The sequence below is a fragment of the Rhea pennata genome, chromosome 1 (genome assembly GCF_028389875.1).
Source record: "Rhea pennata isolate bPtePen1 chromosome 1, bPtePen1.pri, whole genome shotgun sequence".
Classification (NCBI taxonomy): Eukaryota; Metazoa; Chordata; class Aves; order Rheiformes; family Rheidae; genus Rhea; species Rhea pennata.
Window position 1 is genome coordinate 149,904,983 of NC_084663.1, and position 240,043 is coordinate 150,145,025.

Genomic DNA, 240,043 nt, shown 5'->3' on the forward strand with positions numbered 1-240,043 from the left:
ACACAATGTTCCCCTACTGGTTGCTTCTCAGGCCACTTTGTTCTGGTGCTTATGAGGCATGCTGCAAGTGACCCAAGGGAGAGGACCTCCTTGAATCCTACAGGACTGAGAGCATGAGAAGGTTCCTCCTTGCCCTTTTGCCATCCGCTGGGGGCAGCACCACAGCCCCTGCCACCAAGAAGTCAAGACATCGGCAAGAGGTCTTTGGGCTTTACAGCACTGACACTGCTGCTTGCTATTTTTACAGTGATATCTCACTGACTTTTGATCATATTACACAATGGATGCTTTCAATGTGGAGGAAAATGGGAGGAAGGAATTTGCAATAGGCTCAGCAGAGGGCAATATTTGAATGACTAATGGCAAGCAGAGGTTAATTTCCCTTAGCTTGCTTGCAGGCTATCGACCCCTAAAGCTGATCATTAATTGCCTGAAATAGCCTATGTGGTGGTCATTACTGCTTAATTATTCAGATGAAATGAATAATATCAATTCTAGGGCTTCACTTTTCATAATTGGAGAACTGTCTTTTTTCCCAGACACATTCCACATCCAATCCTACATTATTTTCATCCCTGCTTTAATAAAAGATGCTTCATGCCTGTTAAGCTTTAATAAAGTTAAAAATATTTCTCATGTATTAGATACCATATAGAAAAGACATAGCCAGTTTACATTCAGTTATTGTCACATGACTAACCATATCACCACAGGAATCAATCATGGCAAGCAATAAATGAATGATAGGACAAGCTGTATCCAAACTGCAGAGCAGATGCAGACTGTGACACAGTCCCACATTTTGCTGCCCTATGTCCCTGTGACATGAGACACAGAGGCATCCTTTGAGCTCAGACTCCTGAGTTTCATTTCCTGGAAAACAGAGATCAGGGGGAAGCTTTATTTTATTAAGTTGCCTAACTCATACAGAGTGACCCTCCAAAACTCTCATTGCTTGCAGTTCCTCAATTTTGGTCCAAATTCTGCTTCAACTTCTGAAAAAATGCTGCAGCAGATACAGAGGCATCTACATCACGTTAGAGCCGACTGCATCCTGCCTACTGCCTTTGGCATTTTGTAACCGAAGCACCATCCCCTAAGTAATCTGGTGACCTGACCTCGCTGATAGACATTGAGTGTTACCAAATAAAATGTGACTGACAGCTCTGAGTTTAGTACAGAAGGTAAGTGTTTGGGATTATTACCTAGCTTTTTGGCATAGTAGCCTACTAATTAGGGTGCTGCTCAGGAAATGGGAGATGAGCTAACTCCATCTCAGCCAGAGGGAGTCCAGACCTAAGAGAATGGTTTAAGCACCAGGCTGTAAGTGAAATCGAGGGGAGAGTCTGTATCCTCACCTCTAGCGCCTGGGCAAAAGTGAAGAAACGCACATGAGATTTACCAATCCGTAAAGAGAGATCCTCATTCTGTAACCTGCGAGAAATGCACTGGCCGGAGATATACGAGATGATCCTTGACTTGCTCATACTGGCAAAGCCCAAGTTAGTTTGGATTTGTCTTGATTAGGAAATTTGATAGAGAGCCTCAAATCTGTGTGATTACCTCAGCTGTGCCACAAACCCAGGAATCAACTTACCCTACTTCCTCCACCTATATTTTACACAGAAGGAAATGTGTGTGTGTGTGTGTGTTTGTGCACGCATATGTACAACTGGTGAGCTTCATTAGATCCCTGCTATGGATATGCCAGGCACCTGCTACCCCAGCTATCCCAGCAGGAAATCTACACAGTCTTTGTGAATCTAGAGCTAGATGTATTCTGTACTTGTCGTTAGCTCTCAGGAAGGGTATTTGACCTCAAAAATATAGAGACACAATGTGTCTTTATAAGGTGCCAAATTCATCCTAGCTTAGCTGAAACTCCATGCAAGAAATGACACATCAGATCTTCCCTACATGGGTACCTATGTAATAGTTCCCTCCTAGGTAAGTTTTACAGGGTGAAACTCTGTTGCCTGCAGAGTGGAAGAGATCACGCTTGTCAGGTAGTGGTTTCTTCTGCCTGAAGATCAGTGAATTTGTCAGACTGTACAGTCAGAAGAAAAGAAGCACCAGAAGCCAACCAAAGCACAACAGTGGAATTTCGGAGGTTAAGTGAGGTTTGGGCCCATGCCTCATACAGTTCATCAAAAGTCCCTTAACAGCTATTAGTTTTAGTAGCCCAACCTGTGCTCAGATTCCTGAAGCTCGTTCTGTCCATGTATAGTGCAAGGTGTGGGGTTTAGGACTCTTATCTTTCAATGTATGAAATTATTTACAACCTGATTGTCTTTTATGTAGTACTATTGTTACTATGTTTACATTCATTCAGAAGCAAAAATATAGGATAATTCTGTATGCACTACACTTGACAGCTCTTGCTGAAGGCAAGTTGGCATACCAGCATACTGGTTTAGGAATGTATGGGAATGGGAAATGCGAAAAATGGACCTACTGGTTAAAAGAATGGGCATCACCTTTTCAGGTACTTCTGCTATGAGCAACATTTTGAGAATGCACCTCTGTTTCTGTTTATCTATCTGTGTGCGTACAAATAATGGCTTGACAAACAGTATTGCTCCGATAAAGCTTATGTCCTAAATAACATGTTCCCAACAGGATGCTGCCATTGGATGTCTTTGGCAAACTGGCCTTATTTGCATAAGAACACTTTCTTTATCAGTCTAGAAAAGCAAAGAGGATGCTGGTGTACCCTGCAGGATTTCGTGTTGCACAAATCTGCTTTTCAATATAGCACTTTCTGTAGACTCTGTTGAACAGAATGGGATTCGAGCATCCCACGTTTTGATACACAGCTAAATGCTGCGTGAAGTTGTAAGGAAAAAGTGAGGAGAAGGAAAGGTATTTGCTAGGGACAGTACAGCTTAAGGAACTCCACATGGGCATGCTTGCACTGGTAAATTAAACAGGGCCAGACTGTAAGCTTGAGTGCTGTTCCCTCAAATGTTCATGCTGTTTATCAGTAGCATGCTCCCTAAACAAGTCTGGCCAAGGCAATCAGCATCCCACTACCTAGTCCCTGGGTGCAATTCAGAGATTAAGATGTGCACAGGACAATCCTAATATGAGCCTGGACATGGCCACACAGTGAGGGGAGGAGAGGCAGTGCAGTTTAGCTGTGTAGATAAGACCATGCTATGCCACTTGGCTTCCAAGCTAGAATCAGTCCCTTCTCCATTTTACATAAAGTATAGACATAGCCTATGGGCCTAAATATTGTGAAATTTGCATTCTCATCCCCTGAAGAAATTTGTGTGAGAGCTGAATCATCATAGGGTTTGCACAGAATAGGACTCCTGAGTACCCTCTGAGGAACCTAAGGGTGCCCACTGCTGCTGGGTGAGGAGAGCCAGGTAAGGATAGCTACAGCAGGCCTCAGCTTCTTTGGAGAAGCTCTAGCAGCTGCTGCTGAGCTCTTTGGGTTGCCTCTGCTTGGAAGGTAATGGGGCACTTGTTCTAGCTGGTTCCTGGCTATGGAGGATTAAGTACCCTTTAAGGCAGTGTTCAGGAGAGGCCTGTGCAGAAGCCAGACCAGAGCACAGCTAACAGGTTTTGTTACAATTTGTGGAGAAGAGTACAAAGAGCTTGGCAACTTCAGGCTAGCACATACAGACCCAGCTATGGGCATAGTCCTCAGCTGCTACTGGAGCAACTATCCCTGCAACATCAGAGGATTCTACTCAGACAGAGCTTCAGCAGGAGGATGCAGCTCTGCACATCTCAGGCTGCAGGGAGGGCTTGGGGCCTCACACTGAGGCTGGGACTGGTGGTCTCTTTGCCTGCAGGAGATGTACAATGGTTGAGAAACTGAACCACCGAGTCAACAAACTGTGGGAGGAGGTCATTAGGCTGTGCAACATCAGAAACGATGAAAAAAAGATTGACCAGACCTTCTCTGAGACTCTGTGCCTTCAGGAGCTCAAACTTCCACTGTAGCAGAGGGGCAGGCAGAGTCAGTGCCTATTAAGTCAGAAAGTAGAAACTTCCATGATAGTGAAGGCTGGAAGCTGGTGACTTCTAGCACTTCTTCCATCTGAAGACTTAGAACTTTGGAAGAGGTTCACTGTCCTTGTAGCTGTAGAGGAGCTGAAAATATTTTGAAGAGGAGCATCAGGCCAGCTGAGCCTTAGCCGAAGCACCAAGAGAAAGAGGCAAGCATTTGCAGTGGGACACTCACTGCTGCAGGGGATTGAGGCCCTCATTTGCTGACTTGATCTGACATCTAGGGAGGTTTGCTGCTTCCCAGGGGCTCACATTCAAGATGTTGTGGAAAGACTGCTGGGCTTGTCCAGCCCTTGGACTGTCACCACCTGCTGCTCTTCCATGTGGGCACCAATGATACTGCCAGGAAAGTAATGAGTATGACTACCTGGCTATGGAGATAAGGACAAGCACATGTGGGTCCGGGTGGTGGTCTCCTCAAGCCTAATGGGGAAGGGGAAGGGCCTAGAAACACCAAATGGATACTACAGATCAACAGTTGGTTGCACAGCTGGTGTCAACAGCAGAGTTTTGATTTCTATAACCATGGGACCCTCTTTAAGAACTGAAAACTGCTTAGTAAAGATGGGATCCACCTCAGAAAACAGGGTAAAAAATATCTTTTCCAAAAGGCTAGCCAACTTGGTAAGAAGGTCTTTGAATTAGGAATGACAGAATGTGGGAGAAAATGACCAATAGTCAAGTAAGGAAATGGTGGACAAGGCTGGTAACCAAAGGTCAGGGGTGATGTAAACACCAGGGACCTCTTAATCAACAAAATAGAACTGAAGTGGAATTGCCCCAAGCATATGCAGGTAAATAAGGAAGTGCCTATGGAACTGCATTATAGGAAGAGGTCTCATGCTCTTTCTAGGAAATCAAGACACTGTGGTTCCTCTGAAGTGCCTGTACAATAATGCATGCAGCATGGTGAGCAAATGGGAGGATTTTGAATTCTGCAGGCAGTTAAAGGGCTATGATCTCATTCAGATAACAGAGGTGTGGCAGTTCACATGACTAGAGTGCTGTGATGGATGGATACGGGCTCTTTAGGAGGGACAGGCCAAGCAGATGAGGGAAAGGAGTCACCTGTTAGTGGGAAAGCAGTCAGAATGCATGAAGCTTTGACTGGGGAAAGGTAAGCAGTCAGTCAAGAGTCTGGTTTTCATGAGGGACTTCAACCACCCTGGTATCTGCTGGAAAGACAACACAGCTAGGCACAAACAGTCCAGGAGGCTCATGCAGAGCACTGATAATAACTTTTTGACATACATGGTGGAGGAATCAACAAGGAGAGATGTGCTGCTAGACCTTATACTGACAAAAAGGGAAGGGCTAGCTGCGGACGTGAAGGCTGGGGGTGGCGTTGGCTGCAGTATCCATCAGATGGTGGAGTTCAGGATCCTGTGTGGAGGAAGTAGGATCGCAATCCTGGACTTCAGAAGAGCAAACTTTGGCCTCTTCAGAGACCTACTGGAAGCAATCCCATGGTTTAAGGCCATAGAGGGAAAGAGAATTGAAGAAAGCTGGTTATTTTAGAGCATCACTTTCTCCAAGCTCAGGAGCAGTAGTGCATCCCTGTGAGTAAGAAGTCCAGCAAAGGAGGCAGGAGACCTGCTTGGATAAGCAAGGAGCTCCTGGCAAAACTCAAACAGAAGAAGAAAGTATACAGAATGTGAAAGAGGGGACAGCCATTTGGGAGGAATATAGGAAAATTGTCAGAGTATGTAGGGATGTTACAAGAAAGGCTAAGGCCCGTTTGTAATTAAGTCTGGCAAGGAATGTCAAGGACAACAAGGGATTCTTCAAATACATCAGTAGCAAAGGGAAGACTAGGGAAAATGTGGGCCCACTGTTGAATGAGACGTGTGCCCTAGTGACAAAGGCTACAGAGAAGGCCGAATTACTGAATGCCTTCTTTGCTTCAGCCTTTACTGCTAAGGCCAGCCCTCAGGAATCCCAGAGCCTAGAGACAAGAGGGAAAGTCTGGAGAAAGGAAGACTTTCGCTTGGCCGAGGAGGATCAGGTTAGAGATCGTTTGGGCAAACCTGACAACCACAGATCCATGGACCCTCATGGGCTGCACCCACGGGTACTGAGCGAGTTGGTGGATGTTGTTGCTAGGCCGCTCTACATCATCTTTGAAAGGTCATGGAGAACAGGAGAGGTGCCTGAGGACTGGAAGAAAGCCAATGTTGCTCCAGTCTTCACAAAGGGCAAGAAGGAGGAGCCAAGCAACTACAGGCCAGTCAACCTCACCTTCATCCCTAGAAAGGTGATGGAACATCTCATCCTGAATGTCATCTGCAGACATATGGAGGAAAAGAAGGTGATCAGGAGTAGTTAGCATGGATTCACCAAGGGGAAACCACACTTAACCAATCTGATGTCTTTCTGTGATGGGATGTGTTCATCCCATCACTCCTCTCCAGCTCCTACCTCCAGCTGAGTAGGGGAGGGGAGAGCAGTGGAGGTTGTGTACCTTGACTTCAGCATGGCTTTTGACACTATCTCCCATAACATCCTCCTAGGTAAGCTCAGGGAGTGTGGGTTAGACGAGTGGACAGTGAGGTGGATTGATAACTAGCTGACTCAATAACTTCTGCACTATTAGAAAGATCAAATCTTGAACGCCATCCTTGTTTTCTTTTTAGTCTATTATTATTTTCATTCTAATTATTCTCCAGTGACAGAAACAGGCTCTGTGGTTCAGAATTCATTGGTAAAATGAAGAAGCTATGCAGAAACAGGGGGAAATGGAGGAACTGAGAGGAGGGAGAAGAGGAATGCCCTGCATCTCCTCGCTACATCCCTGTGACAGCTCTCCCGCATATGTTCATCACAAACATCCTGAGGTTGTAGCGTATTATTGTTGCTATATTACTGCCCTACTTGTCAGTTCAATGGCATAAGTGAGCTCCCTGATGGGAGAGGATCAGAATGCAAAAAGCTTTCTGTGGAGGTTATTTCATGAATGGAGAGCAGCAAAAAGTAAGGCACTGGAATAGGAGTAGGAAACAGAGAATGAAATGATGCCACAATCTTTATCAGGGTAATGGAATATGAAAGGAAGGTCAGAAGAATACTTGATGGGGCAGAGCCACACAGGGCCTCAATTATGAAGGGAGGGAGACAGGCACTGAGTCCAGTGTGATGGAGATCCTTCCTTTTAACTGATCCAAGAAGGGGGGTGAGCAATAGGAAAATTTCTTTTAGTCAAAATGCGTAAGGTCCTTCCTTCTTAAGAAATACTGCTTTGGGGAAATCCCATGGAGTAGAGGATTCTTAGGTTTTGTTTCTCACATTCTTCCCTTACATTTGCAATAATTTCCATCCTTGTTTGCACACTAAAGTTTCTTACAAGTCATCTCTGTGCTGCTCCAAACACAGAGTTACAATCATGAATTTGGAGGAGGGGAGGTAGCACCATATCTTGGCTGCTATTTGTAGGTGGCTTCTTATCCAATAAGCCAAACTGCTGTTTCTAATGCCATGCATGCCACGTCACAGATGGAGGGGTGACACGTCAGGTGAGCATATCACCCATGCTTAAAGAAACCTTGATCAGTGGCACGCTCCCCTACAAAAGCCTAGCATCTCCTGTGTCCTAGGACCTCTCATTTCAGACACCTCTCCTAATTTCATGTTGTCTCTTGCATCAAGGGAGAAGAGATTTGAAAGAATAAAGGAAATAATAGAAAACTTTTAGGCTTCTCCTTTCTCCATTGAATTAATCAGTTCTGGCAGATTTGTGGCTTCCTATGACCCTGAAGTTTTAGTTTCTGTTAGCACATCAAGCACTGATTTCCTCTTTTTTTCTCCTGCAGCAGCCATTATAGTGATCTTTCTCAAATCTGACAGGGACAGGGCTTATTTCCAGTAAAAGGGCATCATATTTAGCTGTGTAGGGTAAGTGAGGTTAGGAGAATAGGTACATGGCAATAATTAGAACTCAGAGGGCAGCAGACTTTCAATATATTTGTATAGTTAAATGTAACAAGTTCAGACACTATCATTTATTTTTTCATTTTCTGCAAAAAAAAACCTCTCATTTTTTTTCTCTTTGTGAGTGCTTTCCTATTTCACTCAGCCTCTGTGTTTTAAATGTTGTTAGACTGTGTACACGAAGATATACCTTCCGCCTTGGGGAAGATCCGAGGTAAACAGAGAAGCGACGTACAAATGGTGAGGGGGAGAGAGTGATCTAATCAACTGGCCGCAAGCTTTGTACATTGTGACAGGAAAAGCATACAGAGCAAAGGAAAGCAGGCTTTAGTCTGCTGAAAGATGCGCACTGCTCTGCCCAATCTTTTGTTTGTCCTTGTCTTTTCACTCTCTTCTCCCTTATGCTCTTCTTTGTGATTCTCGCGCTGAGATGGTTTAGACCTGGGGGAGGCATGGCAAGGGCTCCCATGCACATATTGGCTGGTTTGCTTGTTTTCTGATTTAGTTTACTGGCTGTCTCTGTCTCTCCTCCTGGCCTTCAGCCCCGGACAGTAACTAGGCTTCTCCTTGCTAAATTTGGCTCCATTCCTTTTCTACTGTCTGGTGAACACCTAACACCTGCTAATGGTCTTTGGCTTTTTGTCATTTCCATATGCTTTCCATATTGCATGCTAGGATGGAAGAGAGGCTTTTCTCCATCCCTCCTCTCACCAGCCCCAAGCTCCTTTTCAGGTGCAGAATCTGAACTCAGCAATACCAAGGCATTTCCTCTATCCTGTACTCGTGCTTCACTGTATTGTTCATCTTTGGGTGAGGTGAGTGAAGAGAGCTAAAAATAGCTCCCTGGATTGAAATATTTTATTTTGAAACTTTGGATTCCAAACAGGTCTCTATTTTTAAAATTCCCATCTTTAAAACATTAGATGCTTGAAATTTAAAAAGAAAAAGATGAATGCCTTTTTTTCCAGGGCAAATTAAATATTACCTTTATTTATTTATTTTAACGCCCATTTGGTCAAGCTGGAAAATCACCTGGAGGTGTATGAATATACCTCAGGGCTTCTTGTCTCTTTCCCTTCCTCCAAGTGAGCCATAAATACCAAAATAAAACCGAACACTCCTGGCGGCACAGTGTAATCATGGCACAGTGTAATCACGCAGTGATCTAAGAGCGCAGCTGGTGTCACTGAGCCTGCCCGGCCGCGCAGCCGGCTCCTCCTCGCTGCCTGCCTGCGTTGCGCTGAAGGATATCCCTCTGCGGGCAGCTGCAGGAGGGGCAGCCGCGGCGCAGCAGCCTGACCCTGCAGCGTTGCAAGTAGGAGCTTTTACACTGTCAGCACTAGAACTGGGACGGAAATGGGTGAATTTTCTCTAAGGTGCCCTCAAGTGTGGCTGAAAGCAGAGTCTGGCCTCTGAGCTTCCCCATAGCACCGCCAGACCTTGGACTTTGTTTCAGCCTTTAGAAATGCCCTGTCACAGAGAAGCTTTGATTTATAGATGCTCTGAGTCACCCAGCTGCCACAATACCCACAAAGCACGCTGTGGTCCCACAGGGAGAATTGCAAAGGGCTCCCACTGGCATCACAACACGCTGGGCTTCGCGTGGCAATGTTGCAGTGGGGCCCAGCTGAGAAGCTCTTCCCCTTGACCTTGCAGGATGATGTGATGAGACTCCAAAAGGAAGGAGAACCACATGCACACCTGGCACAGAGCCACAGTGGATGCTTCAGACATACAGACTCCAAGGCGATAAAAACCCTGGGACAAAACTCTAGCAGAATAATGAATGATACAGTAGGAGAGTTCAGAGATCTGACATGAATGTAAGAAACTTCCTCTATCCATCAATATCCTGTGCTTGAGAGGGTTAGCCAGTGGAAAGACAGGCACATGGCAAGGCCTATCTTCTCTTTTTCCATCCTCCTTTCTCATAGTGTGTCCTGGGAAGAGTTATCAGCCCACAGCTATCCATTTCACACCTCTCCGAGATAGCTAGGACAAGGGTCCTGGAGTGACGAGTTGCATTCCTGGCTTGCACCCAAACCGCCTGAGTGCACTCGGACAAGTCATCAAATTCTCCAGCGCTCATCCCCAACACCCCCCAATTAACAAAGCTCATATTTTCTCTCTCCAGCACTTTTCCGTCTCTGCAGCAATTGTAGGCTCTTCAGTCTGGATTCATCCTACTTGATGCATGTAACTGAAGTGCCAGGTAAATGGCTTGTTCCCACCATTGTCTCTATTTATAGAACCTGGAAGGACAGAGATAGACAGTTCCAAAGGGCAATTCAGATACGAGGTTGGATGTTCTGGTATAGCATGAGTCTGAGCTGCAAGTGCCTTTCTTTGAGTACACAGTATCTGGCATAAGGTGCTCAGTCATAGCTGGGACCTAGATGGTACAACAAGTAAAAAAAGTACATTAGCAAGGTGACTTCAGTGCTGGACTTCAATTAAATGTGTGAAATGTGACAGAGACTTCATATCCATCTGTTAAGAAAACTTTGGCTGCTATCTATAAAGTTCTTCCCAAACGTATTTTAATTGCTTAGCCTTAGAATCAATTGCATGTTCTCTGAATTCTCAGAGAGAACTGTAGCTACCACTGCACAGAGTTTCTTCTGATACCACATTGCACCAAAAGTACCATTACCATTTTTAGTGGCAGATAATAAAAGATAAAGATTTTTAAAGCAACTTCTGAATTTTCTGCTCAGAAATATCTAACTTCATTAATACAGACCTATGTGAGCTTGAAAGGCTATTTTTGCTGACCCAGCTCAAAAAAAAAAAAAAAAAAAAAAAAAACCAAAACAAAAAAAAACCCCCCAAGATTTAAGCAGAAAGAAGGTTGCATCAGTGGGATTAAAACTAAGGGCAGACTAGTACGTAAGGCCAATAGTGAGCTGACACGGTTTGGCAGGATGGAGCCCTGCTGTCAGTCTCACTGAGGTGAGCTGATGTCTTTGCAGGACTGTGAGGAGGATGTGTGTGCTCTTGCAGCTCATCCTCTTCCTTCCACTCCATTAGTCCTATTCCTCCCACGTCAGACTTGATAGAGGAAGGGCTTTGCTGCACTGCTGAAGGTATAGGAAACTAAACTGTGTTTTTCTAGGTAGCTTAGGAGAGAGGGTTATCGATCCTAGCCAAAAACCCACCCTGCAATTTTTCACACCATTGGAGGACTAGAAGGAAGATGGAGCCTTGCCTAGCCACTTCCTCTATCAAAGAGCAGTCAGGCCCCTGGGAGGGTAAGGGGTAAAATTTTCCCTGTTTGCACTCTCAAACCAGCATGGCAAGAGTAAAACTTGAGATAGACTCCACCAGACAACAGACGCACTAGGATGCACCTCCAGAGCCTGGGCAGGAGAGGGGACAGCAGTGATGGTTATTTCATAGGAGTAAATCAGTTTGGTCACTGCTTTTACCTGTCAGGCGCTTGACAACAAGACTAGATTGCAGGAAATCTTATTCCATATCCAGCACTGACTTTGTTATGTAAATTTGTGTGAGCTGCTTGATTTCCTTTTCCAAGGCTTCTCCCTCAGTAATTTGCAGTTAATATTTATATATGCTTAATTAACACACAGTTTATACATATAAACTTTATTACAGTGCTGCAGATTAGTTAATCAATACATGGCCAGACTCTTCCTTGACTGCAGATTTTTATGTGTGCAAATGGGATCTCAACTCACCTGCTGCAAAGTGCTCATGCAAAGTGAGAATTAAATTGAACTTTATAAATAAATCCTTCAATGGTACAAGAGTGTATAATTTTGAGTATGTTATTTCAGATGAGCAGTACAGAAAAATAACACCTCATGGCAGAATGCATGGCAAGGACACAGGTGGGTAAGTTAGGGACTTACGTCCCTAAGTATGTCTCTACTGATCATATTGTTTGCATGTCTGCATTCATCCAATCAACTTGTCATCTAAAGATGTACTTAAAGCAAATTCAGTGCTTGGTAAAAATCCATCCATAGCTCACCTCCAGTCTGATTCTCAATAGGAAACAATAAACGGTGCCTACATTTAATAACCATCTTTTATGAACGGTGCCTATTTGAAGTGATGGGCTTGTAGAGCCACCTTTTACCGCCAGGGGTCATAAGCAAAACATTGCAGCTCAGCCACTGATCTCCTCACTCACCATCCTGAAGAGAGAGCAGTGGAAGAATCAGCAAAAATATCGCTTCATTCACAGTAAGGAAAATGAAGACTATATTATACAAAATCTGAAGCAATTTAGAGGTTAGGTGGCAAGGTTACTGATGCAACCATCAGTTTTTGAGTGTGGGTGCTGGCAGACCAGCAGCAAGATAATGCAGTACTCGAGGCCTGCCCAGGGCTGAGGAGAGGGGCAGGATCACCTCCCTCAACCTGCTGGCAACAGTCTTCCTAATGCACCCCAGGAGACCATTGGCCTTCTTGGCCACAAGGGCACATTGCTGGCTCATGGTCAGCTTGTCATCCACCAGCACTCCCAGGTCCTTCTCTGCAGAGCTGCTCCCCAGAAGGTCAGCCCCCAGCTTGTACTGGTGCCTAGGGTTATTCCTCCTCAGGTGCAGGACTCTGCACTGGCCCTTGTTGAACCTCAGGAGGTTCCTGTCTGCCCAGCTCTCCAGCCTGTCCAGGTCTCTCTGAATGGCAGCACAACCCTCTGGTGTATCAGCCACTCCTCCCAGCTTGGGATCATCAGCAAACTTGCTGAGGAGGCACTCCATCCTCTCATCCAGGTCCTTGATGAAGAAGTTGAACAGGATGGGACCCAGTACTGAGCCCTGGGGGATGCCACTAGCCACAGGCCTCCAACTGGACTCCACGCCACTGATGATGACCCTCTGAACTCTTCTGGAGCATCTGCCCTATGAAGAATGGTTGTGAGAGCTGGGCCTCTTCAGCCTGGGGAAGAGAAGACTGAGGGGGGATCTTATCAACGTGTATGAATACCTGAAGGGAGGATGTCAGGGGGACAGGGACCAAACTCTTTTCAGTTGTCCCATGTGACAGGACAAGAGGCAATGGGCAGAAATTGAAGCACAGGAAGTTCCACCTGACCGTGAGGAGGAATTTCTTCCCTGTGAGAGTGACAGAGCACTGGCACAGGTTGCCCAGAGAGGTTGTGGAGCCTCCTTCTCTGGAGATCTTCAAGGCCTGCCTGGATGCAACCCCGTCTAACATGCTCTAGGTGACCCTGCTGAGCAGGGAGGTTGGACTAGATGATCTCCAGAGGTCCCTTCCAACCTTACTGATTCTATGGTTCTATGATTCTAAGAAGATATGCTGCTCATCCTCTGCTGAGTATAACACAGACATTTGTGTATTGACACTTGTTGCCCTTTTAAGTTTACTTGTTCGTGAACTCTTCCACAGAAAAAGTTTTTGTGTTTTTCAAGAATATACATGCAGAATTTAAAAACCATGTAGAAACCTGTACGAATATTCAAAAAAAAAAAAAAAAAAAAAAAAAAAAGAAAGAAAAGAAAAGAAAAAAAAAAGGCACTTGCAACTTTCCTGAAAATGTTTTTACTATTTGCAAACACATTTATGGAATGCTAGAAAAGTGTCTGAGTATAATCAGCAATGCCCTCAGAGAGAGGGAATTTTCCTAGCCATAAGGCCTGGATCAGCTCAGGGACAGGAAGCAAGACCACGTGATTTCGCTGACCAGACATAAGACATAAAAACTGGAAGGGCTGAAGAAAGCTTAGCATGAAAACCAGCTTAAGTATACCCATAATATAAACCTTTAAACAGTTATTTGAGTCACAGGCTGTAAACTATGTGCAGACAATTTGCAAAAGAAAATATGTTTTCTTTGTCAGACAAATTATTCACAATGAATAACTTGATCCTCTCTCCCTGTGCATTCGTGAACATTTGTCTATGAAGTATATTGGAAAAGGGAGAACTGAAGATGGCAAAACAAAATTGTCATTTTTAAAAATCAAAAAATATCAAACCAAGCAATTCTGCTGTAACAAAAGTTTTGCAATTCTCATGTAAAGCACCATCTTGTCCTGGCCAGAGCTCTGTGCATTGACACTTACCAGGATTAGTTGTCTTCCTATGAGGAATAGATACAAGGAGACATAAATGGCATCAGACATAGAAAAAATGACACTAATGAGGCAGAATTTCCCAATTCCCTCTGCAGTCTTACAACTCTATAATCCATAATTTTAATATATAAAAGAGTAGTTATGAAAAAAGCAGGTGCTCTGAGAAAGTCCCACAGTCAGTCTTTCCTGAGAGATAAAGTTCTCGATGAAAATGAAGTTTATTTTTCAAAAATGGTAAAATGCATTTCTGAGCAGTGGCTAAAAATACGCTTCATCTTACAGTGAGTTATTACTTACCACTCTGAAAGAGAAGTTTATTACAGAAATCCTGACAGCTCATTAACTACCTCACTAAAGAATGGTTGTGCTGTAATAAAATTACCATCACTCCATCTCTACAGCAAAAGAAAAGATAAAATGTACCAGAAGTTTACATATTGCATTCAGTCAACAGTTGCAGAAATGGAGACCCTCAACTCCCAAGTTAGTGTCATGGTCATGTTGCCATGAACCCTGGGAAATGAATGTCTTCTGTAGAGAAAGACCACCAGGGCTCCTCCATTTCTGCCCTATCGTTGTGGGAAGATGCCAAGGAGCAATTGTTGCAAGCAGCTTGTTTAACATTTGTACTGCTTGGCCACCTTCTTCAGCATTTCTTGAACACCTCCATCAACTAGGATTTCTTCTTGCCTCAGCATGACAGGGAGCTCCTGGGGTAGGGAACAGTTTCTGAGACATTTCTGCTATTTCTAGCAGCTTCCCACGGAAAAGTGCTGGTCCACCTTCTGTCACTCTGAAGTAACATTAACCTTCTCTGACAGAGATTTGTTTAACCTGTTTTTAAAAAAATCTATCGTGAAAGAAGTTCAACAGCATGTGTAGGTTTGAGGACTTAACTACATTTTCACTGATGTAAATCAAGCCAATTATCTTTTGTCTTGTTCTTAGCAGACAGAGAGAAAGTTTGATCTCCTCTATTTTTATTATAATCTTTAATAAGCCAAGGGACTGGTATGTGTTCCTGACCTACCCTCACCCTTATTTCCCAGTCTTCCCTAGCCTAAGCAGAGTGAAATCCCTGAATTTACTCATAAGTAGTATTTTTTAACTCTCCTATCATATTTATTTTTCTCCTCTGGTCTCTCCACATGTTGTCATATCTTTTTTTAAAGTGTGGTTGTCAGACCTGGATAGAATAATGCTCTAGCTGAGGCCTCATTATTATGGATCAGAGCATATTAAATATTTTTCCTGTAGCACCACCACACACACATTTTTATTTTGTGAAACACTACAACTATGAAATCCTTTTACACTGTGCTCGTGACATACTGTTAGTTCTCCATGGTGTGTTTGTGCAATTAAGTCTTATGACTAAAGGAAGCATTTTGCCTTTCTTTTTACTGAATTTCGTCTTGTAGACCTTCGATCACTTCTCCAGCCTGATCATTCTAAATCTTATCCCTGTCCTCCAAAGTACTTGCATGCCTTCCAAGCTTGGTGTCAGCTATGAATGGCAGAACAGCATTTTCTGTTCCATTGCTTAACATAACCAAACCTCAGGCAAATCCCTGCTGACCATTACTTGAAATGCGTCTCAGTTTGACAAAAGTGCTTATCTCTCCAGGCCTGTTTTCCCCTCAGTTTGTGGTGTAGGTAGCTTGCGATGATGTCGGGTAGAGAATGAGTAGGATTCAAATGCAGACGTCCAAATTAACACCTGCTTTTTAAGCGTCTACTTGTGAGCTAAGTGTCTAAGCTGCCATTGTAGTCAGTGGAGCCCAGAGAGCTGTTCTGCTCATCCTTAGGCAGACTCTGCTTGGTCAGAAGAATTTATCCCCAGACTCCCTTGGCTGTCCTGGCTAATGGCTCTGTTCGGGTGTCCACAGCTAAGCGTACAGTGATACCCTTAGGGGAGCTGTATGGGGCTGGCAGATCTGACACGGGGGCCTATGACAGGTCCATCCCCCTTTGGAGTGGTAGCTGGAGGTCAGCCAGGATGTCCTAAGGCAGCTCAAAGACTACTAGGTGCCTTTATGTGAGCAACTGCATTGAGGCCTAGACTTCTCCACTACGCAGGAAGCTTAGACATCTGGGTTACATGTAGACACCTGCATGGTAAACAACAGAAATTTATATGCGTGTATCTGAAGCTGAATCTCATCCTACCTATCTCCAGTTTTGCTTAGGGGAATGCCATGCAGAGCAGAGTGAAAAGCCATACGAAGGTAAAAGCAAATCACTTCTGTTGTTACTCTTTAGGCCAACTGTTTAGTCAAAGACTGAAATTAGATTGATTTGACAAGATTCTTCTTCATGATAACTCCATAATGACTGTTTTTCAATCACTGTTTGTAGGTGTGTCCCTCCCCCTCGTATGAAAGTATGTACCATATTTGCCCTTCTGTAGTTTACTGAGCTCTCCCATAAGCTCTTGAATACAGTTGTTAGTGTTTCCAAGATTGCTTCAATTTGCTATTTGAGTATTCCAGTGCATGTTTTCGGGGTGTTATCAATCTGAATACATTTATTTTATTTAAATATTTCTTAACATCTTCTTTTGCAAGTTAATCCTGCTTTTCTACTCCCTTATAAAAATTAATTATGTTAAATAGCTAGTCCCGATTAACATTTTTTAGTGATGACTGAAACTGTTGAATACTTTGGTCATTGTTGCCCTTCTCCCTAGCAAATTGCTGGACCTGTGCTTTTCTTTCTCTTCCTCTTACTTTCCATGCATTCCTCATTTTCTTCCGTGTCCCTTTCTCTTAGTAACAGATTTTACATCTTGGCCATTCCATAACTAATATTTCATACTATGGATGTGAGAACAAGTGGAGCAATTTTGTTCTTCCTTCTTGAGGACCAGATATTGGAGTCAGTTAGTGTTAATATTATCTAATAATAGTAAGAAAACCAATAGTGTTGATTTTCATCTTTTGTGTGCCAGTGCTATATTGTTGCTTGATTAACTCAGCAAATGTATATGAAATGACAGAGGAATTTTTTTTATAGAATGCTGTGCAGTAGTCTTTATGTGGCAACGGACTTGCATGAGACAAAATTGAACAATATAGGTTATACCCCTGGATTAATCACATCAAGTCTTGCATCTTTGCTTCCATCATCTACTTTCAGGTTATTAAGGTCATGTTATTGCCATGTTTTCCCTTATAGTCAATCGAAATAGCAATCTAGACACTAACAGTAGCTGTTAAACAGGGCCATGTTTGAAAAATGACTATTTTTTTGTTGGTAATTCTAGTCAATTCCAAATGTTTAAATTCAAATTAGCAAGAATTTCTGGACTCCTTGCAAGTGCCTAGAAGCAAAGGCCGAAAATATTTGCTAAAAACAACTAGCACAGCATTCAACATGGTTGTGATTAAAGCTTAAAATGGTCTTGGACGCAATCTTTTGAACTTCAAATTCTGGCTCACATGATAGATTAATGCAGGAAAGGTTTACACTTCATTATGTTGTAAGGTGATGGATAAGCTGGCAACTCCATTTGATCAGTGAAGTGTAGGAACAGGTCAGATGAAGAAGCAGACTGAGCAGACTGAGAAATGAGGATATAAAGTTAATTGTGGCCAAGATTATTTTTCTTCATAGGACTAAGTGGGAGACGGATTTGAAATTGTTTGGAAGGTGTTTCTAATTTCAGAGGACAATGACAGTATTTAGTGCTGCACGTGACTTTAGGCACATAAATTTAATCTATAGATTTCAAAACACTTCACAAATATGGAAGCTGTTAATCTTCTCACTCTGCTTTGGAAAGGGAGGCACTGACAACTCTAGCAAACTGGTGCTTTGCCTCAACTTTTGCCACAAGTCCACAGTAGGGTCAGTGCAGAGTCCTGCTATCCCAGGTTAATCCATCCACAGACCTCAGACACGCAGCACCTACTGTCCTTGTAATATCTTTGGAGAAAACTGTAAATAGAGTCTGTTTTCCCTAAAGAACTATTTTGAATCCCAGCTGTAGGGAGAGTCACATCAACTTGTCTCAGTGGAATATTATTTAATTGGCAACTTCCTCTGATAGTACGATTCTGAGCGTGTAGTATCCCTGCAAAGCAAAAGAAGATTCGAGTGAAGTCTGGCTGCTGCCAAATGGAAAGACACAGAAGAGTCTTTGATCACATCTTAGTGCTGTGTCAGGATGAGACCCTGGTAAGTAGCATCTCTGTCTTCACTTTTCATGGTTTTCACGGGTAGGAAGCCTGGGTGCAGAGGCCTGATGGAAGCTGTGGTACATTCCAGGCTGATCGTGCGTTCTCGGTGGCTGGTGAGTCAGGACCTTGGAGTGTACAATGACATACGCTTACCACGCAGTTGTCTTTGTGCATCCGCTGTGCGAAATGCAGATGCATTTGCACAAAAGCACAGTGGAAAAAAAAAGAATAAAATAATTCCTCACAGACATATGCAAATTGGATAACTTCTGTGCTTTTTGGCTCAGCCTTTTTCTTACTTTCAAAGGTTGGAAAGAGTCCTCACATTTCATTGATATTTGTCATGCTCTGCTCCATAAGTGCATGTGAGATGTCTGGTCATCTTGAACATCCATTCCTCCGTAACCTGTAATCCTCTAAATTCCTTAGGAAGAACCCTGGTCTATTGAAATCAAAGGCAAAAAAATCCTGTAGACTGTAGGCCAATATTTCTTTCCTGTGTCTTTGCCATCATCAAGCAGAAGGTATTTGGTTTTAGATACTGAATATCTCATCATTCTGAACAGGCTGCCAAAAGCTGTAGAAAAAAGAACATTTTTTCAATCATTTTAGTTCTTTGGGAAATCTGGAGTTGTACATCGACCTTTCAGTTTTCTCCCTATGTATGCTGTCAGTTTGCCCCCTTTGAGAGTGTCCGTTTATATACATGTTACAGTCATATTATAAAACAACCATTTCACAGAATAACTGGTTTCGCAATGTGGTTACAACATATTAAAAATATCACTTGCAGTATTTACAAATGCTGATAGGGGCATTCCTAGAGCAGATGGGCATCTTTTCAACTAGTGTTTACCAACTTTGGATACTTCATTGGAGAAGAGATTTATGTAAATGGAGTGTAGCTGTGTGCTGATGTTAAGTGGGATGATGATTTTTTTTGAATAATATAAGGAGATGTTGTCCTAATCATGACAATGAATGAGCATGTCTCCCGGCATCTAGTGACAATGCAAAAATCAGATAATATCCATCACATCAGAAGTAGCTGGAACTCATGTGAGGCATAGATTCTGCCTGTTATTTAGGCAGAATGGTAAAGAAGAAAATAGTAATTTTGGCTGAATTGTGCCTGGTACCATCACATGCTTTGGAAACCTGAAAATCTAAGGTTTGGGTCAGCACTCATTTTCTGCAGTCATTTTCACTCGTGCTCTGAATGGGAAGATAAATAAATGCATAAGTAATGGCATCTTCTCATATAAAGCCAACTTTTCCTCTTGACACTTTGGGTTCTGTGCATTTAAACAAAAGAAAGTGCAAAAAATTATTCAGAGTATTACTATATATAAGAAGCCCAAGTTTTGAAAACTCATTGATTATAACAACAGGAATAACAAGTTCTTCTTTGGTACTTTTGACCCAGAGCAGTACTGGTATTGTTATTACAATTACTATTATCATTAATCAAATGGAACACGTGTGTCTGCACAGTGCAGAAGAACCCAATCAATGCATGTGTACGAAACAGAAATGCCCATAAATATTCATCTGAAATATTATTTCAATAGAACAGCTCATATCAACAAAATTGAAGTGATTTTTATAGGGGTGAGGGGAAATTATTTTCTACTGGTTTGTTCATTCAGTATGTATTTCTCTGCAGAAAAGGACAACGACCATGAAGCTACCATTAATCTTCAAAAATGATTGATTATTTAATTGTAGTAGCTTTTTATGTAGCTAAATAATTGCCGGTTGATACAGAATTGTACTCAAGATTTACAGAGTAAACACCCATCACATTTTAGACATCACACAATAGCCCAAGTTATAATTATCAGTTCATCATTAATATTGTTAAACATATCACGTAGACACTGGAAATAAATCCCAAAATACCAAAACCTCAAGCAGCATTCTAATTGAAATAAAACAGCCTTCATATTCAAGTTATTGAGTAACTTAAAATTAGAATATTTAGCAGCATTGTTGTTCAGCATTTAAACTAGAAGTATGGTCTAATGTTTTAGCCTAAATTGCTATGATGCTATGAAGAAATACTGTCAAGGTAATAAAATACAGGAAGCAACAGAGAAATAAACTCCAGCAGTGTTATTACTAGACTATGTTATTAATTTTGGATTAGGTGTGAGTGATGGGTTTAACATTTGCACTAGAGATCAGTGTGGAAGAGTTCCTTGCAATTCTTCTTTATCAAAAAATGGCCTCCTTTATGACCTCTCTAAAGAGCGATATGTGAACAATTTATAGCTAAATTATATGATGCTGCTAAAGCTATTGGCAAATAACTAAGGTTGTTGGCAATGATAAGTTGCAGCATTCAGTAGAGAAATCTTCAATGTCCAGATTTTACCACCATTAAAAAAAAATGGTGGAAAAAACTTGATAGAAATGGGAAATCTATTTGAGAGTAGAGCAAGTGATTGTGTTGTTCAGCCAAAATCTTGTGCAGAATGCAGTTGGTAACCATCTGCCTTTGTACGATTTGTCTGTGGCTCTGGCTGTGCCTGACCTACATGTGACACTTATGAGCAGATGTGTATCAGGATACAACAGATGAGAGAACTTAAGTTGCTGCCAAAAGGACTCCACACATATTGGGAAGGAGGAACACCAATAAATCAGGATCAGATGGGATTCATTGCATGGCTTTTTCAGAATCGAGAAATAGCTGAATTGTTTTATCTATTAAATGAATCAATAAAAGATGTAAAAGTAATATATCTTCCTGATGTGTTTGTCTGAAACAACAACATAATGTTTGTGTCCACATAAGACCTTTTATTTCCAGTGCATTACAGAGTGAAACACAAGTTTGATGCCTGGAAATTAAGATCCACCAAAACGACATTAATTCCATCCTATTACCTCCCACTTACCTTCTATTTATACTTCATTTAACTTGTATGAATGAGTGACTGAGGCATAATATCAGCGTTCACAGGCACAGAGTATATATTTAAGTTATTTCAGGAAGTGGACAAGGAAGGGGGAGGGGAATACTTGGAAGGATTAAAGAAGAGGATTAATTGAATGTGTGCATGTTGGAGGGGAGGCTCTGAGTGGACATGGAATATGCGTGACAGCTGAGGCAGAGATGTTCTGCACTGTCAACATGCGTTACATAGAAATGAAGATAACGATGTGTTGAGCTGGGATCCCACATCTGTGGGACATGAAGTAATCTGCAATTCTTCATTCACATTTCAGGAGATGATATTTTGCAGTAGGCACTTGCAACTTGGAAGAGGTGTTGTAGCTAGGTGGCTGAGGGATGTCCATACAGAGGAATTTTTGAGGGACAGGCTGACCAGTATGATGGGTGAAAGTTAAGGCTATGTATGGGACTGAAACTTTCAATTCAAATTCAGTTTCAAAACTGCACTCTTTCTAATGTTTTCTCTTCTATAAAGATCTGTTCAGTATGGTAGTGTCTTTAATTCTCACAACCTCTTTTAATAAAGCTTCATCTAAGGATCTGTTTACAGCTGGACAACCTCCCACTAAAAATATACTGTATAGTGACTTCTCTATGCAAATAACAGTTTTCTCATCTCATGTTCGGGTGTATTATAACATCAATTAATTTATCAGAGGCAATTCATACACATCTGTATCAGCTGGTTACATGATTTTAAACAGGAAAGCCAGAATTTTTCTTAAAGAAAACAAGCAGGCAAAAAACAGAAAAAAAAAATGATGAGAAAAAGGAAAATTTTTGACTTAATGTGAATATGTGTATCTTTCCAAAGATAGATGAATATATTTAGAACAGAGTGATATGTCCCCTTTTTTGTATTATGATGAATATTGGTAGCAATAGTATTAATTTAGCACTATGTTATTTTAATCCCAATCTGTTTTCTGAATCAGAGATAAGCCTTTGATGTTCCTGAATGCATGCGAAAGCTGCACATTTAGAAAGAATGTTTTTTCCTGGTATTTATTTCCCCTCTGCTTTAATACAGTCACAGCTCCCTTCATCTCCTATTCCTTCAGTTTTGCAGCTACTGCAGAATTTACCAGGGGTCCTAAATTGAAATGATATGATCCAAGCGATGACTAATTCAGTAATTTTTGCTACATTGTAGTTAGCTAAATTAGGACTCTTTCACTGGAGTCACCTTCTAGTCTTTGGGCCACCAGGTCTCTGTGTGCTCTCATAATTCTTTTACAGCAAGGTACAGGAATTGAGGAGCAATATCACTCTTTGTGCATATGTTTAAAGGTCAGAAAAGAGGCTTTCAGACCATGCTGTCTGGTTTACACGCTCTTGATCTCTTAAGGTGCTGGCTGGTCATGTGGCTCTGGTTTATCCTTTTTGTTGACAGATGGTTAATACACAGATAAAACTTGAGAAACACTTCTGGTACCTGTCCTCAGCTGGTCCACTGGCCATTTCACAGAGGCTCAGCTCCTTTAAAAGGTGATGTGGAATGAATTATTGTGCTTCATCTCAAATTTCTAGGCATCTTATAGTTGAGGGAAGACCTCCAGCAATATTTTAATCCTGCATTTTTTGCAAAAGATACAGGGCCTTTTATTTAGCTTGACATTTAAAGTAAGTAGCAGCAATTTGTAGAACTCACTGATAAAAGTACATTGAAATGGCAGTTTTAAGATAGAACAAGGAAAAAAAAATAATACATTAATGATTTGAGTGCTATAGCTAGATTTTCAGGAATAAAGCTAAATAAATTAATAGTGTGGGTTTTCTATTTGTGTGATCTTATAGATTTTCATTAGAGTCTTTAATCTTCAAGATTTCCTAAAAATCATAAGACAACAGCTTAACCTAGGCACTGCAGAAATAACTTTCTCTTTTTTGAAAGTTTATGTAGTAGGCTCACTCTTCTGTTCTGAGCGATACACATACAGAAAGCACAGCCTTACCCCTGCCAGAAAATGTTGACAGCACCCCAGCAGCTACTGCCAAATGGTCTAAACGGTGTAGTTGGTTGTCCTTACTTAGTGTTTTATGGAATTAGTGCCAGGCACTAATTCCTTCTGTTTCAGAGGGTGACATTCATCTCACCTAACCGTTAGACATCTACAGAGGAGATACCTCCATCACAGTAAGGCACCTACTTGCTTTCTTTTATCAACAGAGACAGAAATGAACCCTTCTAGCTTGTGACTCATCTTGTCCTAAAGTAATCATCTAAACCAGATCAGATGAATCATGATCTAGACATGCATGTTTCTGTCCATTAGTCTAGGAAGAGAATCCTAGTCTAGCTCAGGTGGAGACAGCCGCTCAGCAGATGCCTAAGGTCAGGTGCAATGAATTCAATCCAGCATCTTTCCAGCATTTCTGTGTCCTTGGTATAGTAGAGAAGAACCATTTGTCATAATAGGGGAAGTCTGCATTCAAAACAGGATCTTCTTGTGCAGAAGTTTGATATGAGGCATAGTCCCTTTCCGTTTGGGAGGAAGGACTAAAGCTGGGCAGCTTCTCTGGCAGTTATAAAAAATAAAAGACAGCAGTACTCTCCACAGAAGTTAGGGACACGGTGAGATTATCCATTACTTCTCTAACAAAAGACTCCGCTTTCTGTATTTGAAGAGAAAATGTAAGTAAATCTTTGAAACATGATTCAGAACAAAGACTCTCCATACTAGTCTGCAGTGTGCTTACTTTGAGACTGTTTTTTTGTCAGGGATTTGTGCTATCTTGCAGGGAGGGAGAAAAGAAGCAACAACAAGGTGTTTAAAATTGATTGATAAACTCCATTGAAAAACCATAAAACACCTTCTTTCCTCTTGTTTACAGTATATATCCTATTCTAAAACAGAACTGATGAGAAAAACAGAACGTACCTCCATGCTTACTGCGTTTCTGGAAATGTGTCTGTATTTATTACTGGCATCTGCTGTTGGTGACAGATCTTGAGCACAATCCAAAAGTCCTGAATAACACTTGGTTTTCTTTATTATGATAAAAGATTGCTTTTGCAGGCTCACAGCAATTAGCAGAAAGATTGTATTTTGTTCTGCATGCCCTTTACTAGCAGTAATCCAATATTGAATTGCCTCAGAGGGTCTCAGCAATAACTGGGTCAAACTCTCTCATAACTCTTTCCACTTGACCTGGAAAATTGACACTATCATTGCAGTGCATAGTATGTATGTATACTGTCTAAAACTGCTGTACATTTCAATCTAGGACCCAGGTCTCTGTTTACTCCCCTTCATTTTATGATTTATTTGAAGTTTATCCATACCTCAATTTTTTAATCCTATTTAGCCTCTAGATAAAGACCATTTAGCTGCTGCAGAAGTAAAATTCATCTTCATGTAGAATTTATACTGAGAATGTTCTAATTAAGTCAGTCAAAGTAGCTATCTGCAATTCAGCATGTCTGAACAGCTCTTCATTCATCAATGATCTGCTGTAAACATTTAGGACATCTTGACCTTGACTAGCTGTGAGCGTAGACAATGCAATGTGACTGAGATTCATGGGCTTCCTCTTGGCAGCAGGGTGGCACTGTCTTAAGCAGCCACTCCAAGTTATTCCCTGGCAGTACTGCAAAGAGTTGAGAGGAATGCCAGCTCACGGAGACCACACCAAGATGATGCCAGTGGCAAGAACATGGTGGGAGATGTTATTACTCCCCCTTTCCCAGGAGCGCATCATTTCATGGTCTTGGTATGCTTGGAGACATGCTATGATATGGGGGTCCATCTAATAGTCATATGGGAAACTATCTTGTGAATGGAACATTTCCTTACTTGATTTTGCAGAAATCCAATACTGCAAAAGCACAGTCAGATTCAGCTGGCCTAATTTTCCCACAAACTCCTATGCATGTTTTTTTTTCTTTAGCTGCCTCTTAAGTTTTCAGAAGCTGGTGTATATACAGTTAAAATTTCTTATTATCACAGCCTAAATGTTTCATTGTGTCCATATACAATGCCCCTAAATATCTTCAAATCTGATCATACAGAAAGTCGGCATCTCAGCAAATGTTATTATCTAGGCTTCTGGAACCAGCAGAACAGTGTAAGCTGAAATATGGGTGGTCTACATGCATGAAACCAAGCAGATAGAGAAGAAAGTACTGCTGCAAAAGTTACTATGCTTTGCCTGAAGCCCAGAGATTAAAGCAATCCCTAGGATATGTGAAATCCAGATCTTATTACTGTCGTAACCAGGATGGATTTGAACCCACACGTCTTACTTCCCAGGAGTGCCTCAAGACCAGGCTATACAAAATAAGGGTACTGCTGCTAATGCAACTCCTGTTAATACTTAAAAAGTTATTGGAGTAGGAGCTGGCACTCTGGTGGTTCAAGTCCCACATGAATTTCCTAACCTCCACTCCATCCATCTTTCTTTCTTTCTCTCCTCCTTTACCTCTGGCTCAATCCATATATACCCATCGAGCTTTTGTATAAAATGAGCATCACACTTTCCACTTCCTTCTCAGCTTTTTACATGAATGATGTCTGCATTTTGCACTTAATTTCATGATAGATTAAAATGCCTGAAGTAGATTTGATATGTTTTTTTTTTCAGCCTGAAATAATAATTGTTATAATTTGCTTCTACAAGATAAACTTAACTAGTTTTAATTTTGGCTCATATTTCTTTTTTCTTGTTTTTAATTTTTTCCGTTTGAATCAAAGAATCAGTTTTCAAAAAATCCTAATTTCTTTCTGTTCGTTATACTATCTGTTGTCAACTGCCTGGAGAGTTGGTAATGTTTCAGACATTAAATGTTCTTGCCAGTTGAGACTAAGCTTCATAATTTAACTGCATTTTCAGTGTTCAAAGGCAGGACTGTTTGAGCTGTTAAGTCTGCTAGTTGCAGCTATACGAAGTCCTATTACACAAGCATAAAATGCTCGTGATTTCCAAACTATTAAAGTAGTCTCTTTACATTCTGCCTTTATACCCTGATGTTAAAAAAAGTGCTAATACAGCAAAATGAGTTTGACTACGGTCTTATTTAAAGGAATTTTCCTTAAATTTATCAGAAATTACTCTAGACAAAAACTTTGGAGATGAGGCAAAGTTTTAACTCTAAAGGAATGGTTAGAAATCTAATCAGAGGTTTATATCACCTAGATATTTTGGGACATTCATATGTGTACATTGGCTAGGTTTCCAGTATTTCAACCTCTAGCAAAAGAGAGTTAAAGATAGGTGAATTTTATAATTCTGTCCCTACTTTGCTCCATGAAAGCAGGGATCATAATGAAAGAAACATATTTTTCATGCAGAGACAGCACAGTACGATATTTCCTTTGGCAGCATATTTTCCCTTCCACGGATTGGCTAAGGATGTATCTTCCCCTGAAGGGATGAAGTTAAGAAATAATGGGGATCTAGAGAAGGGAGCAGCTCCAGGCTTTTCTACAAAGAAGTCCTGAGGAATGCCCTGTGCCCTACTTATTGTCTCCATTACTCTCACAAATTGGATAAAAATCCCTATTTAACTTCAGTATGAAAGCAGATACAGGCAGGAAAGGAAGGTTTAGTGATAGCAGGTTGAAATCTTCTCAAGTCTGGTGATTTCGGATGAAAAGTGAGCCTTATATACCTTCATAAAATAAATGTATATACATATAAAGCCAAAGAACCCACTCCTCACTGGCAACTATTTACATAAATGTTTTAACAAGAAAATTATCAATGCAATTACACTTTTGATCTTGCTGTCAAGACACTGGGCAACATCCTCTAAATGCAGTAAGAAAGTAGTGAAGAATTGAGGATGAGGATGAAGATGATCCCTGCCTGGATGAGGGAGATGTGGTGCTACCTAGAAGCCTGTCTCTGGCTAAGGTGGTACTTCCTGCGGCGCCCGTGGGTGAGATCATAGCCAGGGAATAACTGATTAGCTACCAGGGGATCGATGCCTTAGCACACATGTAGGGGGTCTAGGACCTTTTTGAGATGCCCAAGGTTTCTCACCTTGTCTCCAGCTGCTACTCCAAAAGAGCACAGCTGTTTCTGTAAGTCCTGTGTAATATCTGCCAGTCTCATACTTTCTGGACCAACTCATAAGACTGAAACAGTATTACAAATGTGTGTCCTTCAGTGTTCTTCAGCAATTTTGATGAAGCTAATACAGACCAGCAAGGTGTTGAGGAAACTAATACTGATTATAAAATTAAAGGGAATCCTATTTGAAAATTAAATCCTATTAAAGTAAGCAGGTGGATTAAAAGCAGCATGTCTGATAGTGAAACAAGCACGTAAAAATATTCTGTAGGCTGAAAACAAGCGAACACAGAGCAAGTCTTAACACAGAACATATGTTAAGACTTATTATTGTTTTAGTTACTGTGGTGGCTGGGACCATGCATATTGGAGAGATGGCACGGCAGACAAAGCGACTATCCCTTGTATATGCCTTATTTATGCCGTATTGGCAGGAACTGGCCACCGAGTTGCAAAGAGAGAAATCCTTGAGCCCTCCATGCTGCACGCTTCTGTATGCGATCTGGTCCCCCTGTGTTACAGATGGGCAAGTCGAGGGCTTGAGTCACCTGACTTGTTTTACGTGGTCGCCTTAGGGTGGGATGAATCACAAGTGCTTGTTCCTCTCCAACAACTGGAGGCAACGGTGGCCTGCTCAGCCGGCTGGTGCGTCCCGCCTGGGGTTACTCATGTTCTGTGCAACCTGATTCCCTCTCCTACAGGCAAATAAGAAATCCTGATAGGACCATAAAAACACAGCTGGTGAATGCATCGTTTACGCTAAGAAGGGGATCCCACAAAATGTTCAGGTTCCCGTCTGAGTATTATTCAGGTTCCTGGGTCTCAAGGAAGGTCTGTGCTGTGTAATCAGACTCACTGAAGTGTTTGCTGACTGCGCTGACCCAGCAAGCTCTGGCGGTGAGGACATAGCTCTGGTTTGGTGTGGTACCATCAGATTTAGCCCTGCTGGGAGAAGGAGCAGCCTCACGGAGACATGGTGCCACATAAGGTCAGCTGTCCTCTGTGCAGTACCTGAGCTCGTGTCACCACTCAGGTCTGTGTTGTGCCATGTGGACACACTGGTTTATTTAGTGGTAGTATCCCATGCTCCCCCAAGATTTACAGGTGCACGTCTGTCACCTTCTTTGACACACAACTGAGTAAAAACCAAAGCCTAGGCCCAAACCATTCGAGAAAAAAAAAAAGAAGAGCCTGTCATTTTTACAATATATCCACTTAAAATGTGCCACAGTAGGCAAAAGGCAGGCTCAGCAACTAGTGTTCAAGCAAAGGGACATCTGAAAAGCCGTTGGAAAGGAAGACAGATGGGATGCCTCACTGAGAAGGTGCCCCACTCTGACAACGAGCAGCCGTCTCACTCAGCTAGCCACAGACATCAGATGCTGAGAAGATGGAGTTACTGTCAGGGAAAGGGAAGTTGATTCGCATGCTGGAAGATATTCATTTTAATAATTTCTCACTGTATGCACAAAAAGTAATGTTATGGGAGATATTAATTCTTACAGATTATCTGCTTTCCAAACCAACAGAAATTTGACAGAGCCTAAAAATAAATCCTTAATGTATGTACTATCTATCTACATTCCAAATCAATATTAACGATGAGCTACTAGTGTGAAAAGCCAGAGATCCAGGCCAGAGACACATACGGTATTACAGGGATGACAGAGAGAAATCTATGTGCTCAGTGTATTTATCTACATTCTAAGCCAATATTAAAGCTAGTTTACTCATGTGAAAAATAAGTGCTATATAGTTCAGAGGGGTAGGACACATCAATAACTGTTCTGTGTAGACGTGTATTAAATAACAAAGTTAACCGTCATGCCATGCCTGTCTAGCGCATCTATATTCTACAGAGAAATTTTACAAATCCCAGAAATAGAAAAGTAAAGCTTTCAAACAAGAGTTGAACCTATGATTTCTGTTCATTTTTTTCCCCAAACTTAATTGGGAGCTGCTCAAAGTTACTGTCCCAGAGCTCTCTTTCCATGTTCGTGATCTCTGCAGGTCCTGTCCCAGTAACAGGCCACATTACAGAGCCTGGGGAGAGCAGTGCTGGTGTCCTTCCACAAGGACCAGCAAGACCTTTTGTCTCAGCTGCCTTCTCCTCCCACCCTGGGCCAGCAGTGGTTTCCTTGCCACACTTCATTGCCTTCCCTGCATTCGCTACATATTAGTCGTAATTACAGCGCTTGATCTTTTCACAGTATGGGAAAGGGAGATGCAGGTGAACTCTGATTCACCATGTCCGATTCTCTTGGATTTCTTTGTTTAACGTTAACTCCTGCTTCTTCTGCCAGTCATTACAGCAGCGTGGTCGTCATAGCACTGGCACAGGAAAAAAAGTCTTCCCTTTACACAAGGCTCACCCCAGCACAAGTTTCCCCATCGCTGATCCTCGCAGCCCTCATACACATTTTATTGTCTGCATGCACAAAAGCTACCTCCTGTTTGCCTGCCTTGCCCTGCTGTTCTCCTTTATCCTGCTTCTGCCTTTGAAAACATTTTTCTTTTTTAACTTATCAATGCCAGGAGTGGCCGACTGAGCTGAGCCCTGACTATTTTCTGGGACTGCGGTCTCACCCCCATCAACACCTGTCTCTTCTTAAAATTAATTCCAAATCAATCAATAACTCAATCAGATAAGCCATATCCCTTGCTCTGCACACACATTTGTCTTGCTCTGATTAATACCCTAACAACGAGTCACCAGCCGTTTAGCCTCATTTTTTGAAACTCACAATAGACCAGTCTGTTCTAGAGCTCCCCATTTGTTTTTAGTATCAACAAAAGAGCCATTTCTTTAGAGAAGGGAAATACCTCACTCTACATATTCTGATGCTGATGAACATTTATCCTCAAATAGGGCACCCCACAAACACCTATCATCAGACTGATTTTGAGTGTGAGCATTTAAAGGCTGCTTACAAGAGTTAACCTGCAATCTTGCGGAGTATCTGTAAAGCCCAGCAAATCTGTAAAGACAAGGCATATTCAAGCAGTCCTGGGAATGCTCTATGCAAATTCTATTGGGTATCTGATCTGGGCATAGTCCTGAACTTGAACTTGATAAAACATGCACTTGCTGAAGATTCAGGTAGAGCCCTCCCTTCTTTGCCTCTGAAAAAGTTCTTTTGCGTATGTGCAAATGAAGGCAACCAAAACTCACTGTCTGCCTGGATCCTGTAAATCCTTTTTACAGTGAATTTCTTCCGGAAAGGATTGTCAGATCAGCTGGCTGGTACTATTGCTGCTGTGAAGCCAGGAAAATTATTTTGAAAGTCAGGAAGAAAAAACTTTCTGTTTTTATAAATCTGGGAAGATATGGTGGTTTTCCTCAACAGTCGTACATAACATGCATGTAGCAGTTAATGTGCTCTGCCATAGGCACTCCAGGTAGCGATGGAGAGAAGTGCAATTCTGGAAAGTGCCAGAGTCATACATTACATTATTGGCAATGTGGCAGTGAAGAAAACAAATTCAATTTACATCAGGTCTTTTGGTCCCAGGTATGTTTTCTGACAGCTTCTTTATATGAGCTCTTATTTCCAAAGAGAGGTTATTTTCAGTTTCTTTTTGAGAGTGCGTGATGTCTTCGTGCACCGGACTGAGGTCTGCACTTCTGAGAGGTAATTTTATGTCAGGTTCTCACACTCGCTTCCTTTGTGGCTTTGGGTGCATCTGATTCTACAAGGTGCTCAGCATTTTGCAAGACCAAGGTCCCAGTCCACCAGAGCTCTTAAACATATGATTAATTTTTAGTCCCTTTGACTTTGATGACTAAACTGCTTAGCTAGGTTCACTCCTAGGCACTTAATCTTCCTACTTGAATTTCAACATTAGCAAAATGAGGATAATTCTTTCTTTAATATACAGGGATACAGTGAGCATTAATTAGTTAATATATGTGGAGTGCTTAGGAGATATAAAGGCTATCTAGATCTTAATTTATGCAGACACTAGAAAAGTAGAAGGAAATAATTGCTATCTCTCACCTGTGCACAGTTTCAGAACAGCATTCGTTCCCTCACCCAGCGAAGAACAGAAACTAAGCATTGAAGCCCACGCTCAGGAGACACTCAGAGCACTCTTATCAGATTTAACACACTTTTCCATTTAAGGGAATGCAATCAGCTCTGTATTTGCATTTCCCTTGCAAATGAGCTTCACTGACTCCTTACAGTTAGCTTTGCGCTAGCTGCTTCTCATTTTCCAGTGCCATGATAGCAAACTGTCTCAGCACTGTAGCATGCTTTCATCTCCTGCGTATCTATATTTAATTATGAACCTGGCAAGAAGACTCCAGCATTGGTAATTGGTAGATTTGCACAGGTTCCTGCTCTGAGACGCTGAATTTGAGCCATGTGAGATTTGTTTTGGCCAAGTGCTTATCTTGGATCTACAGATAAATAAATAAATCACATAAAAGGAACTGTTTTATCTCACTTCATTCTCAGCTGTTAATGCAAGGTTTGTGTCAGAACAAGTCCTGTAAAATGGCTTTGAGTCCTGTAAAATGGCTTTGAGGAAGATGTTCCTGCAATTGGTTCTGGAGGCCTGGTACTGTTGGCTCTCCAAAACTGGACTCATCAGAATTGGAAAGCCATGACAGTCACTAGATCACCTTCCCACTTGATAAAAATAATAAAACACTGCAAACTGTAGAGCCAGGTCTCTCCTCTTATCAGTTAAAGAAAAGCTGAGTTGAAGAATCTTTGGAGTTTCCCATGGGTCGTACTGCGGGGATTTCTGCCTGCTGTTTCAAGCGCACCCTCTCTGACTACACTGCTGGCCTAGACCTTGCACTAAGAAGGTATTTCCCCATCTGAAAATGCAGAATGACAGAAATGCAAGACTTTCTACTGAGTTCTTCAGCTAACTTGTCTGTGGATCTAAGAAAAGCAGAGAGCAGAGCTGCAGTGCTCTGCGCCTCAGCCTGCTAGGGCAATAACTGCTCCTTTGGACCTGCCCATATATCACCATAAAGATGTGATGGGTCTATCCACTTGCAAAGATCATTGCAAAATTTGCCTTAAAGAAAGCAGCTACTGCCTGAAAGATGCTGCTAGCACATCTTAATAATATGCTGTAAAATCTCAACAGCAACTGTATGTACGCTTATGCTTTGATTTACACTCTCTCTTTCCCTAATGAAACTGCATTACGTTTTATTGCTAGTGAGCTGGACTGACTGGCTTGTTGACAATAGAAAACAAATACTATGGATGAGAAAGGAATAGAGCAAGTTTTTATAATTTTTCATTCTTCTTGTTTACCAACATAAATTAAGTGCTGAATCTGTTTTTATTCATTCTTTAGGTGAATGGTAGTTGTCTAAAGAAGTGATTTACATCACTAATGCAAAGAATTCATAAATCTGCTGACTGATACATGGTGACTTTATGGAAATTTGCTTCTTGCCAGTAATAAGGATATCACGAGTGAGGTAATTGGAGCCCAGTTCATGGAGATAACAGCCATATGTCAGGGATTATGCTTACAGTAGAATTTCACCTGCTGAAGGCTGTGCTGACTGTTAACAGAATTAAGTTTACAGTCACTGAGCATAGGACTACATTCAAATATTTAAATACAGTAGACAGAGCTTACAGCATTAAAAACATGATGTAAAAATCCATATAGTAACACCATAGGAACCTGCTAGTTACTGTCTGCATTAGAACAAATCAATTATACTGTTACAATAAGCTAACATTTCTTAAAATTTACTACTGGCTCACCAAAAGCAAAAATAACTTTATTTTTACTCCAGAAGCTTTCAAAAACTCAGCTGTTATTCTGTTTGCATTATAATAGCACCCATAGGCTCTGCTTGAGGTTGCTGGGTACTGTACAAACAGAAACAAATCAAATCAGAGACAATCAAATCAAAACAGGGACAAATCACAAATCAGAGGCAGTCTGTACCTTGGAGAGTTTACAGTCTCAGCAGGGGAGACAGGCAACGGAGAGAGGGAGAGAGCAGGGAGAGGGGTAGTGTTATAAATTGGGAATCCATTTAATAGTAGAGGAATTGTGGCACAGAGAGATTTAGTGACTTTGGCCAAGGTTATATGGGAAGCCTGAGCAGAGCCAGGAAATGAGGCCAGAGCTCCTGAGACCCTTAACCACAAGGCAATCCTTCCGATTCTCTGCTTCTCTCTGTTTCTCTTCCTCTTTTTTTTAAGGCAGAAAAGGTTTCAACTGAACAACTGCTGTTCCCCAAATTCCTCTACTGTTTCTCATCCCATGATTTTAAACCCAGAGAGCACCCTCCCCCCCTTTAGCCGGACTTGTCCTCACACTATGTCTATGTTCAACATGTTTCTTTTAAGATGCTGTCTTAATAATAATAGTTAGCTGCTGTTTTTTTCAAAGTATTGACAAAATAAGGACAATTTACTCAGCTCGGTTTCCCTGCTCGAGCTAGTAAGCAAATCTAATTATTGCAGATGTGATTGGGAACCGGGTAGCCTCCCATTATGCAGCATGCAACCCTCTCAGTAGAGAGAGTCATCCATTTTGCAGTCTTTACGATTTCTTGAATCCAATCTGAATGCCTGCTGCAGGGACAAGTGCCTGGGAAAAGCTGCTGGGAGTTTGGGTCATGGGGGAAAGTGGTATCTTCCCAGCTTCTATGCATATCTGTGGTGTCTGCTCTGTGACACCCCAGTGGCAGGCACAGATGATCAGGAGATAACAGAGCAAAGGCTTCCAGTTACGGTTGACAAGCCGAGTGGTTCCCATGTCGTGGTCAAATGAACGAGATGCCGCAGCCACAGCTGGGGAGCTTGAGACTGGGGCCAGCTGACTGAAGCTTGACAGGTCTCAAGTGAGCTCAGAGCAATCCTGATGCACTCTGGCTATTTTGTAGCAAGGTGTCATCCAGTGTAAATCATCTTGTGGACAGAATTTCAGCTTAGCTAAGCAGGTGGGAGGGTGCAATACGTAATTACAGTGATTCTGGGATCAAAGGTGCATTGCACTGAGACATACTGGCTGGTAGGCTGGAGAGCTCTAGCATGGCATTGCATGCATTGGATAGACCGACCTCTCTCTTACAGAAGTGTGTATGCTTGTATGCATAGTATATATTGTTACGGAGCAAAGCCTTGTGAGTTCCATACGTGGAGTCAGCACAGCTGTCTGCATCCCAGGCCATACAAGTGGTGCAGCCATACTGCAACATTCACTTTTGGGATAATTAAAGGCATCAAACATTTAGGCAACTTATAAATGATTGCAGAGAAAGTTGCCTTCAGAATTCATGTTGCTCATCTATGCTGAATACTAACAGTACTGAGAGGTCAGCTCAAAGGTACAAGCAGGATCTTCCCACGTGGTGAAAAAAGACATTCTGGGTAGTGCTGGTTAAAATACAAGGGCAGAACAGTTATTTATACAGGGGTTAAAAACCTAAAATCAAGTTTTGAAGGGATGCAGAAAAGGAGTTTGCTTCTGCATGCCACACAGGCAAATTTCTTTTGGCAGTGCTATGTGTTGTTTTGTTGTTGATATTTTCAATAGAGATACTCAGAGGTATCAAAGAAGGGACACTGAATGATCCGAGATTGGAAATCAGTGGAAATGAGGACCAGGATGAGGAACCACGGTGCTTGGCTCCAGTGGCTTTTGTAAATCAACCCATGCAAGCTAATTATCCAGGAGATTCAGCGACATCGTGGCCACCCTGTGTAAGCACCTGTGCATGGGAGAGACACCTCATGGGGAAGGCCTTCAGTATTGCAGCTTTGCATCGAAACAATGGCTCTGACAAATCTCACAGTTCAGGCATTCAGTGGCAGCCCCAGTAGATGGTTGGTTAATGTACTCTGATCAGCTTCACTATCATTTTGACTTCCCCTGAAACATAATGAGTTAACTTGCTAGACTATGGCTCTGGGATGAGAAATGAGATAGGTGAGCTAAATACATGCAGTTTCTTTACGCATTCAGACTAAGCCTATAGCTGTAACTCTGCAGCCTGTTCTACGCTGCTGACGCATGCTGCCTAACATTCGGAACCAGTGTTTTACAAATGAACTGTATGCAACTTGTCAAACATCTGTTCAGCACAGAAGGGATTATTTTGATACCAAATTTCAAGCTTTAAAACTCAGGATGCGCCTCCACAAACAGGTGCGCATGAATGAACTTGCTTTGCATATTCTCAAATGCAGGTGGAAGAGGAGCACACCTGCCTGCACCCAGCTGGGGAAACATATTCTTAGATGTGTTCAAAGCACTGCCTTTCTCCTTTCCCCTCCCAAGACTTAGAAAATCACACGGTGAAAGCTGGCGAAGCCATTCACTCAGTTTATTTACTCTTCCACCCTCTCTTACTTCAAAAGTAGCAAAAAGAATCCTCAAGCCTCTCAAAACCCCAAATTCATTCTTACATGAAATTTTGTGCCTTGAAGGGAATATAGCTGCAGGTGTTACTCGTGCAAAAACGAGAAGTAGTCTGGCTATCTTTCGGCAGCCTTTACTTTTTGTTGTAAAACTGAGTAAATACTGAGGCAGCTGGTGCACTGCAGGAATCTGTGGTTGACAAAACTTTGGTTTGAAGGAGGTTTATTAAGTGATACTAACAGTAGTTTTAATGATGATTGTGGTTGAAGCACAAAGGCAATGGACACAGCTGTAGCATGAGACTCCAATCAGTGGGAAGAGAGCAGCACATTTTAGATGCATTATTGTCCTGTATCACGTTAGTAGTATAGCTAGGGGATCAGGAAATGAACTATTTGGTTTTCTTGATCAGATAAATTAGCAAAGAAATTATGATCACTTTTAATTAGGCAGATATAAGGCGTGTACTATTATACGCTACCAAATCTTATCCTAGCTTTCAAAGAAACTTCATATTAATGCTTAAAAGGAGAGACAGTTTCCATTAATAAACCTCACTGGCAAAGCAGAAAGAGAGGGAAAGATGGTTAAAGGTAAAAGAGTTTCACTTTTCAGGCCAATAGACTTGACTGTGCTCTCTCGAAGTTCACAGCTTTGGAACAGCCTGTATTTTTGGCTCTTTAGTCCAGACTGCCCATAAACATGAAGGACTAAAACACGTGACCTGCCTTAGATGCAAGAGAGAAATGTATGGTGAGAAAAAGTGAATATTCCAAGGGCAAGGCCTGGGCTGCTTTTATTCTACTATTTCTCTGAAATATGGACTGAGTATTGAAGTATGACTGCTGTTAGTGAACTCAATGAACATATAACTAAGTGCACAAAGGATGGTGTTGCACCACTTTACCAATCCTATGCTGGTGGTAGACTTAATGGCTTGAAAAATTCAGTTTTGAAGTGACTGCTTGGCTTGAACAAGAGAAGCAGAATCTAATCCAGAGAGAATAGTCTCTTATCCCAGAGTCAGCCTGCTTCTCGCTCTATTTTTGAATATCTGAAAGTAGGCCAGGTTATGCCACCTTCTCTCACAAGGAGCCATTACTACAATTACTCAGATGAGCTTTTCTTGAACTGAATTACTGCTCAGTCTAAGCAAACATGCACAGTCTACACTACCTCTGCAAGTGCTAGAAAAAATGGTACACTCCCAAAATGTATAAAATCAGTCAAATTTCATTATGAACAGGATTATTAACTTAAAAAAAAGCAGATCATGGCTGAAAACTTTCCAGGGTAATGTAATACCCCCTTCATGCCAAATTCATAGATTCTATAAGAGAAGTGACTTAGAAATAAATTAGTCTATTCTGCAAGACTGTACTGTACCGCGCTTCCAATTAGCAAAGGTAGAGAAAACCCAGAAACCATGTGAGAAAGCATTCCCTGACAAAACCAGATCACACTTTCTATGACCGATGAGATGCTTGCGTAGATGTGAAACAAAGCCCAGAGCCTGGAGCCAGAAACAGGCTGGACAACAAAACAGGGCTATTACAAGGCACGAAATACCAGTCTGCACCTTCACACCACTTCTGGAATCGCAATGGTGTCCTTAGGGATTAAACCAGCAAATGTGGCTGATGTGCTTGCAAGCTGAGATGGCATGTTCACGCACCTCTGCAAGCTTGTTTCCAACCAAAACTCAAAGACAGTGAACGTTAAAGCTTGTCATTTCAAATGTGTCTCTGATTGTTCTGTCTACAATATGACCCAAAGCATTTGCTTTAGAAAGGCTGATACATTTCAACTAGACTCTGCAGCTGTAAGTGCCATGTTTGATTGAATAACTTGTCTCCACTGTTAAAATGCAAAAAGAACTTAGACATGCGTTTAGAAGCTTTGCCATTAAAGAGTTTTCTTGTCAATTGATCTGTCTGGTACAGAGAAGACTACTAGATCCATCAATTGCCAGGGAAAAATTGAGAACTGGCCTTAATCAGTTAAGTAGGAAAGTATTGCTTGACAGCTCCCTCCGGGATGCAGCTCATTTGGGGCCTGACTATTCAGCAGGATTAGCAACTTCAAGCACCAGAAAGTTGACCTTAAACGAAGGTGAGCTCACATCTGCAAAATGTCAGTGGAACAGTACTGTAAGAAAAAGCAGCATAAACCCTTTTCTGCTCCCCTGCTGTGAATTGTAAGAGCTTTTTCTTCTCCTTTTTTCCCCAGAGCCTCACACAGTTTTTAAGTAGCTTAATTGTTTCCTAAGCCTCAGTCTTTTCTCTTTCTGTTTATTTTTTATTGTCACGCATTTCGTGACTTGTGCTGTTCAGCTCACACCCCAGCAGCTCTTGTTCTCACTGCACCTTGTCTTGAAAGAGCAGCAGCACACGTCGGTGGTAGGTGCGCTGAGATGAAATGATTCGTGTTAGTGATGAAAGCTGAAAAATTCCCATGCGTGCAGTGCAAGGAGAACACGTGCTTACCTACAGCTATGGTATGCCGGGGCATCTCATCCAACTAATATTTGTTGTCATTCCCACTCCTGATACGACTTTTAAGCCTTCACTAAATACTGTTTTCTTTCTTCCTATGCCTTATACCCTGTTTATGTCTTCCTTTCTTCCCCTGACCACAGTGTATTGGACACTCCACAGATACAATCCTTCCTGTATGAAAATAGTCCTCAGGTGGTGGCTAGTTTTGCAGAAGCCTGTGTTAGAGATGGCACGTGGTTACTGGTGCCTCCTGAGACCTGCACGGCAGCCAGACCTGCACCTCCTGCGCCAGAGACATCCCTGCGGCTGAGAGCGCTCGGCACCCAGGTAAGCCGCCTTTGCGTCCCTCAGCTCGACAACTGTCTTCTTCTAATACTTTTCTTGTGATTGCTGTCAGCAATGCTGCTCACAACGCCTGCTCAGCAAAGCCTCATGTCCTGGGAAAGAGGCAAGTGTCTTTCACCCATTTTACATATAAAACACCCTAAACGTTTTCACCATCTCTTCGCTACTAAGTAGCAAAAGCTTGGTTTCTTTGTGGGATTAGCTTGTGCATGAGTGCACAGAACACTCTTGGAAAAAGCAAAGCACCTAACAGAATTGTTTCGTGCACAAATTACTCCGGGTTATATTGCTAACCTCGTAACTTTGCACAACTGGCTACATCTGCTTTATTTCCACTCTGTGAAAATACAGTTACTCTTTCTTCCTCACTGAGTTACAACCCAAGTTCTTTCAATATACCATGAAACTATTTATTATATTTAAAAATAATATGATACTCTGATGCTGTACTTTAGTTAAGAAGCTGTTTTGAGATGCTCGTTTTCACTATGTTCCCACTGCATGGGAACATAGTGAAAATTAAAATGTTCTCACTTTTTCAAAGCTGGAAATTAGTGAGAAAACTGAAATGCAGATCATGCCTATTCAGAGATGCTAAAGATTGATAAATTGTATTTGTCACCCTCGCAATCAACTTGGGTTTTGATTAAGTAGAATTGAATCACTGAAGTATTTATTCCAATTACCAATGGGTGGATTCAGGCTATAAAGTTTACAAATCCAGTTTTATTTTTCTTACATTCTACACTGACTCATTCTCTAGAACAACAAAAATTGCAGAAAATAGTAGACAAAGCGGATGTGCTTCAGTAAATTTAAAATTCTGAGGCCCATAAAGATAAGCAGATAGTTTTGAAAGCAAATTTTGTATGTACTGACTTGAAACTAGACTGGTGGTGAAAGTTCAGTTGTCTCTCGCTTAATGGAAGTATCATCACTGATAAAAAGGGATGTGCCCACCACTGATTATAATGTCAAATTTGGAAGGAATCTGTGTGGGGCTGAGAAGTATAATTGTTATTCTGCACAGGGAATCATTGTTGGTTGACCCATTGCAATTTTTTTTACTAGTGCTCACAAACTAAGCTGAAATGCAAAATACTGCAATCATCCTTGTAAATTACTGTAATAGAAACTACAGAAATTGTCTTTTGGGGCAGGATGGCTTCTTCTGATGTGTTTTTTACACTGCCTAGCACACTGTGGCTTTGATCCAGAGGAGGGATTCCCCAGGCAATACCTGGAATTAAGCGGCAGCTGTCAGAGAGCTGTATCTCAATCGATGCCTCGGCTTTTCCTGCACTTCCCACCTGGGCCCGGGCAGCAGCGGGGCCGCAGGGAGCTGCACTGGTGCCCTGGGCAGCCAGTGGAGCTTTGCTGCACCTCTGCTGAGGACCACGCTGCACTTTTTGGAAAAGCGTTCTTCATTTTCAGGCTTCTCATCTTTCTGGAGAACAGGAATATATATATATATATATATATATATATATATATAATATATATATATATTTTCTTATTTATAATGTTTTTTTTTTTTTAGTAGAGAAGAAAAGCTCAGTGCAGGGGGAGGGCTCCATTTTTGCCCTACTGAAGTGGAGGGGGGATCCAGATGAGGGCAAGGTGCGTTGTTGTGTCTCCATGCAAATATCCCCGGAGTGAGCCAGAGGGAGGCAACCCCCGGGCGCAGGAAAGGCTGCTGAAACCACGTTAACCCTCAGCCCCATCTCCCGGGAACTACACACTGCATATTCATGGTGCAGAGCCCTGAGGGGGACTCAGTTATGGAATCAGAAATATTTCTGCTCCTCATTTCAGCGAGAAATAATTGCCTGAGTACACGCGAGGAAACCCTCCGCTTGCAGCAGCTGGGGAGATACGAGAGATCTGCTCTACTTCTGCCCAAGATAAAGCAACTAATCCTCCTTTTTGCTGTTTGCCTGCAGTAGGAAGCCATGAATTTCCTCCAAGATACAACAGCAGTATATTTTAGGACATGACGAGGAGAAAAAATTGGCCAATCTTTTTCCGGGGGCCTCCGTGGGGCTTTTTCTAGCGGGCAAGTTGTGTCAGCAATTTTGGTGGCTTTATCCCCACTCAGTTGTTGTTGTTCATGTTGTAAATGTGCCCGTAAGGCGCTGCTTGCAGAAGAGGCACATAAGGTAGAAATTTGTCCTTTGTACTTACAGTGAACTGGAGGCTGAAATTGCATAAGCTGGCCGCCCAGTTTTGTAAGACACTTAGCAGTCTGACTCACTAGTCCTTTCCCCTTGTAAATGTTTGAGGGCTGGGTTGGTATTTATATATATGTCCACGCATATATACATACCTATGTGTGTAGGCATATGTGCATATGAAAATAGGATTTATACATATATGTATATATGTATGTAAAGCAGAGATTTCAAATGTAGGACAATGTGTCTATATTTATTACAGAATTCTTTCATAAAAATGATTGTATACTTTGTAATCTTTATTATGGAGAGAATGAATGAAAATGTTTTTTCTTTCTTTTTTTCTCTTTATTTTCTTTTTGTTTTATTCCCTCTTTTCCTCTCTCATTTTTCCCTTTCCTATTTAAATATATTGGATAATAATAGAGGCTAAAAAAGTCTTGGAAGTGATTGTTTTGTGGTATATGTTTAGAGGGTACATCGTATATGCCCTCTTGAACATTTGTATGTAACGGATGCGTCTGAATACGTACACTGTGTCTCTCACCAGAAATTTTCATATCATGTCTGTGCAGTCTAATGTGCGGACACCACTGTGCTTTCATGACGTGCCATGAAACCATTGTATGTAAGCACATATAGAAACATGCAGTTGAAAAGAATGATAAAAACAGTGTAAATGTTTGTTAACCTTTTTTTAATTAATTTATGCATCTCATCACCAGTATTCACAGGCCTTTGCATAGTTATGTGAATGTATTATTTCTGTATGTATCAGAGAGCCTTCCTATGGGTGTATGTGTGGGAGAATAAAGGATGGATGATCACACATCTGCATAGCATGCTGCACGAAGGGAGACTGAAACGGAAAACGTGGAGGGAATTATACAAGCTATTTTTAAAGCCTACATAACCACAAACGTTGCCTCATCAAGCAATTATCTTTGCTGATTAATTATGTAAAATAAATGATGATAAGTTGTTTTCTTATCTTCCGAGTCTGTAGAAGACAGTAGTAGAAATTTAACCATACTGTTCTGGGACACTCGCAAAGAAGTGTTTAGCTTGATAGTGTAGGAAGTACCACAACATTGTTTTTTATGCCCTGAACATCCTAGTGATACCGGTATCTCTCCTCATGGATGAGATTATTGATCTCCACGGCAATAATGAAAGATGGAAAGGTCAACTTTCAGATGGGAACAGTAGGGACCCCTTGTTATGACAACAGTTAACATAAGCAATTTGTGCCCTTGCCTTTTGAGAAGATCTTAGTTATATTAACAATATCGATCTACTATGGGAAAACCATTTATTTACTTTTCTGTTCATACCAGCTTCATCCAGAACAAAGCTGTTATTAGTTTTGACAGCTACCTACCACGTAATTTTCTTTTTTTCCAACACGAGACCCTCATATATGGCCACTCAAAGAAGCCCCATTTCAGGGTTGCAGTGGACCTTGGCTGTCACAGCGGCACGTGCCTCCTTGCCTGGCTCACTGCAGCTGGGTCCCAGCTTGATGGTGGCCTCTCCAACTGGAGTGCCACAACCACTTTACTGCTCTGGCACTTGGCCAAGGCAGCCAGTGCCTCCACCTCCAAGCAGCTCCCGCTAGGTGCTGGGGGGTCCCAGGGCTCGGGAAAGGCAGCAGTGCTGCACTGCAGCTGTGCGTTGTTCGTGGTGTGAGGTGCAGCAGCCAGCTGCGTGGGTCCACGCTTGGCAGGTTTGACTGCACCAGAGGAGACACAGGTAGGGCAGGGAGGACTGGTACAGTTGTGTGCAAGCACATAATGAAAGGGGGCAGCAGAGTATGTGGAGTTAGGATGCTTTAAAAAGGGAAAATGAAGAGCAAGGGCAGAGGCACGCGGTGGGAAATGAGGGCCTGGCCCCTGCCAGCTGGAGCTGGAGTTGGAGTTGGCAAGTTGGAGGAACTGCAGGGCTGATGGTCCCTGAACTCGAGCATGTGGGGATGGGGGGGGCCACCTCCAGATATCTGGGGTGCAACAACTACAGCTACCACAAATGTTAACGCATTTCTATGTTACAGACACAGATGCACTCCTATTTAGATAATAAAGAATATCAGTGTTGCTCACTGTTTTAACTTAAATATGAGCTTCATAATACTTATTTTTCTTAGATTCTCATTTTTAGAGTTAACTTGTCACACAAAAATTCCTTCCCTCCTTCCTTCTTTCCTTCCTTCCTCTCTACAGTCCTCCTTTCCTCCCTTCCTCCTTTCCCTTCCTTCCCTTCCCTTCCTTTCCTTCCTTTCCATCCCCTTCCTCCCTTAGTTTCTTTCTTTTTCTTCTTTCTCTTTCTCTCTTTTTTTTTCTCTTTCCCTATCTCTCTTTCTCTTTCAGATGCAGTGAAAACTGATGCAGTGACAGGACGGCCACATGCTCAGAGGACCCAAACACAAATGAAGACTAATTTACTTCAATACTTTCTTGACATCCCTTTTTTTAAACAGTACCAGATAGCTGTAAGCAGGAAGGTCTGCAATTTCTGGGGTTTTTTTGGTTTGGCACAACTGGAATTCTGACAAGTAAGAAGTCATCCCTGACTTATTTCTGTCCAGCAAGGGGGGAATTAGGTATGTGAGAGTTAGGAAAGTTTGATGCTGGTACCCGCAGTGAATGAGTTCAAGTGAGCAAACGCAAAAATATGCACTGTGTAAAAAATAGCCACAGACAGGTGGAAGTTTTGAATTAGATGCAGAACAAAAGAAGGTAAGAGGAGAAGAATAAAATTTGGCAAGTGTTAAGTAAACTAGTGACTAGGATGCAATAGAAAGAGTGTGCTTGAATGAACAAATAACCGTGGGTTTATAAGGAAGCTGGAAAATTCTGAAAGAAATCACAGTTGTAGCGTATCTATCCGCACTGTCCCCAGAAGAGAAAAGGGAATGAAGAAAGAAACAGCCAGTGTGGCTTCAGAAAGACTGCTCATCACACCCAGCTACAGGCCGCAGAAAAAGCTGAGAATAGCAAAAAAACCTGAATGAGTTAAAGGCAGCCAGAGAGGCATCAGATAATGGTGGCTACTGAACCAAAGAGGAAGCAGATCGCCAGATCCCTTTTCAAAGAGGGAAGTGAAATAAATTGTTTCGAAATGGGAAAGATACTGAACTTTTTTGAAACTTTGTTTTCCGGCAAGAAAAACGAAGATGGAATGCTGGCAATTAAGAAGTATTGGCAACGATCTAGCTGTTGACAAAAAAGCACACAGGAAAACATTCCTTAAATTAGCTGCCCTGACTAAATTCATCTATAACATTGAAGGAATTATTATTGAATTACATACTATTTCTTGTGCCTCGGAGAAATGGGAACATACATTAAGATGAGGGAAAGAATGTAGGGGAAGATTCAGCTGGCTGATTTAAGACTCCTATAAATAGGGAGGTGTCTACAGATGACTGAAGTATCAAATGGCCATTATAATCAGTGGCGATTTAGGGCTTTGCCCAGTTGCTCACACATAGACATGGCCTGATGGCCCAAGGGGATCTGGGACATGCACGGGGGACAGATCTATCACAGGAATTACAGAAAATCCAGGCCTCTCTGCAGCATAGGACTGGAGGCCAGACAGGACAGGCTGGGTCTCGGGCATCTCAAAACACACCTGATACCTGCGTTCAATTGACTGAATAGAGAGCCAAGGGTGGGAGTTAGCTCTGGATTAACACTCTGATGTTAGTCTCTGCCTATAAACTAGGTGTCTAAGTTCCTACTATAGCCTATGGAGAAATAGTTCAGTATAGTTATTAATATCTAAAAATCATCTCTGAAGATGAGGTCAGATAATCCTACTGTGGACACCTACATCTGACTGACACAACAGCTCCTTGGACTCCTGGCCTTGTTTCAGAAGGACACAGGTCCTATATCAGATCTGTCAGCCCTGTGTGGAGATCTCAGCTCTCCCAACACATAGCAAATGGCCCTGAACTGAACAATGAAAGAACTGTGGATTTTAAAGGAGGAAAGAGGAGCGATTCAGATTATTCATGACTGATTTCTCTGGTCTCAGTCTTTAGTAAAACTGTGAAAGCGCTTTTAAAGGATGATAGCTTGAAGCACTGGCAGACAACAGGATGAGGAGCAATTATGGGTTTAGGAAAAGATATCCAGGCACCTAGCAAAAGGCAACTTTAGTCCAACAGCTGGGCTGAGTCACATGCAGGGAGGCCTCCCTTCAGCTATCTATATTATTCTTGTCTAACTTTAGACATCTCTTTTAGAGAGGTTTACGCTGGAGCAAGCTATTCCCTTTACAGCTGATGAAGAGAGACAGGCACTAACGCGTGATTCCTCTCACTCTCAGGCAGATGTCTAAAATAGGTCAGGAGATTTGCACTCGGAAAGGGCCTGTTTCTCACAGTTGACTGTGGGGATCGCCCAGAATAGCCCGCTCGGCTGCTGGGAGTGAGGGCATGGCCCTGATGCAGGTACCTCCGCGCTCTGTGTGCAGCAGGAGGGCTCATCGTGGCATCCGCTCGAGAGCCGCTGTGCCAGCAGCAGTCAGCGGCCACTAAATTCACATTGGTACACAAGCGATATCTCCCGCTGGAGGAAGATTCCCCTTCCCAGCTTTCTGCTGCTGGAAAGAGGCTAATTTTTCTCAAGGCTTAGAACGGCTAAGTCAGCTTTCTGTATGTGCATGTGAAAGAAGAGCAGCTGTTTTTTAAGGGTTTGGAAACTATTTCTCCTGAAGAAATGCTAGGAGGGCTAATTATATGCTGCAAAACTTGGCAAAATGAAACGAGAAGTGGGTAACTCTCCAGTTTTGCTCCTCTCGGACATTTGCAACTGCACCACATAGAGCTCCGTGCCCAGAGCCACATGTTGAGGAAGGCGCGTGCTCAGCCTGTGGGGCTCGGCTCCCACCCCACGTGGCCAAGGACCTGCGCCCTCTCCTCCGGTGCCTTCACTGCAGGACACCACTCACCCAGGGATTTAGCAGCCCGCTGCTCGGAGGCACCTGTGCCCCGGCGTGCGACCTCAACCCCGAATCACAGCGACCGACTCCAGGCGGGCACTGCCAGAGCAGATGAAACTGTGATACCGCAGCAGCTTGGGGAGCGTGGGGGCGATTTTTTTGCCTTTCCCTGGTGCACGTGACAGTCCCGTAGAGCGAGGCGTTGTTCACATGCTCCTTCCGCAGGTGGAGAGGCGGAGGCCCGGGGAGGTTGCACGGCCCGCTCGTGCTCCGCGGCACGCCAGGAGCGCCGCGGCGGGCAGGGGAAGCCCCGCTCCCGTGTCGGCTGCTCCCCGAGCCGGCTGAACGAGCCGGTTGCCAAGCCTGGGGCTGGCGGGCCGCTGGCCGCCCTGCTGCCTCCGCACCGGCAGGAAGTGAGTCAGTCAGTCAGCCTGTCTTTAGTCTCAATGGCGTTTCGGGGTTTTGCTATGTAGTTTTATTTCAAAACAAAACCTACATAGCTCTGTAGATACATCATCACTTAAAGCCATTGCGTGGTAGCGCTGGCCTATGACTTCCTTTGTTTGCTGCAGTAAAATAGAAAATAACTCCTCTTGCTTGAGTATTGTGAGAAACGTGGCTACACTGACGAGGTCTTATTGCACCTAAGGGGGGAAATAACGAACAGGTTAGCTCCAGACTATGCCTTTCCATAGCGAAAGTGAGGGATAGGGGAAGGAGAGGGGCAGGGAATCTCTCAGGTTTGGTTTTCCCCTGGAAAACAGGGACAGGAACTGCCTCTGTGCAGCTGTGAGCCACCGCCTGACCAAGGGTTTCCGGAGGCACGTCGGCTCCCTAGCAGAGGCTCCAGCATTGCAAGTGAGGGTCCCAGGAGGGACTCCAGAGCTTACGAGTTCACAGGGATCAAGGGAGATGGCATAAATTCAGCATGCTCACTCCTGCTCCCTCACACCGCTTGATCTTCAGCCTTCTTCTACATGCCCCTCTATGGAGCTGGCAAGCCTCCATAGGTTGTGGATTCTCCTTCTGTGGAGATCTTCAAGGCCCACCTGAATGCAACCCTGTCTAACATGCTCTAGGTGACCCTGCTGAGCAGGGAGGTTGGACTAAATGATCTCCAGAGGTCCCTTCCAACCTTACTGATTCTATGGTTCTATGATTTTGCGGGTGGCAAGTGGAGGGTAGCCTGCACTCCCAGTGCTGCACCCTGACGCAGTACAACCTTGCGTCTCTACTGCTCCCACCGCGTGGGGGCTAAATAAAATGCCAGGGAGCGGGAGAGGATTCCTTCCAAGAGATATGCCTACCGTAACTGGAAGAAATTCAGTTTAAAGAGATTAAGGTGACCATTACAGCAGGAATTCCATACCGATGACATCTGCAAAATTACAGAAAGGAATTTGGAAAACTGTGCTGCTTAAGCACTGTGGGGAACAACAGGGCATTGTAAGGTAAGCCATCCCTCCTGGGGAACAGCGATACGGGAATGATTTAGCTTTTGTGCTGCAGTTAACATGAGTCACAATACTGACTGACACATAAATATCATATGATTTCACGCCGGCTGTATATGCGCATTGTTTATGACGTAATTTTCTTCTTTTGTTGCTTTAATGCAAGTTTAAAACTTACCTGAGCTAGGACCTGGGAGTTATGTAAGGTGTCTGGTAAAACTCTTATAAAGTTTAACTTAAAAAACACTCAAGGAATGTGACAGCTAAATTTTTTGCATTAGTGAGTAAATAAAATTTAGGAGTACCTCTTTGCACTAGGCATAACTTCATTTTCAAGTGGCTTTACAATGCAATGCGATACTTGTAAATGCAACTTGAGAATTCCAGTCGTTATCTTATAACCAACATAAACCAGGGTTAAGAATGTGATCATCCACTATGAATAGTTCCCGCTTACAGCTTCAGTATCTATATTTTTAGAACTACTTATTTTAGGCCTAATGCATTTAGTGGTGGGGTAACTGGAATTTTTTCTTCCTGTGCCCATTTTCCTTTTTATTAAAAAGCATTGCAGCATGTACTACTGGTGTTCTTGCTTCACAGAAGACTTTATTTTTTCTCATTTTAACATAAAAACGAGGAAGTAGTGAGCTTAATATCTATTTATCTAAGCATTTGCATGTTCAATTACTAGCTAAACATTCAATCACAGAAGTCACACAAACACATTGAGACATACAACTGTAAAAATCTTGTTTAAAAAATTGGGCTGTGTGTGGGTGTGTACATCTAAATATTTTACAAGCTGAACAATTGCCCTGGAGTATTTTAGGTTAGAGATAGATAAATTATATGTCCATTTGATTCTTCATTTGAGCAAAGTTTTGAAAATGAATATGCATAAGATGTTTCAATTATAGTTCTCTGAGGCTGTTAGGTTTGAAGACATCCTCAGTGCACTTTTTGAAAACGAAAACAGAAAACAAGTTACTGCTGGAGTCTGGGTTAAGATCATATTAAAAATATTTAAAATAATCTATTTCACTGTTTCAGTATAGCAAGTGTTAGTAGTGATACAAGCACTCAAAGAGCTAAATCAACAGGATCTCTTGGCTATCATGACTCCCAGACCTGCCACATTTATTTTTTAGGCACAATGGGGAATAATCGCTGGATGATTTAGGCACTTCACAAGGGTTTAGCTGTCATTCAAGAGCTGCAGTTCAGCTCAGCTCCCAGGCCCCAGCGTGATCCCTGGAGCCTAGTGACTTGGGGCTCTCTGACGTGGTACAATCCGTATTTTCAACTCCCAGTCAACTCCCAGACATACGGCGCATCAGCAGCCTGGGAGAGGGCAGCAAGATCTCCTTCAAACAGCTCCTCATCCCAGCACAATGGGCTCGGGCTCTGCTCATGAACTTCAATTCTCTTTTGTTTAGTGGTGCATTTCCAGTAAGATACGTGAGGATCTCCATCTTTCCTTCTCCTCTTACCCCCACTCTCACCGCAAAGCTAACCCCTGGTTGCTGATTTGGAGCTCTTCTGCAGGCTCTTCCTGCTCTGCTAAGGTGGTGGTGACACTGGGCAAGTGCTCAGTTTGGTGGAAGCTCTCACTGGCCAAACTTAGGCATCTTTCTGGTGCCCCTTTTCTGAGTGCAGGGCTTTCTCCTTAGATCTGATGTTGTAACTACAGAAACAGTGTTACAGAACCATTAAGCAGGCTGTCTAAGGCAAGACTGAGGCTCAGACACAGACAGAATTTGTGAACTTGAGTGCGTTGATCAACTTAGAGAGAAGGACATCATTTATTTTCGAGAAGTAGACAGGTAGCTTAGTCTTGCTTTTTGAGAGATCTATCAGGATTTCCCAGATGACAAATGTTACCTTCTGGCATTAAAAGCTTCCCTACTGTAGCCAGTTCTAGTGTGAAGCTGGTATTCCATATCCGCTTACGGTAATTATTGTTCGTATTGGAATACTCCCTTTTAATTAATGGGAGGGTTGATGATCTCATATGTTTACCTATTAGTAATTCTCTTACTTTTTAATAACTAGAGGCCCAAACTGACATAACTCCATTATATCGAATGACTGTGGCTATCTGTCACCTCAAATGATGCAGACGCCTGTGTTTTGGGGAAAGGTGTGCAGTTCTGTCCTTCCACACTTCGGATAATATACATAGTCAGTTAACAACTGCCATTAGAGCCAGTTCCAGCAAATTTCTTTGAATAATAAGCAAAGTAGTAAAGTAAAATAACAAAAATCAAGTAACAATGAGCTTTTACAGGACACATGTCCGCATCTGTACTTCTTGGTAGCGATGTCTGGTACAGAGCAAGCCCAGAAATACAGCAGACTGGTCTCACTGTTGCTTCCACTTCCTTGTCTCTTTGTTTCTTCTGTTTTACTGCAGAAACAGCTGGCAAAGTTGGAGTGTCTTATCAGAATCCATAAACTAGAAACTATGCATTTTCTTGGGTTTTGTTGTTTGAGTTTGCTGGGTGGTTGGCTTCAGGCATATCGGTGCCCACGTAAGGTCCATGCAGATGGTTGTTTGGGCCACTGGTGGCCTTGCTTCACATGGAAAATGCCATGTGGTCCAACCGTGCTGATCCTGCGAAGCTGCTCACGTCCACGAAGGGCCGCAGGAGGCCCGTGCCACCCTGCAGCAGCTGAGCACACCTGTGCCGGCCCTGAACTATCGGCCTCGCAGCTCTCTTGGCCGCAGTACAAGGGAGTTTCTCTGCCCACAGAACCCCAAAACCACACAGGTTGGGAAATCCTGGTGGGAAAAGTAAAACAATCCCAAGCTGCATGCCGGGACGCTGTGGTGGGGGAAGCGGAGAACAGGTGCCCACATGGGTACTGCCCACGGCACAGCTTTGAGCACCACAGGAAAGTGGCCTGGCTGGGGAAGATCTTTCTGAGTACAGATTTCAGAAAGTATGTTTTTTTCATCAGTAAACAAACTATGAGTCACTGACAGTCACATGGGAGAAAATGAGATTACAAAGAATGTATAAGTAAATAAATTAGCTCCCTTTAGTCATGGCAACAGCTCAGTGTTTCCACCCAACAGAACATATGTTTTATTGCAATTCGTCTTTATTTATTTATTTTTGTAACATTGTTGCCCTTGTACTTTGGGAAAAACGGATTCTAATGGAGTTTATTCAGAAATAATATTCAAAATGCAGTTCTCTAGTTAGATTGCATTTGAAGACATGGTCTTTATTTTTTGGCAGGTATGTGCAGGGTGAAGGATGGGGGAAGTGCAGCTAATCGAGCCATATACCCCCACTTTCCTCCCCACTAGTGCTGCTGGTATCTCATGTAACCTTTGCCACTTGATCGGAGAAATGACCTGTTATTGCCCAGAAATTGTGGGTACATTGAGCCTACAGATACTAGCCACAAGAATAACTTTTGAGGGCTACTCACTTGTGTCCCCAAGCACGGATGCAAGGACATTGTAGCATGAGGAACCAGGTCTCTCCAGGGATAGCTCTATGTAAAAATACGCTTCTGTTCCAATCCTGTTCCAATACATCTGCATTTTGGCATCATCAAAGTATTCTGTTTTCCACAGACCCTACAAAGCTAGAAATCTTGCAGGAGAGCTGTGTTTCTTTCCTTGTCTTCAGTTCTGTTCTTTCCAAGGTGATATTCTGATGCAGGCATAATGGGAAATATTCCAACAATTACATAATCTCCTTTCAAATCATATGTTTTTTACTGCTCCTATAACCCCAGTCCATGCCAGAAGACTGCTCTGTGAAGCAGGGAAAGTTGGAGATTGTTGGAATCACATCCTGATTTAAATCTCCCTTAATACGGTTCTCATCCCTAGACTGCCACAACTGGATATTACTTTTTCACTAAGATGGGAAAAAACTTCAGAGACCATTTTAAAGAACTGAATTATTCAAATATTCCTTTTATTCATACATTTTTTCCAAAGCTCTTTGCCCATTGGTTTTGTCGTTCTTTATGTGAAGTGGAAGGAATTTAGGTAGAGGGCACAAATACTTTTCCTGGTATATCCTCCAATAAGGGAAATACCTTATTATAAAAGCTTTTTTTTTTTTTTTTTTTTTTTTTTTTTTTTCCCTAGTGCAACTGCTTTCATGTATGAGTGAAGTTGTAGTATATATCTGTCCTAATTGTAGAATTCACCTGATGCTATTCCAAGCTGTGACAGCAATGGCATTTTCTTGGTAAGGAAACCTGCAGAAATACTCATGCAGCCAGCACCACTAATATAAATCTCCTCCTGCTCTAAATGGATCAGTTTAATCTGGTTTGAGTTTTGAAGTCACTGGACTAAAAATGTACTTTCATTTTTTGTTCCACTGTATTTCCTTTAATTTCAATGACAATGTTTTATAGCAAATACTGTTTTTAGTCACTGAGAAGGAGATGATACATTGAGGGGAGGAGAGGGAGTAAAGCAGTGTGGAGAGGGCTTTAGCCCCTGTGTATCATCTCATCAGCTACTGCAGCGTTTGCAAATGCAACATGTTATGGGCCCGCAGCCCTCTCTTCTCCGCCGTTTATGCTAGAACTCTTTTTATTCTAGGTCTTGCAAAGATCTTTAGGCTGCAGCAAATTAAATCTCCCTGTCAAACTCTCAAGGCTCTCAAAATGGGAATAGAGCATTAGTAAAAATTTAAAATAGGGGACATAACAGATTATTCATGCAGGAAACTTAAAAGGCTGTGGGATTTGTTCCAGTATGGTAGATACCTTTTTCATTACTGGTGGTAGTAATAATAATCTCTGTTCTGTGATTCAGTTTATGGTGGTCTTAATTTATTATCAAAGATTTTATTTTTAACAATAAAAGTGAGGTGGATAGCAAAATTCTGGTAAAGGTAATTAACTCCAGAGATGCAGAACTGAAGGCTGCTCTGCAGAGCGCAAGATGAGTGAAAGGAAAAATCCATATGGATGATAGATTTTATGCTCTTCTTCTTCTGAGTATATTTGCTTTAAGATATCTTTTCTTTTATTGATGCTCTTAATGAAACAATTTAAATTGTACAAAAACATATTTAAGTCCTGTTATTGATGAGAAGGGCATTTCTAATGAAAACTGAACAAGAACAGGTCAAGTGGAGTAACGTGTGGGTTAAAGCACTTCCTCTCCACAAAGTATAGTAAGACCGACTGTGTACACAAGTAATGATTCATTGTCTTTTCTTTGAATGAAAGGAGCTAATTTAGTTATAAATTCTATGTACTTCAGTTTCGAGAGATCTGTTTTTATGATGATCTGTGACATCATCCTGCCAGATTGCTGCTATTTGAACCCTCAGAAGATATTGGTCTGAATAAATCACAACTTAGACTTTGATCTTTGCTTTTATTGGGATTTTTTTTTCTTTCAAGGATGGAAACTAGATTTTTATGAGAGAGTCTCATGGAGAAAAAGATAAATTAATTCTTTTCAAGGCAATCTATCTGATTTGAGCTGTTCATTTAATAAAGAGAATAGTGAGATTGAAAACAAAATCTCCAAAGACCGGCTCTGGTAGAACAAGGAGGTAAGATTTTACCCATCTCTACTTGTCAAGAAATGATATTATTAGTCCCTAAGCTGCCGTACAACACATAAGTGGGTTAGTGGTTAAGGCATGGTTTTTCTGATTTTTATATATGTAAGGAAAGAAATTGAGAGCTGTGGTTTATTTTTGGGTTTTTTTTTTTTAATACTTTTGAGCTGTCAAAAGTACTCAAAGCAAAAGGATTTTAACTCTCATTTTACAAATGTAAAAATACCTATTTTCTTATGGAAACAGTAGATGTGATCAGTGAAATCAAGAGCGCTCTGTTGAATATCCTCTCTGATACTGAATTGCTTTTTGATCAAAGGCAAGGCTCCTAATTGCTGTATGCTCTAATTTTTCTGTCTTAAATGTAGTTGTGTATAGAATATAGCTGCCTCATGGGATATTGTAGCAGTGAATGGAACTGTGTATATTAAAATTTCCACATTAGTGCAAATATAGTCGATATTTATGTTGCTATTTTGGTGTTCTACAAATCAGAAATACTTTCCTCACTATTTTCCTTTCAGCTTATATGTAGCTTGTCCAGGCAGAGTTGATTAAGCAGTGACAGTGAGCGAGACAGCGGTGTTTATGGAAAAGCCACCAACAAGAACTTTCATATTTAGGGTTTTTTTCTTTCTATATTTACATTCATTTGCAATCAGAGGTTTTTTAGTTTTTCTTTTTTTTAAGACTCCATTATTTTCACCACATTTGGCAGAGTTTTGTCGTTCCCAACTTTAGTCTAGCTCAAGATGTTATATAAGATGTAAATATATCTTTTTTTTTTTTTTTTTCTGAGATTCTTGGACAGTCACAACATGGGCAAAAGGTTACCATTAATGTTACATAGAAAATGTAAAACCTCGTATGCCTCAGAGTATTTGTTTAAGTAAGGAAAGCTTAAGGAAGAATCATTCTGTGAGGAAATTCAATTTCTGCAGCTTTTTTATCTCATTTCCTCAGTTGCCCTATCATCCCCTGAGCTCTACCCTTTCTCCAGGAGCTCAGAGCAAACAGGGAAAAATGCATTGAATTTAATGGCTGGCTTGGGAAACTCTTTGAAAGAGGAATGTTTGTCCATTATAACTGGCTGTGTGCTGCATTTATTTTGTTTTGTTTTGCTGGCTGTAAGGACATGAGTACTTAAAGGAGAAAGAGTGCTTACTGTCTTTCTCAAAATATTGTGGTTTGGCTGGCGTGCTTTAGACTAAACTGAGGAGTTACACCAGCACTACGACGGTGGTTTGTTTTGGTCTTTTTACCTGTCTGTTTTCAGGCTCCTTCTGCAACGTGAGCATCAGGTGCTCCTCCCAGGCTGAGCTTTTGCAGGCACAGCTCCGAAAACACGGCCGTGGAGGGACGTTTGGAGACTGGCGCAAAGCTGGGCACCTCCACGCAGAGGGCTTGGTGCACCGGGGAAGTGCAGGTTTCGTGGGGGTTTATCTCCACATCCCTCTCAAGTCCTGTTCAGTTTAGCTTTGGTGCAAGGCAAGGTTGGCTTCACCGTGATTTCGCATTAATCGTGGCTGTTCAGAGTGAGGCAAGGGACAAAGTCTTGCCCAGGCAGCTACCCTGAATTTCCCCGTGATGGCGAGGACATGTGCGAGCCCCTGGCAGCACACAGCAGGCACGGTGGCAGAGCAGGTTCCCAATGCGTTGTGCTGGTTCACAAGTGACATGTCCTGAAAAAAGGGACAGTTATGTTTCGCCAGCATCCAGCCACAGAAAATTATTTTCAAAGCTCTGCACGAAGTCGTGGGCCTGCTGTATTTGAGGAGGGACAGGAGGAGGTCTTTGCCACCGTGGCAGAGGATCAGACTGCAAGGTCTGAATCTGTCTCTCTAGCCAAAGCCTTTATCAATGTGCCAATGAGAGAGAGTCACGGGCACATCCATGGGAGCAGTTACCAGACACAGCTTCTGCAAAACGGCTGTGGCTGCAGGAAGCATCTCACCCACCAGGGTACAGGCAACAGACCTTGACCTGTCCGGCCTCGTGCACGAGTCCTTCCCGCTTCCCCTGGAGCTTGGCCTCGTCCTCCGGGACATGCAGCTCCCTCAGCTCCCCCGTCTCTCTGTGACCTGGGTGCCAGCAGCACCTGCTCACCTGCAGCTGGTCAGGCCCCGGAGCAGGGCACAGGGAACTGGAAGAAGGCCAGGTACCAAGGCTCCCTGCCCAAAGAAACCAGTTTGCAGTCCAGCTGCAAACTAGTCTGGCAGCCTTTTGCTTGCTCTTTCTCATGCACTTCAGAGATCTGCAGAGCACCCTTGAGCTTGCTCCAGTCACATGTGCAGAGGATTTGGATTACAACTCTCCAGCTGCACAGGCAGCCCAAGAGGTCTGGCTTATGCACATGCAGGGGATTTTGCCTATTGATCTAGTTTTCCTTCCAAGAGGACTTTCATATGCAGGGACTGTTGTTCAGAAAGGATAATTAACTCATGTTACACTACTAATTACATTATTACTGTTCGTATACTGCTATGACTATAAATGACTTTTTACGGGAAAACATGAAGAAAAGACAATTACTTTGAGTGGGCTTGTAACTTAAACTTATCCAGGCAACATAAACTGCATGTACATACTCATACCTCAGTTTCATAGTTCTGTAGTGGAGCAGCATCAATTTACTCCAGCTGATGTGTTCTGCTTTTACTGTGGACATAAATTTTTGAGTGTACATGCTTATTCTAATCAATGGATTTAACATTTTATATCTGGTTCATCACCGTAATAGCCGAACTGGTGAGCATTCAAACCTGAAGCAAACTTTTCCTATGTGTGAATAAGAGATATCAGCTTTTAAGGTACGTTTATTTAACATAGAGATGCCTTCTCTCTTCACCTGCCTGAGCTGTTCAAGATATATCTGTAGTTTATGGTTCTGTTTTATAGCAGATTTATTTCCTAAAACTCAATGAAAACAAACACTGTAATCAGTAATCATATCTGATTAGTCATTTATATCCTAAATGGCTAATGGCAGCACTGCATCATTTGTAATAGGAGGCAAAAGACCTAAAAATGTGGCAAAGTAAATTGCTTCTTGTATACGTACTATTTCTTTTCAGTTTGTCCTAGTGTGAACAGCCTCCGAGAACATTTTCATTTATTGGACATGCTGATTATATTGTTCATTTAGCAAGCAGTAGATGAATGTAAGTTTTAATAAAATTATTTGTTATATCAAAGCACTTGGACTAGAATACATCCACTTCTCTGAGAAATGAACACTGGAAAGAACACTTAAGAGTGATAGCAAATGCATAAACTTTGCAGGAGAGGTTCAGTCTTCAAGTTGAGAGCGGATGTAACGCTCTCGCATTTGGGAGCTGCCTGAACAGGCAGCAGCCCACAGGTCAGGACAAGCCGAGGACTTCTGATCTCTGGGGTCAGGGGAATTACAGAGAGTGAAGCAAGCTGGACAGAGCAGGGTAGGCTTATTGCGTGCTTCCTCTCAACATCAGAATTATGGTCAGCCCCATTCCACTGATTTATTTGTAGGAGAGAAGTTAGGAAAATTCAGCTGTTAATCCCATACCCAGCCTCCTTCTTCCTGTAATCTTCCAATAGTTTCCCAATACGGAATCTGCCTCCCTTTCTGCAGCTGGTTTTTATTTTTGCTTTTTAATAACAAAATACTGTTCCCTAAGGCTGAAACTCTGGGACTTTTTTGTTTCTTCATCAAACCCACTTCCACCGAAAGCATATAAAGGATTTGTTCTTAATACATAAGAACATGTGAAATAAGCCACTTGTATCAGATTGTTTCTTGTCTGAACACAACCACCAGTGTAATCTGAAGAAATTAGACAGCTGCTCAGATAATAAACCAAATGTGCAAGAAATCTAGGGAAACACGGAAGGTTAGCTCCCGAGTCATTCGTAAATCACGAACGTGTACCTTACTTTGCAGAAGTCGTTGCCGCGCTGCAGAGGACGACTCCCCGTGCTCTCGCGGTTACTCAGTGCTGACAACACAGGGGCAGGGACTGTGTGTGGCATGACTTCCCGCTGGTGGGACTGGAGCTCAGTGAGCTGCTTGGGGCTTGACCCAATGAAAGGTTTCAGCGCCGAACGGAAGACCTACGCATTACTGAGCCGCCTGCGTTCAGCCCTGCAAATCCGTACCTTCCTGCTTGACTTTCCTCTCGACACCCGGAGCTCTGCCCTTGCACGTGCCCTGAACCGTCCCTGATGCTCCCGTCATGTATGGGCCTGACCTTAATCCGAAAATCGAGCGCTTGCTTGCGGCGAGGGCCCTTCCTTAGAGCAGGCTCACAACCAGAGAGTCGATCCTCGCAGAGGACGCAGCGGTGGTCATGTGTGACACCACACGTGGTGATAGCAGCCTTGAGTACAGTCTCCACATTTGCTGTTGGAGGTGAAGGCAGGATTTACAGGGCGAGAGGAAGGGCGCATGTTGTTACTGCTTAGTGTATCAGGCACTCACCTGGAAGGGAGGGAAGCGCCTGGTCACGTACAGCCAAGATTGCGGCTGCAGGGGGAATATGTTCATTCTCTCCCAGTTTTGAATAAACTTCTTCTCCTAGAGTATAAACATTTACGATTTACTCTAAGAGTTAGCCTTAGGGAAACCCCAAGTGTCTGGAGTAAGAGTTACATTTGTTTCAGGTGATCAATTGCTGTCAGTCAGCAAATTAATCTGAATTTAAAAGGACTCAGGCCGTATGAGTCAGACACACACACTTTTGCTGCACTACTCCAGGAAAAGAATTGGGACGTAAATATAGCCCCGAGCAGGACAGGGTTCTCCCTTCTTTCGGTTGGCTCCACCTCGGAGAGGGGAGCAGAGAGCAAGCAGGAGCTGTGGAGCTTCCAAGGGCCGTTCTGCCCATCATCCCCTTCAGAAGGCAAGGTGAGGGCGCGTGAGCAGGTCGTAATTGGGCTGGGAGATACATAGATTTAAAAACAGCATGGCATTTATCTAATTGAGAAAAAAATCATTGGCAGATATATTCCCCAAACTGTTTCCTTCTGCTAACACTTTTTATGCTACCTGTGATTTTAAGTTGCCTTCAGTTCCATGATAATGGTTTGCCCACAACTCCACTTTTCCAATATTTAACCAGCACAAATTAAAGGCACTTCTTGCTTACATCTTTTAAGTTACAACTGAAAGGGCAAATGGGCTTGCTATATGTCTAATCTTAAATTATAGTAAAAAAAAAAAAAAAAAAAAAAGACCTAAGAGCCTGTTTGAGATAGAAATCCTTTTCTCTGTTTGTTGCTACATTAAAAGGAAAAAAAAAAAAAAAGAAAAAGAAAGGTTTGTCAGGAGTTAATTCTTCTACCATTTTCCTTTCTTTTTGAGCTGGCACTAACCATGATAGCGTTTCCATTATGTGCTGTCTCTGGTGTATTGCTATCAAAGCACACAGAATTTTTCCATTGAGTGGAAAATTGGCAAGGCTTTCTTGTTTACAACTGCAAAGGTAACAATTCTGATAAAGTAATGGGCCGTAATTATGCTACTTTTAGCTAAATTGTGGGAAAAATACCTTACCATTCAGTTAGCCTGGCCAGTACACCTGAAGGTATTAGCCTTAAAACCAGCACTGATTTCTTTTTTCAGAAGCATCGTTAATCAGAGAGGGCTGTGCTCGCTTTTTGACTTCCTGACTTCAGCAAATGAGAAAAGTTAAATAGTTCTTCCTGCAAGTTCCCAAAGTGAAACTTTGGGCTAGAAGGTAAGCAGGCAGTTGTAATGACCTCACGAGATTCCCACTGCTGTCTGTTCTGGCCCCACTTATGTTTTTTCTTTGCATCAACAGTCTTTGAAAGATTAAGTCAGTTTTAGGACTAAAATATAAACAGACAGATGCTGCACTGTTACAGCAATCATGCTATCTCTGTCGTAAAGAGTCACAGGCACAGTAGTGTAGCGCAAGCTTGTTTAAGAAAAAAAATACTGGAGATACTTTCAACTGCAGCTGAAAGCAGATCTAGGCTATTTAAAGCACTTGGGGGGAAAATCCAGGATTACTATTCTCTCAGTGCTTTCTCTCTGTGGCTCTCAAAAGTGCTTTATAAACATTCATTAAGCCTCACAATCCCCCTGGGAAGTGATGTGACACCACCACTTTTCCGAGGGTAGGTAGCGCCATTTGTGGGTGCCCATATTGAGATATTTGGAAGTTTCAGAGATACCAAACACCCAGAACTGCCAAACACTGGCATTCATAACTCAGGACTCCAAGTAGGTACATTAAAAATGGAATGGCAGGCAGTTATTTTTACTTGCCTCATAGTAAAGAATCGCTAAGAAATAAATATTGTCAAACACTTCTTTCTCCACGGCTTAGAGAGCCAGAAATTTCTTGTTTGCTTGCTTTTTCTTTTTGAAAGCTGAGCCTACAGCAACCTGACTAAAGATGTGATTTGGGCAGTTCGGGCTGCAAGGAAAAAAACACACCACGTTGTATGACTCACAGTGAAACTGCAAGAGCAGATGAAATCATTGAGAGCCATGAGCTTTTCTGTAAACAATTTCAAAGTTAGAGACACCCAAAGTACAACGTACCACAGTATTAGGCACCTATTACGACAGGGGGCTATTAAAGCACATCATGCTGCGATGCTCGCTTAAACCGCGCTGGGCAAATGACAGTGCAGGAGCCAGTGTGGAGTCTGGTTCATGAAGTCTTAAGACTTACATGTAGCTCTAAAGGCACAACTCCCTCTTGCTGCAATACTTCCCACGCATTCCCCCTTTGTGGGTATTTTGGTGGAGAGGGCCTGCCGCCTGAAAAATTTGGGGCAGGAATGGGGAGAATGCAACCACTCCCCAAACACTCCCTGCTATCCTTTTCCCACCCACCCTCCCTCCCTCCCATGGTGTGGAGCATCCTCCTGTCCCAATGCTTTTGCAGGAGCTCCCAAGGCAGCAGCTGGCAAGGGAAGAATGGGCATGCTGACGAGGTTTCAAGGCCAGCTGCAAAGGCAAAGGACCTCAAGCTTTGTCTCATAGCAGATTTTCCTGCGGTCTCTCTACAAAGGCAATTAGATTAATTATGGTAAATGAAGTGCAGGGAGAGGAAAACATCTTTTTCCTGACTGACTTGTGGAAGAACTGTCAGGATTTTCCACTATCAATATAACGTAAATGAGCCACAATTAATAAGCAGCGTACACAAGGTGCCCTGTCCATGAGGAACCTCACCAACCAAACTTAAACTCCTAGGAGAGCACGAGGATGCTCCCACACTGGTGAGTTCTGTAGAAAACCCTACAGCAGATGAACAGTAGAACAGCATGCAAAAGTTTGAGAAATAACTCATCTTACATGCATTTACATGTTAATGTGTAGGTTAAAGCCTGGAATAGAACTGATCATTAGTGTTAAGTCTGGTAGCTCCTTAATGCAGTGGACATTTGCTTTTCAGCGTGCATATCACAGCCGAGAAGTGCCTGTTCTGTGTCCCCGCTGTCTGATTGCACAATGTTCAATCCATAGCTACAATGAGCAATCTCTGCTCCAGAGAAGTTTGGCATTGAAATAGCCATGATATCTCAAATCAGGAATTTGCAGAACTATGTGGATCATTTGTCCGGAATAGTCTGTTTCTTGCCAGTGGTAGAATTTGCTTTGAGCAGCACTATCTGTTTCTCCTCTTCATTCGCAAGATGGCACCAACTCAGATACCTGTCCAAACTCTTCTGTTTCATGTGCCCATGTAAGTTCATAGGCTACAGAGAAATACATCTTTATTTACATTGATATGAAAAAGTATTAGGCTAATGAGTGTAAAACCTAGAAATTCAACAGGTCCATCCAAAATTTTTTGAATAAAAAATAGCACCTGATATACTTCAGCCAAACGCTGGAATTTTCAGCTAAATCAGAACTGACTCTGCTGCAAGTCATAAAACTAAAATATACCACCTGTATATAATGCCTTTCATCTGAGAATCTCAGTGCTTTACATTGACAGATTAGCCCTCCAACATCCCAGTGAACCATTACTATAATCATATAAAAGTTAGAGATGCTAAACTGCCAAAGCTTCCCTGAGTAAGCTAACGCTGTACAGTAGTTCAGTGACGGTGACAGCTACAAAACAAAGCCCAGGAGCAAATTTCTGAATTATTTCTTTAGTCTCTAGACAATACTTGCATGTAATAGAGATCATTGAAAAGAATGGTAGTGAAATAGATTTGAGGTTAGATATGCCCAACCATATTAGTTGGTTGCTATCTTTGCATAGCTGTTTAGAAATAGATTGGTGTAAAGCTTAAAAAAAAAAAAAAAAAAAAAAGGAATCAAGGAATCCAGGGAAGCTGTATCCATATTTTGCAACCTGATTTTTCCAGCTCTTTTGTGAAAACTAACAAGTTTTTTTCCTTAAAGTAGTTAACTGTACAGAACATAAGTTCTATTTAGAATACTATCATTTTAAAAATAAATCTTACTTTATTTCAGTTAACAACATATATTTATCATTCTTATTTTGTATAACTAAAAGATTTTCCATGTCTGATTTAACAATTCAATATTTCCAGATTCTCTTATGCAATATTTATATTTAACCAGTGATTTTTATATTGCTGTCTTGTATTCAGTCTTTCTATCATACATAATATTTTAGTAATTTAAATTGTAACTGATGGAGTCAGAGGACAATTTCTCTTTCAATACTGTTACTTCTTTAAACTATTTTTCTTTCAGCTAATTCTAATTTTAATTAGTTACAGCAGCAATTGATTGTACTGATGTACTATTCAATTAATTCCACAGTGGTGAATGAGGCTATTTGCTGAGTGACAGCAAAATACCAGACTACACAGCATTTTACTATAATTACATACCAGTTCTACTGGAAACAGTGGTTCATCTTCTTGTATATCAAAATTATGACAAACTAGTAACGTTTGCTTTGAATGTGTAACAAAACTTGCCTAAAAACATCCTCAAAGAAAGGTCTAAAATTCATTACATTTTTAATATATTGTTTTCTTCCTGTTTCCTAATACATTTCTCATTACAATATAAAGAAAATATCACTTATTGAGTGTAGAGATTATAAACTCCATAATATTAAGAAGAAATTTTTAAAAATGACTAGACAAAGTGTTTTGATGTTAGTTTTTCATCACAAGCACATGCAGATAATCTTGGTGAGCTACTGTAGAACCCAAGTCTTTAGCTCCTATTATTATAGATCGGATGTAGGGAAAAAATCATACTATCTGTGATTATGCTACAATTACAGTCTTTCTTTTCTTTTAATTCCAGATGGAAATATAAAATATAGACTATATTTCCATACTTTCTGATTCAGAAAAAGCAGGTATGGCTATGACCCTTGTAGAATATCGATGATGTATGATCTTGTGGATAGATCTGTGTAGGCTGTAGACTAAAATTTTGATTTCTGAGAGATAACAGTCTGCATTACATAGTCAAACCTGAAATGCTGCAAGAAGCTGAACTTCATACAGGCATATAATAGCAGGTAACAACTTAGAGTATTTGAACTAATTCAGAATTAGCAACCCCAAACATTCAAAAATTCAATCAACACCAGGAATCATGAAACTAATGTAAAATCCTGATTTAAAAACATGTTGATTTTTCTTTTATTTTACTGAGTTTCTAAGTTCATAGGAATTAGGCTTCCAGACTTTCTCCAGCACCCAAGAAGGATGAAAATATTTTCTGAAAGTTGAACTTCTTGCATCACCATATGGTTCTTGAAATTAGTGTTTTAAGAGATACCAAATAGGTTGTATAATAATGATAATACTGCAGTAATTGTCAATACATTTTTCAAAGGCAGAGGCTATGATTAGTCATCAGTCTTTATAAAAGCAACGGAAAGGCTAATGAGCAGAATTTATTTCCTCCTCTGCAGTCAAATGGAGTATTGTTAAGCTGTGAAACTCTGACACCAGTGAGAGCTCTTAGGGGTGAAATCAGCTCTTACAATGCTGATAATTAAGGCTCTTGGCACATGGTACAGAGCTGAGTGGGGAGGGAAACCTAAGTCAGGGCTGTGTTACAGGACAGTTGAGTTGCCTTTACTCACAACCTGCTTTTCCAGTCTCTTGGCCCAAATCATTGCTGCTGCCCCTCTGCTCCATTTGCCAAGGTCCTTGGGTGACCGGATCAACATAAATGTAGATCTGCAGCTTCTCCCTTTCCCACCTCCCCTCAGTCTCCCAGGCTCCAGACTGTGAGAGGCTGAAGGAGGTGTCCTTCCCCTGCCTAGCGGCAGAAAAAGTTGCAGCTGGTGGGTCCTTGCCCAAACAGTGGTGGAGAGGTTTGATGAAGGCCCACCAAGACAAGCTTCACTCACCGTCAGTATGGATAAACAAAAACATACATGGGGGGGGGGGGGAGAAGAAGAAAAGAAATGCTCCTTGCAAACCAAGAAACCACTCTGTGGTTCTCTGGACGTATGTGATCTGTAATTTAGTTGAGGGTCTACTCTCAACTACCACTTATGCAGAGATCCAGTAGGAAGCGTGGCTGCAAAAGCATCTTTTGCAGCCACGCTTCCTACTGGATCTCTGCATAAGTAGTAATGTGCCTTGTTTGTCTTATGTTGCCTCTTCCTGTGCATTTTTTCCCCATGAGAGGAGACTATTAGCCTGCAGTCCTGAGCAAAGTCCAGCGTGGGCAATTATATTTTGCCAGCATAAATTACTCTGGCAGTGGGACTCGCATTCGGTGCTGCTCGCTCTGGGCTGCAGGGTTGTGCTGCCACAGGCTCTGGTCAGGATCTGCTGTTCAAATGTAAAATTGAGATTATGCTGCAGAGTCAAGTCACTCAGCAGCAATATTCTGAATTTCAAAATTATACAAAAGATCAATTTTAACCTTTGAATAGAGTTCAAAAGACATCCCTCAGTACATTTTTACTTTCAAATAAGCAGGAGAATCAAGAGCCCTGACATTTCCAAAGCCCAAAACACAAGTTTGTTTTCCTTACAGAAATACATCGACTCTTAGCAACTGTCTAACACAGATTACAAGAGAATTTATCATAATAAAATGTGATCTGCTGATAGACTTAGTTTGCAGTTTTGCAGCACCTTTAGCTAGCTATGGTCCATTGAATAAGAGAATTTGGATGTATTTTGAGCTCTAAGGACACGTTCTTCCCGTCAGTGTTCTTTGTAAATGTCATTGAAGATGCAGCAGTCATGCAGCAAGTGCGAAAAGCAGCTGTGTTACTGTCAGGCTGAATTAGAATCATTGTGCAAATATACTTAAGTGACTCAGCAGTAGCTAATTGAGTATTTGGGATGTATTCTCCCCTGGTAGAAGTCATGTAATTCCCCTTTGTGGACATGGGAATCAAGCATATGCTTTAAGCAGAACCTATATGACGTGTGGGAATGTATATCCTTTCAGAACCAGATCTTAGGGGAGAAAAAACATGTTAACATTGCTTTCAAAATTTTAATGTTAACTTAATCACAAGTTGGGAAATTTTCTGAAAATTGTTATTAAGATTTCAGATTTTTTTTTCAAATTAGAAAGAATTAAAAGCCACTTTGTTTTTTTCCAGAGTACCTAGAGCTTCTTTATCTCTCTATCTTCTTAGCGGCATAGAATTACATGAATTGAGTTTATTATAATATCAACTTCTTTTAAAAGCAGTTTTGACAAGCAAGAGTAACAATTTCTAAAGTAAGTTAATTTAGATTTTGTATGTTTTCTCTCCACTGAACTAATATCGAGAGACAAAATATCTTGGCTCTCAGTGTCTGAACTGGACAGTACTGTTTTCCAGAATTCAGAAGGATGTTCTGGACCTTCCTTCTCACGTTGGCCTAAGGGAGCCTGTATTAACTCATGCACTAGATAGAGCTGCTGTTGGGGGAAAAAAAATCCGGATAAAGGATTTGCGCACAAAGGGGAAGGAGTCCCACCTCTGAGCTAGTGATCATGTCCCAGCCACTGTGAGGTGTAAATATATCAGTGTTTCTTAGATCTGTAAGGCTGCAACCTGTGCAGAGAAGGTGGCTGCATTGCCTTCCATGAGCAACCTACCATTCCTCTGGACACACAGTAAAGTACGGGTAGCCTTATACATGAAACAGAAAACAGGCTGTCTTAAAAAAAAAAAAAAAAAAAAAAAAAGTAAAGATATCTTCCTATTGCCTAATCATTTTCTCTTTTATTTTTACTAGTTATAGCCTTAGGCTGGGAGAAATATTCATACTATCCTCTCCTGTGTATATATTTTCGAAGGATTGCACTCTTACGAATATGCAAAAGTATATGCTTTGCATATTTACTTTCTTTATACAAAATACTGTGTCCACTGCATCATGTACTGCTTTCACTTCTGTGCAGATTCCCCCAAAACTTGTCATCTTCTCATTTTTAGAACTTAATTCTAATTTAGATCTTTTAAATAACAGTTATTCCAGATGTAACAGCTAATTACGGTATTTCAAAAAGTGTATATTAATATTTCAGTAGGCTCAAAATTCTGAAATACTAGTCAAAGCAGCATGCTAGTCTTTTTTTTGCTGGTGAAACATAAGGATACTTTCAGTAGACAGGCAGTTAAAACACCTTTCAAAATACCATTCCAAACTCTTTTGACAGTATCTTTTGTTTCTCATAAGCCATAGTTTGGAAAACCTTCTTTAATGGATCATGCCTTAAAATTATGAAATACATTTAACAACAGTAAGCTGCAGGGTCCTTAAAGTAGCCCTTTAAATGACGACAATGTGCTCATTTAAATCCCTCCTTGAAACAGTCGTCTTCCACAAATCCTATCTGCATTAATCTGCTAAAGCTAGGTGTGCTTTTTTTTCCCCCAGATACCTAGAAAGAGATCGACTGATCGTTTGGTGTCTTATGCTTCTGAACCCTTTCAGAGATCTAATTTAGATTGTAAACTCTTTGTAGTCATGTCATCTTCCTCAGTGCGTCCTCAGCACAGCAGCGCAGCAGAAAGAAAAACAAAGAAGCAGAAGATTTCTGCTCAATGAAGTTAGCAGGGAGTGGCAAGAAGGGATAAAACTGAAATGGGAAACTAAACGTATATTATAAATATGTAAACTACAGCAGGGATAAATCATCTTTCCAGTAGCGCTCCTCACAGTGTATTTTGTTCTGGCAACCACAGAGACTTATTTCTGAAAATCCTCAAGCAACCACTCCCGTTTAAATTCAGAGTTTGCGCTTGCAGGAGCAAAGCTGGAGCTGGAGTGAGGCCTCACCCCACTCATCTACGTGAAGGGGGAGCACAGCAGAATCCTAAATGCCATTCCTGGAACCCCAAATATTTTCTAAACCTAAAAAAAAAAAAAAAGTGTCATCTGATTATTGTTCAGAGGGGAAGATGAACACCTCTCCAAACCAAACAGCTTGCAGGAAAAGACTTGAAAGGGGCTTTCTGTTCTTCCCTCAGGGGCATGCGATGTCTTCCTTGGAGGAAACAAGGGACCACATTTTTCTTTCAGTTTTATCTAAGAGGCATGTGAAAGGCAATTAGGTCTTCTGAAACCACCAATTGAATGTTGTAGGAGTAAGTAAAAATTAACAAGGGGAAGCGGGAATTATTCAAAGACTTACTAACTATTAAAATAGGAACACAAAAAAACCTCAAAACAAGTATTTTTTTTTTAACTGGAAGGGGGAATTACTCGAAGACTTACCAACCATTAAAATAGGAACACAAAAAACCTCAGAACATTTTTTTAAAACTGGAAGGGGGAATTATTTGAAGACCTATCAACTATTAAAATAGGAACACAAAAAACCCCTGAGAACAAGTAATTTTGTTTTCAAACTGGAATGTTTAAGAGTTAAACATCTGTGCACTAAGTTCTGCCTGCTATTTTTTCCTCGGTCAAGGAAAGTAAGACAGCGGTCTCTCAGTACTGCTGAATTTACTCTGGATTTAGAAAAGGTGGCATTGCACAGTATTATCTCTAAAGCCAGGAAAACTGACCTTAAAAAAAAAAAAAAAAGACTAAACCGGTACTGGTAAAGCACAAGTGTCATCCCTTCAGACAGGCATGTGTTGAAACTGGGTGTGTGCGTGTAAGTTTTAGACCGTTTCAAAGTGACTTCCTTTTGTAGCGTTATTCTCTAAACTCTCCAATTCACTCCGCAAGGACAAATCTTTGCCTTCTGCTAGAGCCCGGTGACAGCGAGAGCTGGCAGGGGCGCCTGTTGAGAAGAGGAAGCCACATTCCTGCGGGCACAGCAGATCAGCGCCTACACCGTAACCAACTAGCCTCGATCATTTCCACGAGAGATTTCGTTCCTCAAAGGCTGGTGGGGTTTTTTGCTTTGCTTTGTTTTGTTTGTTTTCTTTAACCATTTGTAGGATATTCCTTTTCTGGCCTTTCAGGAGGAAGCAGGTCCCTGCAGAAGCTGGCAAGCACGAGCCCCTGGGCAGCTGCACGGCTCCGGCTCCTCGCAGCCCAGGTGGCCGCTCCGACGAGCCACGCACCGGGGCCACGGCGTTTCCGGAAAGAAACGCGACTCTGGCCGGTTTCCCTTATGTTTAAGGATGCCGCTTTCCTTAAGGAAAAAAAATGAACCAAAAAACCCCAAAATAACCACACGGGCAGCTGCGCAGCGATTACAGTAAATACCGAGCCCATGTGATAAACCCAGCAGAAAGGCTGAAAGTTTACAGGGGGCAAAAATAACTAATTAATTAAATAAATAAATAAATACAAGAGGCAGGAGGAGCGAGGCCAGGGAGCGCACAGCACCTCCGCGCTCCGCGCCATTCCCGCGCCGGCCCGCGGTGACGTCACGGGCCCCGGCCAATGGGCGGCAGGGGCGCCCTGCTGCCAGGGCGGAAAGTTGCCCGCGCGGCGGCAGCGACCCCCGCGGCGGCGGCGCTGCCGCGGCGCCGGTTCGGTGCCCCGGCTCGGTGCCCCGGCTCGGCCCCGCGGCGCCGGCCCAGCCCGCGCAGCGCTGCTCCCCTCCCCGCTCCCCCTCTCCTTCCGCCCCGTTTCCTATAAGCCTCTCGCCGGTACTTTCCCCGGGCGCTTCCGCTCCAAGCGGGCAGCCAACGGGGATTTTCGCTGGGGGTGTGCCGCGGCTCCTGGCGCCTGCGGGGTGTGGGGGCGGGGAGCCGCGGGAGGCGGCGGCGGCGCTGCCGGGGTGCGAGGGAGAGTCCGGGGAGCTCCTCCCGCGCGATCCCGGCAGCGGCAGCGGCAGGAAGGGCAGGGCGGGGGCGGGGGCTGTGCCGGGGGGGGCGGGCGGCTGGCGGGGGAGGGGCCGCTGCCGCCGCCGCCGCCGCCGGGCGCAGCAGGCTGAGGGGAGGCAGGAGCGGAGCCGCCGCTGAGGGCCGGGGCCTTGGACGCGTCCGGCGCGGCGGAGGAAGAGGAAGGGGGGGAGCCGGCCCCTCTCGGAGGGCGCAGCCCGCATCCGCCCTGGGAAGGGAAGAGGGAAGGGAAGGAAAAGGGGGAGCGAGCGAGCGGGCACCGCCGCTGCCGCCGCCGAGACAAAGAAGCGGAGCCCGCCTGGGCTGGGAGCCTCCCCGCCGCTGCCATTGCTAAGCGCCCCGCTGCCCGCCTGCCGGCCGAGGTAAGCGCGGCCGCGGGCGGGGCGGGACGGGACGGGACCCGCCGCAAACTTGTGGCGGCCGCCGCGGGCCGTTGGGGCGGCCGGAGCGGGGCGCGGCGGGGAACGGCCGTTGGCGGGGCGGGGCCGGGCGGCGCGGGGTGGGGGGGGGCTCGCGCCCCCCTCCCTTCCTCCCCTGGGGGGAGGGGGGGGATTTACCTGCCGCGGGGTGGGGGGAGGGGGAGCTGTGCCACGTCCAGCCGCGGGAGGGGGCGGGGGGGGGGGGGATGAAGGAGCGGCGGCGGCTCCTCCTCATCCTCACCGAGTTGTGCGCGTGTGTGTGTGTGTGTGACAGGCGCCGCTTTGTGTCACCCGCCGTGTCCTGGCTGGGGCAGGCCGGGCCCGGGCGCCCCCGTCCCTGTGCGGGGGGGAGTGCGGGGGGAAAGGGGGGAGGATCAGGGCCGCCCCCCGCGGGGCTCCGGCGCGGCCCGGAGCGGCCGCTGCTCGGGGCCAAGGATGAGCGAGATAATCTCTAGGCGGGTATTTTTATTATATTATTTGGCACGGAATAACCTCTGGTAACAAAGTTGACTTCGCCCGTGGGCTCGCGTCGGGTATGGGTAAATCTAGAAGAAATAGCCTTTTTAAAAAAAAAAAAAGAGAAAAAAATACTATTATGTTTTTTTTAAAAAAATATTATTATGAATTATTTATCTCGCGACGTGCGTTGCCCCGGGAAGAGGGCAGCCCGGGCACCCGCGCCACCAAGCCGTGTTTCGCAAAAGTTTTGCGGAGCGATCTCCGCGGCACTGGGGGCAGGGAGGAAAGCGCTGCGTGCTCGCAGGCCCTTAGGTACGCGGGGGAAGCGGGGCGCCTGGCGCTGCCCGAGCAGCGTGCGGGAGACAGCGAGCTTCGCCTCCTGCAGGGCGGGAATATTCTGGTAACCACTGCGCCGCGATACTCTTCCTACCTTTATTTATTCCCCCCCCCCCCCCCCCCCGTCCTTTCCATTCGTTATTTTCGGCTTTAATACAGCTAAAACGTTTTGTTTTGTTTTGGAGGAATGGAGTGAATGAACGTCGGTATAATACACAGTCGACATTGATGCTGATGTAGGTATATAACAAAAAGCCAAAGCAGCGCAAGATAGGTAAATTGTGCTGTTTGTTCAAAAAAAGTACCTCCTCTCTTGGGGAGGGGGGGCAGAGGGGTTGGAGGGGAAAAATATTTAAGTTTATAGAGCTTCTTACCCTGGCTTTAGCTAGAAGTGTGACTGCACACACAGATACCCTTCGCTGGCAGGTTGGGTGCAGTGGCCCACCTCAGAAAAAGTTGTTAGATGAGGGTTTGGGTTTGAATTCAGGTTTGACTTGTGACCAGTTAATCATGTATGCCTGTACTGTAGTTTGTTTGCTAAGATCTCCTACTAGTTTTTTATAGTGCATGTGGCCTTCTGTGTGTGAGAGCTGTATTATGAATTAGAAATAGTTTAACTTCAAATTGTCCTTTTTTCTTTGTTGTTTTAAAACTTAAATGCTAATTAACACTCAACATGGATTTAAAACACTGTTCCTCTAACTGAATTCTATTTCTTCTACTTTGAAGCAAAATTTGTTTCTGAGGAACATACTCTTGTAACAGCTTCATGTGGACTTCTCCTTAATGAAACATGGTAATGCCCTTATAAAAACAAATCTGCATGGCCTGACCAGGCATGGTTTATATCATCGAGAGTTTCGCCTGGTGATTTAATATGGAGGAATTTGAAAGGGCTTATTGGGTAGGAGCTTTTTAAGAACTTCTCTTTAAAAGTGCTACTTCTGCCACTGCTTTTTAGGAATCCTAAGCAATCAGCACCTTGCAGATGATGGTATTGTGTTTTTTGTTTTTAGGATTATAACTTATGAATGACTTTACTCCTTAGAAATATATTTTTTTTAAACTTTGGAAATTGAAATTTTCTGACCAAGTAAGAAGAACTTAAGCTTTATTACCCAAGGAAATATCATTTTGTCTGCATAACTTTGTCATCTTGAAACTTTGATGAAGGGTATCACTTTTGGGAACTGTGAATAAATGTGTAGATAGAAGGCACTTATACTAGTCAAGGCTGTAATTAGAAAATATTTTAGTAGAGACTATGAAACGCATATAGGCTCTGCTTGTTCTCTCATAGCAATGTAAGCTGTTATATTAGCCTTTTATCTCTTTTAGATGGTATTTCCAATTGCTGTTTTGATATTGTTATACAAAATCTCCTTTTCTATATTTCTCCAGAAGCAACAGTGGAACTAGCCACTGTCTGTCTGCATGGTCCCCTATATTGTGTTCTCACTACCGAATAGCTGATTAATTCAAAACTCCAGCCCTTGACTTATTACTGCAATGAAAAGGGAACTTACTGTCCCTTTTCTTTCCTCGCACTCATTTCTTTTGTAATTTCCTGGCTAGCTGTGTGAGAGTGTAAGGAAAGGTATTTGCTGTCATATGTGTCTCCTCATATCTACCCTCTGCTACAGAAGAGGGACAAGGTTAGCGGAGTCTTCCATCCTTTGTTTTTTTGTGTACTCTGATATTCTGTATTCCTTTGTAGTGCTCATGGCTTTCCTGAGCAGCAGCTGTAACAGTAGCAAGTCAGAAAGTGATGTTCAGATAGCTTTGTTTGCTGGCTATGATCTTGAGCTGCAGCAAAACTGGCTGGAGTATCCTTGTTGTTCATACTGCTTGGGCCCGAGAGCTGCTTCCAGGCTCTTGAAGACAGTGCTGAATCACTTTGCTTGCTTTGGGGTCAAAATCAAAACCAAGAAGTTTTTGAATCTGAAGCTTATATTCTAGAAGATATTTTCCATTTGCATTGAGGGACTGATTGTTTGAAAGTCACTGCTGTTTTGTTCCTCCTCCCCCCCCCCCCCCCCCGGTGTTATGAGAAAGCAGGATTGATGCTGGGGAATTAATCAGGATATTTGAAGGAATTTTCAGGTAACTGTCTATGAATATAGGATGTTGCCGTGTTTCAGCCAGCTCTGTCTGAATTGTGACGGAGGGTGCTGGACACACTTCACTGGACACATTGCTTAGCTGAAGTAGGTCATCTCTCATGTTCAGGAGGCAGTCTGACTGTGTGGAGAGTGAGTTGAGGTGCTCTGCAGGAAAGCTGCTTTTTACTTCTGCTGAAATAATAAACAAAGATGATGCACATTATTGTTGTACTTACTAGGTGTACAGGAATGTTGCAAAAAGTTATCTTACACAGAGTGATACCTCTCTTTGAAAGTCAAGGAATCCTTATCAGTTCCTGGGTTGGAAGACCTTCATAGAAAATGGGGTGGCGTTTGTAATGAGAGAAGTAGCATTGTTTCTTCTTCCTGAAGATTTAAGTGAGGCCTATGGTATTAATTCAGCTACTGCATTGTTGTCCAGTGTTCCGAAAGAGATACTATATGAGATCCTGGTGACTTATGCCTTTTGAGAAATGCCTTTTTTGCTTGTTTTTCTTCACAAATTTTGTAAATGTTGGCTGAGGTATACTAAGATAATTTCTATTTAAGGTAGTTCCATTCCATTTAAGTTTTTCTTGCAGATTCAGTTAAACCCATTAGTTTCCTCATTGTAACTTAGTCTGCTGTGTTCTGCCCAATTAAACTGTTGCTCTGTTCAGTGATGGGTATTCTAGTTAGGTTCCCGGGGGCTAGACGTCCAGTTTGGCAAGCCAGCATGCGCGCGCACACACACACACACACACACACACACACTCACACTCTCCAGTAGAAAGCAGTTTATTAGTAGATACTTACAAACAGACCGACCGGATGGTAGTCTCGAGAAGGACCACTCCAATGCTTATCCCGATTATCTGCATGATGAGAGAGAGTCAGCAGGCACAATCTTTTCAGGCGTCCCCGAGGAGGCAACATGGTCCTCTGTTGTGTAGCAGCCTCCCTCTGCTTCAGAAAAATTCCGTATTTATGGTTATTCGCAGTAGGCGGGAGTCCCGGCACATGGGGCCAACAAGTGCAGAGAGTCTAGACCAGCTCCACCCCGGTTGCATAACCAGGCCAAGATACTGCGCATGCAAGCAGACTTATTTCAGGGGCCACATTGACTTTGGGGGTCGCTCTTCCATTACTCTTCAACTTCTGACCTTCATGTTGACTGCTTCTCATGATTATTCTGTGGCTTCCAGCCACAGAATCCATATGTAACCAACCACTGTTCTTTCTCACAGATTTCCAAGACCTTGTTAGTTAGTTATTTGTATTCTGCTTAACACAACAATATTGTTCTAGAGACGAAAAGGTTACAACACTAGACCATTCTCACCAAGTATCAGGTAGCACAGATACAAAATTTACAACATGGACCATTCCCACCAAGTATCACGTAGTACGGACACAAAAGTTAGAACATGGACCATTCCCGCCAAGTATTGCATAGTACGGACATAAAAGTTAGAACATGGACCATTCCCACCCTGATCCAAATATCACATAGTACAGATACAAAAGTTAGAATGTGGACCATTCCCGCCAAGTATCGCGTAGTATGGATACAGTGGGTGAAGTAATTATTTGAAGTGTTTTTTCCCCCCCCCCTTGGAGTAATCTTTTTTTCCCTCCATCATAAGGATTCTTAATTGTTTCATAAATGCTAACAAAATGAGTAAATTTGAAGTGTATTGAAATACAAAATATGTATTTTTATATTCTATTAAACATATATGACACAACAAATGAGTTTGTTTCTCACTGCTAACAAAATAAGATCATATTTTAGAACCAGCATAAATTAGTTGGTGTGCAGGGAGGTTGGCAAAGTATATTTTTAAGATTTAATATAGTATTGTAAATGTTATAAATTCAGGTGCAGAGGAATAAATCTTGATCATAGTATAGCAACCTATTACATTTTAAATGATTACAAACACACACATTAAGCCAGGGTTAGCAAAGTTTTAAAAATGCTTGTGTTCAGAAAAATATCTGTTACAGTGGAAGATCAGACATGCTAGTGTATCCATTATTTTTTTGAAATGATAGAAACAAACTTTGTGGCTTTAAGGCTTTCCCTTTTTATGACATCCGTAGGTTGGGTTTGCTGGGTTTTGGTCCTGAGGTCATTAACAAGCATTAATATGGTGATATGTAGCTAATACTGATAATTCTGTGGAGCAGACAGTGAGGTGAACATATTGAGAGAGACCTGTATTCTCAAAAATGCTGCTTCTGTATGTTATAGTCATGGCAGAATGCAGGTGCAAAACACAATGCAATACAGATGCATTTTTAGTTTAAGCTGCAGAAATGAGTCAATTTTAACTCCTCCAACTAATTATCTGTAGAGTACACAAAACTGCACACGTAGTTATTGAGATAGGTATTAAGATACTCTGCAGATAGAGTAAAGCTGAAAATTTTTTATTATAGAAAACCTGGTGTCTTCAGTATGTTTATTAAATCAGGTAGCAACTTTTTGAGGCAGTCTTCTCCGTTTTAAAATCAGATAAAGTATAAACATCTTTATTATTAAGATAGTGTTGGAAAGAAAGTGTAGTTAGGAGATCACACATTACCCCAGTGTTTCAGCAAGCTGTGCTGTTTTGATAGCTGGGATATTTTCTTCTGTCATTTCTTCTGAGGCTCCCGCTTTAGGTAACTGCTGAAGTGCGAGGAGTGTGTTTGCTGTGCCAGGGCTGGGACAACTTCCTCAGTTGTTTAGCTGAGATCAATAACAAAAAAGGCACAGGCCTTCAGGGTCTTCAAGTTATTATTTTTTTTTGGTCAAAATGCAGATTTTAGATTTTCTTCTGACCTGTTAAATGTTTTGGCTTCTGGAAATGCGCAGAATTGTTGGTGCCTTTAGTGTAGACAAAAGTACAAAGATAGGAAGGCAAATCTCAAGGTTTTGTGAAAGGGTAGAGGTTGAGGAATCCATTCATAAAGCAGATGTACTAAGTTTTATCTTGTTATGATGTGAGCAAGTGCTTTTAGCTGAGTGCTGTAGGCTTCTCTTGGCTGTCTCTTTTTACAGCTTACACTGGATCAGTTTGGTGCAAATATGAAGCAGCAGTCCAAATCTGCAAATAAACTAGAGGAGGGTTAGCAAAAACAGGTGCTTTGCTACTTATGCCGGGGCAAGATCCTGGGTTCTGTTAGCAGTTTACTGTTAAAAGAAAATAGTCCTAGTATTTTTTTAAAAAATAAACTGTTGTAAAAAATGAATCTAATTCTCTTCCAACTTAATTATATTATCCTTGTTTATTTAAAAAAGTGGTCATAAAATGTAGTTTTAGGTGCTATCCTTAAATTAAAATAGGTCATTGCAGAATGGAAAGGTTTTAGAAATTGTGTTGCTTGTTAGTGATACAAAATATAAATTACATGTGCTAGTATAAATATGAGATTTTCTAATTTGTCCTTCTTGTCAAATTTCAGATGGCTAAAGTGATCCTTTTTGTATACTAATTCAGTTTTAGTTAACTATATAGTAAAAGGAAGCAGTTTTAACAATTTGATTAGTCCCTTCACAATGGTTTAGGATGGAAGAGGAACACTAAATCTAGATTAAACTTATTTTACATATGGAGAAGTAAATTGATATATTACTGTGAATTTCTTTAGATCATTCTGGAGTAATAAAGCATTTGAAGGAACAGCAATAAATTAAGATTCCCATTTGGCAAGCCTTGGCACTGATAACAGTGGAGAGAAATCACAAGTATTGATCGAAGTGGCTTCTTAGTTTTTGTTGTAATAAGAATGCTCTCAGTGTAGCGTAGCAGGGTTATAAGGTCTGTCTTTCTGTTCTTTGAAGAGCGGTGTATTCCATTTGTTTTCTCTCACATCCATTCTGTGTCTTATTTGGCTACCGGTACCAGCCTAGACCATTGCTCTTCCACAGGGATTCACTTCTTGTTTGACATCCTAATGATGTTTTGGGTGGTGACCAGGAAAGTATTTTTGAACTTTTTGATGCGAAAGGAAAGACATGTGATTGTATGATGTGTTCTCAGGCTGAATTTGCACAGCTGCCCTGATGGCAAATCACATGTTCATTTCCCTGAACGAATGGTGTACCTCCAACTGGCAAAGAGTGTCATCAAATTTGAGAGATCTTGAGTGATGATGTGTCAAGGATGCTACGCTCTATACTGACTGCTACGCATGAATCTTGCCACCCAACTTAACAAAATTTCTTGTAGGTTTTTCTTGGTTTTGAGTTCAGGTAGAAAAACAGGTGCTCTTTGTAAAACTAGATTTATTATTTGTTGGAAACAAATAATTTGTTGTTTTGAAAACAACAAATTTGTTTTCAACAAACAAATTTTCAAAGATAAAAATTTATTTAGGCTTCATCCAGTCACTTTAAAGATCTGTATGTTTTTTGGTGACAAGCTCAACAAAATGACTTGGAGAAAACTATTAAGTATATTTTAGGCCAGAAGCAGGCATTTATTTACTAATTTTTCATTTTGTGTCAGTGCTTTAGTCAGTAAGAATATGACTACTACTCTGCTAGTTCTGCTGTGAAAAGCAGGGAAGGGAGCTGACACCTGGAGAGGGGCCGGGAACTGGGACATTGGCACAGATGGTTTGTTTGTTTTATTTTTAGCCTTGATTTTGTTTATTAGTAAAGTTGCAGTTTCAGTTGGACAGCTGTTCTTGGTTTAACCAAACCCCAGGAGTCTTGTAAAGTCAGATAAAAACTTGTAAATACTAACTCTGTGTATTTTGTATGGGAATATTATGTTGAGTTGCAATCCTTCAGTTTTTAGCACTCTTTTGTAACTCTCTTGACTCAGGTGACATGCGAACAGTATTTGTGAATGAAGAATTTTTTTTCGAGTTCTGCATTATTTTTTGTCAGCTGTACTTTCTGGCTATTTCTTTATCAAAAATTAGCACTAATTAACTGTTGAAAAAAGATATCATTTTAGTATCTTTAAATAGTCCTTTCTAGAACTTCTTGTAATCCACTGGACATAGTATCTTTGGTAATACGACTTAATACATACCATTTTTCCCAGTGAGTGTTGAATTTTTGTAAAAGTCTATGCTATTTTTGTGGCTTGGTAATTTTAATTAAAAATGTTGGTCGCAATTGTAAAAACTTTGACTACAGTATGCTATAGCCAATTTTGTTTTCCTTTAATTATTCTATGTTGAATATTAAAAAAAAAAAAAAAAAAAAAAACAGATGGGATTTATGGGTATAAAGTTTTTTATCTTTATACCAAAAAAGAGTTAAAACCATTCTGCTTATGAATATTGAGCTTCACCTTTTCTATCCTTCCAAAAAAGACTAAGATAAAAATTGATGATCAGTATCCCTTCGTTAAATGATCAGTTTTGTAGTCCATCTTTCTGCTAGTGCCGCAGGAATAGTATAGAAATAATTATATTATGGACTCTTCATAAATTCACACTGTTTTGAATTCCATTTAATTCAAATAGAGAAAGAAATTAATGCTAATATCCCAAATAATTAATGCTGTAATAAAGGATCTGCCTTCCACTTGACACTGAATGACTTATGTTTCGTTACATCAAAAGACTTAAATCATTCCAAGCTCTGAATATTAAAATTCTAGTTCATGAATATTAGAAATTTAATCAGATACCTCAGTAAGGACTGTGTAGATTGTATTGGGTATAAAAATGGGTGATAATAAAGCTTGTGTTTAGCACAAGTATCAAAATATGACACATCATTTTCATGAGCTCTGAGGCTCTTTTAAGGGATGCATGGGGAATCATAATGAACAGAAATGTTATAGACCTCCTATGACAGAAATCTATTAGTCTATGTAATGTTGTTATTAAGGCTTTATGTGTCTTTCCCGTTAGTACCATTTTGTAATATTGTTGGCTATATTCCTTTAGGATCTTTTCCATTATTGCTGACCTGAGATCTTGGATGTTTATTTTGTTCAGCTGTTCCTTTTGTCCATCTGGAATTTCAGGAAGATACAATGTCATGGTAGTTTTAAAGCTTTGCTGAAGTGTTCTTACTTTGTTGTATATCCTAACATTCCTTTTGTTTCTGTGGTCCTGTGAAAATGTAAGATACGCTTAACAAGTACTAGTAGTCTTACTGAAGTGAACACTTCTATTTACAAAAACACAAAGCTGAGCCCGTAAGCATGTCTTTTCAAGACAAGAACCAAGATTACATCACAGATCAACTAGATTTTCGTTTTATGTTCTTTAAATTATCAAGATATGTATGTTAAATTACATACTGAACTTCTGGCTGCAGTGTCTCATAGCCAGCTTATTTTTAGTCAGACCTTGCACCTATACATTGCATATTGAGTTAACTATAACCAGTCCCATAAAATTAGTGGGACTGCTGGTAGTTAAACACTGTTTAATGGATGATAATACTGAGATGCTGAAGAATGAGAATAGATCAGGCAGTGCTTGATATAGTGCCTGCTCAAGTTGATAAAGAAAGGAAGTTGTTCACTGGGAAAACAAAGAATAGTTGGTGTTTAATTTTAAAATAATGGAAATCTAGAATTTAAAATAGAAAATGTGGCTATATAAAAGCAGAAAAATCTTAAAAATTAAAATATAGTGCAAGAAACTCCCTTAAAAACGCTTGAGATTTGTAATGTCTATTTTGGAGGAATTGAGGTCTGAAGATAAGTGAATTAATGCAGATTACGGAAATAATTGGTTTTTAAAACATTTCCCCCCCATAGTTTAACTATAATACACTATTTAATAGTGTAACTAGAGTTAGTTCGGTTTCCTATGGTAAGATTTCTTTTCAGGTTATCAGTGTGATTTAGCTGTTCTGTTGTCTGATTTTCTTCTTTCTACATAGATAATTCTAGTGATTAAATAGTTAGACATTTGGATTCTTTTGAGATAACAACATACTCCTGGGTAAAAGTAGATACTATAACTGTGGATTATGGTATCTGGGTTAATGGCTATTGTCCTAATACTTATGCAGAAATTGCATACAATTATGAAGTATACATAGTATTAGAAGCAGCTTGGTATTCAGCAGGTTGTGATGCTCTTGCAAAGTAGACGGTATGATTTCAGAAGTTTGATTCTTCAAAGATAGCGATTGAGTGATGTGAGGGAATTGTGAAGGTGGGGGAAGTTATGCTAGATGAAAGACAATTATTGTGATAGTTCAGCTAGAGCACCTATTGCTATATTATCAAGCTGTTTCAGTGATGGAAGAAACTGGGAGGGATTTGGTGTATTGTGGCAAGTGTATCCGTTAAAAATGGTTTCTGTTTCTAAATGTGCGTGTGTTCAAAATACTTAAGCATTTTAAAATACAATCCACTGGTGAATATATAAGATAGGAATATGAAAGTTCTGCAGGTTAATTTTAGTAATATTATTTCTCTAGTTTCACTAAACTTCTGTAAAAATATTTAAGTTGTGATTTACAAACATTCATGTAATGTCTTCATAACGACCCAATATATCTTTATCAGTAATATTTAAAAATGGAGCTGAAATGTGTTTTAGACATAACTTCTTGGATCTTGGTTGGAAATATACTTTCATATTTAAAATGCTGTTATCTTACTTTACATATGTTTTCTGTATCTGCTGTTAGTTAACTATAAAACAAACACTTTTGAGATGCTAGTACTGGTAGGAGAAATACTGCCTTCTATAAATCAACAAGATAATGCTAAACTCTTATAATTGTAAAGCCTTCTTGCTATTGATTAGAACAGCATCTGGAATTAGAAATGCCAAGCAATAGGCAGTTTAAAACATTTTTTTCAACATATAAACTACATGTATATGATGAAGGTACTGCTAAGGATGAGTAATTATGTCTGTCAGCTGGAACCGTCTGTGCTCCCTACTCACATAGGAGGTGTTTGTAGAAGTTCAGGGTAGGGCTAGTCAACTGTATGCAGCTCAGAAACAAAGAAAACGTGGTGTCAAAGAGCTTCAGTCGTGTCCACCAGTCAGCTGTCACCCCTAGCCCTCATTCCAGACTGATGGGGAAAGAAATCAGTTTTTGCCTTTCAAGTACCAACCCACAGGTAGACCTGCAGCTGAGTCTCTGCTGTATTTTCCTGTGCTGTTGAAAATACAGAGGGGCAGGACACCTGAGAACTGCTGCCTAACCTACCTAGTCAGCACTACCTGCCTGCTGCTGTCTGGACTGACAGTAGCCTTTGGGTCCTGGTTCTGTCCCTATTTTCCTAGGACCAGTGTTTTAAACATAAGAGATGTGTGCAATTTGTGAGAAGCCATGCCTGGTTTTAAACAGTTAGATTCCAGTGGATCATTTAATTGGTGACATTGTCAGAAAAATATTGTAATCTGATTGCTCTAAAAAAACCCAGGCAGTAAGAATACTTGCATCTGATCGTGGTCTAATTCATAGTTTTACTTATTGTGTACATTTAGATTTTCTCAGGGAAGTACCACTTCATCTACTTCATTTTATGAATTTTGTAAATACCTGATCTCGACTTTAGAAAACTTTTAATTTAGGTAGCACAAACCCTGATCTTTTTACCTAAACAGACAATGATCAGCTCTGCTTTACAATTTGACTAATCTTTTCCTTCTTCCTCTTTCATTTTGCAATATTTTGTACATAGTGGTGGTTAGGAATAGCCTTGATCATGAGTGGATGTTTTTTGAATTATCTATAGTACATTCGTATGGTAGAAATGTTTTTCAGCAATTAAAAAAAATTGTTAAACTAAACCTCTGTGTCTTGTCTGGAGTAATGACATTCATTTGGGAGTAAAATGAGCAAGATTCAACTCAAACATTTGAGTTAAGTGTATTCAAAAATACAGTAGATGAGGCTTGTGAAATAAGGATAGTTAAAGCCACACTTCTGGACTCTCATATACAGCATTTCTATATAATTGTTTTAAATCTTCTTCCATTAACATGTTCTGGCACTGGATTAGGGTATTGGATTGAGTTCAGCTGGAAGGTTGACTCCGATGTGTTTTAGTCAATAAATGCTTTCCACTAAATAAAAAGAAGCATTTTCATACTGAGATTTTTTTTTTTTTTTTTTTTTTTTTTTTAAGTATTTTACATTGGTTTTGTAACCTTTCCAGTGTGATTGTTTTAAAACAGTGTAAATGTACAGAAAGTTGAAAACAGTGTTTGGTGTCAGTCCTGTGGAGAATGCCATACATTGCTGCAGCTGTTGTGGGAGAGCAACGATACTATATTGACTCTTATCTCTCCTCCCCCCCCCCCCCCCAACCCTCTTCTTGCATTTCACAACCCTTTACTTTAATCCCTCGTCTAAAATGTATGATTCAGTCTCCTTTTCCAGGCCACCAAGATCTCCTCGTGCTGCCGTTGCAGTGGTGACTCGAGGCCCGTACTGTGTGGCTGCTGTTAGGTGCTGTAAAGTTGCATGTGTTCTGGGTAAGGCCCTTTCCAAGCAGCGTGGAAGCTGTCAGGCAGCTGAATGTCATCCTGCTACTGCGCTCTGAAATCCTCGTGTAACAGTCTACGAGCAAAGTTACTGTAGAGGCTGTTCATCATGAATTCTTCCTGTTGAAAGAGACATTCCTTTATATTAACAACTGTGAATGGGATTTGGGGGAAGATATTTTTATTCTTGGCTTGTTGGCTCACTATTCTAAGCATGTAGTAGCAGACCACTAGTCATAGAAATTGTCTGCTTGGTTTGTCTATTTAGGCTGAAAGTAAGTACATACTGTCTTACAGACTGTCCTGTTGAATATTATACTTTCATTTTCTACGTACCTGCTTACATGCCTGCAACCTAATTTGTTAAATCTGAATTTACTAGTAATACTGCAGTCCACATTGGGATAGGATTTACTAGTGTGAGCTGGCTTTGGACTAAAATAAATCGTAAAAATAACACCATACTTTTCTCCCTATGCAACCTCCTATTCCTGCTTGTTCACCCTTTATCATGGGAAGGGGGAATTGCCATAAAAAGAAATTTGTGAGGTCCAGCTTTGGATATCAGTGTGTTTGGGAGCTGGGGGAATGACAAAAGTCTTAAGTTTTTCTGTCTTCCAGTAGCTGGGTATTCTCTTTCTAATAATTTTGTTTCTTGAACATTGTTGGTATTAAAAGTCTTTGTTCTGTGCTCAAATGTAGCCTGGAGTTTTCAGCCTGAAGATATGTTTTAACATGCTTAGTGAAAGTTGCTTATTCTGGGGATTTTATATGCAACACTGATCTGAAACTTACTTATACATTTCTAAGGGTAGGTAACAAAGTAAGTTGGAGAATGGGAACCCTGGGTTTAAGCATCTCATAACAGAGTGAAACAAGGGATATATGATTTACATTCAGTACTACTCCATGTGTGTATAGTTTATTTGGGCATGCTACGTAGAGTTTATTATTATTATTAAAGTTGATTTTTGGTGTTTACTCACCTGCTTTTGGTGGGACCTAATGCAGGTTGCTGAGTCATTCACCCTTCTAATCAATAGTTTATGTATCTTTGGCTTGTTTAGTTTTATACCAAGAAAGAGTAGAAAAGTGATTTTATATAAAAATCACAAGGTGAATAATTTTGTTCATGAAGGAAAGACTTTAATTTTTCTCTAGTATGTCTAATTTTTTATCATTATGTGTGGACTCAGAGAATGTGCTCAGCTGAGATTGATCACTGGTGTGTGAAATGACTAAATTATAACAATGGAGAATTTTCTGAGGTGGGTAATATATTTTCATATGTAGCTTCCAGCAATGAGTTTAATACACTGAAGGCCACAGTTTCTATGCTTCTGTTATTGAAATGTAGTGCTTTGATCGTTTTTCTGCTGAACTTCAATTTAGAGCTTTATCTGGAAAACATCCAAGGGAAAAAGCATCAAAGCAAAATAATAAGAATTGTCTTGGAATGCAAGAATATCTTTAAAAATAGAATACGCAGTGAGAGTTTAAAAAATATATAGAACACCTACTAGCTTAAAGGCTAAATCTATGAACAAAGAAGGAAAATAGCTTTACTGACATGTACCTTGAAGTTGTGATAGTTTGCTAACCCAGGTACAGGAAGTAAAGTTTTACTTTCTTAATGTTTATCCCTTCATCTCCATCATGAATTTTGTGAGTTTGCTTCGTCTAAAGGACTGTTCCCAGTTTAATGATAGATGCCTGAGGAGTATATTCTTATCTGCACAGCTCTGGTTCATTACTCTGCTTCAGTTCAAAGCCACCAGTTGAACTCGTCCAAATATTTAATCAACTGAGTTATGATATCCAAGCCACGTATGTATGAATATGTTTAGTTAACTTTTCTTAAACTTGGATTTGGGACTTCATCAAGAAAAACACATCCTTGAGGAAGAAAACCATGTTTAAAAGAAGAACGATGTTTGTGTGTAGTTAAGAGTCCTTCTGTCTGTTAAACCTTTAAATTTTGACTATGTGAAAATTGCTATCCTGGATAGTCCTGCCTGTCCAGGATAGATTAAGATCCATGCAAATCCAAGATCGCTATCCTAGACTTAGCTACATTAGTATCCTGTCATTGGCAGTGTTTTTGTTGTTGTTACTGTTTTTTAATCTTTTGCTTCAAAGGAAAGAAATCTTCCAGATTAAAACCTCCTTGTAATAGACAGTATTCTGCATACTAGACAAGGGTACTATACTAATGTATTCATTAGCTGTTTGTTAATACTACTGTCAAAACATTTATTTTTAAAATATCTTGTTCTGTAACTTTTTCTGGACTTGCTACTTTAGGTGATTGCTTTATGGAGCATTAATATAGACAAATAGCACTGACTTCTAGGTTGGTTCTTAGCAAGATAAGTCAAGAGCATGGTTGAAACATCTGGTTCTAGTTCATGAATGTTCTTACGTGAGTAGCTAGAGCATCAGTGAGATGCTCTGGGGCATCAGTGTAGTATGGGCAGAAGATAGGGTGTGTGTAACACATAACACATAGCAACAATAGCATTTTTTTTTTCCTATTTTGTAGATCTAGATGTAAGAATAGGAGAGATGTTCAATTGCAAGCTGATGGCCAGTAAGTTTTCCATAACAATAATTAAGGAAGAAATTTCTTCTAATCTGGAAATACCTTTATATGTCATGTTAGTGTCTCTCATTTAGATTTCTCATTTTTGAAGTGGGATTTTCCTTTGCAGTAGGTCTGTACCTGTCACAGGCTTGGGCACTTCTTGAATTGTTCTGGCAGCATCAGCAGGTGGTTTCCATGAGACCTACAAAACATATAGAAAATTCTGTTAAGTGTGGTTCTTTTAGGGTATTTGTTCCTCCTTGCAAGGAATCTTAAAATCTTCAATAAATCTAATATTCTTTACTTGTCTGCTGGGCATAGTAAAAACTTACTGTAGCATGTGAAAAAAGCTTTTCATCCCAAGCACAAGTGCACTGTGCCTAAAATGCCCGGTTATTTGGTGGTGTGGAAGAGGTCTACACATCAAGCAGATTAGCAGACGTGGCAATATTCTTCACTTCTTTTATTACAGAAGACTTTCTTGCTCTGGTTTCTACATTGTCTGTTCATCTCAGCCCACACATTTTTCTTTCTTGTCTAGGAATAGATTCCCTAGATGGCAACATCAGCAGCTGGCAGCTCTGTGCTTGTTACGCCCGAGGAAAAAGCACTGGCTTTCCTAAACCCACGGCCTCTAGCAGTAGCACAGAAAATGAGTAGTTAGCTGTCATCGTTAGGATGTGTAAGTGGCAGTTACACAATAATCTTGTCTCTGGCTAGCTGGAATGCTCATCAGCTGTAACAGCTGGATGGATCCCAGTTTTGGATGAATGTGGTTGATTAGCACGTTGGAACAATGTGCTATCTATGTTAAATTTCTCTCCATTGCTGCTGCCTACGTTATCTTGGGTGCTCATCAGTATTTTCCCCCAGTGAGAGTGGAAGTGCTTTTACTTGGTAGCATCTTTTCCCCTCCCCTTTTTTCTCTGTTATGCATAGAAACCTTGCAGTAGTTCTTGTTTTGATTCTGATTTGATGACAGAATCATTTGTTTCTTTCAGTCTTTCCAATCACCTGCACATTTTGGAAAAATTGTATAGCTATTCTGTTTTCAAAACAAATTTTGCTATCAAATATGCACATAAGTTCTTTAGAAACAGTAGGAAGATTTTTTTTCTTAATTTCTTCATGTAAAGGGAAGAGTGTTTCCCAGAAGTTAAGTACCATATCCCCAAAGCATTTTTCCCAAGAGTTATTACTGCTAATTTTCATCCTTGAGGTAAAAAGATATTTACTAAGATGAGAACTTAGTTTCAAGAGACAACATAAGGTGAAAGGATAGGAAGGTAAAACTGCCCAGCAGAAAGCTGGTAAGACTGTATTTATCTTCTTCTGTGTCAGAAAATACCATAATCTGTGATTCTAACCTTGAAGGAAGAAAAGTAGGAAGAAACTCATTTCAGTCATGGAATGTAATTTGATTACTGCTTGCTAATCTGCATTTTTTTTTAAGGGGGGAGGAGAAAGGAATCATTTCCTCACAAGCTGCAAATAGTGAAAAGTTAAATTCCCTGTAAAATAGAAACTGTAGAGAAAAGATGAGTGAGTTGGTTTCTGCCTGTGGCATTGGACTTGCTCATTTTGGCAACAGCAAAATGTTTTGCTCAGCCAAATTTTTTTGAAACCTCACCCTAAATTGCTGAGTTTGGAGACTGCATGATTACTTCAACCAGCAGGAGAACCAATTTTTTTATGTTTTAAAAATATGTATGCTAATTGTTCTCTATTTTTTGAATGTTTACTTTATAATCTGCACCAGTGAACTACATATGCAAGAATGGGAGGAAGTAACTATTTCTTCTTCCCTCAGTTCACGCTGAAATAGCCATAAGACTTTTGATCCTGATTCTCCCTTATTTGCAGCTTGTGAATAATTTACTTTGTGCTGCAAGTGCAATGTATGTATATAATTCTGGTATTTTTAAAAGTGTATTATTTCTATTTCACTCTCATTTAAGTCAAGTGTAAATAACTTTATACAGTTGCAAAATAGTAGGGAAATGAGCCTCCACAAGCTAATGCAGTGGATCTATTTTCAGGGACAAATGAAAAGGTATTTTGAAGTCTAATCAAAGCCTGAGCTCTCCAATTGTGTGTGGTATAAACTATAAAGTTGATGGTGTTTAAATAGAATGTGTTGGATTTAGGACTTTTTTTTAATTGGGATTTGTATCTCTGGAACCTATATTCAACATATTTCTGGAAATGACAAATGCACTGCCATATGGTACACCAGATTTCAAGCCACTCTGAGGTGCATGTGTGAATTTTAGAGTGCCTGGAAGAAATGAATGAAAACCACATTCTCAATTTTATCTATTGCTGAGTTCTGTAGGCAGATTGGGGTGGGGGGAGGGAAGACATTGAAATAAATTTTGCTAGAAGGGTTGCATGCTTATTTCTGAACTCCAGTCCTAATGCAGCAAGGTGTAGGTGTAATTTATGGTTCATAATACACACTGATTTCAGTAGGACTGTCAGTTTTCGTGTCCTAATGCTTATTGTTGGAGATACTAATAAATACTAAACTGGGCCCGGAACTTCCTTTTGCTACTGGTAACTGTTGCCATTTTCAATCATCCATTTTCAACTATTTTAATGATTAAACCTCCCTTTCAGACTTTAATGACTGAACTTAATTCTGATATATTCTTGAACTGTTCTTCTTATGGATGATGATGTTTCTCCTTAAAAAGTTCTGTACTGATTGTACTTCTTGAGCAGATTTTTTTCTTTGTTGGTTAGTAAAAGCTGAAGAAACATTATGGGAGTTGTTTGCACCAGGGTTATTTTTAGCTCTGGATACTCTATGGAAAACTTACTTAAAATATAAAGGAAAGTGGTTTGGGGATTTATGTTACTATGTTTCTTGTTAGAAAAATCATCTCTTTCCTGTGAAAGATAAACTAATAAGAGTTTGTTATTAAGATCGGTTGTGAAGATTAACACAAACTCTAGGAATTTTCTTCAGAATCAAAGACAATGAATTTTGAAGCTTTGTTTTTATATGAAGAGGGGAAAACCTCACTTCTTGTGACATGCAACTCACGTGATTAATATTTTGTCACACAACACGCTTAGCTGGTAGAATTAATTCTGTCTGCCTGTGTCAATATCCTCCTTGTTGAGGAAACCGTGTTGCTGTGGTAAATCATCTCCCAAACCTTAGAAAAAATGCTATAACTTCATACAGTAAGTGTTCATAACTCATTTCGGCACAGGATCTTTACACTCTTTGATTTGTATGAAATCCAAAGGCTTTTGTTAAGATAAGTTTAGTCGTGTGTTAGTTTGACAGCTCATCTCCTTAGTTCAGTTCAGTTTGCTGTGAACCAGTTAATTGCCGTTTCTGACCTTGAATGAAAGTTTCATGCACTCCAGCTGCAACAAAATGTGGCTGTGAAGGGTTGGTATTCAGTGATGTAAAAGAATAGTTTTATAAGTATATGTGACTGTATGTCTTGATATTCTTATGGTTCATAGTGTTCTGATGGGGGAAAAATGTTTTCATTCCTTCTGGGAAGCATCAATTCATTAAGCCTATGTTAATTAATAAATTGGTTTGATGAGGATGAGACTTCTAGTCAAAGTCAGAAAGTAGGAAGATGCTGTTGCTATTCGCTACAGCATAGCCAAGACGCTCTTTTCGGGACATGCTCTATGAACTGGGGAATTCTGGCGTCTGCTTTCTTGGTGTGCAGCACAGAACACCTCTCCTCCGCTAAGGATTATAGTCTGGTCTTTGAACATTTTGTTTAAAAGTATGAATTGACAACACAGTTTGAGCTTTCTAATGGCAAAAGCTTGTTCTGTTGTGAGGTACGTTGGGACATTTTTCTGAAAATTCAGAGCTATTTATAGGAGAGGAAATCTCTGCTTTTTCTCGCTCATTGATTTCTGAATGGGCTTTATTAACTATTTATTTTTGAGTGAAACCCTTCAAATGTTCCTGTTTCCTTACAAGTGAAGGATTTTTTAAAGTAATAAAACAAACTGTTTTAAAGGTTCTCAGTTCATACCTGTACTCCACATAAAGACTTGATCTTAATTGTAAATTCTAGGTATTGCTGTAATGTAAATTAAGAAAGTAATAAAATATTGCTGTTCTTTGTTTCACAGAATTTCAAAAGCAATAGATAGCATTAAGCATGTATTCAGTGTAATTTTATTTTTGATCAGTCATTCCCCATTTCTGAAATGCGATCTTGAGTTTTTTTTTCTATAAAAACAAATTGTTAAAAAGATGTTAGAATTTTTGGCAGAACCTTTGATACACAAAGCCTTAAGTATGGTTAGTGGTCTGTGTAAGAATAGGTTATTCTTCAAATTTTCATCAGTACAGAAAGTCCGGTTTTACGAAATACCGATCCATTGTGAATTTGTTAGTAAGGTCTCTTCCTTCATACCTTCTCTTTGAAACCTCTTCTCTCATTTTTTTTATTTATTATTTATTTTTAGAACTGCTGTGCATGTTAACTTTTAAAAGAAAATTGTGAAATTTCTTCTGAAGGAAAATGTAAAGAACTGTTTGAAAATCACAAAATGAAGAGGCAGTCAGGCACTTCTGGAATTTCTCTATACGGAATCCTTTCATCTTGTGTCGTTGATCAAAAAGAGCAGCAATCTTGTCACAGTACTTGTTCTGGAAGGTTGGCTTGAATTCAGTAGTATTTTGTGTTATGACTTTAAGGGTTATATTTTAAGTTGTCAAATACAAAGGCTTAACCAAACCTGAGCTCTTTTGGTGTAATAGTCCGTTGGCTGGTAATAGCCTAGCTACACTTTATTTTTGGTCAAAGCGACAATGACACCAAGTGACTTTCCATTTTAACTAATGGTGGTTTGTCATTAGCTTGCTTAAGAAAATTAAACTGTACATAGCACCTCTATATGTATTTTCTTTTTCTTTCCTGTCTGTCCTGTGCTTATTGTGTCAAGTCTTTCTGCATCTTTTTTGTTGTCACTTTTTTCCTTTTCCTTCTTACCTTTTGGCTGGTTTTGTCCTGTTTCTTTCTTGGTTCTGGCAGACTCTGCCTTCTCGTTTATGTTATCGTACCAGTCTCTAGAGCTCCCACTCTTTGTTGTAGGCAAAGCATGGAATCTTTATCAGTGGCTTGTTGAAAGACTGAATCTGTTAATCTGTTGAAGACATCAGTGAGAAGCAGTTTGGCAAATCTGTCTGCAATAAAATTAAGATACGATTGCATGCAAGCTTTAATTTCGATATTGCAGGTAACGGCAGTAATGACGATGCGATAGAACGCTCTAGCAACCAGAATATATCCCAAGTAGACTTGCAGTCTAGTTTACACTTTGGTGCTGTTTGGAGAAGCTCTGGAGATCTAAAGCAGAACTCATGCTGCCTTCAGGCAATCTATTGATTTACAGATAGTTTTAGTTCTGGAAGAATTTTCTTTGAAGCCATAGTTGAATGATTTTTTTTTTTTTAATGAAGAATTCTTTCGTATCATTTGGTGGTAATTAGCCTTAGTCTTTGAAGCTATGAGGGGAGTCATGCCCTACTGAAAACTACTGAAATTTTGAGATTGATTTTAGGGGGACCTTCTGGTCTCATTCTGTTTTTCTATGGGGTTTACAATGGTTTGATACAGGTGTACGAGATACCTTTAGAGTTTACTGATAGGTATTTATTAGCTTGGCTGCTGACTTTTCAATTTAACATAATAAATCTGGCTGAATAATAGATGCCTGGAACATTCAAAGCTTTGTTTATGTTGGATTACATACCTTCCTGCTTGCTGGCGCCTATATTCTTTCACTAACTTTCCAGGAAGTCCTCTTACCTCAGGAAATCTCAGAAAAGTATTAATGTGAAAGAGGATTTTTTTTCACCTGTGGATATTTTAAAAGGATTGATAAAGAAACAATACAGTATTGTTTTGCAAAAATGCAGAACAGAGATGTCAAGTCACTGTGTTAAACCTGCTTTTGTTTAAAGGAAGCCTGTCATTTTTGTTTTGTCTTGTTTTTTAGGTGGCAAAATGAAACTTTAGTTTCAGAGACTTAAATTATGCTAAGTGTATAACATTTAGTTTGCAGTGTTTAAATGTAGCACTGCTATCCTCACTAAATTGCATTACTAGTCAGTAATAGGCACATAAGTCCAGGCTTGAATTTTTGTGGATAGGTATTTTGGAGGATTTTTCTGCACTGAGACAAAGTGGGATAGTATGCGAGCTATATTAAAAACAAGTAGGCCCAAGTTCCTGTTTCGTGTATTTTGAAATTTTGAATATTTCTTTACCCTTCCTTATATCATGATAAGTAAGAAAGAAGAAATAACTTTAGCTGAAAAAATAATAGTTTGCACATATAAAATTACTTTAACAATTTGATAAAATGTAAGGTTAGAATTGGTTTTGGCGAAGAAATGAAAATTCAAGGCGTACCTCAAAAGGGGGCAGATCCAGTGTTAGATGATACGTTGTGCTTTTTTTTGCCCTTGGTATTACTTCATGGTGGTAAGTTTCTTTTTATTTGTTGAACTATCACAGGCATTTTGAATCCTCCATAGGAATTTGTGCAGGATGTGGTTGGATTTTTTTTTTCTTTTTTTTTTTTAATACCCTATGTTAAATGTGTTGAGAACTTGAAGACTATTGCACTGCTTTCTTAAGGTGTCTAATGCTCTAAAAGTGTAGTAGCTCTAATTTAAGCACTTGAAATTGCTTGTAATCTATAGTTAGGTGCCATCTTTAAAAATTTATTCTTTTTTTTTTTTTTTTTTTTTTTTTTTTTTTTTTTTTAACTAGGAACCTTTACTCTGTATTTATCAAGAAGAAAAGCACTTTTGGCCTCAGATGTCAGTCTACAATGTTACTGATTTAAATGGAAGGCTGTTACGGAATGAAAATTTTGTGTATGCTTTAATAATCAGCAGTGGGTTTCTGAGACTGCTACTCTTGGATTTCAAGGCAATAGGCTTTGTATTCTGAAGAACATCAGATGTTTGTGCTCTTTCGCAGTTGGAGAGGTGTAGCTTCCCAAGAGAGTAAGTGCCTGTTACAGGATCAGTATTTACCATCACAGGTTACAAAACTGAAGGGTAAAATAAAATGAAAGCTACTATAGTTTACATCCTGTAGGAATGAGAGGAACTTATTCCTCCTCTTTAAAAGGAAACCAGAGTTTTTAGAATTATTTAAATGTACAAGTACCTTAATGTTTTCAGTTCTTTGTTACTAAGTTTAAAGAACTAGAAGGTAATACTTAGCTTCATTTTCAGACAAAGATATTTGGTTCACAAAGTTGCCATCTTCATGTTGCTGTAAATGAAGCTTCATGTTTCTGAAGGCCTGTAGTGCTGCTCAAAGTTGGAGATCAAGACCACTTGAATCAGTAACATACATGGAAAGAATACCTTTGCCTTTTATTTCATTATTTTGACAATTTCAGCAAAGGTAAAAATCAGTAATGTCACTGCCTTTATAGTCCCCCCCCCCCCCCCCCCCCCGCATAGGGAAAGCTGTGGCTCACATCTTTTCTGATTGCAGAATTGGAGCATGAGCCTTGAAATGACATCAGAACTTGTTCCCCTCCCCCAGTCTCCCCCAAATAAAGAAATCACTGTCCTCACCGTCAACCTGGAACTTGGGTATTTCTCATGGTTGTAATGACTGTTGGTGGTAGGCATGTAAAGAACAAAATTCCATAAAATCATTGCTAGAATTTAAGACTGTTACTGAAGCTTTGAAAGCCTATTCTCGAAACTTTGAAGCTTTCTGTCCTAGAAACAAAGTGTTTAGAGCTATGGAATATATTTAAAAGTAGACAGCATTTGTTTTCCTGACTCCTGTGTTTTAACAACAGATCATGAGTGTAAATGTCAGCATGACATTTTGCTTTGTAGCCTGCACAAGGAAGATGATTTAGTTGTGTCAGCTATCAGGAAACAGCTATTCACCAAGACTCTTGTGCACCCTTTTGAGAGGGGGCTTTGAACACAGCAGCTGCTTACTATTAGATGATGCTGAATTTTTGGCTAGCCTCCCAAAAGAAAGGGCAGACCTGTGCACATCTCAAAAGAGTAGTTGCAGGAGTTGTTAAGTATTGTAATGAAAGTAGAGGGATACATGATTATAATATAATTCCACTGGAGCAGTGAAATTTTCAGAGATTCTGAAAGTTTTAGAGACCTACGGTGTAACATTTAGTAATGATATTTATTTATACCTAGCTTCTCTCTATAAGCTAGGTGTATATATATACAGAGAGAGAGAGCTAGAGAGGCTCTATAAGAGCTTCTCTCCCCCTGCCGCAAAAAAAAAAAAAAAAAAAAAAAAAAAAAAAAAAAAATCTCTTTTCACTACCCTTCAGGCCTGTGGGATTTTGTTTTTGTTTTTGTACCCCCTTTCCGCCAAACCTGAAGTTACTCTGCATCGAAGTGGTTCCTTACCCAGGAAAGTTAAACAGAAACAGTGACACCTTTGGAATAAATGTTGAATTCACTAGGTTATGATTTGCTGGTGTTTGTGCTTGTTTTTAGAACCTCAGAACAGAGTTCACAGACCTCTGTGAGACAAACAGAATGGTCAAACATAAAATAGATTAGCCACCCAATTTGTTAAGTTCAGTTATCTGAGTTATAAATGAAATCTTACTAAGCAGCAGTTGCTACCTATATCATGCTGTGAAAATGGCCAGATTACATGCTGAAGTTTTTGTTCAGTATATTGTCATACAGTATGGGAGTTAAGAGACCTAACAGAGTAGTAATTGGATTCGTAGTTCATGTATGACGTAAAGAATTCATGATACTACTGCACTGTGTGTTGTAGACAGCAGATGCAAAAATGAAATCTCTTGAATAAAGAACTGTTAATGAATTGATTCCTTCAGTATATTCTTATTCTCTTAAGAAGAAGAAGCAATTTGTTCTTTAGTCGTTGCCAAACCATTTCTGAAAGCTCATTAATTGCATAGTTAAATTGCAAGCTATTTTAAAATCTCTAGATTTTTTAATTTTAAGAAAATATTTGAAGAAAGTTAATTTTAACTTGTTAATAATAAAACATGTCTGGTATTCTAAGTTTTGCTGTAATATCAGAAAATGTGGTAGGTCACTGGCTTGAATATAGTCCAAGCTGGTAATACCCAAAATTGGCAGCTTGCAAAAGGAGCTCTATGCATGCCTCTAAGAATGATTCAAGATTAAATGTGCTGAGCAGGTGAAGATCATAGTTGGTGGTGGGCAGTGATCTGAATTAAGCTTATGTGCAGTTCAAAAGCACAATTGTATCTTTGTGTGGTATGCTTTTCTCTGAATTACTTTTTGAATTAGCTGAATACTCTAGAATTTAGCAGATTTTGACAGAAATAGCTTCATGTTTTCAGACTTTTTTCAGTCTCCCTTATGAAGATGCTCAGCGAAATGCTTTAAAAAGAACCCTTTATCTGCATGAGTCTTTGTGTAATAAACACATCATGAGATGATGGCCCGTCCATAACAAATGCTTTACTGTCCCCTCAATTTGGTATACTGATATGCAGAAGCACTCAGAATATAAATAGTGAGATAAATTTTTACCTTTGGAAGTGTTTTCTTCTGTGTACAGACTGGTCAGGGTTAGAAACTTTGTCTAAATTGCAATCTGCTATTTTTCATTCTCATTCACTTATTTAAAGGCTTATTTATCTATTTGTAATTGATTAGAAAGTTTGAGTTAGCATTTTGTTTGTATTGCTTCAGTTATTTGTCACCTGCTCGTTTATTCTGGAAGGTACTTTAGAAGCCAATCTCTGAACATTCTCATTTAAACAACAGCTAGACTTATTAAAATAGTTGCTTATAAAAATACAGATATCTGTAAGTAAAGGGAAAATAAATCCCTTTAACTTTGAGTTAAAATACTATAGCTCCTCCAGCTTGATAGTTGGATGTAGTTGGAAAAATAAACAGAATTCTTGGTGAAGTTCAACAAGGTGAAATTGCCCCGTAATTGAGCAGTAACACGAACGCTTTCATGGTAAAAAGGAAATCAGTGGATAGAGTATTTTAAGGAAAGAAGGCAAGAAGCAGCAAGAAATTGTACCCTTTGATTAAAAACCCTGGATACTGTTGTCACTGCAGCTTTATTTGAGTATGACAAAATACTGTTTTCTTTCAGATAGTTTTTAGATAAAACTTAGTTTGCATTTCTGGAAAATTGATAACAATTAATATTCTACTAGTGTTTTTGCTGTTTATACTGTGTCAGAACTTTTACTGTCTACTACAAAACTTTCTAAAATTCTGTGACATATTTAAAACTGTTTGTAGTATTAATTTGTAATAACAGCTTTGAAGAACACTGGACTGCATAGTTTGCACCGGTAGTCTAAAGAATCATATTTTGTTGGGTAAAAGACATTTGAAAAAAACACACTTGTAATGAAGGATGCAAAACTAAGCAGGAATTCTTTAGTTATTGTAGTCAACAGAGCTTCTTTTTTAGAAAGTAAACCTGGAAGTTACTACCTTGAGGGGAAAAATCTGGACAAGGTAATTGGCTTTGACCTTTTATTAGATCTGTAACAGTGTTTTTTGGATTTTTTTGTTTTGTTTTTGTTTTGTCCCCCACCCCCACACCCCCTTCCTTGTGTCCAGATAAACGCCATGTGCTTTTCGATCTTAGTTTTCGTTTCTGGTTTCACATTTGGAGCTAGATATATAGCTAATCTGCACTTAATGATTTCCACTTCTAACCCTGGTAGAACACTTCTGGAGTATTCAGACAGAAATGACATAATTGAATTTCTTCCCAGATACTGTATTCAAATACCTTTGGAGATGTCATTAATTTGACAGCTGCCATAGGCAATCTTGTTTTTGAGAATTGTTGTAGGGATTGCAATATTTCTAACTCTTGTCTTTGACACTGACTTAGTGTGATAAAATAAGTCGAATAAGGCACCATCAAATGTGTACAAAACAAATGAAAGGAAAAAAATGAGTGCTGGAAAAAATCAGAAGCTAGGCTGTTGCTGAGTTTTGTTTGGATATTACGAGATTTTGGAATATTTCATTATCTTGCAAACAGCAATAATAGCAATGCCTATAGCCAAGGCTGCTTTGTGCTGCAGCTGAAGCCAAACTATGCTAATGTTTCTTTTCTTGCTGTTAACCTGAAGCAAAGTTTCTGGGCCAGTTCAGGCAAAAGCTGGTTCAACTGTTTCCGATCAGTTTTGGAAGAAGAAAGCAGGTGTTCTTAAGGACTCTGTGTTCCTTGGGAAATAGTGACTCAAGCTTTAGTTACTTTTCTCGGATCTGAGGAGCCTAGCACTTTTATTGTGACCTACAAATTCAAAATGCTGGCTTTAGGGACTACCCTTTTGCAATACTCAAAGACCAGGGCTGTAGTATCAGCAAAGTTGTGTATGAAACAAAGTCATTTCTAAGTTCCAAGGGTTTATCTTCCAAATAACCTTGACTCTTAAGCAAATTGTAAATCCCTAGTTATAATAGTTTTGTACTTGAAACACTTGAAGTTCTTTGCTTTCCTTCAGTTGGCTTATCAAAGGAGATTCAGAGAAACTTTAAATCTGGAATGTCAGTTTTTCCCAGCCTTTGATGTACAGATACATTAGGCCAGAAATACCTTGTTCCTCACAAGGAAGATCATTTTTATCAGTGTGGAGTCTAGTAGCCAGATAGTAACTGAGCATATTCTAATGTAAAGTAAGGGGTTCTGTGGGGTTTGAGGAAGGAGAAAACATTTTATTAATGGGCTCCAGTTTCATGTCTATGTGCAAGTTGTACAGCCTTGGAATTTTCATTATTGCAAAGCAAATTCAGAGTTTGAGGAAACAATATATCATTGCCTAAACTACTCTGTCTGCTGGTAGCAGTTCTGAGACAGATTTCTTCAACTTGCAGCTCCTTCAGCTGAGGTTATTATAGATTTCTTCAGTCCAGGGACCTTGGCCCCAGGTTCTTTCTGACATCGCTTCAAAGTCAAATGACTTATTTTTGCTAACACTTTTTCAGATGTAGTTTGTCTGAACAGAGTAGGGCAGAGCTTGCATACTCTTCAGAAGGAAACATTCCACTTTGACAGCAAAGCCTGCAGCGTTGTTACATACCCAGTAGCTGGGCACCTGGAGGAAGGGAGAATGCAGCAGCTCAGACTTCCTTGGTGAAAAGGCTCAGGCTCAGCAAGACTGACTTGCTGCAGCTGGCAGCGATGAGCTGCTTCTATGGCAGGTGAGCTGTGCCAAAATCAGACCTTGCACTACCAAAATTACTTACCAAGTTTCCCCTTTACTATTTGAAATTTATCAAGAAATTTCTGAGTTTTCCTCAAAGGCATCAGTTAGGATCTGCTCTTTCCATTTCCTCCGGTTCCCTTAGTCTGCCTGGTGTTTCCAACATAACCATTGACTTGTCCTTTTTTAGCATCACCTCATCTATATGTTTTAGCATTGAGACAGTAATCTCTCTGCTATTTCAAATTCAGACAGTGCTGTTATAGCACAGACAGCTACTTTCCTGAATGTATACATATGGAAATGGGAAAGATTTTCTTTGGACTAAGGAAGAATGCATAATTTAGCAGAACAGGGGCTCTAATAAGGGCTACAATTAACTTTGAATTGCCAGTGGGCTAAGTGTGCTTTATTTGAGTCTACCATAATAATGATGTGAAGTACTTCTGTAGCACATGTTATATTACCTTTTCTGTTACATCTCAGTCCAAAGAAAATCTCTAATTGTGTAAATATGATGTTAATTTGCTTTTTTTAAGACATGTGACCTGAACCAAGAGTAGTAACAAAGAGTCTCTGCTTTTTATTTCTGATACTCAGTCAGCGACTTAGTGATGGAGACAGATGCAACATTAATTCATCTGAATCCATGGTTTTCAGCTTTTCAAAAGGCATATGTGTATGCCTTTTTCCAGTGGAGGTTTGCCCTTTCTCTTTTTTTTTTTTCCTAGTAGCTTACATGTGAACAGTACTGTATAGGTGACTACTGTCGTGGTCATCGTTCAAAGACTTGTAATCCACAGAACTGAATTAAAGGCTAGTGACATAGAGGATGGTGGTTATGGAAACAAATGTAAAAGGCGCTCTCTTCCCCCTTCACTCCTCCTTTTTGCCCCTAAAAAACATATCATGTACGTACTAGAGTCTACAGAGAACATGCATTTGACTGCCAGAATCGAACAAGAATAGAAGTCAACGTAGTCTCCTTGATAGGCTGCAGACCAAGTGCAACCCAGTGTGTGCTCTTTCTGACTTACACTTTTTCAGAGGTGAAAAGAAGAAAAAATATCTATTAAAAAAAGAAAAAAAAAGTTTGAGCAGCAAGTGATACTTAAATACCTTATCGCAAATACCATGGAATGTGAGCTCTACTACAGTCCTCGTACTCTAGATAGAATAGGAGGATATTCATCCTTGCATGTGTGCTCTGTTCAGAAGAGACCAGAATTTCTTGTGTTAATCATTACAGCCTTTGGTGATAGCTCTTAACCTGGAACTTTAAATAAACCTTTAAAATACAGAATTTTGCTTCAAGAGCTGGTCTTATTTTCATAGGTGGCCTACAGAGTTAAATCTTTCCAGCATTTTAAGTATCTAGCCATCTTTTTTGCATGCAAGGTAGTGAGTGCAGTTCTTGCCCTCCCTCTTCCTTCCCCCTCCACCCCCAATTTCATTTGCTTCCTTGCTGTTAAGGAACCACAGTATTAAGGAGCAAGAGCTTAATTGTGTAGAGTATATAGTATGACTGGATTTACATGTTCTGTTTTCAAAATGTACAGATTGTAATGCAATGTGGCAATTTTCTATTTTTTATTTGAAACCTTAAGTGCCATGTGAATGAAACCTTGCTTTCTGTTTTTTTTCACTGTTTGTGTTTCATGCTTGGTTTTCAAATTTAGTATTCAGGAAACATACTGACTTATTTGATTTAAAGAATATTTGCATTTCTTTACCTTTTCCTTAGTTTTAGAAGGAGGTAATATTAAATGAGTTCTGTGAGGATACATAAGTAGGAAATTAAAATATTAAGCGTTTATTAGCATCTTGAAAAAACTGCGTGGATTTCTCTTCCTATTAACCAAATTCAGGTTTTGTGCTCTTTTGAGCAATTGCTGCTGACCTGTCTGCTGCTTCATGGAATGGGATTGTACTTGCCCAAGTGTCTGTGTAGTTAAAATATTTTGAACGTAGCATATTTAGACATAACTTCATCTGAAGTATCTGCCTAATGGAGCAGTCTTAATGGAATACTTTAATAGCCCAAAGTGGTTACCTGCAATTGCTCTAGTGTATTTCAGTCAATTACAAAGGAAGGCAATATTTAATGTTGAAGAAGTTGAGCTAGATGGTGTAATTGAACTGGCAGATTGCCAGTATGATCATCTCTGCAGGAGAATTTGTATTAATTTGATGCTTTTCATTTGTTCTCTAGAAGGTCACCAGTAATACGTCAATTGTTGAATTTTATCATAGTTATCAGTGTCACCCAAATGACTTATCCTTTGAGTTAAAATCCCTAGTCTGTTCAGTATAGGTTTATGGGCAGGTCATTGCTGTGTATTAGCATATTAGTATCAAAGAGATTATTTTAGCTGTTTCATATCAGAATTTTAAATCAGAGATGGTTTGGTATTGGGAAGAGTCTGAGAGAATTGTCATTACAACACTCATTGTAAGACTGAATCTGGGTTTTAGCCATGGGGATAAATAAAATGGCACAGATTTTAGAACTGTTAATGGAAAAAAGGCAATTAATAACTTTCGCTGTTACTTTTAAAATAATTTTTACAAGAACACTAATATTTTAAAGTTGTAATCTTTATTGTAACAAGGTCTGAACAGTTACATATAAAATGTTTATTATATAAGATGTTTATTTGTTCTTAGTGCTTGTGTTCAAGCACAAGCTCAAATTCCTTTTTTTGAGGTGTTTGACTATTCGGAAGTGTGTTTGATTGAGACTTAAATAATCCTTGTGTCCTGAAGATCTTGGTCTAGAAAAACAAATGAGACAGACTGAGACGGCAGTTTGAAAGTGAACAAATTTGTCCTTCTGTTTTGCATGTTTGTAGTCACCTTTTCGTCCAATTCCTGTACTCTGTATTTCTTACTCTTTATTGTCTTCTGTTCTGGATCTCATAATAAATATTACAGTCAGCTCATAGTTCATTTGTAAGGAACCTTGAAATATTGCGTGTATTGATGTTGATACTATTGCAGTCATAAATATATTGGTGTTATAATTGAGGTATTGCAAGTGTACATAATACCAGATGGTACTAGTATTAAGCCCTGATACTATTGGATATGATTTTACTCCAACTCTCCGTGGCAGCTATGGCAGTAGCTTGCTGCCTTACCCAGCTGCCTTTTGAAAACAGTTGACTTTTATGTTTTTTGTTGTTTTTTAGTTTTCTAATGGTATATCTAATGACTTATCTTTTGTGTGAACATTAAATGCTTACCATATATGTTCCAAACCTTTTGGAGGTGTAGGAGGATTATTCTGTACTGTCAGGGTTTTCATGCCCCATCCTGTCTTTATTATGAAATATATCCTTCTAGTGTTCTTACTGTAGAAAAAAAAAATAAAAAAAAAATACCCACAGTACAAGACCTTTGACTCAGTGGCAGATAGTCTCAAGTCTTAACTGATGCTTCTGCTTACCATAGTATGAGCAAAAGCTTTTGAACTTCTATAATTGAATATTGTTTCAATGGACGTGTTTAACATATAACCTAATTCTCTGAGGTGCAGGTTTCCATCCTGAGTTTGAGTCACTTCCCTAGTCACAGTGTGGCCTGTGAGGATGTTGGCTGTGGGGAGGTGTGATGGATACGGAGTCGTGCTCTGCGGGGGAAGATTCTCAGTACGACTTGTAGCAGAAAACGTCTTCTGGCTATTCCATAGCAAGGTGACAGGAGAAAGGTAGAAATGCAACAGAGTTGAGCCCAGAGGAAACAGAGGCCGAGCTGCATTTTGTGCATCTGTGTCTATTCATTTGTGTGTTATTTCAATTTTACTATCAAACTGTTGGTAGGAATGAGGTTTTAGTGCAAAGAGTCACAGGATAAAATACAGTCAGCTTTAATGTTCTCAGTTATTTTTAATGTATGCTAATTGAGCTGTGAAAGTGAAACCTTTCTTGCTGTACAAAATGAAGTTAGAGTTCTTTTACTGAGATAAATACAAGTCTTTATCTTATGTGTTCAGATGGAATTTGAACTTTTATTTTCCCCAACAATACTTCCTTACCAATGGACTAAAAAAGGCTAAGATTTATTTTTCAGGTATTGATGATTAACAATACTATTTTTCTTCCCAATTTCAGCCACAAGATATCATTAATATTCCTTTGTGAAGATGAGTTTTTCTTTTCTTTTTTTTTCTTTCTTTCTTTTTTTTAAGGGCTAACAACTAACAGTAACAAAAGGAAGTCAGAGCTTGGCACAGTACTTAACTAAAAGATGTTAATGGTCAGTAGATGATTTAGATTCTGTGAAGTAGGATGGGATTTTTTGAATAACATTGTTTAGAAGAAGGTTTTGTAACAAAAAATGCGATTTTTATTTTGCTTTTGACCTTTCCCCCATATTATTCAAAATTTCCTTGTATTATTGCCAGAAGAGAAACATACCACAAAACATTCAGCCAGTAGAGAAACAGATCTGCTCATTCCTAAGGGTTTTAATTTTGCTTCATTTATTGAAGCATCTTTCTTCCCATTTACTGTAGATCTTGCAATGTAGAATATAGTAATTTGCACTAAGAGTATAGTTATGGTCTGTAACTGGGTAAATGACTTGATTAACCAAAGTGGTGGTGTTCATGCATTCTTTATCTACTGAAAACTCAGAACTTAAATCAGGCCTTGTAACAGGGCAAGTGTCTTGTAATGCCTTGTAGTAGGCATTTCAACTAGCGCTTTTTCGCAGAAAGAAACAGAAAGGAGGGGATAGGCTTTTCTCTAGACCCATCTGCTTTCTGTTGTCACAGGTATATTTTCATTTATGCAGTGAACTGGCTCAGGAAACTCTTCTATTTCTTCCCAATTTCCTTTCCTCTGTTCTTTTCCTCGTGTATTTTTAGGTGAGTCAGTGCTGGTCGGGTTAACTGGCAGCTGCTGGGGGGCAGGCGTGAGCAGCCAGGGGAGTTGAGAAGCCCGGACTGTGTCTCTCCTGTCACAATTCTGGCTTAAACGTTTGTCCGACTGTGGCTTCAGCAGTTCTGTCACTTCATTTGTTAAAGGGAGGAAGTCTAAATCTTATTTTTAAATGTCTAAGGTACTGAAGTGTGTATAATCTGTTTCTTTCATTGTAATGCACTGGTTTATTAGATGAATGGCTCTTTCTCATGCATTTGCCTCATAGGATGCTTTTGCAAATGCAGCAACTGATTTGAAACTGTTCTGAGAAGGTTTTGGTCAGAAATACTTGTGCATGAGTGGCCTCAGTTGAATAAAAGTCATAATGTTTCATTTTGGAGCAAAGGATTATGTCACAGAAAGCAGCTCAGATTCCCTCCCTCTGTCCGCCTTTGCATCTTTGCATCCAGAGAAAATTCCCCTTTGCGAAAGTCTCTCCTTTTCCTGCTGCCTGTTTGCCGAACGCCTCGGAGGAGAGCCTCCGTGATAGCCCCCGTGCACACCCCTGGCGTGGGGAATCGCTGAATGCGACCTTCTCTCTTCTCCCACGTTCTCCAGCCACCTTGGTGGCCTCCTTAGGGGCTCGCTCTTCCTTTGTCACTCTTGTGTCGGGGGCGCAAAGCTAGATGCAGCATCCAGGCGGAGGCCAGTGGCCCAAGCCTTGTGGGCAGAAATAATCATGTCCCTCAACGTGTTGGCTTTGCTAATGTACCTCAGTTCTCCAGGTGTAACGACATTTTTCTTCTATGTTAGTATGCATATGTAAGAAAAACTTACTAATGTAAAGATGAAGAGAACATTACGTTATTGCTTTTTCAAATGTAGTCTTAAAAAAATGGCTTGAATTTGTAGTTTAATTTACTGACTGATTTCTCTTGTATGTGTTGGCTGGCTTTGCTATTGTTTTTGGTTTTCTCCTAGATAGTCTGGATAGTCCACAGTTAAACTGAACTTCCAGGGAAAAGGGAATCTCACGCTATTTTGTCTTTGTTCATCAAGAGGAGTTAAATATAAAGGAGGATTCTCTTTATCCGAAATAGGTGGATCAAATCAAAGCAATTTTGCCTAACTTTCAAAATTGCCTGGGAGAGTTTGACATTATGAAGTCTGAATTTCCTAGATAAAGATCGTCTCTTAAGTTTAGTGATAAAACTGAAATATGTGTTGTTTTTTTTGTTTCAGATACTTGTGTACATAACTTGGTTAGAGAGTCCTGTCTTTCACTACCTGAATCCTTTTAACAGTGTGCCAAAGGTAAGTGATTCAGGCCTCCTTTTTGTAACTAAAGATAAGGAGTTAACTGGGTGTATTGTTTGGTTTACGCTTTCATGTGGTGCAGTGCTTGTAATTATTTTTAAACTACTAGATAGATTATTAAATAGCAAGTTTTTTTCCTTCAGTGATCTGAGACAAATCAGTTCTATCTTTTGCTTTTTAAAAAATGAATAGGGTCATATTATTATTTAAGCATGGGACATTGCTACAGCTGTTTTTGACTGTTACCTCTTATCTACTGCTTTAGCTTTGGACTTTTTTCTCCTAAGGCTCTGTAGAGAAGATAGTGTGGTAGGGAAGGGTGTGGAGGAATAGTGGTCATTCATAGCCTCTGGTGTAGCAGGCTCAATATTGTTCATTGATTTTTCTGAAAACTAAATAATAGTTTATAAGTATTGAAAGTAAGTAAGTTTTGTATACCTGGGCTTTTTTCTTAAGAGCACATTTAGTATTACTTTTCGTATAAATTCAGGGTATTTGGAATATCTTTCTGGGCTGGCTGTGAAGATCTGAAGTAGTCTAATGAAACTGAAGTTTTCCATGCAATTCAGTTTGTGGTAGAGCCTAGCTACCTTTCTTTAATCAACATACCCTGTTGTCTGTGTTTAGTAACTTAGTCGATCCCTGTGGTTTAGCAGAGACTTTATTAATAGAAACTTTTTAAAAAATGAAACCTCATTATGATGCTACTGAAAAAGGCAGAACACTGAATGAACACGCTAGTCACTGCATCACAGAACAGGAAAGTGGGGATCTTAATTTTATTCGTGACTTTACCAGGCAAATTTATTATTTCTTAGTCGAGTTCTTGGTTTATAAAATAAAATAAAATTAAAAGAAACTTCTTCAGAAGAAAGTTACGATGATTAATTATTGACAGTTTGGAGACTTCAGATACAAAGCAATGTATGAAGTCCTTGTGCATCTTTATTTTGCTGTGAATTCTGTTAAGACTGTCCAGTGAAGTGTTTTTAGATGGTTAAATTAGACTCAATCTGTTTAAATATGCAAGTGAACCAGTTAGAATTAAAAATGATAACTAATGCAGTCCAGTCTTTAAATATCTGCTTATATTTTGCCAATGATTTGATTTCCTTCAAGCTAGAGCAGGAAATTTTGAAATATTAGGATAGCAAATTCAAGGAGTTACAATGGACTTTGTCATCACTTTTTCAAATCAGTTGATATCTGTACACTTATTTAAAGACTTGTTTATAACCCTGTCCTTTCCAAGAGACCAAAATTTAACTTGAACATTCTGTATTTGTATTTAGAGACTAATGGTGAGAAATAGTATGTGGAAAAATCTTGGAGTGAAGACTCCAGTAAATTTTCATATACTTTTTGTATGTAATGTAGGTAGTGGACAAAATTAAAAGGCTCTCAAGAGGTTTATTAAATACAAAACCCTGAGGCCACTGATTAATCAAGCTATGGACTTAATCAGAGTAGAATGACTGTAATTTTTCTGCTCAGAATTAAGCTTATGTTTTACTGTGGTCCATATTTCATATTTATTTCAAACATGCCATGTAACTGCCTTAAAAATCCACAAAACAAAAAATTCTGTAGTTCATTTGACTTAGTTTTTGCTACTTACAGACCTCTCTTAAATATTTTCTCTGTAGTAATTTTCAAGGACTGTGTGTTCTGAGAGTATTCAGTTCAAATTTAATTAATTTAAAATTTGGAAATTTAACAAATCATTATGAAGTCATGACATGGACAATATAGTTTTTCTTGTCTTGCCTTAAAAAAAAACCCGTTATTTTGGTTGAGGAAAAATATAATTGAAATGTAGACTGGAGTTAGAGTACTCTTAATTTGTTGAAATATTTCTGTGACGTTTGGCTTATAGAAGAATTTTCTTTTCTTTCTTTGTTTTCTTTTTTTCTGAAGTCCTTGTTTCAAAGCGTAGAAAAAAAATGTTGTTCTGTATACTTCTGTAAAAGGCAATAATTACATAATAGATCACTGAGAGGAGGAGAGGAAGAACGTCCTCTGTATTTGGAATCTCAGGGTTCTTTTAAAGAAGTATGGGAACTGAAATTACTTAAGTATCCAGTTAGGCTACATTTCATTTCAGTAACAAAATGTAGCCTATTTGTTGTATTATATTTAGCATCTCTTCTGTCCCTTATGTGTATGCCATGATGCATGTTTCTGATGAAATATAATCAATTTGGTGAAGATCTGATTCTGCAAAACATAGTGTTCTGATTCCTTTCCAAAAAGGGAATTAACACATAGATGTAGCTTTATTACGACCAATACTTGAAATACTTTCTTGGATCAGACATACTAAACATTTTGCCCTTTGGAAAGGAAATGCACTTGGTCACAGAGTAAATGTTCATAAATTTTACTGAAAATATGTTCTTTAAACTTCACCAAACGACAGAAAATAATACTTCCTCATATAACTTTGTTGAGTGTTTTAGTTTTATGGGGATAGTAAGTATCATAGGTTATTGAGATCTGCTAAGTCATCTTTCATCTAGCTGTGAAAGCTAGTTGTCCTTCCCATCACTCCCTCATTTCCCCTCAAGATAAATGTATGGATGCATCCACAATATTTTTTTATTTAAATCTTTCTCTCATTTCTGCAAGGAAAATAGTATGAAATTGCAGACAGTCTAATATTGTTCTCACAGTTATTGCAATTACAGTTGCTGCAACGCTATCCTAACAGCATTTAAACTATTTTAAAGCTGTACTTTTGAACTTGTTACTTATTCACTTACATTGTCTTTGAAAAAAAAAAAAAAAAAGGTCTCGTATTTTCACAATAAAATATTCTGTAAAGTGATTACAGTATGTGCAATGAGCAGATGTGTGGGGTTTTTGTATTTTAGTGGTACAAGTTCAGATAAAATACTTTGGGAAATTTTCTTTAGTAGGAAGAAAGGCAGACTTGTTCTCAAAACCTTATTGTACACCTTTATGGCACGTACTATTTAGGTCGTTTGTGTGTGTACAGAAAGGAGATTGTTTGACAAGGTTTGTGTTAAAAAGGTACAAAGGAGAGCTGATCAGGCCTTCAGTATTCACCAGGTTTGCCTAACTGAGGTCAGAGGCTGGTTGTTATGGTGCCGCAGTATTTGGTGGAGGGGTTAGTCTGTGAAGGTTTGCAAATCACTGCTACTGAAATGCACTCCTTAGTGCAAGATTGGGGACTTCAGCACTCATGCTTCCGAAAAATTGACCTTCTTGTTCACTTGAAATTTATATTTGTTGTTGTTATTGTTGTTTTTTAACTTGGTGGAACTATTTGTAATGCTTTATCAGAATAGTTCCTGGTATTTTTTTGTGGATCAGCATATTTGCAGTTGTTAATGGATTTTTGAGGAATTAAACCTAAGGAAAATATTAACTACTCATGATGTTTCATATGAGTTAGCTTCATGTGAAGCTTTTATGAAAGTGATTAAGAGGAGAGGTATGTACTGAGTAATGTCAGTTCCTTTTTCCAAAGTGTGGGGGAAAAACAAAACAAAACACCTTCCCACTAACTGGTAATTATGCCAATTATCCCAGGTGCCTGAAGTGTTTATTTTAAGACTTTGAATGCAGCTTTTAGCTTTACTTAAAAAAATACTTAGAGTTTAGTATAATGATCAAATTTGCAGAATGTAGCCCTTTATTTGTTTACCAGTTGTATAATGTTCTCTCTTCCATCCACAATTACAATTTAGAAGAATACTTTCCTCCTCTTACCCCCCCCTACCAGTATACCCTTAAAGTATTTTATTATGTTAATTCAGGGAAAGTCAATTCTACAATATATTAAGTAATCTTAGGGACATTATCTTCTTAAAATTTTAACTACATTTTTTGTTTTTTTCCTATTTGTAATCATTGTAATACTTTGCAGGAAAATACAGGCTTTTTTTTTTTTTTTTTTTTTTTTTTTTTTTTAATAAATTCAGAATAGATAATTAAGAGTCACTCGTCTGTAAACTTTTCCAGCCTTGGTGATAGCCTCAGATACAACCTGGGTTTGTCGAAATTAACAGCATCTTTTATAGCCCACAAACAGCCTTTGTGTTATGCTTTATGGCTGCAATCCACACGGATTCCTTCTCAGAGAGAACACTACACAGCTTTCCACAGTACGTAAAAATTCAGTCCAGTAAAAACAAAAAGATGATCATATTTTTCCTGGTGGAAGTAGGTTTGTGGTTTAATAGCCAACGTGAACTTTATCTTTTCATCCTGTGTGTCAGTTTTTCTGAGACAACCCCCCTTTTTTTTTCCTGAAAAGAATTTGGTATACTAGCTAGCTCATGAGCACAACTAGAAATAGACCTAAGCTTGAGCTGTGCCCACATGTGCTTGGGAATTGCCTTCAATATCCTCAATGAACAAATTTAAATGTCTTGACCAATGTTAAATGGAACAACATTGGCAGAACTGGGTATTGAGTACCGATTTCTTGGGTCACTGAGTAAACATATCCCTACGTTAAATCACTTTCTGTTAAAAGATTTGACTCTATACTGGACTGCTGATATAATTTAGAATATGATCTTTAGAAACTCTTCAAGATAGCTTATACAGTTAAGTTACATTAAAGGAGGCATATCTTGAGTTACTGAAAGCATTTGATACTAAGATAAATATTGTGTAAAAGGGCCTGCATCAGGGAGAATCAACTTGAGGTTTTTGAGGTGTGTAGACTGTAGCAGCTCTGGTGCCCTCACTGCATAGTGTGATAAGGCTGTGCTGGCACAAGAGGGGTGGTTTAATAATCCAAAACCTTCCTGAAGGAGGAAACAGATTAGCAAAGCAGCTGAGGCTGGTGTTACTGCGTCACTCCAAGATCTTGCAGCCCGACCAGCTCGGTCTTGCCCCACAGAGGAGCTGTTATCTTCTGTTTGCAGCCTCGTCCTGGAGCCTGCCCTCCCCTCGGTTCCTGCGGTGTGCCCTCCGCGCTTCGTGGCCCTGCCCCATGGCAGGCTTGGCTTCATGCTTCTCAGAATCAGGAACACAAGCCAGCATTGGCGTGGGCCATCACTGGGCTTGGGAAACTGGTGTAAAATCAGTTGAAGATTTGTTTCTCCGTTTGATGATAATTGATGGGAAGACAATTCTGCTTTGGTGGTTTTGAGGGAACTTTAAATAATTCATTGTTCATGTTTAAATCACCAGTGTAAAGTAGAAATACAGTTAAAACTATAAACGTACGTATTTCCAGTAGTTGTCTTGATGTATACCATATAACGTAACATTCACATGATTGATGTATTATGATATTTAAAAACCAGCAATTCTGCTTGCTGAAATACTTCATTCTTACGAACAGGAAGAGATCATACATGCAGTTCATCTCATTTCATACCTACTGAATGATATTTTGTATGCTGAAGAGACATTCTGGGTAACTTTGCTAGTATCGGTGATTTCATGGAATAGAAAGTACTTAAAGTATGATACATTTGCTGTGGAGTTCTGTTTCTAATACCTTAGTAATTACAAGCCCAGATTTAATTAGCTGTTTACACTGTTGTAGCAAAGCTTAAATGGTACTGAGTGGATAGAACTGAGAAAAGAAACTTGTCCTGTTGTTTATTTTTTAAGGCAGCAGTAATGCAAAGCATAGAATACCATGCACACTGGTAGAAGTATTAAAATTCTATTTTTATTTTCCTTGTTTTAAATTTGGTCTCATTTTAAAACATCGTAGGCTGCTTGTAGTCTTCTGGATTTAAGCTGATGCTCCCCCCTTTCCTCCCCTTTTTCTTTCAGGGATTTCCTGCAGTTCTCATCTCATCTTTCCTTATTTTGGAGGCAGTTTCGTACATCTTCCTCTCTGTTGTTTGCTATAATAGACATTCTGTGCAGCTCACTTTCTGTTCTATCACACTTTTTTTTTGTTTCCCTTGTCTCCTTTAAGTGATCCCTCTCTTGCTTTTTGATTCAGTAGCTAAATGCTCAGTCCTTCCAGTAGTTACTCTTATACTGTCATTGCTACTTGCACTGTTTTTCTCCCTCTGAGTCCTTGCATTTCTCTTTGCCACTTTTCATCCCTGTGATCTCTTGTTCTACCTTTCTATTGGCCTATAAAATTTATCTGTAGTGTTTTTTTTCTAATGAGAAATATTGTCAACTTTACAGAAATATTTCTATGCCCAAGTTAAGCTCCTGCCTTTGATGCAAATATGAAGTGTGTCAGAGAGATCCTTTGCCTAAAGCAGCAGGTAGTTTGGGGGATCCAGATTTTCCCCAAAAGCCTGACTTTGAGTTCTCTATTTTTGCACCAAAAGCAAAAGTTCTTTGTCCATGGGTGCTTAAAGCATTCCCTGATAAGTCGGATTGTCTCATACCATTAGTTCCCAAGTTATCACGTACCATCCAAAAAAATGCAGTTGAGCGGAGGCTTAGACTTCTCTTTACATTTGGTCTCTGAATTTGTCTTTCAAGATTGAACAGAGTAACTATTAGTTTTCCTTTTTTAGTTCTCTCTGAAGGTTACTCAGTGGCATACTCTACCAGCCCTGGATTTCTATAGGGTCTGGAAAGATCTATTTCTCTGTTGCTAGAGTAATATTTTATGATGGCGAAGGTCAAAGTGCTTCATAAGCTGAAACATTTATCTCCAAAGAAAAGGGTGTGACATCCTTAGTTTTGCTTAAACATTTTAATGATAAGTACAGACCTTTTATATAAATGTCCATAGAAGTGGTTTTAAAACTAGCTTGTAAGCAAGATTTTGACAGTTGTATTCTTCAGAACGTGAATTTACTGTCAGTGGAATAATGAAAATTTGCATTCTTTCATGCTGACTTGCACTTTAGCCACTCTGGATGCACTGCTGCTGTAAGGTACTCTCTGAGCACCACGGGTTACTGAAACTTATGAAAGTCTTGAGAGCTGTAAGCTGTCACCCTTTTCCCATGTAAATGGTAGTACAGCATCAAGTGGCCAAATGAAGGTGTCCCGTGTGTGCAGGGTTTACGCCCAAATGTGTGAGGAACAGCTGTTCTGTATTCATTAGGAAAAAATGTGGCAGTAGAGAAATTAATAGGATGTTGTTTGTAGCTTGCTTCCTGGCAGTGGTCTAGGAGATACCGAGGTGAGCGATGGTAAGAAGCTGACCAAGCAGGCCACAGGCTAGACTAATAGTTCTGGTAAGTGGATGCTGGGCATCGCTGCGTCCTGGTCAGTAACCCAATTGATTCTGTAGAGTCCTTAAAAATAAGTGTAACAAAAATGGAGAGCAGCATTTGATGCAATGAAACAGTACTACTTATTTTTATGGGAATAACACTTAGTTTCACGTTTGAGTTTTTGAAAGTAAATGTATTATACACTGGAGAAGCAGGAACAAAGCATCAAACAGCATTCAGTCTAAGACCTGTTCCTCAGGGTTTAATTTTCAACAAGAAGCTTAAGAACAAAACCAAACAAACTAAAAATTCTTGGTATTAGGCAGTTGAAGCCTTCATAGGTTCTGCCATCCAGGAAAGGAAAAGGTGTTTTCTTCCTCTCTGAAGTTCTTTGTGAGGTCCAGGGGAGCAGGAAATGGATCTGTCCACCTTGCACCCCTACCTTAAGGTAATTAGTGAATTTTTATATGCTTGCTTCTAGTCATCAATGAGCAGTGGGATTGTAAAAACTTGGCCCTCTTCTCATAGGCTTCCCCTCACTTCTCAGTGTTTTTGTACACATCTTCTTAAAAAGGCCAGTCATTGAGGCATAATGCAGAATTGATAACACTACTAGTTTATTCTAACGCTTCTCTGTAAGGTCTGATTTAAGCAGTGAAGGAGCGGCTTTCCTTCTGCTTTAAGGTTGCCCATAACGTGGTTGTAGGTGTAGCTGTCTAATACGTGTCAAGGTACTAAAGTGCTATAAGAAGCTGCCAAACACTAAATATTTTGTGTGGCTCTCAAATAAACTCATTTCTGAAACAATGATATCATAGCCACTCTTAGTATGAGTACAGATTTTTATTTGTGCTTATCCAGAAGGAATGAGAATTTAGCCACTAAACTTCCAAATTACAGACCTGTGTGGTTTTAAATGTGTTTTTCTTTTATTTAATCTTGGTTCTAGTACAGACACTAATCCCAGAAGTGTGTGTCAATGTTTGGAAATTAGTTGATGGCTGTTATTTCTCTTTCACATTTGTTGATGCACTTTATTGTTATCTGGTGAGAAGAAGGAAGAAAATGTGCACATAAGTTTGTGAGGATAAAACAGCTCATCAGTGTTAAGAGTACATAAAATTTCTAGATGAAAAGGAATGTAATGTAGGATCCAAAGCCAAATGTTCAGTTTTGAACTCATTTGCTTATTGCAGTGAGATTTTATTCAGAAATGTGGGCTGTGGAGAAATTTCTGGCAAAAGATATATTATTTGGAACTGGAACTGGAAAAACTCAGTTTTGTTCACTTATAGGAGTTGATAGTAAGAGAGGACATGAATGCAGCATCTTCAGGAAACGTAGGTACCACTGTTGAATGAATATTTTGCTACCAGAAATTTTGACTTTGTTTTTTCACTTCTTTTGGTTAGTTTCTATGGAAAAAGTCAAATGATCCTAGTCTTTATCTGATGAAAGTTTACTTTCAAAAGCTTGCTTTCTGAGCAGCAGCCCTAGTGCAGTGGAAAACAATGTTGGGGTAATGGGAGTGGAACAACTGTAGAAGTTTCAGCATTAGAGCAGCTGATGCTTGAACTGCAAGATAAGAATTCAGAATAAAGAGTGTCTTATTGATGTGCTTATGGAAGTTTGCATTCTGTCGAGCATCTCTTACAGAAACCCTTTAAACTTCCTTTTGTTCCTTAACCTGTCCTGTGAAGGATGTTTCTTTTTGTTTGTTTTTTTTTTTTGTTGTTGTTATTTTTTGTACCTTCCTTCCCTCTCTTCCACTGAGGAACTGAGAGAGATTTGCTGCAATAATCATATTGTAGAGCATGCACAAGGAAGAGGAACTCATTTGAACAGGAGCAAGATATGTAAGAAACGAGGTATTATTTAAAATAAATTAGTGCTGCCAACCTTCCAGACCAAGAGCACAGTCTTGACTAAGCTTTTTAAATCCTTTAAATTCAATAGGACAGGTTGTTTTGAAACCCTTCCTATCTGGAGAAGGGGGAGGAATGGAGTTTCATTGTGATTTGGCAGTAGGAAGAGAGAATTCCAGCCTGACTCCAAAGATTTGTTAGATAGAAGGAGAGCAGGTAGTGAGAGATCTGGAGCACGCTTTCTTGCCTGGGCTCGTACTTTGAGTTGTGTGGCATTAAAATAGCAATCATTTATGTGATCACCATGTGACTTGTGAACTTGTAGCATTCAGTTTCATTTTGTACAAGATCCAAGAATATCTCTTCATTTAAATTAGATGTTTTCTTCTGATATGTGTCCTGTCAGGAAATTAAAAGATTAAAATACAAGGTTTTATGAGTAACCTTATCAGAAATTTGGATCCTGAGATGTTTTCTTCAGGAAGATGAACTGATTTATACAGGAATAGATGTAACGTAATTGGAATTTTTCCCTGCACTGAAAAAAGCAGAGAGGATGAAGAACCATCATAATAGTATTAGATACATCTTACTGAAATCTACAACTGTATCTTTTAAGCTGCCTTTTTGATTATGTACCCAAGCACAGAATCAAGAGTGATGATATCTTATATCTGGTAATTATTCTTAACTGCAGTGTTCAAAGAGGCCGCTTCTAGAGAGCGGCTTTCTGATTAGATATTGGAAATATGTTTTTAGTATGTAACCATGAATTCAGGTGTAAATCTCTGATTTTTTTCCTCAAGATATAAATTGAGATGTAGGTCTATAGTAGATAAATTCTGTTCGAGGTGACTTGCTAACAAATCCAGAAATATAAGAATTTTTTCAGTATTTGCTATGACAGTGAATTGGAAAGCTCACAGAACTAAGAATTAAGGGTCTGAATTGGTCCTATAAAACACTTAGTCCTCTGTGAACTAGAAAGGTAAGAATTGTTTTAATATGCATATTTTTCCTACTGTCATGAGATGAATTGGAGCAGGATTTTGTAAAATGACTGATAAATTGCTTAAGACTATAAAACTAAAGTTGTCTAGAAATATACTGTTTTTTCTTTAAAATAGCTTGGGTTGCTAGGAGTGTTTTTTGATCTGAACAGTCAAGCGTATCTTCTTTCTAGTTAAAAAATAAAAAAAAAAGAATATAACTTTCTATGGGGAACAGAAGGTCCTCAGTTCAATTTTATTTTCAGCATTTTGTAGACAGTTTAAAGTGAAATCCCTTGAAAAGTAGGTAGCGGTGTTTCAAGGGATCAGCAGTAAAACACAGCAATGTACTGTGATTTTTGAGCTTTGTCCTTGTATATAAGATCAAGGTTACACTTATGTTTGAGGACATTGTTTATACAGTGCATAAATGTACTAACACCTGTAGTGAAGTATAATTCATATAGACCACTGAATGTTTGACCTGGAGGGAAAAAGAGAAATAATGGAAGTATATCATCCAAACACTCTTTAAAATGTCAGAATTGTTAAATCTTTAAAGAAATTAAAGGATCTTTCCTTTATAAGATATCATAGAATTCACCATATCAAGTATGAATGTTTGAATATTTTAATTTAAAGGTGAAAAGAAAAGTTTATTGACAGCTAAGGATGAAGATGACACCTTTAATGAATGATCATCTGTGAGCTCAGACCTCTTCCTCCACAAAGAATGTTTTTTCAATGTATCATGTAGATAACATCTAAACTTACACGTCATTTTACATCCACCTCCCTCTGCACAGTCCCTTAAAGGAAAGGAGAAAAGACAAACATACAAAAACATAGAAAGAGCAGACACTCCATTGAGTTTTCTTTTGTCTATCCACTTAGTATATGTTGTATTCTTCCTGGACTTTTCCCTCTCTTCAGTCTTGATTTTAGTTTTCATATATTTCCTAAATGTATGAGTAGACTTAAATGTTGTCCATGGAGAGGTAACAGCCCAGAGAAATACCAACACATGTTGAGCTTATCCATGCCTCTAATTTGGTAGAAATGCACGTAAAGCAGCATTGAGATCTGGCTGTTAATCACTGCAGCTGTCTTGGAGGAAACATTAAGGCTTTCCTTCAGAAGTTTCTTTTAGTGCAGATGAACTGCTCATTAGCTGTGTGGTTTTCCCAAAACTGCTTTAAAAAAGTTGAGAAAAAGTGAATTGATAGTCTTTTCTGCTTGGCTTGTTGTATTTACCTAAATTTAAGGCAGGGTTTGATGTTCTGTTTTGTTTACCTCTTGGCCAAAAAATGTAAGCCAAAAAAGATACCTCCTCCAGATTGCATTGTATTGTCTCATGCTTGCAGCTGAAGAGTCTGAAGGTGTTCCCTCTGCACGGTCTTGATTTTACCATTGCTGTTTAGAATATGAAAAACATTTGCTCTTGATAGCAGTGCATTCAAAATTAAAGTGAGAATCTACCTCTGCTTGAAAAAGTCCCCAAAGATCAGGTCATCCACAGCAGGTGTTTCTGCGTAGGCCCTGGATAGGGGCAGAACGAGAGCCTGGCACATGTGCTCACCAGGTACAGGCTCTCGGTGCTTGGCTGGTCCCCACCATCAGCTGGTGCTTGCAGCAAAAGCTGCGGGAGGAGGGGGTTGAAGGAGGGATGGCATGGACACATGGGTTGCCCCCAAGGTAGGGGAAGACACCAGAAGGAAATCACAGTGCACCTGGGTATCTGTGGTTAGAATTGCTCTATACTCTGGCATTGTTTCTTCCCCCTTTGCAACAGACTAAAACCAGAGAGAACTTAATTCATACTTGCTACATTTTCTGTAAGTATGTTAGAGGATTAGAAAGGAAGAAATATATGGAGAAATAATTTTTTTTTCCAAAAATACTGACTAGGTTGAATGAGGATTTAATAAAATCATCTAACTACAAAAATCCTCTCTTGCTCAGCATTTTTTGTCTGGTCTCTAGAAAGTTGCCAGTACTATCTTTTCATCTTTGTCGTGCTTTCTAAATGAAATAAAAATAAATCCCATAAAGCAAAACTAAAAAAAACAAGCTGAAATATCCTTTCTTCTTTTCTTTTAAAATCCTTTAAGATTGTCTTTAGACAGTTTCTTAATAGTAATCCTCTGTTTGCACAAAAGGCTCAAGACCGGTTTTTACTATAAACTGCATTGGTGTTCATACTCACTTCCAGCTTAGCTAAGACCTGTATAGAATGTTTTTGTGTAACTCTGTTATAATTGTTCTTTTAAACATGAGTAAGTGATATGGCTACTAACTAGTATTGCTGTAATTTAATGTGTGTTAATATGGTTAACAGCTTGTTTCTACAGAATACCATTTTTTTGTCCTTTGAAATACAATTTTAAATCTGTCAAAAGCTAAAAATGGTCACTGTCTACTTCATAAAAGGCTTGCTATTCCAAAAAGGGTATAGAAATAGCCTTTTCTTTTTAAGAAAGATATCCAAAAGCTTAAAAAAGCTTGCCAAAGCAGTTGAATGCTTATCACATGAACAGGAAAGATAATCTTAAATATCACGTGTTTTAGAGTGTCATACTGATTAAGTATTTACATCTTGATATGCCCCAGATCAGGCAATTTTGTCACAGCAGTACTAACAAAATAAAAATAAACTCTGAAAAAGGGAACGTTAGATCATATAAAGATCACAGCATTAAACCTAGTGAACACCATATAAAAAATAGAATATTATTGCATGAGTATGAACTCATACAAGTCTAGAACTCAAACTTGTGCTTTTTTTTTGCTGCGGCAGCCTATCTTGTAATGTTCTTGAGACTTTTCCCCTTCTGCCACAATAGAGGTAGCAGGATAAAATAACATTCCAATTTGCTGCTTTTCAAAATATTAATAATTTTATTCTTGTCATAGTTTCTAGAGATTTCATGTTGTGAAAGTACAATATCCTTTTCTTGACAGCCTCAGTTTTTTTCCATACTGTGTTCCTCAAATTATGAAGCACAAATATTAGTGCAACAGTGGGGCAGCCTTGACTGCAGGGTGCCTTTGGCTTATGGGAAAGGAGGAAGGAGCTGACCCGAGGGGAGTGCCTGCTGTTTGCACCCGCTGTGCTTACAGGGCTTGGAAGGTGCCCGCTGCCCAGCCATCCCTGCAGTGTGTCACGGATCAGCTTAGTGGCAGAAGATAATTGATAACTTCAGTAATACCACAGTTCTGTATGTACCTGGTATCAAATACTTTGTGTGTATAGCAGTATCGTGGTACCCATGGTATTAATCTTGTGTCCTGCTCTGCCTCTATTGCAGTGTGTTCTTCAAACCTCTTACTCCCTTTTGGCCAAACATTTAGAAGTATCGTGATAGGCAGCTGTATAGTATACCCTTCATGGGGCTTCAGTTTTACAACAGGCACTGAGAATTTGGAAGTTATATTTTCGAGCATGCTGCTGGAGTTCTGAAAAGAACTATGTTCAGCATAATTTGAAGAGGGGCAAGATCCCCTCCCGCCATTTTCCTTGTCTGATCTTGATTGTAGGCTAATAGGATACTTACCATGGGGAAAGCACCTTACCAACTGCAATGATGATGACTTGCTTTGATTGCCTAGTAAGTCTTGCTAACTTCAAGCATGAAGTCCTTTTATGCTTGAATGGGACTTTGAGAGCTAGAAAAGGCCCTATGATATGCTAGATCCATCAAAGATCGTCATCATTAAAACTGTGGACTGCCTACAAAATATATTTGGGGTTTTCTTTGGGAAATTTCACTTTATTCTTTTTCCTGAATGGTGAGTTTACATATTAAAAGATCATTTAAATGAGCCTCTGATTATTTCATCTGGAAAGACTGATTCACGGTCATAGGGTTCATGAACGTATTGGATGGGAAATTTTTTTCAAACACCTTTTCATATGTTACTATTATATAAACGTAAAGAGTTTACTTTTTTGGTTGAATGATGGACGACTGTGTTGACTCCTTAGTAAGAAGAGTGTTTTCTGGGTGTTTTTGTGTGCTTCATTACTTTGTATCTCTTTAAAAAAGACTTCTAAACCACTCGAGACAGAAAACAGGCTTAACTTTTGTGCTCTATTGGAGCTACACAGAAATTCGTTGCCGCTAAAGTAGTCTTGAGGTTTCCTGTTTGCCGATGTTTTGTAAGGCAAAATACAAGGTGGTGTAGCATAACTGCAGTTGTATTAGAGGTTAGCATATCAGATATATTGCAGGGCAGCAAGAAGCAAACGTTGGTTAGAAGTTGTTGAACGCATCTGTTTGAAGAACAAAAAACAAAACCTGTCAGCATTGTGCCACTAAACAGTAGGAGATGGTGTGTGTGGGTTTTTGATAAGAGTCAAGATAAGATTGTTTAGGTAGTATGGTTTTAAATTATTAGTTCAATAAGGCAGATTACAATTAAATCTGGTCCTTCACTTTTTTTAAGATATACAGGTCACTATTTTAGTAAGAAAGCATTTTAGTAAGAATTTAAAACTCTTTAAAATATTAAAATATTTTAGTAAGAACTGTCATCTGAAAACACTTGTTCTAGTTCGGTCAGAGTTGAACAGATTTTAAATCCAGAAGAGGACCATCATAACAATTTTTTTTTAAGTGCACAGGGCAGAGAATCTTGCATGCTATTAACCATTCCACCAGGTTGTATCGCCCTCAAGTTTTTGTCTGTAATTATTTTTTTTTTCCCAAATGACTCGTGAGGAAGCTGAGTACTATTGAGGCAAAATCAAATGTCTCGGGCCATGCTAGAAACATTTGTGTTATCTGATATCCCTTCCTTTGAAGTTACTCTGATCTGTCAGTTAGTTAGTGGCTAATCCATTTACTATAGGTTACGTGGGCTTACAAACAATTTTTCGTTTCTTTTCAGCTCCTAATTTAGGTCTACAAATGTTTGACCGTGACTATCTTCCTTAAAACCCTTTTGATAAGTATTAATTACACCTCCATAATCTGTTACTGTGCTATGTGGCTTTTTTTTTTTTTTTTTTTTTTTTTTTTTTTTTTTTTGAGTCCTTTGTCCTTTTTTTTTCCTTTTTTTTCCCCCTTAGTATTAGTGTTAGGCTGGCTACCTGACAGTGTTTTCAAGGACATCTAATTTAGGTTTTCACATTAGTGGCACATATAGTTTCCCAGAACTTCCTCATAGCTCCAAGTTTTCATCAGAGTTGATACTAGAATTATAAAAGCCTTATGGCCAGTTCTTCTGATATTTTAACAAGAAAGCATACACTTGCAGATTTAAGTGTTTAAAGTTGTTACTATTCTTACTATCCTAGTTAATGACAGAGCAGAAAAATAGTTGTCAATATGAAGTAATGTCATAGCACAGAAGTACATACTAAATGCTTTTTTGTTACTTCATGGTCAGGAAACTTTTTGTCTAGTTTTGTACTTGTGTCTGAATACATTAAGTATTAGTAATATTTTAATAACTTTTTAATATTTCTTAATTATAGGGACTACTTTTGATACCTTTAGTTTGCATTTCCTGAGTTGTGCTGCTTGCTATCGTTGCTATCATTTTTTTATTAAAAAAAATGTGGTGGTGAGGAGACAGAAAAAAAATACTAGGTTTTTTTTCCTTGGTGTTTTTTTTTTAAACCTCATTTCTTAAACAGGATATCCTTTTAACTGTATAATACCTCTTTCATAACTGCAGAATTGTATGAGATTGGAAAACACAATAAAACATTCTTCTTTCATAGATAAAAAAAATTATTTATGTCTTTGCATTCGTTCTTTTCAATTTCATGGTTATATTCAGATTTTAAAAATTGACCATCTTAACATCTGTTTCTACTAATTATGTCTATGTTCACTTTGTACATTGAATTAAATTAGCTAATGATCATTCACACTTACTCAGCTATCAGTTTTAGTTCACTAGTCAGCAAATCTTAATGAGACATAATACTGAAATACCCCAACTTAATTGCCACACTTATATTAATGTAGTCAGTAATTTTAGGCAGTCTAAGTATGTGTTTCAGTTTTAATACCAGTAGAACATGAATTCTTGAGAATATATTCCTTTTCTCTGACCCAATCTGAAGTTCCCTAAATGGCTGGGGGGAACAATTTTGTGTGTGTGTATGTATATAGTATAGTAAGTATGAAGCTCCTTAAGCATTCAGATCCTGTTGTTCCTTAGTCACTAATTGAAAACATCTGAAAAGAGGCCTTTATTCAGTTTCAGCTTTTTCTGCACTCCCTCCTTCCTATACATAATGTGTCCAGTGGTTTTAGATTTTGAGTCCTGAACCTGTTGTTAAATATTTGGTCTCAATTCTCAAACTTAAAGCTTAAGAAATCTTAAGACAAGATTTCTGAGCTGAGGTCCACCAGAGCTTCAAATTTGAGTCTTCCATGTGACTTGTGTTCTAATATGTTGCAGATTTTTCTACTCAAGTATCTGTTTGACACTTCAAAATTGTGTAGGTGAATGATGAATGTTTGGTCACTGTGGTTATTTAGCTGGAACTTTCTTTAAAAAGAGGGGAAAAATATTTGTCTGATAATTTTTAGTGCAGTGACCTCTTTCCAATGAAATGTGGCCCTTGGGGTGGATTGGCTCATATAACATGCAATATTGAAGTTCTGAACTGCAGAACCTGTTAGAAAAGGTGGCCGTTAATTGATCCATCTGCGTTTGTCTGAGCACGGCAAATAGCCCAGGTAACAAAGCATAGGAAGTGCTTTACCGTTTTACCAAAGGGCTAAAATTAGCCCTAGTTTGGGTCAGCTTATTTACTACCTTTAAATCTCCCTGCATTTTGAGATTCTCTTGTACCAATCATTAGAAACACGTGGTGTTTTGTGGTTTGTGTTTCATGAGTTTGAATTTGGTCTTTGCCTTAAGGACATTATATTTCCCGCTTCTGTGGCAAGAAGTAAGCTGTCTTCAAATGTGCTTCCTGTAAGTATCAAAAATGCTGAGTGTTTTATTGGAAGTAGCTAGAAGTATGTCAAAAGAGTGTAATTTTTTTCCACAAATTTTCATTTTAATTCGCATTGCTTTTCAATTCTTTGAGTGTAGTCTTTAAGGCTGCTTAATCTCATATGCAGAGTTATGTTTTTGAAACCTTTTCGTATGTTAAAACTTATCTTTCCACACTGAATTGAAGAAGGAAGGCAAAACTTCAAACCTCATGAAACAGTAGGCAGGCTTCTTGACATAGATTGCATCTTCATAAATAAAAAAGCTTCAGACCTCAGAGTGTGTATCAGATAGAGTAATCTTATAAAAGCTCTTTTATTAATTACTGGGCACTCTAGCACATGGACTTACTCTGAAAGAGACTGTGATGGAAAGAGATTCTTCCCCCCTCACCCCCTGTGCCATTTCCCTGGAGGACCAAATATTGCCTAGTTGTGGTTTATGAAAGATGACCAGGGTGGAGGTCTGGTGGCTGGGCCAGCAGCAGCACATGCTGCAACCGCAGGGGGCAAAGCTCATTCTCTGACTTGGTGGAGGAGGAGTAGCGCGAGGGATGGTTGTTCATACCTCAAAACTTAGAGAAAACTGTCATGTCTCTTTATTTTCCAAGACAGTTAACTAATACCATATTATAATTATGTATCTTAGGTACATCAATGTCATATAAAAGCCTACGTGTTGGTTAAGGATAGTACCTTTTTTAAAGTGTATCTTAGGAGTACATCCAATTGCAGAACAGTCTTTGTTAGTATCTTTATGACTTGAACGATGACTTCCTATTAATAGAATTTTTGCTTGTTCCCTTGGTGAGAGATTAAATTATTACTGTCAGTCACTTTCAGCCATGTTCATTTCTGCAAAATAAATTGTGAACAACAGGAGCAAGTGCTTCTTTCCTCACTGCATCTTTAAAGCTCAACCTTGGTTCCTGTTTTCATGATCTGACCTGACTGTATCAACCTTATCCTTTCTCCCAAGGGCAGGAGAAGATGCTCATTTTCTGCCCGCTGGGCCAGGGCATTGAGTTAGTGGGAGTTGTGACTTGTGTCTTAGTAAAAGGGAGAAGATTTCTGAGTCCAGATGGCACACTGGAATGGATTCTTTTTTGCTTAGCTTTGTGGAAGAAACACATTATCCTTGTTTGAAAAATAAAGTTTTCTGGGCCTCCTGCCCTCGAGAGAAAGTAAGACCTATATAACAAGTTCTTTAAAGTCTGATACTTTTTTTTCATAAGTTACATATATAAATCCAGGAAAAGTTTGGTACTCTGTTTTTGTTCTGCCTTTTTTTTCCCCCCAATTCATTTATATTTTACTGGTTGTTCTTTAAAAGTAACTTCAGCACCTGCTTTTAATGAGTTTAAATTACTTCTGCAAAGCTTGTTATTCCTAAATACTGTTGAAATATTTAGATGCTTTAAAATTAGAACAAAAATGCTTGTAGTCAATATAAAGTGACTGACCAGTTTGTGTTAGCATTTTTTTAATTAAGTACTGAATAAGATACTGAGATGGTTTTTTTTACTTTAGATATTTATAACTGCAATTTATTTTTAAATTAATCTTTCTTAATCCTTCATACTGATCTCACTTTCCCTCTGTCTTCATGATTCTTAAAAAGAAAAAAGTTTATTGATTTACTAAAATGCTGTTGAGTTGACATTTAATTAATTTCAGGTGAAATGAATTATGAACAATGAGAAATGCATCACTAGCAGTTGTACAGGTTTGTGACAGCAAGTTCTGTTCAGTTCCTCTACACTGATGTTTTGTAGGGTTCAGTTTCAAAAGTAACAGTTCAGAATCCCCGGGGGGGGGGGGGGGTTGTTGTTCTTTGTTTTTTGGATTGTCTTCTACCCTTGATAAATTCTTGTATCGTTGACAGCTTATTAGACGTAACCTTTTATTTCCTGGGGTTTCTTCTGATTAAAGCCTCTGCAGGAGCTGCAGTGTTAGATATTCCTTTGTCCTACCTTAGGGCTAGCTAGAATGCTTCCCTTGTTTGAACAGGCTTTCAGGACAGTCCCAAATACAGTGTAACTTGCATTTAGCCTGACTGAAGGTTTTTCCCACTGCATTCCCTTGCTGGTAGAATTTCCAGTTTTTCTTTCTCTGCCAAGGGCCTGCTTGTATTAGAGCATTTTTACGTGTGTTCCTGTAGTAGTGCAGCTGGCAGTGAAAACAGGACCTGTCTCCTAATAAAACTATCAACTAGGTGAAGGGAAGAAGGTGGCTGAAAGCACCTGAGCTCAATCCAGACAAGTTTTTTTTATTCAGGTATTCCTAGCATTGCTGCAGTTTTTCTGGAAAATGGTTAAAAAAATTCCATGTAAAAATTCCCGCTGTTACTGATATCATTAATGAAAGTGCCATTATAGTGGAGCAGTTTGAGATCACCTTAAGCCCTCTTGTCATTTCAGTTCAGTGCTAGCTAGACTTTCCCCTGCTAAACAATACTTTGTACTCACTGGTTTCGCTTTCTCCTTTGTAGTTTTTAACTTCTGACTATAATATTCAGAAGAACAGACCAAAAGTTTTTTGGAGAAGTTATATCCAAGCAATCAAAGTTCCTGGAAAATAATGAGATTTTATTTTGGATCCAGGTACCAGGACTCTATCTGCACTCTTACAGTTGTATTTGAAAATATAGTTAAAGCTTGCCTAGTTATTGTAGACAACTTGTGTTTCAGTAGCTACAATACTTAAGGCTCAGGTGTAAATGATGTGCTTCTGTTCAGACAGAAGCATTTGCCTAGAGGATAGGATCTACATGTTTCTTTTGGCTGCAGATGTTTTGATACCATTGACTTTTATTACTACAATGGTTATGATAGGATCTCCAAAAATCCTTGTCTGGTAATCAAGCTTGGCTTTAATTTTATAGTATATTAATATTCACAGAGTAAGAGTACAGTAGCTTACTGTTTATAACCGATTATTTCTAACGTTTTGGCAAACACAGTGTTGGTAAAACTAGCAATGAAAAAGCTCACTGAAAGGGTGTTGTAGGGTGTTAGGATGGTGAGGTTTGAGTTTTTTGGTTGGTTGGTTTGTTTGGAAAACTGCAGTTGGAAGTTGGATTACCAAAAAGTAAAGCAACTAACCATTCATGCTTTGCTGCAGTAAGCCAGAAAAGCCAAGGCCATATACACTTTTCAAAATCAAAACATGATTTTGTAGTGAGAAATGGCTGTGTTAGACTTCACAAATTTGCAATTGTTTTCATAGATATTTTAGAGCTTTTTATTGATGCTTTTTAAAGTGTGGCATTATTTGATGCCATCTTATTGTGATATGAGGAAACGATTCTCTGTTTCATACCTAAGACTTCAGAGCATTTTGAACTAACATGCTGGAAGGCTGAACACTCTTAGCAGTCAAAGATTTTCTTCATGTGGAGAGTCATGTTAATTTGGATCTATTGGAACTGGAATATTTGCCTTTAACTGAATTTTTGGTTGTACAGTATAAAAGCAATATAGTAATGATTTTTCACATCTTACATGCACGTCAACTTTTTGTGGGATACAAATGTTTTGGAAGGGCACTTTTTTCTTTCTTTTTTTTTCTCCCCCTCCCACCCCCCTACATTGGCCCTACATCTATTTATGTCATTTGCTTCTAGTCTTTTCTCTGGCCCTTACAGCTGTGCTGTAGAAGCATTTTGATACAGTCAGTTCTACAGCACCCCTTCTGGAGAACAAATATGTCCTTACTCACATCTAAAGTAATCTTAGTCCTGCAAATGTCCCAGGAAATACCTTATTGCCCTTTTATGGGGCCAGTCTGATGATGTAATCGTAAGAAAGTTATTCTAAGAACTTCAGTACCAGTCTCCCCACACTGAAAAAAAAACTTCATATGTGCACACACGTGTGCACACACAGCTCGAAATGTTTAACTGCCTTCGTATGATGCATTTTGACCGTCTAGATAATGCCTGGTCCTCATCTCTTCTTGCGTAGGAATACTTTTGCCATTAAACATTAAGCAGCACCTGCAGTGCTTTACTGAGTTGGGTTCTGTGTGAGCATGCTGCCTGAGAAACTTGGCTTCTCTGCATTTCTGAGAAACCTGTAAAGTGTAAGAAGTCTGCTTTCCAAGTGATGTTATTCCTCACTGAGTGGCATTTCTACATTTGGATGGTAACCATCTCCAGGCTCCCTGTCCTGAGTGAATTTCCGAGCGCTATGTAGTTGCTGCCACCGAACGTGAAGCGTGCGTTCTCCCTTTGCTTCTGGCCTTGCCTCGCACCTGGGGGAAACTCTGTTATGGCAGGAGCCAGTTTAATGTTTTAGTTTCAAAGGAGTAGGAGGAGTCTAGTAGTTTTCCATCAGACGTTATTAAAATACTGCACCTAATATATTCATATTTATTAAGATATTGTAAGGTAGATGTTGAATTTTAGCTTAGTTTTATTGTGAATATGGCACTTTTTTAGAAGTAGAACTTGTTTGGTTGCAGCGTCAGCCAACTGTACTGGTAGTGCCCTATTTCTTTATGTTCTCCATGTCTCTAGGAATGTTCAGAATTGACCATCTCACAATTGCTGAGATAAAATAAACTGATCTAAATTAGAGAGAGATATTATACTGACAACACCGACATCTGGAACAGGCTTGACTGCAGTCTCCCTACAGCTACATCATCTTATTGATCTGTTGACTGTGTCCATTTTATGTGAATCAGAAAACAGGGCAGTTTTACTAGAGACTGTGTTCAAAAGCTCATATTCTCCTATGTCTTTGTCATTGTCAGATGAGATTATTGTTTTAGGGTGGAAAAAAAAATTTAAAGGGCATAGTGACTTATTTCTTGTAATAACACCAATTGTAAACCCTTCCTTGAATAGGTCATGGACATTTTCAATTATAAGAACTCTGTTTCTTCTTAATTACTGAAAACAGCATAACTGGGATTTTATTTCATCTTGGGGCTGTCAACTGTGTAAACTTATACTTGAATCTTGTTTTCAATTGCTGAATATTCCTTTGTGTTTTCTGATTTGAATGAGAGGAATTAAACCTCTTGATTTCAGATTCATGTTTTCAAATATGTCTTTGGCTGTTGTGGCAACGTCATGCCTGTTGTCTGTGATAGATAACATTGTTAGTGCCTTTTATTTTAAGTGAAGGAATGCATCTTCGGTGACAAATAACTCAGCAGCCATAATTCAACTCTATAGTGATGCTCTCCTAGAAATCAAAACGATGATAAAGGGAGGCATCTATGATACTAGAGTCCAGTGTTGTGCTCTCTGATTAGAGGTTAATTTCAAATAATAAAACAACTTCTTTTTTTCACTTGAGACACTTGACTGCTAGGAAGTATAGCATGTTGTTTTCACAATTTGTACCATAGCTAAAGTGAGAAGGGGTGTGCGTGTGTGTGTGTGTGCGTATACATACAAATTGCAGAAGCTATCCTTCTAGAACAGGAGTGGTGAAACTTACTTGCTGAACAGAAGACCTCTAAGTAAGGTTTGTGGTTTCTTAATTTTTTCAGTCATGCAAGGAAGTAGGTATCAGACAGTTCACCATGAGATACTGTACTGTTATGAATTAGAAAACATAGTCAAATCATATTAAGAAGATTCCTGGATACTGGCATTTTGAAGTACTGTAGGAATGGTTTCTACTAAACTGTAATTTAATGGAAGTCTTCAGGTGTTTTTGTTTTTTAAAAAAATCTACTGTACAGATTTTAAAACTACGTTCTCATCTGCTTCTCTCTCACCCTCTCTGAAAAAGCAGTGATCACCAGAAAAAAATAACTTCAGAAAACTTATTGCTCAGAATTTAGAGGGCAGAATAAACCGTGGTTTGGTTGGCTGTTAATACATTTGAATGTCACCATTACTTGTATGGGACTCTTTTCTTCCTTTGCATACTGTTGTGCTCACTTGCTGTCATGGAGTTATGTTATTCCTGGCGATTACCGAGATATGTAGGAAGTTGTGTAAAGACATAGTTGCCTTTAGGCAGCTGACAAAGAGCAAAAGCTTCTAATTAGAAAAGACTACTCATTCAGTCTTAAGAGAAATTAGAATAAGTGTAGGGTAAGGAAGAAAGAAATGAAGTCTAGGAAGACATGGCCAGTGCTGCTCTTTAGCAAGCAGGCGCCCAGTGCCCAGGGCAGGACTGCTGCCAGCTGCCCTCTCCCTGGGAGCCAAGGGGGAGCAAAGGCTTCTCCTAAAGTGGCGGCTGGCTGCTGCCTTTACAAAACATCCTCAACAAAGGCTTACTAAAGACAGTACCTTCTTCTTGATGGCAGAGATTTCCCTGCTGGGTTACCTTCCTTATTGAAGTATTTTTAACTTCCTACTTAAAAAAAAAAAAAGAAAAAGAAAAAAGAAAAAAAAAAAAAAAAAAAAAAAAAAACAGGAGAACTTGTTTCAGGGCAGAAAAATCCTAAATAAAATGCTAACATAAAGATTAGTGTAGGATTGATATATCAAGTATGATAACTGGGATGGAAGGAAAATACATTTTTGGACTGCTGCTGTATTTTTTTCTGAAATCAAAACCTTGAATGCTAGGTGTGGGATAGTTTTATAATGCTATATACGAAAACTAAATGGGTTTTATGACTTAGCCATTGTTGATATATATCTAAATATTTCATATGCAGAGGAAGAGAACATAACACCATATTATAATTAGAATTTGTTATCAAGTATTGTCATATTTTAGCGACAGCAAAAAGAAAAAAGTTCAGTATGACCCTCTAAAACAGGGGTTCTGTTCTAGGTTTTTTTTCCTGTATGTCTTTCTCATTTTTCCCTTCCCTTTCCTTGTTTATTTCAGAAAGGAGTTTGAAGAAAATTTTGAGCAAGAATTACATGATGTAATTTATTGATGAACATGTTCTAACATTTTGTTGCAGAAGGACTCCATGAAAGATGACAGAAGAAGTTATTGTTATTGCAAAGTGGGATTACACTGCACAGCAGGACCAAGAACTTGACATCAAGAAAAATGAACGTCTTTGGCTATTAGATGATTCCAAGACATGGTGGAGGGTAAGAAACGCGGCCAACAAAACGGGATATGTGCCATCAAATTATGTGGAACGAAAAAACAGCTTGAAGAAAGGTTCTCTGGTTAAAAATCTAAAAGACACATTGGGTAAGTGCTTTAGTACTTTGGTAGGAGTTTAGTAGAATTGATGAATTTCAGATTGGGAATGTTGTGGGGTTTTTTTGTTTGTGTGTGTGTGTGTGTTTGGTTTTCTTTTTAAGAAATGCTTATATGGACTTTGTAATCTGTAGTTTGAGGTGACATGTTGGACAAGGAAGGGGTAGAGAGAGCGGGGTGGGGAGAATCATGGGGTCCATAACCATCGCTCTTGCATCTCATATAGGAGAGTAAGATTTTATTTTGTTCCAGTTTGCCGGTGCTTATGTTTTCACAGTGGCTGGAGAATTGTTTTTTCATTGAGGTATGAATTGCTGAATCCTCTCCTCTCCTGCTAGCTCTTCTCACACAGAAATAGAAGGATGTGAACTGTATTGTTACAACACAGCAAAGCTTGAATCACTTTATGAATGGGGTTGTATGGTATGGTTATGTACATATGTCAGGGGTTAGGTTTCTGTGAGCCAAGATGTTCTTTCTGCTTCCAAGTTCTTAGTACTTGCTCTGTTACAGATTTGTGCATAAATTCTTCACAACAATGCATCATCCATATATTCCAAGAAATATATTTAGAAGTCAGGTGAAAAGAATTTTTGTTCCTTTTTCTTTTAATTTTGCAATGATTTTTAGTGACTCTGGCATGGTTAAGTAACTGAAAAATTAAAGAGCTATGCATATGGCCATAATAGATGGCTGGGTAAACATAGCAATAACTTGTTCATAGGATGCATATAAAGGCCAAAAAGCTACTAGTGGTGTTTTAGGATGTAACAATTAAAATAGAAAACGTGTACATATAGAGGTATTTCAGAGGTATTGGGCTTTTTTTTGCATGTGTTGTTTTTTGCCTGTATTTTGTCAACTCTTATATAGGGAAAACTTACTCTGTTGCAGTTTTACTCTCCAACAGAAAAATGAGAATTTGGAATTGAATTTTTTATAAAACAAAAAAAAATCACTTGGAAATAACATGATTATAACTCATGTAGATTTATTTCAGGTGTCTTGTATTTGTGTTGTATACAAGAGGCTAAGTTTCTTGGTTGCTTTTTCATTACTGTGTCCAACATTTCTGAACTGCCATAAAGTACTTAGAAATGAAGGACTAGAGAATCAGTAGCAGGCAAGGAGGGCTATCCCCAGATGTCAGGCATTTCTCTTAGAATGTATTCATTAAAATGTAAGAAGATGCAATTATGTCTTTTCAAAGTTTTATGTGAAGAAAAATCTTCGATTTCAGTTAACTAGTTCAAATCAAAATTCCAGCTATGATTTTAACCTTCTGTTATTTTGATTTAGCTTATTTAAAGCAACTTTCAGACAAAACATACGTATTTTATGAGCTCGTGCATCTCAGTTGTGATATTACAGCAAGTGTTCTTGTAAAATATGGAAACATAATTGATGTAAAAATATCTGAGATATAAATAAAAGTGTATTTAAGTGAAAGAACAGAGGTATGTCCTTGCATAATATTCGCTTTTACCTCTTTGATTGTGACACAGCTGTATACTGCAGGGTGCTGCACTTAGTTATGGCTGTTGTACATGAAAAGGTGAGAAAGAACCTCTTGGGTTTCATGTCTGAACTGTAACTATTGTCACATCTTTTAAGCCTCAGCTGTCTGCATATAGATTCACAGATTTTTAAGTTTTAAAGGACCTTTATTATAATCCACCGCCTTTTCTCTACCTTAATAAATGTTATCCATGTTTAGCTATATGTTATTTAGGTCAGGCAGAAAATGCCTGCACGTCAGAGACAAGGTTTTTCTTTTGTAGTGACCCTGTGTGCCTGCTAAGGGTACAGAATTCAAAGTAACTCTCATGCTCTTTTATGCTCTTACATCCTGTGACACTAAGAAACAGTCTAAGTGTGCCCAGCCCATAGATTAGCTAAAGTCAAACTTTTTAAGAAAAAAGAACGTTGGAAGCTTAAGAGTATTCTTTCTTCATGGTTTTTGCTGTGAACTGCTCAGCATAATCAAATTAATGAGTTTGAGTTTGTGCTCTGTAGAGCTGCACGATTTTCTTTTTACCTTTACTGAATAAGAATCCCTTACTAAAATACAGTCTTTAAGCCTTGTTGTACTGTACAGTAATTTCCTGTTCAGAATAAGGAGAGCATGTGTCCTTCCTTAGAGGAGTCTTTGTTTTCAGCAAGTATCAAGGGTGGTTCTTTTTTTTATTATTATTATTATTATTATTAAACAATGGCATGGAAATCGCAAGACTGATATTTGACCTTGTGAAATAGTTTTTGAAAGTTCTGTTGTGCCCAATGAAACAAGCTCTTAAGTTTTCTTTATAGAAATCTAAAATGTGTCTAGTGCCTAGTTCTTAAACCAAATGTGTCTCCAGCCTTGAGCTTGAAACTGTCATCAAAATATTAGGTGAACTGAACTTGAAGGGAAGGGAAAAAAGAAAAATCAGTAAGTCTTGTGCAGTCTCAGGAAAGAACTAGCAGATTGTGCTAGCTTTGTCACTGAAGGCAACTAAGACTTGAAAGAGAGGGATTCTGTGACATAACCCGATCCATCTTTGATACTTCCAGCACTCCATCAAATGGTTGCCTCCACAAACATCCACTTTCCTCTGTCACCTCCTTAAAAAAATGTATTTCTTTGTATTCAAACATATCTCACTTGAAAGCATTGATATCACTTGAATGATGTAGTGTTACCTATGCGAATGCCCGTCACTGTCTACCACTCTTGTATTCATCCATAACACTTACCAGCAGTTGATTTATGCTTGCTTCTAGGTGTCGAATAAATATGAAAAGTGTCAGCCATAGTTCAAATCATGGCAGACCCTAGAAGAACTATTACTATTTAATTAGTCTCCATAGTTGACTGTTGAAGATGCATCAACTAAACAGTTTTTAATCCATTCAGTGTGTGTTATAATGAAAGTTTATGGCAGTAGTTATTAGATCAGAGTGTCATATATACAGAGCCAAATACACTACTGAAGTCTATTACATCTGGGCAGTCCTCTTTGTTAGGAAAACTTTTAATCTCATCAAAGAATGAAATCATGCTTGTTCAGTGGCAAAACCAGTTTTAGGAAAACGATGTTGACCGTCTTTTAGTACATTATTAATATAATTCTATTAAAGACTGAGATTCAATCAGCTTTACTGTTTGCCTTAGGGTTCATGGAAGGTTAATGAGCATGTATGTACCAGCAACCCTCAGCCTGCTGTTTTAAAATATCAGCCCATTTTCAGCACTATCCCACTCTTCTGTAATTTCCATTGTATTTCAGGGGATTTGAAGAGGAACATTAGTGAGTAAAACATATCCAGAGCCAGCTTTTATATGTACTGGATACAGATTAAAAGGCTGATTAACACTTGCATATGTTGATTAACAGCAGTTACTTGTGGATTGAAAAACAGCTCACCTCAACTCCCAACTGACCCCCACTCATTTTTGAAGAGATACACTTGTATCATCTTGCATCTCTTTCCAAGCAGTTAACCTTTCTGCACCATTAACTTCTGGGCTTCCTCCTGCCCCCTTTTCCCTTCTAAGGGCTTATTCACTTGGGCTGTTTCTTCTTTTGGTTCATGTCATCAGGGAACTTTCCAAATTTTTTAGCTTTCCTTAAGTGACTCTCTGAGCTTTCAAGATTTGCATTTTTTATTTTGATTGTTATCTGTTTTTATCAGTTTTCTGTTTGGTGTATATTACTCCTATATTTTTAAATCTCTTCAGTGAACTAGAATGGATGCACAGCTACAACTGTCTTTTTTTTTTTTTTTAATTTATAGAAATTTAAAGTATAGGCCACCTATTAAGTTTTTTAAATGATTCAACTTTTCATTCCCTTTTTTGTCTTAATGGCACAATGCTGAGAGTAGTGGCAATTTAGCTGTTTTAAATTACTGTCTTCTGCTTGCTCATATTGAATGAAATCTGGTAATTATTACTCTTCTTTAGGCAAAAGCCAGCTTCCAGGCCTGTGATTAAAATTTCATCTTTACTTGTAATGAAGTTTAAAATAGTTTCCTTGTACAATATATACATATTTTTTTTTTTTTATTGTGGGGAGGGCATTTTTTGTATACATTTCAGTTAAGTTTTACTAAACGAGAGACCTCCAACATATGTCTTCCAAACTATAGCTTTCTGTAATAATTATTCCTGTGCATTGGAAGGTTATAAACAATTCTGATTATTATGTGATTTGGATGGGTGTTTGCCAGTACCATGCCCAGTGTTATTTCAGAGATCTTTGGTACAGGACAGGAATCCTGCAGACAATACAGTCAAAGGAAGTCTATGCTTACTGGGTCATGTTTGTCATACTGGATAGGAACATTATCTGAAGAAAGCAAAAACGTAAAATATATATATATATATACACACACACACACTCATATACACACATATACACGCACACACACACACACATATATGTATGTGTGTGTGCATGTATGTGTGTGTATACATATATGTGTGTGTGTGTGTGTGTGTGTATATATATATGTAATTGTTCATATAAAGCAGAAAAACTTCTGCCCTTTTCATCCCTTTGGAAATGATTGTCCTAGCAACAATGCAATGTCTCAGACCGTGGTGTGCCAGAGGTGACCGAAGGGTGCAGTCAGCAAGCATTGGGCCGTGGCTTCATGTGAATCCATGATTATCTGAACATAACTGTATTTAGTGCTTGTATCGCTGTTCTGAGTGCTTTATTTGGTGAATGTTTTGTGTGTATAGGATTATTTCCTGAATGTGTGAACGCTTGAATTGTTTACCTGTGTCAATCTGTAGATCTAAGCATCAGTTCCTGAGTGCTGCAGCTTTTATACCTTGCCCCCTCAGTTGTATATGTGTGTGCATACACACACATTTGTGTGTGTAGAAATACACATATAATATTTTCACTTACTTGGAAAGTTTTTCTCACATTTGTCCTTCTCATTTCTCCATTTGAGAGCTTTTATTTTTTGTCTGAAATGTCTTTGATCTTTGAAACTGCTGGAGGCATGTAGCTCACATGCTGTTGCTTGCAGTCTCCAGAGTGCGTGTTCTTGCGCATGCTTGCTCTCTGTTTTTCGCTCTTTTTTTCTTTTCTTTTTTTTAAAAAAACAGCCATTACTTAGTAACAAAAATATATGGAATAAGTCACTTTTATTTTTTAATGCACTGTTTTCTTTAGCACTGGAAAACACTCTTGACTTCCTTTTTAGATACTTTAGCTTTGGGTTTAAATATTTGTCTTGCAGTCATAGTTCTGCGTAACATGATTATGAACTTTTTTTTCCACAAAGATGTGATCAACCTTTAACATTTTGTGCAGGAGTTGTATGTGTATGGTTTTGTTTTGTTTTGGTTTTTTTTGGTCACAGTGGTCAAACTTTGGCAGTTCTGGCATGTTATTGCAAACTTTCCTTTTCCCCATTCAAATTTTGACAGCTGCTGGGAAGACTTCAAAGTTTTGTCAAGTAGCACATGCCGAAGTGGTGTTTTGTGTTTTCAATTTGATTATTCCCATTCATACTTGGGGTTATTTATAGATAGGAAGTCCATATCCAAAATCTTTACTGGTGGAGGAGGAGGCGTTCAGCTTCTTGGGTATCACTGTCTGAATGGTCATTGCGTGTCCTTTATGGTCAGCCAATTAGACCACAATGATTTAGCCAAAATAACTTAATTTTTTTTTTCACTCTACTTGACTGAAAGTCTTCAGAAAAGGTCTGCTGCATCTGTAGTTAAACAGTCATTAAAAGTTTGATGTCTTATCAGGCTAGTTCTAGCTTCTGTTTGCTGGGGCTGTCTTTGTTTTTTTTCTGCTAGATTTAAGAGCTATTAACAGAAAGCTCTTTTTCTACAAGGTATGTTGTCACTCACCAAATCACTTAAAAGCCTTTTCTTTAGTACTGGAAATGAGTCTTTCAGTAGTGAGATTTACTTATTTGACTCTAAATTGTTATGACTCTTACCTAAACTTTTCCCATTTCTGCAACACTATTTTTTAATGTGTCAGAAGTATACATAGTATTTCAGCCATAGTCTTAGCTGTTGGTTGACTCTTCTCTTCCTTCTATTTACTTGATAAGTGTGTATTTATTCGTCTATGGACTGCCTTTCCCCTGTTAAATATCATAATCATAGAACAGTCATTAAATTGATAGCCTGCCAATATGATCAAATACTGGTTGGAAATATTTTTGTTAGTTCTTAATTAGCTCTCTTTGGTGTTAATGTTTTCTGGACCCTGTGGGTGTAAAACTTCCTACAGAATCTAAGAATGGTTGAAATGAGAGCAAAGATAGCATTATTTTATGATATATTGTTATATATCATGAGCTCCTAAACCTCATAGAGCTCATTTTACTAAAAAATATACAACAACATGTGAGACAACATAAGTTGTATTAATCTCCTTAGAGCTTTGAGTTCCAAATGTTGTTCTGTGACTTCTTTGAAGCAGATGTATAACATAATATTCTTTCCACTCCAGAGCAGACGTTCAATAAATTTGAATGTTAGGAAAACAGCATTACTCCCTGGACTGTCTACAGTATGGGGCTTCTAATCAAATTATTTATTATATGAAAGCAGAAAAGAAGGAATGATGTGCTGTGTTGTAGCCAAACATATCTAGTTGAAATTAGCAGGAAAATCCCCCTGTAGGAGTTTGACATAAAGCACTGGCACAGCAAAAGTACTTTTTCCAGTGTCGCTTTCTGTTGCTTTTATAATTCTTATCTTGTCATGAAATGGGGGCTTGACTGTAGTGGCATATCTGTCATGTTTCTTGGAGGCCTGGATGAGGATAAATCAGTCTATATTGGCACTTTTAAACAGTAAAATACAAGAATTTTAGTTCTTCATTCAAAATGATAGAAAGTAGTGGAATTTTTTTCATGTGTATATTCATATGTAGGACAAATTATTGCTAAGTTTCTTGGAATTTGTATGTTAAAGCAGGCTATTCCATACTGAAGGGTGTTCAACAAAAGCACTTTAGCAGTTGTGCTTCATCCTGCATTTCAGTTATGTTAACCAAAATAAGCATGCTTATTTGTAGGGGGTGGGGGCAAAAGCATTGACTCTTGACTGATGATGGTAGAAGCATGTGGGGGATCTGTTTAGCTGTGGTACAAACATCTTTTATGGTTTTAAAAAAGAAGCCTGGAACAATTGCATTTCTTCTGCCTTCACAGCAATAATAAATCGGTCCAATTGCAATGGACTGCTGCCATTAAAGTAATAGAAGGGAGAAATGGGAGATTCTCACAGTGATTTCAAAATAGAAGGAATATATTTCTTCTATTTCTATCTGGAGCATACAGAGTTAGGAGAGACCAGTACTGTTACCATTGTCATGGTAGATGATTTGTATAATAAGGAACTCAAATGCTTCAGTACTCTTGGAAATATATGTGCCTCATCATCATCTTACCTAGATTTGTTTTAGTAGTTATTTTCAGTTAATTGATAATCCTTTGAAGATCTTGAGTCATATTTAATAGCAGTTGCTGTGTCTATGTAAAATGGTACAGGAAAATATTGACAGCATGATAGGGTCTGCCATATCTCACTATCACTTCGATGTATGGATCTGGCAAAACAGCTTACTCACTTTGAATGAGTGTTGTTGTAGTATTATGCCTATTAAAGTAAATACTGAGAATAAAAACTAAAATGGCAAATTTATGCACCTAACAAAAATTTAAATAACTTCTGTGCAAATCAACTATATCCAGTAAAAGTAGCATTAGAGGAATTGAAGCTCCTGCTCTGTGGAATAAAAATCAACTTACACAAAAATGTTACCTTTTCCAAAGGAAAAGCAAATGAAATCTGAAATTGCCGAGGTAGTTAATGCAAAAAAAAAAAAAATCAAACTTTTTGATACATGCAATAAAAAGCCTTGAAAGTAGGAAATCTGTAAATATTCTGAAGAATTTATGGTGTGGAGTAATATTTCTAATGCTTGATAGAGACTTGCACTGCCAGATCTAGAGCAGCTCTTATCTGATCACAGGTGAAAAGCCAAAGGCAGTAGTGAAAGCAGAACTTGTCGCTTGGTGCAGTGCTTCTGAACTTCGGAGCTCGCTGGTCATTGGAACAGAGCTTGTTTTACAAAGTTTGTTTTACCTGAATTATTAATTGAGATTGATTATTTAAAGGGTTTGCTGTTTAAAGAGTTTGTTTCAAACTTACAATGTGAACCATAATGTATCATACCTTTCAGCAGGTTTTACTGGTATGAGGGCTGCAGTCAAATGTTGCGAGGCTGAACAGACACATTAACGAATGAGTTTGTCCTTTAGATTACATTAGAAGACTTTGTAGTAGGTACTTCCTTCTTCCCCTTCCCCTGCTCTTCCAATAAATGCGTGTAGACGTGGATTTAAATCTGACATTTAAAACTTACAGAACAACCCTTTATTTTAAGCATATGTATGTTTTGAAGAAATAAAGTGATCGCCTTAACTTTTCACGGTCGCATGTACTGATTTCTTTGGTGTTATTGCTGCCCTAAGCTGTTCCCATCAGAAGATCTTTTTACCTCTTTGCCAGCCAACTAAATTTCAGCATGTATTGATGTTTGGCCTTAAAGCAAGCGCAGAATCAGATACAAAAGCATTTCTGTGGTTCCCTATTAAAAAGTCATCCTATTGCCTATGGCTCTCCTAAAACCCTATTCGAATCATGGAGACTGAGCCCTTTGCTCTTTTAGTGTTAGAAGTTTGTCTGTTCCCTCAAATCTTTTAATGTTTCATTTTTTCATAGAATAAAATCCTTTAAGCAATCTGCTAATTATGTCTCCCCTACTGAGAGCGCAAACATAGTACATTTTTCCAAATGGTGTTTTGTAGCGGATATTGAGTTGGGTTCACTTCTTCTCTAATTTCTTTCGGATCCCTGAGAGTATTAATAGTCCACGGAAAAAAAACTAACTTGGGCTGCGGTGTAGGCTGCATCATTGCAAACTGTTGCTTCATTTGGCTACTTTCCATAAGAATGTACTGTTATTTTATATTGAAGGCACCAAAATACTTAGTAACAGGAGTTCTTCAGAATGTTTTTCTCTGTTCCACTTGCTTTCTTCCTCTGCTTTAGATTCATATGCTGGCATACTATGCTGGTAGCGGAGAAGAAGCCTCTACCAGCAGCTGCTTTTGCACTCTTGCATACCTTCTGTTTGGTACGTGGAGGTATATGATTTTACAGGGACCAAACTAACATTGCTGACAAAAAATCTATGGCCTGCGTATGCAAAACGGGGAGAGTGCAGTCAAGGCCCCCACTTTTCATAGAACCAGTCACCCAAGGGAGGAGGCACTTCTCTATTAGTGATGGGGACTGCTCTTTCCCTCGTCTTGTCATTGTGAGAGGATTTCCTCTCATTCGGATACGAGGTCTGCAGCTGCGCAGTCTCTAATCTGCATCCCGAAAGAATTCTTTCAATATTACTGGATCTCTTTCTATTATGGCCTCAGGCTGTCTAACACTGCATCTCCCAGGGTGTCTCAGTTTTTTTCCACCTTTTTCTCTGTGTGGACCCACTCAAGTTCCCTTGTTCTTCTTTGAGTTCTTCTGAAGACCAGAACAACAGGGGGCCATTCTGTGATATATTTTCATATTCCACAAGGAAACTAAACTAGCATTTTTTGAAAAAAAAAGGGGGGGGGTTTGATCCCTTAGTGTATACAAGAGAGGTTTTCTTTTTCTTTTCTTTTTTTTTTTCTTTTTTCTTTTTTTTTTCAGAGTCTGATAGGCATTTGAATTTTTTGGAGTACATTGTAAAGCAGGAATGTAGATCTATGTCACATAGGTAGTCATCTGGCAAATGATGAGTCTGGTACCTAAGAGAAAGCATTGAAGTCTAGGGTGGGAAGAGCGGTCCAAATGGCATACATGGCTTTGAGGTGTAAAAGAAAATATAGTCTCTTCAACGGTAAGCACAAATGTTTACTTATAACTAGCTTTTGTGGTCTCAGCAAAGAGATTTGGACAGTTACCATTCTTAATCTAAATGAGCTGTCACTTTGACTAGCTGGGTATTCAGGGGGTGCTGTTTCTACTAGGTGAGTACCTCTAGCTGTATTTTGAAACAAAACTGATTTCAGACTTTGTGTATAGTTTAACCAGTCTGTAGCCAATCATTGCCATCAATCCTATTTAGCAGTCCTCGAGAACTTTAAATGAAAGAAAAAAAGGAAAAATTTTGAAATAGTGACAAAACTATTCCTCTTAAAGCTTCTCTACCTGTTTACAAACATGCAAGGTCCTTTTCTATTATTTACTACTCCTTTGTGAAGCTGTTCTCCAGGATAGCACCTAAGTTTATTACTATATTATTTGTAATTTCCTTACCAAGTTTTAATCTATAGAAGAAATTGTTTGGGTTTGTGTGTTAGGGTTTGTTTGTGAGGGCCAAACCCCAGAGGAGATGACTCTTGTGAAATTAAAGTTTTCCTTGTTACTTCCTGTCAGTGATAGAAAGGAAGATCTGTTTTCTGCCTACACAGTTGTAAAAAAGCTGACAGCCTTTGGTAACTGAAGCTAGGGACATTGCAATTTGGAGAGGAAATTAGTGGTGGGCAGGGGAAAAGAGCGGGGGAGGGAGGGAGGGGAAAAAAAAAGAGCATTTACTTTGCTTTTCTTTCCTTAATGAGACTAGAATGAAAATGCACAGTCTATGAGAAGCTTCTAAGTGTTCTGAACTGATGTCTGCCAAAGGAAAAAATAGGAAACATCTTGAATTTTCTTATTTAGCACTTGAAAATACTAGTATAGTATAGCTTTGTTATCCTAACCTTCTTGTAAAATTGCTAATGGCTTTGCATCACGCTTGGTTTTGATTGTTGTGTCTTCAGGTTTTCATATGGGCCAAATGGGAATACAATAGTTTAGATTTAAAGATAAGCTGACTATGTTCAATTCATGATTCCCTATCTTTACTGCTTTAAGTGAGCTTTTTGGTGACTAAAGAAGGGGAATTTCTTAGCAATGTTTAGATCATTGGCTTTTTGTGGGGGTAATGGAGGGACTATGTAATTCATGCATTATAATTTGATTAGGTTCAGGCTTGATGGTCTGAAATTTAATCTGTATTTGTAATAACTACTAAGACTTTTTCATTTCTCTGCTTAGGGAATTAACAGAAAATTAGAATAAATGATAATTGGAAATACCCATTACTATTGTATTCACCAAATCTAAAACAGAATTATGAAATATCTAAATATAATTAATCTTTCTATAAAATGCAGGAGGAGGACATGGAAAAGGTAAGTTGTTCTGTGTTTTTTGAGGAATAAAAGTGAGTACTGGGGCAGACACTTCGGAGCACCTCACATGCATTTTAGTTTTTCACTAATATTCTGATCATGTTTCCAAAGGAGAGGCAATATTCTCCAGCTTTTCCTGTCTTTATCAAGAGAATGCAAGGCACTGGGAAGTGCTACAGGGCTACTCTCTCTTCTCCCTATAGCTTACGAATCTTTTTTCCTCAACCTATTTCTAGAACGATAGGGGCACCTTAGATTTAGGGTAGTCTGATTCAAAACGGAAGATACGTGGATGTACAGACTAACGTAAGCTATAAAGAGAAAGGACCATATACTGAAAAGCAGAAATATCATACACTATCAGAAAGAAGGAAAAGAAAATGAGGACTTCGATCACTTGTTAAGGCACTAATAGGTACCAAAACTTGAATTAACAAGAACTCCTCAGGCACCTAATGTTGCTAATCTGTTTATTACTGAAGAATTTTATTTTCCATGTTACAGAAAAATAATACAATACTGAATTAAACCTGCAGGGGTTCTGAATCAAATTTCTGATGACTTGACGTGGTTATTATTATCAGGCCATCCTATAAAATCCAGCTGAACATCATTAATAAGTTTACAAAGTAGGTGGAAATATTTTTAAGTGATGTCTTTATTTGAAAGCAAAGACTACTGAAAGAAAGGTGTCTTCACTTTAAGTTTGTAGACAGAATTTGGAACCATAGATCTTGATAACTTGAGAAACTCAATTAATATTAAAACCCTGCTATTTGAAACTGTGCTAGCCTTTTTTCCTATTCCTTAGGGGATTTATAGCACCAAGGTCATTCTAAATTTGTCTAGTAAGAGTAAAACTACTTCACTCTTGCTTTGGGGTAAGAATATACACACAAAAGACCATTGGCAGAAGCCTCGGGATTATGTTTGACGCCTTTGGAAAACCATGTCCATATAACTCTCATTAACACATCTTTCAGTTAAAGTTCTTACTCTAAAATGCTCTGGATAGAGGAAATTCATTATCTAGTAATGAAATCTGAATGTACTTTTCCTGGTAGCAAATGGGTATGTTTTAACACAGTCTAAATTGGCAGACTTAATGCAGTAGTTTTGGTTTTAATACGGTTGCAGAGTTCCTTTCTTATAGAAGCCTCGATAAAGAACAGCATTTGACCTGTGGGAAACTTTCACAGTACTTTTTGCTGTATTTGAACATTGTAATAAAGCGCCTGGTTGTAGAAATGTCAGAATTTCACAGTGACATTTAAAGAAGAGTTTCCGTTTCCTGATTAGTTCTGGTGTTGTCTTTTCTTGATAGTGAGCTTCTTCTAAAGAGCATGCACAAAAACCATTTTTAAGGCTTTAAGCCTTTGTTTCTGTTATCAGAAATTCATGTGAAATTTTCTGGTATTTACAGCAGAGTACTGCAAAGAGTGTTGCTGGTGAAGATGCTGCTTTCAAAATATTGGAAAATATTATATGGATGTTTAGCAGTTGAACTCTCTTTGGGAAGGTATATGCATAGGTGGTTGGAGTGAAGAAGGAGTGGGGGAGGTTCCAGACTGAAAATGTGCAGATTTTCATGTGTGCATTTTCTTCTTCTTTGTGACATAAGAAACTTTACCTTTTCCTAAATTCCTTTTTTTAAATCAAGAAGGAAAGACATGTTCATATAAAATTATATAAATAATAGTAAATAATATAAAAATAAATTAATATGTGATCTCTTCATGTGTGATATTTCAGCTGTCAAGAAGCTATATGTTTGCCTCTATTGGGTACACTAATTCAATTAAACTGTTTTGTGCTTTTTATTAAGAATTTTCCTGAAAGAAAGTAATTTTCAGTTTTATGTGAAAAAGATTCTGTATATTCTGCCTGTGGATTTATTCAAAGCCTTTACGTTAGGGAATGAATAACTTACATCTTTCTAGTTACCTGGATGGAATTTAAATTCTATCAAAATACACAAATGCACAAAACCTGCCTAAAATGATGAATAAATTTGCTAGTTTTAAATACAAATGGGATTTGATAAACTTGCTTGTTCCTGCTGCATCTAACACAAACAGTGAATCAAATGAGGATTCCCAGTTAAGTTGTCTTTGAAGATTTTAGAACTAATAGATCTTGTCTGTAATATTTAGGTTTTTTTATTTGAGGGAAAGGAAACCTAAGTTTTCATCCAACTGAAATAGGTTTCTGCCTTTATATATGTCACTGAACCTTACTGAATTAAACTAACTGATTTTAAAAACAAAACAAAAACCCCAAGACCTGCTTCTTCAGAAATGACTGTTGTTCAGTATTTTAACATGCTCTTACTTTGGGTATTTAAACAAGGAGTTCCACTAGTTCGTTCATTTGACCTTCTTAAATTTTTCAGCTTTAAACATGTTTTGCTTTAATATTTCTTCTATTTAATGCAGATCATTTTAATATACTCTAGTAATGTTAGATTTTTAACTTTAGATTGCCTAATATCAATTTGAATTGAAATGGGTTTATTTTTAAAAAAGAAAAGTATGGTTTATTTTAAAAAAGTGATTTAAATGAAAATATTTTCATAAGCATGTACTGTATTTATATTTGTGGTGACTACTATAACTAGAATTCTTACCATAAAACGATACTACTTGCTTTACCCTTAAAGATAGAGATGTTAGATATGTTAAAAGGCGTGTGAAAAATTTTGGAAGATACTTGAATGTTTTTGTTGTTTTTTGGAGGAGAATGGTGAGTTATGTAAAGAAATTTCTGTTATTTGTGTATTTGTGAGGTTAGTGAGATATCCTTTATTAAATTATGTTTTCTTCCCCATAGATCTTTCCAAATTGTCATTCATCATGCATTTAAAATCTTTAATTTGATATCCTGCATGAGAATCGTGGCTGCATGGAGAAGATTTAAGGCAGAAGCCGTAGGAAACATCTTCCAGAACTTTCTCCTTTTTTCCTCCTCTTTTCATACTTTGCCTTTTGGATATCAGCTCAGTTCAATATTGAATAGCTGTGATCTAAAATCTTGGTTAAATGCCTTCCCAAAAGACCTTGTCCTCAAGGGCAAATGAGGAAGCGACTGTAATCGCAGGAAGTCGCCCAGTCATTCGGTTGGGCAAACCACGGTACCGAACGCTCGAGACCAGTATTGGTGACTGGGGAACCAGATAAAACTTCAATGTTTTTGCTGAGGAATCAAAATTAGGAGTACCTGACCAGACTGCATTGATTTCACTGAGATTATGCTGGTTGGTAAGGAGCTTTTGACAGGACCTTGCTCAACAGACTGATTTGAGATACTGCCCTGAGCAGAAAATGAGTCTCCCGAAAGAAGGCCGGTCTGCTTTCTTGGCTGCTTCGGGGAGGCAGGAAACCAAGAACTGGACAACGAGGTTCCTCAATAATCTTGTCTTCCTTTTGAGGTGGTATTTCTGTTTCAGGAGAACTTAAAAAACAAAAAACAAACAAAAAAAAAAATCTGCAAAACTTGCTTTAGAGAAATACAAATGAAACACTTTGTTTTCCTTCCCTGTTTTTGCTGATTGTATATATAAGCATGCTTTGAATTCACTTTTAATAGCAATTTCTGTGTTTTGACTAGGTAATACAGCACAGTTTAGTTTCCTAATTGAGGGGAAAAGCTTGCTGTATTTCTAAATAGGCAATGAAAGAAAATAGCTGGCAGCATTTGATGCCCTGTTAATTCTGGATATCTTTTTGATGACCCTTATCATACTTAAGTTTGGTTTACAGCTGTATAATCACATGGTTGATGGAAGCCTAATTTCAAATGTAAAAGGATGAATATATGGTACGAAAATCAGTTCTGCTTCTTATGAGCATGAATCTATAGAGATATATAAATATATCTATACAAGAAAATATATAGAATGTTAGTTTTTCTAATTGTTATGAGAAGAGGAAAGCTAGCAGCATTACTCAACACCATTTGTTCTTGTTGTACATGTAGACCTAATGATATTAGTTACTCTAAAAGCAGTACAGGATATTTGAGAGAGACACTATCTAGTCATTTAACAGAGGAAGTAGTTTCTAGAAGGTGGATTTCTTAAGGCATTTCTCCTTTTTTTTTTTTTAATAGTTTAAAGGTTACTTGCTTGGGGGAAAAAATAGAAAAAATAATCTATCTTTAACTGTTCTCATTTTTTATAATAAGTTGTTGGAGGTTCCCTACGTAATTATTTGTAGGAGTTTTATTGACTTATGAATTGAGGAATTTCTGCTTTGGAAACTAAATTTAGCGTGGCTATAATGATTTCAAAGCCAAATCTATAGTCTGTCAGACAGTTTTTTCTGTATTGTAGCTTTTTATGCAAGGCCCTTGTTTAGCTTGTTTGTTCTTTGATGCCAATTTAATGTACAAGTAAGCCACAGAAAGTATTTTTGTCCATGATTTTTTTTGTATTAAAATCGGGAAAGTCATTAAAAAGAAAAAAGTTACAAGAATTCAGATGACTAGTTTTACTTGCCAAATATTTTTCAGGATTTGGCTTTGGATATTGACTGGCTGATTCTTCTAATAAGATGCAAGAATGGAAAAGTCGGTGTTTGTGGTATCAGACAAAATAACAGTGCCTTTAGAAAAGAAATGCAACTGTATTTAGTCTGTTTAAAGATCTATAAAAGTCTATTTAAAGTCTATAAAGATATTTAAAGATGTTCCCAGATAAGATATAATAAAATACAGGCAATGATCTTGCGCAGGCTAGACAATTTGACTACAAAGATTTTCAGTGCTTAATACATGTTATTCTTGAATAGAACTTAATAAAATAAATGTATTGATTAGTCTGGGCATTGTACAGCCACATCAGTGATTCTGTTCTTTCACCTCAGTGGAGAAGCAAAAGCAGTTAAAATACATGATGTGATAACTCATCCCTGCCAGGGAGGAATACTAACTTGCAGGAACATGAAAAGACTGAGTAAGTGAGTCTTACTAAAATTAAGAAAATATATCTGCTTTGTAAAAGGGGCTTCTATCTAGCAAAGATGCTAAGTAATATAAACCATAATTAGAAAATGGAATCTAAATCTGTAGAAAGGGATATATTTACTACTAGTATGCATGTGTTACGTATGCATTTGAATGCATATTCTCTTTCTTGTTACTGTCTCCTTAGAGCACTGCTGCAAGTGAAATGAGTGAATATACACTTTATGATGTTGCCTTTCTGGATGCGTGTGCTTTCTTTTGTGTCCATTTGAAGCCTCATAGTGTAAATAGTCCCTCACACTGGTACTATCAACGTTTTTCTGTTGACAGCAGCAGTGTCCAGCTTTCCTTCAGGGCTGTAAGGTAATGAGATGCATTATTCTTGTAAACATACATAAACTGTGTAGCAGTTTAAAGTTAACTAGAATTATGGTGAGATGTGGTTGGGTTTTTTTGTTGTTTTTTGTTTCGTGACTTGAGCTTGGTCTAAATCTAGTGGTTAAGTCAGTCCAAGGCAAAATAAAACCTACGCTTTAAGATGAACATGTACTCTATTTAAATCCTTAGGTTACATGGCCAAGTGTTGATAGAAGATCATGCTTTTAAAAAAGTTTGTCTTGTGTGAGTGCTTTCTGAAATGAACAGAAATTCAGTCATGAATGTCAAAACTGCAGGAGTCTGATGTCTTGTGGCTTTGTGTCCAGTGGTTGATTGCTGTCTTGGTGTGTAGGAAAGTTTCAGTTCCAGCAAGAGTTTCTCCAATGCTGAAACATTTCTAAAGCATGTTTCCTGTGTGGGTTCTCTGACGTGAACTCCTGCTGCAGTTATCTGTGTTGAAAGGACTCTTGCAGAGGTGATTAAAGAAGCTCAGAAATTCTGGTATGGAAAATGAGAAGTGTGTATGAAAAAGCTTGAAGACAAATAGGCAATATGATTGTATAAATTTGTTTTTCATCTGAAACTGGGCTAAAAAGATGGGCAAGAAAAAAAGCTCTTTTTTAAGCGTGCTGCATTAAAGGCTTTTATTAAGAACAGCATATGCTTTTTAAAGATTTTCTGGCACATAGCACAATATAATTTAGTATGAAGGCCTGCTGAGTCTTCTCAGGCTCTGTCTTTTTTTCATCCACTCAATAGCTTTTGAATTAGTTGGCTAATTTTAACCAAATTTGACAGAGGAGGAAAAAGTTTTAAAGATAATTAAATGTTTCTACCCTAGCCACAAATTTTCATAAAAACCATAGATCGGTGGCTTTTTCTGAGTGTCTTCACTGAAGGCAGAAGGAGGAGGAATCCTTCTGGTTTGAGCAGCAGAAAGCTGGATAGTTGGCGCATCTCTACTGTGTGGCCTGTCCGTGTAGCTTTGGGCAAGCTGCTAGCCAGCAAGGCAGGAGTTAGGTAAGGGTACGGACACTAGCAGTAGTAAGCATTGCGTTAAAGGGGTTATTGGAAGGACCTTCCTGCATTTGCAGAGTTTTAAGAAAAGGGAGCTGAAGAAATTTTCTGTAGGAGCTTAAGGAACATGAGGGAAGGTGGGAAGTGTTGTGGGGAGAAGGTGGTGGAAATATGAGCTAGAGAACAGAGATGTCCTGGAGAACATTGCGGGACCTGCAGATATTCGCACTTAGTCACTAACAGGACATAACAGGACTAACAGGACATAAAAGGGTGCAGAGCTGGGGTTTTCACAGTGGGGACCTAGGAGACCGGAAGCAAATTTATAGGAAACAGGCTTTCCTTAGTTGTGCTGCTCAAAATAACCATCTATTCTTTAAAGTTGCAACTTAAGAAGAAAGGAAGAGGGTACTAAGTGGTGTGGGAAGCACATTTCCGAGTCTTCCTAGAAATAAACTCAGGGCCAGGGGATTTGTTTGGCTCCAGAGAAAAGAAAGAGTTGAAAAGAAAGATCTCTTCTGTGCATGATTCTCCTAAAATGATGCTAACCAAATTTTTTATCTTGGCAGTATATGTATCTGTAAATTAAACCTGCTCAGATTACTTGGCAGCTTGTTTGAGGAAAGTAAAATGAACTAGTTTAGTATGTGTCAATTGTAGATTATGTGCAATGTTATTTCTTACTAGACACCATAATGTGAAATAGGTTTTCTTTTGCTTTGTGATTTATCTACTTCCACTCTTTCCCCTCCCCTCACTTGAAAGCTAATCCACTGCTTTGGATTTCTCTTCACAACGATTAGTTGCATTACAAGGGATTATGGCTTCAGTTGAGCTGTAACCAACGAGAGTCTAGAATATGAAAATGTAGTTGGTAGCTGTATTTTAATGAAAACATATGTTATCTTAACATATATTAATGAAATGAGGACAATAAAAATGCCAAATTTATGACTGCAATCACAAGTATATTTGTCTCTTCCAAGTGTGACTCCTGAAGTACTGAAATGTTTTGCTTTCTAGGAAATTCTAATGTGGATTTCACTCTTATCAGGACATAAGAATAGGGATATTCTTACAAATACATAATAAAGGTACATTTTTATTAGTAGCAAGTAATTGCAATGTTTACTGTTCCAGGATATTACTCATATAGATTGTATTCTATTTTTTCCCTCCCCCCACCAGGGAGTTTCATTGTCACAGAGGCAGAGGGCGTTTATAATTGTCCTAGCTTTTATTCTTACTTGGCTATGACCAGCCATCCTCCTAAATAATATTTTTAGACTCTTTTCCTACGGAAATGAGGCTTATACAGTCATGCTGTTTCTGTCAGCTGTCGTTGTCCATCCATCTGTCTACCCTCGATAACTTGGCCAGTTTTAACCAAACTTGACTGACTAGTGAAGATAAATTAACTAGTTTTCTCTAGGTCGGTGTTTGGGAGGGTCATCATTGGCCTCCCCTCTGAAGGGAAAGGCAGGGCAGCCCCGGCTCTTACCAGGTGTGGGGTCACCAGGCAGCAGCTAGCCAGACCCGGCTTGGCTGCAAGGGCAGCTCCTCTGAAGGCACTTTGGTGATTGCAATGGGGAGCCAAAGGTATGAGAGAAACCTGGGGACACCAAGGCAGTCATATGGTAAGAGGGGCTATAACTGAGGATACTGCGGGAGATGGGGGAGGCAGAGGAGGAAGACGAGCCAGAAGGAGCAAAACAGGAGCAGATTTCCTTACTTCTGCTCAGAGAACAAATTGTTTCCTCTTCTGTCATAGAAACACTTACGAATGCTGCAACCTCGTAGAAAAATGAGCATTTGATGATGATGTCCATGCCCTTCACTGTGTGCAACGTGCAAATGGGTCTCTGAATTGTTAGTCACCTTCGTCAAACCATTTAGAAACCATCTTTGGTGCATATCGCTGCTATTTCAAAAGGCAAATCACTAGTTTGCTATCATGCTTAAAAGTCTGGTTCAATGAAGTATTTTAGCTCAGACTGAGAAAGATCTGCAATTGTTTACCAGCAAAGAAAAACAGTGAGGCTTCTGAATTTTTCCAACTTTGTTATGGTTTGCTTTGAATGAAAGGGATGGAAAGGAGTGTTTAAAACATGTCAGGCATGGCATTGGAAGGTTTATGAGAAAAGATACAGTTTATTAGACTCCCAGGGGAAAAAAAAATCTTAGATGATAAACTTTGGCTAGATGCCCAGCCACCTTTATCAGACTTTAGAAGCTTTTTCAAACTTCTTTTCACCTATTGTGTCAACAAACATTTCTGTAGATACTTTTGTTTATGGCATTCTCTTCTCACAGTTCATCCCTGTTCTTCATAATTATCTCTGTGTTCTGGTTTTTAACTACTTGTCTTCTGGTCAGCCACTGCATCATCATCTGCTGTTTTTTTTGTTTTATTCATTCTTCTACGGTAGAACAGCAGTTTCAAGAAGTGGTGTTGCGTATCTTCCCTACAAAGTATGTCAATTTTAATTTGGAAGGTTTAATGTTAGTGTGGGGCTTTATGTAGAGTGAATCTGTGCTTTGAGATACAGTTATTTTGGTTTTACGTGAAGTAATAGCAAGTAATTCCCTACATTTTTCTAACAAAAGACCTTGCTTTTGTTTATTTTAACCTAATTCAGTATTCCTTATTTCAGCTCTTATCCATCTAGTCTTTTGAAAATTATCTTTAAATTGATGGAAAAAATACGATCTTGGCAGAGATCAGACAGCTTCCTATTGGAGCTTGCTTAGAGTTAAAGCACTGTTTTCCTGGATTACCTCCCCTAGTACAATAAGCTGGTCTCAGTCATTTTGCCTGAAAGCACAGCCACTGATTCTCAGCTGAAATTTAGTTTAGAGCTAGATTGGCTGGGTGTCAGCAAGCTCTAACAGGAGGCAGATTACCTGGGAAGGTCAGAAAACATTTTAGGGTCATAGGAATTTGCTGAGGTGCAAACACCTCAGTCTTTGAGGTGTTAAGACTGTATTTGTTAATGTCTTTAACTCTTCGGATATTATTGTTGATGGTCAGATTGCATCATTCGTGTATGCTGTTTAGCTAAAGCTGTGAAATATGCCCATAGTTTCAACTGCACTAAATAAATATCTTTGCTGAATATACTAATTATATAAAGATGTATGTATATGTAAAAAAGAAAAATTTTTTTTTGCACGTTTCAGCAGTGAAGTGGCCAGGTTAAATTATCATAAGTAGTTAAAAATGAAATCACTTTTATGTTCTGATGAGACTATTTAAAGAAACAAAACCAAAATCTTTCCTGTTTCAAATTCAATTTGCCATATCTTATATTTACACAGTTTTGTCTCAAGTGAATTTCTCTCCTGTCACCAAGGATCTTGAACGTGGAGAAAAGTACAAAAGCTCTGACTTTTATATTGTTTTTCTTAATTCTGTCCAATACGTGTTTTGAGATAGTGTATGATTTGTGCAATATTGAGATTTCTTTTTCAGTATCTTCAAAACTTTATTACTGAATTTCAGAAGACAAGGATACTTGTTCACTTTATTTGTCTGTTTGTATATATATGCTTAAGCACTCCTTGCTAAAGAAGTCTGAAAAGTACATCAAAAAAATGTGTATTTTCTTCCGTACATAGAGAAACCACGTAAATGCATGCTTAAAAAGAAAGCTTATTCCATTAATAGTATTTGTTTCTTGTGTATATTGTGTTTAATGCTACTGCTGAGGCCATAACAGTACTACAAAATTTACAGATTATAGGAGAATGTATAGTCTTCCTTATTGTGAAGTTTGTTTTTACAGTATTTGACTAAACTTACACAAAAGATGTACAGATTTCACAAGGAGGCCTGTCAGTTGGAACTAGTTACAGCTGTAGCTGCCTGAGGACTGACATATAAAATGGAGAGTCGAATGCAGTCTGTAGGGAAGGTGAACTTTTCTCACTGTGCTAACTTTTTTGTAGATTTTTTTCCTGTTTTTGTTTGGGTTTTTTTTGCTCCAGTCCAGTTATAGTTATTACTGAAATTAAATGAGAAATCAGTTGACTGGATTTTTAGGGGGCATGACATGCAGCTGTGCTGTTCTTGGAGGGATTGTTTTTATTGTAAAGAAACCACTATTTTTAACTGTGTGTTTAAAATTCCAGCACTACTGGGGAGTGAGAGAGGCATTATAATACAAATTAAAACTTATCTAATGGTGCCTATACTAAATGTTAAAAGATAAATCTGTTAAGAGTGTTGGCATTTCCTGGGTGTCTGTAGTATGATAGATGTAATCTCCATCTAACGTTTTTGTTAAAGTGGCAGAAGAGTTGTCACTAAGTTCAACATTTGCAATATGGAAGAAAAAAAAAACATTGAGTGATCACTTCACATTTATGTCTTTATTTAACAGGTTTGGGAAAAACAAAAAGAAAGACGAGTGCGCGAGATGCCTCACCTACTCCTAGCACAGATGCTGAATACCCATCCAATGGTAGCAGTGCGGACCGGATTTATGATCTTAACATTCCAGCCTACGTTAAGTTTGCCTATGTTGCAGAGAGAGAGGATGAACTGTCCCTAGTTAAGGGATCCCGGGTCATTGTCATGGAGAAATGCAGCGATGGCTGGTGGAGAGGTAGCTACAATGGACAAATTGGCTGGTTTCCTTCGAACTATGTGGTAGAGGAAGTTGAGGAAGCAACTGCAGATTCCCCAAGCTTTCTAAGTTTAAGGAAAGGCGCTTCTATGAGTAATGGCCAGGGCACCAAAATACTTCATATTGTTCAGACACTGTATCCATTCAGCTCCGTCACAGAAGAAGAGCTCAATTTTGAAAAAGGGGAAATAATGGAAGTCATTGAAAAGCCAGAAAATGACCCAGAGTGGTGGAAATGTAAAAATGCCAGAGGGCAAATTGGTCTTGTTCCTAAAAACTATGTAGTAATCGTAAGCGATGGTCCTACCATTAACACTTCCCATCCACCTCAGATAAGCTACACAGGGCCATCTTCTACAGGACGGTTTGCTGGAAGAGAGTGGTATTATGGGAATGTTACCCGACATCAAGCAGAATGTGCCCTAAATGAAAGGGGAGTGGAAGGAGACTTCCTTGTTAGAGATAGTGAATCTTCGGTAAGTGATATTCAATGCTTCAATTTTTATAGTATGTGATGTTTTTTCTTTTTTTTTTTTTTTTTTTTTTTGCTCGTTTGTTTGTTTTAACAAGTGTGGTACCTTTCATCCTTAAAGAAACAGGCAATGTTTCAGCATTGCAAATTGCTACATTTGCTCTATATGAGAACGAGTCTTTTACAGAAATGCAGTCAACTTTGCAGTGAAACGTAATAGTTTTGGGCTATATTGTCTGGGGGAGGTTAACCAATCAGTGGACAAGTAATTATTTTAAGCTTCAATTTGACCTTTCCTGTATTCCTCAATATGCAATCCTCCTCAAATTTGTAGTGCTGCAAGATAAAATAGTTCTTGTGAATTGAATTGAAAATTTAGCCATTAATTTGAATTTAAAACTAATGTAAAATAGGATCTTAGCATTGGTCAGTTCTTTTTGTTTTAATTGAATAATTATAGAGGTTATTGATTAAAATCCAATTTTTTTATGCATTTCTGCTCTGCTTAGATTATTTTGGGTTGTAATAAGATGAAATTATTATCATTGTTAAAATTACGATACACTACAAAGAAGGTCAAGTCAGCAGCTCATAGCTTCTAAATTGAGACTTGATGACATCAAAGGGGTATGAGTAATACTGATTAGAGATCATTATAATGATGAAAGTTCAAATTTAAAATTATATTGAAAGGCTTTTCATGTGTGTTGAAGCATGGGAATGTGTAGGTAAGGCACTCTTAATTATACTTTGACTGTGATTTTTTAAAGACATATGAGGGAATTATTAAAATCCACCATCTTTTAAGTGCAACAAAAAAATTTAAGGATGAATTAAACCTAATTTATGATCAGGGCTTTTTTGCATTCATTGTTTCAATTGTAGGGTCACTCCATCAAGACAATTTGCTGTTTAGTACCTGCCTATATCTACGTATTCTGCTCTTTCACGTATAAAATTCCATATGAGTTAAATCAACTCAGTCTCTTAATATAGGAGTACAGTGCTACTGATGTAAAGACTCCACATACAGCTACAAACATCTAACTCTGTAAAAGCATATTTATATCAACTTTACTATGTCCATCTGGGCGATAAGCTGGTTTACAATGTAGACTGCAAATAAATGTTACAGCAATGTCAACTGCATATAGTTTGAGCCAGAATATGATTTTTAAAAGGCTTCTTGGCTCTAACGTGTTTTCAGAAGGTTGTACTGATTGCACATGTTTCTGATTAGAACTTGTAATAGTCTTTATCATTGCCTCCTGACAGAGGAAGAACCGTCCCCATGCTTGTGTAAATGATTTCATTAACTACTCAACAGGACATGTTGGTATTGCTATATACTGGCAGTGAGTTTGCTTTGGTGTGGAAAATCCAACTTAAGCTCAGCCTTAGAAATGAAGGTCCTTTTAAAGTTCCTGATGCTTTTCTGGAAGTATATTTCACATTTCCTTTTGCTGGTTTTGTTCTTTGTAAGCTGTGATTTCTGCCACTTGGAAAAGTCTCAGGATGAAGTCAAAATCTATGAAGTAGTATAGAGGCAGACTGGTTAGGTAGGACACATATCCCTTTAGAATAAAACTGCTTTAGTAATAAAGCTCCTTACAAAACTCTAAAAGGCAGGTTTTTAGGCTACAGAATCTATCTTCTGCATTAACTGAGGCCTGTGTTTTTAATTTCATGGTACCGAAGTCTGAGACTGGCTTGCATGCTTCATCTTGGCAAAGAGATGGACAGTGGCTGCTAGTGACAACAGAACAACAGCTTAAAGACAAGAAAAGGTTATGTAGGGTTTTCCAAATCCAAATGAAATATATTCCGTTCTAATTTTTGAAACACATTACTGGTATGTTGTTGTTGAAGTTGGAGAAACATCAGTCCTGATAGAGTCTGTTCCCTAAAATTTTAACATCCTATATAGTATTATTGATAACATACAATTCTGTAATATCTCAGAATATTTTTGCTGTATATGATAGTCTGATTAGATTTCAGATGTCTTTCCTCCATTGATTTTTCTCTGCAGAAGATATCTGTCAAACTGCTATTTCTTCAAAGCTTTACTTATGCGTGTCAGTGAGTTCCTATTTCTGTTCTCGGTTGACTGTAACCACAAAATGGAGACATATGCAAATAAACTAGAGGAGAACAAGAAGAAAAATAGAGATTTAGAAGCATGATTTATGAACAGAGGCTGACAGGCTTAAGTTTGTGTAGTCTATAGAAAAGACAATGCAGTGGGGCATACAGTCTCCCAAAATGTCAAAAACTACTAGGGGATTATGGTAATCATTAGATTACTCTGCAGTAGTCCAACTGTCTGTCAAACCTCGCATCCTGCCTGTGACCTTGGCAAGAGTATGGAAAACAATGTACCCTTGATAGGTCTGCCCAGCAGAGAGAGGCTTACTTTCAGACCTGGATGCTGCATTTTGGGTTATCCTGATAAGTAGTTACCAAACGTCTTCTATCTTCTGCGACAGTGCCAGAAGAACAGTTTGAAAATTAACATAGTACTTAAAATACAAAAGTGTGCAGCCACTGCCGAGGGGCGTGCCGTAATGACCGCTGTGCTGCAGCCCGTTTCCTCGCTCTTGAGAGACTGCTGCTTGAATAAACGAATTTCCTGGAAAGAACACATTAACCTTTTAATTTAACATGACATCATGATGCTAAATGCACTTGTTTGCAAAGCAGTTGCAAATTGGCTGCCTTGGTTGTTGCTGGGGGAGTCGTTGCTTGCGGAGCACAAAAAGGTTCATTCACATTGTTGTCTTTTAAGTTCTTTCCAGCATACGACATTTATTGGAGTCTCATGAAATTGATGGAGCTCCATGTTGCAGTAATTTTTTTTGGACAGAAAACTAAGGTAACTGTCTTCTGAATTGAGGAAGTCATTCTTTTTTCTTTAATCTTGATCTGGCCTTGCAGATTCCATTTTTGTCTTTTTTTAAAAAAAAAAAAAAAAAAGCAGTGAGAAATACGTTGTAGTTACACATATAAACGCCTGCTTTGTTTCACTTAATTTATGTCACTTTAATTTTTATTAGATTTAAAGAGACATTTTACTACATCCCACCTATATCTACCTTCATCATTTTATACATCATATTATCCCCTAATTTGTTTATGTATGTGAGTTATAAAAACGATTTGAGACTACTAGTTTGTTTTTTTCTTAAGTTCCAGGAATGATATAATAAGCTAATGGGCATAGGTGATAGCATCAGGAAAAAGAGATGGCTAACAAAAGATCTATTTCAAGTTTATTATGAAACAAAGAAGCTTTTAGAAATAACTGTCAGAATCTTGACTGCTGCCGTATTTCACATGCATAACTGCAGCGACTGTGCGTGCTAAGGCTAGAAGTCATCAGAAGTGTCTGCAAGATCAAAACCAAAGATCTTAATTAGAGGAATCAGGCTGAAAAGAGTGAAGCCATCTGCTGTCCAGTTCTCATTTCTTCCCAAGAGCAACACTTCCCATTACGTTGCTTTATGAATTCATCTATCAAAACTGTAGGTATAGGGTTTGGTCCTTTCCAAAAAGACCCCATGGAAAAAAATGAGTTATCCTAATCATCTTGTGCCTGCATTTGGACCTATTTTAGGGTTTTCTTTAGCCCTCCATCACCATAGTTACTGAAAGCTTTTTGTATAAAATAATATTCTCTAGATTTCATTGAATTTTGCACTCGTCTCTCTTAGCTACTTAGATAAGGGTTTATGATTCTCTGTTTTCAACAGACTGATGATGACGGGTGTTTTAATTTAAAATTTTACTAGTGTGCAAGGTTTTCCAGTGTTTTTATAAGATTTATCCCATGGCTAGATTCCTTTAGCTAAAGATACTATCCTCAGTTATACTTAGATCTAAGGGATAATACTGTGGTGAATACACAGAGATGAACTCTTCTTATGTAGTTGGAAGTCTGGTTATCTTAATTAGGTGCTATTATTTATTAGAATCATAAGCTTGTCTATTTGAGCCATTTAAGTCCATCATTTATGCAAGAGGCACTGTTTACTGCTGGTAAAATTTTTGCCAGCTCCTTAATACCTAGCTACTGTCACCTGAGTTCTTGGAGATGTAAAGGAGTAGCTTGAGGTGGAATATCCCTAGTTAGGATTGCTATTTTATTTGTTCTGTTGCAGGCTGCTCAATTGATTAAAAAAAAAAATCTTTTAAATAGCACTCCTGAACAAATAATGTTGATTTAAACAATACTGTCTCTTTATAGCCACTCTCTTTTCTCTTACCCTTTGTGAACTGCAGGTTCTTTAGAGATTTTTGTTTTTTGGTTTTTTTTGTTTGTTTTGTTTTGTTTTGTTTTTGTCTCTAACGCAAGGCAAATGAGTCTTGGCTGATGCTGTCAGACTTTGTTGGGTAGATGGTCTTCATGGTCCTGATCCAAGACTTTAATTCCGCTAGCCTAGATGACAGACAGGAGCAAGTTTGGAGGGAAGACTGTTCCTGCTTAGGTTCACCTCTGAAAACAAGTCTGTTTGCTTGTTCCCTGCAGTAGCTAACAGGAAGCAGCAGCTCTCAGCAACTTGTGATGTGGGAGAGCACCACGCACCTCCGGCTCCCAAGCAGCTTTGGCTGCTGCTAGCACCATGCGACTTCAAAGAGAGCTTCTGTCAGGACCTGCAGTCCCCTTGTATTTAGCTGCTAGTGGATGTGAAACTTGTGATTAGACAAACAACAGTGCTTTGAGATGTCTTCATGTGAATTGAGGAAAAAGCGATTTTTCCTAAATTATTTCCAGTTGGGGGGGGGGGGGGAGAGAAGAGGGTGTTGGTGTTTGGGGTGGTGGGCAATCTAGGAGCAGTTATTCATTAGGAAGTAAGGGCTAAATTCTGCTAAGAGTATCGCAACTATCGAATTATAGTAACAGATCCTGGAACAGGGTGGTAGTGTGGTGTATTCAGGTGATTCTGAGGATTGCAGGTGTGGATGGATCTGGGTCAATCCATTAGATTGCATTTAGCTTCTGTGTTCTTTGCCTGGCAATAATGACGGCAGGGGAAGAAGGCAGACTTTGAGGGCTTATGTGCTGTTGAGGGGCAAATTCTGTAGTGCCTGGGTGTCCTATATTTCTTTGATTTTAAACCTCCAAGCACCTGATAAGAAGCAATGACTGCTCTTCAAAAACTGAAGCATTTGTCATGTTTTGTAACATGCTATGGTTGACTACAATGGAAAAAAGGAGAAACTCTAAGGACAAGTTTAAGGATATATCCTAGCAATTTATTTTAAGTGGAAGAGTAGACATCTTCAGAGCTATTTATGAAGATCTATGAAACAAATTGTTTTCTAATGTTGTTTTTAAAACATGGTGAATGTTACATAGAGAGGAAGAGCTTTTAATATATATAAATAGAGTATATGGGGTGGAGGGGTAGGTAAAGGAATTGTTAACAGTCCTATAAGGTTCTTTCCAGCTTAACTCTAGACTTTTGAACTATGGTTTATTTTCTTTTTAGTGAGTGACTTGAGTGGCTTTGTTTTCTGAGCAGGAATAGAGGGAAGCCTGTTTATGGAGCTTGAAGGAGCTGGGAAGTACCAGGGTAACATAGCAGATCTGATCTTGAGGGGATGGAATAACCTGAAGAATGAGTGCATGAGAAAATTTTTCATGGAGGAAGTGAAACTGGATTGAAAAGAACTGAGTTACAGGGTCAGGAAAAGATGTTCAGGGAGGATTATTTTTCCTCAGCCTTGCTATTTATTATAAAATTGTCTTGTGTCATCCTCAAGTGGAGGTTGTGAAGAGAGTTCTTTTTTTTTTTTTCCAGTTACCCTTATTTCCCCTTATATTGCTTTATACCTTGTCTTCATGATAATCTTTTCCACCTTTTTGGAAAATATGATCAAGTTCATGACCAAAGAAGCAAAGTTAAGAGAGCATGATTTTGCCTGTTGTCTCCCACATATAGCAGGCATAAGCTAGCCTACAGCCAGTCCAGTCATAAGCAAGAGTTAAAATAAAGCAATCTGAACCAATTTTAAGAAATAGTACAGCTGAACTGAAGAGCTGGAAATGCATATCAGATAATCTTCAGTTTGCTGTTTTAGGAATTGAGTTAGCTTCATATTTAAGTCTTTCCGATTGTGACCATACAGAAATATTCACAGGCTCCCTGCCATGAAACTATGTTCTGTAATTCTGCAGAATCATCAATGACTTTCTAGGGATTAAAGTTTACTTTTAAGTATCTTTATAGGGTGTATGAGAGACTTCTATTCCTGGAAAAGTTGGTATGTTACATCAAAATGTAGCAATTAATTTAGGGGAGAAAAGGGAGAAAAATGGTGAGCAGTTGAAACAAAATAGTTTAAGCAGTAAATAAATAAAATAAACAGACTTGGAACAAATACAAGGGGGACAGCAAGGAACCAGTTCAAGCTGCATTGAACCAATACACTTCAGAATCATAATGTTAAGTTTGGAGAGCAGTAGTTTATCTAGAGATTTTTGTTAAATAGTCTTTAACTGTTTTGCTTGTTTGTTGCAGTGGGAAAGAAGTAAAACAAAAGCAAATGCAAGTCCAGTTGCTTTTGCTCTTTGTTCCGGTGTCCTGTAGACTTTACCAATCTGAGGCCAGTAAAGGGTTTCAGAATTTTTGCAACAGCTGTTCCAGCTCTTCTATCTCTTTGTGCCGGATGATGGCTCTCAAAAGAGTGAGATCAGCCTTTCCTTATTTTTTTTTCTTTAATTAAATTAGATCACCAGAAGAATAAACTTTGTAACATATATTCTGGAGAAAATGAACAATAATAATGTCTCCTATTTATCCATGGATCTAATTAAGAGCTCAGAGGCAGGGAAGAATGGTCAGTGGTTCAGGAGAACAGTCATTCGTTAAAGCTGTAATTAAAATGGCAGGGAAAGTATTTAATGTATTGTGAGTACCACTTCAAAGAAGTCTAAGTATGGCCAGTGTATAGGACAAGTACAGTGGATCAGCGATCTAAGGTCTATTCGAGCACCTATCTGTGTGTCATTAATGCATCTTTTCCAATCTGAAGATAATGATTCTTAGTGAATACAAAGAGCTTTGGAAACTCATAACTTTGACATGGTAAAAGCAGCTGTGCTTTGTTGGAAAACATTAAAACCTTGTTAAAGCATAAAGTGTTTTTCAGCTGTTTTTAAACCTTTTTCATAAGATCTTTAACTATTTCAAAAACAAAGAAATGTTTTTGGTTCAGATTATGACTTTCCCATTTATAACTTCTGTTTTAAATGAGGGCCTTCCAGTTACTGTTTTCTGTGCTGGCGTAAGTATTATAGAAGCATCAGAATTAAGTCAACAAGACTTGATCTTGTTTATTCAAATCCTCATCAGCTAGTCCTTAGGTGCTCCTTTCTGTACTGTCCTTTTTGAAAATGCTTGGACTTGAACACGGACTTACGTTGTAGTTCATGTTTCGAGCAGAGCAACTGGCACGCTGTTCAGAGCCGGTGCCCTAAATCACTCATCAGCAATTCCAGAGTCCCAGAGTTGGCTGCTGAACTTCTTACTAGTGCAGAGCTCTGCTTTGGTTCCTGCTTTATTTTACGATGATTTAGTGAGTGTTTCTTAGGGCTATGAAGAGGTCCCTTGAAATACAAACAGGTTCCAAAACTATGTGGTTGTGACTGCCAGAGGGTTTGTCCATGCTGTAGTCCTGTTGATCATGACACGGTGTTGATGCGACTGGGTTAACTTTGAACCAATGGGGTAGGTATTAAAAACTGGTTAGCTTTGGCAGGAACTCCTCGCAGGTGTATATTCTGTACTCGCAGGACGGTAAGATTTTTAGTATCAGAGCTGGCTGGCTTAAAATAGCAGTTTTCAAACTTGAAGCCAGGGGTAGATGACAGGGCTTGAAATGCATCTTGGGTCGAGTGTTAGAAACCCCAAAGATATTCTGTCAGGCATTTCTTTCTCTTCCCCCCCCCCTCCCCCCCCCCGGCACTCGCAGGAGGATGCTGCATTTACTTTGAGCCAATGGACTTGATCGAGGCTGCCTGAGGCTGCCTTCACATGGGAGTGTGCTCTCTGTGTGTGTGTGTGTGTGTGTGTGCGCGCGCGCGCACCCGTGATGGCCAGGCTTTGGGGAGTGCTCTCCTTTGCCTCTTCCTGTCTCTCCTCTCGCGCAGTGAGCCAGGCCTGCGTGGATATGCACTAGCGGGCCGCACCAGCGACAGAAGCAGGCTTGTGGAGCCTTCTCTGGGCTCGCAGACAAGGCAAAAGCACTGTATTGGCTTGCACATAGAAGTAATTCTCTTGTGTTTTTTTTTTAATTTGTTTGTGGATCTGAAATGCAGGGCCTTGAGAAAGAAGAGTTAAGGTTTTAGGAGCTGGCTGTTGGCTTAAGCAGTGTGAGAGGTGAAGTGCTGCCACACAAAACTAGGGTGCTAGACAAGGCCAAAGCAAGCTTAGCTAGATCTTGCAGGGTATTTTTCTTTTTTTTGGAGGGGTGAATGGGGAGTTGAAAAGGGAGGGAATAGAAGGTATCAGTTACAAAACAGGTGATGGCAAGATCCAAAGTATAAGATTTTGGAGAAGGCAGAAGGTAGGGCATCTGTGTGGCAGAGGCCCCAGTCATTGCAGGAAATAAGACAGGACACCTGAGAAATACTGTCCTTAAGCTTATTTGGGTACACATTCAAGTGTGTACCTGACACCCCCTCCCCCTCCCCCCGATACAGCGTAGACATGTTCTTAGGCTGTGATTTTGTGAAATGAAGTCTAGCAGCAATACTGACTTTAAAGGGCTCCCACTCCCCTGCTGTGCCACAGCTGTGCTCACAGGACTGTTTGTAGGGTGACGCTGTGAACCAGTAGTCTGTTGTGCTTTTTGTTTAACCTGCATGAGCTTCGTGATCCAGTTCACTGTGCTGACAGAACTGAAGCAGCAGCGTGGTGTGGGGGTGCAACAAGCAAGGCAAGAAGGAGAATACCTGAAAACAGCATTTGCCTTCAGAGTTTTGTCTGAAGCCGTGACTGCAGTGGGCAGAGAGCCTGTGGCAGTACCTCCAGAATGATGTCAGGCATTGCTTATCTCCATTATGTGCCAGCAGCTTAGCTACAAACTCTGGGGTGTGTTTTTCATTTTTATAATTCAGTTTTCCTGCTGGCTGCCCCCTCTTGCTTTCTGGTTTCCCTGTTGGGTGGAGTTAACTGGGCTGCAGTGCGAAGTCTGTACTCCAGTCTTTGTGGGCAGCCAGCAGCAGTCAAGAGGTGAAGGTGAAGCTCAGCTGGCAGCGAAGGGGTAGTGGGTTCTCCTTTCTCTCCTTCCTCTTCTGCATCACACACAATTGTACAGATGGGCTCAGCCAGGCTGTTCAGATAACACTGAGCGTTCTCCTCTCTGAAGCAACCGATTGCTAAGTCTTTGAGGGATTTCTTATGTGGAATTGTTGCATTTTAAATCACTTAAGTAGTGTTTAAATTTTATTTGTTGTGGGTGATGGCTTGATGGTGGGATTTGTATTGTATTTTTGTTCTGGAGCTTTCTCTTAAGTAAAAGGTGTATTAAGTAAGAGAAATTATTTCCTATGCATGTGGTAATGAAGACAAAAGGTGAATGTGTTTTCTTTTGCAATGCAAAGCAAGAAAGGCCCTCTAGTGGTCATACCTTTTAAAAAAAAAAAAAAAAAAAAAGTGATGTGGGAAATTTTCTTCATCTCACCCAAGCACTATTGGAGTAATTACTTTCTCCAGGGCGCTCTCTATCAAAGGAACCATAAATGATGGAAGTTTTTTCTCTTCTCCTTGACATCCTCGTGCTTCTAGATTGAGTTACTAAGATACTATTTGCAATTTAGTCATGTAATTGGCAACTTCAGACTGTGTATCTGGGGAGCTTTCACTTAACTGACTTAACTGTGCATGTTAATAATGATGGCAATTATTTATTGAATAATAGACTATTGGGTTTCTTAAGTAGCTAAAGCACTGAGCTGTGGAACAAAGACTAGCATAAATTGTGATCAATTGTATTGCACAGTTTGTTCCTGAAACCACAAAATTATGTATTCATTTTGTTCACCTTTATATAATTCTTTTTTTCCTTTTGAATTCTTCTCAACAGCCCAGTGACTTCTCGGTATCTCTAAAGGCATCGGGGAAGAACAAACATTTCAAGGTGCAGCTCGTGGACAATGTCTATTGTATTGGGCAGCGTCGCTTTAATACTATGGATGAGTTGGTGGAACACTACAAAAAGGCTCCCATCTTCACCAGTGAACACGGGGAAAAGCTATATCTTGTGAAAGCACTTCAGTGACATTGAAGATGGACTTTGGTCTCCTAGGCCTCTTATAACTTCCAAGCCTTAGGTCCTAAATTCACTTTTTTAGAGCAGAGCAATCTACTATCTGAAGCAGGCTTAAAGAATAGGCTCTTTCTAAAGTGTTTGCTCTGTTGGTTGTTATTGTCCTTTTTTGTTTGCCTATTTTGTGTTTTGATTCTGTTAATCTCAGATCACCTCCCTTCAGATTGAGAATTTCACGTAGGTGGCCATTGTAAGCACTCACTTCCATGACTGAGTTCTAAACTCCCCTCTTCTGTGTACGTTTACATAGTTAGTTCAGATAAAGGAGGGGTGTTTTCAATTCAAAACAGTGTTAATCTGTTCAAATTGCTCACGCTGACAGAACTCTTCATTAAGAGACATCGGACACAGTTTGAATGCACTGAAGCTGCAGCTAATTAAGTGAGATATAGTAGACATACAGTTGTGGCTGTGAGTTCTGTAGCTATTTTGCTTACCAAGTAGTATATTACAAAAATTCCTAGTTCCTAGAAGCACTCTTTACACTGTACTCTGCTATTACATTGCCTCTTTGACTCTTTGTAAAGAGTACACTAATTAAAGCATTTTGTAATAGTACTTCTTAAACTACTATGGTAAGATTGTAGTAAAAAAAATATCTAGTGTATTTTGGTCTGTAATTGCAACAAAGAAATTTTATTTGAAAGTTGATTATTAGAGAAAGAATCATTGAATTGTAAAGGCTGAATGTTTTGGTAATCTACAACCAAATGTGCCATCCACATAATGCTTTTTCCTCTTGCCCTTCTGCTTGTTTGAATTAAACGATTATGTATTTAATTCTCAAAGTAATATGTATCTGTAGCTGATTGTTGACACTAATACAGAAGATTAATAAAAACTGATCTTGGGATGGGGTGGGGTGGGCTACCAACACTATATATATATATTTGCTTTACAGAGAGAAATCTTCAGGTTTTACAAAGGATGGTGTGATTGGTAGTAAGAGACACACAGAATGTTTATGAAGAAAATGCATTTTTTTCTTTTCTTTACATTTAAACTCCTTTATGGTTTAAATATACAGTCTTTAGATGGCACATTCCTGCAATTGAAGAAGGGATCTTGAGATCTCAAAATCTTGCATACTCAGTTTTTTGGATATTGTAATAAAAAAGGTATTATGTCATGATGGAGTACTGGATTTATCCTTGGGTAGTAGTCTTGCTGTTGCTTTAGCAAGGTGAAACAGAGTAAATAATGAATTTGTTTATCTTGTAATTTGTATTGTCTAAAAATTTTTTTTGAACTGCAGAGTATAGTTTGATATTGAGGCAGTACTAACGATGTCTGATAGTTTCTGTCCATTCATTGCTTTAATCGAAACTGCATGATGGAGCTGTTTTCTGGTACCTTAATGCTTTTGACTATTAAAACAAGTTGCTTGCCTATTTTGTATTTCAGACAGAGGGAGTAGAACTGCCTTTGTACATACCCCCAGTGTAGACAAAGCAGATGCCAGCACTGACTGGTTTGCTTTGATGTAAATCATACCTCTGCCAAGTACTGGTACAAGAATTTTTGAAACTCTTACAGACTTACTATTTTTCCACCAATCTTGAAGACTTGCTTCAGTGTGCTGTATCTCTTTCTTTATCTGAATTAACAATTGAAAACAGGACACAGAAGGTTCTGCCTGGCCCAGCTTAATGAAGGCAGATAGTGATTCAGAGCAATCCAGAGTAGTTACGCATTTATCTTCAAGAGCACCAGCCTATAGCTTGGTATTTTGAGACAGTGATATTTTAATTTCAATATATCAAGAATATAGAAGTTTTCCCTGGAATATTGATGAACAGTACAATTCTTTGAAATCTACCTACTAATAGACCCCAGAGCGGTCATTTATAGGGGAACTCTCTACTGGAGAGGCCTTCATAAGTGAATTCTACAGAGAATGTAGTTTTATCCCGTCTCATCTCCAGTTATTTATTTAGGTGAATCTAAGCATTTATCTTGAATGTGATAATGACATGAAGTCAATTATACAATGTATGAGAAGTGTTTTCAGTTTTGAGTGAATTGACTGTTATTTTTGAAGAATGATAAAAAGGAATGTTCTTCCTTTTCAGTAAACAGATTACTGCAAGTCCCCCCTCCCCTTCTTAACCTTTTGTTCAGTTTTTTGAAAGGTACTCCGTATTTCCTATCCCCAAAGTCTTTATAATGCCCCTTTTTACCTTTCCTCTATTTTTCCTAGATTCTTTTGACAAGTTATTAGTTCCTTGCTCTTTTCCAATGTTGATTGCTTAGAATCAATTCAAATATAAACTTCTGAATGAACATTTTTTCCACAAGTTTTATACTTCAACAGGTTTAAAATCTCATACTTTTTTTAAATCTCATGCTTTTCAAATGGCATTTGTGTGGTGAGGTGTGAATTCTGATGTATTTTGTTTTGGGAGCAGTTAGTTAATTTATGACCTAGCAGTACGAATGACTAGCTCAAATTATATTTTGAAACAAGCTTCATCTTGTTTTTGCCCATACTATATTTAATCAATTAGCTACCCATTCAACAGTCTTGTTATTGGTTCTTCAGTTGTTCCTAGTGTTTACTAATTAAGATAAGTTTCCATAAATTTTGCTGCCTTTTTGACCTCGTTTTCTGGATTGGGCCTAAGCATTAGCAATCTTTAGTGCTAGCTGCTTAATAAAGGGGCAATATAATGTAGATTTATTTTTATTTTCCCATTTTATGCCTACTTTTTCTGTCTTCTGACAAAGCTGCACCTTTTTCTTCTGTCTGTCTGTCTGTCTGTCTGTCTGTCTGTCTGTCTGTCTGTCTGTCTGTCTGTCTTTCTGTCTGTCTTTCTGTCTGTCTTTCTGTCTGTCTTTTTCATTTTTAACTGCTTACACTTTCTTTGTCAAAGCCTGGGATTGGGGAGTGTGGGAGAGGGGGTTGTTGTGTTTTAAGATTAGAGGAATTGTGGTTACCTGACTGCAGTTTTCATTAAAGGCTCAAATAATTTCTGATGGAGTAAAGTGATGGTTTTTCTTTAAGGTATTCGGGTTGACTTTCCTGTACTCCTGTACAACTGTATAATGTTTTTTTCCTTTACACTGTTAATGTAGGAATGTGAGGGAGCTCTCTGAATCTGTAGCATTTGCTGTAGTGATCATGCAAAGATAGGAATTTGATACCCATGATTTTACTTTTAATTCCAGGAGCTTGTTACTGAGTTCCCTCTTCCAATCATCTTGACCACTTGTGTAGCACCAAATAGTCCTGTGATTGAGTAGGTACAGTACACACAGGGAAAAAAAAATGGTCAAATCCTGTCATGTCCAAATTTACACATACTAAGCTCTTCTATTCTATAGCACTCCTTTCCTAAGGATATTAAGCTTAAAGGATGTTGCGGTTGCCATTCTTCATAAATGTCTAGTTTGGTCCTCTATCCTAGCTTGTATGCTGTTTCGTCTTCAAAGTATGTGTGTATTAAAAGTTTCTAAAGGGATGGGGAGGAGGGCCTCCCAATTACTGGAGTTATGCAAACCACTTCAAAGTGGCACGTCGCCCCACAGCCAGCCAGGAGATGCTGCTGCTGCTTGAGCAAGTGCCTACGCTGCCGTGCTACAGCTGCTGAGGGAGAGGTGTGGCAAAATTGTCAGAGCACTTTGGGATTTAGTTTTGTAGATGAATGCATGCAAGCCTCTGATGAGGTCCCAACCTGGGCAATTGCTAGCTGAATCCAAACTGGAAAAAGTATGAATCTCTAATACAGGGCTGAATCTGAGCCTGAAAGGCTTGTAGAGATGTATAGCAGAAAACATTAATGCAGCAGTGCAATTTTTAGCTGATTTGGAGTGCCAGAAGAGTTTGCTTTTGTTTGCCTGCAGAATGCAGGTAGAGACACACGGCTGACATGCTCTAGTTTCGAGGGTAGTTGCATGGCAGGTGGGGTCTGGACTAGGTCTAGAAGTTCCTCCCCGTTGACATTTCTGTATACCTGGAGCTGAGAAGATGCGTTGCCCCCTGTGTGCTCTAGATCTGTTCCAGGAAACACTTTTTAAACAAAAGCTGAGTTTTTTTTCCTGCTGTTAACCTGTAACAGTTGGCCGGTATGTACACAAGCAGATGGTTTTTGTTTGTTGTCCACTTCTTATCCCATTAAGGTTGTTTACTCAATGTCAGTTTCCCAAGCAGGAGATTAAATGTAATTATAATCAATATGTTGCATATTATTGTGACCAATATGGAGACAGAAAATACTAAAGAACTGAGCTAAGAAGTGAACTGAGAGCATGTCAGGTAAACTTGCATGATCCTACCATGTACTGAATGCAAAGGGATTGATTAGCTATTACTTTTGGGGAGGGGAGAGATGAGAAGAGGGATTAAAGATATGCAGTTAGGTTATTAGAATGAATATAGCCAGTGGAATATAAAGAGAGACTCTTTCAAAAGATTGTTTAGTGTTCTCTATTTGAATACTTTTGTCTCGTAAATTTATGTGAAATCCTTAAAGTTTACTGCTGTTCTTCCAAGCCTTTATTGTAGCTTTCCTATATTGTAAAACTTATTTCCCAGTTTAATAGTATCACTAAGGGGAAATAGAGATCTTCCACATCTTTTGCAGCCCATGCTGAGAAGGATTCAGGATGACAACTTTTGTTATAACAAAGTAAAAACATTTTTAAAATACAATTTATACAAAAATATATAATTTTGCCTTAAAAATGAGCTAAGTTTTGCCTAGATGATGCAACAAAAACTAGAAAAAGGATCACACTTATTTTGGATTGTATCTGACAACTGCCTTGACAAAGGCTGCTAAATAACGAAAATGCCTTTGGTTTGTTCTTGGTCTTAAATTAACTCAGTAACTTAGAGGTAAAGGAAAATTACTGTCTTCAGAACTGAAGAGTTCTGTTTTCTTACTCTAATGGGATGAGATTACTCAATTTTAAATGTAAACTTGTTAATGTATTTATGCCAATGATTTTTAAAAAGTGTGTTACTAAAATAACTCATAGCTCTTAAAATGGGCTAGGAACTGAAACTCTTTTATTCCTTTCCTTTCACTTCTTACAAAATTGAATGCCTTTTTTAAGAGATGAAAAAATGTAAAACAGGAAAAATGTGGCATGCATAGTCCTAATTAGTAATACAGATAACCTGGACTACTTGGAAAGAAGGTTTTAGAGTAAAAGGTAAACGGCGCCGTTCTGTTTTAAAGTTACACCTAGATGGAATAGGCTTTTAAGTAACAATCAGTTGTGCAATACTATTTTTGCAAGTATATTGCAAATCTGACCAAAATGTTCGCCAACTATATTATATAATAACAATGCCTAATACTGAAATATTCACGTAATAATGTCTTGCAAAAGCAATAAGTTGTTGTCTTTTTCTCTAGTTTAGTTGTTCATATCTATAGCTGTATTCAACTGAAAATCCAACAAACAGTATGCTTTTAAACATAAATCAACTTAATTTGAAATTTAACTTCTACATAATATATTTAAAATTGTAGTATTTTCTGGTCCTTTACATGCCTTTGGAACCCTATGCTGATTTTTATGTTTAAAAGTATATGTTTTTCTGTGTTATAAAATAGATATTTGTCTCCTCTGTTGCTGTTTGAAATGTCTAACCAAGCTTGTAAGGAAGCTGACTAAGTGGTATGTAACCATTCACAGATTAGAAAAGTTTTTCCTTGCGTTTTCTTTCACATATGGTAATATTATGTGTTTTAAGAGTAGGACTTAAAAAAAAAAAAAAAAAAAAAAAAAAAGACAGATTATCTTCAGCAGTGGAAACCTACAGTTATTAGGAAAAAGTTTCAGGTAAGAAATGTTCTCTTATATTTTCTTCAGTGATTTGAGTGTGAAATTCAGCTTGGCATCATGTGGCACCTGTCTATGAAGTGTTAGAAAGGCTAGCAAATTAATGTCTCATGTTAAACTTGTTGTTACTTCTCAAGCATCAGAAACTAAACTTTGTGTGATTCTTCGATTAGTTCTGGTTTCTTAAAAGGTGTTCTTTTGCCCTGATAGTAGTGACCAATAGCTATATACCACATATCTAATAATCATTATAGGTCAAAATATGATACAGAGAAAATTGTTCATTTCAATATTTTATCCTAGAGAATAGTGGCAATCCTCTAAAGAGGAAAAAAATAGATTGTTTTTTTAAGAGGGAAGACTTAAAAAGCAGTGTCTTACTTGAGTTTTCAAGCCAAATTTTACTTCTGAGCATTTTCTTGAGAAGTATTTATTTGGATGTGAGCCAGTCCACAGAGAATATGTTAAATAAGATTAGTCTCTCAACTGTAATTGAAACTGTGGTGGTGAATAATAGGCTACATTTAAAAAAAATTATTTACATCAGATAGGCTATATACATATGTGTGGTAATTAATCAGTGGTTACCTTGGGTCAGTGACTTTAGGTCTTCACCTGGGTTCAACTCTGTCAAGTTAATATCAGCTTGATTTTTTTAAAAAAAATTTGGTTCCTTTTTATGTCACAAACCCAGTAGTGCATTCAGTGCAATTATAATTTGTAATGCAAAGTCCTTCAGTTGTGGGCTGCTGGTATGTTTGGAATACTGAGACCATAAATGATAATGCATACTCTTTAATTCTTTCTTGCATTAAGGGCACCAGCAGGCAGACAGTATGAGAGACTGTAGGGATCATGAAGCAGGTATCTAATGATTTCTCTCTGGAAAATTGGAATGTTTATTTTCATTTGAATATACACAGCTAATTTGTAAAAGTGAAACTTAACCCTCTTTTTCTGTGTACAGTCTGTTTATTCAGAAGAACATTCCAGGAATAAGAATTGCAGGAGAGAGTGGATGTTGAGACATTACGAAAAACGAAATGTGCTGGCATTTGTGGCAGCTTTCCCACTGAAAATCCTTTTATGTTTATATTTCAGTAAAAGTGGGATATTTTGATGTGTTACTTGATCTTGCACCAGTGTCAGCCTGTCTTTATGCTGCAATAACCTGTCTCCTCTGAGAGTAGAGTAACTGTGATTATGTTCAAACAAATTTCCATAATGTAGACGAGGCTCTTTTGTACAAGTGGTTTGGGCTAAGCAAAGAGCTCAAGGTAAGGAGCAAGTTGTTGAACAACTCTTCATCAGTAATGGATGGGTGATACACAAAAATCTTTTTATCTAGTTATTTTTTTTAACTCCTTTACTCTTACTAATTCAGCAGGATGTGCCAATGTTATTGGTGTTTGACTGTTCTGTGTTGGTAAGGCAGAGTTGTTTCTTAGCTAATAGGTAACTTTGATCAGATGTGCCGCATCTCTGGCCTGTCTATGAAATCATTATGCTATTAAATTCAGGGCACTTGAACAGAAATTGTGTCCCTCCTTCTTAAGTGGCGTTTCTAACACAGTATGTAATGCGTGTATGTTTTCAGCCTACTCACGTGCTTTGGTGTAGCCTCTTCTGCAAAAGGGAGAAGTCTGAATATGCTTCAGAGACTTTCCCTGTGCTGTATGGCAAATGTGAGTCGGATTTCCTTGGAATTGTGGTCTTCTCAATATCTCATGGGTTTTTTGAGATGCTTGTGTCCCTAAAAGCTTGTCCTTTTTTCTTTCCTTTTCCCTCAAAAATGCACATGCACCTGCCTTAAGTGTACCTGCTGCTTCCTTGAAAGCTCACTTAGCTGTTATGAAATGGTGTGGACTGCCTGGAACAACAGAATTTTCAGTACATGCTGGCTTAATGCGAAATAATTCCATTCTTGATGAATGGCATGAACTCATGGTGGGAGAATAGGAACTGAAGACAATTTCTTAGTTTTTAGTAAATTTTTTTAAGTGTGTAATGCTAATGGAGTGAACTTTGAGCATCCTTTAGGAGAGCAATAAAAAAAGGGACCAAGTCACAGTTCTGTTTAAGTCATATCACTTTTTAAATGTGTGTGAATCATTTTAAAACTGTTAGAATGGAAAACTTGTTATATAATGCAAAGCCAGGAACAACTATAATTACTGATGGAAGAGACTACTTCAGCATTAGCAGAATGTTAATTCTATGGTACAAGTAAGATTTTTGAAAACAAAACCAAACACCTTCAGAAAATTATCTAAAAACAAGCTCTGTGTAATAAATATTATTCTGAACCAAGGGGTGGGGCACTGTGCAGTCATTGAACTTGCTTTTTTTCTTATTTTTCTGTTATTGCTGGGATTTTACTTTTCTGATGACTCAGATAAGTGAAATTTTCTGTGTTTTCTAAGGCAGTTCCGTGTGGTCTGGCATTGCTTCCATTCGAGCTGGTTGAGTTTCCAGGAATCCTGCTTATCCCAGGCTTTGTTCATCTGTACTGGCTTCTTGCCCGATTTGCGCTTTGTCTCCTACTCCACCTTTTCTCTTTTCCTCCTCTATTCTTTCTGCCCTGGTCTAACGCTTCTCAACTTTATTTCAATTCCTTCTTTCTTGTTTTCAGTTATCTGGACTATCCGTGCCTTTCCAACCTTAATACGTTGTAGAGCTTACCTTATGGACAGGAAAGATTGCTCAGCTCCACTTTTCTCCCTTACACATGCTGGATGTAGAGTACCAGACCCTCTTCCCTGGGTGGATAACCTGGAGAATGGAAAATGTGGTTTCTGTTTTTGCATATTTACCCTGAATGTTTCACAATGGATTCATCAAAATGAGGACAATGAAATTCTTAAGCTAGGTTGGGTTTTTAGGGGGAGAGGGCATGCAGTTGTATGTGCTTTTGTTGTGAAGAAAGGAATTTATCTCTCTCCTCCTCCCTGCCCTTTTCTACTTGTCTACATTTCTCCTGCTGAAGCTACTGGATAGTGCTGGCAGTGACAAAGAGAAAATATAAAGGAGTAATCCAGAAAAGTTGTAACTCAGCAGTAGCTGTTTTTGTGAGAAGACCTGATTTACTTGAAGTGCATTGATGCATAGTTAGTCTGACATACTGGAGGCGTTGTGCTGGCATATAAATAACTTTAGCATCGTGTTTTGCTGTAAATGACGTTTTTGGTACGGTTTATTGTGGCTGTTATAATTATGAGGTCTGCTATAAATCTTCATTCAGGAACCTGATACTGTAAACAAAACCCCTTAATTAAAAAAAAAAAGAAAAAAGGAAAAAAAAAACAGCCCACATACAAAAGGAAGGAACAGCTCAAACTGAATAGAGTAGCCAAAATAATTGCTGCATACTGTACAATAATGATGGAGAGCGGACAAAGGGGTTACGCCAAGGAGCCATTGAGATGAAGTATCATAAAAGGCTGGTGACAGATCATGCTATTAGGAGTGCTGTAGCCCACACAAATGTGATGATACATATGTTGGCACTGATGAGCGGGAGGGAAGTTGAAAATGATTGCACAAGGCATTTGTTAGGAGAACCGGCTGCGCAGGCCCACGCAGAAGGAACTTCGGTTTTGCTCTGAAGCAGCTCTTGCTCTTTCTCTTGAGATGCAGAGGCTGGATATAAACAACATCAGACTTGAATAAGCAATCAGGCTCTGTTTTTGCAGCAGGAAATGAAGACGCCCAAGAAGTCCCCTTTGTACCCAATAGGCATGTATGTGCCCATGCTCTTTCTCCATTTAAGACTTCTTCAAATTTGAATTGTCCCAGAAGTAACTTGTTTATTTCTCCAGACTTCTTATGCACACAGCCTGTTCCATAGCAGTGTGACTCCTGGGGAAAGGTCTGATTGCATTTGAACGTGTGCAGACCTGCTCTGGACTGCACATGGGCAGCTAACCCTTGAGGTACATGGCGCTGTCTGAAGTGGGTGAAGCCAGTGTTTGAGCTATTGCAGTTGGACTCATAATTGCATTAGAAGTACTCTGTTCTTCCACCTTTCCCACCAGTCTGATAACCTGAGGAAGCATATCCCTTTACCTTCTGTAATCTGTTTGTGTAGCTGTGATACTTGTCCAAGTTCACTCCAACACTAAGTTGAATATCTATACTAGAAAAGAATTTGGTCCCATTTCTCCTCATTCCCATTCATCCTTCCTGTTTCTCCTGCCTTTACCGTTAAATATGGAAAATTCATGCACTTACATGTTCATACACATACCAAATAGAGAACCTAGTTTCCACTCCCTTTACCCAGCTGAGCATATTACCTGTCAGCAGCAGCCAGAAAATACAGGGTGCCCATTGCCAGCAATATGGGGCTCTGTAGAGAGCAGTATTGCTGTCATTCCACATCTACATGTAGATGTGTTGAATCGGAAGCTGATGGTTTATAAAAGTCAATGAGGAGAAGTAAATTCAGAGCATATAATTTCTGAGTTAATGCTCTTCAATGCATTCAATACAGAGGTTTTAATGGCCTTTTTGGCCCTTTTTAATCATACATTGGTAATAGTACACTTAAGAGCATGCACACATTATGGAAGTGTAAGGTAAGAAGAGCATTAACATTCAATGTGGTGCTTTTGTTTCTAAAGCATGAGAACTTAATTGTTGCAAAGCAGTGAATCTCTTCTGTACTTAGAATTTCCCTCTTTTATTATTTTTATTTTTATCCCATTCACTTCTGGGCTAAAATACACCTTTCTTGTCAGTGATACTGACCTCCCAGCAGGTCGAGGGAGGTGATCCTGCCCCTCTACTCAGCACTACTCATCTCGAGTGCTGTGTCCAGTTCTGGGCTCCCCAGGACAAGAGAGACACGGAGCTACTGGGGAGAGTCCAGCGTAGGGCTACGAAGATGATCAGAGGGCTGGAGCACCTGCCCTATGAGGAACTGGGCGAGAGATATGTGATAGCTGGGCCTCTTCAGCCTGGGGAAGAGAAGACTAAGGGGAGATCTTATCAATGTGTGTAAGTACCTGAAGGGAGGGTGTCAAGGGGATGGGGACAAACTCTTTTCAGTTGTTCCGTATGACAGGAGAAGAAGCAATGAGCAGAAATTGAACCACAGAAAGTTCTGCCTGAATGTGAGGAGGAATTTCTTCCCTGTGAGAGTGATGGAGCACTGGCACAGGTTGCCCAGAGAGGTTGTGGAGTCTCCTTCTGCGGAGATGTTCAAGGCCTGCCTGGATGTAACCCTGTCTAACATGCTCTAGGTGACCTTGCTGAGCAGGGAGGTTGCACTAGATGATCTCCAGAGGTCCCTTCCAACCTTACTCATTCTATGATACTTTGTCTCTTTGGTAACCACCAAAGAGCCTGTCAGTTCTTGTGGGGCCTTCTGACTTGCAGATGTGACCCATCTACCACATAGGATGGACAGAAGTGAGTTCTGAACTTTGAGGATGATGTTCCGAATTAGTCTTTCCCAAGGTTGTGGACTGTTATGCTCTTAGTAATGATAGGCTAATTTCTCATGTGCTGACCCACAATAAGAATGAATATATTTTTCTCATAATCTCAAATCTTTTTCAGCAGGAATCAGGAAAAACAGTATTTTGAAGTTAAGCTATGATAAAATTGATCTAGCCAACTAGAGGTTTTCATGCTGATTTAAGATGACACATAACCAGGTACTGCAATACTGAGAACAGTTAGTCAAGATACAACTTTCTTTCTGAATGTTGTTCCAATAAGCCTAGGCCTTGGCCTTTCCAGTCCGTACAGAAATTTGTCAATGCTTCTTCCCCCCTCTGTTATGTGCCCCAAAATACAGGAAACTGGCTAGTGTCTTCTGGAAAATGCTTACAGTTCACATCAGTTATATTGAATATTTAAGCTTGTTAACATCAGCAAGATTCTTGCGTTATTATTCAAACGTAGACACAAAATTGCTAACCACAGTGGTGCTGACTACATGAATAAGCATGTATGTACCTCTGGATATATTTCTTAATTGTTTGTTGTTTAATTGGGTTTTTTTGTGTGTGTTAAAACATGATAGCATTTACTTAGTATTTTTGAAAAGTGCTTCTAAACTTCTGCCTGAACTTTTCTATTCTTGGCTGATTTCCATATCTAGGTACTGCATGCAGATTCATATCCTTTATCTGATATCCTTAACTGTGATAGTTAGTCTGATAATGATTCAGTTTTTAATGGAGAGTGAACTTAACTTGAGACACAGAAAGAGAAAATAATTTGCAAAAAGCCTCACAACATGATGCTCCTTGTGGTTATTACATAAACATTTGCTCTGCATATTTTTTAAGGGCTTATAGCAAGGCAGGTTGAAGTTTAATGGAAAGATCAAAGCCACTAGGGTTGGCTTTGGATCAAATCCTAATACAATTCATTTCTTACTGACTTTGCTTGACATCAGAAAGTATTAAGACATTTACCCTTACAATTTTAAGAGGCCTAATTTTAGAGGACAGGGAATCAAAAATATAAACCTCTGTTCCGGGGAAGCTGACTGAATTACACGTCTGTTTTCTTAATTACCAGAGGTAAAGCATATTCACTTCACTATTTTTGCAAAAAGGATAAAAATCAGAGATTGTGCCAAATCTACAAAGAAAATGTCATATGAAAGAGGATTTCATGCTTACTTTGCTATTAAATTTTACAGTGCTCTTTAACTGAACCTGACTTTTCAGGTTTTCTGCTATAGAATCATTATGGTCTTTGCAAGATTTTCTAGTTATTAAAATTCATCTTTCCTACTCCAGAACTCCCTTTCCTAATGCTATTTGGCATACCTAAAGGGAAATGTTTTAAGTGATAAATATATTTTGGACAAAGCCTTATTATGAAGAAGAATTTAAAGAATAGTAGACCTCTTCTGGACTTAAACTCAAATTGGAAAAGAAAAAGATGCTCTTGTTTTCTTGTTTGCCTGTTTTCTTTGGCTTATTTCATCTTTCAGATGAAGTTCCAATTCTCCAAGGAATACTACAATATTACTGTCTGCTCTTGGACCTTACATTCCCATCCCATAGGGATATTTTGCACATGTTGTTCATCTATAATAAGCTAACATAAAAAAAAAAAAAAATCTGTGTGTAGAATCATACTTTCCATCAGCCTTCAGGGATTACAGAGCAGACAGTCCCTCTGGCATGTTCTCAGTTCTCAGTATTGACTTGTTTTCAAGATTGTCACTAGCTTCATCATCGTACTGAAAACTTTATCAATATACGAATGAGCTAAAAGGGTAGATTATGAATGATTGCCTCCATTCATCTCATGGACTTTGATTTTTATCATTGTTATGGTATAGTAATATAGCAGAAAACTTAGCCGAAGTTCAGCCGTTTCAAGGTTGTTCTAATTCTCTTTGTTTCAGCTTCTTGGTTTTTGCTGCTCAGAGATGCGCTTTTCTTCTGTACTGGTTGGAGCTGACTGGATTCACAAACTTAATATTGCAGTAATTACTCTGGAGTTTATTATAGGTTACTTAGTATCAGGGCTTGGCTATTTAACGGAAAGAGCGTTAGGTTTTTATGCAGTTCTTATGACAAATGCTTGCAGAAGGATTTAGCTACTTTACACCTGTTTATCTTTTGCAAACTTTTCCCTTTTTTTTTCCGCTGCCATTTTCCCATGTCTTCAGTGATTCACAGCTTCCTATACTGAGGTCCACTGGGACTACCAGAGATGACTTTGTTATTAGTTTCTTGGATGACCCAAGTTTTCCTTGTAATCTGATTCCAGCAAAAGGGATGGTGTCAGGCCTCTGGGTCTTTGGGGAATGGCTTACATTGCACATGCTTAGGGAAGAGAAGCTTGTTCAAAATGACCTAAAAGCTTAAAAGTCTTAAAGCAATCATCAGTTTTCAGTCCTGGGTCCAAAGCCATGAGTCACTGAAGCACTGTTGTGGGCAAGTCACCCTGCTCAGTGTTTGGCTCTCCCGCTTGCCTGGTCAGCAGTTCGAAGCTTCCTGCTTGCAAGCACAGTCACGATCCCATGTGTATGTTGATCACATGGCAAGAGCTTTTAAATACCTGTACTTCCCCTGATGCTGTTACTGTTGTGTCTCTCTATTGTATGTGTGTGTTCAATAGGGGAGATTTCAAGATCATGCATAGAACTAACAGGACAACTTTGGGGGCCTGTTTATGGACACCATATTAAAAAAAGAAAAAAAAAAGCCTCTGCACACTTTTGCTGGTTTCATTCTCTGTTTGTGAAAGTGAATGAATGAATGATAGCGAATAAAAATGAGATTTCTGTCCACAGTACAAGCATTTAAGCAGACTTAAATGGCTTTAAAAACAGAATTAGGGAATTAGAAAGGTGGTACTATATATTTTTGTGTTACATGCTTGTTAGAGCTCTCATTTCTTGCACGTTTTTTGCCGCATTCAGAAGTGTAAATGTATCTAATGCCTTCCTTTCTTCACCACTGCATTGCCAGCATATCCCTCTGCTACTCAAATTTCTTGAAAAAGTTGCCTTCAAATAGTGCAAATTGCAATAATGAATGGATATTTATTCACTTGAAAATTGCACTGATGCTGCAAGCTTATTTCAAATTAGGTCACTGATGTGCTGTCACTCAGATGATTAACAGTGTTATTAACCACTTATTTTTGTTGTTGATCTGGGCCACATTTTAGTTTGTGAAGGAAGATTCAGGGAATATTCAGTACAGATCTGAACTGTGCAATTTTCTCTTCAGGTATCTATCTTAAAGGTGGAAGGGAATGCATTCCCCTGCTGTCTCTGCTGTAAATGGGACTTAACGTGAACTGAGCAACTTCAGCTGTTTTAGTGTGTTAGTCAAACTCAGAAACTTTCTCTGTGAGGACAGTGTGTGCTGTTGAAATATTTTATCCACTTCAGCAGTGGGAGGTTGTTTAATTAAAGAGAATAGGTAGTACATACTACATCAAACACTTATTTTAACTTTGAAAACTTTGACATGAGAATTAATAGATTTATGCAGAAGTGTACTTATAGGGGATTAATGACTTTTGTTGAGCTGGTGATTATTCATTTCCATTTGAGTACATTACTCTGAAAACACACTTGGAATTAAAAAAAAAAGAAAAGAAAAAAAAAAAAAAAACAGGGATGGAGGAGGAGAACAGGCCTTGAAGGCAGGAAGGCCAGAACTGAATTGCTTTTCCCTTCAATGGCTTGGAATTAGAAATCCTTAGCTGATATTTCAGACAGTTGTGGCCATCGTTTCAGCCCTGCAGTTAGGGTAGACAGAGCTCATCAGGCACAGTATGCTCTGTTTTCAAGTATAACATACAGAGGGCAGGGCTTAAAGAGAGCAGTAGAAATAACAGGTGTCAAAAATTAAGAAAATCTCCCATTTCATTCAGATGATTGCAACAAAAACACAGTGAAGGGGTCAGTGATGTTTATATGGGCTCGGGTGTTGTCCAGCTCCCACTGAACTCCAGAGTCCTCCTATGGGTTTTCAGAGTTGGATCAGCCCTACCTTACCTGCATTACTGGCACAACCATTTATTTGTCATGTCTTGCCTCATCTGGGAACGAAACAAACTGCCTCCCAGCTTTAGGACTGGGATTCAGAAGAATTGGGCAGCAGTGAGAGTTATAAGACCCTTTTCAGTAGGTGCTCTATAGAATAGTATTTGAAAGAAAACTAAGCATAGGGATAGAATAAACGAAAAACCAAGGTGTCTGAGTGTAAGTTTTTGAAGCAGCAAGGATAGGGAGGTGAAAGAAAACATCAGGAGAAAGAATAAGATACTCGTGGAAAGGGAAGAGTATTAAATCCAATCTATGGATTGGATAATACTAATCCATTAAGTACAAGTCTGCTGTCACAGATATTTGGTTACTAGTATCTCCTAGCAAGGAAGTTACCTTCCTTGAGATTGTTCTAAACTGCATACAGAGTTGAAGCTATGCCATATTCTCAACTACAGTAGGCAGATCTTTTTCTAATATTTTTTTTTTTTTACAGATTTGTATTTTCTCCCCTGCTGGCAGATTTCTTCCATAGTTACTGCTCACATTAAATGGTGATTATCACAGGGAAATGTAAAGACCTGACTGATAATGATGGGAGCATGTTTTCCCCAACTCTTGAAAATCAGTACTGGTAACAACTGAGAACAGAATAGGGGATAAGAATGGGGGGGGGGGGGAGTAAATAAGGAGTTAAAAAGAGACCATAAGGCTGTAGAACATCTTCATCTATCAAACAAAATGTTCTCATCCACTAACGATCTATCTCTGTCCTCATTAAATACAGTGGGAACCTTTCCATTAACTTAAAAGGGTATTGGATCAGCCCCAGTTGGATCACCCAGCATGCTGGGTGAAATGGATGCAGTCTTTAAGCTCAGAGTTGAGCAGAAGTAATTTCATGATTGAAGAGTCTGACCAAAATCCCAACTCCATTGCATCCTGTAGTAAAGCTCCCATTAACTTCCTTAGGTCTGGGGTTTTGCCACTAGACTCTGCGTGAAATGAAATCAATGCTGTGGGAGGCAGCGGGATATTTGACAACGGAGATGCTAGGTATGTTTTATCTGTGCCTGGAATGCTAAAGCATAAACTACTTTTGCTGTTAAAGGTTCCCACTAGTGTTTCCTCTGATGCACAAGAACCAGTAGAAATATGAGTGAATTAAGCACAACAGCAGATGTTTGCCTTGTACAGATTGAAAATCTGGAACAGCACTTGGTACAGACTTACTTTCCAAAAATGTTCCCTCTGGAATTGTCCAGTTTGTCCAGAGGCAGCCGTATCAAATACGCAGGGAATAACCAGAATGTAGTTCACATCCAGCAGCACAAACCACACCGGTAATACGAAGCCCAATGAAAGAAAGCGCAAAGCAGGAGTTAAACTAAAGATAAGCAACTTGGAAGGAAAGATGCTTACGAGAAGGTACCCATCCAGCTGTGCTATCTGCAGGAAAATGATACATTTTTGAATTGGAAAGAGATGTGTGTGTAAAAAAGAGAGCGATTGGAAGCACATGCGAATGGAAAGGATTTTCACCAAGCTCTCCTTCAATCTAGAAAGCAAGCTGCCCATTATAATAAATTGCAACATAAGCCCCAGAACTACATGCTATTCTGTGAGGCCAGATCCCTGGGGATGCTGGAGGCCGAGAGGAGCGCAAAAGGAGGCACAGGAGTTTGGGGGTACGTCAATGCAGTGATTTCAGTTTTTAAGGGGCTAGTGCAGGATTTTTTAGAAAGGGCTGAAAAATCTATTTCCTTTAAGCTGTTTGAGCTGAATTCCAAAACCCGAGGGATCCTGAAAGCCGGGGTGCTTTCGTGATTCTTTTTGTGGTTATTAATATCTAATCCAAGCCTGCTTACCAGGCCGCCTTTGAAGTACTGCTGCTGAGACTCTGCTCTACCCTAGGAGAATCCTCCAAAATTATAGTGGTGACATCTGTGTGATTCACCTTTCGTTTCTCCGTGTTGTCTGCTGGTATTGACAGTACCTTCCTCAAAGGAGAAGGAGGTGGTAACAAGGCGTCAGTCCTCCTTTCGAATGGCACCGATGGGATGGTTCCTGGGACCCTGCAACTTGCAGGAGCACCCGCTGCCTTTCGGGCCACCCTGCTCAGTGTCGGTGATGGTTGTGGTGGTCGTCGGTACCCACTGAGGCCGCCCCACGGTCATCCTGATAAGCCTGGGTTTGCTCAGAGAGAGAATGGTGGGGGGCCCTGAGCCTCACTCTCATCACAGCTAATGCATAAGTGAGGCCCCTAAAGGAGGAACCTACTTGCTTCAGGCTCCCTCTGTGGCCACCAGAGATCTTTGTCCGTTCTCCAAAAAGACCATGCAGGCCAAAATACTTTGTTTTGGTGCCTAGGTTTAGATGGACTGCATGTGAGCCTGAGTCCTGCTTGTGTTTAAATGGCTCATCCCTTCAGATGTTATTTTTCAGATAACTCCAGCTGTGGTATTTGTGTATGGAATCATTAAAAGGGGAAATGTTTCCCTCCCCCCCACACCCTTTTTTGTGCGGTGTAGTACTAAACACGCTCCCCCCCGACACACACACACATACATTTTTCTTCCTAGAGCATCTGACTGCATGACTTCATCTGCCTGGTTATCGTGAGTCTGGGGAATGCTGCCTTTGGCTCAGAAACCGCTCAAATGTGCTGAGCTAACATCACTCATAGTCAGGCTATATGAGGGCTTACGTTTAAAGTCTTCTATGCAAAAAAAAAAAAAAAAAAAAAAAAAAAAACTTCCCAGGCGCTGCTTTTCTGTGAGATCACCCTTCATGATTCAGGGTTGGCTTCTTTGGTTAACTGGATTGAACACGAGGGCAACATTAGGGCCAAATAAAAGGGCTGCTGTTTCAGAAAGTTTCTGTAACTTTCTGGGATTGCAGTTTTGCACAAAGATTGCATTCATTCCTTCCTAGATTGCAACTTCATATTTTTTTATTTATTTATTTTTTTTTTTACTGGCAGTGGTGGTTCCTGTCATTGCGAGTGTTTCCTCTGAGGCCTGCAGTGGATTTCTGAAGCGTTATGCGGATGGGGGGTGTTTCACAGAAGGGAACAAATTGCTGCGTCTTTGGCGACACAAACTTTTCCCTAAGCAGAACTATTTTTTTTTTTAGTCAAGTCATTCCTTCTATGGACCACTGCTGTCTTTGTTTGTCAAGTGGCTACAGTAAGCTGAAGAAATCGAACGGGAACGAATTCTGGCAGGCATCTAATACGCGCCATTCCACAAGAACTCCACGGAGGCCGCTGCAGGAGCAGCACGCGCAGCACCTAAGACTTGTTAAAGGACGTACTTGTTGCCATGGCCGTTCTGACATTATGCAGACTGCTGAGAGAAACGAGAGGAAATTAGGATGGCTTAGATCCTCCTGGAATATTAAGGAAAGGTATTACATTCCTCTATTAGCTGATAATATCCAGGTGGTGCAAATGCAAACTTTACGGTGTGCAAATATCCCCTTCCGCTCTCTGTGTAGAAGGTGCGTTTTTACAGCTTGCTGAAACCTTCACAAGAGATCGAGCTGCAGTTTCGTACGGTCAGAAGTGATCCAACAGAGGAGGACTTGCAAAAGGAGAGTAACTTCTCGGGTACCCTGAACCTTAGCCTGCAAGGGCAGAGAGGCTTACAAACATTTTGAACTTCCTGCTTTAAGATTCCTGAAATATTGGCCTGCCCCTGTTCGTGCATGGCAGAGGCAAATAACGCAGATGGCAATCACAAATACTTTTCAAATCTCAGTCAAGCATGTGCTTATTAGTCTGAACAGTGTCAAGGTCCCAGCTTTTTGCCCGCCAGGCTGTTGAACCCCTGCAAGTTTAGGAGCTGCCAGTGCATGTGAGGCCACTGGCTGTTTTCTGTCATCATTCTTGTGAGGTGCCTGAAGCTGAGCATTACCCTGCTCTTGCAATGGTCGCTGCCAACACAGCTTTTTGGGGTTGGATAAAACAGCCTGGTCAAATTAGGAAGTGATCCAAAGTCTTGCTAATAACCCAAACTAAATAAAACAAAAGCTTTTATTTCAATTTAGAAGAGGTTTAAATCTCTTTGGCGTGAAGCGCTCTATACTCCCTCCTAGTCCATCATGCAGAAGTTGTTACAGCTCAGCCAGAAATGCTTAGCAAAGAGATGGCTCTAAAAGAGAAGTTATCCTCATGGATGTGAGAGGATGAGCTTGTCCAGAGCTGTAACCTGGCTTCTAGGGACCGTTCAGATGGAAACTTTGAACGTCAAACCTGCAGGCTGTTTTATCCTTGATCGTTTCCCTTGAGATGGATGCTAAAGCCAGTGTAAATGTGGAAATCTTTGCATGTCCCAACAAATAAAAAAGGTAGCTGTATCACAGATGATGAAATATTTTTTCATTGAAGCAGCAGGTAGAGAAAGGTTATGCAGGGCAACTTCTGATTCTGGACATTTTAGAACAAGTAAATTCAAGAAATCTGTATCTAAAAGTTTTTAAAGAGCTGGAGGAGGAGCTCTTTGGACCTCTAAATGTTGCTTTTTAGTCAGTGAGTGGAAAAAAAAAAACCCTTATTGTTAACCTGTTATGTGAAAGTAAATCAAGTGATTGTGATAACTGTAGGTCTGTCAGCTTCACCTTGATCTCCAGCAAAATAATGGAATGACTGATTCCAGCTGAAACGTATGTGTTCTTTAACATAAAGAATTAAAGGAGGACCACACAGTTAATGGCAGTCTACCTTGGCTTAAAACAGGTCTTGTCAAATTAGCTCGATGAGTTTTACTTTACTGAGATTAGCAGCTTGCTTGATAAAAGATGCAGTGATCTTCTGAATGAGAAACTTTCACATCTTGATCAGGAAATAAAATTTAGTACCCAACAGGAAATAGTTTTGATTCTGACAGATCTCAAAACGTAGAGGTATAGAGGGAATCGTCTCTGAGCTGGCGTGCGTTTAGCAGGGATCTTCAGCGATCGTTTACTAGCTTTTCACTAGCTGTATCAACAGCTTGCTAGAGATTATAAAATCATCACTGATGTTTGCAGATACGCACACGGACTAGAGAGTGCTGAAGTAATGAACGATTCAGGTCACTGGAGAAGCCATCATGACTGTGTGGTAAACTGGGAGAATGCAAAAAATGCTGCCTTTTTTTTTTTTTTTTTTTTTTTTTTTTTGGCTCTTGTGGCACAAGACTAAAATATAAGGACTTAGATCTACGGATAAAGACGTTTATCACATTTGCTGGGGCCTGAGGCTTTCATCCTGCAGAGCTGTGACTCAGAGATCCTGAAGGATAGGAATGGGAATATAAATCCCAGTGACATTTTACCGAAGTTTGTACTCTGCAGTGTAGGTTTTGATAATGCACAGTGGTACATGTGGAAGAAAACATTAGAAAAGTAAACTCAGTACTGGTAGAAGGAAATGGATTGTTTACAAAGTCACTGTATGTTGGATAAAATCCACTTTTGTCAGAGGACTAGCTCAGATAATATCACTGCTTTGAACAAGATTTTTGTCTTAGGCTGCCTCTCTGTGCAGGGGTGGATTTTCCCTTTGAGCCTGGATATGTAGTTGTTGAGGATGTGCTACATCTGGATTTAAATTCTTTATTTACTGTTTTCCTGGCAAACATTTTGGTAAATGTTGCGTTAAGTGGACATTTGTGTTTAATAACATTGACATTTATCTTGCTTTTCTCCTGACATTTTTAGCAACTTCACAGATTTACATCTGCATAGTCATTTCTGTTCTAAAATTTGTAGTAATTAATTGCTTTTCTGTGTAACTATGGGAGCTGCTATCAGGAAAGAGAAAGGAAGGCACTACAGCTTTGCATTTTGATTAAAGATAAATTGAAATAATTAAAGATGTGGTATTTGACTTAGGTACTTTAAGGACTGAAAACCAACATCCTGATACCCACAGAGAAATATCTTACTCCACAAATAATTCCTGTTCGAGTAATTCGAGTAATTTCTGAAGCGACTAAGGGTAGTATTGGACTGCAGCCTGCAGTAATTAGTGTTCTGAGACAAAAAGGATGCTTTCCATCCACCCAGCAGGGAATTATTTGGATTGCTCTTCTCCTGCTGTGCAGCATTGTATGCATAATTCAAGAGGTACAATGCAGCCCGGAAGCCTTGGAGAACAAGATCATCCTCGCGGGCAGCACTGAGAAAGCTAACGCAAGCGATGGGTGAGCAGATCAGCACCACCGGTCTCAGGAGCTGGCTAGTGTCACGGACGCTGCACTGTGTTTGCGCAGCTGAGGGGGCCGCACATCTCTCAGTCCTTGGAGTTGATCATTCCAGGGGTGAGACCCAGCTCGCCCAGATGTGACTGACCTGCAGAAACCTCCCAGAATTAGTGTTTTCTGAACCGCCTGAAAGCACCGCCTGAAGCCGTGATCGTGTCAGGGAAACCGGTCTGTCACGTCAATTGCTGATAAGAGGAATTAAGTCATTCTGCAAGCACGTTATTGAAATATAAACATGCGTAATCAATTCGGTGTCTCTATGATGACTGAGTAGTTCTGGAGAGTCTCAGAAAAGCTCTTGGAGAGAGCTGATAGCTGGCTGATATGAGAGATGAACAGTGAATTGCTCATGTCGTGGAGCATTTGATGCTGTGGCGGTTTCATGACATCAGTCAAAGTTCATGGATCCAGACTAATGTTGTTTTCTCTTCTAACCCAGCTGAGAAGCTGACTTGGAAAGTTTAGTAAAAAGTATTAGGTAGGCCCCCAACATCTGCCTCAGATAAAATTGCTTCATTGTTGGGTTCATTTGAAAATGCCTATAAATAGAGTTCACAACTAAAATGATGTCTGATGTCTAATACAACTAAAAGAACTAGAAAAAGACTGAAAAAGGAAGTCTTTTCATTTCTGGAGCCATTCTACTTTTGCATAAAATCAACATTGTGATCGAGCCATTCTTATTATAATTTTGGAATTACGTGTTTGTAATGTTTGCATTACAATGTATGATCCTACACCCCATTTTTTTTTTCCTTTATAAAATTCAAAGTTTTCAATTCTTAAGTAAATTAAGGTTTCAGATTGACAATTCCAGATGTAGATGCTGACTGTTCATAATGCAGGCGCCTATTTAATTTCACTTGAGCACCTTAGCTCTCATCCAAAGAAGCCCTCATGCCAGGAGAGGATGTTAGCAGTTGTGATTCCAGTGTAAGTATGAATCTTTACAATACAGAAGTTGTGCAGCTTAAGTGACCTAACTGATAGTCGTCTTCTGTCTCTGTCCTCACTTGCTGATTATAACAACCTGCTCCCCTGTCTCAGTTCATAGCAGCAATCCTACTTCTGCACCTGCCGGGCTTCAGCAACTTGTTTGAGGAAAAAAAAAATTGTTTGATTCTTTAGCTTCATGCATTTTCTTGTCATTTGTATGGGAGGGAAGCCTGAGTCCCTAACACAAAGGCTATTTAAACTGTGAGTGTAACTTAAAGGCTAACTCAAAGCTTTGCCTTTTGAATGAGAGTAGTGCTGCTTCTTACAGGCACAAGGTGTCCCAAATACATTTATAATTCAAAATTATTTCCAGCAATAAGAATGTAGATGGGGCCAATAATCAGTTCTTGTTTTTAGGCTTTTTCCGTATTATGATGGAGGGGTGTCTTTCCTCTCAGCCTTCTTTTGAAGCTGTGCTACAAAAATCAGGCAGGCTGTTCAGCTTCCCTCTCTCCTGGTGCCCAACATTTTTTGTGTTGGGCCAGGGGAACAGTGGCACGTATCTAGCACCAGGATGCAGACCCCTATGCGCAGGGCCGGGGGATAGATGGCAGCGCAGCCTCTTTCACATAGGACCCTTGAAGGGGCTCGTCCCAACTCCAGCACATGGGAAGAGCAGTTGCAGGGAGGCTCACACGGAAGCTCAGCAGGTCTGCGCGTTGCCTTGCTCTGGGGCTGGATCACCTCCTCCGGGCTCAGGCTGCGCTCCTGAAAGGGAGCTTTGGCTTGCAGCGGGAGCAGAGGTGGTGAGACCCGGCTGCGAAGCAGAGCTCGGCCCCTGTGTGCTGGTGCACATGGCGCTCGGTCCAGCCTGCGCCTGTTGCTCGTCAAAGCCCGTGGAAGGTTTCTTTTTCAGCAGCCTGACGGGAGATGTTTCAATCTATTCTAATTGAATATTTCTCCAAAACAAAATGCTATTTAAAAATCAATTTTTGTCTGTACACGGCTGTTCTCGCCTCTTTTACAATTTTCAAGGCATGGAGTTGAATTACAAGTTCTGCAGCACTTGGGTAATGACTGGCAACGGGACACATTCACAAAGGGCCAAGTCCGATGTTACTGAGACCAGTGGAGGTTAAAAAACAAAAACAAAAACAAGTCTTTTAAGGAAATCTGGCAGCTAGAACAGACCAGCACAGTTTCTCTGCCCCTCATCATGTCTGTGGCTAGCCACTGGGCAGGCTTGTTTGTGGGGAGCTCTCCCTACCCTCCTTCTCGTGAGCGCACACGTTGCTGGGCACAATCCGTCCCTCTGTGCTGCCTGCCTGAAATGCCAGCAGGGGCTATTAGACAAGGACCTGCCTATACAGCTGGTGTGCTGGTTCTCAGATAGAAATGATAACAGATTTTTTTAAAACTAAATCATTTATTTGATTAGATTAGACAGTAACTGTGCTCTGTCTTCAGAGTCATTTAAAACCAGATTAATGGAGTGCTCTTGTAAACCATAGCATAGTAAGGCAAGTAAATCCTTTAGCCCAACTCTCAGAGGAGTTACTTCTTCCCTGCAGAATATATAGACTTGTACACCCTTAATATGTCATGTATCAGTTACAGAGCCTTTACTGCAGATGACACCATTGGTAGACATGGAGTTTTCTTTTCCTCATTACACAGTGATATGTTTGCTGTCCTGTGATCATCCCCCATTTCATTTTAATAGGGACTCGGCTACACCATCAGCATAACAATGTTTCACCAAGGTCTCTACTCACCTAAGGACAGTACTTAGGAAAAAGTTGGGTTTGGATTGACAAATGGGAAATTACTAGACCAAAACTGGATTGTACAGAGACAAGCTGGCCTAGCTTGTCTGCATTCAAACCTAATGCTGCTGTTGCTTTTCAGGATTAATATCTGGCAGAAATTCAGGCTGGATGCAGTGCTGCTACTGTTTGCAGCTGGATGTGCAGGGAGAAGTTTGTTGCTTCATTATGCACTGCTGAGCACCGCTAAATGCAGCTCTGCTTGCGGGAGAGCAGAAGATGCAGCTCCTTTGGTCCTCTTTCCCCACTGAGATGAGGCTTGAAGACCTGAGAGGGAAGTGTCCTGATGAGCAGAAAGGCAGAGCAGCAGCCCCTCAGCTGCCTCTTTGAAATCCCTATCCAGCCTACACAAGAATTATGGCGATTTTCCAAAACCTACTGACAAGAGCCATGAGTTAGGTGGCATCTCAGCCCATCAGAGAAGCAGGTGCCGTTCACTTCTGGAAGGCTGAGATTGCCCTTTAGGCAAGGGCTCAGTTTCCCCAAGCCCCTCTGAAGTTCTTACAGGCAGTATGTGATGGGGATCTCCCCTGTGTTGCCACAGGGTCGGAAGCCTTCCCACACCTGGCTCTGCAGCCTAGCACGCTTTATCTGCTGTCAACTATCAGCTGTCACAGAGCCGACCTGGTGTTACCTGCTGCTAACGCATTCAGTGCAGTCATTTGCACAAAATCAGTAGTGAAAGGAAAGGCTTGGAGGCTCTTAACTTCCACAGGCCTTGGTACTTGCTGCTGTTGACTCTCAGTCACTGGAGAACCTGGCATATTGCTCCTGATAACCATTTGGATGGGATATTTTTGAGTAACTGCTTTGAGGATTGCCCTCAGCAAGGGCCTAATCCAAAAGCCTGTTGAAGTCAATGATAGTCTGCTGAATAGTGATTTCTGCTCATTAATGTAAAGCCTGAAACGATTGGACACAGGTGGCTATCAGTTCTCCTTGAGCAGATGTTTCTGGCTAGTATAACATGCCTCTTGGGGTGGAGTTGAATAGAAATTAGTTGTAGAGGATTCCAAGAAAAGGCAAAAATAAAAGCAATTTCATTGTAAAGTAAAGCTTTATGTTGCAGGAATAACTAATAGGTTATAAGCAGTAGTATTTTGGGGACATAAAATAGAAAATCAAATATTTTGTGCAGGGAGAAGCTTTTTGATAGATTCTTAATATTAGATTTTATGCTGGAGTAAATTTGTACCATCAGTTCTGTCTAAAAAAATGCGATTATTGAAATGAAAATGATAGCAAGACATTGTCCCATAGAGACCATGATGAAAGAGGGGTTTTCTCTCACCCTGGATTCGCATGCAGAAAACTTTGGGGGGTTTTCTCCCATTAATATCTTGACCAAAAACCCAAATATTTTTAATACCCACTCTGAACACTTTTTTGCAATGTACTGCACAGACTATGTCTAGCTGACTGAAATAGACTGATGGGGAAAGCATAGAAATTATTGTATGAAGAGAGATTGTTTAGATATCTTTATTTAGCAGCACTGAAGTATGTTGCCAATAGGAAGGAGAAAAATGGAGACCCAGCTGTGTTTACAAAAGCAAAAGAAATTTTCATGAAGTGAGGCCAACTTTGATGTGAGCTAATAACTTTGCTTGATATTGTGGGGCTAATTCTGAATGTGACTTGAATGTCATGTTTTTCAGTGAGGGCATAAACAATTTATTTCAGTTTGAGTTAGCTTTGCATTCGTGCTTCTGAAAACTGATATTTGGTTTTGCACTTGGTGACCCAGTAATGTGGCTCAGATTGCAACGGGCCTTGAAAGAGCTCGCGCCCCTTCTCAGTGCTGTGCAACCCAATGCGCCACGAACCGTTCTGTATGTTTTGAGGGAAGCAGGGATCTTTGTGGCTCCAGAACAGATTCTTGACACTAACACTACAAGCATTAAATGCACTGTGTTTTGATCACTTACTTTTTCTCTCTCTTCTTCTATCCCAGCAATTTTTTTCCTTGTGGGCTTGATCCAACAAGCTATTTAAATGCCTGCAGAACAGTAAACGCACAATAGGACTACTAGCACATCTTACTGTGTACTAGATTGTGTTTTTAATGAGCTGAGATTACAAAATGAAATAACTTCTTTGCGCCCATTTCTCCCTTCCCCAGCATGAGCCTTGTTCATCCTGAGTTATGAACATCTTTCCAGAGCACCAAACTCAAAGCGATAAATCAGGAAGCATCAAATTAAGGTACAAGCCCATGCAGTGCTATCTCTGACCCTCTGTAGATGGTTATAGCTGTTGAGAATTACCTGCAGCACTTCAGCTTTATTCATGCGAGTGGTTTTATTAAGCACTTGAGGAAGCAGCTTAGCAGCATGGCAGGGCTGCTCCCGAGTCTCATCTCCCCATGAGCTCAGTTGTCCGAGTCATGAGATCGATAGTGACACTTGTGCTGCTGGTGATCCATGCTGTGCAGACTGTCTATGGCAGGTTGTCTGTGGTGTTGCTGCTGAGACTGCTGTCGATGAAAGCTAGATGAAAGTGGTTTTGGAGATCACTGGTGGGCACGTGATAGTTTTCAGATAAAACAAAATAGGGTGTGAACTTAAACAGTGGGTGATTTTTTCCCTTGCTCCTTCAGCCCATGGAGTGGGCTCAGTCTGTGACTGGCCCTTGGCATAGGTGATTTCTGTTCAGGATGGGCAAAAGCAAGGTATGACTGTGGGCACAGGGAGGCCTGCTCAAAGAGGGCACAGTTAAGGTTGTGGGATTTTTTTTTTTTTTTTTTTTTTTTTTAAGAGCTAATGTTTGAATAACTTAATTCTTTATGCCTGGCCTCTCAGAATGAGTTTCACAGATAACCTCTTCAAAGGGAACTGAGCTCACCACTTGTTTTTAATGTTTTAATGCAAAGGTTTTTCTTACAGTTCTTCCAGAGGGTTTGCTAAGAATTGCATTTTTTTTCCTGTTACCTAAGATCCTAGGTTACCTCGTTGCCTAGTTGTTGTTGTTATGCAACTGTGTGCTTGTGATACTACAGCAGCATAGTGAAGATAGTGATGCTACATGATTCCTAACATGTTTTGATAGTGGTCATGCCCAATTTTGAAATGCTTGGAGTGTGAATTTCCTATAAAGAAGTCCTAGACCTGTTGTCTGCCATGGAAGCTTGGTATTGTTATTACCTAGTGGCTTGAATAACTGCAAATCTATATGAAAATTTGAGTCTATTTCAGTGTCCATCCCACCTCATACAGGCACAAGACACGAGTCCCAGTACATGACCTCCCTTTCTCATCCCACGAAGCCACTCACACACTAGACCCATTAACCATCAGCTCAAGACTCTTGCTTTCTGGCACCTTTACTGTGGCATATGTAGGTGAGAAGCAACAATGGCTCTGATGAATATCCTGTATCTCACCCCCACTCTCATCATTGTCCCTTCCCTTTAACTTGAGCCCTTGTCCTTTTCCTCTTCCCCCACACATTTCACTACTTATTCTTTTCCCCCAAATTTCCCCACCACCATGATCCCCCCATTTCTCTTCAATCCCTGTTTTTCTCCCAGCAGGAATTTATTTAACCTTAAGTGCTCTTTGCATTTCCTGCCAAACTCCAATTACAGCTCCTCAAAGCAAGTCCTTTCCCCACCTCCACACCTTCTTAATAGCCAGATTGTAAGAGTACCATTATTTTTGTTCCTTCCACTTCCTCATTCAAGAACACATTTAGTAGGTATTGTTCAAATTTGAAGGCTATTGCACATCCCATTAAATCTATTGAGCAAAAGAGAAAAATTGAAGGCTCAATTTTCCTGACCTAGGTGCCTGAGCATGCATGCTGTGACCTGTTCGGCCGTACCCCTTGTACAGGTGACTGTCCACCAAAAGAGCCGAACTGTTATGGCAATACATTGTTGAATTCTCCATACTCAAGGTGGGAGGGATTGGTGCTACTTAAGTGTAAATGTCAACAGATTTGCAGCTACAAAGTCATGACCAGAATCTGCCTTTAAAAAGGCGGTGGTAAAATCGGTCCACCTTAAGAAAACGATAGATTTGCCTGAAAGTTACAGTCTCTGACCTGCACAGCTGAGAAGCCTCAGGCCCATAGAGTTATTTGATGATGTTCATTTCACACCAATGTTTTTCTCCTGTGGAGTGCTATGAGCGTTCGTTGGATGCAGCCAAGTTTGATAGATTTTGGTGAAAGTTTATTTCAGAGAAAGACTTAAATCTAAAGCCATCTAAATAAGGTTTGATTAACACTCTGCTGAGGAAAGTGTAACAGATTGGCAAGATCCAGCTCTTACTAAATTTATATATATATAATCTACTACTGTTCCTAACAACTGAACTTGGCTGAGTCTTGGCCAAGGACCTGAACACATGACCCAAATGAAGTTCCCAGGGGAGAAAACTTTTTGCAGCCTAGCCCTTTCTTTGGCATTCTCAAGCTGATAGAAGCTGTAGGCTTTTTTTCCTCTGCCAACCTTAAACCCAATCCCTGACCATGGCTGATCATTAAACAAGGTTTACTAGTATTGATGACCCATATCAAAGAGCGCTCAGAGGACAAACCTTTTTGCAGCCTACACCTTCCGTGAGCAGCTACTTGGTAGCCCCATGCCAAGCGGAGCTTTAGGTTTTGACCCTCTGCCACCCCAACCCTTAACTTAACCCTAACACTAGGCATGGAATGAGCTGGGCCAAGATGCCCAGCTTTCATTTAGATAAAAAGTTGCCAAGGAAGAAATCTTTTTGCTGCCTACTCCTTCCTCTGGTAGCCCCCTGGCAGTCCCATGCTGACTGGAGCACTAGGCTTTGTCCCTCCCCTAACGCTATCCCAAAATCTTACTTCAGCTTATCTACAGCCAAGGACCTTCATCCATGGCCCAACTGAAAAAGCTGTCGGGGAGAAATCTCTTTTTCCAGTCTACATGTTCCCTTGGCAGCTACTTGGCAGCCCCTCATCAAATGGAGCTTTAGGCTTTATCCTAACACTTCCAACTTTTAATATTAGGGTAACGCTAACTTTAACCTTATCCTATTCCAGGCTTTTGCTATTCAAGGATAACCGAAGTTATTCCAGTGCTGAGATGCTGACAATTTCTAGTCTTCATTGTAGTTACAGAGCAACTCCCTTTTTAGACCAATATTCCTTTCAACTCTTTTTTAGTATCACAGCTATGCATAGCACAGTTAAAGATCATTAACAGAGCTATAGCTATGTGTTGGTAGTGTTTTCCTGAGTACTATTTATAGTTCATCTTCTCTAATTAAAAAAAAGAAAAAAAATCTGCTCTGTCAGGTAGCACTGTTGCATCTGTGATTAATTACAGGGAAAACGGAAGACCAGATGACATCCTTGTGAAAAGGAGTGCATTTGTCCACTGATGTACACAGACTGATAAGGATATGTGATGAAGTAGCAATGACATGTAGTCTAGATAGGAAAGATTTTCCTGCTCTTGTCTGTCTTTTGCTTGGTGCAGGGCAAGAGCTGTTTCTCCTCCTCTTGAAGACCCTCTCCTGGCATTCAGTTGGCCAGAACAGATGGATCAATCCAGCTCCTTGTTCTTTTGCATCCTGCTCTTGTTGTTCGTGCCAATAGAGCTGAGAGGAAGACAGTGTGTTTATTTTCACATTATGTCTCCCACCCATAAGCTGAAGTGAGCCATGGATCCTTGCCATGTGAATTCTGAAAGCAATTTCCCTTTCCCCTCTTTGAGTCTCTGTATCCATGTGGGGAAGTAACATTAAAGAAAAAAAAAAAGACTTCCCAGGTTTGGAGGAAATAATTATTTTTCTATATCTTCTAGTACGTGTTCCAATCTGTTCAAGGTACAGTAGTCCAACTGAAAGCCTCTAAATTGAATCCATCATTTTTTCTCCTGCACTTCAGTGCTGAGAAGGTTAGTGTATCCATCCCATGGCCACGTACTGAAACCTCAGTACCCGTCTCCCCGTAGACCAGCAGCCACCATATCTATGTAGGAGGAGAATGCTGATGATGTGATGCTAGAGCATGGTCCATAAACACACATCAAAAATCACTCGTCTGCTCACAGGCAACTGGCAAATGGAGAAGTTTGGACCTTTTTGGGGTGGAAGAAGCTGGTAGGCAAGAGCTGTCAGCCCCAACAGATCTACTTATGAGTTGTGATCCCTATTAGCTAATTAGACTGCTACTTTTCTTAAAACTCTTCCCACAACCAGAGAGGTCCTCTCCACTACGTAAGCAAACCATAAAACCTTATGGATGTCTGCAAGCAATGTCATTTATTCCCCAGCTCAAACTCTGGGGCCATGGGTGGATAAAGGAAAGGGTACTGGGAACCAAGAAGATGGCGATGGATAACCAGAAAGAGAAAGCAAGGATTAAGAGATGTATCCAGAAAATGGAACTGCAAATATTAGTGAATCCTTGTCCTCTGGTGATTATTGTTTCAGATGCCCCCAAATGAGGTTTAGGTCTGGTACCTTTTCAGATCCTTAGCAAAACAAGGACACTCTGCAGCATTTAAAGCTGTGAGTTCCTAATCTGAGTCACAATATAGCTTTAGGAGTGAATCTAGACTAAAAAGATGGAAATCAAGATTAAACCTGCAGCATATGCAAGTGCTTTTTCAGCAAGTTTGAGGGTGCGAGGCCAGGAAGGGAGAATGAATCTAAAAGCTGGAGGGAAAATGGAAAGACTTGCTGACATGAAAGAAAGCTCTACTGTATTAGAAATTCCCTGATTAGGGCTCATATCAGGTCGTGACCTGAGGGATGGCAACTGCCTAAGGCTCACTTGGGTTGTTGTGATGTGGGAAATAATAGACAACCGTTGAGCATCCTCATTCAGCAGGAAGAGCCCTGCTGTACTTTCTCTTGACGCACAAAGACTTACCTAAGTGGTTTTGGTAGTGCTTAAAACACATCAGTTCTAATTAAATCAGGACAGCCCACTGGCATGAACTCACTTGCAGGACCCAGTTCCTGCAGGTCTACTAGAGAAAGCCATGTGGACATGAACAACTCTGAACTGATACAGCTACAACTCACATGAAGGCTTGTACCACTGTGATGACACCAGCAATAAATCACATCTTTCCACCCACAGGTACTAAATTGATGTAATAAACAAGCAAACAAAATCCCCAAACAATCCATGTATCATAATTACAGAAGACAATCTTTGTCTCACTGAATTTTTAGCTTCTCAGCTCCTTTGAGACAACATCCAGAGATATATGCAGAGCCACACAGAGCAGAAGTGGGGAAAGGCAGGGTAAGGCAGCAGTGAAATGGCTGCAGCTTGGTACAACACACAGTCATGCCATGCATACCACAGAGCTGTTATTGTAGAGTTTAATAGGCCTTGCAAAAAAATAGATTTCAAGGGAGGATTTGGAGAGGACGGTGTTGCTGAAGGGCTATCTGTGCGAGACAGTGACAGAAAAGGCATGGAGTGGCATAATGAATGATGAAGCAGGCCATGGGTAAAGCAGTTGGCAGAGTGTTGAGGTGCAGTAAATCTTCAGCCCTGGCATACACCTGGTTGTTTCATTTGCTTGCTGCATCAATGACAAAAGACTTGTTCATGGAACTCTTGTATCCTGAAATATGCTGCATGTTAGTCAAATAATACTTTGGATTGAGATATATTATTTATTCTTGGTCCTTTCCGCACAATCTGAATATTTTTTTTTGTGGAACTTGAGTGAGTTAACAACCAGACTGTGCTCTGATAGAGCACTGATTTCTGCCATGGTGCTCAGGGAGTTCTCCTACCCCTACCTGCACAGGGGAGCTTGACAGCAGCTCTGCTCTGCTGACACAACAGCTAGGTATGGGGCTGTGCCACAGGGTCAGAGCTTGAAAGAAATGGCTAGGAGGACAAAGCAGTGTGCATGAGCGTGTGTGCGTGTGTGTGTGTGTGTGAGTGTGTGCATGTGGTTGTTTAGGTGGCACAAACAAGCAGGCTAGGGTGGGAACTTCAGCTGGTATTGCCAGTAAGCCCATGATGTCCTCAAGAGTGAGTAAGCAGTCATATGTACAGACTGGAGAAAAATAGATGAGGGAACAGGCAGAAGGAACAGTTTGCAATAATCGATGTGACACATTTCAGTTAATAGTGTTTGCAAAAGCTCACGAAAGATGACATACCATTCACAGGACTAAATCAGCCAGATCAAAAAAAATTTCTAGACCAGAAAAAGAGACTGAGTTAGCTGGATTATATATTCACAACAAACAACATGGCCATTCTCGACATAGAGATCAGGCTTATGTCTGAATGTCCTGCATATCCTGTTGTCCTGCTCAAGATGCATTAGTTTTAATTATTAAGAAGCTTAAAAAGTGCTCTTTCATTATGATGCATGAAGGAATTGCATGACCACCACTCATGCAACAAACTGAAAACGTACTTTTATATTGTGGACTTCCCTGCACACAGGGATTTCTGGTGAAATTTGGAAATTTGGGGGACCTTATCAATGTGTACAAGTATCTGAAGGGAGGGTGTCAAGAGGACGGGGACAAATTCTTTTCAGTTGTCCCATGTGACAGGACAAGAGGCAATGGGCAAAAATTGAAGCACAGGAAGTTCCACCTGATCATGAGGGGGAATTTCTTCCCTGTGAGAGTGACAAAGCACTGGTACAGGTTGCCCAGAGAGGTTGTGGAGTCTCCTTCTGTGGAGATCTTCAAGGCAACCCTGTCTACCATGCTGTAGGTGACCCTACAGGTGACCCTGGTGAGCAGGGAGGTTGGACTAGATGATCTCCAGAGGTCCCTTCCAACCTTACTGATTCTGTGATTCTATGATTCTGTAAGAGCCAGAGCAAAGCTCATGAGCCTGGGAAGTGGCTGGCTGCATAGAAGTGATTTTACCCTTCCAGTAGTAAACGACAATTGATTTACAGAAACCAGTTATTTTAGGACAGATCCATTCTTTCTCTATGTCCCAACATCTCTGTCTCTAATTTCCCACTACCACTACCCTCCTGTAAAACAACTTATCCTTAGGAAAATTCCACCTGGAGACAGAGATCAGGGCCAGAGGATTACCTCAATGGATCAGACCACTTCTGAGGCCAGTTTAGGGAGATCTGCCCCATATTCCTTACTGCACAGGTTTCCTCTTTGACCAGCAAGGCTGGCTGTGCTTCACACTGTGGCACTCTGAGGACTGTAACCTCTATAAAAATTATGATAAAACATTCAATTTGATCATCAGTTTATATAAAAGTATAAAATTATTGTTAGAGTGCTCTAGCTGTTGTCAATAAACTGTACAAGATAGGAAAGCCTGCAGGGTGCTGGAGAATGGGTACCAGCAGACCTTTTTCTTCTACATGGAGTTTACTTTCAGTGTTGTGGCACCATGGTGGCTACATGCCCAGTTCCCCAGTGGTTTGCCCAGGGGAGCGATCAGGATCTCATTGCAATGCAGGAGGCGCCACTGGAGAGGACTCTGCTGCCCAGCCTGCAGAGCAAGGAGCTGCCAGAACTAGCCAATGGGAAGGGGTGAGGGAAGGGGAACATCTTACGTGTTACTGCCTTTGCCTGTAAGAAAGGGTCAATATCTGATTCATAGCCCTGACACTGGAGTTAAATGCATTTGCTGAGTCTTTCGCAAACAGAGGGAAGGCGGAAGAAGGGGGTCTCCTCCCCACAGAAAGCCCTAGAGTTTGCACAGGATGTGGCAGACATGGGATAGTTTCCTGCTCTCTCATCCTTGCTCCCTGGGTGGGTCCCTTGCACCTTCCTGTTGAAGCTGTTCCACTTTGTTTCGGTAGTCATTTGGCTAGAGGAAAAGAGCAAATGCAAAGCTATCTCTGCAGCCCGGGCTTTCATTTGGGTCCTGGCCCCTTTTCCCATGCTGCCCCCTCTCCAGCCCCGAAGCGTGAGCTGTGGCATGGGAACGGGACCCTGCCCCTTGACTGCCTGGCCAGGCAAGGAAGGTAATGCGAACAAGGCATTGGAGCAGAGGTTCTCTTATCCTTCATGGTCTGGACCCTTCTAGTATTGCAGGTTAAACAAAACAAAACCAAAAACACCCAAATGAAGGCTTAATGTCTCCAAATAGCCCAAAACAAGAATATTTTAGCCATTGACAGCTGTGGGGCCACACTGAGATATGAATATTTTTCTGATCAGTTTTTCCTCTCTGCCAGAAATAGAAATGAAGAGTTACAACCATCCAGCTCTGCCAGGGAGTGAACAAAGATGATGCTCAGAAATCAGCATAAAGATGTGTGTGTTAAAGGTACAAATTATATCATTCAGGTGTATTCATGTTTAACACAATATCACAATATAAATTCAAAATGTAGGAAAGGAATCAGAAGGAAAGACTATGAAAAAATGCTGAAAATTTTTAGTGTTTTCAGATGCAGAACTTTCCTGATCAGAGATGTGAAGAGTTGGGCTAAGGTCAAGGCTGAGCTGAGGAATAATGTGGAAAGTATTACCAGTGAATGCTTTCATAGCTTTTGCATGTCACCCCTCTGGATCTGAGGAGGGAGCAGGTGAGGAAGAACTGGCAGTGGTGGCTGTTATGTCCAGAAACAAAACAAAAAGAAACCTCTCATAAAAGCCTGATCTTTCCTTGCCCTTGCTCTGAGATCACTAACTATCATTTGCAACTGCTCAAGGTTCAAAGGGGAAAATGCTGAACTAGGGCAACTCCTCTTGCTCCAGGAGATTTATTAATCCAATGTCTTTATTATTCAAAATATTTGAACAAGTGGTAGTGTGGTTACCTCCCTCTTTTGGAGGCCTGCTGATGCCAGCCATAACACACAAGAACAAAGCAGCAGACTTTTGCTAAGCACAAGATCTCTCCTCTTTCCTCTTTCCTCCTGCGTGGAATGACCTCTGAGCAAGGGCAGGTGAGGACCTGAGCTTTAGAAGAGATTATTCTGTTCACCATTGGAACTGAAAGCAAACACTCCTGATTCTCCTTTGATGCCAGCTGACCTGAATCAAAGCTCCGAGACCTCTAGCTGATAATGTTTACCAGATGCAGGAGTGAAAAGGGGTTTCCAATATAGCTTCCAGTTTGTTAGACCTCCATGCTGAAAATATAGTGCTCAGGACTTATATTAGGAGGGGTAGGAGTTGGCTGCTGAGACAGAGAGCTTGCTTGCTGGAAGAGCAAATGCGAAATGAAACAATAATCTTTTGGCATAGCCAACATTCAGGTTCTTTATTGATGTCTTGTAATAATCAGGGAAAATAGAAAAGTCCTTGCTACAGATTCTGCAGCACTTGAATTTGCTTGTAGCTCAATCTGTACTGAAATGTAGTTTACCATTTCAAGGAGAGGGGGAGAGGTCTGTGCAGTGCATCATAGTCATTGGCAAAAGGCAGAGCTGAGTGAAGGAAAGGAATAGCAAAAGCAACGTTAATGTTTTTGCTGACAGAAGCATAAGAAAATGGGAAGTGTCACCTGAGGGATTCTCAGGGGCTTATACAGGCATTGGCAAGGTTTGAAGGAGTCAGGAATACAGACATCTCTGTCGTCTGCTGCGGAAAGAGAGAGAAAGACAGTGACAGCTTCACGACCACCATGTGTTGAATAAAACAATGTGATGCAGATATTACTTCATAACCAGCAATCATTTTCTCCAGCAGGCAGCGGAGAGGCCAATTCTGTCTGCAGCTCTGCTAAGACAAAGCATATACGTGTTGGTACAGGGGGATGAATGAAGTTGTCTTAGGAGAAAAGCAAACAAAGGCGCACAAATGCCAGACTTTCAAAGAAGCAATCTGTTATGCAAGCACTTCAGCTGAGCCTATTGAGAAGGGGAGAAGATGAAGGAAGGGGGAAAATATCTGCATTCATATTTCAGAGGCCCAGCTGCCAAACGCGAGCCAAGACAAAAGGCGCTCTTGTCCAATTGCTCAAAATAACGGCAAGACCCGGCTTTTGGGGCAGCGGGAGAAAACTAAGCACTGCACGATGGGGCACGTTCTGTCGTTCTGAGGGCTGGAGCCAAGTACATACAGCATTTTGTAAGATGTGGATAAAAGCTGAACAAAAGAAAAAAAAAAAAAACAGGCCCCCTTTCCTCCCCCGCAACTTCCGCGTGTCCTTGTACTGTGCGTTTGTGCCTGTACCCCAAGGACACAGAAACTTGCCAGTCAGGCAGTCACATCAATTACCCTAGTCTCCTGGGAATGCGCTGTCCTAGGGGAGAGACACTCGTTTCACAAATTGCCTTAAAAAGAAACAGTGGGATGGGGGCAGGGAAAACAGCTAAAAGATTTAACATGGTATTGAAATCTTCTGGACTCATTTAGCAAGCATAAGAGAACAAGGAAGCCGCTTCTGCTAAACAAAGGCTCACGCAGCTGGACACGTGTGAGTACAACCCCCAGCTTGTTGCAGGGTTCAGGGTATCAGCAGACAATCTGCATCGCTTGTAATCTGGCACGGTTGTAAGTCATACATCCGGGGAGGTGGTACATAAAACAGGGCTGTATCTAGGTCCCCAGGAATGCCCTCCTATCCCTTTTCTCCCTCTGCCCTCCTCTTTTTTTTTTTTTTTTTTTTTTTTTTTTTTTTTTTTTTTTTTTTGGTACTGATCGATTGTACCTCCTGAGACACCACGTTAGGAGAGTTTGACCTAGGACAAGACCTCTTGTCTATCTCCACTTTTTAAAGAATGATAGAATAACCACACCGTATGGCCAGAGGGGATTGCATTGCCCTCCTTTAATTCCTCTGTGTTTTAAAAATTATTACCTAGTTCTTAGCTCTATAAGCCTTTGTATCTGTGTCAATCTGAAAGCCAAAGACCACTGTGCGATATGTGTACAGCTTCTCCAGAGCCTGAAATGCTAAGGGCAGCTAAGGGCAGCCCTCAGGAATCCTGCAGCCTGGATGTGAAGGAGAAAGTCTGGAGAAGGGAAGACTTTCCTTTGGTTGAGGAGAATAGGATTAGAGACCTTCTGGGCAGGCTAGACATCCATAAATCCATGGGCCCAGGTGGGATGCACCCACGGGTACTGAGGGAGCTGGTGGATGTTATTGCCAAGCTGCTCTCCATCATCTTTGAAAGGTCTTGGAGAACTGGAGAGGACTGGAAGAAAGCCAATGTCACTGCAGTCTTCAAGAAGGGCAAGAAGGAGGAGCCAGGCAACTCTAGGCTGGTCAGCCTCACCTCCATACCTGGAGAGGTGATGGAGCAGCTCATCCTGGATGTCATCTCCAGACATATGGAGGAGAAGAAGGTGATCAGGAGTAGCCAGCATGGATTCACCAAGGGGAAATACTGCTTGACCAATCTGATAGCTTTCTATGATGGAGTGACTGCCTAGGTAGATGAGGGGAGAGCAGTGGATGTTTTGCACCTTGACTTCAGCAAGGCTTTTGACACTGTCTCCCATAACATCCTCCTAGAAAGGCTCAGGAAATGTGGGTTAGACGAACGGACAGTGAGGTGGGTTGAGAACTGGCTGAAAGGCAGAGCTCAGAGGGTTGTCATCGTGGTGTGGAGTCCAGTTGGAGGCCTGTGGCTAATAGAGTTCCCCAGGGCTCAGTCCTGGGTCCTATCCTGTTTAACTTATTCATCAACAACCTGGATGAGAGGATGGAGTGCCTCCTCAGCAAGTTTTTTGATGATACCAATCTGGGAGGAGTGGCTGACACACCTGAGGGCTGTGCTGCCATTCAGAGAGACCTGGACAGGCTGGAGAGCTGGGCAGAGAGGAACCTCATGAGGTTCAACAAGGGCAAGTGCAGAGTCCTGCACCTAGGGAAAAATAACCCCATGCACTAGTACAAGCTGGGGGCTGACCTTCTGGAGAGCAGCTCTGCAGAGAAGGACCTGGGAGTGCTGGTGGATGACAAACTGACCATGAGCCAGCAATGTGCCCTTGTGGCCGAGAAGGCCAATGGTGTCCTGGGGTGCATTGGGAAGACTGTTCCCAACAGGTCAAGGGAGGTGATCCTGCCCCTCTCCTCAGCCCTGGGGAGGCCTCATCTCAAGTCCTGTGCCCAGTTCTGGGCTCCCCAGGACAAGAGAGACATGGAGCTACGGGGGAGAGTCCAGCGTAGGGCTACAAAGATGATCAGAGGGCTGGAGCACCTGCCCTATGTGGAATGCTGCAAGAGCTGGGACTGTTTAGCCTGGGGAAGAGAAGACTGAGGGGGGATCTGATCAATGTGTATAAAGACCTGAAGGGAGGGTGTCAAGGGGACGAGGACAAACTCTTTTCGGTTGTCCCATGTGACAGGACAAGAGGCAATGGGCAGAAACTGAAGCACACGAAGTTGTGCCTGACTGTGAGGGGGAATTTCTTCCCTGTGAGAGTGACGGAGCACTGGCACAGGTTGCCCAGAGAGGTTGTGGAGTCTCCTTCTGTGGAGATCTTCAAGGCCCACCTGGATGCAACCCTGCCTCCAGGAACTGTGCACAGGAAGTTCCGTCTGAATGTGAGGGGGAATTTCTTCTATGATTCTATGAAATGACCACTACATGGTAGCTATGCCCTCCCTGAACTGCCAAACCTGTGCCAGTGTTACATCCACTGTGCGCTCCTGTGCCAGTCCCCATATCATTGCCATACAGAATCACTGAATCACAGAATGGTTGAAGTTGGAAAGGACCTCTGGAGATCATCTACTCCAACCTCCCTGCTCAAGCAAGGTCATCTAGGGCATGTTATACAGGATCACATCCAGGTGGGGTTTGAATATCTCCAGAGAAAGAGACTCCACAACCTCTCTAGGCAACCTGTGCCAGTGCTCTGTCACTCTCACAGGAAAGAAGTTCTTATATTCAGGTGAAACTTCTGGTGTTTCAGTTTGTGCCCGTTTCCTCATGTCCTGTCACTTGGCACCACTGAAAAGAGTCTGGCCCCATGGCTTTATTCTCTTCCCCAGCACTGGCTCCAGCTGCATCTTGCCACCATTTTGTCACAGCGTTTTTCCTGTGATATCCTCCAGCTCCTTTAACTGAACATGTGCATACAGGACCCTGCTGGTCCATGGCATGCTAGTAATGTATCTTTTGCAAGGACTGAGAGGCAGAACCCCTCTCCTCCTCCTCCCAAAAGTCTGATTTTTCCTCTCTCCACCTCATTTCAGAGCCAGGACGACGTCGGTGCAATGTCGAAGCCAAAATCCCATAATGGTCTGACTGATGGTTTTGTTCCTGCCCGTTCCCTCCGTGCATTCTGTCACAGTCCTCCACAGCCAAGATCCCAATGTTGTGTCTAGGGTCTTTCAGTGTTTAAAGGTTTTTATTCTGAGCCTGGCCTACCCCAGGCCATGGACTATGTACTTTGAGAGCCTTACCAAGCTGATGCAGTTCTTGCTGGGCTCCTCTGTAGTCAAAATACTATATGATCCCTAATGTGCAGGTGAGCAAACAGGTTACAGCTCTCACTATCTGATCCTGAATCCTAGCTATTTTTTTGCTGGATAGCAGTATAGGAAAGATAAAATAACTCCATCACCTTGCCTTCACTTCTCAAACTCAAAACGTTCCAGGTCCATGGTCTGCAAAGCACCGTGTAACACACAGCTTCATTGTATTAAATTGATGCAGCCAGCCTGCCCTGCGTGGGTCTTATGTTCCTCCTGATAATTGAAAATGCAGCTAATATTTCTTTCACCCTTCAGCTGGCCCTGGCAGCAGTAGAACCACAATTGTATGGGGAGACATCTGAATGCACAAGCTCTGGGACAGGGAGAGGCCAACCTGGAGCCAGCCCTGGCTGTCCTGCACCATGGTGTATCTGGATTGTTGGCCCTGGCTGGAGGAAAGTGTCTGTAACACACACAGAGGGAAAGAGTGTAGTCGGTGGCAAGAGCATGCTAGGGTGCTCACCCAGGTGTGTTTTATCACAAGAATTTGAGTCTCAAGCTCACATGTAAGCCAAGCCTAGCCCAAATTCACCCTTTTCCAGTCAACACAGGCATTTGGTTTAGTCTTGTCACCTGTGGCAGACACATTTTGATGTGCAGCCTACTTCACTAAAGGCAGGGCAAATTCTACATCCCTGCCTTCCAAAACTGTCCTAGAGAAGCCTGAGGAAGAGGTTTCATGCATCGTAGCTGTGCCTGCCTGTTTTCCCAGTCCCTGCGCAGGGCTCTCCACATCAGTCACATACTAAGTAGCATAAAGGGACTTCACACTTGGTGCCCAGCCTGCCTGGGGCAGGGAGGGCCAGGAAAACTGCACCACGGCAGCTTGAGGCCTGCACGGGGGAAGACGTTGTGCTGGTGCCCAAACCAGCATGGAGCTGCATTGCTCTCTGTGAGCAGTGAGAGGATCCCATGCAAGTGTATACAAAAGTGCTCTGAGTTCTGTCAATAACACGAGTGCTAAAGATGATAAGAATTTAAATATTTTTAGCATTTTGTGTGTATTCAGTCTAGCCTTTGTTTGAAAGAGCAGTGTGTAGGACAAGAATTGACAATCCACATTATTAAAGTCTGCAAAGAGATATAAAACCAAGCATTCAAAAGTAAACCAAAGCACGGACAAAGGAAGAGCCATGTGTCTGCCACAGGTAAGCAGCCAGACATCTGCTTTAACAAGTATTGTTTAAAGCCCCCCAGAGAGCACACCCTTGCTCAATTGCCTATCAAAAGGAAATTTGGTCACAGGAGGATTTTTTTTTCCCTGAGAAGTTTTCTAGCCATATGTTACAAGACTCAAAAATTCATATCTGAATCATTTATTTTTAATAAGCAAATATCTTCCTTCTGTTTCTCCCTTATTCTTCCTTCCTTAGAGGCAGCAGAACAAAAAGATAATAACATTTTTAAAATAGAAGAGACAAAGAGCCATCCCTCTTTTTCTCCTTTGGATTTGTGGAAGTTTTTCATTTAGAAGTCTCCTCAGAAACAAAAACTTACCATGCTCTTTTCCTACCATGGTGCTAAATGAGGAAGCCCAGCTCCTCGCTGCTCTGGTAGGCAGTACATAGCTGCAAGCAAACTTCCTTGCTGATCGGGAGGTTATCAGGGGATCCCATGCAAAACTCAACATCAGGCACTTATTCCATGGCTTGGGTTTTTTTTTTTTTTTTTGTTTTGTTTTTTTTTTTGTTTTTTTTTTTTTTTTTTTTTTTTTTTTTGCCTCAGCATCTCCCCCTACCACACACATCTCCAGCTGTGTGAAACTATTCCGGATAGTCATGTACACCAGTGCTAACACTAGCCATACAGCTAGCAGGCATAAAATGCACTAACCGCCCCCCCCAAAAGGGGGGGTTGCAACCACTATCTTCCTCTTGGGGGTTGTTTTGAAAGCAGTTGTTGTGAAATCTTCTTGAGACATTGTAATGTTTCCTCTGGATGAAAAAAGAGAGAAAATAAAAGTGGTAGGGAGCCATGGAGGAGCAGGGGAAACATGCGGGCCTGGGGCTGCCCCATTCGAATCAAGCAAGGCTGAGCCATATTCCCCTGAATTCCCATGCCAAAGAAACTAGCGTGGTAGGTCTGCTAACCATTTTGCCTGGGTTTCCTCAACTACCTTTTGGTCTATACAGTGCCTGATTGATCACTTTTGGACAGCACGGTTAAGTCCCTCAGAAATTACAATCATGCCATAATATATATTGCATTTATATCCACACACACACACACACACACAAACATATATATATATATGCCCATATATAGACCTTTTTATATATGTGTGTGTGTATGTATGTCCATATATATATATGTGTGTATGTGTGTGTGTGTGTACATATATACATATATGTATATATGTGTGTATATATATATATGTATATACACACACACACATATATATGTATACATATATATATATGTATATATACACACACACACATACACACATCTACATAATTGCACTGTGCACTACAAGTCAGGCTCGTCCTGTGAAGTTCAGTGTGGTTTGTTTCTCTTGGCTGTATTGGGGCATCTTTGGAAAATATCCTCATCACTTCAGTAATCTTGTTTGCTCTCAAACTTGTCCACAATCATTTCTTGCAAGCTGGAAGTGCAACTGTGCCTTCTATCTCTCCTTTTATCTCATAAAAGCAAATAATACAGATAAATGCATGCCCGGGCGAGTGTGGTTGTTTAAAATGTGTTGAACGTTTGGTTGTTATTTACTCACAAAGTAGCTGAGCAAGGAAATCAGCCCTGCAGCTGTCCTACCCCTGGTCTTTTTAGTTTACCTCTGTCATTTCAGTGCTGAAATATCCTCACAACAAGGGCTTACGGGAATTGTGGGAAGGTGCTCTGCACTGAACCTTGTGTGCTTAGTTTAGGCTGAAGAGTGATATACTTAGCAGAGTTTTGTACAGTGTGCAATTCTGAAAACTAAGCATCTAAATGTCATGTACCTGCAAGCGCATCTGAATTGCATGCTGGAATTGGGTGCAGGAACTATCTGCAGGGATTACATGTGCATCTGCAGGAAGTACATGTAAGCAATTAGATGCATCCAACTTTGGAATTTATTTTTAGTAGGCAGCTTGGCAAAGTCCTCGGTTTCTCTCAAGATTAGGAATTCTGTTAATAGATCCACACAGTGTCATTTGTGAAAATAATTTTTCCTTTTTTACTCAGAAATATGAGAGAAGATTGTGCTGCCATGCTTAAATCTATACATGTTTTGCTGACTTGGAAGTTGGTACCGTACTTCAAAGACTAGCTCACTAAGCTTGACTGGTGTCCTTTATCTTTCTATGTTTAAGGAGCTTTTCTTCTTAAAGTCCCCCTTTCTTTCAAGGTGCTTCAATGAAAGTGTTCTTCTGCACATCTTCAGAACTGCATGTAGCATATTTCTGTTCTCCCTGATTTATTTTATGTATTCTCTTCACTAACAGCAGATCATGAATTTGCCCTAATTTTATAGCTGCTGCTTTTCTTTTTCCTTTTTTTTTTTTTTTTTTTTTTTTTTGATTCTGCTATCTTTTGGAGACATTTCATGTTAATGAAATTACGTATCTACTTGTGTGTGATCATCCCTCTGAAAGTAAAGTATGATGTTTTACCAATACAGCAAGGGCATCAAATGCATCAACTTGAAGAAGAATCAATTTACTCCTCACTGTATTTTCATCAAGCATCTGTCCTTTTTTTCTTAAACTATTACTGCTTATGTTCAAATGCAAAAAAAAGTATGTTTAAAAATAAAGTGAAGGGTCAGACTCTGACCTTGTCTTCTGTGGGAACTGCACTGATACGGTGTTTAAGCCATGGTCTATTCAGAATTCCACATTAGAAAGATGAGCATTTTTGTTTTGTTTTGGGTTTTTTTGGGGGCAGCAATAGCTACAGGGTAAAAGACCCACTTACGTCTTGTTTGAGAGCTTTAAAACAAACTATAGTCTTCAGTGACAGTTCTAGGACTTGTGTATTGCTTCATTTCTGTATTGCTCTTCTAGCCTTTTGTTACTAGAGGTATTTGCAAAAAAAACTAGACTAATAATAATAATTAATATTATTTTGAAGAGGCCATCTGCTCCTGCTCCATCTCTCTCTCCTGAAATCATTATTTTCTGTTTGTGACATCAAAATTTTTGCTGTGGAGATGTTTATTATCATAAAAACAGAAGAACATGACAACATGCAGGAAAATACCAGCAGGAGATAGGAACCTTCTAAAAGTGGCCTGATTTCTACTTCTATTTTTCTAAAATTCTGATGTAAACTGTGTCTCCTTGAATAATTAATTTAGCAGATAATAGGCCTCCTAGCTACCATGGCCTTTGCTAGCATATATGACTTTCCCAAGCTTTCATGTTTCAGTGTGAGGTGATCACAAATGGCTTAAGACTTAAACTTCCAAACTGAGATTAATCATAAGAATGCAACTACATCCTCAGCAACAGATGCCTTAGCAAAGTGCTCTGTTGGTTGAAATTCTCACCAATTTGGATAAACATTAATTAATTCCATGCTTCTGCTGGCCCTTTCTGCTGCTGTGTGTATACATATATTTATATATGTAAGGGTACATCACTTCTTCCATTAATGCTCAGTTTAACTTTAGAGAAATAGGGAGGATTTAGACAAGAGGCCATGGTTGACATTTCTTTTCCTTCTGGGTATCAGAGACCGGCTACAGCAGAAGGAGAGAAGTTAGACAGAATGCAACACACCTCCTCGCAGGACCAGGCAACCTCTGGAGTAGCTGATTAGTCTGCCCAGTCCTCAGACTCAGAATTAAGATGATCAACAGGTTAGAAATCAGAATCAAATCGGGAACAAACAGAGCTTTTTCCTCCTTAGGTAAGGTATGGTACAGTCCTCCTTTGAAGATCTGGGATTTTTACCCTGGCAGACTTCTTGCACTGGCATGGTCCTAGGATACTGCTAATGCTTTTGTTCTTTCTTTCTGTGGTCCTCCAAGTTGATTGTTTTGTATTTTGTTTTTGCATTGAGGATCTTAAGTTTGCCATGGGTTAATGAAGTTCTTCGTGGCTGGACAAGGAGAATGTGTGGATCCTTCCACTACACAGTTGCCTGTGACTGCCAAAGACTGGATTTAATGACTCACCAGGCTTCTTCCAGTTGCATTACTGATATTAGTTGTTCAAGACAGGCTTGTAGGAGAATCTGGAATGTTGCCCTGGCAATGCTTTACTTGCATTTAGATCTGGATTGGAAATAGAACTCTTTTAATGAGCTCTGGAAGTTGAGAGTTACCCCAGAGAAACGACGTGAAGGGAGTATTCTATTGTTTGAAGTCTGCAGCCTTCATTTATTTGAAGCCCTTTGAATTTGAATCCAGTATTCTTCTGAACTTCATTTTTTGAAGCAAGGATTTATCATAAATCCATGTAGCAATAGAGTCCCTCTGCTGCATATCAGACCTAAACGTGTCAGAGACCTTTGGATGCTTTAATAATCCAATAATAGTTCAAGAAACAAGAAAGCCTTTTGGCAGCCAATGCACTTCTGCAGACCAAGTCATCTCCTTGTTCAGTGTGCCTGCGTGCTACATAATTTGACTGAACTTTTATGGGACAGCTCTTTCATATCTTCTTTTCTTCTGGGGTTTTTGGAAAACTCTACACAGTTGTTGCTTTTTAACACTGCCTCCTTGTGTCTGCTAATCTTGTTACATTTGTTCCCTCTAGTGGGATCATGCAGTCTCTCAAACAATGGAAGTCTAGAAGCTGTGTGAGTAGCAGAGTGATTACATCTTCACCTAACAGACTTTTAATAAATGTGCATGGCTGTATTACTATCTTGACCAGGAGACAAGAGGCTATCAGAAAATTCCCTACTTTCTAATCTTAGGCCTAGGTTCTTTCTGTCTTTATTATGGCACAGGTACTGGAATGCAAATTATCAGAGTACAAGCAAGAGCTGAGGCAGAGGTACCCAAATTGCTCTACAAGGTTTTGCCTTGGATTCACAGGGTGAAGTTATGTGAGTGTGGCATTAGCCATGACAGATGACTTACCTGCTACGCTGTACTCTCAGTGTCTTTGGGCATCTCAGTGGCCTTTGGGAAGTCAAGAGCACAGGGAACCATGATGCAACTTTGTCAAGATAGCTCCTCAGAGAGTCTAAGGGAGACAGAAAGATCAGCACTGGTCCAATGATGATAAGCCCTGCATGGCTTCTTGACTGATATCAAAGAAAGGAAGCTACCCGTGTTCACCAAACAACAGAAAAAACTAGGAGGCAAAATGTTGTCACAGCAATTTTAGAGGTCTGTCTTAGAGAAATCTTGATAGAAAAGCAGTCCTAAATGTACACACAGATAATGGGAAATGGAAGATTTAGAAAAAAAAAAACCCAACTGTTATGTGGAGATAAGGAGATGCCACTAGACCAGATTTTACAATGGGAACTTTATCCTCATCTTTTTATTTAATAGAAAAGCTGATTACATTCTCTTTTAGGTGAAAAAAAACAACTAAAAAGAAGGGAATGGTAAATTGTTAGCTGCCTATTTAAAAACACGAGAGTTGCAAAGAGTTATTCCAAACACATTTTTTCATGCTCTTCACTAACTTGTAACTCAACTGGAATAGCTAATGACTTTCAGACATTCTGAAATGCACAAGTGCACTTCATAGAGTCTCTTATAATTGATCGCTCTGTAGGGAGAGGATTAATTTATCAAAATTAGAAATACTTGATAGTGCTGTTTCACATTTCCTCTAACTTTAGTATGAAAAAATAAAACAATGAATCAAACAAAAAAAGATAATTTCTCCAAAAAGGCCGCTCCCCAACCAAATCAGATTGCACCTATTGTGATAATTAATCCATTTTCACCCTGATAAGGAAGTTAGAGAGCTCAGAAATTAAGAACCATATATAAACAAACACCAGAAACTCCACGAACTAGATATTGTTCCTAAATGATTGGTGTGAGGTTTCAGCACTTCATGCTAAAATGTTCAGCAACACTTTGAAGCATATGCTTAATTTTAGACTTGCTCATTCCCAGACTGACTCTGAGAAGCACTTTCACTGGACAAATGGCCATAGCTATTGCAAATGTCACCAACCAGTCCCTTTGCTATTTGGTATCAATCTTTTTCCTGGGTGCCAGTAATCACAGGTCCCATAGCAGTCCCTGGAGTGAGATATGACCTGTGACAGCGTGGAAGCCACTAACTGAGGCAACTGAGCATGACTGTGGGATTCTAAATATGGCAAATGAGGAGCACCACATGTGCAGTTCCACAAGCTCCAGCAGTTATCTGGTGCACGTTCACTTACAAAACCTGATGTCTTCATGCCCAGGATGCACAATGGGATGTTGGGTTTGGGGGCTTTTGAATGTTATAACAACGCAAATATTGAATAATTCATGACAAATAAGAACAGGAAAATAAGCAAAAACTTGGTTCAAATTAAGCAGAACCTTTCCTTCGAGCTTCAATATTGAGTTTCAAATTTGGACAAATTACATTTTCCCAACAAACAAAAACTAAAAACGTTTGTTATTGCTTTGTTCAGACTGTGGGACTTGTTCACATTTTCTTTGCATAATTAAGAATTATAAACTCATTCATAATCTTTAACAGCAAGCAGTAAAGAATAGAGTTTATATAGTAGATATTATCATGGAGATGATGAAACTCAGATGACATTTCAAGAAGAACTTTGAAATCCTTTTTCTTTAGATAAGCTACCTGTAAGCAAAATTGCTGGGCTACTTTTTTTTTTTCCTTTATTTTCATTAACACAACCATTTGCATAAAAACCAAGACACTAATTTCTGAGAAGTTCACATTCTCCTGCTGCTTGTTCCCCTCCTGAAGTTTTCATTCTCTGTTACCAGCCTGAAAAATCACTTCTACTAAACTCAACTCTGATGTCACCCCCAGAGGTTTGGCACTTCAGGTGAGAAGGGACAAGCTGCGAGCATAGCCAGAAAACTTGCAAGAGTACAGATTTTGTTCCCGCATCATTTGTTACATTAACAGTTTGTACCGCATGTTTGAAAAAAAGAATAAAAATAAGATACAATAGCAGTTGAGTGTATTCTTTACACACCTCAGATGCCTGCAGCTGAGATAATGCGTAATTATGAGCCTCAGGTAAGGCCTTCTGAGGCTAGTGGAAGGACTTTCATCAAACGCAGTGAGTTTCAGATAGGGCTGTACATTCGGAGTGAAAGAGAACCACTATGCAAATGAGACAAGCAAAACCCTGTGGCACAAGAAAAGGAAAGGAAAAGGGAGAGGGAGGAGAGGGTGCGGGAGAGGGAGAGGAAGAGGAGAGGTTAGGTTTTAGGCAGTTTTGCTGACTTGAATATAAAAGTTCACAGTAGAATCCAGCGAATCCCAAGCAGATCCATATCTATATAGAAAGAAGGAAATCACTTCATTTGAATGAGATTTTGCTGATCCTATCTAATTAACATAGTAAATGTTCAGTCACTTTAGTAATTAAACTTTAGCTTTAGGAGTTAAATTGTTATTAAACAAGCTGCTGGGATCTACCTTTGGCATGCAGATCAAGAGTCTTTTCTTCTACACTGAAAGAACCTGGAGCATCATTATGACAACAAGCGCTATACTCTAAACCAATACCAGAAACAGATTTGAAGATGAGCCTCATATTAAGCTATAGTAAAGGACACCTGCAGGGAAAACAAACAAACAAACAAACAAACAAACAAACAAAAACTTTAATGAAGAAACTATTTAACTTTACTATTTAAATTGTTAAGTGTTAAGATCAACCTATTTTGTAACATAAAATTTACAGTGGAAAAGGTAATGGATGAAACTGATGATAAATGACATGTTACTGAGAAGGGATAATGCCTAGTTAAAGAATAACCATCCAAAACATGCTTGAATATTTCTAAAATAGAAGCGAATTTCAGCTTGGAATAATTTCAGAAGTCCCTATAAGACAGGACAGTCTTATAAAGGATATGAGAATCATTATGAATAACCTGCTTGACTTGATTTTCCAGGGTAATGTTGTGGAAAGCCTTAGTAGTATAAAAAGAGGTATATTGAACAGTAGTAGATATATGACCTTGCCTCTGTATGCAGCACTGGCAAGATCACTTCTGGAATAGCAGGTCCAGTTCTGGGCTCCACTGCATGAAGGATGAGGATATAATGGAGAGAGTTCAAAGGAGGACATTCAGGATGAAGCTAGGTGTGGAGAACCAACCTTTCTAGGTGTGACTTCAGATACCCAGATTGACTTTCTCTCTGGGGAGGAAGTTGGGAGGTGACTTACATTCTTATGCATCGAAAAATTATCCTCTAAGGGAATAGAGAGTTGCAGACAAAGGCGTAACAAGATCTGGAGGTTAGAAATTGAAGTCAGATATGCTCAACCTTGACAGTAGATGTAATTTCCTATTGCTTAAGTCAATGGGATGTCAGAATGTCTGAACAGGGGAGATGGCCATTCACTACAAAGCTAAGCAGCCCTGTGACTTTTTGATAAGTCATGCCCCTTTCAAAATGCTGCTCTCTGAAAATCAGTGTCACAAAACTGTAACAAAATCACAGTAACAGCAAGAGAGAGCATGCTATGGAGCATCAAGTGCAGAGGGGCAATTGCAGCGGAGGAGGTTCTGGGACATTGTGGTACTGACACATGGATATAACTTGCACTACTGTGGGTGGCTACAGACGTGAAAATAGGGTGATTCCCCTGTTTGTTCCTTCCCTCTTGCTCCATGGAGAGACTGGAGAGAGCTCTGCCACTACCAGAACGTGGGTAACACTGGCATAAACTGTTAAGCCCATTATTACAATGAACTTTCATGCCTCAAGGCTTCATGCAGTTGTCCGAGGGATTCAGGAGAAACACTTTTCCAGTCAATGATAGTTAGTTGTAACTAACTAACTACATATTGCATACGAAGGCAGAAATAAGAAATATAACTACAAATGAGCACAATAAATCTGAACAGGAAAAAGATCACAGGACACTCAAACAACAATGTATTGCTGGAAGATGGTATTAAGAGTCCTTTTACATCTGTGACATTTTATCTAGCCAATTATGAGATGTGGAATTAGATCAGAGGAAACTTTTGGGTAACTTTTGCTGGTCTCTGCGATATAGACTATAGACTACCTGCTAGTATCCCTTCCCACTTGGTTCCAGTCATGGCACGGACCTTAGGCATTGGGATGCAGTGCCTCCTGCTGCCTATTCCTGCTTGGCAAGAACTTGGCCTCCAGAGATACTTTAGCCCAGGCTTCATTCCTGTGCTCAAAACGTGAGGTAGTAAATGGAATTCAGTGCTCTGAAGGGGGTTAGATTGGGTTTTCTGGCCTTAAACTGCCTGAAATCTGAACAGAAGTGAAAAGCTGTGGTTAAGGACTGAGCTTCTCTGGCTTCCTGCTGAGCCTGCCTACAGCCCTAATTAGAACAAGCTAATTACATTTGACAGAAGAAAAGAGACTGTCAAGTAGTATGGGAGAAATTCTTTTTGATTCAGCAGAAAACATTTTAACCTCAGGTATCCTGTAGGGAATAGGTGCAGATAGGAAGCCTGCGTGTCCGAGAGCTGGATGAGAACTGATCTTTTAAGCAGCATTTCCTCTTTGTTGGGGATGGGTGGCTGAAAGAAAGGAGATAGCAGGGCTGCCTAAGCAGCTTTCCACCTTCCTGCTTTCCTTGTGCTGTGGGAGCGGAGCAGGAGGTGAGGGAGAAGTGGTATCAGGCAGTCAGGGTGGGGACTTCCAGGGCATTCTTAGGCTGCCATTGGACATGAAGAAATGCATGGTGAACCACAGCCTTAATTTGTGATTTAGGATGTGCAAAATGTCCTAGTGGGGTGGTTGGAACTGGCAATTTGACTTGTTTGCTTAGCAAACAAAAGGTTTAGCCTGAGCTTTTCAAAAGAAGCTGCCATGGGTTAAGGGCACCTCAGCCCCATTAAAATCCAGTAAGAACTGGGCTCCTTGATTGTTTGGGTCTCTTTGAAAATCCCAGATGTCCTCTCCCTTCTGACAGCTGTGGAACTAGGACAAGCTCTGGGTACTGATAGATGATTTGCCTGTTATTTCGTAAGATAGTTAAATAATTGTAATATCACATAAATTAAACTTCCAGCCCCTAAACCCCAAAAAACCTATCATAATGTGGGGTTTGAAAAGCTGGCGATCTCAAATAGTTAACTAATAAGTGTTTACAGTGCCTCATGATAGTTCCTGGCACTAAGACAAGGGCAGTAAAAAGTGGATTAGATGAAGATAAATGTGAGACACAGGCAGAAACAAGTACTCCAGCAGATGTGTGTGGAAATTAATGGGGTGGGGATAATAACAAATTCTGATTTGCCACACAGTGAATGTGTCTCTTGATAATCAGTTTCTACTACAATACCAACTGGGTATGTAAGAGACGGAAATCTAAAGGGGTAACATCTCAGCATTGCAAACAGATTGCATAGACACTAAATTCTTTAAAAATGATAGCTGGAAAAGTTGTTTTTATTTTGTTTTATGCAAATTTCCCTCCTAAAAAAAGTTACTGTTGATCACAGCAGATCTATAATCCAGTCTCTTTACAAATAAATCAGCAGGACTATAGGTGAAAGATGATCTTCCAACTCAAGCGTAAGGCTGATGGTCAAGAGATCTTGGTCATTTTCCAATATCCGTCAGAGATATCCTGTCTGAAGTGGGCTGGGGAGTTACTGCCCTCTGCGTATGTTTGCTAATCTACCAAATTGGGATGTGAAAGCTCCCACACAGCACAATTCTTTGCCAGATGTGTTGTTGAACTTAATGTGTTTATGTTTGTAAGGAAAACATAGGATGAAAGGCATTACAGAAATGTAAAATATGATTTGTTATGATTTAAAAGTCATTCTGTTTTAGCAGTGCTACTTTAAAATATTTGCACCCTGCAGGCATTTCCACATAAGGACTCAAGCTCGTCTTTTCTTTTCCAGTCCCATGTTTAAAGAAACAGGGCAGCTTCCAAATCTTCTTGAAAATGGACCTTTGAGTTTGTCCACTGTAGTCTGTGTGACAACACAGATCAGGCTGTGGCTCTGTGCTGTAATTTATACCCTGATAAAGCCACTGTGAGAGGTTATCAAACAGCTGCTTGCTCTAGGGGTGAGGAGCAGTAGGAGCTCTAAACTTGGATCAGTGAAAACAATCTGGGACAAAAAAAAAACAGAGTTTTCCTTTTTGTTTGTTTTTAACTCAGATCATTTTACTTACTCAATTTGAAGTACATGCTCACAGACAACTGCAGCACACTTTAGACTGTAGTTTGATGTGCATTTAAGCCCTGCTGAAAAGCAGTCCCTGCACTCATCTGCCTCCCTCTTACCTACAAATACACTTTCTCCCTGGGCTGCTTTTAAGTTAGCTCAGGTATCTGAGGATCAGTTTAGCGCAGCTAGTGCAAACCTGTCTAACTCTTCAGCTAGGTTGATTCCCTGAGCCCGTTTGCTGGGCAGCTGTAGAAGCACTTGAACTAGCACAGCCCAGAGGGTTGAATGGCAGGTAAAGGGTGTGGGGGAGGCAAGGGCTTATGGGATGACACACAACACTCTTTTGTGATAACTGTATTAAAAACATAACTGCATGCCTAGAGCGCAGTGTGAACATGTAAGTCCACAGTGCCTTTTTCTTGGCAGGGAAATCACTCAAAACAGTCCCATTCTCCTATCCTTCCAGTCTTGCTCACCGGTTTCGTACCCCAAACTACAGTTTGCTACTGCTCAAATTGTGCAGACAAAACTCTATGGCAGCTTTGCACATCAAGTCCTTGAGAAGCTCCAGCTTAACAATAGGCCACAGAGGTTTTCCTTTGCTTGCTTTGTTTGGAAGGAGGATATTTTAGTCAGGGCCAGTTTGGTGATGCTGTTCACAGAGCAGCTCTGTAAACATCTTCCCCAGTACAGTGGCAGTTGGGGAGATGAGATTCAGCACGGAAAGGACCTGACCATCTGTGCTCGGGCTGCCCTTATGCTGGTTTGACATCAGAGAAAATGCAGTGTGGAGCTAGGGCTGTAGCAAGAGAGGGAAAAGAAGGGGAGGAAGGAAGGTCTAAGATTGGCCTTGCCACTCAGGTAATAGTAAGAAGGACCCACAAAAATCACTTCTGTCCAGGCCCCTGGACTGAGATTGGATGGCAATGGGAAAAAAAAAACCTGTGGGATATCTATGAGAAATTGCTTAAAACCCAGTAATCAAGAAAGAAAAAAAAAAGTGTACTCAAGACAAAGATAATGGAATTTATAGATTTCTATGTCTTTTACATGTTAAAACAAATACGACATTTTCAACTTCCAGAGTTCCAGAGAAGACACAGAATACTGCTTGTAACTGCAGTTTTCTCTGCTGGACTCTGTGGCTATGTATGACTGTACTGCTCTGCCCCATGGTCCCTCTTATCTAGTCTCTCCATATTCAATTATATCAGTGTTGGGCCTCCCTGCCTCCTCTCCGTTTTAGAAGCCCACCAGGGATAGGTATTGCTGCCATTTTACACAAAGCAGTTGCTCTAAGAGAGGGCAGCATGTGTGGATGTGTGTAAGTGGCATCTCCTGCTGCCTGCAGCAGCTCAAGAGCCAGGAGTCGGGCAGCTGAGCATGGAGGCGAAAGCTCTGGAAAGCCAATAGCAGACACCTCCCGTTCTGGACTGCACACTATTTAGCCCAACTGAATGTGTCTAATTTCTCAGTTACTGCTTTTCGCACACATGACCTGTTAAAAGGATTAAATTAAAAGAATTCCCAGAGCTAATCTAGTGATGGTATTATGAGAGACAGGAGCTCAAGTGTATCCCATAGAAGGCTGATCAGGTTTCCTTGAATGTATTATTTATAGGGCCATCTGCTTTAGACAAGCATTGCAGTCTGAAGGAGAGGAGGATTTTGATGGAATTCAGTTATTTAATTGGGACGGGGGGGGCTGTTGGGATTTTTTTTTCCCTCCAAATGCTGTTGTAATTAAGTATGGAACAAAGCTGGCACCAAAATACCTGCATGCTGGTCTCTTGAACAAAATATTGCTAAGATCTGAGAGCTCTAAGATGTCCTCACAAAAGAGGGCATTCATAATATGGTGTATTAGTATAAGGCAGAGAGATGTATAAATGTGTTCCAGCTTGAATTATTGGTACACAGGCTGTGAAATATGGTTGTATAAACAGATCTGTGACTGGAATGTGAGGAGACATAGGGAGCAGCCAAAAGAGGCAGAGCCTATAGGGAAACAGGAAAGATTTCCCCAAAATAGCTAGTTTAGTTACTGTATAGCTCAGTAAATGTAGAATTTGTTTACAGCTATTATAGGCAACACAAAGTGACATCACAAATGTAAAAAATAAACCATCTCACTTTCTGATTTAGACTGACAGCCTATTCAAGTAATATGGATCAAGAGATGTGAAATAAAATACCTCAATGAACAGGATTTGTCTTCTTTCCCTTCTTGTCTCTCTCCCATGGTGCTAAAAGCAGACGTGCTGCTGAGATTTCCCTATCACAGTTGTATCGTCAAATTTCTAAATATCAAAGTTTCCTCAGGCTACTGTCTAAGCCCTTCTTAGTGATCAAGAATGAAATTTATCTCAATGCTCTAGTTAGGAAGGTTCTGCTAAACCTTTGAATAGAACTTTGCTGGAAGCTACCTGTCAGTTTGCTGCCCATTTTCCAGTAATTCACACTAATGACTCTTCAACTCTTTTTTCCTCCCCTTCCTTTTGCGTCTGTCTAAAAGAAGCTTTCTGCTCCAGTTACTGGTTTAATAATGCAATGCTATCTACTGAGGCAAAATTCTCACCTACTCTTACTTGATTTGTCTCATGGCTGTTTTCATAATCCTTATTTTCTTAGCTATTACAAAAAAAAAAAAAAATCTAGACAACTCATTGTAGCGTTTAAAATTCTATTCTTCTGAATTGGCATATTTGTTTAGGAACTGCTCTCCTGAATCCTGGGCCTACTTAGGAAAGTTTTGATTATGAAAATGCAGAAAGTAATCACAGACTGTCTGAAAGGCTGCTGTATATAAAATCTGAAAACTTTTTACATAGAATTTTAGTTTGGCAGAAATTTCAGTTACCAGATTGTGGAAGATTTCTCCCAGAGTTACAACCTGTCTCTGTTTTATCCAGACAGTCTAAGAATTAAGTTTTTGTCTGATATGTGACTCAACATGTGACTCAGATGACAAATATTCACACACCAGGCAGGGAAGTGCAGATTAAGGAAGATGATTGAATGTGCGATTAAGACTGGAATATGACAGCATTGTTCTCACTAGCAAGCTTCACTTTTTTTTTTGTTTGTTTGTTTGTTTGTTTTTTGATATAACTATACCATGTAGCTGTACCACAGCCCTTCCTGGATGTGGCAATCTGAGATACCAGCAGGTATCTCAGAGTACACAGGTATCAGCAGGTGTTGGTTGGGCACCAGCGCTGTCAGTTGCATCAGTCAGGAAGGGGGTGCAGCTAAGCTCATGGACAAATGGGTTTCAGGCTGCATGTCGACATGTTGTCCCTACCCAGATTGTTGTACATAAGGGCCTAATGAAAATGGTTGTATTTCCTCAGCATCCCCTTCTCTGACATTTAAAATGTAAGGATCAGTGCCCTAATCAGAATCAGGTCATTATAACGGGAGGAAGGAGAGTCATATAATGCCCCAGGTGTGGAGGCCACATTTGTGGAGTGTCTCTACTTATGCAGAGTTACAAAACTATGAGAGCAATCATTTGGCCTGTGCTCCAGCTTCTAAATACCCAGTGCTGCATGCAGCGCAGACGAGACACAAATGTTCATGAAAATCAGTGCTTGTGGACAGAAAGGGACAACTACTATCATGTAGTCACAGAAGTCTGAGTTAGCAAGACAATAAAAAGCAACCAGGCAGCTGCAGTCTCTTTTTGTTCGCATTGCTACAAGACTGATGCCAGTGGCAGATTTTTCACTCCTTCTCTCAGACTAAAAGCCTCCTGAGGACTGGATTCTCTTTCCTGAAACTGCTCTGGTTCGCTGCTCTACATCTACTGCAGGGAAATGACTCAATTAAAAGTTACAAGACCGTTGGGCAGGACAGAGGGCTAGGGATTTCACAGTCCTTGCAAGACAAAATATTGAAGGTATTGAAATCAAGTAGCTTGTGAATAGGCATCTCGGCAGAGGTATCTTCACCTTCCTGCAAACCAGGCAGAAGATTCATGACAGCTCCTTAAAGAATACCTACAAACAAAAGGCATCATGTCTCCCTATATGTTTCTTATCACAAAGCATTTGGCTACTACCACTTTATAATTAAACAGTGTTTGGAATCCAGCCTGCCTGACTGCAGAATCATTATCTGCCACTGTGATCACTCTGTCACATTTGGTGGCACCTCTTTTGCTCAGGGTAACGCTCTACTGGATGACTGAAACAAACTTGCAGTTCACTGTTAGCAAAGGAGAGCACCATCCCTTGAATTCAGCTGCCAATTCCAGTGTCTCCCTTGCTCTAAGTCAAACACTTGTTGGATGCATCACTGAATTCAACTCACTAAGCCAACTAAGAAAACAATCCACTTCTGTTGTTGTTGGGTTCATCTTCAGCTGGCTTAATGAGCTAAACTAGCTGAGTGAACCAACATGAAGTCAGAGCCAAGACAACGTAAGCAGTGAGAGCAGCTTACAGAAGGGATGAAGGAAGACTCAGAGGGTGTCCATCAGAGTGGCTCAATCTCATGTAACTTCATCCTTGCTCTTGCCTTGTACCCTCCTATCCACTGTGCTCCCTGACTGTTCAGTCAGTGGCAAAGTATATCAGGGGAGCAGATCCAGGTGAAAAGTGATGGGGGGATGGAGGTAGGGTTGATTTTTTTTTTCACCCACAGTACTTTCAGTTAAAGCCACTTTGCTGGTGTGGATCACTGCATGGGTATATGAAGAGTTGTGTGAGTGCTTAACTCACCACTGCTGTTAAAAGAGGTCCAAAAAAACTGAACCTCAGGGACCAGACTTGAATCTAAATTTTAGGCTGCCTAAGACAACAGAACTCTAGAAGTAAGCGCTGATGCTTCCTGTTGAGTCAATGAACATGAAAAGAAAAAAAGAAAATAAAGGGGGTGGGGGGCTTTGGGAGGCTTCCAGGTCTTTTCCTTTAGGTTTCGGTGCCTACAATACGTGGACTGGGTATTGCACAGTAAGTAGTCAGCCACATAGGTGCTTTCTTCGAGGTCTACATGACGTTACTTCCTAGTGGCTGCAGTAAACGCAGCCGAGAATCTCAGCACTACTGCATGAGTATGGATGTTGAGTGGCTGAGGGCTGTGCTGCCAGTCAGAGAGACCTGGACAGGCTGGAGAGCTGGACAGACAGGAACCTCATGAGGTTCAACAAAGGCAAGTGCAGAGTCCTGCACCTAGTGAAAAATAACCCCATGCACTAGTACAAGCTGGGGGCTGACCTTCTGGAGAGCAGCTCTGCAGAGAAGGACCTGGGAGTGCTGGTGGATGACAGATTGACCATGAGCCAGCAATGTGCCCTTGTGGTCAAGAAGGCCAATGGTGTCCTGGGTTGCATTGGGAAGACTGTTGCCAACAGGTCAAGGGAGGAGATCCTGCCCCTCTCCTCAGCCCTGGGGAGGCCTCACCTCGAGTCCTGTGTCCAGTTCTGGGCTCCCCACTACAAGAGAGACATGGAGCTACTGGAGAGAGTCCAGCATAGGGCTACGACAGGACAAGAAGCAGTGGGCAGAAATTAAAGCACAGGAAGTTCTGCCTGGCTGTGAGGGGGAATTTCTTCCCTGTGAGAGTGACAGAGCACTGGCACAGGTTGCCCAGAGAGGTTGTGGAGTCTCCTTCTGTGGAGATCTTCAAGGCCCACCTGGGTGCAACCCTGTCTACCATGCTGTAGGTGACCCTGGTGAGCAGGGAGGTTGCACTAGATGATCTTCAGAGGTCCCTTCCAACCTTACTGATTCTATGATTCTATGTTTCACCAGTTGCCTTTAGAGCAGTGCTGACAGGTGAGCTGCGTGTGGGAGTATACACGCTCTTACTGATTGAGAATTACAGCTGCTTAGCGAACATAACTCCAGGTATGTGCCACGGTCACAAATGTACACTACCATTTGGCAAGTCATCCTGAGGGGTGATCCAAAGGGTATATCTATTTCCACAGTATATCTTGTCTTAGCTGTTCTGGCACTAAAAATATATCACGAACCTCAAAATACAGCTGTAACTCCATCTCAAGTTTCTTTAAATGGATTGTGATTTGCTTGGATTATTTAGAATGTTACTGAAATCTCATTGAAAAGCAGAACTTTATCATTGTAGATGCTATAATTGTTGTCTGTGCTTGATTTTTTTATAGATTCAGAGAAACTATTTTGATATTATTGATTTTGATTATGTTCATCCTGTCTTAATTTCCATAACAAAATGTAAAGAGCATTCAGTCTGAAGCAAAACATAGTTTTAATGCTGCAGCCTTGAGAGTTTCTGAGCACTCTAGGCATTTACTAAGAACAGCTTTCACAGAGGTCTTCAGTAAATGTAAATCTGCCTAGTTCTGCAGGTCATACTTTCTCCCTCTGGCACTTCTGCTAACCTTAGGTGTGTCATTCCTACACACAAATACTGCATGTTCAGTTTCAGCTGTGCTGTACTAGAATATATTTGCTTCCAACACCTGCAAGAAATTAAAGAACATGAAAATACTCCCTGAAGTCTGTTGCTCATCATACAGCCTACACAAAAGGCTGAATTCTTTTTACATGAGAACATGAGTACATCTGCTTGCAATCGTCGTTCTCCAGGCAGCCGGCCTGATTAAGCAGAAATGTGATTCTCCACACTTTGCCATAGAATTCTTAGTAGATGTTAGCAGCAGAGGGGCTGGGATTCACAAGAAGTCGAATAAATGTGCCTTTCACATATTGCTTCCCCACCAGTCTGGTGACTCGAGCATTTGGAATCTTGGTCACTTCTTGCCCTACTTTCAGAAGTCAAGAAATGCTTAAATAAAGAGAAACTTGTTCTATGACAGAAAAGGTCATTTCTTCTGGCCAGGCATTTGGAAAGGAGACAGGAAGCATATTATTTTAAAGGTAAACTGATAAAATATTTGTTTGCTGAAGGAACAGGAGGAATGTCAAAAACATGTCAGCATTCTTTAGATACTACCAGATGAAAAAATTATTGTGATGTCTTATTCCTGTCCTGAAAACAACTGCAGGATATTGTAAAGAAATGTATTACTCTCATGCAGGGTATTTTCCTTGCTGTAAAAATGCTCTTTGTCAGTATGTGCACAGGTGCCTATGCAGGTCTGTGTGTGTGTTTGGTGTATGTGTGAATGTGCATTCAGTAGCTAAGAAAGTGGCTAAAAATACTAGAAAGTAAAGGATAGTGAGTGGACACAGAGGAAGAGTTTCTTAACAAGGTAATACTATTTTTTATTTCTGAATATTTTATCCATTTCAACTGACTACCAAGAATACAACTAAAAATCACTTACTTACTTAAATGAAAGTTGTGTATTCTGAGCAATTGCAGTTTGTAGCACAGATGCATTATGGTTTAAGTACTTTTATAGATTTGTCAGATTACCTTTAAAGGGTTGCCTTTCATGATGCAGCACAAAAGGAGTGAAAAAGTAATTTATAGGAGCAATTAAGAATGACATGTTAGGGAATAAAGAAAGGATATTTTTAACAAAAGCAAGCTTGATAATTGAGTAGGTCAGCTTTAGCATGATTCGTGAAAGAAAGCTGAAGGCAGTGGATGCAGTATACTTTTTATCCTCAAATTTGATTGCCAATTAATGTGCTTGTAACGGCTAAGCTCCCTCTCAAGACTGTGTTTGACTGGTTCATAGTGCAGATAACCTGGTGAGCAAGGTCTACAGGAGTACTTTCCCTGTATAGCAACGCAATTAAAACTGTACTGCAGAAATGCGTACTACCCCTAGGGCACAGGCAACTCAGACCAGCTGCTACACCTTTTTGTTCATGTTACTGCATTGCCAGGAGAGGCTTTTACTGGAGTAATTAAAATGGTCAGAAATCACAACTCACCATATCCCTGGCTAATATGGCTGTGCAGGAAAATGCTGCAACAGAAGTCTGGCCAGGAAGCCTTAGGTTAATGCAGCCTGCTTTGAATCTGATGTTTGGAGGCACATGCTTAAATCTGGCATGGACTTCTTTTAAACTCCTCAAACTGTACTCTTTTCAATGAAATCCTGATCCTTGCTCTATGAAAAAGTAAAATTATCATGGCCATTGCCGTGATCAAGCTCTGTGCTTGGCCTGAGTGCCAAATAGAGAACTTACTTACTTCTCTCAAATATGTCTGGCTCTGAGCGCTCTTAAAAAATCTAATTGTTTTAGGGAAGTCCTTAAGACACAGAGACAACGTTCATGTCTCCCATTTATTTTTTTCCAAAGTGTGTTGAAGGGTAGAAGAGCATTATCTGTCCCTTAATAAGTGCAGCACGATACCTAGCAGAGGACCAAAAGATTGGTGATCACTAGGGAAAGAAATGGCACACATGTGAACATTTCAGAGGCAAGGGGGAATCTTTTGAAATAAAATCTATGAAGCCAGTTAGCAGATTCCAAAAGTTTCTACAGATGGAGGGAGATGCTGTTTTCCTTTGGCAGTCTTGCCAGCTACAGTCACTGAGATTTATATTATCACCTATTTGAAGTCTTGACACATTTGAAGAAATAAAAAGCCTTTTTGCTGCATTTTCTAATATAAGGATACATATATACATACAGATTGTCTTCTCATTTCACCACATCTTGACTTCTTCACTGAAACACAAATGAAATGGAAGTATCTAAGCAAGAGAAAGCACATCCCTACAGTATGTCAGAAATGGTTTGCATACAGGGTAGGTATAATGCAAAATCTCTATCCAACAGTCTTTTACTATGAGTCTGTTTTGTTCAGCATTTGTTCAGAATTCCAGTTAGATTTTTGTGTTTGAATTCTCCCCAGTCACTGGAGACAATGGTGGACTGGAACTATTTTAAAAAAAGCATTTCTGAACAAGGGAGTTTATTCATGTGCATTCACATACACACATATATAGGCAGAATTTTAAGCTGACAGTAAATGACCTATTCTAGTGCCTGAAGATTCAAAGGGAAACATATTTCATTAAAAAAACAATGGGGAAGAACATTTATTTTGCAGAGGATGAAATATAGAAATGTTCTCATGCTGTGGTTGGGATGACTTACTACAGACAAAACTTAATGATGTGCAGAAGGATTGTCTGAAAGAAACTGTGCAGGGTCTGATATTTTTGAGGGCTCCTCTCTGCTAGCCTTTCCTAAATGTTCTTTTGGATGTTGCAACACACTGACATTCTGTAATAAATCCATTCTGGTCTTATTTAGAGACCTCATACTCAAACCTTTTTGTAATATGCTTTCATTCCCTCTGAATGCTAATGCAGATCATCTTCACTGACCTCGTCCTAATGATGATATACAGAAATGTGAACCTCTTCTATGGTACATACAGATAGGATTCCTTTAGCTGCGTCAATAGCCTTTGGAAGTACTGATTGTAAAGTGTGATTTCTGAGGAAAGATGCTGAAGCCTGTACAGTTAACAGAGCATGGGTCAAACCTAGATTTTCAGTTATGGAAAGGATAAGTCATCCTTACATTAGTACCCAGCTATGGCAGTCAGCCAGTCTTATGATTGGATCTCAATGTAGCAGTGGGAAAATGCATAGACTTCTTTTTAAAGTCTGTGCTTTCCAGAGAATATTCTTACCCCTTGCTGTGCAGCTTTCTTCCTCAGCAGGTGGCACAAGCACAAGTGTTTTACTTCTAGGAGTAAATGTAACTGGTCCTCATCGTCAAGACCATAGGCAGTTCTGTCTCACTTACCCCTTGGTCTTCCTGATTTGCTATGTCACGCCTTTTTGCTTACTCTGCTGCTTTCCTACATACCCTCTCCTTTCCGTAGCACTGCAACTATAATCAGCCATTGTCAGATACCCTCTTAAGCCAGTGTTGTGCAATCAATGGGCAAATGGCAACTCGGTGATGGTTAAGCCGAAGGAAAGTTGGCTTTAGCTGACATTTTTCTATATATTTGGAACAAATAGTTTCATAGATGATTCGTAAATGTAAGCTCTATACTACTACCTGTCTTCTTCCTTTCACATCCTAGAGAGATGTGAGAAACTTTAAGCCTAGAAGAGATCACTCTGCTCTGGCCACCTGCATAATTCAGACTATTAGACATTCCTGTACAAACTCCTGTTTCAAGATCAAGAAAAGAGCTTACAACTGAGATGATTGTCTTTTAGCAAGAAAAAAATCCCCTCCCCTTAATTAAGAAAGATCCAGGTACTGCAACACAATCCTTCTTAAGTTATTCCAGTGTTGTCCAAGAAAAATGTCTTGCACCTTCCTGTGCTTGTTAACACTCATCTGGTATTTCTCTTCTGAAATTAAACTCTCAACCTATCACACATCCAATTAGATATAAACACACCAGAACAGAGATTGCTTCTCTATCTGTGTAAACATCACCAGGGCACAGAATTCTAATATTAGTAAATGAAATAGATATGTTTCATAACTGTAATTGTCCTTGTCACAAACAAATCCTTGGATAATTTTGGATAATATATTCCTAAAGCTGTTCAGACAGCCTAGGAAGTGAAAAAGCATTTTCCAATATATTGCTAATAATGTTCTCAGATCTTTGAATAATATTTCTGTTTTGTATTGTTTATTTATATATAAGAGTTTAGTTCTCTCAGTGTGAGAGCTTCTTTTTAAAGGAAAATATATGCTGTTTAAATGGAAGCCAGAGATGAGTATGTGAGAGAAACCTCTGATGAAATAAGAGGAGATGGAATGTGTCCATAATGAAACCAACATGTAAGAATCCTGTCAGCCTTTGTTTTACTTTTTCTCTCTTTAGCCTTGTCTAGAGTTGTCTGTGCTCTTACAAGTAAATTAATCTGTGCCTTGGACAGTAGGAACTTTCTATGGCTAGAGGAGACTGATTGATTGCCTCAAATATTGAGAATGTAGGTTTGATGAGAATTGTGTAGCAATGGTGACAGCAGTGGAGATTTGAGTGTTTTTGCTTCTTTACTAAAATATATACCTTACAACACACGCATATTTTTAGCTAAATAGAAAAAGCCCTCTCTCTGTTTTGTATTTCTCTCTTTGCTCTTCAGGCCTTTCAACTATGGCTTATTTTAAACACAAACTAAATTAATTAAGTCACACAAGATTATTAATATGGAAAAGCTTTTCTATAGGCACATTTAGTGGCTTGGTAATGATTCACTGATCTGGATATATTGCGGGGAGTAGCGTTTTTTTTTTTTGGGGGGGGGGGAATGCAGCAATTATATCTCACTAAAGGGCTAAGCCAGACCACACCAAAATTTCATATAAAATGCTGACTTTGGTAAAACCAAGGGCAAATGTTGCATGTGAATCAACAGGACCAGGATTCTTGTCCAGGTACCTAAAATTTGCTCAACAAGAGTTCCAGGTTAGGTCTCTGAGAACTATGCTCCCATTTTGGGTACTTCACACTTTAAAGTATGAACCCTCTGTGTTCCCCCAGTCTTCTCTTCACTGAGAAAAGGCATCAAACACCCTATCTTACTGTTTCCAACTAACAAATGCTTATCAAAAGCAAAGTTATATTGTGGGTCATGTGCTGTCACTGCATGGACATGAAAATCTATATTAATCAGCATGAAAAAAATTTGTTAAATGATCACCTTTGAGAAGATGTTCTTAACTTAGTTATTACTTGAGTGAAAATAATCATACGCTACTGTGCAGCCTCTCCTGCTCTACCATATTGTCATTGCTGCACTTGTGCTATTTCTTTAAGGTATAAGAACTCCTCGAAGAGTTTGTCTGTATGTTACTCACTCCTGCATAGCTAAACACTAATCTGGAGACAAAAGGAAGAAGAGAGATCAGCGTTGCCAAAGCGTAACTGTTCAAACAATTACCCCACTCGGGACCTATCCAGCTATCAATACTACTCAGCCACTACATATTGGACTTATAGCCATTGCATCTTCAGTAATAATTACCAGGTGACGGCATCTTTCCATCGTGGCCCTAATGGAAAGACGGGATTTACATTCAGAAGAAGATATTGGGCAACAGAAACTGGGTATTGTTGGCAACTGAAAAAGGAAGTTACTGTCCTATGCTTAGGAAAGGTACTTTAGACCTGCAGTGCAGCATGTGCAATAGAAGATATGTAACAGTAGGAACGTTTTTTTTTTTCAAATAAAAAGCAGTACAGTTTCATGGAAGAGGCAGTTTTCATTAAAAAAGGGAGGAATAAACAAATGCTCATGGTGACAGACCTTGAGGGAGGAGGAGCAAGCAAGATATGTTTGTGCTGGCTTTGGTAGCAATAAGCTATTGCTCACCCCACCCTCAAGAACTGCAGGCTCAGAATTCCCATTTTTGAAGTAGATTAGCTTTCTGGTATCTGATAGCATATCAGATTGTAGCGTATCTGAGCTGGCCCAAAATTGGGTAATCTAGCTCAAAATTGGGCTCTTTCACCCACCAGAGCATTTTTGATTGAAAGGCCACAGCATGCTGCAGACAGCAGCATATTAGCTCCTCTATGCCCCAGCCATCCCCAATGGCAATAGTTCCAGTGCTTAAGAGCAATTATGCAAAAGCCTAGAGGAGCAAGTGGGAACTTTAGGGGCCTGCCTAGATGAACAAATGTAGGGAAGGTCCTCTGCTTGGGTGAATGAGAGGCAGCTTTAGTTGAGAAGTCATACAGCCCTATCTGCATGTGTTTGGGACACAGATAATGGGTCCTGCTGTGAGTCGGGTCAGGCCCTGTGCCCAGCCAGAGCATAGCAGAATTGCCCTCTGCCACCCACAAAATGTAACCACACAAAAGCAAAGAGCTGTGGATGAAATGCATGTATTTACATACTAGCTACATTTCTGTACTATGGTATTGTGCAAGATCAGAGTGTAGCAGCAGCAGATTGGAATTTAATATTCCTGAAATAAATGGGATTCCATAGTGCTATTATAATTAAAATTAAATATGTGCATGAATATTTGCAGGACAGAAGGCTAAATGATCACAACAGGCAAAAATCTCCTGTCAAATTTCCATACTCTGCAGCCGTGCAGTACTGTACTGCCAGGTTAGTAAACACTCCATTTGAAGTCACTGGCATCCAAGCATAGCCTGGTGCAGTGGGATTTCATGCTAGAAGATTAAAGATGTCATGATCTCTTACTCAGAAGCAGTACAGAAAGTACTACAAAAAGTGCACTCTTCTGGAAACAAACTGAACTGTAAATCAGAAACATAATCCAACATCAAAGGAACAGAGGCCTAGATTTTTTCACAGAGGAGGCTTAGACAGGGCATTGGTGGTACTAGAAAGCACAGATATAAAGCAGAGCCACGGAATGTGGCAACAGAGCAAATCAAAAGAAGTAGAAGGTCATATGTGATAACGTCAGAAAGACAAGTAATGTTTCTACTCTGATAACCTCAGAATCCCACTCAGAGCTGAGATGTGCCACCTGTTATTAAGGCTCCCAAAGCCTCATGTTCAAAACCGAGGCGAGATAGATCACCTGTTCTTAGCTGGATAGGACCACTGTATTTTTACAGTTTGGGCAGAAATGTTCCATGCCAGGGGCCTGCCTCAGGCAGAGTGGTGCTGCTACTTAAAATTTCAGCCCGTGTTATTCCTCTATTTCCAAGAAGGCAGACAGAAAAAATGGTTTGTTTCATTCATGCTAAATAATTCTGGCAGTCCTCAGGCAGTGTTCCAGTTTTGAAGCAGGGGCATCAAATTAGGCAAGAGATGACAGTGTTGTCTGGGAATTTCCCCTTTAACTTCCTCATGAAAATGCCCCTATTTTGTACAATTTAAAATCTCTCTGGGAACAAATAAATGAAAAAATAAATAAAGCCTATTCAATAGGCACCTGCTGTGTCACTGCAGGTAAAAGTCCCTGAGGATTGTGTCCACATTAGTGATGTTGCAGGGTGGGACTCGTGGGGCTCGCACTGCTATCTGTGCATTTGGGCATTGCTGCAGGCTGGAGGTGATGGGACTGAGACACAGGGAAGGCAGCTTTGCTTAGAACTAAACACTGCCACAAGCCCCTTGCTGCCCCACTAAGCCCTTGGTTCTGCTAATGAACTTCCCTAGGCAGGCAGAAATCTACTTTGGATCTGCATAGATTTAACTGGAATCTGATTCATAGCTAAGGTGTCATGAAGACAGTGGTGGACACCACTGATTTGATCTGCAGGGACCATTGCTAGGCATCATAAAGCCTCAACCAAAACAGGAGGAGGAAGTGATCTGACTGGGGCGCTCAGGCAGGATAGACTCAGTGGATTCAGATCACTTCTTCCTCTGAAGTGGCTTGCTCTTGAGAGACTGCTGAAACCCCATCTCTCCTTTTGGTGCTGGTACACTTGGTATAGAATAATGGAATATTGACTGCAGCTTACAGTCTGCTATTCTTTGAAGTGGGGTGGATATAACAGCCTCCTTCAACAACAACAAAAAAAAGTGATAGTCCTGGTACAACAGTTTCATCCTATTCCCACTTTTGGCCATGCTCTCCTACCGCTCTCTTACTTGGCCTCCACCACCTTTCTAAGCCATCACAGATTACTATTACTGAAGAAAACTAATCCACCAAAAGCAAACCTGAATAGAGGTCTGCTGGTTTAGCACACTGAATTGGCTCCAAAAAATACCACAGTCAGTGCTAGTAGGAGAGAGAAGGACCAGGAAGCAGAGAAGAAAAGAGGGGGAGCACGATATCTCCGTTTCGATGGTAGCAGGCCACCACATTGACTTAGCTGTTATCCACAGTCTAGGGAACAAGTCAGCTGCCTAGGGAAGCATGAACTGGTTTCCACCCATACTCTAATTTGTACCTGATTAATCATAACCTGCTTAACTGTGTGTTTGAAAGGCTGTGTTCTCCAATTTCTTAGTTTAAAGGAACAAATATATATGCTTTTTTCTGGGAAGGGGTTTAGGGATACACATCCCAAGTGGAGACTATATTCCTTCAGCCTTGATGAAAGTTCCTGTGTCTGAAGATGGCTGGGTTTGCAATAAACTCTTCTTACTGATTCCTCTGGCCTAGTTTAGGCATGATGAGGGAGCGAGAGAAAGTAATGTTTAGGGGTGCTAAAGAGCTCATGCACATGCTCCATGCATTATACAGAGCTCACGGAAAGCAGCATTCAGCCTTGTTAACGTTTACATACTTGTGGACATCTAAGCCACTCTCCTGTGCACACAGGGACACAGAAGGAGAGAAATAACAGCTAGTTGGTACAAACTGAAAAGCTGAAGTGGTTTGCAGAGGAGACTTGGGAGTTTGGAGGGATTAAACTTGGAGCAGAAGGTGGTGGAAAGATATGGTAGAGTGGAATAGCCAAGGAAGGGAAATCTGGATTGGAAATAGTGCAACTAAGACTGTGGGAGTAGCAGGAACATTAGGATTAGGGTTTTAAGGACAGGGAGCTTGAGTTTAGAAAGACAGGGCAATAAATACAAGATGAAGATGAGGAGGTGGCAGGGCAGGGGAAAAAGCGGGGAAGGGGAACAAGACTAAGAATGGGAGCGAAGAATGGCGTAGAGCTGAGAAAGGAAGAGGTAGGAAAGCTAAGACTGGTTAAGCAGGTATATTGAGATGAGCAACCAGGGGAGTAAAGACTTAATAAATTCTACATGAGAAAATGTGAGCTTTGGGGAAGACACTGAAGAAACAGGGACAGAGTCAGAGCATAAGGACTTATTTAGGGTAGAGAAGCAGGACAATGTCTTCATCAATTGAAGACACACTATTGTGTTTTTGAGCCTATTACACTCTGGATGGCTGCACTGCTTCCTAATGTCTATTCTTTAAAAAAGTCTCTAAAATCCTTGGTGTGTGATTCCACATGAATGGAGCGAACCTGCGTTGGTCCCACATGGTTCTGCCAGGCGCTGGTAACTGGTGCTGACGTGAGGCTGCTGTGTCCCCAGACCAGTTTTCTGATGAAGCACGAAGGAGAAAAATACAGACTTGAGATAAGGATGTGGTCTGTGAAGAACGGGGGACCGCAGCACCTGGGATGGAGGAGCTGACTGCTGTGGATGAACATCAGTAATGCCTTCAGGGAAGGGTCTGATCACTGTGATTAGAGCCTCTTCACTGACAACAGAATGTAGCACAATGTCAAATAGCTTTTCTTCATATGAGTGCCACCTACTCCATGAATAAGTCCAGGGTTTGGAGGAAAGAAAAGAAGGGTGTACAAATCATTAGGATAGTAATAATGCATAGGATGAGGGATGCTAAAACCAAATTGCCAAAGCTAAGATTTAAGACCATGTATTATTAACCTCAGAGTATTTGCAGACTTTTTTTTTTTTTTTTTTTTTTTTTTTTTTTTTTAACACAGTGTGCATGCATTCTGGATGTGTCTAATAAAAGAAAAATGAATATAGGTCAAAAATAGCTCAGGAATAAGAGTTTAGAAAAAATGTTTTGAAGCATGAAAAGAAAGCAGTGAAATAAAGTATTTGAAAGAAATCATTCAGTGGTAAGAAGTCACGTTTTAACATACTGCACAGTCCCTCTCAATCTCTTTTTGAGTTAGACCCTACTCATAGACTTGCTGTATATATTTCTTCCAGTTTATGGAAAAAATACGTTGCAGGCAGTGGAAGAGAAACAGGAGGATTTCTTACAGAATTTATATCCCTCTATGGTATGTCATCTAATGAAAGGGAGCAGTTGTGACCAGCTAACATTGCTGAATTAACCTGCTTCTCACTGTTCTTATTACAAGAACAAGAAAGTTAACTCTATAGGGAGAGCAGCAAACTACCATCAGTTAGTAAAAGGAGGACCAAAGGATACAATTTCATATCTGACAGGCTCAGTCAGAAGCTGCTACAAGTATCAGCAGTAGCTGAGCACAGGAAAACAAAATGAAATACTATATTTTAAGATATTTTCTATTGAAAATATAAACAGCAATGTTTATCCATAATATGGACAAAGTAATGCTGCAACCAAGCAGGATGCAGCGGATGCAGTTTGTGCTTACCATGGACAAACCATGGACCGAGATCAACAAAACTCACACTCAGTGACAAACAGAAACCTTCCCTAAAGCAAAGGTGTTTCACTTGGGATTTGGGGCTGGTCCCATCACTATCAGGAGGACTTCAGGGAAGTTAGAAGAAACAGTATAAAACTCAAATGCTTTGGAAATAACTGACTTAAATGTTCTTCCTTCTGTTTGGAAGAAAAACATGCCTCCTGCAGTTTTCTTGGAACAGATTGTAGAAAACAATTTGGAGTGCCAAGTGTCTCTACCCTAAGGCTAGCTACCAGGGCAATATGGCTGGGATATTTTGTAAAAACCTTATTAACAGAAAATAGCAATTGTCTAGGTATTTGAACACCGTTCAGTACTGTGATGGTCTTGATCAAATGGGGTCATTAAAACTTCACAGTGCTTTTTTGCAAAAGAAAAATATGTTAAAATCTCCTGCAATCCCTAGCCAATTTCCAATGTATCTATGTATCTACTAAGTTATGCTGATGCCAAACCTCACTATTTCATCGTAAGTCTCATTATATTTGGTGCTTTGTTTTCTTAAAGATCAGTTTCTGGCATCCTGTGATTATATGAGCATCTCATGCAGACTACGTTTAATAACATGGTTATGTTTAAAATCTTGAAATCACGAAGTCTTACATGTTAATGAATATAACACACTTCTCAATAGCTACTGAGACCAGATGCAAAAAGCAGAGGTGTCTCTCTACTGATTTATTTTCTCAGTCAAAATCTACAATAATAATAAAGTGATTCAGACACCTAAAAAATCAGTGATGCTTTGGGGCAGACATTTTTTCCTTGTTTAGCTCAGATAACTGAGCAGCCACACATGTCAATGTCACCTCAGTTCATTTTAGAAGCCAGTGGGCTTAACCAGGCTACCCTCCTGGCAAACATTTAGTGAGTGGCAGAAATTTAAAATACCAGATAGAATCTTATTTGCCTACCAAGAAAAAAAAAAATGTACACAAAGTCCTATACACTCTGAATACAATGTAAACTGACAGTAGGTTCAGTAATCAGGATTCCTCAGGTTTACAGCTCCAGTGAGCTCCTTGCCTAGCTTCTGCTTGTTTCTCAAGGTCAGGCACAGAATGGCTTTATGTTGGATTTCTCCCAAATTTCTGCCTCAGCACACAGACTTGCAAAACCATATTCCAGACCCATGCTGGGCAATCCGAGCAATGAGCCAGCTCCATCCTGTTATCCTGCCACGGGCATCCCTTCTATTAGCTGTCTCTATTACATTAAGGGGCTTAACTGAGTTTTACACTGTGTCTGAAAGAGGGCCTGCTCATGGGTCCTAATCCTGAAGTTGTCTGTGGAACAACTCTGCAGATGACACGAATTACCATCTTTCAACAATATTTCAACAATAAGAGTTTAGCACTGTCAACAGCAGTGGCCAAAGACATTTAACCAAATGTAATCAGTCATGCTCCTTCTGCTTCTGCCTCAGCAGCTCCGTATCTGCACTGCTCCTCTCTCTTTTTGAGAACAGTATATAAAACTTCCTTTCACTCTCTATGTGTAACCCATTTGATATTGTTTTGCTAAACATTGATTTCCTTGATACTCTGTATAGATATGGAAGTCATTTTCCAGGGACCTTGAAAAACTATAAATCTGACCAATCAGCTCTTTTGACTAAGAGTATGACATAGCTAGTGCAACATAATCTTCTTACTGAAGAACTTGCTTAGCTGGTGTCATTTGGGATGCTGTGCAGCTATGTTGACAGAAAACTCCCAACATTAACACACGAGCAGAGACAAAACTGTAAGACAATTTTTTAAATCCTGTTCTGAAAAAAAGAGGGTATTTTAAAGAGTGTAATATCACTGTTAATAGAGACAATCCTGGAAAACCCCATAGTATCAAAGTAGCACACACAGTGACAGTGTTTTTAAATGGTAAATACCAGAGGGGAGTACCAATGTTGAGTGACTGTGACTAAATACTTAAATGAAAATATGTACTAATAAAGATGCAATAATCACGAGCTAAGCAGAAAAAATACTTCTTGCTGCAGCAATAGGGTAACAATGTGTTAGTGCTTAAAACAAGGTGGAATAGAAATAAATACCAAAGATTGCTCCTGGAAAAATACCAGTCATCTTTCACCAATCTTTGAAAAGAAATGGTGTTATATTTTTAACAACTTTTTTAGTTTATACTGAAAATTCCTGTTCTCTGAACTGAGAAAGTGACCTCCTCTGGAAAGATATTGCACTCAGTTTAACCTTGAGCATTACATTCTTCTGTCAATCATTTCTTCCACCAACAGAGCAATGATTTTCTACAATAACCTTGCACTTGAGTCAATACATTCTCTGAGTTACAGGAGATAGCATTTTATCCAGGCAGTTTCTTGAGCTGTGGTGATCTATTTGGTACTGACGAGCTTTTGTGCTTTGTATTCCCTTGGCCCAGATGCTCCAAGCATCGTCTTAAAGTCTGTAGAGAACGAACTCACATGTAAGACTTGTTTCAAACTAACTGAACAAAATACTGGTTTGTCATTATCAATATAGCAGTGGACTGCAAGTATTTAAGAATTGCTTCCTTGTTTTTATAAATGACCTGTATTATGTATGTTTCATGTAGCCATATATACATACTCTTCACTTATGTCCCTTCTGGCTATATTCTGTAACTAGCTACCCAAAAAACCTCAAATGGTTTTAGGAATAAGAGTATCAATGTTAAACTAATGAAAGAAAGCATTGATTCTTAAGACTAGCTTTTGCTAAAACACACTGCATTACACATTAAGACTGCTGACACTTGAAACATTGAGCTAGATGGAAAAAGCTTTCAAAAGCAATGACAAAAACACCAATCTAATTTTGGTTCACCATTGTACAGGAATTCATTGAGGGATGGTGGAAGGGGCTGAAGGACCTGGGACAAGTGCCTGTATGTGAGTGCTTAAATTACAGGGATCTAGAAAGTCCTGCTTTCTCCCCTTCCCGCACTGAAACTGTGGCTCCTGCAGAAAGCAAAGGGCACTTGAACTACACTGGTCACATAACGTTTTCAAGCCTTTCTGCTGCCACTGGCATTACAACTGGGATAAGCAGAGAGGACTGAGCTTTAGCACAAGTGTAGAATCGAGCACCTGGGGACAGAGGGAGGCAGGAAAATGGCTTGGGTGCAGCTCCAAGTACTTTTTTCATAACAGAAAAGATTCATGGGGAACTTAGGAGTGGTCACCTGAAGCTGCATTAAGTCAGGCTGGGGAACTGCCCAGTACATTCTTGTTCAGTTTCTGCATTTTACAGTGAGTGATAAACCTAGGCATATAGCCCTGTCCCATCCACACAATTAAGCCTCGTCTGAAATAACACAAAAGTGTTCCACATCATATAACAAGGGGTTGCCACACAACTGAATGGCTCTTTCCTTCCAGACGCACATACACACATACACACACACACATATATATAAATCTGTGACTATGTATGTGCTTATACATATAAAAGTGTTTGTGTGTTTATACATGTTTGATATATGCATTTATGTTTCAGCTACATCCAGTGTGGAAACAACCCTTGGATTAGGCAGCAGAGACCCCAATACTTGCCATTTTCCCCAAACCAGCTTACATAGCTCAGCTCTTTCTCACTTACCCTCTCCTTCTCTTTAAAAAAATCTTGCATTCTGTGCTGTACAGTAGCACAGCTTCCAGGAGAGGTGAAAAGATCTCAGAGGCCCCCTGAATGCTCTAGGTCTCTGCTGCAAGTGAAAGAGGTTTCTGTCCAAAATGGATTAGGATTTTGCTGGGCTTAATCTGGGTATTTCTGATATTTGCTGAGAAAGAATTTGGGAGAAAATTCACTGAGAAATTCAGAACTGAAATAGGAAAACACAGTGTAAGTTTGGGAACCGCTGTGGTTATGATCCTGCTGAGCAGGGAGTTAGTCTGTAGTTTTGGATTTTGGCCTTGCAGTTCTTGGTACATGCTAAACTCGTTTATATGCAGAAAGATAAATTTCTCATGTAACAAAAAGCTGTATGAACTACTGAAAGGTCTCTACTTATTATATGGGATTATGTCCAACAGTAAAAATAAATATTGCTAGGAATTTACAAACTGCAATACTAAGGATGCATGTCCTGAACTACATAAACATAGTCAACTACACGTTCAAGTGCAAAAAATATAAAAACACGAGCCCACAGTTACAGTATCTAACAGGTACTGTGTACAGTGCAGAAGACTACTGCATATTTTTTAAAAATAAAACTCTGTTAGCAAATAATTAAATATGGTTTGATTGGAAAACCTGAAATACAACTTGGCAAGGGAATACATGTTCAACGCTATGGTGAGAATAACTTTGTTTAAGAGTTCTGTTCAAATTTTTTTTCTAAAAGTGATCCATGGCATACTGAAGAGGCAAATATTTAGTCTGATAGTGGCATATATTCATGTTTGCGTTATTTCACGTGATTCTAAGGTTAAAAATAAAATAAAATAAAATAAAAAAACCAGTGCCTGCTCCCATGCTCTCCCGGCGAAACTGCCCGGGAAGTGCCGTTACGGCCGTTAAACGGCTGCGCGTGTCGGGGGCGCTTCTGACAGAGCCCGCGCAAAGAGCCGCCGTAACGGGCGGCCCGCGCGGAGGACGGGGAGGGGCCGGCCGCCCCCGCCATTTCCAGCGCGCCCCCAGCCCCGCCTGGCCCCCTCCCCTCCCCTCCTTTCCCTCGCCTCCGCAGCGGGCCGGGCAGGAGCGGCCGGGGGCCGGGCTGGGGGCACGGCCGCCCTTTTCCCTCCTCTCCTCCGCTCTCGCCTAGGTGGGGGAGCCGCATCGCGCCGCGCACCTCGCCGCCATGCCGCCGCCGTGGCCCCGCGGGGCCCTGCCCTGCACCGCCCTGGTGCTGCTGCTGCTGCTCTGCGCGGCGCCCGGTGAGTGAGCGCCGGACAGCGAGGGGGAATCCGCCGCCGGGGGGAGGGAGCGGGACCCGCCGCCGCGGCACCGCTGTCGCCTCCCTGGTGGGGAGTGAAGTGGCAGTAAATCCTGAGGGAGGTGTGGGGGGCAAGAGACAAAATCCCACCACCACCGCCGCCTCCATTCTCCCCAGGCAGCTTAGGTTCCCTGCAGAGGAACGTTTTCAGTCACACCGAAGAAATTTGTGCAAGTCGAGCATTTTTTTTCTTCTTACGAAACTTTTTTTTTTTTTTTTTTTTTTTTTTCTGAGCGAATAATGCATTCCAGAAGAACGAAGCGCTCGCAGATTTTCTGTGAAACCAGCAACGTGGGTAATTCTCCACAGCTTGCATTGAACCACTGAATTCCTTCTGCGAAATGGTTTTAGCAGCATGACAAGCTTTGCCATTTTTTGAGACTGCCTGGGAGGAAAAATAAGTCCAGTTGTTAACATGCCCCTCATTCAGCCACAGAAGTGTTTTGGGATTATCATGCAACCCTGGACACTGTATCAGTGTACTAACATCAGCAGCAGTTTTCTGCTGAAAAATATAATAATTGCATAATGTGAACAAGACCCGTATCACGTTTCTTGCCAAGATGAGTTGGGGAAAGGCTGTTGGAAGGACAAAAGCTTTCCTGTAGCATGTATTAAGCAGGAGTGTGGAAATTGGTGCTGAGATAGGCATTGATGGAAACTTGCTTCAGAGTTTTGCCTGATAAGTCAGGAGTTACAACATCTCTTCTGTATTTTTTTGTATGATTATTGCTGTTATTCCTTCCTCTTAAATAAAATTGATAGCTAAAGTATGCATTTTATTTTTGTTTCTCTAGATGGTTCAAGAGGAAATATGCTTAAACTGATGCTTCAAAAACGAGAAGGTAAATAAAGAGACAGAAAATTGCTTTCCTGTATTCTTCTGTTGATAAAAACTCAGTTGCTATGGATCGAAACTTTAAATGCGGTTGTCATTGTATTTCCAGCTGAAAGATGGTAGTCAGATGTGTGTATGTGTGTATATATATGTATATATACACACACAACTACATCGTATAGAGCTCTGTGTGTGTGTACACATATATATATGTATGTATGTACAAACACACACACCAGTTTACAGCTGGTAGTATACAGACATTCTTGCTGTGTATCACACCTAAAACTCCTGCATATACAGTGCCAACTCTGTGGTGCCTCCCTGTTTATTTTGAAGTAGTTACCTGCTGTGTTGGAGGCTATGCTTATCACAACATCCCTCTTCCTCTTCAGTACTAAAAGCCAACCAGCTGAGAACAAGGATTCATGGCCTCACAGCAGACCTACATTTTGCTCTGCATGTCTGACTATCATTTAGCAGGATATAATGCATACTTTCCCAGTGTATGCATAGTAGTCATGGCATTTATTTCTTACATTGTGGGAGGTCACAGGTTTTCCCAAGGATTTACAACCCAAGGAATTACTGCTGTCTGAGATGCAGAAGAGAAAATGTGCAAATTAGAATTGCTTTTTACGCGTTAACTTGTTCCCTATGTCCCCTTGGCCCTCCATACTTCCTTCTTGGAATACTACTCTCTCCACATGAAAGACTGTGGCTGAGGGCCCAGTATGCAGATGAAACAAATGGCTCACTAGTTGAGGGAATGGGATGGAAATGGGAGCGGGCTGGTGACAGGCAGCCCTACAGCAGATGGAGAGGCAGACTGAAACACCCAAGAAGTTGTAGTGACCTGCCTCCTCTCAGCCTGCTCTGTAATTGAGGCAAAAAACTTATACCTCTGCAGAGGTGACTGCAAATCTCCCACTTTCAGGAAGTCTTCTTAACTTCTCCCAGGGTTTTTCCTGTGCCTTCACCCACACCTCCTGCCATGTGTCCTGGTGCACTACTGTGCACTAGGACTTTGTTTCTGTGCACTTCGTCTGTCTACCTCACCTAACTCCACTTTTCCAAATGAGTAGGCTAAGTACACAGTACTAGTTGCCTTGATGGCATTGCCCCTTGTGTGACTCTCGTTTATGTGACATTTGTTCAGCTGTCCTACTTTCAGGAGTATCACCCAGCTCTAGTGAATGGCAGGCTATCAAAGTTTCCAGTTCATCATCGCAGGGCAGCATGCTGTTTCCCACTATTTGTGTAACAACTCGTCTCTCCCTCCTACCATTTTCTCTCTTGTATCTCCTTCCAATTGCAGTCCTCTGCCTCCCCCTGTGATACTGCCTGGCTCCTACTGCAGTAGTTCTCTCCTCTCCACTCACCTTCCCTTTCTGCCCCTGGCCCTCCCTCCACATCTGCTGAAAGTCCCCATTCCCCATCCCTTTTCTCTCCCTTTTTGCAATGATCTCTCCCTAGCCAAGATGTTCCTCCTGCTCTATGCATGCATGCACTTTTTCTCAGAAAGAGTAAGCATGCCAACAACACAAGGAAACTTGTCTCCTCAGCATGTGGCTTGCTAGTCAGCACTTTCATACCTTTCAGAGGGGTAAATTCCTCTAGCAGCAGCACACAACCTACTTGTTAGGCAGGGGCAAGCTGAATCGTACATCTGGGGCTGGCAGGTTGAAGACATTCCTGTGCATTCACCAACTTATGTGCTATGAAAGCCTGAGGTATGGAAAGGGTTGTTATTTTCAGACCTACAGTGTTGAGCAGCATTCATTATTTCAAAGCTACAGGTTTACATAATAGATTCAGAAATACATATATATACACCTCTGTGTGTGCCTCCCTTCACCCAAATAAATCATTTCTCTAGCATCCTTGGGCTTTTTAACTCTTATTTTCTTTCACGTTCAAAACAACAGCAACATACACAGGTGATTCTCCCAATCTCTTGTTAAAGCACTACATATTGCTGTATATGCTCTATCAGTTTTGGTTTATTTGTTTAAATGCCTTACTTAGCTTGTATCTTTGAGATCAAAATAGTTGATAAAATAAATCCAAGAGAATGAGGGTAGCTGAGAAAACTTATTATATTGATGATTCCAGTTTTTACTGCTGTTGTTACACACACAGTGCTGCCAAGCACAAAGGTGATGACATAATGAAAAAAGCGTCTTTAGTATAATACATTTCAGGGTGATTAAAAATTTCCTGGCATGTCTTTTGGGGGGAATTAATTTCAGCCCCTGTTGCCATTAAGCCTGAGGTGTCAGTGAGAGAAAACAAGGCCAAAGAGTTCTTAAGCAGCTTGAAACGCCAGAAGCGCCAGCTATGGGACAGAACTCAACCTGATGTGCAACAGTGGTACCAGCAGTTCCTGTACTTGGGATTTGATGAAGCTGTGAGTACAAAACTTTCACAAATATTTTCAAGTTCAGAGTAAGTGGATGTGAGTGTAGAGGCATACTTGTAGGAGCGCTCAGGTAAGTATAACAGTAAAGAATATTGCCTAGGGAGAAGCTGGTCTGTTTCTGCTTACAAATTTGATATTGTAATTTTGTTCTAAAGTAGTAAATGTTGCACAGAAATACAAGCTCAGTATTTGTTAGAAATTTCTGTATTTTATTAATAGAGAAAATGCTATAAAAAGCCTTACTGGAATTTTTGCCTTCTACTGAACTTAGAATTAATAAATTGTAGCCAGATTTATGAACAAAGTTTACCTTGAGAAATACACATAGAGTGATCAACTGCAGTTCAGGAAAGAAGTTTGGTAGTCTAAACCTAATCAATTTGATTTTAAACACATCTTAAAATCAATACCAAGCTGGGCCCAATTGATATTCTTCAACAACATTATACTAACATTGCTTAAGGTATACACGTGCCTGCATAACCATCACAAGCACTGGCAGCTATATTTCAACTCTAAAATCTGAAAGGAAAACTATTTAGTAATGTGCAGCCAACTTCCCTTCAAATGGTAAGAATATATATTTTTAAAACAGTTAATTTGTAAAAACATTGAAGTGGAATCAAGAGTTTCCAGCACATATACATACTGCACAAAGCTCTACTAAATAGGTCACTGAAATAGAAAAATGTGCATGTAGTTGCAGACCTATGTGTAGAATAATTTCTACATAAATAAGAGGTAAAGATAGCTATAGCTGTTCCATTCTTGGCTTTTGTCAGCCATAAGAATATATTTAATGAGACTGAATTGGCACAGGCAAACTGGAGTACATTTTAGACCTTCATACTGTGTGAATTGCTTATGAGAGGAATACACTCATTTTCAAAGCTGGAATAATTAAAAAAAAAATCTTTTGCTTGGACAGAAATAATGGATACATTTTTTGTTGCTTCTGGACATTATGCAAGTATAAATTACTTTTTAACAGCTTGGCTATACCCAGACACAATAGGATAAATAGAAAAAGTGATTTTGAAGCTCAGAAACTAAAGACTATAGGCAGTTACTAAGAGGTAGGTAACACGGCGTGCCATGCAGATAAGATGCATTCTCTTCTGAGAGTGTCTGTGCGCATTTCAGAAAAATGAGATGCAGCCTGTTGTGGGATACAATGAATCCACTTGGTAGGATTTCTTGAGTAATAAGACACAGTTTTAACAATGAAATAACTGTTTGTTCCAGCTATGTTTTAGAAGGGACTTGGGCCATGCTTACCCACTGTGTATTTTGCAAAATCTTTTTCAAGTCCCAGCCAAAAACATTTCCAAAGAGTCATTCAGATGGAAATACTTTGGCTTGGCAATTATTTGATATTCTTGTGCACTCTTTTTCTTCTGCTGTTGCGAACAGATACAGAATTGAACTGCCTACTACATTTCTACAGCTAGAAGGTTGCACTGTATTTCATTTTCACCCATGCAAAATGAAGGAGAAGCATCACAGGCACAAAGTAAAGGCCTGTTGCACCCAGGGACATCAGAACTAAAGGGCATAGGGCAATGGAGAACCAAGCCTTTAGTCTTTAAGGACAAAGCATTGAGATGTTTTTATAGTCCATCACTGAAAAGGTAAAAGATATACAAAAGGTACCAGTGCATATTTCAGTTGAAGGCTCTCTCTGTTTAAGCACTGTCTAGTGAGCCAGTGGGGATACCAGGTAAAGCTGCTCAGGACAATTAAGGCTTATTAGCGTACTCAAAGCAAGGATACATACCATAGAGAAAGTAGGTGCAAGTCCCACAACCCCTTAGGTCAAAGAAATTAGTTTTATCAGGATCAGGATTTATGAAACAAGAATTTATGGAAAGCAAGTATTCTGTTTTTTCTGCAGAAATTTGAAGATGATATCTCCTACTGGACAAGCTTAGGCCGGGGGGGTAACGAATACTATGGTAGATATTACCAACACCACTACGATGAAGATTCACCAATTGGTCCACAAAATCCATATACCTTCAGGCATGGAGCAGGTGTCAACTATGATGATTACTAATGCCATTTATCCTGCTATAGTTAGTATCTATATGGCTATGTTGGGCTTGGCTGAGTCTTCCCTCAGTCAATGATGCTGCTTTCCTACTAGCTATTCACATAAAACAGCAACAATAAAGAAAATGCGAGATTCAATGTGACTTTTTTAATGGTTGCTTAGTAGTACACTATATATGGTGTTATAGAAATAAAGCTTTTTTGATAAAATAAACAGTTTTCCATTTATTTTGTAGAGTTTTTTTGGCAAGTTTCATTCCAGAGCAGTGTACTACTGGAAATCGTTTTTTAAAGTGCTTTTTTATGTGCTTTCCTACAATTAATTGCCCAATTCCATTATATCATCCAGTTTGGCATATATCATATAAACCAATATATTTCAGATGTGTTGCTCGTTCAGATTTGTGTCAAATAAATCCAGTTATTCCAAGGAGAAAAAAAAATTCCTCTCAGCTGAAATTCTCAGCAGAAGCCTTGTTGCCTCCCTTGCTGTTTCCATACCTACTGTATGCAGCCTTCACATATTATTTGATACAGCACTTTTACAGATCCTGTTGGGGCAAGGAGATGTCCACAAAAGCTAAATTTAGCACAAGGAAGGCTATCTCTAAAGCCTGTGAAAAGAATGGATTCTCCAAGGCAATGGTCCAAAGCAGGAACTTAACTTCAGGGGTAGCAGCCGAGGTACAGAGCACCTAACCTAAGTGGCCCCATATTCTCCCAGGCAAAGGTTAGCTTTTATGAATAATTCTTATTGTGTCCTGTTTGCTTGGCTGTATGCTTTCAATCTAGCTTGAAATGTGAATTAAAATAACAATATAAGCCATTTAAAAATGGCACATGTAAATTAAAGGCCTATACATAGATACCGATGATAACTTCAGATACTACCCAATGCAGTCATCAGACATGTATTTCATTCATATCATAAAGCTCTCCCTACACCCAGTTCAGCCTGTATTCTATACACATTAGGCCTAGCATGAAAGCGTATCAGAGATGGGATTCATTAACAAAGTAGTGGATTAAATGGGGTGGATGTGGTTGGATGCATTTGGGACCCCAAAATACGTCCAACTCTTCTTCCACCACCACCACAATGTTGCTTTTTATCCCTTGTTGCTCTAGAGACAGTCCTTACGAAGACCTGACCAAGCAGTAAGAGAGATTTCAGCTGTCCTGGGCTTCAGGAATAGTTTGGTGGGGGAAGCACTCCATAAGTTTGGCAAAGGTAGAGGACTGGGAAGGGACAGGTGAGAAAGGCTGGTTACTTCCATGATTTTTGGAGAGAAAGTGTCTGGATATAGAGAGAGATGAAATACGTACCACAAGTTACAAAAGAGTCACAGAAGAAAGGCAGCAGGGATGATTTGTCTGTAACTGAAAGCTTACAAGAAGTTTCCAAAGCATGGGCTGTGGTAACACCAGTCTTTACACTTCTCCGACTTCTTTCATAATTCAGTATATTTCCTAATCTTTTTTTTTATCACCTCTGTTGTGTGATGCACTGGTATCCAGCAGAGGCAGTCCAAGCACTATCCAGCTCCCTGCAGGAATGTTTCCAAGGAGGGAGAGCCAGATTGAACAAACATGTTAGTCACTTTTTTTCTGCATACAAAAATATGCACTAATCTAACATGCTCTGAAAGAAATCAGCTTTCTTCTAGGTTTTGGAGCCCTCACACTTAGAAGCAGCTTTGCCAATTAAATTTGTTTAAACTGGTGCATTTCCTAGGACAGAAAGCCTTTATTCCAAATATGGAATAGCCATTTATTCCGATTCAAGTATACACTCTTGCACAGTTGGAAAACCCCTATTCCTGGAAGAATATTTCCATTTTGTGTCCTACCAAAAAAGTTAACAGAATTTGGCAATGTTTTAATAATCTCCACCATTTCCCAGAATTTACAACAACTGGGAATTTAGACCTGCTGAATAAGGCAGAATAAAAAAAGCGTTGTAAATAAATACCATTCCTCTTAGGCCTTCGTAAGCCATGTCCATTGCTGCATCGTGATTCAGTCCAGCAGCTTTCCATGCCTTGCAGGCTAAAAGAAAACTTTACAGAATCTCTCTTCTGAATTCTCCAGGAAAGAAAAACCAAACAAACCAATCAACCTCCCACCCCAAGCTATGTTTTTCATTACATCGTACTGCATGCAAGGTTCCCAGTTAATCCATTTTCTTGTGGAGGAGTCCACCTGACTGAAGAGTACAGCAGTCACAATGATGCAAAAGCACATGCAATAAGCTACAAACAAAGAAAAGAGGTATGAGTCCTCACAGGTTTGGGGAAAAAATGAGAAAAAAAAATCCCTTTAAATAGAATATACAGTTTGTCAAATATCTACGGAGTGCCTCTCAGTTAAAGAAACTTCATTTGAATATTTCTGCCCAAAACACAGACAAAACCACAGACAACCAGTTTGAGGATACCAGGTTGATTA

General features: G+C 39.9%; 1 protein-coding gene across 2 annotated transcripts; it reads left to right on the top strand.

Annotated features, from left to right (window-relative positions):
* The first annotated feature begins 67,750 nt into the window (after nucleotides 1-67,750).
* Nucleotides 67,751-237,809, top strand: LOC134154962 (cytoplasmic protein NCK2). 2 transcript variants are annotated; one of them, XM_062601636.1, is made up of 6 exons: nucleotides 67,757-68,051; nucleotides 101,324-101,395; nucleotides 125,224-125,465; nucleotides 233,081-233,128; nucleotides 235,374-235,531; nucleotides 237,438-237,809. In XM_062601636.1, the coding sequence occupies exons 3-6, from the start codon at nucleotides 125,240-125,242 to the stop codon at nucleotides 237,597-237,599; spliced, it is 594 nt and encodes a 197-aa protein (XP_062457620.1). In that variant the 5' UTR covers nucleotides 67,757-68,051; nucleotides 101,324-101,395; nucleotides 125,224-125,239; the 3' UTR covers nucleotides 237,600-237,809. The 2 variants fall into 2 exon arrangements, with proteins under 2 accessions (XP_062457619.1, XP_062457620.1); XM_062601635.1 differs by lacking the exons at nucleotides 233,081-233,128; nucleotides 235,374-235,531; nucleotides 237,438-237,809 and adding exons at nucleotides 147,476-148,197; nucleotides 158,286-159,749 and having other exon boundaries at nucleotides 67,751-68,051.
* Nucleotides 237,810-240,043: the final 2,234 nt, after the last annotated feature.

Bases quoted from the DNA above. Each gene is read 5' to 3' on its own strand.
- LOC134154962 (XM_062601635.1), top strand. From the start codon at position 125,240: ATGACAGAAGAAGTTATTGTTATTGCAAAGTGGGATTACACTGCACAG. The intron at 125,466-147,475 runs GTAAGTGCTTTA...TTTATTTAACAG, and splicing joins AAATCTAAAAGACACATTGG to GTTTGGGAAAAACAAAAAGA. The intron at 148,198-158,285 runs GTAAGTGATATT...TCTTCTCAACAG, and splicing joins TTAGAGATAGTGAATCTTCG to CCCAGTGACTTCTCGGTATC.